The sequence below is a fragment of the Dromiciops gliroides genome, chromosome 1 (assembly GCF_019393635.1).
Source record: "Dromiciops gliroides isolate mDroGli1 chromosome 1, mDroGli1.pri, whole genome shotgun sequence".
Classification (NCBI taxonomy): Eukaryota; Metazoa; Chordata; class Mammalia; order Microbiotheria; family Microbiotheriidae; genus Dromiciops; species Dromiciops gliroides.
Window position 1 is genome coordinate 389,563,116 of NC_057861.1, and position 288,358 is coordinate 389,851,473.

General features: G+C 36.6%; 1 protein-coding gene across 3 annotated transcripts; it reads right to left on the reverse strand.

Moving 5' to 3' along the window:
- Window positions 1-14,882: 14,882 nt before the first annotated feature.
- On the reverse strand, window positions 14,883-234,689 carry RNF180 (ring finger protein 180). Of its 3 annotated transcripts, XM_043978732.1 has the most exons (7): window positions 234,431-234,689; window positions 185,169-185,300; window positions 169,812-169,913; window positions 156,880-157,845; window positions 76,610-76,835; window positions 64,544-64,669; window positions 14,883-17,467 (listed from the first exon to the last, which is right to left on the reverse strand). In XM_043978732.1, the coding sequence occupies exons 2-7, from the start codon at window positions 185,298-185,300 to the stop codon at window positions 17,268-17,270; spliced, it is 1,752 nt and encodes a 583-aa protein (XP_043834667.1). In that variant the 5' UTR covers window positions 234,431-234,689; the 3' UTR covers window positions 14,883-17,267. The 3 variants fall into 3 exon arrangements, with proteins under 3 accessions (XP_043834667.1, XP_043835865.1, XP_043835339.1); XM_043979930.1 differs by lacking the exons at window positions 185,169-185,300; window positions 234,431-234,689 and adding an exon at window positions 180,489-180,628 and having other exon boundaries at window positions 169,812-169,910; XM_043979404.1 differs by lacking the exons at window positions 185,169-185,300; window positions 234,431-234,689 and adding an exon at window positions 180,489-180,628.
- Between the last annotated feature and the right edge of the window lie 53,669 nt (window positions 234,690-288,358).

A 288,358-nucleotide genomic window follows, 5' to 3' on the forward strand; every position in this document is an offset into this window, starting at 1 on the left:
TGTAAGGTAAATGTGACCATACTAACACATATCAAATAAAGAAATACAAGAATGAACCGAACTAAATGATGTTTTCAAAGAAATATATGATCAACCTTTTCCTTGACATTAATGCAGACAGAATATTACATATATTTTCTGACAAGTTCTTTGCTTAATTCCTTATCTTTGTTATAAGAACAAATACAGTCTGGGTGGGAAATAATTGATACAAAGACATCAATAAAACTTAAAAAAAACAGAAATGGACTTATCAGATAGTAAGAATGAGGGATAACTGGTGGATAGCCAGTGTATCCTCACAATGTCGAGAGAAATCAAGAAAGCCCCCAGCACATGGGATGGTCCCCGTGTGGCTAATTTGTGGTAAGAAATGCATAAGAGTGACATAAGACAGTCACGAACATGTAATCTGCATTATTGGGAGGAACTTCTATATTGTCAAGATGGAAGGAAGCCTTTAAATACCTACCATATGTCAGGCACTGTGCTAAATAATTTACAAACACTATCTTATTTTATCTTCATAACAACCGGGGAGGTAGGTGCTATTATTATCCTCATTTTACAATTGAGTAAACTGAAGCAAACAGCGGTTTAAGTGACTTGCTTAGTGTCATATAGCTAGTAAGTATACTGGATTTGAACTCAGATCTTCCTAGAAATGGGGTAGTGGATATAATTCTGTACCTGGAATTAGGAAGACCTCAGTTCAAATTCAGCCTCAGACACTCTGAGTGTCCTCTTCTGGAGTAGGTGTCATGGTTTTTGTTGTCGTTTTTTTGTTGTTGTTGTTGATGTTAAAGGTTTAGCAACTTATAAAAATACCTTTCAATTCAGTGAACTTTTAAGTGGTTCTTATTTGGAAAGCTCGACTGTGTTAGCCACTAGGGACACAAAGATAAAAGCCTATATATATATATAATTTATTTATTTGTTTGTTTGTTTGTTTGTTGAGTACCAGTTTTGTGCAATGCATTGTGCTAAATGCCTGGGGAAAGGGGTATAAGAGAGCCAGCTCAAACCAGCTAAGGAGAGCAGGCTGTTCAAATTTCAGTGTAAGTATTTACATTGAATTCAGCAAACAATACAAAGGATTCAGCAAATAATACACATCAGGGTTAGATTTATTGTTTTGTTAAATTGTCTAGACTTAAGAAAGTACTGGAGAAAATATTAATAATAATGCAGTTTAAATTTAAAAGTGTGTCCTGCATACATTTCCCCCCAGAGTCAGTTGTTAAGCATGTACCAGTACAGCCTTCCCCTCACTTTTTCAACAATTATTTAAACTGAATTTTGTCTCCCAAATAATCTAGTGAGGTATGTAGATTGGGTGTTATTTTTCTTAGCTTATGGAAGCACAGATGAGTGAAACAATTTTTCAGAAATTTGTCTAAAAATATCTGGGTTGTTTAGTAGGCTGTAAGCTCAATATATGTTAGCAGTGTGATACGGCAGCCAAGAAAGCATTAAGGGGGACCTAGCTTCCAGGAAGAAAGATGTAATAGTTCTGTTGTATTCTTTTCTGGTCAGATAATTTTTTGGAGTAACATTGATAAGTCCCTCAAAGTCAAGGTCTATTTTTGCTGCTGAAAGACATAATAAATGCTGACGAGAAAAAGATTTTCTAATCCTTAATCACATAGTTGTCTGGAAAAAAGGATTGTTACTCAGTTAGATAGGAATAAAAAGAAAAGACTTAATTTTTACCCAAGAGGTACTTTTCCTGGCTTTTGTTAACTGGGTATGGTGGCTCATAGCTTATTATTATGAATAAGGAGATGTCAATTTATCTTTAACATGGAGAGACTCCCTAGCCATTGTCCCCTGACAGGAATTGAGATGGTTAAGAGGAGAAATTTTTGTTAGTCCCAAAAAAGGGATTCTGCCTATTTCCTTTTTTTCCAGGCAGTGAGGTTTAAGTGACTTGCCCAGGGTCACACAGTTAGTAACTGTCAAGTGTCTGAGGCTGGATTTGAACTCAGGTCCTCCTGAATCCAGGGCTGGTGCTTTATCCACTGTACCACCTAGCTGCCCCCATGCCTATTTCTAAAGACAGAAAAAACAACCCTGCAAATTATGGAACCTATAGTCTTTAAGCTAAAACCCCTCAGCAGTGCCTACTTGACTCTTGAGAAAGATCTAGTTAAGGATTTCAGGAAGGGAGACATTGAAAGCTCTACAATATCACAGATGTTAGTACCTCTTCCACAGGTATAATTATGGTTACACGTGCCTCCTATGTGTTAGCTCTCTCATATGGAAGACCTGTGCATATATGTTTTTTCCAGTTATGTGTGCATATTTGTGGGATAGTGTGTCCCAGGTTTATAGAGAGAATGTTTTGGTACTATATTTAGAGGCAGCTAGGTGGTGCAGTGGTTAGAGCACAAGGCCTGGAGCCATTAAGACCCAAATTGGAAACTTGCCTTAAACATGTATTTGCCATGTGACCCTGGGCAAGTCACTTTAACCTCTAATATCACTTTTCTCATATGTAAAAGAATGATAATAATAGCACCCACTTCCCAGACTTGAGAAAAACAAATGTGATAACTCTTTACAAAACCAAAGAGCTATGTAAATGGTAGTTATTATTTTTCTTAATGTAGGCAGCAGGTGGTGGTAAAGAGCAAGGCATATTGAGTTGCCAATACACAGCAGAGGTATACATAGCCATTTTCTTTGAGGGGGATGGCTACCTTAAAATCTAGCTCTCCAAGGACAATCATCTATCAGGCCTTACCTTCTCTCCCGACGTCCAGTCTTTCATCTCCAAATGCTTATTGGACATCTTGAATTCAGCGTTCCACAGACATCTTAAACTTAACATATCCAAAACTGAACTTTCCCCCAAACCTTCCCCTCTTGTTCACTTTTCTATTATTGTTGAGACCATCACCATCCTCCCAAGTCACTCAGACTCAAAACCTACACGTCATCTCCAACTCTTAGCTCTCACCCCACATATTCATGCCAAGTCTTGTCAATTCTACCTCTGTAACAATCTTGTGAATGCCTCTTTCACCCTTGTGACACTGTCATTTTGCTGGTGAAGGCCCTTATTATCACTTCATAGCTGGACTATTGCAATAGTATAATAATATTCAAGTCTCAGCCCACACCAGCCCTACCTCCACTTAGTTATCAAAGTGCAAGTCTGACCACATCATATACCACTACCCCTTCCTGCCTGCCTGCCTTCCTCCCTCCCTACACCACCCCCAGTTCAATATACTGCCGTTGCTCCTTATTATTATCTTGTATCAAACATAAAATCCTCGGGGGCAGCTAGATGGCACAATGGTTAAAGTGCTGGCCCTGGATTCAGGAGTACCTGAGTTCAAATCCAGCCTCAGACACTTGACACTTACTAGCTGTGTGACCCTGGGCAAGTCACTTAACCCCCATTGCCCTGCCAAAAAAACAAACAAACAAACATAAAATCCTCTCTTTGTTTTTCGAAGCCCTTCATAACCTGCCCCCTTTCCACCTTTCCAATCTTATACTTTTCTCCCCCTTCATATACTCTTTGATTCAGTGACATCGACCTTCTTGCTATTCCTCTCACAAGACACTCTATATCCTGACTGCATTTTTACTGATTGTTCCCCTGTACCTAGAATGCTTTTCCTCCTCATGTCAGCCTTCTGGATTCCCTGGCTTCCTTCAAGAACTAGCTAAAAGCCCATTTTATATGAGCAGCCTTTCCTAATCCCCCTTAATGCTAGTTCCTTTCCTCTGTTGATTCAATGTCTCTCTTCCCCTCCCCCCCTCAATCTCTTTCTCATTTGCATGCTCTCTCCTCTATGAAACTGTGGGTAACTTGAACAGAAGGACTGTATTTTGCCTTTCTTTGTGCCCTTGGTGATTCTACAGTGTTAGGTACACGCATTTAATGCTTGTTGACTTATGATTATGAAAATACCCTCTCTTATAGGCTAACAACTTGTTAGCAGGAGTAGTTGAATTCCGAATTCATATGCCAGGCTTATACAGTATAATATTACTATCTCACTTTGTCCTAACAGCTCCAGCCCCAAGAAACTAGCTCTCCTTGAAACAAATCTTTTTTCTCCACAGTATAAAGAATGTTCTCTCTCACATATCCTCTTGCAATTTGTAAGCTTTAAATAACAGATAAGCATAACTTAGCATTTATTGTCTAATATGGTATTAATGTAGGTAAATAAAATCTAAACTGAAATCAAATGATACAAATTTCAAGCTAGCACACCTGGCTAACTAGGGAGAGGGAAAGAGGCTTTGCTAGGAGGTAGAAGAGGTCCACAGAGTTGCAGATTCTGGGCTTCAACACTCACATGTGTTGTAGCATAAGAGCAATCCAAATCTTTTGAGAAGCTATTAAAGCATTTAGCTCAGTGATTGGTACATAGAAAGGACCTCTCTTCCCTCATTCCTTCATCTCTTGTCACATAGCTCACTTCCAAGCTCACCTTTCTAATCCCCTTTCTGCTTTCCTAGATTTCTCATGTGCATTCTTCCTGCAATATCTTTTTTTCCCCCAAAAGGATAGGTGGCATGAATCTTGAAGTAAAAAGTCAGTTTCTACACCCAAAAGAGATGCAGTATAGGTAGAATTGTTAATACTTGACCACTGCTTGGACTTTGGAGAGTGAGGAAATTGGAAGAATTGAGATGAGTCTGAGGTTGATGTATTTGGATGAATGGAAGAATGATGGTTTCCTTGACAGAAAATAGAGAAATTAGGAGAAGAGGTGTATTTAACGGAAAGGATAGTAAGTTCTCTTTTGGACAAGCTGGAATTGAGATTTTTATAGAACTCTGAACTGGAAATGTATAGCAGGTTGATGATGCTAGCTTGAAAAGTCACTTAATTTCTCTTTACTTCAGTTTTCCCATGTGAAAAATGAGGGGTTGGATTTGATGACCTCAGGGTCCCTTTCTGTTATAAATCTATGATTTTATGATTAGAGCTTAAGAGAGAGATGTGCCTGGATATGTGGCTTCAGTAATCATCTGTAGAGAGTTGATAGTTACACACAAAGAACTTGATACTATCACTGAGGGAGGGAGGGAGAGAGGGAGAAAGAGAGAGAAAGGAAAAGTAGACACAGGAAAGATGCCTGGAATATACTCACACATAATAGGATGAGACATCTGGAATTCAGGGGAGAGACAATATGGAAAAGAACTGAGTAGGAGTCAAGTTCATATTAACAGTTGCATCTATTTTTCCTCATAGGAATCAGAATTATATATATATATATATATTGCCCTGTTTCTTCAAAAGACTCTAGAAAAAAAGGTCAGATCTGAATTCCTTGGTATTGGAAGAAACTATTTGGGAGTTAACTTTTCTAGATCCTGTGACAATCAGATCCACAGGGAAGCTCAATAATTTCTACACAGGGGTATATGTATATCCATGTATGTGTGTGTTTGTTTGTTTTAATCAGTCAAAAATCATTTTTCAACCCTCCTGATCCAGTTGTTACATTACACACAGGAAAGAAGAAATACAATAGAGACAGGTGAAATGTGAAGTTCCATGCATTCACAGCAATTTATTTCTACATCAAGAGGTGGAGCCAAGATGGCAGAGTAGAGGCAGGAAATCACCAGTACTCTCCCAACATTCCCCTCTAAGCATCTTTAAAACAACATTTCAAATTGAATTCTGGAGTGTCAGAGACAACAAAAGGTCAGTCCAAGACAACCTAGGAGGTTGACAGGATAGATAATCAACTAAAAACTATTTGAAACATTTAACTTTAAAGCTGTAGGATATAAAACAAACCCATATAAACCATCTGAATTTCTATATATTGTCAACAAAGTCCAGCAGGAATATATAGAAATTCCATTTAAAATAATTGCAGACAATATAAAATACGTGGGAGCCTATCTGCCAAGACAAACCCCAGGAACTATATGATCACAATTACAGAATACTTTTTACACAAATAACATCAGATATAAACACTTGGGGAAATATTAATTGCTCATGGGTTGGCTGAACCAATATAATAGAAATTATACCTAAATTAATTTACTTATTCAGTGCCATTCAAGTCAAACCACCAAAAAATTATCTCATGGAGGTACCAAAAATAATAACAAAATTAATTTGGAACAAATGGTTAAGAATATGAAGACAATCAATGAAAAAAAATGTAAAGGAAGGTAACCCAACTATACCAGATGTCAAACTGTATTACAAATTGGTAATCAATAAAACAGTCTAGTACTGACTAAGAAACAGAATGGTGGACCAGTGGAATAGATTAGGTATACAATACATGGTAGAAAATGACCACAGTGATCTAGCATTTTATAAAGGCAAATATCTAAGCTTTTGGGACAAGAACTCATTATTTGACATAAATTGTTGGGAAAACTGGAAAGCAGTTTGGCAGAAGCTAGATATAAACCAACACCTGACATTTATGTTTACTTATGTTTACCAACATAGGATTAAAATGGGTACATGATTTAGACATAAAGGGTGATATAATAAGCAAATTAGGAGAGCATGGGAAATTTTAGCTGCCAGATCTATATGGATAAGGGAAGAATTTATGACCAAAAAAGATATAGAGAGCATTATGGGATGTAAAAAGGGTTTTAAACATACAAAACAAATGCAGCCATAATTTAAAGGAAAGCAAGAAACTGGGAAAATATTTTACAGCAAGTTTCTCTAATTAAGGCCTCACTTCTCAAATAAATAGAGTAATTAGTCAAATTTATAAGAGTACAGGTCATTCCCCTCTTCAGAAATGCTCACAGGATATACAGGCAGTTTTGATATGAAGAAATCAAATGAAATCCTATGAAAAAGGCTCTAAATCATGATTGATTAGATAAATGCACTTTTAAAACAACTCTGAGGTACCACCTCACACCTATCAAATTGGATAATGACAGAAAAGAAAAATAATAAATGTTGGAGGGGATGTAGGAAAATTGGGACATTATTGCACTGTTGGTAGAGTTATAAACTGATCCAAACCTTCCGGAGAACAATCTGAAATTATGCCCAAAAGGCTATAAAACTGTGCATAATACCGTTTAATCCAGCAATAGCACTAGTAGGTCTGTATCCCAAAGAAATTTTTTTTAAAAGGGAAAAGGATCTATCTGTACAAAAATATTTATAGCAGCTCCTTTTGTAGTAGCTAAGAATTGGACATTGAAGGGATGCTCATGAACTGGGGAATGGCCAAACAAGCCATGGTTTATGATTGTGATAGAATATTATTGTGCTATAAGATATGATGAGTGGGATGGTTTCAGAAATACCTGGGAAAACTTAATGAACCATTGCAAAATGAAGTGAGCTAAACTAGGAGAACATTGTACACTGTAACAGCAATATTATAAGATGATTAACTGTGAATGACTTTGCTATTCTCAGCAATATAATGATCCAAGACAATTCCAAAGGAGTAATGATGAAAAATACTATCTAGCTCCAGAGAAAGAACTGATGGATTCTGAATGCAGATCGAAGCATATTCTTTTTGCTTTATTTTTCTTGTTGTTTTTTATTTTTGGTATGTTTTCTTCTGCAACATGACTAATATGGAATTGTTTTGCATGACTTCACATGCATAATTTATATCAAATTGCTTGCCTTCTCAAAAGAGAAGGAAGAGAAGAGAGGGAGAGAATTTGGGACTCAAAGTGATTAAAAATGAATGTTCAATTTTTTTACATGTCATTGATAAATATTTAAGGAAATAAATATAAGGAAAAAACAACCAAAAATATTGAGGGTGATTTGGTTCACGTGCTTAGGCTTCTCCCTTGAACCTTATCTTTGTAACAAAGGCTGGAGGATCAAACACCCAGAGAGAAGACAGGCTTCATAAAGATTTAGTTCCATGGAGTACAAGCTTGTTTATTGGTGAGGAACCCCCAGAGACATAGCCCTGGAGATGGCAATGAATGTAGATAGTGGTGGATCAACAAAGGGATCCTAGGACGGAGCTTCTTAAAAGTGTTTTTAAACTGAAACAGTATTGTGACTGTAATGGCTCTAAGGGAGTGTATTTGATGCCCGGTTGTGATGTTTCTGAACCTGGGCCGAAGAACAGCGAAAGATAGAAACATGATATAGTAAGCTAGCCTGGACCTTGCCCTCTACTGCTATTGTGCTGTAGGTGGACTACAGAGAGACGGACTCTCTAGTGATCATGAATGCTTTTGGTTAGCCTTAGAGTAGTTACATGTCAAGAGAAACATATAAGGTTCCTGGAGGGATCAGGGTTCTTTGGAGAGTGAAGGGGGTACATTTAGACTTTTTATGGACTTGGAGGTGAGTCCTCTTTTTGTTTGGCTAAATAGAGCCTGTTGTACATTTGATGTTATATGGACCTGAATACTTTCATGTGAGCACCATACTTTTTTCATTTTGTTGTGGATATTTAGACATATTACCAGGGGGTAAACTCTGGTTTGGGACATGAGCCAAAGAGGATATGGTTAATCAATACCTTTCACTGGAGCATAGATCTGTAGTAGGAATAGAGATGGATAGAGCATTTATTACGTGTCAGGTACTAGAAGAGGCCATGTAGTTCTGCTTCTTTTCTTTAAACATGAGGAAATGAAAATTTAGAGATAGAAACTTTCCCAAGGTCCTAAAAGCTCTGACCTCTGGTTCCAAATCCAGCATTATTTCCATGGTACCATGAAGGAACATTGTGTAAATCTTGAACTTGGTTTCTGGGCCATAAGTTAAGCCTCCAAATAATCATCCAATATTTAAAAAAAACCCTACATGCAAACTTCACATAACTGTATATATACCATATGTTTGTAGGCATAACTGACACCAGCACACTCTTAGTCCTGGTTCAATTTTGGGATAAAATGAGGCACTTGCAAGTCATTGAACAAAGGAGGTTTACTTTCCCCAAAGATATACAGCAAGGATAAACTGGTATTTATCTTGCATTTTGGTAAATATGACTTCCTTTACTTTCTGATGAAAATATATCTGATCAGCAAGTTTATAGGATATCATGCCTCACTTACTCCTAGGTATTCACTAAGTCTGATGATTCCAGACTTCATGTGGCTGGGACTATTTATGTTCCTAGATCACCCAAAAACTGCATCAGGGAAGCCAGGACAATCGGGTGCCAGGGAAAGCTTTGTCCTGGACATACCCTCCATTGGGTGAGGGAGTGGGGATGGAATCTCCATCTTTTGGGAAGTGGATCAAATTAATTCAATTTAATAAACATTTATTAAACACCTATGTATTAGGCATTATGCTAAGTGCTGGGGATACAAAAAGAGGCAAGACAGTTCCTATCCTCAGGGAGCTTACAATCTAATGGGGGTTACAACATGCAAAAAAAAAAAACCAGATAAAACATGCTATATAGATGATAAGAAATAATTTATAGAGGGAAGATACTGAACTTAAGAGGGGTTGGGGAAGTCTTCCTATGTGATTTTAGTTGGGACTTGAAGGAAGCCATAGAGGCCAGTAGTCAGAGTGAAGGAGGGTGAGAATTGTAGGCATGGGGAACAAATAGAGAGAATGCTCAGAGATGAGAAATGGAGTGTCTTGTTAATGGAATGGCCAGGAGACCAGAGTCACTAGATGGAAGTGTATAAGTTGGGGAGTAAGGTATAAGACTGGAAAGGTAGGAGGGGGTCAGTTTATGAGGCGCTTTGAATGCCAGACAGAACATTTTTTATTTGAAACTGCAGGCATTAAGAAGCCACTAGGGTTTATTGAGTAGGGAGCAGAGGGTGACATGATCAGAATGACATTTTAGGAAAGTCACTTTGGTGATTGAATGGAGGTTGGATTGGAATGGGGAGTGACTTGGGACAGGCAGACCCACCAGCAGGTTATTGTAGTAATAGAGGTATGAGGTGATGAGGCCTACAGCAGAGTGTTGCCGGTGTCAAAGGAGAGAAGGGCACTTATTTGGGAGATGTTACAAAGATGAAATTGGTAGGCCTGGGTAACAGCTTGGATATGGGGGAGTAAGAGGCAGAGAAGAATCCAAGATATGATCTATATTGTGAGCCTGAGGGACTGGGAGGATGGTGTTGCTCTCTACACTAATAGGGAGTTCTGCTTTGGGCATAATGATTTTTAGATGTCTCCTGGACTTCTGGTTTGAGATGTCTGAGGGACAGTTGGAGATGGAATTTCTGAGTGTAGCTTTATCTTATTGTACTATATGATTGTGTGTGCATTTATACAATGTTGATTATTATGATATGACATATGGGGAGTGGAAACAAGGAGAAAATGAAGCTAAATCTCAACTGCAGATGGTGTAAGATCAATTCAAGATGATTAGAGGAGCTCACTAAGTTGACAAGGCAGGAAGGAAACTGCAACTGAAAAGTAAAATATTGTTTCGATGTAAAAATAAGAGAAAGAGCTGAGATATTTGACATAAAAATAGAAAGGACTCCCCCCTCCCAATGCTTTTAGTAGCCTAGGAATCTATTTATTTCCTCCCAAATTCCCAATTTTGAGGGCTGGAGGGCATTTTGCCCTTTGGATTCAACAGCTCATGAAATGTATACCTTGAAACCTAATTATGAATCCTTGGATCCTAATCATTTTACATTTCCTTTTAATTCTTATCCTCCCCCACCCCGTTCCCCTCATTTTGCTTTAACTTCCTTTTGGGTTTCTTGTTTATGAACAGTGAAAACTGAGAAAGAAGCTTTGATTCTTTCTGTAGGATCCTTTGTGATACAAATACCATATAGTACTTAAATTTGAAGGTGTTCTAAGCCAAAACAACCTAGAAATTCCATGGAATATGCTCTTTAGGAAGCAGTGTGACATAGGAGGAAAATCCTCACCTGAGAGTCAGGTGATCTGGATCGTAATCCTAGCTTTACCCTTCAAATGATGGATGACCCTGAGTAAATTCCTAAGCCTCTTTATCTGTAAAATGATGGGTGGTTTTGGATCATCTCTACAGTCTTTTAGCTCCATATTTCTAGGACTGGGATCCAGATAGTGAGGGAGATGGAAACCATGCCACAGGAAGATCATTAAAGAAACAGCGTTGTTTAGCCTTGCACAGAGAGACCTCAAAGGGCAGGAGATGTCTTCCTGTCCTTGGAGGACTATGCAGAGGAGAGGTTACACATATTTTTCCTGGCCCCAGAGAGAAGTAGGAGCAATGAATGGAGATTACAGAGAAATAGATTATGATTCATGTGGGAAAAATCCTAATAATTAGAACTTTCAAAGAGTAAAATAAGTTGCCTTAGGATATAGTGGGCTCCCCATCTCCAGCAGTTTTCAAGCCAAGGCTGGATGAACACTTTGGGAGTGTCTTGTAGAGGATACGAGGTCCTGTCTAACTCTAAGGTTGGAGGTATGTATGCATATCTGAAATGCAACCCAGTATCACTTCTTTCAGAAAAATCTAGGTCACTAGGAAAATAACCTAGTGAATAATAAGTAAATCCAGACTTCTTAAAGTACTCAAGTGAAAAATGGGATTATTTCTATTTCTAGATTGAGGGCTTCATTAAGGAATGAGATGCTTGGGTAGAAGTACTTCCATAGCCTGTTAAATACTGACAGTACAGTCAGTATTATTTGAAGAAAATGCAATAAATTTTAGTACCGCTGCTATGATGGATTAGAAGGCAACATTAAAAATAATCTCTATTTTTTTCACTTTACAGTTGAAAAGTAGTATTAGAAATATTTAAAGAATATTAAAGACATGTAATTTAAACCCTAAAAAGTTCACTAAAATCATATTCTGGTGCTTCTTTGTGGTGTAGAAGTGGCCCTGGGATATCAAAGGCTACTGGAATCTTGTGAGGATCTATCCATGTTTCAAGTAGTTATGGCAGTGGCCTGGGATGAGGACAAGCCTAGCTAGGTTTATTAAGTCTTCATGAGTTTGGGGACAGTGACAGCTAATGAAACCATCTACTGAGGTATGGAGGAGTTCCAACAGCTGTCAGTATAGGGAATAATCATACTGATGGAATGACAGCTCCTTCAAAGTAATTTGAAGCATTTCTGTAACTTACAGGGTGATTTTTAAAAGGTCTGTTTTTCTATTTAGTAGAAAAACATGAATAGTCAGCACTTGTGGTTTGATAATGATTTTAGTATCTGGGCCAAATCCCATCCTTAGTTATATGTGTGGCTCTCTCATTGATTCTTGGCCTGTTTAAATCAATATTTTAGGAGAAATTGTTCTATGATGTATAGTCTATTATTATTACAGAGATCATAAAAGCAGAGAAGAATTGTGTCAGGAATGCTAGTATCAGGAATGCTACTACTTAGTAGTTATCAATATCATAAAGACTATGTAATAGCAAAACAATTATATGCACAAAAAACAGGAAAGAGCGATTCATTGTTACTGATTATATCAATAATGGGTTTGAATAATTACATGTCTCTAGCCTTTTCGGGTAAAATAATCTTCAATTTGTCTAGTTGAAAATGTGATCAAATTCACTGACTATAAGAGGTAATTAGAACTGTTGACATGATTTTTTGAACACATTATAACTGTTCCTATGACTTTATTACATATTTTCTCTCAATCAGATTTGACTTAGAACGCTTCTTTGATCTGATATGAATACTAATCAATTAATTAATCAGATATTGATCAGCCCTTCATTTCTTTTGGTTTCTCCTTTGGATTGGATAGCACATAGACACATTTTAGACAAAAAAGATGTACAAGTTAACAAAGATGCTCTAATATTTCATAAGGGGGGGGCTTAGTCACTCTCATGACTTGGTTATATGGAGAGATAGCTTTTGGATAATTGTTTCAACTTTCCACTTCATATTCCTTGAATAGTTATAAGAGCTATCAGCTGAACAAGGGGCATTTTAATACTACTAGATCTTTTTGTTTGTTTGTTTTTTGTGAGGCAATTGGGGTTAAGTGACTTGCTCAGGGTCATACAGCTAGTAAGTGTTAAGTGTGTTAAGTGTCTGAAACTGAATTTGAACTCAGATCCTCCTGAATCCAGGCCCGGTGCTTTATCCACTGTGCCACCTAGCTGCCCCTTCTACTAGATCTCTTACAGTCACTATATTTCCCAATGTCACTGAATTTTTGTCCAGTTTCCATAATTTAGATATGTTTGTGGATTTTAAGTGGAATTAATTTGGTATTATGTCTTTCTAATCTGTATGTACCAATCTATAAATGTTACTGTCTTGTAGGGCATTCCTTAAATAGTATATTTTGTATATTTTATTAGTAATGCACCTACATTTTCCAGAGCACTAATAGGAAAATGACATATGATGTATAAAATTGCTCTCAATCATGGCTTAAGATTTCCCATCTACATAATATTTATTTTTATTTTAAATCATGGGCCTTGAAACCATTTGTATATATGCAGACTGGCTGCTGTGGCTCCATTCATTTCCTTTTGGTTTGTTGGGATTTCCAATAAGAATAGCATACTTTGATCTAGTCAGCCATCAGTTCCCTTCTTCACTCCTTCCTTATCCTCTCCCTATCACTCAATCTCCATTGCAATATCTTTTTTTTGTAGGTTTTATTTCTAGTTTTTACTGAAATTCTTAATTTGCTTATCTATGTTAATGCCTTTCAAGTATAAGCAAGGTCCCTCTCATTTGCAAAAATGGATTAAATAGTGGTTCCAAACTAACTTTTCTACAAATTGATATGATGTATATAACCTGAAAAGTGGGCAGGTATCCTTTTTCAGATGAGTTTTTATTTGTACATTCTGTGATACTGTAGAGAAATCCTAATACAAGTTGTTTTTCTGATATATCATTCAATGGACCCACAAACTGGTTTGTCATCACTTCTTAGAGTAAACAATTAGGAAAAAAACCAGATTCAAGTAAGTTACTCTATCCCTTTTCTTCTTTCATACTCTAAACCATCTTCTTCATGTTGTTGGAGGAGGAAGGCCCACAGGCCTGCAGTAGTGCCCAAGGTTAGGATAACTTTCAGCCAGTTGGATTTGTCATTTGGGTTGTCCTGAACGTAAAATGCTGAACGAACAAAAGTGTGGCACAGGAGCCGGGTTCTGGAGAGGAGCGGATGGCACCATCTTGGTCTGCTCATCGCCCTGGAGCCTCCTCCATTGCAATATCTTGAGGGAAATTAAAAGAAGATCCTGTTCCCCCCAAAAGTTTGGGACTCTAGTTTTAAGGACTAAAAAGTTGTTTTCATATATATGCAATATATATATACACATATATATGTATATGTGTGTATATATATATATACACACACACATTTTAGCTGATTTTCTGACTGTGGTTCACTTGATTAAATATGATGTCCATATTCAAATGTATGATGGGCTTCTAATGACAACCGGAATATTTGGAAGAAGGTTGACTGGCAGCACATTCACTCTTTCCTCACTTACCTTACTCCACATCTTGAATAAAACGATGACCCATTTCTCTTTCTTTCTCTCCTTCCTTCCTTTCTTTCACAGGGCAAGATGAGGGTTAAGTGACTTGCCCAGGGTCACACAGCTAGTGTCAAGTGCCTGAGGTGGAATTTGAATTCAGGTCCTTCTGAATCCAGGGCTAGTGCTTTATCCACTGCGCCACCTAGCTGCCTCAACCCATTTATTTCTATCACTGACACTACATGATTTTCCATTTCCCTTCTCCAACCATTTAAGATATATTTTTTTTTCAAACTCCTTTCCAAGACATTATATGGACTCTTCACCTGGATTCTTTTTTTTTGTCTGTGTCATAGCACTTGCAGACCTGCCATCTTTCTTCAGACCTTCTGTCCACTGGTGGAGGCTTAACTTTCACACTTTGTCCAAAATAGGGCTTAAGTGCCGAGGGACTTGTAATGTGGCAGTAATAAAATGATTTCAATAACATTACAAAATATGTTCTAATCATTTATTTACACAAATTGTTAGACTCAAAGTGCATTACAGAACAGACATTTTTGCAATTTGCCACTCTCATTTTATAGGCGAGGAAACCAAGACTGAAAGACATCTGCTGAACTGTCCAAGGTCCTATTAATGACTTGTAGTAAGAAGTCCATTCCTGAGGCAGTTTTGCTTTTTAATCAACCTCATTCTAAAACATGATTTATTCTTAATAAAACCATGCTGTTTAGTTCACTAAATGCCATTTATTTTTAAAAAATGTCTAATATTTTAAAGTATTTCCCAACACTCAGATAAGCACCAATAAAAGGCTTACCAAATGAATGCACTGTTCTTCAGGGGCCTTTCATAGGTATTATTTAGTATTTCTATGAATGAAAGAAAAAAAAATTCCACTTCATGGAAGACATTAAGATTAAGATTTATTTTTTGAAATATTTTCATTGAGTATGGTTTATTTGAAAGAGCATTGTGGTAAAAATCAGGTAGTGTGAACACTCAGCAGTTTTATCAGACCTGCTATTTGTGACTTTACACAAGTCATAAGAATTATCTTCATGCCTTGGTTTCCTTTTCCATTTCTGCATTATATACAGATGGTACAAGGGAAAAACGAACAGATGTAAAAATACATTGGGGGAAAAAGTGCCATGTAATATAATTATATAGCATACATTAATAATGCTTGTTCATATCTACAAAATTATATGATATATGAAGCATGTGTGATTTTTTTTCAGTGTAGAGAACATCCAATGTGGGAAATTCCTCTGCAGACTGAAGATCAAAATTTGTTTGTGACTTAGTGCTTAAGTCCCAGAAAGTTGCCTGAGGCACACAGAGGTTAAGTGCCTTGACCAGGGTCCACCAAACGTCTGTCAGAGGCAGAATTTGAACACAGGTTTTGCTTCCTATGTCCAGGACACTAATCACTATAACATGCTGCCTCATCTACATAATTAAAACATTAATTTCAAAACTAAATGCATGTTATGTTAAAAACATCAAATATTCATACAATCCATGTTGATGAGTAGGTAGTTGAGCTAAAATATGATTATCACAATATACTGAAGATAGTGGGCTTGGATAGAGTGATAGAGTAAAGGATATCTAGAGATGGGAGGTCTTCATTAAAAATGCCTTGTTAAGCTTTTGTTTTTTCATTTCTCTTGCTAAGGCAGATTGAAAATACATCTTCAATGTTTCTGTGCTGTCATTAAGTGACTATTTCTAGCTTATTAATGTGTCTACCTACCTAGAACAGAAATAGGCCTGGTGCGTTATTTCAGATACAAAACTTAGGAGGGGAAAAGCTCTTTAGACAGGTTGTGCTTACAGTGTGCAAGCTTTCTTTGTGCTTCAGGCTTTTTAGCTTTATCATGGGGACACCTGGTTTGAAGCTTTCAAACCTGCTAGAAATTACAGGTTATAGGAATGAATAGAGACAAATGTTACAATTTATAGAAGGAAAATCACTCTCTGCTGTTTGCTTCAAACAAGTCCTTGTCCTAGGAAGTCCATCAGTGAATAACAAGTGACTTTTTATTGCACATTCAAAGAATATTTTACTTAACTCATCTAAGAAAGCTAATCACTAAATTAAATGAATTAGGGTCATGTGTTCCTTCATCAGGAGACCGAAACTCACTTAGCACATTATTTCTTAAGGTCACAAAGTTGTAGGTAGAAGTTTTAAGAGTTATTTCCTAAAAAGAGACATTTACTTCCTTCTTATTGGCAGGTATTATTCTCAATGTACCCTGCTTTTTTTCCCTCCTGGTGCTTGAAATTATCATATAAAAAAGAGCCCAAAGGAAGTATAGCCAGCTTCCAGTTATCCATGTTAATGAGAGGGAATAACCTGAAGTTCAAAATAGTTCTTTTTTCCTGGGTTAGTTTCTGAGGAGTGTGGTTTCTCTTCAAGGCCTTTGCCTAAGAATAATCAGGAATTGACTGGGTGTATGTTCAAACAATAAAGAATATTCTCTATATAGATTAATGCTTCATTATTGTTACCAAACTTATTTTTTTTAAAGGAGAAAGCATCTTTTCAAATTAAAGACAAATGTAGAAAGGTGAGAATTGCAAAAACGCAAACAAAAACTATTTAAAACTATTATGGGATTAACAGTGCTGTGCGATATACTGGATAGATAGGCTTGATCTTGAGTTAAGTTCAGCTGTTGTCTACATGACAAACATCAATATGTAAGTTCATCAATCCCAGGCTTTGTATAGACCAAATTATTCAATATACTGTAACATATAAAAACTTCAGAAAACTTTAAAAAGACTTATTTTCTTTAAGTCACTGCTATTTACATAATCAAGGCTTTATATAATTGTTTAACTTTATTAAGATGTGAAAATTCCTAAAACGGAAAGAAAAAATAGCAAAGAAAGCAGAAAACAATGAATCCAATGACCCAGTTTACTGAATAGATATAGATGATAACCATGTCCATGTCAAACCACCATGCACGGCTGTCATCCTCAAAGTGCATATAATCCATTCTGTGAGCACCATGTGGAAACTGTCTCCTTGTAACTGGATCTGCACGTCTACGGAAACCTGAATAAAAATATATGAACAGAGTTTTGAAAAGTTGTTTAAAGTAAATTAAGGACTCAAGAGTGAGGCTCGCTTATGAACATTCACAATTCTAACATTTTGTGAACAGAAAAATCTCAGAATCTGACACTGGGTAGTATCTCAATGAGAAGGCCTTAATGAGAGATGACTAGTAAAAGTAGACTGATTTTCATAGCCATGAGATTATTAAAACTCTATTCAAACAAGTTTGTCAATGTCAGCGACAAAACAGTTATCTGTAATATTTATTTTTAAAGGGGAATAGAGATATGGTTTTATAATCATACTATATGAGCTGTCAATGTTGGGATAAAACTCTACCCACAATTAATTAAGGATTAAAAGAAGGGCAGAAACATTGGAGAAGGTCAGTTTTGACTTTATAGGGTAGGTGCTGACAGAATACACTTTATGGGAAATATTTCTCCACAGCATATCTTGATCCTAAGACTGACTTTTTTTTTTTTTTTTTGGTGAGGCAATTGGGGCTAAACGATTTGCCCAGGGTCACACAGCTAGTAAGTGCGTAAAGTGTCTGAGGTCAGATTTGAACTCAGGTCCTCCTGAATCCAGGGCTGGTGCTCTTTCCACTGTGCCACCTAGCTGCCCCTAAGACTGACTTTTAATGCTATTTTGTACAATGAGTTAACTTGCTAATGTGGACACAAAACAAAGTAAAGAGGCTGCAATATACCAAAACCAAGAGGCAAGAGAAAGGTAAGGGGACTTGTGATTGACAGAAAAATGTTTCCAAGGACAGGGGATGGGCAGGAAAAGAGAAGGAAGCACAATATTATTTATCTACATCTATGGGAAGGGTGTACCAATTTGTGATGTGACATATGCATCCATTAAAGTTATCAGTCACTCAAAACCTTTATTTTTGTCATCTGTTTACATGAATTAATAAGTGCAAGGAACTGCTGAATGAAGACTGCTGCATGCTTTCTTAAGGGTCAAATTTAGTACCACACCCACCTATATTTGAGGAAGTACCACATCAGATGAAGGTCATGTCAATATCCATTCAAGATGCCCAAACTTTGGGAGTTATGTTGATGACTTTAAAAAGGAGTAAGATGGAGGTGTTAAGGATGAAAAAGGATAGAATTCACATATCAACAGGGAAAAATAACCACTGCAACCAAGATTAAATCTTCCCAAAAGCCATATTCCCTAAAAAGTATATCTATGGACTACCAGATTATGACTTACCAATGGATCAAATTTATTTTCTGGTCGATGATTCTTGGAAGAGAGGAAGGAGGAGTTAACAACTACCTTAGCCATGCACAAAGAATCAACTTGCAGGCTTCTCCAGTTGGGAATGTGTGTAGGGGACCCTATCATGCAGCCATTCATCAATATGCCACTAAGCAAACAACTTAAACTGCATCTTGCTTAACTTTTCTGAAATAGATGGAGGCCATTCAATTCAATACATATTAAGTGCTGGCCAGGTGCAAGGCATTAGGCTAGAAGCCAAGAAGAAAAAGGAAAAACAAAACAAAACAAAAAACCACAAAACACAGAAGTCTGTATTCATGTCATTTTCATTATACTGGTGGATAAGGGCATGTATACTTTGAGTAATCCAAGGTAATTTGAAGAACAAAACTGAGCTGGATCAGGGAAAGCTTTAAAGAGGCAGGCAACCCCAAGCTGAGCCTTGGAAGAAGCTCTCTCTTGAAAGGCAGAATTAAGGAGGGTGTGCACTCCAGGCTCTGGGGACTTCTTAAGGGAGTGTACAGAGTGGGAGAGATGACACTGAATTTAGAGGCCGCTAGTACTATAGTTGGGTTGGAACAGAGAAATATGAATGAGATGAAAAGAAAGAGGATCTTATATACTAAGCTACAGAATTATTTTCTCCTAGAAGGAATAGGGAGCCATTGATCATTTCGAAGATCTCTACCCTATCATCCCAATTAAAGTTTTCCACCAAGTTCAAATAGTTGAGGGGAAAGATTATAAAAGCTGACTCATATTCTAGCACTGGTCAACCAGGTCAGATATAAAGGTGCTCTTTGAGGAGTTTCTACTTCTATTGCCACAGATAAAGAGTGATCTGGCTGAAAGGTAGAGAGAATTTCTAAGGCAGTAGAGCTATAACGTTATTGGATGGGAAATGGATATGTTTTAAAATTTTTAAAAACTTTTTTGGAGTTGGGGGCCATAACATTTTAGTGATACATTTTTGCATTACAAACATTTACAGATTACCCTTACTCTTGTAAAAAAATTAAACTGTTCTGTAAAACTAATAGTACAATAACCTAGTCTGAAGGTGCAAGCACTGGATTTTTAAAAGAATAAATGGGTACTTTGGAAAATAAAAATTTATTTGCCCACATCCTGGACAAGTTTGACTTGATGATGTGGTTTGACTAAGACATGTTGAAAATAAAATACTAAAACAATTCACAATTATTGAGTTGGGGGGAGGGTAGCTTAACTCTTGTTTCTCCTTACTCTTGTCATTTCCTTTGAACAGTAATTCATTGTTTATTAACACTTCTTTTTTAAAATAGTATTTTACTTTTTCCAATTACATGGAAAGATAGTTTTCAACATTCATTTTTATAAGACTATGAATTCCAAAGTTTCTCCTTACTCTTGCCATTTCCTTTGAACAGTAATTCAGTGTTTATTAGCACTTCTTTTTTAAAATAGTATTTTACTTTTTCCAATTACATGGAAAGATAGTTTTCAACATTCATTTTTATAAGACTATGAATTCCAAATTTTTTCTTTCTCCTTCCCTACTTCCCCTTTCCCCTCCCCAAGATGGCAGGGGCAGCTAGGTGGCACAGTGGAGAAAGAACTAGCCCTGAAGTTGGGAGGACCCGAGTTAAAATCTCACCTCAGACACTTACTAGCTGTGTGACCCTGGGCAAGTCCCTTAACCCCAATTGCCTTAAACATCTGGGGCCATCTCCAGTTGTCCTGATACATACACACACACACACACATATACACATATACATACATACATATATACGTATGTATGTATGTATCTTGACACTGGACCCAGATGGCTCTGGATGAGAGAGTGAGGTTGGTGATCTTGCACAGCCCTCCCTCACTTAAATCTAATTCACTGAATGCCATGACATCACCCTGATGTCATGGTCCTCTTTGAGACCGAAGGACAAACAACAACAAACCCCAAGATGGGAAGTGGTCTGATACAGGTTATATATGTGCAATCATATTTAAAACTTTTTATATCACAAAACTGAAAAAAGAAAAGTTGAACCTTTGTGCTTTTAGTACATGCTAATGACACATAACAATATTTGGTAGGAAATTAGTCTGAAGTTAAATCTGAACTCTAAGACATTCTAACACTTATCTAGACTAACTAGTGATAGGGAAGGGGCAGCCCACAGTGGCACAGTAGATAAGGGGCTGAATCTGGAGGAAGACCTGAACTCGGATCTGGTCTCTGAAACTGAATTATCTATATGACCCTGGGCAAGTCAGTTGTTCACCTCAGTTTCCTCAACTGTAAAATGGAGATAATAACACCTACTTCTCAGGGTTGCTGTGAGGATCAAATGATGTAATGTTTATGGAAAGCTCTTAGCACATAGTAGGTGCTATATACTTATTTCCTTCCTGTATAGCAATGCTAAATAGCAAATCCTGCATTTCCATTTGTTCTCAGGGGATTTAAACTAAGGTAAAAAGGTGAGATGAGGCTGAATGCTGTGACAGAAAAAGCTGTGTTCATCTTCCAGAGAAAGGAATTGGGTTAGGGTTAGTCTGAGGATTAGGTTTAGGGTTAGAGGTGGAGACAAAATTACGCTTAGAGTCAGAGTTGGAACACAGTTCTCTTGAATACCATATAATTCTATCTTGAAGCATTTACCTGCAATTCTCCTATGTTTGTTGAGCACTGCTCGTTTATCCTGTCTCTACCTTGTTCATACATAGTTGTTTTAATGGTGCTTCCCCTATGTGTCTGTAAGCTCTTTGAGAGCAGGGACAATCTTTTGCCTTTCTTTGCATGCCAAGTGTTGAGCACAGAGCCTGGCACATAGCAAGTGCTCAATAAATGCTGACTGACTGGCTGGTCTCCATTTCCACAGATGCAACATGCAAGTACAGTACAGGGAACCCTCTCACTTCATTCTTGCAAGAGAGGGTAGTGAAGGGACAATCCTATCTATTGACCTCTGTAGGGACCAATTTTTAATTGGGGAATGTTAGCTATGCAGCTCGCCACAATATTGGGGCAAGGAAGGAGACCAACAGCCTCCCTCAAAAACAGAACAGGATTTAATAACAAGAACAAACTTAAAAACACAAGCAAGATCAGTAGAATTAAGGGAAAGGAAATAAAATGGGGGAAGGGCAATGCTACAACCTGAATAACACCACCACCCAGGAATCTGCTGAGAACACACAGCAGTGTCCTGTCGCCTTCCAGCTTCAAGCTAGGATGGTGAAAAACCTCCCTTCTACCCAGCAGACCCCAGGCTGACCACACACAGCCCCCAGCCAATTGGCTGGCAGCTCTGACAGTCACATGACTGCCCTCACTGGGCTTCCAGTCATTATAATTTTGCCAGGCCCATGTAGGCGTTGGCGAGTGGTGATGAAGGGAGGTGCCAGCCATGGCAACGGTTACAACCAGTGGGTAGAGCACTGTGCTGTTTGTGGAGGCCCTGCGGCTGAGCCCCAGGCCAGTGCGCGCCTGGGTTTTTTAAATTCTAGCCAAAAGATGGGGTCATAGAAACCTCAAATAACAATTCTTTACACCTGCAAACAAAACCCCCCAAATTGCAGCATATGAGGATGCCCAAAGCAGCCCATCTTTATAGACAGAAAAAGCAGTCATATCACTTTTAGATGCATTTCCCTTTGAGGGGAAAATGAGGGGCAGGGATGGCACAGGAGGAGGAAGAAGAACTACAGCCTAGTCCTATTCTGCCCCCTCCCCCATTCTTCCACACAGATCTAGAAAACGTACCAGAATGAATTCTGATGGGAAATCCAAGAAAAAGTCACTATGAGTCACTTTTTCAGCTTGAAAAAGCACAGGCATCATGGATAAAGAGTGCTGTGGACTCTGAGGATGGCGTCTGGCCTGAAGTGCATTAGGCAGAGCACTCTAGCACAGGGAGAGCTTGTGTACAAGGCAAAAGGAGGTTCAAGACCCAAACCAGGCATCAGGACCTCTTCTAGGTTTTGGGAACTAGTGTCAACTGGTAAGCTGTCTCTCACTGCTCAGTTCCATGTACACAGTCAAAGAAAACTGATAAGTTAACCTGAGCTCAGAGTTGGTATTCCAGGATAAGGCCCAGCTGCAGGCTCTAGGTAGCATATCAAGAGAGGAGCGCATTCAGAAAAAAACAGGAACAAGTCCCTCCAGGAAGAGGGGGCAGTGGAAGCAGTCTCAGTTCTAACCTATTCTGTATTCTGCAGAGGAGTAACTGGAGCACAAATCCCAGACCAAAGGGAACCAGCAAATGTTACTCTGAATCAGGGGGCTGATGACTGCTGAGTTTAGAAACATCTGACTACTGCTCAAACCCTGGTCTGGAAGTAGCAGGGCTCAGATTCTGTCCTGAATCAGACCACTTGGAGAGCATTGAAATCTTTTAGGTCCCCAGTCTGAGATGAAACTTAATGTTATACAAATGTAAGGTATTACTTTCAGTCTGGAAAAATAGATCCTTTTAGTTTTTAAATTAAATTTTCTTTTTGTCAGTTAACACAAGGATTTCTTTTCTTTCTTTCTTACCTCCTCCCCCATCTACCACAGAGAAAGAAAAAAGAAAAACAAAATCTTTGAAACAAATAGGTATACATAAGCAAAACAATTTCCTCCACTGGCAGTGCTCAAGAATGTGAGTCATTCTATTCATCACCTTTCTTTTGGGAGATGGGTAGCATTCTTCATAACCGGTCCTCTGAAATTGTGGTTGATCTTTGTGTTGATCATTGTCTTTCACATATCAATATGAAAAGGCGCTGTGGTGTGGGAGATAGCTGTGGCCTTGGGAGAACTGGGACTCCTATCTCTCATAACATGAGTTATGTTACCATGGACTAGTTACTTCTCAGTGCCGCAGGCAACTCTCTAAGATGATCAGTTACAGATAAGTTGCTGCTTGGTGGAGGGAGATTCTAGACAAAAAATCTACAGTCTGAGATTTCCCACATAGAAAATCACCAGACAGCTAGGTGGTACAGCAGGTTCCAGTCCAGCCTCAGACATTTATTAGCTGTGTGACCCTGGGTAGGTCACTTAATCTCTCTTAGTCACAGTTTCTTCAGCTTTAAAATTTGCATGCTAATAGCACCTATCTTTTAGGGTTGTGAAGAGTATATGAAATAAAATTTGTAAAATGCTTAGCATAGTACTAGGGAAAGAGTAGGTACTAGATAAATACTAATTGTTGTTGTTATACTTTGGTTTTTTGTTGTTGTTGTTGTTTTTTTAGTGAGGCAGTTGGCGTTAAGTGACTTGCCCAGGGTCACACAGCTAGTGTTAAGTGTCTGAGGCTGCATTTTAACTCAGGTACTCCTGACTCCAGGGCCGGTGCTCTATTCCACTGCGCCACCCAGATGCCCCTGTTGTTGTTATTCTTTTTTTTTTTGTTTGTTTTACCTCTTTTATTTTTATTTTTTTTTTTTATGTTGTTGTTATTCTTAACAAATCTGAACCAAAAAATCTTTGAAGGTGTGTTAGAGCTTAATCAGAAGTCTACTTTTCTGGGATCTATAAAATCTGCTGATTTCACTAATATTTTGATTGTGTGTCCAGTTTTAAAATATAGTGTCAGAAATTGGTAGTATATTTTACTTAAACTTTTATTGTTGTTCAGTTTTTGTTTTTGTTTTTGTTTTTTGTTTTTGTTTTTTTGTGGGGCAATGAGGGTTAAGTGATTTTCCCAGGATCACACAGCTAGTAAGTATCAAGTGTATGAGGTCAGTGCTTTATCCACTGTGCCAACTAGCTGCCCCTGTTCAATTGTTTTTCAGTTCTGTTCAGTTCTTTGACTTCCTGACTTCATTTGGGGTTTTGGTAAAGATAATGGAGTGATTTGCCATTTCCTTCTCCACCAGTGAGCAAACAGGGCTCACAAAGCTAGTGTCTGAACACAAATTTGAACTGGAGTCTTGCTGACTCCAGGCCTGGTCCTCTATCCACTGTGCCACTTATGTGCCCAAACTTTTATAAATATCTGTTAAACTTAAGTGCCAAAAATAAAGATGGATTTTTTTGCTCCTGGATGATAATATAAGTTCTGGCATCAGGAGTATTTTTATTTACTTTTCATCTATAACTTTGAGTGTCCATTATCCTTTTTCTAAAGGGCTCTAATTAGGCCTGCTACATGTGATTTACTTTTATTTATTTTAACTTTCACAGCAAATACATGGCCAACTCCCCCCCCCAAAAAAAAAAAACCCTAAGGAGGCTATTTTTGCTTCAACACTTTAAAATCATCTTGTAATCAGCATACAATTATGCAAACATTTGGTGACATTAGTTATGATTGGATAGTTGCTGGAGTCTAGGAGATTTAGAAAAATAAATACAATCCCTGGTTTTTGTCTGTATGTAGGATTTACTTTAAGTAAACCAGTATTAAATTTATCCTAAATTAGACTTTATAATGTAATCATTCAACATTTAAGAATAGGATTTTTTATATTGCAAATTCTATTGTTATTGTTCCTGCTGAAAAAATACAAAGTATATAATGTTTTGTTATTCTAAATTCCTGAGATATATATATATATATATATATATATATATATATAATGTATGTATATGTGTGTATGTGTATATATGTGGAATAAGCTTTTCTTGTGAATTTATGAGTTTTATGTCACTCTTTATTGAATATGATATAGTAGCAGATAGAGAGCTAGTCTTGAAGTCAAGAAGACCTGAGTTCAAGTTCTGCTTCTGACACACATATATAGCTAGCTGTGTGACCCTGTACAAGTTATTTATCCTCTCAGTTCTCAAGGAAATTCTTTAGTACTATGAGTTGAAAAGCAGGTATCTATCTAAACTAGTGAGAAGGAGTTTCCTCACTAGGAAATTTCCTACTCCAATGAAATCACAGGATCAGAACCATCATTCCCACCTTTCTCCCAGCTCCCTAAATTAGGAAACAAAAGACATTTGGAAAGTAAGAGCTGAAAAGGTCATCTCAATTCTAATCTGTGAATTTAACCCAGTTTGAGGCATTCAAAAAAAGTAATTACCAGTCACAAAATACAAAGAGCCCATTCTGTTTATGTGTTTGTATGGACAAACACACAAATATGTGGAGTATTTCCAGGGTATATGGCAATTCAAAATGATCCTGATGTAGCCTTAGCCTAATGTCTTGAGTGGGTATGTGTGAATAAACACATATATACTTTAAAAAGGACCATATGCAAGAATTTTGTATTAACAAGACTTCAGATATTGTTATAGGATTTATCAGTCAATCAATATAGGATGTGTTAAAGGTTTACCACTGGTATAGAAAGACAAAAAAGGAAAGCTATTCTCTAGAAGCATACTTTCTATTAAGGGAAATAACACGTACACAGACAAGTACATATTAAATAATTTCAGGGGCACCTCTAGCAATGGGAGCCTAAAGAAAGACCTCAGGTAGGAAGCAACATTTGAGCTGAGCTTTGAAGACAGCAAGGGATTCTGAGAGGTAAAGGTGAGGAGGGAAAATATTTTGGGAACAGGGGTTGGTTGGTGGTTGTCCTTCATTCTTTTTTTTTTTTTTGGTGGGGCAATGAGGGTTAAGTGACTTGCCCAGGGTCACACAGCTAGTAAGTGTCAAGTGTCTGAGGCTGGATTTGAACTCAGGTCCTCCTGAATCCAGGGCCAGTACTTTATCCACTGTACCACCTAGCTGCCTCCGGTTGTCCTTCATTCTTTTTTTTTTTTTTTCTGTCCTTCATTCTTGAAGGCTGTTGTCCTTTACTCTTGAAGAGGACCAAAATGATGTCACTCTATTGGGGTCCCACTGGCTGACTTTACCAATATGAGCTCAGAAGGCTCTCAACGTCAGAGAACAATTGAGGTGAGAGGGTGAAGTGGTAGATCTTGGCTGATTAAAAGAAAATATTAAAAACCACAGCACCAGGATCTCAAAGCAATTGCAGTGTTCTCCAAATATATCTTGAGCTATTCTACCTTTGTTCACATTTGTCCTAGGTCTGGAGTGTCCTCCATTCCCTTCTTTGTTTGTTGAATTTCTCCTTCATCCTTAAAGCTCAAATCTAACTGCCATTTCATTCATGACATTTTCCTTATTGTTGCCTTTTTGGTAGTGACTTACACTTAATTGTTTGACATAACACTTTTTGTTTTACACCTCGCTGATATATTTTTCATATAATACCATACCAATACAGTTATCTGTGTTGGTGTTTTATCCTCTACTAGAATATAAGCATCATGTGAAGCTCTATCATAGCTAATCTATATAAGCAACCCCCTCCCTGACCTTCCCTACCTCTGCCAAGCACTTAGGGCAGTATTTTAAACATAGCAAGCAGTTACCAAATATTTATTGAATGCTTTTTTTTTTGCTGTGCAATTTACATATATGAACTGACATGTTTGCTTAGTTTTAAGTGATGCATGTAGCACAATTAATACTTGTCTATAATTCCATGGATTCCACACCATGGAAACAGTTTGTGTAAAACATTAAGGCAGTTCTCAAAGCATATCTAATTAAGACCATATCTCCATTGTACTCCATAATTAAAGGATTCTGGTATAATCTATGAATTCTTTAAAATCTCCATCTCTCTGAAAAACGAACACTCAATAAACTGCATACAATTAGCCCATCGTTATTTACCTCTGTCACCATTCTCATGCTTTAGAGGGAAGCTTTTCAAGTTACTTGTAGTGAAAGAGAAGAGTTATAATTTAAGGCATTAGTGAACTGATGGGCAATAATGATTGGAAGAAAGCTGGTATACAGGAGGGAGTACTATCAATCAGCCAACATTTACTAAGCATCTACAATTTGCTAGAACTGGGGACACAAGAAAATGCAAAACAGTTCTTTCCCTCAAGGGGTGTGTGTTTTATGGTTTTTTGTTTTTGTTTTTGTTTTTTGCAGGGCAATGAGAGTTAAGTGACTTGCCCAGGGTCACACAGCTAGTAAGTATCAAGTGTCTGAGGCCGGATTTGAACCCAGGTACTCCTGAATCCAGGGCCAGTGCTTTACCACTGCGCCATCAACGAGTGTGTATTTTAATGGGAGAGACCAGATGTACATATATAAATATATTCAAGACACAAATACGGCAGATACAAGGTAACCTTGGAGGTTACCTAACTACCAATTGAGAGGGCCAAGAAAACCTTTCTTCCACAGGAAGTGGTGCTTGAGATGAATCATAGAAGAAACCAGGGATTGCAGGAAGTAGAGGTGAGAATGGAATGTATTCTAGAATGTGGAACAGCCAGAGAAAATGCATGGACTTGGGAGCCAGGAGGTTTCAAACAGCCAAGAAGGCTGGAAGTTTGAGTATGTGGAGGGAAGTCAAGTGCAAGAAATCCAAAAAGGTAGGAAAGGGTCAGGTTAGAAAGAGCTTTAAATGCCAAAAAGGGTTTATATTTGATCCTTGAAGTAATAAAGGGCCCATGGAGTGTGTGTGTATGAGTGTGAGTGTGAGTGTGTGAGTGTGTGAGTGTGTGTGTGTGTGAGAGAGACAGAGACAGAGACAGACACTTATTTTAGGAAAAATCATTTCAATGATTATTAGAATAAGGAGAAAGTTAAGGCAGACAGACCTGTTGAGAGGTTACTATAATAGTCTAGGTATAAGATGATAACAGTCAAAAGCTGGTGGGAAGATGACTGGGGAGATGGCGGAAGTGAGGGATGTTGTGGAGACATGTGACAGAATCTGGCAAGTGACTGGATTTACAGGCTGAGTGAGAACCACAAGATCACAGATTTGGAAATGGAAGGGCTTTTGGTGGCTATCTAGCCTGACCCCTTCATAGTTGAGGGACTGTGATCCAGAGGTTTAAATGAGTTGTCTAAATTTACTCAGGGGTAGCCCAAGTATGATACTGAGGTTGTGAAGCTGGGTGAATAGAAATATGGTGGGTGGTTCCCTTAACAGGAACTGGGGAAGTTTGGAAGAGAGGTTGATTTGGGGGAAAGAGATGAGTTCTGTTTTGCACATCTTGATGCGATGTTTATAGAACCTCCAGTTTGAACTGTTCAATAGTGTATGATGTAGAGATACAGTTTAGGAGAGAAACAAATGTAAATATAGATCTGGCAGCTAGGTGGCACAGTGGATAGTGTGCTGGAGTCAGGAAGACATCTCTCTTCCTGAATTCAAATCTGGCCTCAGGCATACTAGTCATGTGACCCTGGGCAAGTCACTTAACCCTGCTTGCCTCAGTTTCCTCATCTGTTAAATGAACTGGAAAAGGAAATGGCAAACCATTCCAGGATCTTTGCCAAGAAAACCTCAAATGGGATCATGAAGAATCAAACATGATTGAAAAAGACTGAACAACAAAAACCAAATCTAAAACAAGAAAGCTGATGAGGTCACCATGGGAGGGAATATAGAGATAAAGGAACCCAGAACAGATACTAACCAGAGTTAGTGGTCATAATGTAGATGATGATAATTCAACAAAGGAGGCTGAGGAGTGGTCAGAGAGGTAGGAAAACCAAGAGAGAAAAATGCCATGAAAACCCAGAAAGGAGGGCATATATAGGAGAGAATAGTTAACAGTGCTAAATGCTATAGTAAGGTTAAGTGGATAAGGATGGAGAAAATGCTATTAGAATTGGCAGTTAAAAGATAATTGCTAACTTTGAAGAGAGTAGTTTCAGATGATTGAAGAGGTTGGAAGCCAGACTGTAGAGAGTTAAGATGGAATAAGCATTTATTAAGCACCTACTATGGGCCAGGCACAATGCTAAGAGCTTTACAAACATTATCTTATTTGATTTTTACAACAAGCCTGTAAAGTAGGTGTTATTATTATTCTCATTTTATAGATGAGGAAACTGAGGCAGACAGAGTTTAAGTGACTTACCCAGGGTCACAGAGCTATTAAGTATCTGAGACTGGATTTGAATTCAAGTCTTTTTGACTCTAGACCCTGTACTCTATCCACTATGCCTGCCAGCTGCTTTTTAAGATGAAAGTGAGAGGAGAGGAATTGGATGCACTAAATACTGCTGGCTTTCTCAAAGAGGCTGGGTGAGAAGGTGAGGAGGAATATAGGATGATAGAGTTTTTGAAAAATGAGCCTTGGAAATGTTTATAGAAAGCAGAGAAGGAAGTAGATAGGAAGAAGAAAAAGAATAAGGTCTGATTTCATTAGCATAAGGAACATCGGGGTAAAGAAACTCCCTCTACCGATGTTGTTGGTACTGTCTCTGCAACTTCTTGTCTTAGGGAGTTGTATAGAGCAACAAAAATGTAAGTATCTTGCCCAGTCATTTTGGTTTCAAAACTAGCTCTCTACCTAATATACCACTGTGCCTTGATTGAAGATCAAAAAGAGGTGACACTAGTGGAAGTAATATTGTGGCAAAGATAGGGGATGGGATTACGGAGATCCCATCCCTTATATCATATATGTGTATGTATATATAGGCAAGGAAATGGTCCTTTTTCCATCAGAAACTGGAATAAAGAGGGGGAAAGGAGAGAAAAGGAGGTAATGAGAAAAGGTGGTGAGAAGATGTCTTGGGTCTGGCCTCAATTTGTTTAGTGAGGTATGAGGAGAGACCTTCAGGAGAAAGGGCTGGGGGATGAAGTACCTCCACCTGAGAAGAAGTATGGAGATAGAGTAGTAGTGAGTGGGACAGGGATTCACTTAGAGAGTAATAAAATGATTACCTTGCTGCAGGTAAGACCGTATTGGGCCTAGTCATCTCCACTCTTGTGAATAGGGGAGAAGGAAGTGGATGATGATAGTACTTTATGGTTGTGGTTTGTGAGATGTGATAGCATAAGGGAGAAGAGGAGAGACTGGTATAGACTCGAACTGATTCATGAAGAGTTCAGTTACTAGCCACTGTGGTTCTCCCAGTCACAGCGGCCTGCTCTGCAAAATGGAAATTATAGTACCTACTTTGGAGAAGTGTTACAAGCATCAAATAAGGTACTGAATATAAAGCACTTTGTAGACCTAAATGCACTAAAGGCCACCTATTATTATTACAATTCTCTTCTTGTTGGTAGATTTTTAAAAATTAACACTACCTTAATTTCTATAGCATGTTAAATGAACACAGATTGTACAATGTAATTACCATGAAAACGATTTTTAAAAAATAATGCATGTTGATTCTAACCTCATATACGTTTGAAATGTGAGGAGTTAACATATTTTTCTTTTCAATAGTGTTCAATGGAACTAGTAGCATTTTTAAACAGTGGGTAAATTACAAGCACATACTATTTAAATGCTAACAGTATGCTCGATGCTGTGTAGCACACAAAGTTAGCAATGAGACATACCCTTCTGGCAAGCAGGCAGGCAAAGGGAAGGGGTGAGGAAAGACTTTTAACAAATGAAGGTATTAAATTACGAGGTCAGGAATATTTTATGTGGTTGTATTGCTTTTTACTCATTTTCACATGCCCTGATGTGATCAGAATAGCTCTCAGAAATGAAAAGCTTTTTAAAAAAATCTCCACTGTTAGGCCTGAAATCAGGCAAAGGCTCATTTGGCTGGTGTCACACAGAGTTTTAGAGCTCAGTGTCTTTCTGGAGAGTCTCTGATTCATTACCTTAGGCTGGCACAGCTTGGAGTGGATTGAGTAAAATAAAAATAAAAAAAAACCCCAATAATCAAACATATTAATGCTGTGCTTTTTCTTTGAGCCTAACAATGAACTAGTTGAGCACACTTTAATCTGAAGAACACAGGGTATGGTGATACTAGAGAGCATTTTGAACAATTTTCCCCAAGTGCTATGATCATGAATCTCTTTAATCTCAAGAATTTTTTTAACAAGGTTTCAGTCACCTCAATGAATTCACTATCTCCGGAAGGGGTTGGATATTTGGAGATCTCTGACTGAAAATGTGGCAAACATCTGACCTGAGAAATTAAATAATGAATTTGGCCCCACAATTGTTACTGAAGAAAAATGATTCCATCTACTTATGAACAACAGAAAGACATTTAGGAGGAAAAACACAAACCCTTAAACTAGAAGCTTCTTGTTTCTTCTATGTTTCTTTCTGCTAATATTTCACCTCTCCCTGTTTAAAAAATCCATTCATTTATTAATTCATTCATCAGGTACTTATTTACTGATGGCATTATCATTAGCATACAACTGTGGTTGGTGCTGACAACAGTTTCTTCAAGCTTAAAAATGGTCAGGGGACTGGATTAGATAATCTTTAAGGTCCTTTTCAGACCTAAGATTTTTTTTTTGGGGGGGCAATGAGGGTTAAGTGACTTGCCCAGGGTCACACAGCTAGTAAGTGTCAAGTGTCTGAGGCTGGATTTGAACTCAGGTCCTCCTGAATCCAGGGCTGGTGCTTTATCCACTGCGCCACCTGGCTGCCCCCAGACCTAAGATACTTAGTATAAATACAAGATGAAATGGCAAATCTCCAGGAGTTATAATCCAGTTGGGAAGATAAAACACATGAAAGAGTTAAGCAACAATACATATGTGACTGAGAACCAAAATGAATGATACAGAAGAACCAAAATGGATGATAAAGACAGTGAGTTCTATAGAAGTTTAGAGAAGGGGGAGATAAATGTGGGCTGGATGAAGTATAGGAATTAAAGCTGACTGTGAAATATGGGTCGGATTTGGATAGGTAGCGGTTTGGGTTGAGGGGAAGCAGGTCACAGAGTAAGATATAAGCAAGGGTATGTTCATAGACAGAAGGCAGAGAGACAGAGCTAGAGCAGTGAAGGTGTCCCATGGTGTGATGGTCATAGCATAGACCCCATCTCAACTTCAAGATAGTTGGTGTGACTGTGAGTGAGTGAGTGAGAGAGAGAGAGAGAGAGAGAGAGAGAGAGTGTGTGTGTGTGTGTGTGTGTGTGTCTGTTTGGGAAAGGTCATCAGCCCCTTAAAAGAGAATGGATATACCTGTCTAAGCACCAGCTATCTGCCAAACTGGAGAAATGCTCGTTTAAGGAAGAAAAGATGGAGTTCTTAGAGGACATAAAAAGTTGATGGGAAGTCTGTATAAATCCATACAAAGTGGAAAATGTACCATGAGGAGGACTCTTGCTTCCAAAAAATACCTGTAGCTGGTTCCTGGTTTCATGGAGGGAGAACTACTGCTTTAGCCTCAAGTTTTGGGCATTGACAGTGTATTTCACCTGCTAAAGCACCTCTGGGTTTTCCAGTATATGCCAGAGAAAGAAAGTACATTTGGTGACTTAGAGAACCAATTCACCTCACTATTTTTTACATACCTAGATATAGAGAAACAATTCACTGCGTAGACTGACTAATCGATGTGGATGGAGTCCATAATCTCACAGGCCCTTCTGCCTCTTCTATGAAGTGAACTAATCTCATATATGCATCTCCTGCTACTTGACTTCAGCTTCTAGTGCCAAAAAGGCCTCAGATATGCTAGAAGGTGATCCTCTTAGTCAAAGCTACATTTGTGGCATGGAGGTAACCCAGAATTACACATACTGACTCCAAGAATCTAAAATACTTTCACAATTCTCGACAGCTCAGTTAACCCAGATCTTTTGAGCATTATTTTTCAGGAGTTTCAACTTTGCTTATACATATTCCTGGATACTGAAACTGGATGAGCAGATGTACTTTCATGAAAATATAAATATAGACAATTAATAGATCAAGCACCTCAAGAGGACTTCCTGTGGACTACAAACTTTGGCAGCACTACATCTTGGCCAGAGGTATTAGCTCTTTCTAACCTGACCCTTTCCTACCTTTTTGGATTTCTTGCACTTGACTTCCCTCCACATACTCAAACTTCCAGCCTTCTTGGCTGTTTGAAACCTCCTGGCTCCCAAGTCCATGCATTTTCTCTGGCTGTTCCACATTCTAGAATACATTCCATTCTCACCTCTACTTCCTGCAATCCCTGGTTTCTTCTATGATTCATCTCAAGCACCACTTCCTGTGGAAGAAAGGTTTTCTTGGCCCTCTCAATTGGTAGTTAGGTAACCTCCAAGGTTACCTTGTATCTGCCATATTTGTGTCTTGAATATATTTATATATGTACATCTGGTCTCTCCCATTAAAATACACACTCGTTGATGGCGCAGTGGTAAAGCACTGGCCCTGGATTCAGGAGTACCTGGGTTCAAATCCGGCCTCAGACACTTGATACTTACTAGCTGTGTGACCCTGGGCAAGTCACTTAACTCTCATTGCCCTGCAAAAAACAAAAACAAAAACAAAAAACCATAAAACACACACCCCTTGAGGGAAAGAACTGTTTTGCATTTTCTTGTGTCCCTAGTTCTAGCAAATTGTAGATGCTTAGTAAATGTTGGCTGATTGATAGTACTCCCTCCTGTATACCAGCTTTCTTCCAATCATTATTGCCCATCAGTTCACTAATGCCTTAAATTATAACTCTTTCTCTTTTTTTGTTCAATATTAGCAGATGAGGAATGATTATACCCAGGCTCAATGGGCACAAAGCCCATGCCTGGAGGAAGGCTGGCCTCTGAATGGTTTTATCCCTCTGCTAGTATGAGTCTCTCTACATAAGGTAGGATGGACAATGCTTTGTCCTTGTCACAATATTCCAGCGATGGGTCATGGCGGCCTAATCAACTCCTATAACTTTTGCTGGCTACAACCGTGACACAACATCAACTAGTATATCGAATCATGTGAGATTTGTTCTTAAGAAGGTCAAGGAGCCTGTGAAAAAGCGAAGAGGTTGCTGCGACCCAGAAACATTTCCTTTTACCCCTGGATGGTGCTAATGTTAGATTTAATTGTGGAATTATCCCAATTCCAGGGATACTGGTTGTGGTGGAGACTCTGCCCAAGATGGTTCATTCCTTCCTGTGTGGGATCTCAACTGAAAGAATTTTTCTGGCTCCATAGCTTTTCCTGCCATATCACCTCTGATGGGAGGCTCTGGTTTAGGTCACACTCATTTGGCACTATTTGTGATTTACAAGCAAAGATTCACCTTTATATGGCATATCATGTGTACTCTTATAAGCAAAACAGAAAACCTGAAACCCAGAAGAGTACCTTTTTGTGATGTTATTTGATTGATGAAATATCACAAGATATGTTGGGGTTTGGAGGCTAGATTTTTTTCCCTCTTCCCTACTTATTTATGCTATCATTTTAAATAAATGGGACAATTTTGTCCAATGTAGTTTCACTTATGATTTCTTGAAATAGGGCTCTGGAAAACCTGGCTTTGATAAAGGCCATTGGGATTCAAATGGAGCTACTTGACCATGCCTTAAACCCAAATCACTATGGCTCTCACAGACTAGCCAATAATAGGTCCTAGGCCAAGCTTCACTTGGTCACTGTTTGGGTTTTGATGGTTCAGCGTGAGTATAAATAGCAATTTTTTCTGTTCTGCCCAGAAACCCTGAGGGTTTTCACCTCCCAGTTTAATTTTTTTTTTTCCCTGAGAAGGCAAACTAGGACACATTTTGCCTCATATCTTACTAGCCTTAAATCATTGAATGGGTGTTGCCTCAGGCAAACTGAGACCTGGGAAAGACCTTAGCTTAAAAAGGGCAAAGTCTCCCACTGCATCTGGGATCATCTCCAGTCATTCTGGCCTATGTCTTGCCACTGGACTCAGATGACCCTGAAGGAGAGAGTGAGGCTGGTGACTTTGCACACCCCTGCCTCACTTAAATTAATTTGCTTGCAAGTCAAGACATCACCCTCACTCTGTTGTCATCACTGAAGAAGTGGAAGAGGTTGCACAGGACTGAAAGCTAGTTTGTATTTTACTTTGCTTTGTAACAATTGAGTGACGCCACCTGCTGGAGAGTTACTATAGGAAAGCCCCGCCATGAGGAGAAGGCGTCTGAGGGCAAGCCATGTGGTTTGCAAGGTCAGTTCCTTAGCATCAGGAAGTGATGTTTGCTCGTGGGTACTGTCGATCAAAGCTACCAGCCAATTAGCTTGGAGCTGTGTGTGTGTGTGGATGGGATGCTCCTGGTTCCACAGAAGGCTTGTGGGATGAAGAAGGGGCGAGGCTCCCTCTCTAACTTTCTTTCACAAGGACCTCAGGGGGGAGCAGAGCAGGAGAAGTGGGCTCCCTGAGATAGATAGCTGAATCTAGGCCTCCTTCTCTCTTTTCACCAAATTCTTATTCTCCTTAATAAATGCTTAAAGGTCTAAACTCTTGTTAAAGCTTATAATTTATTGGCAACCACTCATTAGATATTTTAGACAGTATAGCTAGATAGCATCTTTACAACTTCATGGGTTTCCATGGCCATAACATTCTTCACCAACTAGCTAGCCTACTTACTGGTGATAAGCCTCTCTGTACATAGTGAAGCTGGACTTTGGAAATCAGATAACATCTGTTGCTGCACACATATTCTACAAGCACAGCAAAATTCGTCAGAGCTTGTCCTCTTCTGGAATAGTCTCAGAGAGCAAAGGCCATGAAAAGGCACTGGAGTAAGAGCCTGTGGACATTGCATAGTAACTAGGAAGACAGGGTAAATTCACATAAATGACCTAAAATGATTACTTTTACACTGTCAAATCAAGTTTTTACTCTATACACACACATACTACTGTGGTAAAATTATTTTTGGCATAGATTAATGTCACAAGTTTTTAGCTGAATCATGCGCATGCTACTGAGCAGCTTTTGAAGGACCTCCCCTTTTGGGGGAGGAAAAACTGAATGCCACTGGAAGGGAGGCAACTTCCGATAGGCTGGGTATGTTCAAAAGTTTTCACTATTTTGGCCTGGCAAGCAGTCTGGTGGCATCCTGGACCTGGAGGTGGCACATGTTTTGCTCTGTTTCGGGTGACTGCTGTTCTGATGTGTAACTGTAGACTGACTGGGGTTTGTGAGTTTTAATTATGGAAAACCCTAAATTCCTTTGAATTAGCTTAATTGGGAATGCTCTGGGATTGCATAGGCTAAGCTTAGAGTTAAGACTATTTATCTGTATTTCTACTTCCTTATTTCCTTAATTGGCTTCACCTTTGTGGTTTAATTAATTCCCAAGTAATAAAATCTGATCCCTTATGAACTAAAGCTCAAAGGCTCCTTTTCTTATTGGCCTGGGAGGAATATATAAAAAGGAAAGTTCAAAGGGGAGATTAAACCTAAAAGAGTTCCTCATATTTCCAGGACCCCAATATTAAGGCAAGTCACCCAAATAATGCTCCGTATATCAAATTTTGGCCCTCACACTACACTGTGTGTGTATATATGTATATGCGTATGTATATATTCATATATATATGTGTGTATGTGTATAGATATACATGTATGTGAGTATATCTATATCTATAAAGACATGGGAATAAAAGCACCTCTTAGACCACCAATCCTGCTTTCAGACCAGTCCTCACAGACATCATCTAGAGAAAAAACTCCAGTGTGATAACTGTACTACTCTCTCCAACTGCCAAAAAACTGCCATACACTGGTTAGACAAGTCAGCCAGGGCACCCTGAGGCATGTGCCAGTCAAGTCAAACCACCACCATCTTGACCACCATTTCCCCCAAAATTTTGGTGACACAGTCAAAGGCCCTGAATACAAGAGCCTTGGGAACCATAATAGTTCCATAACAGTGCCCTCAGCCGTCAACTTGGAAGTTTCCCCTGAGGTGCTGCCTGGCAATGGCTCCCATAGGTGCTACAGCCCCAGCTACCTCAAAAAGTTTCAATATCAGAAACTGATATCATTTTATGAGTAGAAATGACATTTGAGAAGAGGCATTAACATATGCTTTGACCTTGTATTCTAAGGATCATGGAACTTTTCTACCCAACTTGCAGCTATCAATATTCTATCATTCATAAATTTCTCTTCATCTTAAAACTATTGTCACAATCTTTTTTTTTTTTTTTTGGTGGGGCAATGAGGGTTAAGTGACTTGCCCAGGGTCACACAGCTAGTAAGTGTTAAGTGTCTGAGGCTGGATTTGAACTCAGGTCCTCCTGAATCCAGGGCCAGTGCTCTATCCACTGCACCACTTAGCTGCCCCCTATTGTCACAATCTTAATTTGCATCTACAGAAACATTGTTGGCAGCCATTCTCAGTACTGGATTTCCCTTTTTTCATGGCCTACCAACACACTGGGCCAGGAAGAGGAATTGCTATATATTCCTTACTTCCACTCTGCTACTCTCAGACCCTCCCTCTGAAATCTCACTCAGCAACTTCTCTTTTGTGGTTTACTCCACTTAGAGACATTAATCATAGACTCAACTTTAAGTCCATCAATTTAAAAGTGCACTTTCCTCTGTGAATCCTTTGCCCTCTGGTCTTATTGATGCTCAAACTGTCAAACCCCAGTCCTGGTATACTCCCACCACTACCTATTCTAGTCTTATGTGCAGGTGAACAACAATAAGGAAAATTACACAACTATGATAACTGGGTCCACTACAAATTTATGCTACCTAATCCCAACTGGAGCCTGACAGTGGCATGATTAGTCTTTTATTCATCTCTGGTTGATTTTATTGAACTTTTCTAAGTTGCTGTTCTAAAACCTTTCCTTTCCTTCTTAAACCTCCTACACATCATTCCTTCCCCTCTGTCTCCTAGAGTTCTCACCTACTTTACAGAGGAAATGGAGCTTTCAACATCATCCCTTCAAGCATTGCCAGTTGTATCTCTGTATCATCTCTTGCATTAATTTTCTTTTCTCCACCAACTGAGTTCATTCATTCATGACCTCTCATCTGAACTTATGCAACAACCTCCTAAGTGATCTTCTTGCTTCCAATCTCTCCTCTCTCCCATTCATTCTCCACTCAAAAACTCAAACGGATCTATATAGATTTCAATGTTCTCTCTAATGATGCATATGGCAACCCATATATGACTATCCTAAAAGGCTCTTGTACATGTCCTTATACAAGTTTGCCACAGTGGGTGCACCCAACATGCTGGGGACCTTTCTTCACTTTCTTATGACATCCTGAAGATAACAATAGAGCAGTGAGAAGTACATTAGTTGTCCCTCACTTTTACTATGTGACCAACAAATCTTCCTTCTTGGCCATATATTTCTTTGATGATATCCTTTGCTCTGGTTCTTCTTTACAGTTTTTTATTATATACCTCAACATGTTCATAGTTTCTTATACAGGGTGGGCGAAAAGTCATTTATATACATACATACATACATACATACATACATATATATATATATATATATATATATATATATATATATATATATATATATATATATATATTGCAGGCAATGGGGGTTAAGTGACTTGCCCAGGGTCACACAGCTAGTAAGTATCAAGTGTCTGAGGCTGGATTTGAACTCAGGTACTCCTGAATCCAGGGCCGGTGCTTTAACCACTGCGCCATCAAGCTGCCCCAGTCATTAATATTTAATATCATCTTTTTTGTTTTAAATTTACAATGCTATAGCCATATATATATATATGAATGAAATGAATTTACATTACCTGCAAAAAACCAAAACTTGTAAATGGTGAAAAGTAAAGAAAAAATACTTTTCAAAAAGATATTAAAACATTAGCCCCCTTTGTGACTTCTGGTCCAACCTGTACTTTTGGTCCACCCTGTTCACAAACATCTCTATTTTCTTCTGAAGTACAGTAATTTTTTTGAGGGGACAGGGCAATGAGGGTTAAATGACTTGCCCAAGGTCACACAGCTAGTTAGTGTCAAGTGTCTGAGGCCAGATTTGAACTCAGGTCCTCCTGAATCCAGGGCCAGTGCTTTATTCACCTGGCCTACAATAACTTTTAATTCTCTGGAGACTAGTGTTCTGTGACTTGAAGCCAGACACCACATATTCTCCACTGAACTGCCAAAAATCTTCCTAAAGCCAAGTTTTAACCATGTCACTTCTCTGTGCAAGAATCAATGACTCCCTATTCCCTCTTGAATAAAATATGAAATCCTGAGTTTGATATTTAGTGATTCAAAGCCATGATCCAGGCTATGTCTCCAAATTATTTCACATTTGTCTTCTTCACCCATTCTATGTTTCAACAAAGTGGCTACTTGTTTCTCCCTAAACTTAGTATTCTATCTCCTGCTTGACCACCTCTGCATAGACTGTCAACGATGCTTAGAATGCAGGTATTTCTCACCTCTGTCCCTTATAATGCTTAGTTTCCTTCAAGGTTCAGCTAACGTACAACCTACCATACAAAGCTTTGCTCGATCTATTTGTAAGTGTTCTCTCCCTTCCCCTATGGGGGGCATCTGGGTAACAAGGAATAGAGCACTGGGCCTGGAGTCAGGAGCCTTGAATTCAAATTTGCCTTCAGATACTTGCTAGCTGTCTGATTCTGGGCAAGTCACTTAACCTCTCTTTGTCTCAGTTTCCTCAACTGTAGAACTTGGATGATATAATCGTCCCTATCTCTAATTAAATGAGATGCAGAGTGCCTGCAACATAACGGGCACTTAGATTTCTTTCTGTGCCTCCATCCCTCCACTCCTTCTTCCCTTCTCAGAGTAGCTTTTATTTTCTCATCTGTTTACATATGGTACCCTTTTCCCTTCCCCAAAATAGAATATACTGTTTTGGTATTTTTGCCTTTGTAGTCCCAGGTAAGGAATCATACATGTTGAGCTAGAAAGGACCATAGAGAAGGCCATATACAAACTTCTCATTTTCCAGAGGAGGAAACTGTGGCTCAGCATGTACAGGTACTTTGCCTGCGGCTGCCCTCATGGTATGTATCAGAGCTGGAACTGAATCCAAGTTCTCTAAGCTTGATAAATGCCAGTTGAATCGAGAGTATTCAAGAAAGCTTTCCGACAATTCTATAAGAGCGTCCTACAATCCCCTTTTTCTAATGACGATGAATCTTCATAATTTTCCTTAGTGGTAGGTGGCATATTTATCTTGCAAAAAGAATGCACTGAAATGCATAAATGTGTCTTTTAGTTGTCTTTACTATGAGAGTTTTTAATATTCCACTAGTATAAACACGAGTAAGAAATATATTCCTATTTTATTTGGAAGTATTATTTCAAAAATCAATTTAAAAGGAAGGCACAGGCAATTCATTTCAATTCACCTTAAAATGCTATACTTCAAAGGTGCTACTAGGGCAGCTAGGTGGCACAGTGGATAGAGCACCGGCCCTGGAGTCATGAGGACATGAGTTCAAATCCGGCCTCAGACACTTGACAACTTACTAGCTGTATGACCCTGGGCAAGTCACTTAACCCCACTTGCCTCACACACAAAAAAGGTGCTACTGTAGTCTTTCTCTCTATGTTGAACAAGGCTTGGGAAACTCTTAATTTAACATTACATCCAAATGATGCATGTAAATAGGAACTTGAGAAAAAAGCTCCATAGATGTAATCATGACCCAAGTAAACAAAGATGGCTTGGGGGATTTGTTGTTGGACTGTTATAATGGGCTAGGTATAACTCAAGCCAGTCTAATGATTCAAGATTGGGATTATAATGCAATAAACTACTATAAAATGCAATAAACATTCCTTGATTAATGACAAAGGATAAAAAAATATACAATTCCTTAGTTTAGCAGAAAAGCTACTCCTCTAGAATTGTACATTCATTCCACTAAAACCCTTGGCCCCCAACTCCCTAAAGGCAAGGCCTTTTATAGCATAGGCATAAAGGAAGATAAACCAATGACAATTCCAAGAACTACCTCCCCACTCCTGTAAGGGGAAACCAGTCCAACTTATATATAACAGGATATGATCCTACCACAGTTGTAGATGAAAAGGTTGACCTATTTCCAACTCTATTATAAACTTGTGAAAAATCTAGACTCTAAACTAGAAAGATCACTCACATATTTTGCTTTTTGAGTTTTCTACCATCAAATAGAAATGTTTTCATTGGTGTTACTGAGATTGTGAATAAGATCTTCAGAGGTGAATATAAATTAGGCATCTTTGTCTGAATGTGTTTCCGTGTAGTCACCCTCCAATTATCTCTAGCTTACAGCTTGGAGACTGGGTTATCAAAAAATATGAGGATACCTTCTGTGTGTTTAACTGGCATTGGAGGTCCTGACAAATACAAAATCAGATTACATTAAGAGAAAAAGTGTCTGGAAAGAGGTAGATGGTAGTTGTACTATCTTTTGCCCAGACGATTTTTGGAATAGTATGTCCAGTCCCAAATGTTACTTCTCAGAAGAGACACTGAAAAGTTGAAGAGCATCTAGGTTGGTGACAGGATGCTGAGGGAGGTTCAAACTTGGTTTAAGTGCTGGGGATATCTAGCTTGTAGAAGAAATGCATTGGGCAGGATATAGAATCATAAGCTTGAGAGATGGAGAGGGATCTTAGAGAGTATCGAGTCCAATGACTTCATTTTATAGAGAAGAAACCGAAGTCCAGGGGCAGCCAGGTGGCGCAGTGGATAATGCACCGATCCTGAATTCAAGAGGACCTGAGTTCAAATATGACCTCGCACACTTGACACTTACTAGCTGTGTGACCCTGGGCAAGTCACTTAACCCTCATTGCCTACCCTTCAAAAAAAAAAAAAAAAGAAAGAAACTGAGGTCCAAAGAAGCTATGGTTAAATACAAGGTCACACAAGTATTGAAGAGGAGAGCTAGAATTACAACCCATTTCTTCCCACCCCAAATGCAAAGTATCTCTCACTGCTCCAGGCTGATAGTCTTAAAGAATATTTTTTTTGGTCTTTTTTATTTTTTAACAAATCAAAAATTTCCCTACTATACCTCCCCCTGTCAGTGATATAAATACAAACAAGCAAGACAGTCCTTGCTCTCAAGGAGCTTAACATCCAAATGGGGGAAGATAATATATAAAGGGATGCTGGGAAGGTAGGAAGGAGGGTATATGAGCAGAGGCATGGCATTGAGCTGGTAGGAAGTTGTGTGGAGGCCTGGGCTGTGCAAGCCCTTCAAACAGAGGATGCATGGTCACTTAGGCTCATATGATTTAGATTTGGAAGAGATCTCTGAGATGTGTTAGATCCTTTAATTTTATAGATAAAGAAACTGAGACTGAGAGAAATTAAATGCCTTATTAACTGTGACACAACAATGTAGAAAGAACATTAGATTCAGAATTAGTAGACCTGGGTTCAACACCGTTATGACTTTGGATGAGTTGCAACCTTTCGGAGCCTCAGTTTCTCCATCTGAAAAATGAAAATCTTGTACTAACTGACCTCTGAGGTTTCTCCCAATTCTCAATCAATGATCCTAGGAAAAAACAAAGCTGACATTCAAAGCCTGGTCCCTGACTGGGTTCTTTAGGACATGCTCATCAAGCATGGTGTAGATTTGCTTTGCATCATGATTTTGGTGGGATTTGAGCTAAATGACTACTCTTTCCATTTTTTACCCTTTAGTCTCAAAAGTGGTTGGAATTAAAAAAAATTAATGTAATTTTTTTTTGGTTATTGTAAGAGAGATCAACTTTAAAACATTAGCATTTACTTTTTTTTTTTAGTCTTTAGAATACATTTTCTTTATACTTCACTCAAGCTGGAAGTGCAGTGGCCATTCATGGACCTAATTCCATTTCTGATTGCACAGAAGCTTCTGATCTCAGCTGCTTCACTTCTCTCCACAGCAGTCTAGTGACCCACTGCTTCCAAGGACTCACCATATTGGTATGAACTTAGAGAAGCCTGGTTGGCTTTACTCTCATTGTAGCTCAGAATCCCATCAGCCTCCTGGGTAACAGGGGTTACAGACACATACCAGCACATCATAATGGTAAAGTTTTCCAGTATGCAATGTCAAGGAAATTTTACTTAAGTCCGGGTAGATGAAAAGTGAAGGTTTCATACCAAAACATTTATCTAATTACAACTTTAAGATGCTAAATATCCTTTTAATAGCTACTCTGTTCCCTGTGTAGACTTAGACAAAGCAAAAAAACGTTTGGAATTTTAAGCACTTGCAAATGAACGCATAAGACTTTTGAATTCCTACATTCTACAGACTTAACCTTCACTGTTTCATATAACTTTTGCCTCAAAATAGATAACTGAGAATGTGAGTTCTATCTGTGAAAAAGGGATTAGTATTAAATACCTACAGATACCTCCTGAGGTTCAGTTACTACTTCATCTCACAGAACAATGATACAGTTGTGAGGGATCCTGTGAGTTAACTCCTGTTTAGGATTCTTCACCTCAGAAGTATCTGCCCAGTGTTTCTGGGTGAATCTTGTAAAAGTAAGAGGAGGAAGGGCAGAGAAGTCTGTTATTTCTTGCTGTTGGTCATATTCTCTATCAGGAGATCTTCTAGATTAGCTTTAGGAAAACAATCTAGGGCACAGGGAGCAGCAAACTTGATACCAGCTATGGAGTTTTTTATGAAATTGGGGAAATCCTATTATTTGGGCCTCTAACACATTTGTTACTGTGCGCATAGTAATGTATGGCAACTGAGATGGTTTTTGTTGTTCCTTGACTTAGAGGATAATTTCTCATAAGACATAATTCCTCTAAGACAGATGTTATTAACCTTTTATGTGTCAAAGATCTCCTTTTCCCAGATGGGTAAAACCTGTGGATCTCTTCTCAGAATAATATTTTTAAAAATGCAAATACAAATTCATTGGATTATAAAGGAAACCAATTAAACTGAAATATAGTTATTAAAATATTAAAAGGTACAAGTTCATAGTCCTTGGAAATCATTTACCTTTGTGGGAGGAGGGCAGTCTGGGGACCCAAAGTTCAGAAACCCTTCTCAAAGATATCATTACTTGCAAAACCTGTATCAGTAAAGGTCTGTGACATGGCGAACACCTTTTGCAGCTGAGTAAGTCAGCTGTCTTTGCTCCTTTTGTTCTCATTTTGAGTAGAAACTGCATGATTTGAGGTAGATAAAAATGGGTTTACATTTATTCCAATTCCCATGGAGCTTCACTTCATGACAGAATTGTCATGAATTGATGACAACCACTGGAAATTTTTCCTGTTCATCTAGTCCAATTAATATGCAAACTGTCCAATTAGCATAATTGCTATAGGATAACACTTTTTCATCTACATTTAATGGCAAGTGTATTTTTGTTCTCTTATACCAAATTTATAGCTACATACATACAGTGAACATGGGAACACCATGTTTGCAGACCGACAGTTACTAATCTGATTTTTCTCTTCCACTACAAGATAAAATCTCAACTTTTTGTCTTTATTTCCTATCTTTGTAATGTATTAGATTTACCTGGTCAATAATTTTAGAGAATGGCAGAGAAGACATTTTAAAATATGGGAATATTACATGGAAAAAGCCAATCCTTGTTAATAACCAAAATAACACTTTGATTTAGCCATATTTAGTTTTAAAAAGTACCACATTTAGAACAAAGATTCACTTTTCATTTGGGTTTTGAAGAGGCTGCCACTCATAAGTGTGCGGTCACATTTGGACTTGCATTATCTCAAATTCTGCTCAAGCAAATTGTCTAGTGTGTATATATGTGAGAAGAGAGAAAAGATTTATGAAAAGAAACCCATCAATGGGTTAATGTAGCCTGGTGGATAGCACAAGGTGACAATTTCTGGAGAATGATATGCCTCTATAACCAGAACATGTATTTTGCCAATCTTAAACTTGATGTTCAGCAGTCCATCTCCATTGCTGTCCTTCTCTGTTTTTGGCTCCTGATCTTTTGAGTAAAAGTTGGGAGAGGGGGGACAAAAAGGATAGTTTGTCAATATTTTTGTTTGGGGGGGCGGAGAAATAGTTTCTGAATTTTGAACTTCCCTCAAAGCATAAATGAAACTAAGTGTATCATTACTTTAACTGAAGAGTGATGGAGAGTCCTGATTTTTTATTAAGGATACTAAATAATTCTTTAAGCCATATATTTATAGATATTGGTGCTTCTCTCAAAGCACCTTCTGCACAGCTTATTTCATCTAATGGTATAACAACCTTATTACTCCCTTTTTACAGATAAGTAATCTGATGCTGGGAGAGGTCAAGTAATGAGGATCACAGAGCTAGAAATCCTTGAGATAAGATTTGAATTCAGGTCTCCCTGCCTCCAAGTTCATCCACTATGCCAGCTCTATTTGACAGTGTTCACTATCTGTTGGCATGATTATGGATGAGAAGGCCAATGTGGAATCAGTAGTACTTTCTACAGGGACTACAAATGAAGTTTATTCATTGATAGTGACATGGGCCTAAAATCAATTAGAAGAGGTTTTTCCTAAGAGAAAAAAAATCAAAGATGCAGCAGGGCCTGGGAAGCTCCTTCTGTGAAAAATGAGTAATCTACCCAATAACAGGGTAGCAGGAAGCCGAATGTTAAACCACATGTGCTACTACCTGGTTAGAGCCAGGAAACAGAGATAATCCTAGAGGACAGGACTGTCCCCACCTCAAAGCCTCTAACCTTTGACCCCCAGAGCTCAGGACATATAATACCAGCTGTTTCAGTATCTGGTGTCAACCCCTCCCCCACCTCCCACTCCTCCCACTCCGCAGCATCCTCCATAAAGCCTTGCCTGTCTGCTGTCTTTTGAGGAAATGCTTTTGAACTCTTCTTCCTCCCAGATTGGCTAGGGTCACTTTCCTAGTGCCAAATAAAAGACTATTTTAATTCTAATTGGACTGTGTGGGAGAGTATAATTCTTTATTGAGTAATACCTAAAGACCACCACCTCTCAACCATGACAATAGATAAAGCATTTATTAATAATTTACTATGTGCAAAGGCTGTACCTGTAATGTCTGCTATCTAAAATAGCTATTACAATTTAGAATAATAGCATTTGATAGCTGGAAGAGACTTTAGATATTATTTGAAAAACTGCCTCATGAGACAGAACTAGCCCAAAACCTTTGTTAGAAAATAGGAATTCCATTCCTTACACATACACACTGGATTACTATTCTGGGACAGCTTTTTTCCTGTCATCTATAGTTAGCCTTCTTTATTTGAGGCCATATTTGAATGCATCTCTACACAGAGTTCAGTAACTTCAGAGGTGCCACGTCTATATATTTAATCCTTTATGAGATGGTGGCTTCCTTCATTCACTCATTCATTGTTTATCCTTTGTTCTTGAAGAAGACCATGGCAATCAGGAAGGCAATGTCATGACTTGCAAGTGAATTGGATTTAAGTGAGGCAGGGCTGTGCAAAGTCACAAGCCCCACTCTCTACTCCAGAGCCATGTAGGTAGGTCCAGTGGCAAGATATAGATCAGGATGAATGGAGATGGCCTTGGATAGAGTGGGAGAACTTGGCCTTTTTAAGCTAAGGTCTTTCCCAGGTCTCAGTTTGACTGAGGCAACACCCATTCAGTAGGGCTAGGTAAAAAATGAGGTAAAGAATGGCCTCTTTGACTTAGTCAAAAACGAACAAAAGAACAAATTTATTTGGTAGGGGAAGACCCTTAGGGTTTCTGGCCAAAACAGAAATAATTGCTATTTAGACTCACTCTGAGCCATCAGAGCCCAAACAATGACCAAGTGAGGCTTGGGCTTAGACCTACGGTTGGTCAATCAATGAGAGCTAGCATGATTTGGGTTTAAGGCATGGTCCTTAAAAAAGAAATCTAGCTTGTAAGCCCCGATATATCTGACTAAGGTTTGAGCTATCAAAGTTTATATTCCTTTGGGCAGAGCACCCATTGGGGAGGAAAGGGAGCGAGGGAGAGAGGGAAGGAGGGAAGAAGAGAGGAAGGGAGAGAGGGAAGGAGGGAGGGAGAAAGAAAGGAAGGAAGCAAGGAAGGAAGGAAGGGAGTTGCTTTGCCTAACTGGAACTGGTCAGTTGGGTCCCCAGTGGGACAACTGCTACTCCTCCTCCTCCTCCTTGTCCTCCTCCTCGTCCTCCTCCTCCCAGATTATTATTTATTTAATGCTTTATGAGAAGGTGGGGGTTTAGTAGCACACAATCACCCGACCATCTCCCTGAAGCAACTAGAAGCTTCCAGACAGTCTGCAGAATCACAGGACAGGATGCCCCAGCAAAAGAGACAGTGGATGATTGAAAGGAAGAATATGTAAATTGGAAGACTCTCTATTCCCCAAGCCCAGGTATAACCCTAGCTATTCTGCCCAGACCTAAACTTTAATTAGGAAGTTTAATCAATCCCAATTGCCTGTCTCCTACTGTATTAGCTCCATTTCTCTAGCTGTTCATTTTTTTTCCCCTTTAGCTTCCAAATTTCCTTGTGAAATTCAAATATCTCTTGGACAGGTCAAACATTAAGTGGTTTTCAGTTAATGAAGTAACTTGTCAAAAACCACCATACCAAGGACAAGTTAACAACCAGTTAAACAAACAAATTGAGAAAATGGGTAGTTGTCTCCTCTCAATGAGGATATAACAGTCAATCATACTCCTCCTGACCTGTTTGTAGGACAAAGGTCTCAGATCTCCTCCTCCCCCTCAGGCTAATAAAATCACATGGTTCAAGAAGCCCTGGTCTCTTTAAGGTCCACTCTAGAGTTGTATGCATATAAGGAAGTATAAGGTCCACTCCTGAGTTATGCCCACACAAGGAAGAAGGGTGGGAATACTGTGTTCAGATTAGCTAGTTTTTGCATGTAGATTGTAACCCTTGAGTAATCAGAACAATGATGAAAAAGGTGAGGGTCCATTTGCGTTATGGACTAGGGTATAAAACAGGGCCTGTGAGCCCCCTTTCTTGGCACCCACTAGCTGCACACTAGGGTGCCGCCTTCTCACAAGAAGGAAATAAATAAAAGAGCCTTTGTCACATTGCTGCTGAGTTCCTGAGAATTATTAAGAAGAAGATTGTTTTCCCTCACACAAACAAACAAACAAACAAAAGAATGGGACTCAAGTTTGGCACTTAAGAGTTAGAGAGGGCACAAAATAGAGGAAAAGGGATTTGTTGAAGGACTTGGAAAGGTTCTAAGGACAAACTTTGGCTACATCATAGCTTTAGCCAGTTGGTCTAAGTTGTGCCAAAAAAAAAAAATTTAACCCGGGCCATGTCTGGTATTTATGCCATAAACTGCTGCTTTTTACATCAATGAGTTTCTTCTGTCCTTGTTCAACAGACTAAGGCTATTTTGATATCTCACCATATTAAATGGCTTCCCAAAGTATTAAACTTACACCTTCATTTGGCTAAGGCACTGTTAGGCAAGGGGAATTCAAAGACAAAGTAAGATATAATGACTGCCCTCAAGGAATTTACAATCTAATAGAGTTTAAGACAGAGAGGTTACTAAGATACAAGGTAGAATGCTATAATTCAATTAAAATGTTTACTGTCTGCTATGTGAAAGTACTATGATGAATTTTTAGGAGGAAAAGATCACTGTTATTTGAAAGTTGAGGTGCAGCCAAGATGGTGGAGTGGCAGAAAGAAGTACAACCAAGCTCTATTCCCTGATTCCCACCTCTACAAAGAGAGATCTAAAAAAATGCCGGAAATGGAATCCTTATCAGGAAATTCAAGAGAAAAAAACAAACAAACATGGTCTTATTTTTTCCTGTCCATATCACCTTAAGGAGATAGACAACAAGGTTTACCAATATTAAGATGGTTTCTAGCTAGGAATGTCTTTGAGGAACATTTCAGTGCAAAGAAAGGTTGTGTGCTGGGTAGAAAGAGGGCCCAAGTCCAACAACAGGGTCTACTCGAGCAAAGATGAAGGAAAAGGTACCAAAGGGCAGCGTTATTGCTCACCATCTAGTTCCAAATCACAGATTCAGGGTGAACTGAGGAGGAGACCTAAGCCTAGGGGTGAGGAATGGTCATAGGCTTTAAGCTATAAACTGAGCAAGGAACAAGTTCAGAAGCAACAAATTAAAACAACTCATGCCTATCAGATTGGCAAAAATTACAAAAAAGGAAAATGATAAATGCTTGAGGGCTTGTGGGGAAAAAAAGGTAGATTAATGCACTACTTGTGGAACTGTGAACTAGTCTACCCAAGTAATTTGGAACTCTTCCACCAAATCTATTAAACTGTATACCCTTTAACTTCACCAATAGTGCTACTAAATGGTAGATATAGATTATGTGTTCCTAGAGGGCAGGGACTGCCTTTTTGTCTCTTTTTGAATTCCTAATGCTTAAAACAGTGCCTAGCACATAGTGAGAACTTAATAAATGTTTATGGATTGACTGATTGACTAAATCTATACCCTAAAGAGATCAAACACAGAGGTAAAGGACTTATATGAATGAAAGTATTTATAGCAGCTTTTTTCATGGTGGAAAAGAATTGGAAACTGAAGGGGTGCTCATCAATTGGGAAATGGCTGAGCAAGATATGGTATATGAGTCTGATGAAAGGGATGAAAAATCAGAGAAATATGGCAAGACATGTATGAACTGATACAAAGGAAGTGCACAAAACTACAATTTATACAGTAATAACAATATTGTAAAGACAACTTTAAAAGCTTAGCAATTCTGATCAACAGAATGAGCCACCACAATTCTAGAGGATTCATGATGAAGCATATTATTCATCTCCAGAGAAAAAGCATGATCTCAGAATAAAGAGTGAAGCTTTGATATGTTTTTTAATATGGCCAATGGGCTATAACTTGTTTTACTTGATTACATATGCAAAAGATGTTTTATTTCTGGGAAAAGAGGAGGAAGTGGAAAGGAGAGAGTTAGGGTCTAAAAACAACTGAAAAACAAAAAGAAAGAAATGGAAAGGAAATTAATATCTTGGCACAAGTAGTAAAAAACCTTTCCCAAGCAACAAATTCACTGAAAATCAGAATGGACCAAATAGAAAATAATGACTCCATGACATAAGAAATATTAAAACAAAGACAAAATATTGAAAAAATTATCAGAAAATATAAGGTATCTCATAGCAAAATTGACTGACTTAAAAACAGATTATAGAATTATGAATCACAAAAAGGCTTGAACATCACCTCTCAAGAAATCATAAAACTGCCCACATCTCTTAGGACAAGAGTACAAAGTAGAAATAGAAAGAATCCACCTATTACCTCCTAAAGGAAATCTCAAAATGAAAACTTCCAAGAACATTATAACCCCAATTCAGAGAATCTAATTTATGAAACACATACTGCAATCTTCTAGAAAGAGAGAATGAAAGAAAGAAACAAAGAGTTCAAGTACCAAAGTGTCAGAATCAAGATCACATAGGATTAGCAGCTGCCACTATAAAGGAATGGAGAACTTGGAAAATATTTGAGAAAATAATGGATATAGACTTAAAATCAAGAATAACTTACTTAGCAAAACTAAGTTTAATCCAACAAGAAAAAAAAGAACTTTGATGAAAAGACCAAAGTTGCATATTAATTCTGAATTATAAGCAGAGGAGTCAATAGTAACATAAAAAGATAAACATGAGTGAAAAATCACAAGGGACTAAAACAGGATAAAATATTTACATTATAACATGGGAAGATGAGACATATCCCTTCAGAACCATATCATAGTTTGGGATCATAGAAGGAGTTCAATTTAGACAGAGGGCCTGGTTTTGCTATGTTTTGGTGTTCTTAAAAAGAAGAATGGAAAGGAAGGGGAAAAGATTATTTTGGGGGCAGGGGAAGGAGAGGAAGGGTACAGAAAATTATCCCAAATAATCTGGGCACACAAGTAGTTTATACAAGAAATTTATATGAAATAAGGGAAACAGGAAAGAAAGAAGGATAATTAGAAGGCAAAATAAAATGTAGGGTAGATTAAGGAAAAAATTATTCCTAAGCAAAATAAACCCTAAGTAAGGATGCACACAAATATTTACAACTCTTTTTGCAGTGACAAAGAATTGGAAACTGGGTACTCACCACTTGGGGAATAGCTGAATATTTTGTGGCATATGAATGTTATGGAATACTATTATGATGTAAGAAATGATAAAGAGGATGATTTCAGAGAAAATCTAGGATGAAATGAACCGATTCAGAGGAAAGTGAGAATTAAAGAACAATTTATAGAGTGACAATAATAATGTAAAAATAAACAATTTTGTAAGACTTAGGAAATCTGATCAACAAACACAAAAACCAACTATATTCCAGAAGACTCATGAAGAAACATGAGCCCTAACTCTTTTTTTTCTTTCGGTGAGGCAATTGGGGTTAAGTGACTTGCCGAAGTTCACACAGCTAATGAGTGTCAAGTGTCTGAGGTCGGATTTGAACTCTGGTCCTCCTGAATCCAGGGCTGGTGCTTTATCCACTGCGCCACCTAGCTGCCCTGAGCCCTAACTCTTGACAAAAAGGTTATGGACTTAGAGTATAAATTGAAATACATATTTTTTGGATATGGTCAATTTGGAGAACTTGTTATGCTTGATTCTATATGTCTGTAATAGGGGTTTTGTTCTTTCTGGTGGGGGAAGGTGAACAGATGAAGTGACAGGGAGAGAATGCAAGTTTTTTGCTTTTTGTTTTTTTCTGGGCAATGAGGGTTAAGTGACTTTCCCAGGGTTGCACAGCTAGTAAGTGTCAAATGTGTGAGGCTGGCTTTGAACTCAGGTCTTCCTGAATCCAGGGCCAGTGCTTTATGCACTGAGCCACTTAGCTGCCCCACAGAATGCAAGTTTTTGTTGCTTGAAACAACAAAACAATAAAAATGAATTAAAGATTAAGGAAGGCTTTATGGTAGTAAAATCTTAAGTCTTCAATTCATTTCAATGAACCTTTATTAAACACCTACTGTTCATGTAGTACAGTATGCTAGACACTGGGGGAATAATAATTCAATTCAAACACAATATTTGGGGGAGCTAGGTGGCGCAGTGGATAGAGCACCGGCCCTGGATTCAGGAGGACCAGAGTTCAAATTCGGCCTCACACACTTAACAATTACTAGCTGTGTGCAAGTCACTTAACCCTAACTGCCTCACCAAAAAAACAAACAAAAAAACCACCACACAATATTTACCTCATGAAGCTTACATACTTGGCAGTAGAGCCTACTCCAGGCTTCGTGTATAGATTAAACAAAGGCTGGATATAGAAGATGCCAGGGCAAGAATAGGAGGCAGTGATTAATCTAGTTTGACTGAAATGTAAAGGATATAATGGGGAGTCATGTGAGAGAAAAGAATATATAATAGAAAGAGTCCTAATTTGAAGTCAGAGGACCAACGGTTAAATTTCAGCTGTTACTTCTGTCTAACTTTGGGCAAGTCACTCACAGTCCATGGTCTTAATTTCTTTATTGACAAAATGAGGGGACTGGATGAAATAATATCTAATAAAAGCCCTTCCAGCTCTAAATCGATGATCCTGTAAGAATGATAGAGGAAGGGGAAAGGGCCTAGGGTGGGGGTTTCTAGGGAAGACATATTGAATCTTTTTCTTATGCCTTTATGTTCCAGAAAAAGAAACTTGTTGGAAAAAAATTGTGAAAAATAAGTAACTTGAAATGCATGCCTATACACACAAATTTACATACAGAATTTTTTAAAAAAGTAATTAGAATTCAGCCTGAACTAGTCCAGGATTCATTCAACCATAAAAAAATTATGACTACTTCTTGTATCCAGTAGGGTTCTTATTGATATGCATAGGGAAGCAGGCAAACTAAAAAAAAATTCACTCATAGAAATATTTATTAAAGATACCATTTCAAGGGTCAAATGAATTTCAGTATGAATAGGTAAAAATAATCCTATACTAAAGTGAGTTTGTTTTAATATGATGCTAGAAATGTTTGTTTTGACTTTTTTTTTCTTCTGACTGCGGCAGAGGCAGAGAAGTGAGAAAAAGATTAGATTTTAAAAATTCACATCTTGGTTGTCCTGGCCATAATAACAAAAATGTTGCTGAAATGCAGGTGTCTGAGATATCTTAATGAAAGTGCCTTCTACTCCCTGTGAATGCCCAGGGAATAGTTTTCTGATCCTTTGTGTATTTGAAAGTGTTAGATTGGATGTGCAAGTTTAAACATGTTCTAAGGCAAGGGATATCAACATGGCACTGTGTGTTTGTGTACTGTGGATGACAAAATAGCACATTAAAGTAGCAGGCACAATGAACTTGAGCTAACTTAGAGAAGTCAGAGGATTTTCTTTTTCTTTTCTAACTATCATGGACTTGGTTCTAGTTCTGAGAATTCAAGGGCATTAAACTTTCCAGTTTGGCTTGCCTGTGACTTAGTAAGTGGATCCTGAGTGATCTTAAAGAAAGACTTTTTTTCTTTCTCAAGAAGTTGTACCTTTAACTGTTAAAATGTTAGGATATTTATGATATTTTGCTTTTGCTCTTGAGAACAGATTTTGTTCCAGAAGCACTATAGTGAGATTTTAAAAAGCTGCCTTGGGCCTTTAATACTTAGATATGATCGTATTAGGACACAATAGATTATAAAATGTTAAGAGGTTGTATAGTTCAATGTCCCATTTAATTTAGAAATGTGTTTTATAACATCCTGAACAAGTGGTTACTGAAACTCTTCTTGAACCTTTTCTAGCAATAGAGAGCTCACTATTTGCAATTTTTTTTTGCCCACAACAATTCTATAAGGTAGTACAAATATTCTTACTATTATTTTTATAAAATTGTTTCTTAATATTTAATAAGTTTAGCTGCCTTTAGCTATGTTTTTATTTATATTATTATAGTCATTGTGCATATTATTTTCCTGGTTCTTCTAGCAGTTTGTGTTCTTGGGATTCCCAAACACTGACTTACTCTGTTCATTTGCTTATCTAGTCTAGTTAGTGATTTATTACTTCTCTTTTCCCTCTTTTTAAACTAGTATCAAATTGTTTTCATGATTACTGGTTGTTGGGGTTTTTTGTTTGTTTGTTTTTTCGGGGCAATGAGGGTTAAATGAGTAGCTCAGGGTCACACAGCTAGTTAAATGTCAAGTGTCTGGGGCTGGCTTTGAACTCAGGTCTTCCTGAATCCAGGGCCAGTGCTTTATTCACTGCGCCACCTAGCTGCCCTTGATGATTACTGTTTTAGAATACAGAGTGAGACCTGATAAAGTTAGGCTCCCTTCATTCCTACTCTTTGCTCTCATTATTTCTCTTCTGATTCTAGACAAATTCCAAAGGAATTTGAGTCTTGTTCTGTGAAATATTATTGCTCCTTTGGAGTTTAATTTTATAGCACCAAATCTATATATTAACTTGGGCAGTATCATGGTTTTTTTTATATTGATATGGCCAACCCACTAACAATGAATGCCTGTCCACTTGTCTATATTTTTAAAGATTACATTTTATTTCTTCAGTTTATAAGCATTTATTATCTTTCCATCCCTCCCTTTCACCTCCCCAAAAGAGGCAAAACAGAAACTAGGTCAACAATCTCTCTGTGTGTCTCTCTCTTTCTCCCTTTCTCCATGCCTCCCTCTTTCTCTTTCTCTCAGTCAAACAGAACAAATTCCCACACTGGCCATGTCAAAAATGTATGTTTCATTCTGCCCATTGAGTTCTTCACTCTTTTGTCAAGTAAGGGGGTGGTTGCATTCTTCATAACTGGTTCTCTGGAATCATTGTTGGTTATTGTACTGATCAAAGATCTTGAGTCTTTCAAAGTTGCTCCTTTTTTCTTTTGTAGTTGCATTTACATAATCCCTGAATATGTCTTTGTAGGTTATTTCCTAGATACTTTATGCATTTCATAGTTATTTTGGAAGTAATTCATTTTTATTATTTCCTCCTGGATTTTATTAGTACTCTATGGAAAAGTTGATGATTTTTGTGGAATTATTTTGTATTTTTACTGACATTCTTAACAGGTTCAGTTAGAAGACACAAGAAACTCTGGGTAATGCCTTCTTTCTATCTCAGTAAATGATCTTATCATCTGCAAATAGGGATAATTTTGTCTCTTTATACTTTTATTTCTTCTAGTTCTATGTTGAATAATAGCTGTAGAAAGGATGTTTTCATTTATTGGGGAAATTTCAGTATGTCTCCCTTTGCAAAAATACTTGTTCTAAGCATATGTATATGTGTATGTTCATATACACATAAGGAAGAGTCTTTTTATGCTAAGTGTCATAGGGGGGTGGTTTGTGGTGGTCCTTAGGCATTCCTCAATAAAAAAATTATACTCTTACACACAGTCCAATTAGAATTAAAGTGGTCTTTTATTTGATGCTAGGGAAAGTGACCAAGTGGGAAGTCAAAGACTTCACCCCTTGGGGAGGAGGGCTTAGAAACATTCTTCTCTTAGAACAGAGGGAAGGCAAAAGCTTTTATAGAGGATAGATGAGGTGTCCACTTGAAAACTGGAAAGTTCCCTTTTGGGTGGCAAAAGCTCGGATGCTTGTCATACTCCTGAGAGTGGAAGGGGATTTTTTTTGAAATTATGGTCCTGACCTTTGGGGTTCTTTCTGTCTCCTAACTCCAGTCAAGTGGTAGCCATGCCTAATTGACTTTCCTGCTGTAGAATTTTATCTCCCCTTACTTCTTAGGCATGTCTGTCCTGATGTATAGTTGTTCAATCTAAACTTTAATAGTCCCTTGATTCTTCCATATGTCTGTCCTGTTATCTAGTCATCTTTGGTTTTGCTTCTCACAGGAGAAACTTCTTCTGAATTATTCCAAGCCCATGTCACTACATATACTGGGGTCTTAAAAATGTATGATATATGGGGCAGCTAGATGGTGCAGTGGATAGAGCACCGGCCCTGGAATCAGGAGTACCTGAGTTCAAATCCGGCCTCAGACACTTAACACTGACTAGCTATGTGACCCTGGGCAAGTCACTTAACCCCAATTGCCTCACTTAAAAAAAAAAAAAGTATGATATATTTTATAGGCTTTTTTGTGTGTCTCAATATAATAAATTTTGTTGTTATTTATAAATTTGTTGTTTTCCTAAAGAACTATCCATAAAAGCAACGCAGATTTTAAACTATCTATAAAACATTGATTTAGCCATTGGTCCTATAATGAAATCCTTGTCCAGTGATCTTCCAGACACTAATGGAAAAACTAAATTTAAAAATTTTAACATTCTTGGAATAACCATTAAAGCAGAAATCAGCAAGTTCTGTCCTTACTATGTGTCAGTCATTGTAGTGGGGGTGGAGCATAAAGAATTACAAGACTAGTCCTGATCTTCAGGGTTCTCATATATTAGGTGAAGAAATATGTAAATATTAACTAGGTACATACAAAACATACAGAGAACAGATGGAAGGTATTCTGAGAGGGGAAAGCACTAGCAGATGGGAGACTAGGAAAGGCCTCCTACAGAAGTTGGAAATTAAACTGAGTCTTGAAGGAAGGCAGTGAAACCAAGAGGTGGAGGTGAGAGAGTGAGTGTTCTACGCATAAGAATAGCCAGTGCAAAGACACATACTCAGGAGATGGTGTTTCCTGTTCAAGGAAGTAAGCCAATGTGGCTAAGTGATAGAGTGGAAGGAAAATACAAGAATACTAGAAAGGTAAAAAAGGGGTGCCAATCTGTGAAGAACGTTAAATACCAAACAAAAGATTTTATACTTTATCCATGAGGTAACAGGAAGCTGCTGTAGTTCACTGAGCACAGGGGGTGACATGGTCAGAACTCTGATCATAAAAAAAATATTTTGGCAGTTAAGCAGAGTGGGGAGAAACTTGAGTCAGAGAGCCTAAGACTACTGAAAGTTCAGGCAAGAGGCTGGGAGGCTGAACTAGGGTTGTGGCTATGTGAATGTAGAGAACATATGAGACCCATGAGTAATGTGAAAGCAGAAAACAAAGATTTGGCCACTGATTGGATACATGGAGTAAGACTGTCCAAGATGAAAGTTTGTGAGGCTGGGTAATTGATAGCATAGTCATGCCTTTGATAGTAAGATGGAAGCTCAGCCATGGGACATCCAACTTGTCATGTCCCAGAGTCAGTCAGTGAAGCCTGGCTGTAGCTCAGGAGAGAAAATAAGACTGCAGATTTAGATATGGGAATCATCTGCATATAGATAATAGTTGAAGAATATGGGAACTAATGAGATCATCAAGACAAGGAAGTTGCAGCTAAATAGAGACTATTCTCCTAAGTGAAATAAGAGAAGGAAGTTGGTTTTTATCTTCCATACAGAGGCAGTAAGAAACATCATTGATAAGGATATTTGGTCATATCCTCTTGGACTGTATATGATAAGCACATGAAAAATATCTCTATGGAAATGATTTCATTTTATATGCTGATATCTGTTATAAAGTATGATAAGGTAAGAGAAACTCTATGAAGAACCTCATAAGACCCTCCAAATTAAGCAACATATACTCTGATATTTAGTAAGTCCAATGCAAATGCTTGCAAAGAAGAGGAGAGTGAAAAACATATTGGAAAATATAGTTCAAGAGTAAGACATGAGAAAGAATGAATGCTTAGAGAATACACAGAAGTCCCACAACTACAGATTATGAATATTTCCTTTGAGAAAAGATTTGGGATATGCTAGACCTTGTGAAATCCAAATAATGTAACAAAAAATAATTGACCATATTAAAAAGAGGGGAAATGACTAATTACTGATAAGAGAATGATTGAGAAATTAGGAATCTGGATACAGATGACCAACTTTTCAGAATAAAGGTTAAAATTAATACAAAGCTAGAAAAATGAAGTAAAAAGAGAAAAGCTATAGAGGACAATTAAAACAATGTCAGCTTGACATAATAAGCTGCTGGTTCTGAAAAAAAGGAAATGTATGGAATAATGGGCATCGATACCAATTATAACAATTTGTACATAATATCAATGATAAAAATAAATTGCCACAATGAAGAGACTAAAATAAGCCTGGAAGAAATTTGACTTTTAAACACTTACTTGATTGCCTTGCCAACTGAAGAAATGTGGCAGCCAAGGGAAACGCTCATGGTAAACTTCTACAGAAAAGGATTGTGGAAAATTATGAGCAGTTTTCTTAGAGCATAAAGCAGTGAGAAGGATTGAAAGGAAAACATACATTTAAAAGAAGGCTGGTATGTGACCCAACCAAGCAATTATTTTAGAGACATTTAAAGAAAATCATGGAAGGATGGAAGCAGATGGAAAATGGAGATCTGACAGGGTTTCTGTTTTAAATGTCTTTTCACCAATGAGATCAGAATAATAGTACAATTTTGATGGCATAGTACAATGGAAAGAGCATTAGATTTGGAGTCAGAAGACTTGTATTTGAAGCCTGGATCTGATGCTCATTATCTGTGTAACCTTGGGAAATTACTTAACCTATCTTATTCTCAGTTTTCTCATCTATAACATGAAGAGGCTGCACTAGATAGCCTCCAAGGTACTTTTTAATTGTAAATCCATGATCCCATGATCTTTTTATTTTTTTGTTTTTTATTTTTTTGTTTGGTGAAGCAATTGGGGTTAAGTGACTTGCCTAGGGTCACACAGCTAGTGTTAAGTGTCTGAGTCTGGATTTGAACTCAGGTCCTCCTGACTCCAGGGCTGGTGCTCTATCTACTGCGCCACCTAGCTGCCCTTGATCCCATGATCTTTTTTTTAATTTTTTTTTTTAAGTGAGGCAATTGGGGTTAAGTGACTTGCCCAGGGTCACACAGCTAGTAAGTGTTAAGTGTCTGAGGCCGGATTTGAACCCAGGTACTCCTGACTCCAGGGCCGGTGCTCTATCCACTGTGCCACCTAGCTGCCCCCCCCACCATGATCTTTTGAGAGGGAGCTAACCTTCATTCTCCTCCTGGTTCTGCTTCTTAACTTTATGGATTTTGCTACCATGCCTCAGTTGCCGTCCCATTCTGTTATTTCCCTCAGTGACTGGGACCTCCTCACACTGGAACATCCATCTGTCCTAGCTCTGTTCACTCACTGATGAGTTCCTTCTGGGGCCTGCTCTTTGGGGAGGGGCCCAGGCTGGCCAACCTTCATTACCATGCCTCTGTTATGTCCTGCCCCACTTTTTCAGCTCTTTTAAGTGTGTTGTCTTCCTCCATTAGAATACAACAAGAAGCACCTTGAAGGTAGAGGCCATCTTTCTTTTTGTTTGTATTTATATTCTCAATGCTTAGCACAGGGCCTGGCACCTAGGAAGTATTAATAAGTGCTTTTTGTCTGATTGCCTGATGGTGGAGTCACCACATTTGGACTCATTTCTGAATATGCTCTAAGAACAACAGAATGCACTGAGGAATAGAAAGATGAAAGGAGGTCTGTGCTGAAAGCAACACAATTCTGAGGACATTAAGGAATTCACTCTCAAGGTAGAAGAAGCTTCTCAGGAAGTCTGACACCATTAGACTGATGGACCCATAAAAGCAATCAATATGGTAAAAAATTAAAGAGAATACTATCATTCTTTCCATAATACAATACCAATGCTCCTTTTCAAATGGTACAACATTTTGGCTTTTTTGATATATTAAGTCTATTCTTTGATAAAGTTTTAATAACTCAGACTAAACGTGAATATATGACAGCTTCAGCTTATCATCTAAGCTGAATGGTACTAGAATTGTAACCATATATTTTATTAAAATAATACCCAATAATAATTTTCAGCTATTAAAAAAAATTCTTTACTTGTGTCTTATTTACAAACAACTAACTCTACCAAGTCTGCCTCCTCCATTTAGCCATCAAATATAAGAAAAAAGGTGGCAAGAATTTTTGTCTGGCATGCATTATTTTAAATATAGAGCAGTTTAAAAACCTTAAACTGCATATACATGCTAGTTATTATTTTCATATATGACACTTGTAGATTAATTCAATATGATGTTAAGTGTCACCTTTAGACTAAACATGTCTTTTAAAGAAAATTAATTAAATGTACTAATTATATATCAAATAGACAAAACCAAATTTCCAAGTAATATTTTAGTTTTACTTCAAGTCAACAGTTCAAGTGTGGAGTTATTTGAACATTAGGAGTTCTCTTTAAAGTGTGGGTGGCCACAAAACAAGAACACTTAAACACCTGTCATGGCAGCTGCTAAAAAAGAAAAATAATAGATAATTTATTCTTCCTGCATATAATTAAGGAATATATTACTTAACATTAATTATTATATTACTGAAATAAAGCCTCTCATAGCACTTTGTGCCTCTTTGTGCTTCTTTTTCATTCTATATTATAGTTATTTGTAAGCGGTATCTCTGCTTCTTGGTAACACTGACTGTGGTGCAGCTAGGTGACATGGTGGATAGAGCCCTGGCCCTGAAGGTAGGAGGACCTGAGTTCAAATCTCACTTCAGACACTTGGTAGCCATGTGACCCTGGACAAAATCACTTAACTCCTATTGCCTTAAACATCCAGGGCCATCTCCAGTTGTGCTGATGTATATCTTGTCACTGGACCCAGATGGTTACTGAGGAGTGAGGTTGGTGACCTTGCACAGCCCTCCCTCACTTAAATCCAATTCAGTGAAAATCATGACATCCTCCCAATGTCATGGTCCTCTTTGAGAATGAAGGACAAAGAACAGTAGCACTGACTGTATGTCACTGATTTCCTTCAGTATTCTGCTCAGTTTTGTCTCAGTTCCATGTGGCACACTTGTTATAATACCTTTTTAAAAATTTCAGCTTCTGTCACTAGTCCATAATGTACTTCCCCTTTGGATCTACAAGCTATCATTTATATAGCACCTCCTATGAGCCAGGCACTGTACTGAGAGCTGTAAAACAATTCTCATTTGATCTCCTGGGACACTTTGCTATGCATCTCTTCAATGTACTTATTGTACATGATCTTGTATTATAATTATGTGTATAGGTCATATCTCCCTACTGGTTCATAAACTCTATGAGGGAAGATTTGGTTTTAAGTAAACCTTTGATCTCCTCTTGTCGTTCTACACAAAGAGTAGGAGTTTAATAAAGGTTTATTGAACTCAAATGAAGGCTGAATTTAGATAATACTTGTTCCCTGATTCTTCCAGGTAAAAGAGATCTTTCCCTTTTCAGTTTTTTAATAGTACTATGATTTGGCCATTTCTCCTTTGCATGGATTTACATTTAATAAATACTTTAATGGCCTATAATATTCTGTTTTACATTCTGATAATCTATGTTCATTGTATTTTCCTATTAGATCATAAATTCATTGAGGCCAGAGTTTTTATTATATCTTTCTATTCTCATACCTAACACATTGAGCCTTGGATAACCAAATTAGGGTGTGAACTTAATGTAGTTATTTATACAATTAAGTATAGACTAGAACTGATAGCAAATATGTGAAAAAGAAATGAATGCTTGAAGACTATGTGTTTTCTCTCTAGAAGAGAAATTCATAAGTAGATGAAATGTTTCTAAATTCAACTAAAAATACAGAGTGAGAATGCATAAGATGAGTAAGCATGGGTGGGTTGTAATCTGTATTGTAGATCTCATTACATGATCTTTCTACCCAGCCCCATCTCTCCTCCAAACTTTATTATTACCACCCAGAACACCAGCATCCTTCCTGTTATCCAAGTCACTTTTGCTCACACCAAAAAGCTGCCAGATTTTGTATTTCTTACATTTACAACATCTCATTTATCTGTTACCTTCTCTCTCCTTACACAAATACCACCTTAACTCAGGTTCTCATTACCTCTCATTTGGACTGCTACCATAAAGTATTTCTCAACTCCAAACCATCCTCCACTTAGTTCCATAGTGATTTTCCTAAAGTTCAAGTCTGACAATGTTATTACCTTATTAAGTAAAATGTAATGACTTTCTATTGACTCTAGGATCTAATATCTCATCCCTTTTAACTGTTTATTTTTATATAAGTTTTATAACGAACATATAAGTACATATGGTACATATAAAGAATTTCTAAATTATACATACATACATAGGTATATTGTTGTTCTATCATTTCAGTTGTGTCCAACATTTTGTGACTCCATCAGAGGTTTTCTTGGCATAGATTCTGAAGTGGTTTGCCTATCTCCTTCTCCAGCTGATTTTACAGGTGAAGAACTGAGGCAAACAGGGTTAAGTGACTTACCCAGGGTTAAACAGCTAGTAAGTGTCTGAGGCCATATTTGAGCTCAGGAAGATGTCTTCCTGACTTTAGGTGTGGTGTTCTATTGACTGTCACCAAGCTGCCTACATACACAAACACAGACCCACCCCACACCCACCTCTTATCTATAGTGTATGTGCTCGAAATATTTTGAACTTGTGGGATCAAAAAAGTTTGAAAATCATGGCTCTAAGACCATGGGAAGTCAGGAAGGCCAAATTACTGGAGCTGTCTTCTACCCTATAAACTATATGACTAAGAAGGGAAGAGAAAAGATGCTTAAAGGGGGGAATCAGGAAAGAGGCCTGAGAAAATTATGATGACTTTGCTTGAAAATTATGTTAACTGTTTCTATTCTAAAATAATCTGTTCTTGCTCTTTAAGACAGCAAGTTTTGAGGAGCTCTGTAATTGAAGTCAAGTTATAAAAAGAGAGGTTTTCTAGGGGGTTGCTAAGAACCAGTGGAATTTAAATAGTGGCATCACTCTTAGAAGTAACAACTCTCAAAATGCTGAAAGTTAAAGCAGGATAAGGAAGCCTGTATTTCTCTAAAGTTACAGGGAGTGAGGAAGTAGTTCCTATTTTAAAGTATTTATTAAAAACAAAAACCATTTGAAAATTATGATCACTTTACATTAAAATTCTTGTGTTCAGGCCAATGTCATATACTTCCACAAGTAAGAAGTTCCCTACATTTACTAACCAATGCACAAAATAAATAATACCTTTTTATTTTGTCCAAATAAAGGAAATATCCTTTTATTTATCCCCAAACAAGTTTTTTTTAAACTTCATTGTTGCTCTTTAGTCCCAGAATATAGAGATTGCCATTACACAGCTTTAAATCACATTCCTATTTCCATTCAAATTTTTTTTTAGAGACAGACAAGTCTCATTTTTTCTAGACCACATTCATCAGAAACCCCACTATTTCTCTAATTATGTTAGTTGCTCTGTACCTTTTCAAAATTTACTCTAGCTCCTTTATGGAGAGATGGCAAGAACTAACCACAGTATTCCCAGGTATAGACAAACTATGGTTTTGTACAAAATAATTTTACTAAAATACACCACAATCATGAAACTTTACTGCTATTATGATTTCTTTATACCTCCTGTTTGACCTAAATGTTTGGGAAAAAGGAAAAAATACATTGAATATTAACACATCAGTGAAGTAGGTGTATGAATGTGGGTAAGTGCCATAATTTTACCTGTAAAATAGGAATCATAATACTTTTAATGCCTACTTCTTACTGGGCTGTTGATAACAACTTGTAAATCTTTCATGTGCTTTTTTTACTATTAATGAATTTGAATCAGTAAACTAAGTTTTCAGAAATGGATTTTTGAAAGAACCTTATAAAGAATAACAGTGGTTTGTATATTTCTTCCTTGAAGATGGGAAAAACGATTGTTTTGTTTTTGTGTTTTTTTTTTGCAGGGCAATGAGAGTTAAGTGACTTGCCCAGAGTCACACAGCTGGGAAAGTATCAAGTATCTGAGGCTGGATTTGAATTCAGGTCCTCCTGAATCCAGAGCCAGTGCTTTATCCACTGCGACACCTAGCTACCCAGAAAATGATTTTTTTTTTGTTTTTTTTTTTTAGTGAGGCAATTGGGGTTAAGTGACTTGCCCAAGGTCACACAGCTAGTAAGTGTTAAGTGTCTGAGGCTGCATTTGAACTCAGGTACTCCTGACTCCAGGGCCAGCGCTCTATCCACTGCGCCACCTAGCTGCCCCGAAAATGATTGTTTTTTAAAAGAAATTTATAGTCAGGCAAGATAACTATGAGCTTTGTGAAGATTAATTCTTCTTTCAAATTAATCATGTACTGCTTATTTTATTTTAGTAAATGAATATGTGCATTTCTTTCAATCAAAAAGGCCTAATTCCTTGAATTACAAAAAAAAATGACTTTATACCATAATTTCTTAATAAGTTGGCAAATAATTCCAGGAAAAGTGATAAGAAAAATGACACTAAAATGTTACTAGGTTTTTATGCAATAATTTACTTACCTCCAAAGAGATGGAATGCTTTTCTGCAACTCGGTAGGGGCCATTTTGCTGAATTGGATTTCTGAAAGCTTTGCTTTATTTTCAAGTATTCCTTAGTAAAGAATGTTTTTGTAGCATTGTTCAGGTCTAAAATGGAAGCAAAAAGAAGGCTTCAAAGTACAAATTTAAGCAAAGTGCATTCCTTATATAAATACAAAGATGAAAGCATCAGTATCTTGGTCACGGTTTCAGATCTTTTTCAGAGCAGAGATCATATTAAAATCAATCTTTTCTACTTATGCAAAGATAATTTCCTACATTTCCTTTTTGCCCTGGCTTTAGCAAGCCTATTGAGCCCCAAATTCCACTACTGAAAGATGGAAAAACAACAACGCTTAGAATGACTTTCCCATAATTTATTCTGTTTCATTTCATTTACCAAGTATATGTTGAGAAGCCAGTGTATGTATAATACTACACTGATTCTTTGGGGAAGCTCAAAACCACAGAAAGTTCTTGGACTCCTATATAGGAGTTCATAGCCTAGTAGGGAAAGTTAAACACAAAAGCACCAATGAGTTGAGATCAATTACAAAAAAACATGGCAGAAACTTATACCTAAGGAGCTGAAGAGATATTAAATAAAACAGTAACTGGTTGGGAATAAGGTTACTGAGGGGTTTCTTGGAAGAGGTGAATTCAGATCTTGGTCTTGAGGAGGGTGATTGATGGAAGACTGAAAGAAATTCTCCTTCATCTTCCCCAGCTCACATTAGTGGCATTAACAAAGGCACAAAACTAGAAGTAAGACAAGTATTGTGGCCAGGATTCTGAAGAGGGAATCAGTTTACACTAATTAGCTTGAGTTCATTTTAGTGGCTGTGTTATATCAAAAAAAAAAAAAAAAAGAGAGAGGTGAGATTGAAAAGGTAGGAAGGTGGTCCTAATGGGCAGGTACTGTGCTAAGTGTTGGGAGTACAAAGAAAGTGGAGAAATCTCAGGGGCAAAGATGTGTAAGGGTAGGTAAAATGTCCAGTTTGGATAATTCATAGGATGATCATGATTACCTAATCCGATTTCTTCCCTACAGACAGAAACTAAGGCCTAGGGAAGTTAAATGACTTGCCCAAGGTAATAAGCACTTGACTATGATCTATTTTAAAGGGGTATTTAAATATAAAGTGTTGTTGTTCAGTCATTTCAGTAGTATCCAACTCTTTGTGACCCTATTTCTGTTTTGTTTTTTTTTCGGCAAAGATACTGAGAGTGGTTTGCCATTCCCTTCTCCAGATCACTGCACAGTTGAGGAACCGGGGCAAACAGGGCTAAGTGACTTGCCCAGGGTTGTATAGCTATTAAGTGCCTGAGGCCAGATTTGAACTCAGGGAAAGGAGTCTTCCTAATTCCAAGTCAAGTGCTCTATCCATTGTGCCACCTCGTTGCCCAAAGGTAAAACATTACCACGTTTAACATTACTAAGTCTCCTAGTACTTAGGAATAAAACATGATTTTCAACCATTTAGTGAATTCTTATTCTAACTCATAAGATAGGGGAGGGTTAGATTATAGGTATTACGAAGCTTAATTAAGACTATGGAGATAAAGGCAAAAACAGTAGTTGGCATGATTTTCCTCTGAGTCCTTGACTAATATTCACTATGGAATCCCCATATTATTTTAAGATCTGCTTGGTCCAAATCGCTCTAGCTTACATCTGAAAATTGGGGTCTTGCATGTGGCAGTAGAAAGCACTCTGAACTAAGGAGTTCTACCAGTAAATTAGTTTAGAAATACAGGTCTCACAACTTAATGAACCAACAAGTATTAGACCAATCACTTGCCTAGGAGGCCCTTGGCTCTAATCCCAGGTTTACTAAACCAGCCACGTGATCTGGAACAAGCCTCTTAAACTCACTATTCTTCAGTTTCTACAACTGTAAAAGGTTTGGTATAGGTAGCTTTTGTGGTCCCTTCCATGTCTATAATTCTATGGTTTTTATAATCTCTAAAATTATATATATATATGTATAAACCATCATTAGGTCAAGGACATAGTATGTGTACTTAAGCAATGTGTATGTGGGCTACCATCGACCAATGGCTCCGAGACTTCATTACAGTACAGGAGAGAGAACTGCAGGACAGCTCCTAGGCCATTTCCTAGGTTAGGGCTAGGAGTGAGAGCCCTAGTTCTGGCTCTGGTTATTATTATTCTGTGATTTTAAATCTTCATTCAAGTTTGATTCTTCTAGAGCTTTACAGACATTGTCCAAAGAAGATGCTCACAGAATGCTGCTTCTTTTATATGGCTACTTTTGAGCAAAAACAATCCCTCACAGACTACAGAGCACTCAAAAGTAGGTAGGTGGTACAGTGGATAAAGTGTAGGGCCTGGAGTCAGGAAGACCTGAGTTCTTAGACATTTACAAGCTATGTGACCGGATAAGTCACTTAACCCTGTTTTGCCTCAGTTTCCTTATCTGTAAAATTAGCTAGAAAAGGAAATGGCAAACCACTCCAGTATCTTTGCCAAGAAAACTCCAAATGGGGTCACGATGAGTTGTGCATGACTGAAATCACTGAACAACAACACAGGGCACTCAAAGGGTCTATGATATTCATTTCTCAAAATTAAAAATTTTAAGATGTCTTAAACAAAGTTCTTAAGGCAAACCTAAGAGGTACACATGGAATTTTAATGTGAACCTATTATATTACAATGTACCTGTGTTTATTTTTTTCCATGGGAGGGGAGGATTCTTAACCTCTTAAGTGTATTCTTGGAATCATCTAAGATAGCAGTTCTCTCTCTCTCAATTTCTCTCTCTCTCTCTCTCTCTTTTGATAATGCTGATCTAATTTTAAATGAGGAAACTGCAAACATTTAAGCATTAAACTAAAATCACTATGAAACTTAATTTATGTTACCAACATTGAAATGTTTCATATCCATATAGGAGAGATTATTAAATCTTTTTGTGTCATGGACCCCTTTGGCAGTTAAGTGAAGCCTATAGACCACTTCTAAGAATAATGTTTTTAAAATAACTAAAGGAAATGCTAACTTTCATTTAGAAATTTATAAAAATAAAGATTTGATTTTTTTTAACAGGGCTGGTGCTTTATCTACTGTGTCACCCAGCTGCCCCTGAAAGCCACTATATTTCTATTGTAACTACATGGCTGTAGTTTAACCTGAATAAACCTCTCTCAATAAATACTGAAGCTGGAGTCTAGGGGGATCTCTGAACTTTGATGGAGAAAAAACCAAATCTCACCATTTTCCAACTGAAAAAACCAATCCCACCACACAAAAAAGGTTAAGAATCCCTGATATATATCTATATCTATACATACATATATATGTATGTGTGTATATATCTATATCTATATCTATATATCTATAAAAAACTTCAGTTTTTGGACATATGAATTAAATTTCATAGTGATTTTAGTTCAATGCTTAAATATTGGAAGTCATGATTTAAAACTAGATTAACATTATTAAAAACATAGAGAACTGCTATCTTGTGTGATTATAATGATATGCTACTCTATTCTAAATATAGAAAATATCTTAGCACCTACCTCACAAGGTTTTTGCGAGGATTACATGAGATAATATTTGTAAAAAGCACTTAGGACAGTACACAACATATAGTAGGTGCTTATTCCCTTTATTCCCTTCCTCACCCCCCGTCTTTCACTTTTCCTTTTTTGATGGTATAGACCTTGTTTTCCCATTTTTAATATCTTATTTTTAATAGACTTTTTTGTCAACCTTCCCCTCCATGATATCAAGTAGCTATATTATTTCCTTACATTGCAACCTTTTAAAGTCATATATGCCAAAGAGGTTATATTTATAAAGTAAATTCATATATATATATAAGAAAAATAGGCCTGAAAAGACCATGATAACAAGGTGGGAACAAAGTAGCTGTTAACTAATACAGAACATGTCTTAGTTGGTGTAGTAATTCTGATGGAAGCTTTGAATCTATAATCTCTTACATATACCTTTTTCTTTTATAGTAAATTTCTTCATTAGGAATACCCCTGACACTTGGACAATAGGTCTTAGTTCACCAAAACCAAGTTCTATTGTACTTGGAAATTTTAATTAACATTTTTTTTCCGAGTTTACTCTGATACCTACGTCAATACTCTCCTTAGAGGTGAACTTTCCATGGTGACCAGAGCACTTCTGATCACAGTGAGAAAATTCTGATCAAAACAAGAGATAAGGTTTCTCCTGCTGTCAGCCTATTCCCACTGACATCAGCTGGTGTTTTTCAGGCAGTTAGAAGAGGAAGATAGAACTCCAAGTGATGTAACAAGATATATTCATTTTTTCCCTCTGACCTGCTGTCTTCTATGTTGTGTGATACATAATGTTTCATTTGCCAGAGATGGAATTTGTAAAACCCAATCAGGCCAAGCAAGAAACTTGTAATTTTTCCATAAACATCACAAACAGGTGATTTCCCTGGAGAGACTTTGATGATGTGCTTTAAAACATCTGCGGATCTGACCCTGAACATAGATATGCTTGTGCTCTTTTATAGGTAGTATCTGGTTCAAGGAGATTATAGTAGAATAAAGGGCATTTGCAGAAAGGATGCTACAGAATGCCTACTGTATAAACCTGGGAATCAGGGCCCTCATCAATCAGGATCAATAGTGTAAAATAAGAAAAACGGGCAAAAAATGGCCAACAAGCCTTTCACAGTTGATAATGAATCTGGTGGACATCATCTTTTTTTTTTTTAAAGATTGGCAAAGGCAAATTTTAATTTCAAGGCATATTTTTTTTTTTTGCGGGGCAATGGGGGTTAAGTGACTTGCCCAGGGTCACACAGCTAGTAATTGTCAAGTGTCTGAGGCCGGATTTGAACTCAGGTACTCCTGAATCCAGGGCCATTGCTTTATCCACTGCTCCACCTAGCTGCCCCCATATTTTTAAAATTAATAAAGTATTTTTTTTCCTATTACATGTAAAGATAGTTTTCAACTTTCGTTTATACAAGCTTTCCAATTTCAGATTTTTCTCCCTCTCTCCTCTCCCTCCCCCCTCCCTTAGACAGCAAGTAATCTGATATAGGTTATATGTATATATATACAAATAATAACATTAATCCTATTTCTGAATTAGTCATGTTATAAGAGAAAAATCAGAGCAATGATGAAAAACCTCAAAATAGAAAAAACAACAGCACCAAAAACAAAAGAAATAGTATGGTTCATTCAGCATCTATCCTCCACAGTTCTTTTTTTTTTTTCCTTGGATTTGGAGATCCTCTTCTATCATGAGTTCCCTGGAACTCTTCTGTACCATTGCATTGGTGAGAAGAATACAGTCCATCACAGTAGATCAACACTCAATGTTGATGATACTGTGTACAATGTTCTTCTGGTTCTGCTCATCTCACTCATCATCAGCCCACACAAGACCCTCCAGGTTTCTCTGAACTCCTCCTGCTCATCGTTTCTTACAGCACAATAGTATTTCATTGTATTCATATACCACAACTTGTCCAGCCATTCCCCAATTGATGGGCATCCCCATAACTTCCAATTCCTTGTGGACATCATCTTTTAATGCAGCTTTTAGCTTTACAAATGTCCTGGGAGGGGCAGCTAGATGGCGCAGTGGATAGAGCACGGGCCCTGGAGTCAGGAGGACCTGAGTTCAAATCCGGCCTCAGACACTTAACACTTACTAGCTGTGTGACCCTGGGCAAGTCACTTAACCCCAATTGCCTCACTAAAAAATAAAAAAAAAATAAAAAAAGAAATGTCCTCAGAAATAATCTTCATTTCTTTTAGATTATTCTGACCCCACTCATTTCCCTTAATGTATTGATTTTATTATATTCCCAAGGCTACTGTATCATCTAAAATGCTTCCCACTTCATTGTCTTGGCACTTGTTAAACACATAGAACCTTGGGAAGACCAGAAAATATTTTCATTCAGGGATTTAGAAAATAATGAGGCAAAACATGCAGGATTTGTTTTCTAATAAAATGTTATGTGATGATGTGGTTTGTGTTTTAATTACAAACAACTTCATCCACTAACCATTGATTAATAGCTATCATGTGCTAGGTACAGGGAAGATACTGCTTCCTGTATCTTTTATTTTTCTGTTTCATCAATTCCAAATAACAGTTGTAATATATGGTAAATTTTTTATGTTTACTCCTATAGGAACAACAACTCAGATTACAATTAGAAGTAAAACTAAAAAAAAGACAAATCTAATGGGATTAATTTTGTATTGTCAGCTTTTGTTGGAAAATTGTGTTGTATTGTCTTATTTCTGTGTACATAGTTAAGCAAAAAACAGAGAGAATGCTGTTTGGGCCTTCTTTGCATGGATTTGGAGAGGATTTACTAACAAATAGACACTACAGATGGCAATGATATTTTCTCAGGCATGACTATACTGGTTCTCTATAAATGGTTACTAATGTTGTATCTACTTTTACATAAAGTTTTTTTAAGTGAAAGGGTACCTGCTGCTTCTGGAATTTTTCTATTTATTTCACAGAAGAACTAGGAAAAGACTGATATTTTTCAAGCAATTTGATTTCCACAGAAATGGCACAAAAGAATTTGAATAAATATGCAAAACCCCTTCCACAACACATTCTTATATTTAGAAGATTATCTGTGATCCCAAGTACAACTGATTTTAAAGATCACTCAAAAATTGTCAATGACTACTTATCATTACAGTTAACTATTGGAAAAAGTACAAACTTTTTATTTGGCATTCAAGGTCCTCCACTTTGTTTCCAACCTACTTATTTAATCTTATCTCTCATTATTTTTCTTTCCATAGCTCATATTCCAGGCAAACTGGAATACACTCCAAGATTTCCATGTGTGCCTTTGCTTACACTTTTCTCTCTGCCTGAAACAATATTTCTTCACCTTAGAACAGCCCTAATTATCTTCATTTCTTCCTAGCCTTCAATCCCCAATCCCAATGCCACTTTCATCATGGTCTTCCTTAATTTCCCCCAGTTAGAAGTGATCTCTTTCTTCCTTTGAACTAATAGTAGGTTATACATTAAATGATACACTAATGATATCTGTGTACATTTATGTACATTTGTGTAGGTATGAGGCAGCGTGGAATAGTGAGTACAATGTTGGGTTAAGAATTAGGAAGACCTGGGTTCAAATCCCATCTCAGGCACTAGTTAGCCATGTGACCCTGGATAAGTCAGTTAGACAGTTTACTCATCTGTAAAGTAAAAGGACTGGATCTGATAGCTTCTAGGGTCTCTCAGCTCTAAATTTATGGTCCTATGATCATTTATGGTAGTGATGTCAAACTCAAATAGAAACCGATCCTTATGGGTCACATGTTAACGTGTGAAAGCCACAAATTATCTAAATTGTGTTTTTTTTTGTTGTTGTTAAATATTTCCCAATTACATTTTTTTTTAGTGAGGGAATTGGGTTTAAGTAACTTGCCCAGGGTCACACATCTAGTAAGTGTTAAGTGTCTGAGGCGGATTTGAACTCAGGTCCTCCTGAATCCAGGGCCAGTGCTTTATCCACTGCGCCACCTAACCACCCTCCCCCCCCCCCCCCACATTACATTTTAATCTGCTTCTGGCTGGGTCAGGAGTTTGATGCTTCTGCTCTACTAGACTGTAAAATCGTTGACAAAAAAGACTGGATCTTATTCCTTGTATTTACCACAGTACCTAGAACATGTTTGGTGCTCAAAACAATTTCTTAAATTGAATTTGTGTCTGTATTTATTTTTTCTTAGTGTAAAGTATATTCACTAAGTAGGACTTGAATTAGTGAAGATAAACAACAGGAAGTTAAGTAGACTGAACCTGACACTAAGTTCCTTGTTTCAAAAATCTGTAGTATTAGTTCAAACTGGTAAATGGAACTTTTGGAATTTAGAGATGTTTAGCTATTTCTAGATTATGATTTCTTTAATCTTTTTATAAAGATAATTATTTGGGGGGGTCTATATTTAAAATAAATATTCCCTTGTGGGGAATTCCCTTATGGTTTCTAATGATTTAAATTAAATAATTTAAATGCTTTAAATGAGTGAATTTATCCAGTCTAACTAATTTTAATATATAACCTGTACATGATAGAATTCAATGTTGCTCTTCTCTTGGGAATCCCTGGGTAGAGTGTTTGGAATTACTTTGGACTCTCAATAGACCAGAAGGAATCTGAATAGACTGTAGGACTGGAACACTCTCAGGTGGGAACATGCCTTCTTTGACTTTGGGCTTTTTCACACACTCATACATCTATTTTGTAAGAGTGGGCACTCTTGTTTACTTTCCAAGATCAATCAATCAACATCTATTAAGCATCTACAAAGTGTCAGGCACTGGGCCAGGTGCTACATATACAAGAATAAATAAGGAAACAATCCCTACTGACAAGCTGTTTAAATGTTTATGGGTGAAGATAATCATATATATGAGTATATACAGAATAAATGTAAATAGACAAACACAAATAAAACCCAAGTATTTAAATTCCCTCAAAGCAGTCTGGGAAGGAAGGGCACTAGTAGCTAGAGACGGGAATCAGGAAAGAGGCTTTAACTGCATCCTGAAGAGAATCCCAAGAAGTGGAAATGAGGACAGTGTGCATTTCAGTATGAGGGATGACCAGTACAAAGGCACGCAGGTGAGAGAAGAACTGTTATGTATGAAGAACAGTCTGAAGGCCAAAGTGTTTTCACAGAATCTCGGTGGGCGTAGTGTCTATTGTATGGGACTGGAAAGGAAAACTGGGGCTAGATGAAGGACTTTAAAAACTAAAAAGAAGAGTTTATCTTTTATTCTAGAGACAGAAGGAGTGACTGGAGTTTATCAAGTAGGGAAGTGATATGGATTGATATGTATTTAAGAAAAATCGCTTTGGTAGCCATATAGAGGATATATTGGAGTGGGGGTAGAGCTCAAGTGGGGGAGACCAATGGGGAAACTATTGAAATAATCTAGGCAAGAGAGAATGTAGGCAAGAACTAAGGTAAGGGATATGTGAGAAGAAAGGAGAGTTTGAATGAGAGAGATGTTGTTTAGGTAGAAATGTTAAGATATGGCAACTGACTGGATATGGGAGGTTAAGGAGAGTGAGGAATCAAAGATACTGCTGATGTTATGAACCTGGGAGAGTGTAATGATGGTGCCTGCAACATAAATAAGAAAATCTGGAAGAGGGGTGGTTTTGGAGGGAAAGAAAATGTGTTCTGTTTTGGACTTGCTGAGTATAAGGTGTCTGTGGATCACGCAATCTGAAATGCCCAACAGGCGACTGATGATGTGGGACTGATGCTCCGGGGAGAAACTAGTTCTGCATCTACAGATCTGAGTCATTTGCATAGAGATGATATGCTCAGGAGCTATCAGGGCAGAAAGTACAGACAGAAAAGAGAAGAAGGTTCAGAGGCAAACCTTGGGGAATTCCCACAGTTAGGGGGCATCATATAGATGAACAGCAAAGGAGATTGAGGTATGCTTAAATAGGTAGGAGAACAAGGAGAGAACATTTTCATCAAAATTCAGAGAGAAGAGAGTATTGGCAACAGTGTCAAATGCAGCAGAGTCGTCAAGAAGGATGAAATCTGAGAAAAGACTACCAAATCTGTCAATTAGGAGTTCTTTGGAAATGCCGGAAAGAACAATTTCAGTTGTATGATGAGGTCAGAGGCCATGTTGCGAAGGGCTGAGGAGAGCCTGGGAGGAAAGGAAATGGAGGCAGCAGGCAGCTTTTTCAAGACTGGCAGAGAAGTGGGAGGTAGGACAAGACATAAAACAAGAGCCTGAGGGAGTGGTAGGATCTAGTGAAGGGTTTTCATTTTCCAGGATGGAGGATGGCGATGGAGGCAAGTCTGAAGAGTGGGGAAAAAGGGGAGAGAGAAGTGAGAGAGGAAGAGACAGACATGACAAGACAGAGAAAGACACAGAGACACAGAGATGGAAGTAGAATTGAGAATTCAACTGGCTGGAGAATTTGGAAAGGCTTGTGATCAAGGACACATGCTGAGAGTAGAGTTGGGAGGGCCTTTCAAAATCATTGATTAGAAGCCCTTAAATAAACAGAAGAGAAAACAGAGGCCTAGAAAGGTTAAGTGGCTTCTACGAAGTCAAATAACTAGTAAGAGGTAGAGTTAGGGTTTATATTCCAGTCTTTTGACTCTAAATCTGGATCATCTCTTTTTATCTTGCTTAGGATTCTTTATATTATTCAGTATTTCATTGGATGAGAATGTCAGCCAAAATGATAAGAGTGAGACCCCTGTTAAATTAGAATTTATTTAATGTCCTGCTTACTTTTAATTGGCTTGTTCTGAGACTCATACAATCAACATTAAGTATGTATTTTGAATGGGAGGAAGGAAGGAAAGCATTTAAGTGTCTATTAGGTACCAGGCACTTATACGCCAAGCGTTTTACAAATATTATCTCATCTGATCCTCACAACCACCCTGGGAAGGAGGTGTTATTATTATCTCCATTTTACAGATGAGGAAACCAACAGCGACAGACCTTAAATAACTTGCTCCATGCCGTAAGAAATGATGAGCAGGCTGATTTTAGAAAAATATGCAAAGACTTTTATAAATAGTGAAGAGTGAAATGAGCAGAACCAAAAGAACATTTTATACAGCAAGAGCAATACTGTTTGAAGAATAACTGTGAATGACTAAGCTATTCTGAGTATTATAAATATTCAAATCAACTACAAAGTACCTATGAAGGAAGATGCTATCCACCTACAAAGAAAGCACTGATAAACAGAAGTATGTATAGCATGGTTTTAAATAAAGTGCAGGGTAGGGAGGGAAGGAGACAATTTAGAGCTTAAAATAGAACAAAAAATAAGTTAAATTCAAAAACAAAAACAAAAACAAAAAACAACCACCACAAACCTTGCCCAGGATCACACAGCTAGTGTCTGAGGCAGACTCCAGGCCCAGCTCTCTATCCAATGTGTCATACAGCTGTCTAGTATGATACAGTTCAAAGTGTTGTGGAATTGAAATCAGGAAGACCTGGGTGCAAATCCCACTTCTGGTAGCTGTGTAGCCTAAATCAAGTCACTTAGTCTCTACCTAGTCATAGATGATAAATGCCTTGAGTCCGACCTTGTTGGAGGGAGTTCTTAAACTGATAAAAACATAATCCTTTAATGTATTCATGACATTTTAAACCAGACAACTGATTCCTAAAATCCACTCATTTTGGTTGCCATGATTGATTAGAGTTGTTTGCTAGACATAGTTATATCACAGAGATGATAAAGTGGAATGAGAGTTCTACTCAGTTTTGGGACATGCCTGGTGAGAGCCTAGTACACCTAGTTGGTCCAGAGCCCTGGTTCTGCTTCCCCCACCATCTTCCTGCCACTGTTGCTGCAGCACCTTTTAAAGAGGATTACCCATGCCTGGGAATAGCTCTGATATTCCTGAAGTGGGGCTGTGTTGATCTTATTGATGAGAACTCATTATATATAGGTGAGCTCAAATTCCTAACCATGCCTCATTCCAGCCATCTTCTGTTTGCTATGCCTCTTTGCTATAGATTCATGCCTTCAGATACCATGTTCCTCTTCTCCATCTCACTCTGGGAAGAATAATCGAATCAACAGTTATCCTTGTTTCTAGAAAAGAAAGGGGCTCTATATGTGCCTGAATGTTTATTATTAAATTTAAGTAAAAGGAATTAAATTTTGGTTTTCAAAAAGAATCACATTCTCTAGAAAAATGAGCAAGTAGTAGCCTGCATAATAAACAAAGTAATGCATAATAATCTCTATCTTGGGATTAAGAAATAACTAAACACCTCTTTATAATAATGAGAGATTAGAAGCAAGCCTTTATGTAACATGTGGGTTTGAGTTTGTAAATAAGAAATGGATAGTTTAAAATTGCAGATGGTACTTATATAACTGTGTACTACTTTCAAACTTTTTTCTTCTTTTACAATTTACAAAATATTAAAAAAATGATGAGTGTGTGTATGTGTCCATGTATGCCAGAATACTTTTCTAAAGCAATTAAACAAAAGAGGAAAGTTACCTGTCTGGAAAAAGACTCTAGAAATGATTGTCCGACACAATGGACAGGGTGTGCTCGTCGGGTTGTCTTTGGCCAGGGTCCGGAGGCAAGGTTCACAGAAGATGTGGTGGCAAGGATAGCACATATATGGGTTGAAATAAACATCCAGACACACGGCACAGATGTAGCTTTCCTTTTCTTCTGTACATTCATTGTCATCATCTGTACTCATATCATTATTCAAAGTCTATGAAATAAAAACAGAGAGAGGCCAAGTTCTTCAGATCAGCATAAAAGAGGTTTAGAATCACTAGAGAAATTGGAAGTTTTCTAGATCAATGAAGATCCTTTAAGATTAATGTAGATCTGCAGCATTTCTAGAAAATATCCAGAATGATAGAAATATTTTCACAGAAAAGAGGGAAAAAATAAAATAGTGCATGGAACTCTGATACCTAAACAACAAGAAACACCTGGAAAGAAAGAAAATGTGCATGAACACAACTGGAGTTGAAAATACGCATGCTTGTATGAACTCATGTTTCTGTACAAACTACTGACAGTTTGTTCAACAAATCTTATAAATTAAGAGTATAACATTAAAATTTTCTCTTAAAATGGCTGAATTAACCCTATTCAGATTAGCTGACTGTCACAAGGGTATGCTGGCACAGTCCTTTGTTTTACATCTCTATGACACTTAAAATGTACTAGTGTGTGGAATAGTCATCTATCTGTGTTTGTCTCTTCCCCTTCTTCTAGACTCTAACCTCTAGGAGGGTTAGAATACTGTGCTTTATTTAAACTTTGTGTCTTTCTCATTGCCCATTGCTTAATACTTTTAAAATATGAATTAAATTAGAAGTTTGGCCACCCAAAAAAGATTGCACCTTCTATCCAGAAGGTGATTGAGAGAATATAAGATGTTGGCAGCAAAGAATGCATGGTTCTTTGATATGAAAGCTATGCTGCTGGTATCTCATTAGATGTGAGAAGCTATGATCTATTTGAGCCTTTTCCCCAGGCTCAGGGGCTTATCATGTTAAGAGTATTTCATCAACGGCAGGCATTTTTCCCTAGCCTGGTAAAGGACAAAATTCAGGACAGGCTACTAGAAGGCTGGTCTTTCTCTCTGGACCCCTATTTTGGAGACAAATGGAGATGAACAGAGAATAATCCAAAATTTTAGTATGTTTTGGTCATATAATTTTCTGTGTAGATATTTGAAATACAAGGAGGAAAAAGTTAACTATAAAAATGAGCTTCAGGACAGATAAAAAAATCGGTATGCTCTTACAGGTCTTAAGTCAAATTCTAAAATTTATTTAGTGGCTGATTATTCAGTTTGTAATTATCTAAGTGCCTTTTTTCCTTTCCTCTTTTTCTTTGGTTATCCATTTATTGCTTCTCCCCTCTGCCACACCATCAACAGAACTCTTTATCAGGGTTATCAATGTTAAGGAACAAAAAGAAAACCATAAATTGCACTGTTTATTAAATCATTGGCTGAGAAGTAGGATTTTTTTGTATATGCCCATTGTTACCCAGGATATCCAAATGGCCCATTAGCCCTGACAATCAATAATAGCTCAATTGTACTTTTCTGAGAACATTAATGGGTATTTTAGGCCCTTGGTGGAAGTTCATTTGTTGAAATCAGGGGTTTGGAAGGAGCTTCAAAAAGTCATTTTTCACATGCCTCTGTACCTAGCCAAAAATGCAATTTAAAAAATTCCCAAAGGACAACTCCCTATTAAAAACAAATCTGAAATATTTAGATCTCTGATATGTTCACATGGCATCAGGATCTATATAAGGCTAGTCAACATAAAGATGGAGTGAATGAGATCTCTCAAAATTTCTTGGCCATAAAAAGCCATTTTGGCAAAAAATTTATGAGTGTGGCAAAATGAAACTTACAGTCTAAGGCACAAACTATGCATAATATACATTGAAGACACACAGAAAGTTGGAAGTCTAAATCTTGCTCATCTAGGAAGATAAATGCCAGAAGAAAAAACAACTCTGTACAATCTGGTAACTTAGCTTGCCTAAAGTGGGAATATTTAATAAATATGATCATAATTAATAATTAAATTCAGATAATTTTGCTAGCCTAAACTATAAGTGCTTAATAAAAATAATTAATCACCAATAATGATAAAGATGATTGGAGAATATGTTGGGAGTTAAGATCTTTGGCTTTTTCCTTCACTTTCAGAATAAACAAATTTGCAAATCCAAGCAAGTCCTTTGATGGCAGCTCAGCTTCAATTATCCTTTTTAATTGTGTGTGTGTGTGTGTGTGTGTGCGCGTGTGTGTGCGTGTGTGTGTTTGTGCACATGGATGAACATGCTCAGCAGAAATCAATCAGAGGCCAGTTTCTACTTGTTTAACGACAGTTACATTAGTGGAAAATTCAAGTGCAGTACATGTATTTCTGCCTGTTTATTTCCTATTTGACACCATGACTAAGTGAACATTTTATATATATATAGATATATATATCTATATATCTATATATATATATATCTCCAGCAATACTTCCTTATTTCTTCAATAAGCATTTCCTAATCAACTACTCTTGGCCAGGCACTGTGAAAAGCACTAGAGATACAAAGACAAAAATTACAATCCCTACCTTCTAGGAGCTTATATTCTATTGGAGGGAAACATATGTACATTGATAGGTAAAAATAAAATCCAAATTATCAAGGACCGTGTGAAAAATAATCAAAGTCACCAATAAGAGAAATACAAAATAAAATAACTCTAAGGTCCCACACTTAATCAGATTGACCAAGATGATGAGAGGCCAGGCAGAGTGCTGAATATATTGTTGGTGAAGTTGTTAATTAATTTAGACATTCTAGAAAGCAGTTTGGAAATATATATATCCAAAGTCACTAACCTGTGTGTACTATTGGACCCAACAATACCATCTTCTCTGCAACTCAGACAGAGTCTTAAACAGCTGTCCAGACTACTGAGAGTAACTTGCCCAAGGTCACCCAGCCAGTAACCTAGTAATCTAGTCAGATGAAATGTACTTTAACAATCTCTTGTATGGAAACTACCTTCACTGGTAAAGATCATAAATCATCCATGGATCCTCATTTTGTATGATTCTTATATACTTCTTTCCATAAATACTCCCTTCAGAGTCCAAAGAGCTAAAGAACTGCTTCTGATTAAAAGACTCAATTTTCATGGAATCTATCCATTAGGTAGCTGCATAGACTTTGAGGAATTTAAAGAATAATTTAATGACTACAATAAATGACATGATCAATATTATTTGAAAAAATTCCAAATGACAAATGAGGATCAAATGGAATAAGAAAAGGGAGGCATCTAATTATTTCTAAGAGCTCATGACTTAAGTTTCATTATTAAGATTATTTAAAACTAATTTGACGTATTTTGTAGAGAATGCTAATATATTCTAGTCTCCATATCAATGTAAATAGATATGTAAATCATTCATCTTTTCATGTAGTTGTCAAACACACAGACTATTATGTATAGGTAAATTAATCTGTGGCTTTAGAAATGTAACCCAGGTATAATACTAACTGGACACAAAGTTGGATTCATGAAAGATTAGGATTGAGTATAGTATTTTTTTTTAATTTTTTTTTTTTTTAGTGAGGCAATTGGGGTTAAGTGACTTGCCGCGCAGGGTCACACAGCTAGTAAGTGTGTGTTAAGTGTATGAGGCCGGATTTGAACTCAGGTACTCCTGATTCCAGGGCCGGTGCTCTATCCACTGCGCCACCTAGCTGCCCCCGAGTATAGTATTCTAACTGCCTTACACCCAAGTGAATTGACAATGGCTTTTCAAACCATACAGCACTTTATTAATAGCAACTGTTTTTGCAAATACTTTTTTTTGCCATTACATAAACTCAGAAGAAGGATATTTTAACTAAATCCCCTCCTACTTTCCTATCGGGTAAGATCAATTTTTATTATCAATTAAGCATGTGTATGTACACACACAAATGTACACACACACACACACACACACACATATATATATATATCTATAACTATACATATATATACACACATGTATTTTCCCTCTTTGAACCAATTTAGATGTTTTAAGCATTACCTGCCAGCCCTACCGTTTTCTCCTAAAGTATAAGTGTTCTTCCTTTTGCTCCTGTTTTATGAGATAATTTCCCCCATCCTTCTTCTCTATTCCCCCTTTTCCCAGGGCATCTCTCTTCTTTGCCTATTCACTTTTCTTTTTTAACATCTTTTCAACACAATAGACTCACTCTCATACTCTCTTTCTTATATATAATCCTTTTAATTGTCCTAATAATGAGAAACTTCTTTGAATTTACATGTGTCACCTTCCCATACCGAAAGGTCAAAAGTTTAACATTTTTTTATCTCTAAGTCCCTTATGATTTCTTTTTCATGTCTATCTTTTCATGTTTCTTGAGTCTTGTATATGAAGTCCAATTTTTCATTCAGTTCTGGTCTTTTCATCAGAAATGCTTGAAAGTCCTTTATTTCATTAAATATCTGTTTTTTTTTTTTTGTCTTGAAGGGGTTTGTTCAGTTTTGCTGAGAGTTATTCCTGATAAAGTCTTGATAAAGGACTTTTTTTTTACCATCACAATTCAGAGTGTATGTCCTTTGAGCAGAATTTGATCTCTACATGATACTATGTATTTTTATATCTACCATAAAATATTGAGTTCTTGGCATATATTATAAGATTTCTTAAGGGGAGATGTCAGAATAAATTTTGGTTATTTTGTACTTATACGTGAAAATTTTAGTTCTTTTCTACTAGCATGCCAAAGCTGGTCAATATTTTTATTAATACTTTGATGGATTATAGAAGCCACATGATATGATAGCTATTTTCAGATATTGTACACACTCTTGTGTTGAATAGATATTTATACTGTATAGTTCCAAAAGACAGAACTAAGACCAATGAGCAGAAGTTAACAGGAAGACAGGTTTAGGCTCAATATGAAAAAAAACAACCATGTTCTAACTGATTTGTCAAATAATAGAAAAGACTTCTTTATAAAACATCAATTTCCCTAATGGTAGATTCACAGAATTTTAGTGCTGGATGGGATAAGAGAAGTCATCTACTCCAACCTCTTGTAATTGGTTTGAGGGACTAATTCTGAGCTGCTGGATGGGGGCGGTGATTAGTCTGTTCTATCCATTCCCCACCACCTAACAGAAGCTGCTCTTTAAACGGCTAGTTAGTTTGTCAGCATACCAGACAAATGAAAAGATGAACCACAAACACATTTGCATATCTAGCAAAAGTAACTGAATAATGTAGGAACAGTTAAACAAGTTTCAGGTGAAGAGAGGAAGCTGAAAACACAGCTTCTATGGTTCTCTCAGATGCTTCTATGTGAGAGATATGTTTTTGCTCAGGTTTGTAGGTTGAATACCATTGTTAACTTCTGGCAGCCATATAAGTATTAACTTTCACATATTTGCTTGTCAGATGGTACCAGGATGAAAGTAGCATTTGGCTTTCTGATTACATGGAGAAGAAAAACAACCTATCCCATCTTTGATGTATATTGGTGGTAGTTGCATCATCAATTTCTCTACTTCTCAAACTCTAGGATAGAATCTGTGAAGCTTTTAATCTTCAAGTTCTTAGAGATAAAACACCTCTCTTCCAGTCTAGATGACCATTACCTATAGGGTTATAACTCTATGGGAAGGGCCTTTTAAGTAGCTTAGGAATGCAAAGAAAAATAACATAAGAACTGTACTATTTAAGCATATACAAAGAGAGAGCAAAAACTAGTTCTAAATAATGCATGTGTACATCATTTTCTAAATCACTTCCACATCTTTGGAAAAATTATACTCATAAAATATTTAAAACACTTGAGGAAAATTATTTTTAAAATATCAATTTAAATTTCATCGAAGTGGCAGAAAATATAACTTTATTGCTCTGATATTGGTGAGTTTTATTTAAAGAAAAAATTTAAAGCAAAAATAATGTTAATATTATTATATATAAAACTGACAAGGAGAGGCAGCATGATGTAGTGGGAAGAAATCTGGATTTGGGGTCAGGAAAGACATTAATCTGAAACCCAGATTAGAAACTTAATATTACACTATATGACTATGGATAGGAAACAACTCCTCTGACTCTCAGCTTCCTCATTTGTAAGACCTGGATCATGAATGTTGCAGATCATAAGATCAAAATGTAAAGTTTGGGATGGCCTTTGGAAGAGATGGAGTCCAACGCCCTTATTTTATAGACAAGAAAACTGAAGCCCAGAGAAGTTAAGTGATTTGACCAAGGTTGTACAGGTAGCAAGGGGGGCAGAACTGGGATGTGTCCATCATTCAGTCCCCTGACTGCTGTGAATCTCTGCTGTGACACACCTCTGATATGTGGGTGACTCCAAGATCAGCTCTCTTTCCCCTAACCCATGTTGCCTCTCCCACATCAGGCTGTTGTGAGGAAGTGCTTTTTAAAACTTAAAGTGCTATATGTGTGTTACTTTTGTTATTATTATTATTATTTATTGTAAAAGGAATACAAGGTTATTTGTGGATTACATGAAGCAAGTTTAAACTCATTTAAACATTTAGTACATTTAAATTAATGTCACATTCTCCTTGAAGAAATTAATGAGATACACGAACAAATGAAAGATGAGTCAATCAATTCATTAGGATGAGCATTTAGATTGTGAGCTCCTCAAGGGCAGTGACTGTCTTTTGTCTATGTATCCCTAGTGATTATTAGCACACGCCTGGCACATAAGAGGCACTTAACAAATGTTGACTGACTGACATTTATCAAGTACCTATTAAGTGCCAGAAAACAAAATAAAATGTGCTTTAGCCCTGTTCAGTTTTCTATTGTTTCTACAATGGCAGTACTGGAGCAGTGGAAAAGAAGAGCAGAGAGTTAAAGAATCACAATATTTTTTAGACTCTCTAAATTTAACTTGGCAGTTGGAACTATAACTCTGACATCTTTATTCAATGAACAAGTGGACATACTACTAGATGAACTGAATCATAGAAATTGTTTTTGCAAAGACTTTTTGTTTCTCTTGCATAAACCTAGGAAAAGGAAATTTTAACTAAATCAAAGGATGGTTCACACATATTCTTTGAAGAAAGAAAGTAGATGGCAGAGTCAATTTTATCACAGACACAAAGACAACACAAAACATTTTTTTCATAAAACATTTGGTCATTTCACCTTATAGAACTTACAAGTATATGAAAAAAGAAAATAATTGCACCTTGTATACCAACATTGGTTGCAGAGAATGAGGATATAGAGAAATGGCATGAACGACTCAACAAGTCTCTCCAAATTAAATCAACACATACTTTGATACTTGAAAACTTCAATGCAAAAGAAGGAAAAAGGTAACATTGATTTATATGTGTGTGTGTGTGTGTGTGTGTGTGTGATATGTATATGTATATCTCAGAAGCCATGGGTTAAGAAGAAGGAATGAGAGATACCAAAGATTTATAGATTACACAGGTGACTTCATGTCATGAACAACCGTGATTTAGATTATAAATTTTTGTAAAATCTTACAAAGAATTATTATGGATGAATAGGGTTGGATTTAAGGCCTGAAAAGGAAGGAATATGACAAATAGAAGAAAAATGGAAATGATTTGCCTATATTTAAGGATAATAGAGCTACCACCCTTGGACTCTAACATCACAATCCCAGATGTTCCACTAACTATAACAGAAATGGGTAAACTGGGATGAAACCAAATTGTCTGTGCTGGAAGTGATGCAGCTGCAAAGGTGTTAGCAGAGATATTTACAGAGTACATGAGGGAAAAAAAAGAACACAGGAAAGGCACGAAAAAAATCTTGGACTTCAGTAATATCACATAAAGGTGAACAAGAAAACACCAACACTATCTACCTGTATATCTCCTTTTCCACGTATACAAAATTTTCATATATTTAAAGAAATATTTATTAAGTATCTATCATGTGCCAGGCATTGTGCTAAATGCAGGGGATACAAAGAAAGGCAAAAGAGCATCTCTGCTCTCAATATTCTCATAGACCAACATGCAAATAACTACATACAAATAAGGCATGTGCAGAATAAACTGGGAATAATCAAGGGTAAAGGCATTAGAAGGCTTCCTATACAAGGAAGTCAAGAAGCAGAGATGAGAAGGGAGAGCATTCCAGGTATGAGGGACAGCCAATGAGAATATCCAGAGTTGGGAGGAGGCGAGGGTCACTGGATCACAGAGGACGTGTGTTTTTGGTGCAGAGGGAGGTCTGAACACCAATCAGAGAATGTCCTATTTGATCTGGAGGTGATAAGGAGCCACTGGAGTTTACTGAGTGTGTGTGTGGGGGGGGGGTGGGGATTTGGGGATGGTGGGTGGAGTGGCGTGGCCAGGCCTATACCAGGTCACTTTGAAAGTTGAGTGGAGAATGGACCGGAGCGGGGAGAGACTTTTATAAGTAGATCTAATAGACTGTTGCAACAGTCAAAGAATGAAGTGGTAAGAGCTTGCACCAGGATGATGGCAGTGTCAGAGATAAGAAGGGGGTTTATCCACAAGCTTTGGCAACAGACTAGATGTAGGGAGTGAGAGTAAGAAGTTGTGGTTAACACATGAGTGTTCCTGGGTAAGTGGAAGGTTTGTGGCATCTTAAATAGTAATAGAGAAGTTAGGAAGAGGGGAAAACGAGAGGGAAATGAGTTCTATTTTGGACATGTGTTTAAGATGTGAGTGGAACATCTAGTTTGAGATGTCATAGAATGTGGAGATGTGAGAGGTCAGCAGAAAGATTAGGGCTGGATAAGTAGATTTGAGAATTTAATGCAGAGAAAAGAAAGTATCAAGGATAAAAGAGTGAAAACAGTGTTAAAAACTACAAGAGAAATTTTGAAGGATGAGGATTTAAAAAAGGATTGGTATTAGATTTGGAATGATCAGTTTTGGTTGAATAACAAAGGCAGAAGTCAGTCAGACGAGTTAAGAAGGGAGTGCGAGAAAATGAATGAAGAAATCTAAGAAGATTTCTTAAGGAATTTAGGTACAAAAGGAAGGACAGATATGGGACAATAGCTAGTGGGGATGGATGGATCAAGTAAGGGGTGTTTGAGGATAGAAGAGACACGGACACGCTTGTAGGCAGTAGGAAAGCAGCCAATAAGCTGGGAGAAGTTGAAGATAAATGGGGGAGGGGCGTGATGGGGGGAAAGAAGGGATGCAATGAAATCACTTGTAAATTTAGAGGGGGTTGCCTTTGCAAAGATAGGCTATCTCATGTGAGACAGGGATGAAGGATGAGATAGAGGTAAATGGTGACGTGATAAAGAGGTAGTGCTCAATGAAAGACTTCAATGTATTTGTTCTTTTGTTCATTCATTCATTCATTTGCAAAACATAGCTGAAAATGATCCAGGATTGCTTTTAAGAAATTTCAAAGCTCCTTTAGTAATTTCCAAGATTCTCCCAGAAACTAAGTTCCATCTTTTTTATATCATTTCTACTAGTATTGCTGTATAGCTGATAACATATATGGACCATGACAGACTCCAAAGAATTAAAGTTAGACATGGGGGCAACGGAAAGGCATGGGTATCATAAGATCATTTGTTTAGAGTTGAAAGAGACCTAGAAGGTCATGGTAGGTATGAGCAAACTGCAGCAGATAACCAGTGAAGAACTTCAAGGAAGAACAGAAGTAAGATATATAATCAGGAAAATGTGTGATAGGAAAAGAAGATGTGCTGGGCATGTAGTGAAAGAGAGGGATGGATAGTCTGAATACTCTACTAGTATCCTTGTAAGTTGGGAGAAAGTAAGGAAGGTCTCCAGTGCTTCTGGTATATTCTATGTAGTGAAGTTATGAAATGACATATGAATACAGATGTTGCAGAGAGTTGGAAAGCATAGATAGGTTACAATCTGCACCACTGAAGAACATATTCAAATCAGGGAGATCACAAATACATTTGGGTGGGTTCCAGACACTGGGTAGATGCCTGATAGATATTCTTTCTTTATTTCTCAATCTACTAAATTTATAAATTTCACATATTCAAAATGTCTTAAATATTGGGATTAAAATAAAGAGAGACAGAAGTATGGATTCACCTTTCTCATTTCCTGGTCACACATAGGGTTGCTCATAAGTACCAAAAGAGTAGCCAGAAAAGTCTCAATACTTAAAAATGTTATTCTACCAGCTGCCCAAACTTGACATTTTATCATCCCTTTGGGTTAAGCATAGCTCTTTTTATTCAGTTCTCTTTTAAACCGAAAATACTCCCAAGAGGGATAATATGTGACTACTAATATTTTAACATAAAAAGTTAGTTATCAAATTTCTTTCTTCTGGAGTAGAAGGAGAACACTAGGTGCCTTAGGGGAAAGAAGTGCTGAAAGGCAGGAAAAAGGATCAAGAAAGGGTAGGCAGAGTTTCACACTATAAACTTCACCCACTTTACAATTTTACCTAGGGCTGGCCCTGAATATGTATATTAGACATTTTGTTTCAATGGGACACAAAGTAAATTGAGCAACTGAACAATTTTTCCAATAATTAGATCAAAGATGACAGCCTATCCAAGGCTGTTTTAAAGGCTAAAAATCCACTGTGCCTCCTGAACGGCAATAACTCTCATTTATGGGGAATCCAAATAATCTTAAAACTCAAATGATTAGAGAAAGAAAATCACAAGTAAAAGAACTAACAGAAAGTTATTCATAAAAGCAATACTATCAATTTATATCACAGACAGGACAGAACCTATGATATAAATCTGCTACTATACCTACTATACTTATATAATGAAAATAGAGTTTAAATTGATAATCATGAGGTACTGCAAACTTCTAAAGTATTTTTTAGATTTTAAGAATGGTTGTGTACAGTTTTAAGTATTGTCTTATATTCTAATTCCTAATAACATAGTTCATTCATACACAGTGTATACACACATATTTGTGCACATAAAAAGTAATCAGTCTATTAATCAAAGCATCCCTAGAGTTAGAAGCTGCTATTGGTCAGATATAAGAGGAAGACAATCATGGAATTTCAGAGTCAGAAGAGTTGTCAGAAGACATCTAGTTCAATAGGGATTTTAGCAGTAATCTCCTCTATGATGAAATCACCATTTTACCTTGAAGAACTCAACATAACCTTGGTTAGGAATAGAAATAGTGTGAAAAGAGTGGTGACACATTAAATGATTTTGGGGCCCTGTAGCAATGCCAGCCTTAGGGCAAGTCCAAAACAGGCTGAGTCTTTTTGGCTCTTTCCAAAACCCCTTTCTATCACCTTCCTTTTTCTTGGCTTAGTGCTTCTCAGCCCCCCACAGCCTCCCTAGTACATTCTTTATTCTAAATCCTGTATCCCATTCTTAATTTAATGAACTGTTAATCTCTGCTGTAAACCCACCATTTGGCCATAGAAGCTACAGGGAGGGCAGAAGATTCTGCTTCTATCAAAGAGTAGAGTGGAATGAGTAGATTTGGAGTCAGAGGACCTGGGTTTGAATCCCAGATCTGCCACTACTTGTGTGACCTTGAATGAGTGACATAACCTTCTTGGGTCTCAGTTTCCTTATTTGTAAAATGAGTGTTGGTTTAAATTATATTTAAGGGTCCTTACAGCTCAATATCTATTATCCTAGTATCATAATATGGAAGGTATGGGAAACTGGGCAATAAGACCTGGGGAGAATAATTATGTTTGTGCTGTTAATACCAAGGAATTACTAAAGTGCGGGTTGATTTTTCTCATAAAGTAGTTGGCGAAAGTGTTAAGGCATAACCTCTCCATTCTCCAGGTTATCAGGGATAATAATAAAAATGATGATGATGAGGGGCAGCTAGATGGCGCAGTGGATAGAGCACCGGCCCTGGAGTCAGGAGGACCTGAGTTCAAATCCGGTCTCAGACACTTAACACTTACTAGCTATGTGACCCTGGGCAAGTCACTTAACCCCAACTGCCTCACTAAAAAAAAAGAAAAAAAAAAGAAAAGAAAAAGATGATGATGATGATGATAGTTCTAACATTTATATGGTGTTTCAAGGTTTGCAAAATGTTTTACATATATTATTTGATAACATCTATGGAATATATAGTACATGTATCATTGTCTTTATTTTACAGTTGAACAAACTAAGGTTTAATGAAATTTAAGCCTTGCCCATGGTCAGTTAATGAATGTTCAAGGGAGGATTTGAACTTAGGTCTCTACTCTCTCCAAGTGCTATAACCCTCTCCATTAAACCACTTTTCTTGGCAAAATATCTTTAAGGTAAAAAAAAAAAAAGAAGGGTGTTCCAAAGAGGAGTAGAATCTTGAGCTATGCCAGGAAAAATGTGACCAAAAAAGCAAAGAAAGAATGGTATTCTGAAGAAGAAATAGCTTCTTTCACACTAAGGAAAATTGATGTGGATCAAAAAATAGCATCCAAAGAGTGGTGATCGAGTGAGGGTCAGAGGAATAAGAGACAAGTGGTGGTGGTTGGTGACCCAGATAAGGGTTATTTATTTTAAAGCAGGTTATTTATCGACTTGTTATTAACAACAGAAAGCTTTCTTATCTTTTGGGGTATTCATACAAGATGTGATGGACAGTCCTCCAAGACCTGTCAAAAGTAAGACAAGTCCACTCCTAGTAATTCACTTGGAGACAAATGATACTCCCAGAAGAAACCTAGAAAGCATTACCATCAATTATGAAATCTATGGCAAAAAAAAAAGAATCTCTTAGGGTACAGGTAGTATCTTCATTATAGCTTCTGACTAAAGGAAGAGAGCTGAAAAGAGAAAGATATGGGAAGTAAAACGCTGTTTAAGAATATGATGTTGGAGTGCATGATTTGAATAATGTGCTCATGGTCACAATGAGAACTAATAAAAATATAATTCTCTAGAGTTTTACAAATCCAATCATGAAGAGAATTTTAAATGAAAGGAGAGGGGAAAAATAACTGCCTATAAAAATCTGACAAGTCAGATGATATATAGTGTAGGAGGTTATTCAATAAAGATAAAATGGTAGAAGTGACCAGTAATTCGCAAGGGACAAAATTAAAGAATGGATTCAGAAATAAACTTCTAGACCCTCGGATATCTATGTACAAATGCAAAAAATATAGGCTATAAAGAAGTGAAGAAAAGAATATAATTTAAGGATGCAAATTTGATATCTTAAGTCTCTGACTAACAATAGGATGGAACTTTGACCTAGAACAAAGCCCTGGTAGGTGTACCTCATATGATAACAATATAATAGCTTAAATGTAGGGGCTGAGGGCAAAGTGGCATCATATATAATGATCCATTAAAATTAAGCAATCTAAGAATAGGAGGTGAGGAAACATGGTTGAGAATATTTGAATGATTTTAGCATAGTCATATGAAATTAATTTGGGAAGAAATCCCTTTTTTGGCAAGAATCACTGGGAGAACAGGAAAACTTTGATAGAAATTAGATATAGACCAGTATATGATATCATGTACTACAATAAGTTTAAAATAGATATATGACCTGAATACAGAAATTCACAACACACACATAATATTTTAAAAAAATGAGATCAGGTACCTTTAACAACTATGAGTTGGGGGAATATTCTTTATTTTAAATTTGTATTGATATGAATGTGATATAAAAACAAAATGCAGCAATAAAATGTATGTGTGTGCGTCTTTCCCACTCTACCATATCTCATCTATCTTTGTCAAATGAATTAACATACAAAAAGTGCTTCATAAAATCTAGAGTGGTATAGAAATGCTAGCTATTCTTATTCATTGATTTTGTTCATGCTGAATGAGCTTTGAAAAATCACTGGGATATGAGGAGGTTGTTAGAGCACTTAAAATGCAAATCATGCCAGATATTTTTAAAAATTAGGAGTACAAGTAACAGGCTGGTCAGCATGACTTAGATTTCTAGAAACATACTATTAAAGGACTAATAATTAACCTTAGGTTGAGTTAAGAGCGTTCTAGTGTCTAGAATGTGGGTGGCGATAGTGCCATGGTCTTCTGACTCATTCAGACATCTGAAAATCTGTTCATTATCATATTTAAGAAAGACATGGACACAGAAAAGCTGGAGAATGCCCAGAGAAGGATCGACATGATGGAGCATCTTGAAGCCATGCCTCATAAGCTTTGGTTAAAAAAAACTGGAAGAGGGAAAGTACATTACAGTCATGTTGAGGTACTGAATGGCTGTCAAATAGAAGAGGACTAGGTTTGTTCTATCTGGATGTAAGAGTTTGTAGAAGGAGGAGGAATAGGTGGAATCTGCAAATAAGCATATTTGGGCTAGATATAAGGAAAACTTTCATAACAATAAGTGCCGTCAAAAAGTGGTGTTGATTGTGTAGAGGTCTAAACAGCTAATTGGTATTCCTGGACAATGATGGATTGAATTGAGCAAACTCTGAAGTCCCTTCTAAATCTGAGATTATATGATTCTGTTAGGAATATAATCTACCTATCAAAGACAATTAACAAATGGATTATTTTAAAAATTACAGACAGCATAAGGCTGGGAGGGATCAGACAACATGATTAGGATTCAGAAAGATTTTGACAGGCAAGAATAATGGGCTGATTCTAATAAGATGAAATTCAACAGAGATAAATTTAAAACCCTTCATCCAGATTTTCAAAAAATTCAACTAATTAGAAGATAGGGGAACATGGCTAAATTTAACCTACATAAAAAGACCTGGAAGGATTTTTAGTGGATGGCAATAGTATGAGCGGGAAGATGGGGCAGCCAAAAAACCTCACAAAGTCTTAGATTTTATAGAAATATTGTCCAGAAAAAGGAGGTGATGGTCTTAGTCTACTCTACAGTGGTCAAACCATGTCTAGAGCAATGTGTTTAGTTTGAGGTATGTTTTAAGAAGGACAGTTTCAAAATGCAGTCCAGAGAGGAATGATCTGTACTGAAGATGATGCCACATAAGGATCAAGTAATGGAACTGCTGAAGTATAGGCTAGAGAAGAGAAAACTATAATGGTTGTCTTCAAAAACTAGAAGGGCTCTTGTAGCAGCATGAGATGGCCACTGGGGTCCCTTCCAACATTTAAGATAACAGGTGATAGCTGGTTTTAGATATGACTTTTCCCTGGGGCATCTGTATTTTTTTTTTTTGGCGGGGCAATGGGGGTTAAGTGACTTGCCCAGGGTCACACAGCTAGTAAGTGTCAAGTGTCTGAGGCCGGATTTGAACTCAGGAACTCCTGAATTCAGGGCTGGTGCTTTATCCACTGTGCCACCTAGCTGCCCCGGTATCTGTATTTTTAAAAAGGGTCACTTGCTGGCAGAAAAAATCCAAAGTATTAAGATATAATTGTACATGGTGGGTATTTAGTTGCTGGGTTCCATTTATACGTAAGGCCAACCCTATTTTTAAGTGGCTGTGGTGGATGAGAGGAAGGTAAGTGCAATGGGTGAGTAGAGGAGAGCCTGCTTGTTGCTATTTGGTCATACGCATGCTTCCAGAAGTCTAAGGCTTTGGAGAATGTCTCAAACTATGGTGGCTTCTACAGATGACTTGTGGATTATGGCTTACACATCACTTCTTTGAGCACTATACTCATCAACATCCCCATCATTGAACTAGGTAGTATAATATATAGGCACTGGATTTGGAGTCAGGAAGAACTGAGTTCATATTCTGTCTTAGAACTCAATAGCCATAAGACATGGTCACTTAACCTCTCTGTCTCAGTTTCCTTATATATAAAATGGGGGTAATAATAACATCTACCATACAGAGTTGTTGTGAGAATTAAATGAGGTAATATCAAAAGTACTAAGCTTAAATAAATGCTTATTTCATAATTATTATTATGATGAATAAGCAAAAATTTGTCAACAAATCTTGGAAAGGTAGCTGATCTCTAGTTCCAAGCATTTTTTGCCAATCACAAGAATTCTGCTTGCTGGGTGTTTGCAGGTAACAATATTCACCCTTATCTGGGTCAGAAGACACAAAGTTATTTAAAGTGTCTTTATTTTTCTGGGTTGCTTGATTAATCCCTCTGAGCTTTTCTGTGTACTAATTAGCTGCCACCTGTTGAGATATACATAGGAAACTTAAAACTTCAAAGGAGATTATTATTATTTGAACCCTATTATTGCCATTAGAGGTATTATAGTTATCTCATTAAAAGCTTTTGGAAATTTAGCTCTTCGTGGCTCACTTGCTTTCTCAATACATATGCACAACAAATTATGAGAATTCTTTTACTTGAGGTATGAAATGTTGAGCTAAGTAAAGATTCTAGCTATGTAACTAGTCCTTCTCAAAAAAAAAATGGCAATGACCCATGATGGTTTCTGTTCAGTTAGGGCATTCCCACAAAAATGAAAGCAAAAATGAATACTTATTCTCTTTTTTAGTGATGTCATGTTTAGGGGGTTAAAAACATTTATTCTGAAAGGACAATACTTTCTGGAGAGTATCATCAAAAGAAATACTGCTATAATATTAGTTTCTCAAAATATTATGACACATATGAGACTTAAATACACTGTTCTGTTATGATAAAACTTACAATTTTTTATTTCATCATAAGCTATATCTGTCAACCCAATTTCTGACATTACAAAGATGCTTTTTGAGAACTTACCCATCATTGAATACTGGTTTACAAAAGATCTCTTTTCCTCTTGGAAACTAGTGATGTGCTAACTAGTAATAAATACCAAACATATTACAGAAAATAACATTTTTATCTGAAAGTGACTCACAATACAAAATGTGTGTTCACTTTGCAAAAATGCTTAAATTCAAACTCCTTAGCATGGTCCTCCCAAATTTGGAATCAATCTACCTTCCTTCCCTCTGTGAGAACCAGGGTGCTGCCCCCCTTTATGAGAAGCATGTCACTAGTCTCTCGGAAGTTGCCTGGCGTCTGGTAGTTGCCTCTATTCATAGAGCTGCCTGTAAGTCATGTCAATCAATGCTACCAGCCAATTAGCTTGGAGCTGTGTGTGGGGACTGCCCCTATTCTGGTCCTGCAGGAAGCTTCCACTCAAAGGAACTGGAAACTGTCTCTTTGGTTCGGAAAGGAGCTCGTGGTGGCAGAAGAAGGAGGAAGGTAGCCAGGTTTCCTAATTTTCATAAAATTCAATCTCTTGGATAGCTAGGTGGAGGCAGCTTTCTCTCTCTCTCTTTGCTAACCCCTAATATACTTTAATAAATGCTTAAAAGTCTAAACTGTTGCTGAATTTATAAGTAAACCATAGCTAATTCTCTTCCCACACTGGGGGGCAGGTAAAGACACAAATATTGGATTTTTTAAAAAAATTTTGTGGGGCAGTGAGAGTTAAGTGACTTGCCCAGGGTCATACAGCTAGTAAGTGTCAAGTGTCTGAGGCTGAATTTGAACTGAGGTTCTCCTGAATCCAGGGCTGGTGCTTTATCCACTGCACCATCTAGCTGCCCACACATTAGATTTTTAAACATCCCACCTCACACTACTATCCTCAATTTGCAATATGGTCTGGTCACACTGATTATCTGTGAAAGGTAGTTTTTGTCCCATGCTTTCTCATCTGTCACTGAGCCTTTACTTATGCTGATTCCCATGACTGAAATGTCCTCTTTCTTTCTTTTCTCCTTTTCTATACCCAGTGAAATTAGAGTGTTTTTTTCATCCATAATTTAAATGTCATCTCCTTCATGAAGACTTGTTTTCTCTCCAGAAGATGAAGAACCTTTCTTCTTGTACTTATAATTGCGCTTGTTTTGCAGTCTCTTCTGCACTTCTCACTATTTTTCCTTTCATCTTTGTATCCTTGGCACTAAGCCCAATGTCTTCCATGAGGCATGCATTTCATAAATATTTCCTGAATTAGACTGGATGCTATTTGTGTCGTTGTCAAACCACTCCTCCCCTCTCCACTAGATTGGGAACTACCTGAGGGGAAGAATGTCATATATAATCTTTGCAATTCCCCCAGCACATTATAAACTCTCACAATGAAAATCATGAACACTCTGTGAGTAAATACATTAATTACATAGAAAATAGAATGCTCTTTTCATTCCACTCTTCTGAAGTAACAAGCCTAGGGATTCAGTCTTACCCTTTTCTATTCTAGTAACTGCACACTGCTTAATGAGAATATTTTGAAACAGGATATGGCCATCTGCCCTGATTTCTGTAGATGGAGTGAGACTGAGGATGAAAAGTACATCCATTTTCAGCTCTTAACATGCCATTCAGTACAATGCAAGAAGCTGCTATTGCATGCAATTTCACTCTTTAAAACTTATAAGACCCCATGAAGAAAAAAGGTATACAGTATAAAGTACCTGCACTATGACCTCCATCTTACAGATGAATAAGATGGTGCAGTAAAATGACTTGCCTAAAGTCACTCAGGGTCAGGTTGTTTGACTTGACACTCAACACTCTTTCTACTCTGCTTCCTAAGAATGGTAGCTTATATCATGTAGCACTTCACTGTGCATGGAGGGTTTTACAGTATAGTGTAAGTACCCTGAGGACAGGGATTGTTTCTAACTCTATATTACTAGGGTCCTGATGTGCCCTCTCTTTGGGGTGGAATAAAGTTTTGAGATCCAATCATCCATATTCTCTGAGGAATTCCCTTTCCTTGGGCTAGATGAGGACCAGAACCTGGATTCTGAAAGTGGGGCTTTGCCAGTTAATGGTCATTGTAGAAGCCCTCAAAACCATTAGGTGTGGTGAAGCATTTCCCCTCCTGATAAGAGGCTTGGTCCCTCCTCTCCAGAAAGCCCTCTTTGAGGGGCCTGAAGAGTCCTGTTAGCCCAGCTCAAAGTGCTAAGCGATGCACAGAGCCTTGCTTAAAGTAAATGAACCAAATATACACATTAGTTCCTTTGAGAGATTGCTTTTACAATTCCTTATTGCAGTGACCTTAAATAGCTTCATGAAAAATCTGTTTGAGCAATGGATATAATTCATGTTACTCGATACTTCCATGGCACAGGACAGATATTTGACTAATTGAGACAAATGTAATTCAAATTTACAACTGACCTAGTTATAAAAATATCTATTATGATCACTGCTATCAGGCTATTCAGAATTACTGTTTTAGTTATTAAGCTGAAGGTGGAAATGTTTAAAAGTAACCTAAAACATTCTCAACTGTTCTTTTTTTTAGCAGTAACCCAGTGGGCCATTATTAACATATATGATGCAAAAATAGAACAAAGTTAAGCAGGAACAATCTGCAATTTCACAAAATAAAACTGTTGAATTATTAGTTATATTTTTGTTACTTGTAATTTTCAAGGCTAAATGGAAAATCATCTGTTTCCAGTCAGTCAAGTCTGATCTTGAAGTTAAATCCCTTGAAAGCAAGGCCAGTAATTAAAATCCAGATTCAACTTTAACTGCAGAACAGCACATTGAATGGTGTGTTACAATGGTACAATGGAAGCTGCTTCAACTTGTGCTCTTCTGGTTTGGTGTTTAGTTTGTTTGGTAGAACAGGCTCACAGAAATAATGACAGAGGAAGGGTGCTTTAGGAAAACAAGTGTACAATACAATTCAGTTCTGAAGATTCCAGTTCCCCACTAGCCTCAGTCTTTCAGAATGGAGCTGGAACTCAGAGTGCCCCAAAATGTTTTGGGCAATAAAGCAGTTTCTGAGCTCTCATTATAAAAATGAATTTAGGGAAAAGCCTTCCAAATTCCACAGGTTAACCTCTTAAAGGCCAAAGTGCTCACATGAGAGTAACAAATCGGTTAAGAAAGAGGAAAAAAGAAAAAGAAAAAGAAAGGGGTGAGAATGCGGTGGTGGCAAGAACCTGGGCTGAAAATCGGAGGTACTGACCTAGAAGCTCACCTTGGTTCCTCAACAGTAAAATGTATAATGGCACCTACTTGCCAGGGTGCTTGCAAAGATCAGATGACAATGTTTGTAAAGTGTTCAGCACAGTGTCTGGAACACAATCCTTCCTTCCTTCCTTCCCTCCCTTTTTTCCTTCCTTCCCCCCTTCCCCATCCTTTCCTCACTCCCTTCCTTCCTTCCTTCCTTCCTTCCTTCCTTCCTTCCTTCCTTCCTTCCTTCCTTCCTTCCTCTACTTAAGTACACTTTGAAGATATTAAGTTTCTGAAGGGATTCTTGTTTCTACTCCCTCCTTTAGAATGTTAACAACACATCATTATATAGCTCTTTCCAAGTGCTCAAATAAACTTACCTGCATAAGGTTTCTCTGGACTCTTGGGTTTATCTTTCAAAGTTATCACTATCAGTGAGAAATAAACACTGACAGGAAAAGAGGAAACAATTTTATATAACAGTGGTCTCTAGGGACATCATAACATCATAGCACTCTCTAATAACTGATGTTCATAATGACAACAATTTGCATTTATATAGTGTTTAAAGGTTCACAGAAGTCTTTCTTCATGACAGTCCTGTGAATGCAAATATTATTATACTGTGTGTGAAGGACAACAGTTCTATTATTGGACTGTAAATTGGCTCAAAAGGCCCAAATCTTATACTGACTTGTAATGATTGGAATGATGCCACCTGCTGGATACTTACTGTAGAAGAGTTCTGCCCATGAAGCGAAGGTCTTTGAGGGCAAGACCAGGAGCCTTTTCTTTGGCGGGAGGAAGTGACGCAGACTAGTGGGAGGAGGAAGGAAGAGACTGGCGCTGACTCTGGGGCTCTTTCCTGAGGACGCTGGCGGAGAAGGGAGCTAAAAATGTGCTCTCCCTTTAATAGATAGAAATCTAGGCCTTTCTCTCTCTCTTTACCAAATTCTTATTCTCCTTAATAAATGCTTAAAAGTCTAACTCTTGCTGAAGCTTATAATTTATTGGCGACCACTCATTAGATATTTTAGACAGACTTGCTAGAATTTTAACCTTTAACAGATGGCTGACCACGAAGAGGAAAGCTAAACCTCAGTCTTCTTCTGATCTTCTGGTTGGGTAAGAAATTTCCCCTCCCTCTCCCTTTAACTGCTAAGTACTGGTGTACTGGCTGTGTTTTCCTTTAAATTTTTTCGAATGGACCTTTTAAACTCCCTAATTATCCTATTTTTTATTTTAGTCTGTTTAACCAGACAAATGGGATATAAGATCATGTTAATGCTTTGTTTTTGTGGATTTTCTATTTTTCTTTTTATTTTTGTTAAAAGAGCCAGCAACTTACTCACACCAGGAAATATCTCTCCCTCTCCCAACCATGCTTTTTCAGAGAAACCTGAAGAGATTCCCGCAGCTTTTCCCAGTTCTAACACTAATTGTTGCTCTAATTTTGCATGCCTGGAGGCAATGACCCACCCTCTAGAAGCTTTTAATCCCCTAGCACCTGGAGGCAAAGTGGGGGAAGAGGAATCCAGGCCTGAGTTCAAAATCAAGTCTGATTCAAATTGCGCTGGTCCCTCCCCTCCTCTCCAGACCCCACCCTCTACTCCTCCCATGGCCAAGCCCATTGCTTCCCCTGCCTGGGAAGTCCAGAGATCTAATGCTCATGAGCAACTTTCTCTAACTACATTTGCAGCTTCAGGCTCAGCCCTTCCCCAGCCTGGCTGTGCTTCTGAGACAACCTTAGAAAACCCTTTAAATTCCAGATATTCTTGTTTTGTTCATAATTTTGCTAACCTGCTTTTGTCTTTAATTAGTAATCTTATAAAGCATTTGTATGGTGAAAAGACTGACAGACAATATAGAGGGGTTAAAGAAGAAAAACTTAAGCTGAATAAGAATGACAATCATCAACATAGTTCAAGACTCCGCTTCTTTTGCCATGAAAGGGTATATATTTTACAGAAATGTAGAAGTAAGCAGCAAGGTATTGATATGAGTATTGGGGATTTTAGATATCGGAATCAAGAGTGTTCTGAATTCACTCAGATTATTAATGTCAGTTCAGAGGTTACATAGGATTTCTATGCTATTACATATACATTTTGGAATTAATGGTATAGGTTTATTTTCATAGAGATTTTAATGCTTTTGAGATTGTGTCTTATACTTAGTTTCTAAAACAAGGAGAATATTTGTAAAAGCTTTTTATAGTCATGCGATCAAGTTTATATTTTGTAATACTCTTATTAATATTAAGTTCATATTCATTTATATTTCCCTAGTTTGAATTTCATTGTCTTTTATTATTCCACGTGTATTTTCTTCTATTCATTCATCTATCTAATTTTGAAACATGGTTTTGATTTCATAATACAATGTTAATTCTAGGAGTATTGTGCTCCCATATTCTGAGTTATTTGTTTTTGCTATTTTTTCTCAACTGATTATTTGATCAAACTCTTTAAAGCATTTCCCTGGCAAATTGTTTGCCATGGCAAGTATAAATTGATTCTAGAAGTATTATTTTTGATAAGCATATTCCAAAAAAAAAAAAAAAGAGGGGAACATTTGTAAAAGTTTTCTTTTTTCAAAAAAAAAGTTTTCTTTGAGATTCTGTTGTGCTTTAACTTATATTTAAATATGTTCTGATTTTTCACAAAAGTGATTGTATACTAAGTAAAAAAAAGGGGTATTATTTGAAATTGTTGCATAAATATATATTGTGTCAAGTCAAGATGTGTCAAGTCAAGATGTATTCACATTTTTTGCAATCATTTATTATCCTCAATTTTTAAATCCATATGAGACTTGGATTATGGGAACTTATCATTTAAGACACTAATTGCCTTTATTCTGAGTTATCAGATGCCAGTTGGCCAAGATGCCATCCAATCACAAGAGGAATACATGCAAGAGCAGACACTGAACTGTCACATGAGGGGAGACATGCATGAAGTCAAGGTATGGCCGAGGGAACGGCTTTTGACTAATGTTGAGGTTGGATTCTCTTGGTTTAATATTTTATTTTATTTTCCCCCACAATATTGTACAGATGGCTGGAAGTATTCATCCCACCCATCTCACTTCTACACCTGGCTTCTATGCTCCCTCCTATATGCCTGATGCCATGGACATCTCAATCCCATGCATCTGATTAGGTCTGACTCAGTTTCCTCCAATATGTTCGGTGGCATGGACATATATTCCATCCACCTATTTTAAGCCTGGCATACTGCATGGACAGTACATATTGCTCAAGTGTGGGAATGCTCATATCCCATCATTTCTCTGTTCTTTTATGGTAACCCCCATAATTATCTCAGGTGTCATGATAAATAACATTGTTGAATTTGGCCTTGACACCTGTTACCAATTATATTAGATTTTCTAATTTCTCATAATGGCATGAGGATAATTAGGCAGATGATGCAAAAAGTGATGAAACAAAGATAAAAATTATTTTTAAAAATTAATATCGCAGCAATTGTCTTCTCAATTACTCTCCATAAGGGGGGACTATAATAATAATATAATTTTAAAGAATCGTTCAATTTTTGTTTTATTGTATGTTTCACATGTTAACAACTAAGATTCTGTATTCCCTTAGACATGTTTTTGAGAACTTTCATTGTTTGATTTGATTATTGACAAAGCTATTTTAAAGTTGTGTTAAGCTCAATTTTGTAGGAAATTTCCTGGCTGATTACCAGTATCCACACATCAACCCCTGAAAAGACTTCCATTCCACGACTACACCTAGAGGACATCTGAGAAAAGACTTTCAGAGACTTTAAATGAACAGTTTTGTTTTGTTTTTTTTTTCTCTTTTCTTTTTCTGTTATAATATACACCATCTGTAATATGTATTTTCTGCAGAGGCCCTCCCTTTGCAAGACCAATGTCAAAGCGTCGGTTCATGAGGACAAAAAATCGCCCCTCTGGACAAAACTTTCCTCTCTTCCTTTTCTATATTGTTGTTCACATATTATTAGTTAGCAATAGTTATTATATTGTTTTTACTGTTCCGTCAAGGAAACATTTTGTTTCTTGAGGAACAACAGGGGGGACTGTAACGATTGGAATGATGCCACCTGCTGGATACTTACTGTAGAAGAGTTCTGCCCATGAAGCGAAGGTCTTTGAGGGCAAGACCAGGAGCCTTTTCTTTGGCGGGAGGAAGTGACGCGGACTAGTGGGAGGAGGAAGGAAGAGACTGGCGCTGACTCTGGGGCTCTTTCCTGAGGACGCTGGCGGAGAAGGGAGCTAAAAATGTGCTCTCCCTTTAATAGATAGAAATCTAGGCCTTTCTCTCTCTCTTTACCAAATTCTTATTCTCCTTAATAAATGCTTAAAAGTCTAACTCTTGCTGAAGCTTATAATTTATTGGCGACCACTCATTAGATATTTTAGACAGACTTGCTAGAATTTTAACCTTTAACAGACTCTATTTGCCTTCTATGCTGTACACATATTCTGTGTGTCTTAAGCTTTGCTTTTATGTTTAGATTTCTACTCTCCAAGAAGCAGACTTACCTAGCTCCTATTCCTCCCCATTTTTCTGAGACAAGGTATGCACAAGCCACCTCTATCCATCTCCTGCTCTATCATTTTCCCTTAGAGAAATCTCAAAAAAGATGAATATATACTCATGCTAGAGGTAGATTTACTGTCACCTTATATGTGGCCTTGCAATGGTAATTCCTGTGTGGTATGATGAATAGGATGCTATGTTATTTTTTTATCAAGCTTTACAGCTTTAAAAAATATGTTTGAGTTATTTGAAAAATATATTTATGTATGATCGCTCATTCTCTAATGTTATATAAAAAGGTGTTAGTTTAAAAATTAATATAAATTTAATTAAGTAGCTAAGTGGTACAGTGAATAGAGCACCAGACCTTGAATCAAGGAAGACCTGAATTCAAATCTAGCCTCAGACACTTACTAGTTGTGTGACCCTGGGCAAGTCACTTAATCCTATTTGCTTCAATTTCTCATCTGTAAAATGAACTGGAGAGGGAGTTGGTAAAGTCTACCAAGATAATCCCAAATAGCATCAAGAAGAATCATACATGATTAAAAAATGACTAAAAAACAACAAATATATTTAATGTCTCAGAATTGGTACTTATAGCTTTACAATTATCTTTTTTCTGAATTTCAGAAATTCCTTAGGAATTGGATGACTTCAACCATTATTTTTAGCTTCTTTTATTATGTCATGATTCAAACTAGTAAAGTTTTCCTTTCTTTTCTTTTTTGAAAATATCTAAGAAAAAAGTCTCAGGAAGAAACAGGAGACTGGCCAAATTTGGAGGAATATAGGGAATTTATTTTGAGTGACTGGGTAAGGAAATTGGAAATGAAATTGCACACAGCCAAATAGAAAATAATGGATCTGGAGAAAGGACAGACTGGGCACATTAACCTTGAAATTTTTTGCAGTGTGCTGTATAACTGAAGAACCTGAAGACTTTTATAAAAGATTGCCATTGTATATATACCTATAAAGTTTTTAAAAAAAACAGGAAAAAGAAATGCTAAAAAGAGAAAGCCAGAGTAATGTAGGAAATGACAAAAATAACACGTTATGGATCATTTGGTTTTATTTGAACTTACCTTATATATCAATCACAAGAATGAAAATTTTCCTTGAATCAAATGTCTTTTTAACAATTTGGGGTCTGATCTCTGCTAGTAGATAGTAGCTGCTAGTTTCTTCTACTATTTTATTTTAGATGTATCCAATGTCAATTTGCTATCAATTTCTTACTTGTGTATAAGGTTAAACAAATACTTATTTTACACCTATTATGTGCCAAGATCCATGACAGGTGCTGTGGGAGATACAAAGAAGAATAAGATACAGTTTCTAACCTCAAGAAGTTTACAATTTAGGAAAGGGCAGATGACATAGGAACTTTGTCCATTAAACAAAATCTAGTTTCATTTTGAGGTGTGAAAGATGGTGTTCTTTCTTTTAAGAAATAGAGGATATATATCTTTGCTGGAATTATAAACTACAACAATACCTTATTAAATCATGAGAAGTTTTCACAGTTCAATGTTATAACACTGTAACAAGGTGTTGTTAAGACAGAAAATCAGGAAAGGTTTCGTCAAAGAAGAGACATTAGAGGAGTAGAATTTTGATATTGGGAGTAGCATGTGGTGACCAGTTAGAAGAAACAGCAAGAGCAATATATATATATATGTGTGTGTGTGTGTATGTGTGTGTGTGTATGTATATATATGTATGTATATATACACACACACACATATATATACATATACATATATACATATATATATATATATATATTTTTTAAAGAAACAGACTAACATGATGAGGTCCTTAAGATTAACTTGGTAGTGGCATAAAATATGGATTAGGGGAGGGAGTAGTTGGTGTAGAAAGTAGAAAAGACATTTGTTTAGAGGTTATTACCACAGTACAAGTCAGAGGTAATGATAACGGACTACTAGAGCTATAAGAGAAAATATACACAGAGAGAGTTAATTTGACTTGCCAATTGACTGGATGTCAGAGGTGAGGAAAAGGGAGGAATCAAAGATAATATGTAGATTTAAAGCATGGAGATGAATGGGTGGTATGGTTAACAGAAATAGAAAAGTCAGGAAAAAGAGTAGATTTGGGGGTAAAATAATAAGTTCAGTTCTGCATATGTTGAATTCGAAGGTACCAGTGAGACATCTAGTGATGCTGTCCAATAATCAGTTAGAAATAAGGTATCAAAGTTCAGGGCTGGAGATATCCGTACAGATGTAAATTAAAGGCAAAGAAGTGTGCGAAATTATCCAGGGAAGAGAAATTTTGAATAAGCTTACTCAAGGAGGTAAGATGAAGAAATGAACAAGCCATGGAATGAATAATTAGGGAAAAAAGGAGAAGTTAAAGTTAATGCCACAAAAGCCAATAGAGAATATCAGGAGAGGTGAACAACAGTGTTAAATGAGCCAGAAAAGCAAAGGAATGTGTGAAATGAGAACAGGCCACTGGAATTGGTTATTATAAGACCTTTGAGCATACAGTTCCAGTAGAAAGCTAGGAAAAAGAAACCAGGTTATAAGGAGTCAAGTAGTAAGTCTGAGTCTTCCTTTTGGCAAACCACAAAGCTGCTTCTTTGAAATTGATATCTTCAAATGCAAATTAAAACAACTCTGAGTTACCACCTCATACCTATCAAAAACGCTAATATGACAAAAAAGGAAAATAATAAATGTTGGAGAAGCTGCGGAAAAAATGGATCACTAATGCATTGGTGGTGGAGTTGTGAACTGATCCAACCATTCTGGAGAGCAATTTGGAATTATGCCCAAAGAACTATAAAGCTATGCATACCTTTTGACCCAACAATACCATTACTAGGTTTCTATCCTAAAGAGATCATAAAAACGGGAAAAGGACCCACATATATAAAAATATTTATAGCAGTTTTATTTGTGGTGGCAAAGAATTGAAAATCGAGGGAATGCCCATCAATTGGGGAATGGCTGAACAAGTTGTGGTATATATGAATGTAATGGAATACTATTGTTCTATGAGAAATGATGAGCAGGCAGATTTCAGAAAAACCTGGAAAGACTTAAGTGGACTGATGTTGAGTAAAGTGAGCAGAACCAGGAGAATATTGTACACAGTAACAGTAACATTGTGATAGACTTAGTTCTTCTGTTCAGCAATACAATGATTGAATACAATTCCAAAGAACTCATGATGGAAAATGTTCTCTACATCCAGAAAAAAACTGTGGATTCTGAAAGCAGATTGAACCATACTATTTCTACTTTTGATTTTTGAGGTTTTTCTCTTTTGTTCTGATTCTTCTTTTATAACATGACTAATGTATAAATATGTTTAATGTTGATTGTACATATATAACCTATATCAGATTGCTTTCTGTCTTGGGGAGGGGGGGAGGAAAGGGAGGGAGGGAGAAAAATTTCAAACTACAAATCTTATGGAAACAAATGTTGAAAACTACCTTTACATGTAGCTGGAAAATAATAAAATACTTTTATGATTAAAAAAAAAGAAATTAATTTCTTCATATCTTCTGGGTAGCAACTCTACCCAATGTCTATTTAAGACTTTGTTACATTATGGTACCAAGTCACTGCCACATAGATAATGTTTTGCAAAGCCTTTACTTCTGAATTTTAGTTTGCTGTTTTTAAACGATATATTTGAATTAAGCCTACATGGAGCATGGATGTAATAAAAAGCCGTGTTTGGATAGCCAAGTGAACAATAAGTTAAAGATAAACTTAAAGGTTAAAGGTAACTATAAATATGACATTTTATTATATATGTTTTAAATAATGGAGCATGAGTTTAGGAGTTAATAAGTTAATACTGATTTTGAGTACTTTTCTCATAGCATTTACAATTAGGTTACATACTGACTTGCAATAGCTTTAACTTTCCATTTTTTATTTGAATGTGTAAAACTGAAACATTTCATTAATTAAAGAGCTGATACAGAAAGAGTGCTGTTCCTACTGTTCTCATTACTTCCATCTACAAATTGTCTAGATGAAAAGCCATCAAATCTTTTGCAGTAGAAAGCTACACTGAAAGATCGTGCACTAATCACAATTCTGTAATGGAAACTTTATTATAGTTTTAAGATTGGATTCTTCTTTCCTATAAGGAATAGAGGACATTTATCTTTGTTGGAATTATAAACTACAAGAACAAGTTATTAAATCATGAAAAGTTTCCACAGTCAATGTTATAAAAAGTGTCTCATAGCTAAACCTTTCAGGTGCCTTTAATTATTTCAGATACTTTCCTGAAATTCTCGAAGGGAAAATTTTGACATCTAATGTCAATTTAGATGAATAAATATTTGCTTCATTTAATCAGTCTTCCATTTGAAAATATGAACTTGTTTTATGAAATGTGTGTAAAATTGGGTTTCTACCTGTCTCTGTCTCCCTATCCTTCTGCCCCCAACTTACTACTTATCATACTAATAAATGTTAACAAAAGGTGCTGCTATTCATCTCATTAAAGAAACAGCCAAAGGCATATTTTATTTCTACAATGATTCCAAAGAACCTATACCTCAAAAACTTATTAAACTGTTCATCCCCTTTGATCTAGCAATAATACTAGTTGATATATAACCCAAAGAAATGAAAGAAAGGAGAAAAGGACCCTCTGCATAAAATGTACAAAAGCATATATAGCAGTTCTTTTTGTAGTAGAAAAAACTAGAAACCAAGGAATTGGAGAATGACTAAAACAAAATATGGTATAGAAATGTAATGTAGCATTATTTTGTGCTAAAATGACAAAATGAACAGTTTCTCACAAAGAAAAGCTCAGAAGATAGTGCATCCTGTGCATTCTAATAATAATATTACATTACATTTGCCTGTGCAAAGGCATAGCAATGGAATGCTGTGATTGGAAATAGTAAGCAGGCTAGTCTGGCTAGGCCTCAGAGCTGAGGATGAGCTGGGTAGGCCTGCAAATGGAGGCTATAGCCAGATAGGAAAGGGTTTTATAGGATACAGGATGAAATCTGTGTTTTATTCTAGAAATGAGAGGGTGTCACTGGATTTTCTTTAATAGTGGAGCGAAAGGGTTAGAGCTCTGCTTTAGAAATATCACTTTAGCAGCTGTGTGGAGAATTAAAGGAGAGGCATGAGATGGAGAGAGTGATTAGAAGCTCTTGCAATAGTCCATGGGAGAGGTGATGAGGGTTGTGTGAGTGGGAGAAGGGAATGGATAATGAATATATTTTTCCTTTTTTTTCCCCATGGTAGTATTTTATTTTATTTTTCCAATTACATGTGAAGATTGTTTTCAACATTCATTTTTGTAAGATTTTGAGTTCCAAGTTTTACTCTTTCCCTCCCCAAGATGGCAAGCAATCAGATATATATTTCATATATATACACATACACGCACATATATACATGTATATGTGTGTATATCACATATATAATCACATTATATATATTTTCATATTAGTCATGTTGTAAAAGAAGAAACAGAACAAAAGAGAAAAACCAAAAGAAAGAAAAATTAATAACAAATAAAGTGAAAATACTATACTTTGATCTGCATTCAGACTCCATAGTTCTTTTTCTGTATCTAGAAAGCATTTTCCATATAAGTCATTTGGAATTGTCTTGGATCATTATATTGCTGATAAGAGCTAAGTCTTTCACAGTTGATCATCATATAAAGTTGCTGTTACTGTGTACATTGTTCTCTTGGTTCTGCTCACTTCACTTACAATCAGTTCATGTAAGTCTTTTTGGGTTTTTCTGAAATCTGTCTGCTCATTTCTTATAGCACAATAGTATTCCATTATATTCATATAGCACAACTTGTTCAGTCATTCCCCAATTGATGAATATCCCCTTAATTTCTAATTCTTTGCCACCACAAAAAGAGTTGCTATAAATATTTTTGTACATGTGGGTCCTTTTCCTCTTTTTTATGATCTCTTGGATACAGACCTAGTAGTAGTATTGTTGGGTCAAAAGGTATGCACAGTTTTATAGCCCTTTGGGCTTAGTTCTAAATTGCTCTCTAGAATGGTTGGATCAGTTCACAACTCCACCAACAATGTATCAGTGTTCCAATTTTTCCACAGCTTCTCCAACATTTATCATTTTCCTTTCTTGTCATGGCAGCCAATTTGATAGATGTGAGGTGGTACCTCGGAGTTGCTTTAATTTGCAATTCTCTAATCGATAGTGATTTAGAGCATTTTTTTATATGACTATAGAAAGGATGCTAAATATATATTGGAAGTAGTATTATGATATATGTGGATGGACAGATAGATACATCGACCTAGGAGTCACCTTTATAGAAATTATATTTGGGATCTGATGCATACTCCAAAGAGAAAGATATAGAGAAAAGATGACCCAAGATAGAGACCTGGGGTATACCCATTCTTAGGGGATGGAACAAGTCTGAAGACCTTGCAAAGGAAATTGAGTTAAGACCACAAATAACTTCCCAAATTCAAGTAAGATGTGGGAAATAATCATTGAAAATGTTTGAGGCCTTAGAAAATAGCTCCTCCAATCCTATCATGACACGTCATATTTTAAGAGAAATGCCTGGAAGATAATTAGAGATGATTATTCTAAAAAAAGATAAACAGTTTTGACAAAATATGAACTACTCAAAACTCAGTCAAAAACACTGTGGTTCAATCACCTTGCTACTTAAGTCACCTTGTAGGGTGTATAAAGTGGTTGACAAATGGCCTGAAAGAGTACAGGCTCCTTCCAAAGCAGTTACATTATTAAGAGAGATTTAGACTCTGGACGGTACCTAATACAATCAATGAATTATAACCTTGGCTCTAACACTGTCCATGCGGTTTAGGAGAAGTCATATTTAATAAATATCAAGCTCACGAATGTACTATAAAAATTACACAGTTCACAGAGATGCCAAAATTCTAAAATGACTGTAATGCAGGTCACATTCAAAGGGAAAGTTCCGAAGATTCTACAGACAAATAGTCCTTCTATCTATGCTATAAAATGTCCTGAAAACTCCTCTTATAGTACAGGGAACATTCAAATGTGTTTTTATTCTGTTATTTTAGGAAGTACATATTCATTTAGGAAATACAAACAGAATCATCTATTTTAATGGAAACAATTTGGTGAAATTCTCTCTCTTAAATGTTAAGACACATTATTATACTTGTCCATAAACTGTGTGCTACTTGAAAAAAAAATAACATAGTTGGCATTTCAGGGAATAATCAGGAAAGATGAACAGAATGGTAACAGAATCTATATAAAGGAAGATGTCCTCATTATACTAAATTTGAGCTAAGAATTTTTTTTAACTTAAAATTTCATTATTTTCATATATCAAGATTTCGGGTTGAGATACACACTCATCTATGCTGGCTGGAAGCAATGAGAGTTAACAACTGTCTTTCCTACTAGCCTCTTACTTTTTATTGGTTAATTACAGATTGGCAGCAATAGGGCTAGTATGGGAAATATCCCCTACTTGTTTAGATGAATCATTTTAGAGAATGGAAAAGCAGAATTCTGATCTGCTGCTGCCTACATCTTGACACTCAGAGCAGTAGTTTAAGCCACTATAGAATTAATAGTAGTAGCTGTGTTGTTCACCCTGTTGAAAACCCAGAAAAATCAAGAAAAGGTGCATAGGTATTTATTAAGTGCCTACATATCTAGCACTGTGGGGGAGGGTAGAAATAATGAAAAATACTCTAATTTAAAGGACCTTAGAATCTAGTTGAAAAGACAAACCTAAGTTATGGAAGAGAAATATGGTATATAATCTAAGTACAATTTATGTGCTACACAGTATACATCATACTGGAGAAACTCAAAGAAAAGAAAGAACAGTGTGGGTTTTGACCCAGTACTTGTATCACGAAGGAGGTGTGGCTTAAGATGGGCCTCAAACAAAATGAACTGTTAGGAGAACAGGTGATGTTTCTATGAGTGTTTGGTATAATGCTGCACTTTCTAGATTATGACTTTTCAGATATGTGATACTGAAGGAAAAGAGTAATAGAATGATTTCACAGTTGCCAAACCCAGGATTAGGACCTTATCTAAAAGTTATCGGTGATATCTAAGACCTCAAAAATTATATATTTATCTATCTTAAACAATTTGGTTAAACCTTGGCCAAATAGTCCTTTAATATCCATGAAGTTATAGTTTTCCTTATTTTATAAGTAACAAAGGAAAGGAACATCATTTTCTACAATTTTTCTGAAACATCAGAGAGGACTCTGAAGATTCAGCACTCTGAGTCTCAATAATTCAGTGAGGCCTGGGAAATGAAAGGTCAGTGAAGGAACCCAGGTGACCCGGATAGAGAAAGGAAGCAGTGTTGACTAAAACTATATACATGTCCATTAACACAAATACACACACACAAACACACACATACACACACACACACAAACACAAAGGAAGAAAACAAAACAGTTTCCTTTGCTCAGAAGACCATCCATCACTACTGTTCTCTCTTCTTTTCTTCTCCTCCCTTTCCTTTTCTTCCTATCTCTTCCCCTTCCTCTATTTCTTGCCCTATACTTCTCTTTCTCTTAGATTTCCTCTTTATTCACATACCCTTTTAAATTTTTAAAGTAGGATTTCCACAGTTTCCTCTACCTCCATGGCTTACTGTGTGTGCCACGGAAATTTTTTGTATTTTATATCATGTATGAGAAAAAAATGGTTAAGAAACAAAGTACTCAACAATTAGTTTTTTTAAAACCACAGCGATGTGAAGTATAGCATTTGTTATGTTTAATTTTTAAAAAATGAAAATGTACTAATTTTTCTATTCTAAAATTTAAAATCACTTATAATTTGCAATGTGTTCTGAAAAAATTTAGATTTCTTGTCTCAGAATCTGATTTATGGTCTACATAAATGTAAATCATCAACTTACCAGTTTTTGCTTGTTTTGTATATTAATGTCATTCATAAACAATGTAGTTATTTTAAGGAGACAACAGAGAAGATTTTTATCCTTGGATGTTATCAAAGAAATAAATATCAAATTATTAACGTGTAAGATTCCCAATTGATCCTACAGAACCTGAGAAGAAGGCAGGACATTTATTTCTGTGTCTAATTCTTGTGGGTTTTTTTGCTTTTTGGGGGGCGGCAGGGCAATGAGGGTTAAGTGACTTGCCCAGGGTCACACAGCTAGTAAGTGCCAAGTGTTTGAGGTCACATTTGAACTCAGGTCCTCCTAAGTCCAGGGCCAGTGCCACCTAGCTGCCCCTTCTGTGTCTAATTCTTATAGGGCTAGAAGGAATCTATGATCCCACCTTTTAGCATGAAGAACTGTATCAAGTGAATCCCCAAAGATAACTAGGCTTCTCTTAAAACCTCTACCAAATGGAGCCCTCCTCTAGTAATTTGAAACCCCAAAGTCAGGTAGTTATCTGAAACCCTTTGCCATCTTCTCAATTACCAACTGACTGAGCTGAGTTTTAGAATGAATTAACAACCTAAGAAGAGTACATTAAACCTTTTAGACTGATCAGTCCATTTAACTGAAGGATACATTTTATACATTAGATTCAATCCACTGTTCAGTGTCTAGATTTGACCTTCCTTATGAGGGAAAACCAAAAAGCTTTTCTGATATATAAGAGAAAAAAAATAATCCAAGCCATTTCCTCTCAATAGTGCCTTGAGTTTTAGATATTGTGTTGCGTATGTTTTGTAGTCACAAATACAAGGACATGAGACACATGATTTATTATAGTTCTTTTAGGCTACAATAGAGAATGGTCAATGTTAATAAGAAATTCACTTGAAGCTATCAAGTACAAATTTGTGCAAAATAGAACCTGTAAAATGAATAAAACTGAAAGTAAACCCATTAACTATTCACATTACATTGTTTTATCAGGGAACCATTTAAATTATATAACTTCTATTCATATCCAAAACCCAGGAAAAGATTCAGTATTGGTAAGATTTTTTTTAGAAATCTTAAGCAACTAAGAAAAATTAATTTTTATATATTTCTTTTGAGAGACTAAGAAATCATTGGGTCTAACTGGATTTATTCTATTACTTTATAGAGCCCTTTAGTGTCACACAAACCTGGAAATTTTGTAGTTTAATTTGTTTGCATAAAAGAATGGGAAACTTTTATATACATGAAGCAACTAATTCTGAAAATGTACTGGATATAATGCTGAAAATGTGAAATTGATAAAAGAATAGGTATTGATACTGCCATTTTTCCTAAGGAAGTCGGGCCACCGTGAATTAATGGGGAGTGCGACAATGGGGAGTCCAAAAGAGCTTAGAGACCATCTCAGTTGGCAAATACTTTATTCCCTTGCCAAACAGGATATGGAAGCCATAGTTCACATCAGTACAGAATGTAAACTCATTTGCAAAATTTTAAAGAAAAGAATCGTGGAAGATTATGAATCATCCTATCTCATAAGAGTGGTGAGCAAGGGAAGAAAAAAAACAAGCTTGCAGAAAAGTTGGCAAGAGACTCAAATAAACCAAATGATCCTAAAATCAGTTAAGGATAAACCAATAAGAAAAAAACAGAAGAAAAATGGAAAAGAAATACCAAGATTACTGTCATAAAAATTCTTTCTATAAATAACAGTAGAGCCATTATATGTAGCCTCTAACATTACAGTCCCTGATATGCTTCACAAAGAGAAAAGGCATTAAAGAAAACATAAGGGAAGAGCAGTTGGCTAAATCAAGTTATATGAAGGAGATCTGTATACTTTCTGTTCCACCTGGTATTTGTAGCAAAGGAAGGTGGAGGTGACACAATTTTAAGGTCACTGAGAAAATGATTTTCATTATGTTTTTTTAAAAGAAAAGGTTACTATTACTGAAAGAATCAAATTGTTAATATCTAATAATCCATGTGCCTAATTTTCCATCTTTAGACAATTTTCATGGAAATAATCTACCTACAAGGCAAGTTATATTTCATAAAGGCAAGGGAAATGAATAGTCAGGATTTCACTAAGAATATTCTTTGGTATACTATATTGTAGAGATACACAACTGAGGGAAAAGTGCAGAGATAAGACTTCTCTGGGCTTACTGATTGCTGACTATAAAAAAGTACTTGGTTGAGTAGAACAAAATGTCACCTTAAAAGTTCTCCTCTAGCAAGGTATTTATACTGCATATATTAAAATCACAAGATACTGTGAAAGATTCAATAAAAAGTAAAATTTTTGATGTTTCCCTGACTATAAATATCAAGTGAGTCTAAAAAGAGGAGAAAATGTATGCTGGTCAAAGGTGCTTAGCACTGTTCAAAAGGATGTCTAGAGAAAATTCCAAATGGAATATGGATTCTTTATAGATGGAACTGTGTTGATGGTATTAAGCTCCAAACCATTGTGAAGCTCCTAAATTAGATAATCTAAATTGTTTCTGAAATAGAATCTCTGCTACAACACACTGGGCAAGTGGTTAGCTAGCTTTTGCTTGAAGATCTCTAGTGAGTAACAACCCATTACCTTCTATTCCTACCACTAAGGCAGCCCATTTCCCTTTTAGCAGCTATGGTTTATGTTTATCAAGCCTAACTTTGTCTCTTTGCAACTTACACATACTACTCCTACATCTGCACTGTGGAGCCAAGAAGATTAAGTCTAATATTTCCCAAGTAATAATCCTTCAAACTCAGAGACAGTTATCATGTTTCCCAACCCCCAAACCTTATCTTCAGCAGAGTAAATAATCCTATGCACTTCAATCAATCCTCATATACCATATCTTGAGTTACTTCAACACCTTGGTTTCCTTCATGTATGTTATCTTTTATGGTATACACTTAGACACTGAGACGTGATAGAGGCCTGAGACCATATGGCTTCTGACCTTATCATTTCACCAATACTGCCACCAGCCTGGTGCAGGCCTTATCACCATATTATTGGGATACAGCAATAGCCTGAGGTGGGTTTACCTGCCTCAAGTCTTTCTTCACTCCAATCCAGCCTCCATTCAGTCACCAAAATGAACTTCCTAAAGCACAGGTCTGATTGATCATGTCATCCTCCTACTCAATAAAATTCAGTGTCTTCTTATTGCCTCCAGGATCAAATATAAAATCATCTGTTTGGCTTTTAAATCCCATTCATAACTTTTTTAATCATAAAATTATTTTATTATTTTCTAGTTACATCTAGAGATAGTTTTCAGCATTTGTTTTTACAAGATTTCTAGTTTCAAATTTTTCTCCCTCCCTCGCCCCTCCCCAAGAGAGCAAGCAATCTCATATAGGTTATATATGTACAATCACATAAACATATTTCTGCATTAGTCATGCTGTGAAAGAAGAATCAGAGCAAAAAGGAAAAACCTCAAAAAAGAAAAACAAAAAAATAGAAATAGTATGGTTCAATCTGCATCTAGATGCCACAGTTCTTTTTTTCTGGATTTGGAGAGCATTTTCCATCATGAGTCCTTTAGAACTATCTTGGACCATTGTATTGCTGAAAAGAGTCAAATCTATCATAGTTGATGAACATGCAATGTTGTTGATACTGTGTACAATGTTCTGGTTCTGCTCATCTCACTCAGCATCAATTCATGTAAATCCTTCCAGGTTTCTCTGAAATCTGCTCATTGTTTCTTACAGCACAATAGTATTCCATTACATTCATAGACCACAATTTGTTTAGCCATTCCCCAATTGATGGGTATCCCCTCAATTTCCAATTCCTTGCCACCACAAAAAGAGAAGCTATAAATATTTTTGTACATGTGGGTCCTTTTCCCTTTTTTATGATGTCTTTTAAATCCCATTCATAACTAAGCCCCCATCTACTGTTCCAGTCTTCTACTTTATTCTCCAACACATACTCTTTGAACTCCTCTCCCTTTTAGCAACCTCTTTCCCTTTTTGCATTATTTCACTACTGTCATCGTGAGAGTGGAAGAGTTGCATGAGGTTACATGAGAGTGAAAATCATTTTATGAGTTCCTATGGCTCCCCTCCTTCCCCCACCCCTAATCCAACCAATCATCAGCATTCTGGTAAGGCTTTCCAGAGTTGGCTAGTAGAGTCCTAAGTCAGCAAATACAGTCTATTGCCAGGCCTATACTCAAAGCCCTCCCAGACCGACAGAACCTGCCAGAGCTTGCCCTACTCCACTGGAAGACATTTAAGATCACAGTGAATCACAATAGTGGTTCTTTGGAGAGGGCAGTATTCCCATGATTCACAACTACATAGCATCAATCAATAATACTAATTTAAAATGGATATGTTTTCATTTCAGCAGAAAGTTTGGGGGCCTTAGAAAGTGCTTTATTATTCCCAAATGCAATCAATTTGGGGTCCATTTTATAATGTGTCCAAAATATATGCGTGCACTGATGAGAAAACTCTATAAGCTGTTCATATATCTGTAGGTAAAATAGCTGCTTGTTGATTGATTTATTAGACACTGAACATTTTTCATTCACTTGTTTCTGTTAGGCTACTTTAAGTGACTATGGATTTCATTTAGGAAGCTCTGCGATATATTTTTTTTTTTTTGTATTTTGAGGCACTCAGTACCCTATAATCCACATAGTAGAACATCTGGAGAACCTTACTATCTATGGAGAATCCCTTTCTTCTTTGAACTCTCATCTGGATATCCTACAAAATAGCTGAAAACACCTTAGATATAATATACTGTTTCCATTATGTTCCCTTGATTTTAAAAAAGAAAAGAAATAAAAAAATACTGAATAATGACCTCATTAAATTTGGGATATAATTCAACTCTGGTTGTTGTGAAATGTAATGAAGATATGACTGAATTTACTTTGATTTTTTTTCCCATCTTTAAAATATCTGTCAAATTTTGTAATTCTAAACCTACTCAATTTTCTCCTATTCCCAGGTGTCATAATCCACTAAAAACAAGTATTTATTAAGCACATGGCACATACTATGGTACATGCCAGGGGATACAAAGATAAAAGTCATGCACCTACACCAGTAATAACAGGTAAGTCTGTGTCAGTGGGGTGGGGTGGCTGCACAGTTACGTAGTAGAAACATGGCAGGTGTTTTGAACTGCTCTGACTACTCAGATTCACCTTGAGAACTGTGGGGACAGAAAATCAAAAGTTCTACATTGCTAGTATGGCTTTTTAAAAAAAAAAGATTTTTAAAATGAATTTGACAGTCATAAAACGAATTAACCTCTACATGTACAAAGGATAGAAAAGTATTGCACACGAGGCCATGAAGCTACCACTTAGAGCTTTTATTTAGAAGTATAAATCACATTTTACATGGTATTACCAACTCTGTCCTTGTCTGTACCCCCTTCTGAACTTCCTTCTACTCTCCTCTATGTATTTCTATCTTTTGGTTTGCAGCATTACCACAATCCACACATTCCTTCCCACATTACTTTCCCCCTTCCCTAGAGAATAGCTCTCTCATGTAACATGTCAAGCAAAACAGGTTTTATTAGTCATGTCTGAAAATGTATGGATCATTCTGAACCTAGATATCATCACCTTTCTGCTAAGGGGTGGGTAGCATGCTTCATCATCAGCCTTCTGGAATTGTGAAGGGTCATGGCAGAATCAAAACAGGGGTTAGTTCAACATCTTCAAGAAGAAAACTACTCAATAAAACTACATCTCTAGTGAACTATAAAGTATATTGCACAATATAGAAGAATTATCAAGGTGATTTATATATTTCCTCTTTAAATGTAAAAGACAAGTCATTAGGGCTTTGGGGTAAAAAATAGCTTCTAGTTACTACCTATATTTTGGAGCATGTTGAAATCATATCTTTAGAATATAAGTTTCTGAGAGCAAGGGTTATGTTTTAGTGCACATTCTTTTTTGAGCATTTTGTAGACAACTAGTACATAATAAGCCGCAGTTATCTCAAGGGCCTAACTGGGAATAAACGTACACTTTCAGGTCAATAGCATGCTTATTATATAAGTCATTTATTCAGTTGTATAACTAGAAATTATCTTACCTGAAATAGTTAATGCAGTTTCTAAAGGGGCCTAACTTACTCTTAGGGAACAATCTGAGAAACAATCCTACTGGAAAAATATGACTCATTCAATTACACTGATGATAATGATTATGTCCATAAAGCATATTGAACTTTCTGGGAAAAAGCAATACTGTATAGCTTATATTTGTACAGTTTATAAAGGACTTCAGTATACTTATTTCAATTGTACCACAAATCAAATGAGTTAACATGCTCAGTGCTTTGTAAACCTGAAAACACTAAATAAATGCTGGCTATTATTATTATTGTTTAAAAAGGAATTATCTTTTAAATACATATGATAAGCAATGCACTGGAAAGTAACACTATCTGAAAAAGATGCAAAACTGATATAAGTAGATTTCTATTAGATTTCTTTTCAAAGGGAATTCAGGTAATTAAATGCCAAAAGTATCTCTTAACAAAAGGGCAGCTATATGGATAGAGCACTAGACCTGGAGTCAGGAAGACCCGAAATCAAATCCAAACTCAGACACTTACTATCTGTGTGATTCTGGGCAAGTCACTTAACCCTGTTGACCTTAGTTTCTGTATCTGTCAAATGAGTTAGAGAAAGAAATGGCAAACCACTCCAGTATCTTTGCCAAGAAAACCCCAAATTGGGTCATAAAGAGTCAGATGTTACTGAAATGACAATATTATCTTAACAAAAAACAGGTTCAGTAGGAAAGGAGAAAGCCTGAGAAGTATTTATAATAAGCAAGGTATAATTAATACATAATTGAAATAAAATTTATTTCAATTCATTAAACATGTAAAACTGGACTTAAGTCTCTTGGAAACATTCTGTTGAACCTTTATGTGGGGAATCTTGTTAAATTATATTAACAAGATATAAATGCAGGTCAATATTACAACTTCAGTTCAAAAATCATTATAGCATCTAAGAAAATGTATGTACAGTAAAGTTTCTTATTTATCTCACCAAAATATCTACCTTTCCCTAAATTCATTACATTTCCCACGTGGCTAATGCACTGAACACCTATAATTTGCACATTTCTCACATTCTATACTAATTTATTAGAAATTCTTGGCTTGATATATCCATTGTTTGTGTTGAAACTACCTGTCATGCAAAGAGCAATTCTAAAATGGTGTGGGGTACACAGCACCTGATAAAAACACAGCTTTCATAGGTATCCTTATTCAAAATCCTTCTACAAATACTTAACTCCTTTAGACACAACCTTGAACATGAGAGGAGCTAATCAATAGTTGTAAAATTTAATTGAATACCTCTTAGGTTGGACAAGCATTTTAAAAAGCACAGCAATAAAAAAACCTGGAGAGAGTCCTCTAAGTTGTCTATACAAAGAAAATCGCAACCAATTGTACTTCACCTGGTGCTGGCAATCTACTTTATTATTTGTGTTAACATTAAAGCATATCAAGCCTAATTAATTAATCCCTCTTAATTTTGACTTTCTACTTTGACTCTGGCCCCAAATAGTGATGAAAAATATTAAAATATGTTTAATTCATTGTTAATGAAGTATGTACTGATTCTGTTGTACATGTGCAAATATATTAGGCAATAAATCAATGAAATCATTTGGCAAATGAAGTATATAATCTCTATGGTAAGGGTTTATTAAAAGAATTATGTGGATTTGAAAAATGTATTTTTCTTAGGTTTGCGTCTATGGGATAGTTCTGCAATACTTTTATAACTGAAAGGCAAGCATGCTCTGCTCCACAACAGAAGAATTCTGACAAAAAAAACCAAATCATGTTTTTGATCAAATAATCATATCCTAAAAAAAGTAAAAGGATTCAGACAAGGATTGTTAGTTTAATATTATCATATCAGAAGATCTGAGAAGAGAAGAAAAATCCTAATAGTATATTTGGAGTGTAAAAATAAAATATTCTTATATTCCAGGGGATGGCCCCTGTCATAAAGGAGTTTAAGCAGAGTTGATTCTGGTAGATGTCATGGAAAGTTCTGGAGCCTGCTTCCAGTCAAATATGGCACAAAGAGCTTGCTAGAAAAGATGATATAGCAATCCTGTCATTTTCTGCTGAGCTGGAGAAGCCTTTGACTCAGTGTACCTTTTAAAAAGAACGACAGCTTCAGGTGTCATCTCTTTTGCTTCCACTTTCCTATAGAGCAAGTAGTACAGTCTACCTTTCGATTCCTAGTGAGGGGGTCATCCAGCTTTTGCTCAATATTTTTGGCTCTTGGTACCAGAATGGCCCACTTCTTTTGGTCGCACATTTTTTAAATGATATCCTTTATGCCACTTTTTGTCAGTGGGTCATTTCTGGTAACATGTTGCAACCCATTTTAGGTCAACAATTATTGCAACCCAAACCATAAAAAGAATAATTTTCATTTCTAAAATGCTTTAAGGTTCCAAAGTACTTTCCTCACAACAATCCTGTGAGGTAAGTAGTGTTTACTTAGATATTTCTATGGATCTATGATCTCATTGATATGGGTACTTCCTAGAATGGTACAGCATCTTCTCCTAAATTCACCTCAGATGTTTCCATTCAGTGCTGGGGGCTTTCTCCTGTTGTCCTTGTGTAGAAAGCAATGAAGTACACAGACTATTGATCAGTCAACTTTTCCTCTCTCAGCCTCATGAGTTCATCTTTTTTTTTTTTCTAGTCAGACATTTCAATAATGACATCTTTTACAAATCTTATTAGACACAATTCATTGTTTATAATAAGCTGCAGCTTACTCATTCCAACCATGTACCTCTACTGCCTTTTAGGCGATTCTCATCTTTTGAAAAGGTGATATTCTGTAACTCATAACACATAATATGGTGTTAAAAGATGGGAATTTGCTTTAGGGGGACAACAGGGGTCATCAAGAGAACTATAAAATTTCTCAAAGATAATTTGTTCTCTGCCTCTTGCTCAATTCTGAGTCTATTTAATTGGTCATCTACATTGCCTATCAAAGATGTAAGTGCTTGAAAGACAAGTCCTATGAAATGTCCCATCCGTACTCTGGACAAGAACGAATTTTCATTTATTCAGTTTTGTCCTGTATGGATAATCAGATCTAACTCAGTTGAGTGATTATGGATCTCATTCTGGGAAGCCCTGATATGTTATAGAGTTTTATGAGATCAGTTAAATGTAAGCTGCAAACAAGAACATATGGAGGACTCTGCCATCTATAGCGAATCCCTCTTCCATTTATCCCTCATATTGGATATATGGGTATGTATACACACATACATGCATAATACACACATGCATACATGTATACGTGTGTGTGTGTGAGTGAGAGATGATTATGGGACATCCAGGTGGAGAGGTGTGGCAATCAGGTACTAATAACAGATAAGAATTCAGGAAAGATAAAGGCTGAATATAGATTTAGAATAAAACAGAGACTCAATAATAGTAGATTTTCTTTAAAAGAGTGAAATAATTTTGAATGCAAAATTCAGAGGCAGAAGGTAAAATAACCTTTACTTCCAAACCCCACACTTAACCAAACTTCCTTATTTCTACAGAGGGGATGACCATTTTTCCAGTTACCTAACTGCACAACTTCAGCATTATCCTCCACTACTCACCCTTCCTCAACCCATATATACAATCTTTACAATATCTCTCAAATTCATCCTCATTTTTCTACTCATAAGTCATGTCTATAATTCAGGCCCTCACCATTTCTGGCCTGGATTATCTGCAAGGCTTCAAACTGGTCTACTTGCCTCAAGTCTTTCCCTTTAATCTATCAGCTGCTAAACCGATTTTTCAAATGATCAAAATCTGGCTCCAGTCTACCTTTCCATCCTTGTTACACATTACGCCCCTTTACTGATTTTTCCTTATAAAATGCCATAAGAACATTATGGTTTCATACCTGTGATACTCTATCTCATCTCAATGTCTTTGTGCTCTGTCCTTCAGGCTTGGAATTCACTCTCTCCTCACCTCTGCTACTTAGAATTGGTTGTTTCCATCAAGCCTCCTTCCTTCAGCTTCTACATGAAACTGTTCCTGGTCTCCCAAGCTGGTAGTTCCTTCCTCTCAAAAGTTATCTTGTATGTATTTTGCACATAATTGCATATGTACATATGCCTCCCCCTCATCCCCTAGATTACAAGCTTCTTGAGAGAAGAATGTTTCATTTCTGTCTTTGAATCCCCAGTGTCTATCATAAAGCCTGGCCTACAGCAGATATTTAATAATTGTTTACTGATTGAACAATTTAGCTATAGGTTTATCAATTTTGTCAGTATTTTCACTGAACCATCTCTTACTCTTATTAATAGTGTATTCTTTTTGTTTTTTACTTTATTTCTCATCTACTTTCCTGATTTTCTTCACTGGGGCTTATTTTTGTTTTACTTATTATTTGATTTTATAAGTTCTTAAATTGAAAACAGTAAATCAATTCATTCTTTATTTTCTATTCTATTAATGTAAGTTGTATAAGAATAATTTTTCCTTTGAGAACTGTTTTAGCTACATCCTAGAAGTTTTAGTATGTTGTCTTATCAATACCATTCACTATTAAAATTGTCATTTACTAAATCTCCTTTTATGGGTATATCTTTTGTTTGTTTTCTCTATACTTCTTGCCATTATAATTGATTAATAAGCTGTAAAACATCAGTCCATCAACAAACATATTAAATGCCTACTAATTATCATACTAAGCACTAGAGATACAAAAAAGCAAAAGGCAGCCCCTGCCCTCAAGTAGTTTACAATTGAATGGGGGAGACATTCAAACAAATATATACAAATTAAGTTATATACAGAATAAACAGGAAAAGAGTAACAGAAGAGAAGCACTAGAATGAAAAGGCTTCCAGGAAAAGATGGGATTTTAGTTGGGATGTAAAGGACAACAGGGAGCTCAGCAGGGAGAGTGGAGGAGAAAGAGCATTCTAGGCATGGAGGACCACCAGAGAAAATGCCTGGAGTCAAGAGAAGGAATATCTTATCTGTGTTACAGGCAGGAGCCACTGTCAGAAATGTTTGGTATTTTGGTGTTTTACATTCATTTGTAATTTCTCACTTCTATTTTTGTAATGGTACACCAAGGTTTTAGGAAACAGATACATTGTTTAATGTCTCCAATCAGTGATGGCATAAATCTTTCACTTCTAACTTCTCCAACAGTTTGTATAGTTCTAAATTTTCCTATAATTTTTATAAACCATTGATTAAATTTATGAATTTAGATGTAATACTATTTGGTGCATGTATGTGTGTGCGCGCGTGTGTGTGTGTTGTATTAAAACTGGTTCACTGTCTATAGTCCCTGTAAAAGAATATGCTTTCAGATAGAAGACTAAATAACCCAGTATTAAAGAACTTGTTTGTCTTCCTCATTATTTCCCTTTCCTTAGAGTAATATTATGAATTTTATTTTCTAAGATATGGATGATGACTCTTGGTTTTCCCTATTTAAATATTTACTTTGGTTTCTTTAATCTCTCTGAAGGTGAGCCTCATGAGTCCCTTATGGGAGTAAAGTTACTGGACTACCAGGCTAAAGTTTTCCCTTCTCTTCAATGTCTGTATTGTTGCCTTTGTACATTCACCTCTCTGCTCCCTTTTTTTCTGCTATGCCTCACTAAGAAATATCATTTCTTGAAAGAACCAAAACAGTATTGTGTGGTAGCCATCACTCTGTGTTTCGTGCCTTCACTGTGATCATACTTCAATCCCAAGATTATGTTTTGCTACCAGTGTGCAATAGTAGATAGGGTACTGGCCTTGTTGTCAGGAAGACTTAGGTGAAATCTTACTTCCTAGTCACTAGCTGTTGGAACCTGGCCTAGTCACTTAAGCACTCTGGAGCTCAGTTTTCTCATATATTTAATAAGGAGGTAGGATTCATTGACCTCTAAGGGCCCCCCCCCTTTTTTTTCTTAAAGTGAGGCAGTTGGGGTTAAGTGACTTGCCCAGGGTCACACAGCTAGTAAGTGTTAAGTGTCTGAGGCCGGATTTGAACTCAAGTACTCCTGACTCCAGGGCCGGTGCTCTATCCACTGCATCACTTAGCTGCCCAACCTCTAAGGCCTTTTTATAGCTCTAAATTTATGACCTTTTGCTATCTCATTCTATGTCTCTGCTAGCACTCTGAGCACTAAGTACTCTTGGGGTTTTATACATCTCCTGGCATAGGATATTATCCAGGAAAATACAACCTTTTCTCAGAGAAGACAGCTCCATCTTGTGCAAAGCTCCCCAGAGTGAAATCCATTATAAAATGGATTATAGAACGAAATCTGGTTTCAAACTGCAAACACACACCTCCCCCAGGTGTTGTCTTTGGTGACCCCTTTCCCTTCTGGGACAAGTTTTCCTTCTACTAGCACATGAGGTTTGGTTGAAGAAACTAGGACTGTTTAGTCTGGAAAATAGGAGACTCTGAAATAAAACTGTTTTCAAACATCTTAGAGGCTTTTACTTGGAAGCGGAATTAGACTTGGCCCCAGAGTAGAAATAGCAAAGAGGAAAATTTAGGTTTGATATAAGTAAGATCTTCAAAAAAATTAGAGTTAACCAAAGATGGGACAGACTACTTCAGGAGGTAGCAGGTTTTCTGTCAGTGGAGGTAATCAAATAAAGGCTGGATGACTACTTCATGTATGTCTAAGAGGTGATTCTTTTTCGGGTATGAATTGAACTAGATGGCTACTTAAGTCCGTTTTAATGGTGAAATTCTGTGATTCTGCTTTAAGGTTTGCAAACTACTTTACATATATTGTCTCATTTAAGACTTAACACAACCCGGTGAGCTAAGAACTATAGTTATTATGCTCCGTATTTTATAAATGAGGAAACAGATTCAGAAAGTTTAAGTGGCTTTTCCAGGGTTGTACAGTTTGTAAATGTTAAAGATGGGATGAAAACCAGGGTTTCCCCTCTTTATCAGGGAAGCTACCTTCCCATGCCCAATCTACTACTCCAAGCTGCCTCTCAACTATTTATTGGCAAAGTTATCTTCGACAAGAACATTCCATTTCAAAGGTTCATGGCAAACCTTTCTGTAAGTGAAGTAGGACACATAATAAGTATTGCCTTAATCAGATTTCGCTCATATAAAGTATGATATGAATAATTTATACATCATAAGTTGAAGGAAAAAAGGGGGAAAAATGTCCCACTGTATTAACTATGCCCCTGCCACAAGATCCCATAGACTTCTAGGTTTCACTGGTGTGTAGCATACCAATGGTCTTTCAGGTCACTAAGGCCAAGAAAACTGTAAGAACTACTGACTCAGTTCCTGTCACAAAAATCTCTGTGAAAACATGGACCTTTTCACGCGTAATTTTTGGTTGCAAGAGGTCTCCTAGGAAACCAAATATGAGTTCTCTTTTATTTTCCAGAATTAAAAGGCAGTAAATTTATTTAATATTCAATAAACATTTCTTAAACATCTATTACGAACAAGATAACATGATGAACACTAGGGAAGGCACAAAAATAATAAGACTACTAACCCTGTTCTCAAGGAACTTACAACTCAGTAAAAGAAATAAGACAAAATTATATAAACAGAAAATTTCAAGCTGTCTCCTAAGTTTTTTTACATTTTTTTTCACTCATTCAACAAACATTTATCTGGTATCTGCTGTGGGATTCACTGTGCTCAGTGCTGGGGGAGGGGAGGAGTTACACAGATAAATAAAACATAGTCCCTCCTGTCAAGAAGCTTATAATCTAGGGTGTGAGGGGAAAATGACAGGGGCAGGGGGAATGGTAGGGGGGAGATCAAGGAAGACTTTATGGGATAAATGTTATTTAACCTGGACCTAGAAGGATAGATAGCATATCAATAAGTGGAAATGAGAGCAGGTGAGAGGAAACTCAAGACAAAATAGAAACAAAAGCAAAGAAATAGAGAGGTGGGATGCTTTCAGAGGAGAGGAGTATGATAAATTGGCATTAGGTTTTCTAAGTGCTTTGAACACCACCAAGAGGCAGCATGTTGTGTTGGACTTAGAATCAAGATGACCCTAAGTTAGAATTCTGTCTCAGAGACTTACCAGCCTGTGACCCTGGGTAGGTCACTTAACTTTTCTGAACCTCAGCTTCCTTATTTGTAAAATAGGAGTTATAGAAAGAGTACCTGCATCACAGGGTTATTATGAGCACTTGAGCTAAACTATGGAGGAGGCTAAGGATTATGGGAAGGGGAGTCAAGTAGGGAAGTACATTCTAGGCATGGGAGAAAGCCTGTGCAAAGGCAAAGAGATGACCTTGTGTGGCAGGGGGATGGGCAAATATGCCACTGTGAATAGATTTTAGAGTTCAAGATGGGGAGCAATGTATAAAGAGCTGGGAAAGATAGTGTGAATACAGATGGTGAAGAAAATTAAATGCTCACCAGAGGAGTTTGTAGTTGATACTAGAGACATGATCTGTCCTACTCCCAAATATCACACCCTCTTCACCCTGAAATTAGTCTTTTCCAGTATAATTTTTTAATCTACTTTATCTTCTCTTTTATGTTTCCTCCCCAACATAATGTAAGTTTCTCGAAGACAAGAATTGTTGTTTTTGTACCCCAGAGCCTTACAGCTTTTAGACAACAGTAGTCACTTAATAAATGCCTATTGTTCATATCAAGTGATAAAGGTTTTGCAAACCTTAAAGCACTATCATAATTATGATCAATATTGTCATAATTATCAACCACATCACCATTATTATTACCACAGCAAGAAGTCTGATTTTTATTTGATGGGCAGTGGTTCGCCACTACCACTATATAGTAAAGAAAGGTAAGCAGACCTGTTCACCAGGAAGCCTAGTCTGGCATTGGTATGTAAATGAGATCAGTTGGGGAATGAATGCCAGTGGGAGGATCTATTAGGAAACTACTTCAATAGTTCAAGCCAGAGTTAATGATAGCCTAAATTAAGGTTGTGGAGGTAAGAATGGTAAGAAGAAATTAAATGTGAGAAACATTCTTTAGGTAGAATAATCAGTCCAAAGTTACTGACTATGGGTTGAAGGAAAGGGAGGAGAATCAAAGATGACATTGTTCAGAGCAAAAGAGACAGTTCCATTCACAGAGATTGTGAAATTGGGGAGAGGAACAAGATCCATTACAGTATTTTCAACTTGGTAGGACATCCCAGAGTTTGAATTTCCTAGGAACGCTAGGTCATCCTGATGCTATAATGAGCTATTAGAGTAAAAATTGGTGGAACTTGGTACCTAATAAACAAGAATAATCACTTTATTTCAGATGTACCATAAATAACATCATTATTTGATTGTTGGTTTGAAGAGAGGTCATCCGAAAGTATATTGAACCTGTACAACAATTATATAATCTCAAATAAGAACCCTTTCAGACTTTTCATTTAAATGCAAATTTATTTCCATAGAACAATTTATTTCTAAGTATTTTCAGATAAAAACTACTCTTGGTTTTCAGATGATAGTTACTTATTTATACCCAAGCAGACGCATCATAAAATATTCATTTTCACTATCATATTTTAAAAACAAAGATAACAGTCTATATAGTAGAGGGAATCATGTTTCATAAGATCATTGATTTTTTAAATGTTTTACCTGCCAAATGAAGCTAAATTAATAATTTAGTTTGCTCTAAAATGCCACAATCAATACAACAGCTTTTAACTCAACTTTAGAAAAATACTAGACATTAAGAAGACATCTCATAAAATAGACTGCATTCTTGTATTTCAGAGACATTAAACTAGCAAGTTTTAATACAGAAAAGGGAGTAGTTACAAGCATATAATAAACAAAAAATAATTGCAGTGATCACCTTTAGCAAACCCCCCTGGAGTAGCAAGTTATGGAATGAGAGACACACATAATAGCCACGGAGTATGTAATTTGTACCCATAGTGATGTGATAAACATTGAAATCCAATCCAATCCATCATTGGAATCTCGCTTAAAGTAAAACTAATGCTATCTAGAAGTAGAAACAACAGATATGTGGTCAAGAAGCAGAGAAGCAAAAGATGCTTTGGTTTACTTACTTTTGTGTGCCTCCAACTACATTTTCAACCTTCTGTCCTGACTGTAAATTTTGGATTGTGTTGTGGAGGTGTCATATTTGAAAACACATACACACAATAACAAAAAACAGACAAACAATGCAGAATGGTGAAGTCTTTTTTTTTTTTTCTGAAAACCTCTTAACCAACTCAGACATCTTAATCAATGTCTAAATTTATATCTCATGCATATTTATTGTTTTAGATTCTGTACAAGGACTTTCTCACATGGAATATGAATCACTAAGAACAACACAGAATTTCAAAGTTGGAAGGGATCTCAGAGACCATGAAGTCAAAACTGAACCTGAACAAGAATCCAGTCTCTAACAACTCCAGGGAACACTTCAATTGTGTGTGAAATCACAAGATACCAAGGCAGTCCATTCCACTATTTGTTGTTGTTTTGTCATTCAGTCCTGTCTGACTCTTCATGATCCCATGGACCATAGCACACCAAAGCTTTCTATCCTCCACTCGTCTATCCAAGTTCTTGTTCATGGTTTCCATGGCTAGCCATCTCATCCTCTGCCATCCCCTTTTCCTTTTGCCTTCAATCTTTCCTAACATCAGAGTCTTTTCTAATGACTCCCATCTTGTCATTATGTGGCCATGGTATTTAAGCTTCAGCTTTAGTATATGACCTTCCAGTGAATAGCCTGAATTAATTTAAGTATTGACTCATTTGATATCCTTGCTGTCCAAGGGACACTCAAAAGTCTTCTCCCATCACCACAATTCAAAAGTGCCAATTCTGTGGCACTCAGCTTTCCTTATAGTCCAACTCTAACAACCATATATAACTCTGGAAAAAAATATAGCTTAGACTACATGGACCTTTGTTGGCAAGGTGAAGCTCTACTTTTTAGTATGGCATCTAGATTTGCCATAGCTTTCCTTCCTAGGAGCAAGTATCTTTTAATTTCATGGCTGCAATTGCCCTTTGCAGTGATGTTTGAGCTCAAAAATATAATAGCTGACAATACTTCCATTTCTTCTCCACTTGCTAAGATCTTAGTTTTTTTGGTGTTGTGCTTTAAGTCAGCTTTTACACTCCCCTCTTTCAGCCTCATCAGGAGGCTTCTTAATTTTTCACTTTCTGTCATTAGAGTGGTATCATCTATATATCTGAGACTGTTGATATTTCTCCTGGCAACCTTAATTCCAGATTTTGATTCATTTAACTGGCATTTCTCTTGATGTACTCTGCATACAAGTTAAATAAATAATATGACAATACCCAGACTAGTTGTACTCCTTTTCCAATCTTAAGTCAATCTTTTGTTCCTTGTTCAGTTCTATTAGAGAGTTATAATTGTTAGGAAGGTTTTCTTTATATTGAGATGATATCTGGCTCTATGAAACTGACATGAATTGCTCCTCATTATGACTTCTGGACCAAAGAGATCCAATTCCTCTTCCAAGTGATGGCCCTTCAAGAGCTTAAAAAGGGTTATTATCCGCCTGAGTCTTTTCTTCAGACTAAACATCTCCAGTTCCTTCAAATCTCTAGGCCATTCATGATTCTAGTTGCCACATTCCAGGTATTCTCTAATTTATTGATACCTGTCCTAAAACATGGCAGCCAGACCTTAATACAGTACTCTATAGATAGTCTGATCAGCACAGATGATTAGCATCCTCTTAAATTCTAGATAGTGCTTTTCTCACTAAAGGCTAAGATTCTACAATTATTTGTAAATAAATGAACGTCAGATTATACCTGTTGTAGACAAAATGGAGTTTCCTGCTGAAAAAAGTCCCCAGGTAAACTTCTTTGTCTGAATTAGCCCATCTTTTATTTTTAAAGCCCAAGGGCAAAACTATATGTTCAATTCTGCAGGGATTCCTTTCCTCTCAGACTCACCGTGAAATGATTTTGTAATTTTCCCAGTGTCCTCTCATCTAAATGTAAGCAAAGAATCTGTCTTTAGGGTTTTTAAAGAGTTAATGCTTCTAGAAACTATAAGAAAACAGTGGATAAAAATAAAAAATCATAAAGGCACAAGAAAACTTGAAATTTGGTCATAACAGCCATCCCTGCTCGTCTTGAATGAAATGTAAATGAAGTTAGACCATTTTTTTTTTTAAAGCTGGTTTTAATCTTGATCAGCATTTACAAAAATACCACCATTAAGATAATTGCAGCTCACAAACCAATTTGTCTTGGCAGGGGAATTCTACAAATAATTCAAGGAGACAATCAAATTAAACACTTTATATTTGCTAACTTTGAAGCAAAAGTGGGCAAAGAAGAAGCTATGTAGCAAAAAAGAATATTGGAAAATATTCTGTAAAGGCTAAAGGCATATAGAGAACAAACATGTAGTTTCATAACTACAGATCATGAAAATTTTCTTTAGTTGTAGTTGGGAGACAGTAGGCAATAGGAAGAACCAAGAAAAGTACCAGAAAACCAAAACCTGATTTTTTTTTTTTAACATGCAGGAAATGACTGGTTACCCATATGGGCCTATTTGATTGCTCAAACCTCATAAGATTTCTTGGGGTTTTGGGCCTAGAGGTTTTTGTTTTTGTAGAGCAATGAGGGTTAAGTGACCTCCCCAGGGTCACACAGCGGTCTGAGGCAAAATTTGAACTCAGGTCCTCCTGAATCCAGAGCCTGAACTTTATCCACTGCACCACCTAGCTGCCCCCTAGGGCTTAGAGGTTTTTAACCTTAATCCCAAATCACACTGACTCTCCTAAGATTGGCCAACAACAGGTTCCAGCCCAAACCTCATTGGCTATTGTTTAGCTTCTTAATATAAACAGCATTTTTTTTTTGTTTTAGTAAGAAACCCTGAGGGTCTTCCCCTCCCAGCTTCTAAAATGCTATGATTTAAATCATGTGTTAAAGTTCACAATGGAAGAAAATATAAAGTGGTGAAAAGACAAGCCACTTCATTTCTCTGGGCCTCATATTTGTTATCTATAAAATGAAGAAGACAGACTTAGATGATCTCTGTGGAGATCTCTTCAAGCTCTGATCTCTCTTTGAGATCTAAGGCTACCATGCTGGAAAGCAGAAGACCTGAACTGAAGCCCCAGATCTGCAACTTACCAGTCTAAATGGGCTACTCATTTCGCCTCTTGTGGTCTTAGTTTCTTCATCTCTAAAAATAAAGGGGTTGAACCAGATGGGATTTCTAACATTTCTAAGATAATTATGAATATAACTACTTTTTTTTTTGCTATATACTTTATGCATCTGCAATATCATTCAAGAATGCAGCAGTAGATCATACCCCTCTAGAAACACATTTCTTGGAGACCTTAAAACCTTCAATGGGTACCAGTGTAGTACTCACACTAGCCATCTGTGTGATCCCTTGCTCTTGCTACATGATAGGCCCACTGCTTTTTCCTGATTATATTTTTTCTTGAATGATATTTTCCTTATGTCACTTCTTCCATACAGCCATTGGTTTTTTTTGTTTGTTTTTTTGTTTTTAGCAACAAACATTTATTTTATTTTTTTCCAGTTACATGTAAGGGTAGTTTTCAACATTCATTTTCATAAGATTTAGAGTTCCAAATTTTTCTCCCTCTCTCCCTCCCTTTCCTCCCCCCCCCACAAGATCACAACCAGGTTATATATGTATAATCCACAAGTGTTCTTTTTATCAGTTCTTTCTATGGGGGTGCATATTAAGCTTCCTCATTAGTTCCTTGGGGTTGTCTTGGATCATTGCATTGTGGAGAGTAGTTAAGTCATTCACAATCACTCACTGAACAATGCTGCTGTCACTATGCATAATGTCCTCCCAGCTCTGCTCACTTAACTATACATCAATGTTCATTTGTCTTTCCAGGTTTTTCAGGGATCATCCTGTTTGTCATTTCCTGTAGCACAAGACCATTCCACTACAATCATATAGCACAGCTTTTTCCATCATTCCTCAATTGATGGACAGTCCCTTGATTCTCAATTCTTAGCCTCCACCAAGAGTTGCTATAAATATTTTTTTGTACAATTTTCCCCCCTTTTCTCTTTTTCATGATTACTATTGTTAACTGTTTCCCTTGCATCCTATTCCCTTCCCCATGATATTTATTCTATTATCCATCTTCTTTCATCCTATCACTCTTCAAAAGGAATTTGCTTCTGTCTGTCCCCTCCCCCACTCTGCCCTTCCTTCTTTTGCCCCTCTCTCTTTATCCCCTTCCCCTCCTATTTTCCTGCAGGGTTATAGAGATTACTCCACCCAATTGAGTGTGTACATTATTTCCTCCTTGAGCCAATTCTAATGAGAGATTGAGGTCTTTGAGCCAATTCTGATGAGTGTCCTCCTTGAGGCAGCTCTGATGAGTTTAATGTCTTTGAGCCTTTTCTGATGAGTGTAAAATTCATTTGCTGCCCTACTCCTCTCCCATCTCTTCCCCCACTCCATAAGTCTTTTCCTGTTTCTTTCATGTAGGATTTCACCTCTGCCCTTCCCCCTTCCCCAGAGCATTCCCTTCACCCTTCAATTTAACCCTAAAGATGTCATTCTCCTAGCTAGGTAACACAGTGGACAAAGCATCACTCCTGGACCCAGGGGGATCCTAGCCAAAATCTGGCCTCAGACACAAGATAGTCACACACTGTATGACCCCAGCCATGTCCCCCAGCTCCAATTTTTTATGGTTCTCTAAGGTCTTGTATTTGAAAGTCAAATTTGCCATTCAGTTCAGGTCTTTTCATCACAAATATCTGAAAGTCTTCTTTTTCATTAAAGTCCTATTTTCTCCACTGAAAGATTATGCTGAGTTTTGCTGGGTAGGTGATTCTTGGTTGTAATCCCATTTCCTTTGCCCTCTGAAAAAACCATATTCCATGCCCTGTGGTCCTTTAATGTAGAAGCTGCTAGATCTTGTGCTATCCTGACTGGGGCTCCATAGTACTTGAATTCTTTCTTTTTGGCAGCTTGCAATATTTTCTCCTTGACCTGAGAGCTCTGGAATTTGGCTACAATATTCCTAGGAGTTTTCCTTTTGGGATCTCTTTCTGGAGGTGATCGGTGGATTCTTTCAATTTCGATTTTAGCTTCTTCTTCTTCTAGAATTTCAGGGCAATTTTCCCTGAAAATATCTTGGAAGATGATGTCTAAGCTCTTTCCTTGATCATGGTTTTCAGGTAGACAAATACTTTTCAAATTATCTCTCCTGGACCTATTTTCCAGGTCAGCAGTTTTTCCCAGAAGATATTTCACATTGCCCTCTATTTTTTTATTCATTTGGATTTGCTTTATTGTGTCTTGGTTTCTCATAAAGTCACTGGCTTCCATTTGTTCAATCCTCATTCTTAGGAAACTATTTTCATCAGACAGCTTTTGTACCTCCTTTTCCATTTGGCCAATTTGACTTTTCGAGCTGTTGACTATTTTCTCATGTCTTTCCTGCATCACCCTCATTTCTCTTTCCATTTTTTCCTCTACCTCTCTAACTTTATCTTCAAAGTCTTTTTTGAGCACGTCTATGGCCTGAGACCAATTAATATTTTTCTTGGGACCTTTAGATATGGGGGCTCTGACATTGACATCTTCCTCTGAGGGTACACCTCAGTCTTCCTTGTCATGGAAGAAACTTTCTATGGTCCTCACCTTTCTCTGTCTGCTCATCTTGCCTTTCTTTTACTTGACTTTTAGCTCCTTAAAGTGGGGCACTGTTTCCAGGCTGCAGTATCCCAAGCTTCAAAAGTCCCATTTGGTATGATTTAAGGAGGATCAGGTTCTTCATTCACCTGGCCTGTTCCCTGGTCTGTAGAAGACCCCAGGCTAACTTGCTAATCAACTAGGTTTGTGTGTTGTGGTTGTTAGCTCAGATGAGCCTGTGCCCCTCCCCCACCTGGGCCACTGCTACTCAAGCCTACTTTCTGGTTCTCAGCAAGGGTGAAAAATCCAAGTTCTGCCTCAGCACCAGCAGAGACCCCTGTAGTCTCCCCGCTGCCCAGGGCTCAGCCCTCTCACCAGACTGTGAGCTTAGTTCCAGACAACACTGGTGCTTCAGCTGATTCTGAGGCTCTGGGGGTCTCCTTCTCTGGTGAGGCCTTCCTGGGACTGGATGTGTGTCAGGGTGACTGTGGGGTTGGGCTCAACTCCTGTATCAGCACAGCAGCTCCCTCTTTCTGACCTTCCAAGCCGTTCTTGGTTAGAAGATGATTTCAGCACATTCTTCTGTGAGTTTTGCTGCTCCGGGCATTTTCCTATGGCGTTATTTGGATGTTTTTTGGAGCAAGCATGTCATGATTTCAAGAGCTCACTGCCTTTCTTCCGCCATCTTGGCTCCGCCCCGAAAGTTGTCACAGCCATTGTTAGTAACATGTTCTAGCCTACTTTATAGATGAGGGGGGGAAAATCCTGTTTGGTTTCAGTGTTAATAAAACTTTGTTCTCTCTTGCATATGTTTATTGATTAAAAAACAACTCTGAAATACTTCATTTTTTAATCTTTTCTCATAACTTTCTACTTATGAATATATTTTAATTTTCTGATTCACCATTTATAAAACTAATACTTTCTCAGAGATGCATAATTTAATTTTCTAAATCTTAATATTGGCTTTGGTTCTTATATTAATGATCTCAAATTATATGGCATTTTAAAAAATCATTGTTACTGAGTCTCTGAATCTAATTGCACATTTCCTTAAAAACAGAAGCTTTGCCTTTTTAAAAAATTTCATCAGCTTAATCACAGAATCATAAAACACAAAGCGGAGCTCTAAAAATTTTCCAGACCTTCAGAGGTATAGTTGCTACAACTAGCTAGATTCACAACTTAGAGAATTGTGGAATTTCATGTGACTTAGGAATACTGTCATGAAGGGGGTGCTTTTTTTGTAAAAAAGATATACTTAGTGTGATCAAAAGCAACAGTTTAAGTTAAATATTCATTTTAATAAAAGTCTTAGATAGTAAGAATGCCACATTTATAAAAAGTGGAAAGAACAAAGTATCACATCAAAGAATGCTCAAAGGACTGAGTTATGTGGTCTAAGGTTTCGATTTGCCATTGTTCACTAGTAAATTATAGACCTAACATATTCCTTTACCTCTATTCATAAAGTGAGAAAAATGTTCTTTTCCACCTTCATATCAGTTTAGAAATGAACTATTTTCTTCTTATAGTACCTTAAGTAGAAAGTATAACAGTAATCTAATATATGTTAGTCAGAAATAATAATAATGGACACGAAACTACTCAAAATCTAAGGGAAGTGCTAAAAATATTCTCTGGGACTATATTATTCATTCAACTGAATAAAATGAATTCAATTGGCCTGAGAAGCAAGATAACTTTTTAGGCTGTTAAAGCAATATTTTATTGAACTATTCCCCTACTTATCATTATAAAATTACTTATCAGGGTTGAGTATCTTAGCAGTGAGAAATTTAAGTTCACACACACACAGTCTTAGAATCCTTCTTATTTGTTTATAAAATTCTCCTTTTCTAATAAAAAATGTTCTAACTTTGAGAAAATGTAACATTTACTAGGATTGATATTTTTATTCTCCACATTACTATTTTTCAATACAATCTAAGTTTTTGCTTTACAGATTCCAGTATGGATTATTCATTGGGTCTGTCTTCAGATAATTTCCACTTCAATTAATGGAGACTACATTCAAGTGTCTATAAGTTGAACTTGGTGCACAGTTTCATGTATATTTATTCTACATCTCAAATGTAATCATTATTAATTTCTCATTACATTAATTAATGTTTTATTTCTTTCAGTACCGGCTAACTAAAGAAGTGCTCATAATGGTTGCTTATTTAATAGTATAACTCTAGACTATATATTAAAAGTATAATGGTTTTTTTAAAAAAATCAATGAAGAAAACAAAAATGTTCTTTAAAAATTATTTCATAAAATGCCTGACTTATTATCACAAATGTTGCCCCTCTGTTTTTTAAAGAAATCAGGAAATACACTAAATAATAGTTTTGATTACAGACCTTAAAGAGAAGAAGTCCTAATTTCAGTAGTTGGGGCCACCTAAACAAAAGCATCATATGCCAAAGACTTCAATAATAGAAAATACCACGAGCTCTTTTTCTTTTGGCAAGGCAGTGAGGATTAAGTGACTTGCCCAGGGTCACAAAGGTAGTGTCAAGTGTTTGAGGCCAGATTTAAACTCAGGTCCTCCTGAATCCAGGGCCAGTGCCCTATCTACCATGCCACCTAGTTGCCCCCCACAGAGCTTTTCAATGAGCCTATAGAGCAAAGGCAAGTTGATAGCTCTCTAACATATTCTGAAGTTTGAAGTAATCATTTGATGTGATAATAACAACTGATTCTACACATAATGTAAGTTTTAAATGATCTCAAATTATATGGCATTTTAAAAAATCATTGTAACTGAGTCTCTGAATCTAATTGCACATTTCCTTAAAAACAGAAGCTTTGCCTTTTTAAAAAATTTCATCAGCTTAATCACGGAATCATAATAAAACACCCCCACCCCCACGCCTTGAGTTAGAAAGACTCATCTTTCTGAGCTGAAATCCAGCCTCAGACACTCACAAGCTTTGTGACCCTGGGCAAAACATTTAACCCTTTTTACAAATGAGCTGGAGAAGGAAATGACAAACCATTCCAGAATCTTTGCCAAGTAAATATAAGGTAATTTCAGAAGCAGGGGAGCACTAGGAGCTGGGGGGAAGTACTTGAGCTGAGACCTGAAAGAAAGCATGATGGAAAGCCGGTGCTGTGCAAAGGCATGGAGATAGAAGGTGGAATGTCATGAATGAGAAATAACTAGGCAGCCTGGAAGTGTAGACTGAAAGGAGACTGTAAAGGGTTTTAAAATATCAAATAGAGAAGTTCGTATTTGAATCCAGAGGCAATAGGGACCAGTAGAGCTTTTTGAACAGGGGAATGACATGGTCAGACTTGTGCTTTAGTAATATCACCCTCCAACACCATGGAGGATAGCTGGGGAAGGTAGGTCAATCAGTAAGCTACTACAATCGTCCAATTGAGAAAAGTTAAGGGCCTAAAACAAGATTGAGGGCTATGACTAGAGAGAAAGAGAAAGATGTTAGAGGTGTTTAAATTATTTCATATTTATTTTCTATGTATTTTGTACTTATTTGTCTTTGCCATATTATTTATCCCAAAGAAAATACAAAGATTTTGTGAGCAGATATTTTAAAATTTTTAACTTTGTATGCCCAGTACCTAGTTTGGGAACTAGCACATAGCAAGTATTTAATAAATTCTTGATGAATGATCTGGTAGAATTCTATTTAAAGGGAACACTATATGTCTCTCTTCATTTCACAAAAATAATGTAGGGATGAGACATATGATAGAAAGAACATTCAGCCATTAAGTCAGGTAACCTGAATTTTAATTCTGGCACTGGCACTGGTTTATAATTAAGTCACTTTATCACTCTATGATTAAGTTTCCTCATTAACAAAATTAGGGGACTGAACTAGATGAGTGCTGAACTTCTTTCCAATTCTAACATCCTGAGCCTGTGAATCTTTTTTGTTTATAAAGGATAAATGTCCTATGACACAAATTGAAATAATATTTAAATTTCTACAAATATTCAGTGTATTTCTTGTGCATATGATCATTTAGTAGTAGATTTTCATACAAAAATATAAGTGAGTCTTTGAATGTATTTAATAATCTACAATTTAAATATTTTATGCTACCATTTTAACAAGTTCTTAATAAATCTGAAACAAATGTATCAAACCTACCTAGATTTATTAGATTTTTACAGTGTCCTGAAATTTTGTCTTCCCACTTGCCAGTGGAAAAGCTGGCATATTTAATAAACACTAATGATTACTCTAAAAATCCAGTGTTATTGGGATTGATCCAGAAAACTTAACAAAAAAGTCTGCATTATTTGCAATGGCATTTTGGGCCTATCTGTGATTTCCTTATATTCATTAATCTAATTCTTCCATTGAACAAGTATTTTCTGAACACATACAACATAAAAAGCCTTATGTTATATGCTATGGATGATAAAACATGAGTCCCTCCTATAATGGATTTTCCAATCTTGTAGACAAATATGATAGGAAGTAGGATGTGATAAATTCTATAATATGTGATTAAATAAAACACTATGGGGGGCAGCTAGGTGGCACAGTAGATAAAGCACCAGCCCTGGATTCAGGAGTACCTGAGTTCAAATCCGGCCTCAGCCACTTGACACTTACTAGCTGTGTGACCCTGGGCAAGTCAATTGACCCCCATTGCCCCGCAAAAAACCCAAAAAACCCAAAAAACCAAAGAAAAAAAAAACCACTATGGAAGTTTAGATACAAAAGAAAGTATTTTAATTGATGGAACTGGAGAAGGTGGTTTCATAAAAGATGTAACAATTGAACTGAGTCTTGAAAGAGAGGATTTTCAAAGACGGAAGTTGGGATACCATGACAGAAAATCATTTTTTTATGTTAATAACTGACTTTGACTGATTTTGAATAAAGCCTTTATGCCCTATATGCCCCCCTCTATCACTTCTAGGGTGAGCTAGAACAAAGGCAACTTGGAGTAATGGATAGAGGGCCATCCTAGAAATCAAGAGGACTTGGATTCAAGTCCTACTTTTCTCACATATGGCAGTGTGACCTTGGGCAAGTCACTTAACCATTCAGTGCACTGAGTAACCCTTGACTATATGTTGTGGAAAAGGTGCTGACCTGAATAGGTAAGGGAACCTTCCTCAATTGGGAGTTTTCTATACTAATGAAATCACAATACCTAATATAGAACTAAACCTTCCACTACTGCAATTCTGTTAAAATTTTAAGTCTTATTCTCATTTTCACCCAATGTTCTCAGAAGAACTCAGCTCAAGGTACAATGTTTCATTGTTCTAGGCTGCTTCCATATCAAGTAGAGAATAAGGAGGGAAGGAAGTATCTTGCATACCAAAACACCACCACTAATAGCTGCAGTTGGAACGATATAGGTGTAGTTAAAAGCTGGAAGACCTGTACACTGGGGTGGTTTCCCATTCCCAGTGGCGTGTCCTAATTTATTCATCCAAAACTAAAATAACAAAGATACCAATAGTCTTCTGTTTACTATGACATCTATACTATCTTGATATTTTATTTTTGGAACTGCAGGATCTGATTGCTCCTAAGGGCCTAAAAAAACTAATGGCATTCCAAGGCAGAGGAAGGGGCATGAGTAAAGCATGAAAAGTGAAAATCTTATAAACAGCATCTTAGTTGCCCATCTACTCAATTCATTCACTGTAATACTCAACATTTACTTTCTGAATCTCTACCTGTAGCTGGCCTATGTGCTGTGCCTATAAATTTTTAAATAGCCTGTCAGATATTATTTTAAAAGATTACTATCTTTTGTCTTAAATCTAATCCACTAAAGGAAGAAAGCATTAGAAATTTATATGCTAAGAGCAGAACTAAAATGGCAAAGTAAATGAAGGGCCTCATTTGAGCTCTACAAAATTCCTCTCTAAATAATGTTAAAATAATGCTTCAAAATGAATTCTGAATCTGCAGAACCAACAAAAGAATGGGGTAAAGAAATTTTCCAGCCCCAAAAATCTTAGAAGGTAGGCAGGAAAGGTCTGTATCACTGGGGTGAGAGTGTAGCAGGCAGGGCAAGCAAGTCAGTGGCAGGCCTTAAGGATATGTACATTAATTAGCTGTTTCCAGAGCTTTCAGCCCACAGATAGAAAGATGGTCAGACTAATCACAAGATCACAGGGGACTCTTTGTTGGTACTGAGAGCAAGACTCTGTTGTATTGCCCATATGCAGTTCTAGGGTGCAGTCCCAGGGCCAGGAGGAGCAGTAACAAAAACAGGGACCCTGGTCACCGTTCCAGAGTAAAAAGAGTACTTATGATTGTTCATAAGCCAGGCGAGCAGAGACCACACCTCTCCCTAGATCATACAACCTTGGAAGAACTGGAAACTTACAAACCCACAGAATTAGTTCTGAAAACAGCAGTATGAAAATCCCTAAAAGAGCTCAAAAGGGGTTCAAAAATCAAATGAGGTAGATGAAAAAATGCAAAATGAAATGAGTGATACAAGAAAACTGTGGGGAAAAAAAAGTCAACAGCTTGACAAGAGGCACAAAAGTATACCAGAAAATAACACCTTAAAAAACAGAATCAGCCAAATGGTAATAGAGGCAGAAAAATTCACTGAAGAAAAGGACTCCTAAAAAAGCAGAACTGGCCAAATGGGGGGGGGGGGGGGGAACAGGTACAAAAACTCACTGAAGAAAATAATTCCTTAAAAACTAAGATTGGGCAAGTGGAAGCTAATGACTTCATGAAAACAATAAGAAACAATAAAACAAAATCAAAAGAATGAAAAAACATAGAATAAGATGTGAAATATTTCACTGGAAAAACAACTGACCTGAAAAACAGATTGAGGAGAGATAATTTAAGAATTACTGGACTTTCTAAAAGTCATGATCAAAAATAGAGCCTAGAAAGGCAGCTAGGTGGTGCAGTGGATAAACACCAGCCCTGGATTCAGGAGGACCTGAGTTCAAATCCAGCCTCAGACACTCAACACTTATTAGCTGTGTGACCTTGGGCACGTCACTTAACCTTCACTGCCTTCCCCTCCGCCCCAAAAAAAGTTAGAACCTACATATATTTCAAGTAGGTACCAAGGAAAACTGCCCTGATGATATCCTAGAACCAGAGGGTAAAGTAGAAACTGAAAGAATCCAATGATAATCTCCTGAAAGAGATCCTGAAATGAAAATTCCAAGGAATACTACAACTAAATTCCAGAGTTCCCAGGTCCAGGAAAAAATAGTGCAAGCAGCTACAAAGAAACAATTCAAAAACAGCACCCATTCTTATTAAAAAACATGAGAGAGCACAGGAATAAATGGAGCTTACCTTAAAATGATAAGTACTATTTATCTAAAACTATCAGAAAACATTATCTGTAATGGAGATAAGCTAGAAGCCTTCCCAATACAATCAGGGGTGAAGCGAGGGTGCCCATTATCACTTCTACTATTTAAAATTGTACTAGAAATGTTAACTATAACAATAAGAGAAGAAAAAGAAATTAAAGGAATTAGAATAGACAATGAAGGAACAAAACTATTACTCTCTGCAGATGATATGTGAATGACTTATCTATTCTCAACAATACAATGATATAAGATAATTCTGAAGGACTCATGATGAAAAATGCTATCCACCTCCAGAGAAAAAACTGATGGAGTCTGAATGTAGATCAAACGATATTTTTTAAACTTTCTTTTTTTCTTGATCTTTTTCTTTCATATAATGAATATGAAAATATTTTCTATAACTGTACATGTATAACCTATATCAAACTGTTTGCCTTCTGAATGAGGGGGAGAGTAGAGAGAGGAAGGTTGAGAATTTGGAACTCAAAATTTCTTTTCTTTTTTTTTCCCCCAGGGAAATGGGGGTTTAATTGCCCAAGGTCACAGAGCTAGTAAGTGTCAAGTGTCTGAGGCCATATTTGAACTCAGGTCTTCCTGAATCCTGGGCCGGTGCTCTATCCACTGTGCCACCTAGCTGCCCTCTCAAAATTTCTTTAAAAAGAATGTTAAAAATTTTAATGTAAATGGAAAAAATAACATTTTCAAAAAATAAAAGAGAACGTTACATGCTTCACTCACTAAAGGCTGAAAATTTTATTCAATGATCCTCTATCATCTGAGGAATAAAACAATACAAAACATATTCACCAAAAGTGTTTGCCAGTGTCAAAAAGGGCATTACTGGCAAATTCTCGATAAAAGAGTAATTACTAAGAGATGATGAGGCTCTCCAAATATTCCTGTTTGTATATCATATAGCACAGATGTCAACAATGCCTAGAATATTCAAGGGTTTCTTCAATGAAACCAGTGGCTACTCTAAAAGATATAAACCTATGAATAAGTAATGAAAAATTCAATAGGAAAAAAATACATATCAGATTATGCTACTGACCAGTTGGCCCATCAAGAACCACATCTTAGGCACTACAAATGAACAACAGAATTAAATAGGGTCACAGATTTAGAGCTTGTCGTGAACTCAGATGTCCTATAATCTGACACCCTCTTTTTACAGATGAGGAAACTGAAGTTCAAAGAAATGAATTACCCAAGGTCACACAGGTAATAAGATCCTAAACCTGAATTTGAACACACATTGTATAACTCTAAATTTTGTACTCTTTCTCTTGAAAGTAAGCTGGATTGGGCAGCTAGGTGGCGCAGTGGATAGGGCACTGGCCCTGGATTCAGGAGGACCTGAGTTCAAATTCGACCTCAGACACTTGACACTTACTACTGTGTGACCCTGGGCAAGTCACTTAACCCTAACTGTCTCACAAAAAGAAAAAAAAATAAGCTGGATTACATTTGGGAAACAATAATCAAATACATATTTATTATGCTATACTAAGGCTGAAAATAAAAGATAAACAGTCCTTGCCTTCAAGGAGCTACCATTCTAACTACAGAGACAACATGAACATATGGGGTGTCATGAAAGTCACAGGAGAGTTTTAAGTTTTAATAGCTTAAATAGCTTTAATAACTTAAATCTTTACTAAGACTTTTGGGACACCCTGTTAAGACATATACCAATCATATATAAGCAACCTTTGTAGCGGAAGTACAACAATTTGGAGTATTGGAAATGGCCCACAGAGGATGGAATCGAGGAATTCCAGAAATGAATGAATGTATGAAAGAAAACATCAATTAAGAACTAAGTACAGAATACTATGCTAAGCACTGGGGACACAAATGGAAAGGTTGGAAAAACAAGACAGTTCCTGCTCTCAAAGGACTAAATCTTGAATAGAGACTAAACATAAAGAGATTTCAGGTGCAAATCAGATGGAAAGAGTCATTGGTCCTTAGTATGTAATAGCAAAATAGATGGTAATGCATCTCCTTTAATGCCATTTTCATCAAGAAAACCATGTCTCTGACGTTGAAACATTTGACTATACCAAAGACTTTGGTGGCAAGAATATCTTCCCCAGGATTCCAAGAGCTGTAATGACTGTGGAGGTGGGAGTCTGCAGCACGTGCATGGCAGATGCCAGTTCACATCTTCACAAAGATTACTTTCCTGGACTGTGGGTTTCAGGGACCAGGCTGGAAATAGGGCCATTGGTCCATAAAGGGCACTGCTCTTCCCAGGGCTCTTAGGCTTACTTCTTTATTCATGGCAGTTGGTTAGTGCTTTGTGCATTTAGGGATGGAAGTGGGCTCCTTTCTTATAAGGATTATACATACCCCTTTATAATGGCCACAAGGGCTAGGATATAAGCAAGGTCTGAAGGGTACTATAATCTCCAAGGTTCTTGGGCTTAGGGACCTGAGCTATATAAACCAAGGTGTGAGTAATTAAGGTGGTTTAACCTGCCTGGCACAGTCTGCCTCCCTCCAAAAGGGTTACTCCTTTGGATGATGGATCCTGAGGCTGGGCTTGACGAAGAGGTACTATGTCTTGGGAGCCACTGGGGCTCTACTCCTTTTTCACTCCTTCCATTTTCTAGCACTCATGGAGGCCTGGTTCTTTTCTGATGATACTGCTTTCTCAGCTACCTTTTTCAGCATTGGCTATATATACTTCTTCATACTTTGCCACGCAGGGGGCAGAGGGTTAGTGAGAAAGAATTCTAGACTCATGGGACACCCACAAAAAGAGGGCACAAAGACAGAAGCTTCCTCTACGTAGAGAAAGGATCTAGTATAACTGGATCACTGAAAGGGGTAGTGTGTAAGTAGTCTGGAAAGGTAGGAAGGGACCAGGGTGCAGTGCTTCAATGATTCAAAGCTGCTCCTTGCCACAATAGCTGATTTGGTTTTTAACACAAGTACTCTAAAAGTGATGCTAAAAGGTTGCAAATCACAGACCATAAAAACTTTGCTTCAGAATCAGAATTTAAGGTAACTGAAGAGCAATGGAATGATGTATGGTGGATGTGAGTAGGCAACAGCATATTACCAATGTAAGAAGTGATAAAAAATTTTTTTAAATCACCAAAGACAAATAGGAGCCAAAAAGCAGATGTATCAGTTACATGGCAAAAATGAGGAATGAAAGGCCTTTTTAAAACTGGTACACATAGGGGGGCAGCTAGGTGGTGTAGTAGATAAAGCACCGGCCCTGGATTCAGGAGGACCTCAATTCAAATCTGGCCTCAGACACTTGACACTTACTAGCTGTGTGACCCTAGGCAAGTCACTTAACCCTCATTGCCCCACACAAAACAAACAAAACAAAAAATAAAATAAAATAAAACTGGTAGACATAAAATGTGAAAAGAACAGAGGAAGGCCTCTAGTATATTGAGTAGATCTCCTGTGAAAGATTTATAGAAAGATATAAACAATCACAGGGAAGGAAAGGGTGTAGAGAGGCTATGATCCCTACTAATGGTACATCAATAAAGCCCACTTAAATATTGAAATATTAAATATCCCTTTTGCCTTATTCCAAATTCACTATTGAAAGAAAGATCTCAGAATATAAAAGTATCACTAAAGGCTGAAAGAAAACCATGACAAAGAGATAAATCTTACTTTCTTTTCCTTGAATATACTTCCTGTTATCACAATTCAATCAAAATGCTCAGAATCTAGAATGCCAGAGCCTAGTAAGCTTTAAATTGCTGAAAAATATTAAGTAATTAAATTCTTATTAACTGATTTATTAGCAATTTTAAATTGAAATATAAAGATAGTCATGAAAAGGATGTGTATTTAAATATTTTTTTTCATTCCTCAGAGTCCCAAAGTCCTGAACCCTGACACTGTTATCTTAATAAAAATAATAATAATAACAGAAAGGGACTAATATGCAGAGACTCCTCAAACTGAAGGAAAACCTTCCCGGAATATCAAAGGGACAGAGCCAGTGAGTTCTGTCTAATTAATTACTGCTCCTGGACTCCTAGATCACTTTGTTGGCCAAAAATGCTTTCTGCTATCAATGCCTTGGACATTGCCTTCTTTTCTTCCAGAGGCAGACTTAGTCATAGGAATATATGCATTTGTCACATCTAGGCTAGATCACTGCACTGCACTAAAATTAGGTATGGCACAGAAGGCCCCAGATGCTGCAGAAAGAACAGAAAGAAGTCAACTACTACTTAATAGGCAAGAATCAAGACACAATTTCCCATTCCATAAAATGGTTACCAACCTAGTTCAAAAGCTAATAATTCAAAGTTGTAACTTCTAGCAACAATGGATAGGAGAGATTTAAAAATAAACAACGAACAGAAGAAATCACAAAAGATAAATGGTTTCAACTACATGAGATAGAAAAGGTTTTGCATGAATAAAATCAATGAAGCTAGGAAAAGGGAAACTCTCCATAGTAACGAAAGGGGCTAAAAGGGGATCTTTGCGTTAAAAAACTTTGATAAAGGTTTGCTACTAAAAATAAACAGAAAATTGCAAATACATAAAAACCAAGAGCCATTTCCCCATGGATAAGTACTCAAAGGATATGAACAAACACTTTTAAACGAACTAAAAACCTAGTAACTATCGACTTAAAGAGTACTCCAAATCAGCAGTAATAAGAAAATACAAATTAAATCACTTTCAGAATTTGTCTCATGACTAGCACATTTGCAAAGATGAAAAAAATGGATATAGTCAATTTTGGAAGGGTAAAAGAAAGTCAGGCATACTAATAGCAATTCTGGTGGAGTTCTGAATTGGTCCAATTATTCTGGAGAGCAATATTTAGAATTCCACTTCAAATTCAATTCAAAAGTGACTAAATATCCATAGCTTTTAATTCAAAGATGCCAGTGACAGGCATATATGCTAAAAAGTTAAAAGACTGAAAGGTCCCATCTGTGAGAAAATATCCATCCCAGCATTTGTGTGTGTGTGTGGTAGCAAAACACTAGAAACAGATGACCCCTCAATGACTATAGAATAGCTAACTGTTCTGATTCTTTTCCAGAAAAAGTCTCAATTTTGAAGAGTAAATACTGATCAAGAAGTTCACTGAGGAACTAGTTACTCTTTCCATCCCAGAACCAAACAAAACTGTCAGACAGAGTACTGTAGATTCTAGGAAAAGGAGGTCACGCCTAAACCCACAGGGTAATACCTAGGAATGAAGGCTATGTGTAGCCTACAAAGCAGTCAGGGTACTAAGAGCTGAGGGCTCCCAGGGGAAAACTTAAAGGCTCATCAAAAAGCCCCAGGGTAATCAGAAAGTCCCAGGGTAAAGACTTTGGAAACCCCAGGGGTTTGCAGCAGGGAAGCAACCAGCACAGCAACACTTTCCTCAGACCCTGAGGCTCTGAGATTCCTAAAACTCTTCCCTGAGATTCTTGACTTTGCTCATGCTGCTAGGAAAAGAGTGAGGCTGCTGACTTCACACAACTCTACCTCACTTAAATCCAATTTATAGGCAAGTCAAGACATGATCCATGTAATGTCACTGGTCATTTTTGAAAACAAAAGCCCAGTAACAATAAGAGCAGCATCAGCAACAGCAACAAGGACAAGAGATGACAATGAAGATATGAAACTCTGAATTGCAAAAGTCCAAGAAGGTCTAACCCTAGGGCTGTGAGGTCAGCTTGAAAACCTCAGGGACCCAAGTGAGGTCTGGTTGAGCTGATCCCCCCCACCAAGTCCCACCCCCAATCCCAGCAAATGGCAGAATTTGGCTCTAGTACAAAGACCCTATTTTATAATTTAAGTTAGAGAGATGTATAAATCAAAGAAATCACCAATCACTAGTAAAAATTATTATAAAGGAGAAATTAGTCTCAGAGAATCATGTCTCTGAAGCATTTTCTCCCCTCGAAGGGAATCTTTGGCTTCTCTCTTGGTTTCTTTCTCTAGCACCCAAATAAAAGACTATTTTATTCTAATTAATTGAATTGTGTGTGAAAGGGTGTAATTCTTTAAGGAGGAATACCTAAGGACCCCCAACACCTATTTCTCCTGTGACATATTTCTAGCGCCCAACATGGGGACAGGAAGTTCCTCTTTCCTCTCGACACAAAAAACCCAGAGGTAAGAACCCCCTTTTCAGTTATTCTCTCTCCCGCCTAACCCTACCCCTTGCCTGCTTGTGGAAAGGTAGTGGAGGTCAGCTTTTCCACAGGATGGAGACGGGCAGCCCAGCGTCTCCCTTCCTCACGAAAAGCTCAGCCAGACATTTGAACCACACTCAGACCTTCAGAATCGATGACTCTGAGTAAAGGCTCACTTCTCAACACAGTACCAAGGTAAAAACTCTTTTTCATATATTCTCTTATGCCTGACTTTATCCCTCACCCAAATTCCAGAGGAAAGGGGGGGGGGATGTCAGCTTTTCCACAAGATGGTGATGGGTAGGTTGGTGACTCCTTCAGCCAGCCTTCCAAACCATGTTTGGACCCTCCTCTGGGGCAAAGAGAATATTCAGAGGGATTCCCCTTTGGCTGCACTAATTAGACTAATAGCCTTAGAGAGAGAATATTTTGAGGGATTTCCCTTTGGGTATGATCTGAACAATTGAGCTAAGTTTGACCTTGGAACATGGAAACTGGGGAGAAAAAAAAAAAGAAACAAACAAACCAATTGGACTCATTTCACTTTAGAGGAAGCCCTCATGGCCTTAAGTCAGATCAACCCCTACTACACTGGCAGTGGGCTTTATTTAGTTTGCTATCTTATCTTAGGTGCATTTGTGTGTCAATCAATCTCCAGGATTCTGTGTCTGGTTAATTGCTGCAAAACCACAAAAAGACTAAGTCTGATGGATTCTTTTAATTTCCAAAATGGTTACAGAGGGCTAAAATCACACCACACATATACATCTCCTCCCACCCTCCAGACCAGGTCCCTCCCCCCGTGATTTCTTTGACACCGTTCAGATTGAAGCAATTATGGAAGAAGAATCTTCGCTCCTTTTCCCCTTTCATATAGAGAGGTGGGAAATTATATGGGGTTGGGATGTATCAAGGAATTTGGGACTATTAAATTTTAAACTGGCCAGGGTCAGGGGTCTGGGGTAACTCTCCTTGAGAAGCTAAACTATCAGGACAGACACAACTAACAAGTAAGGGAGGGAAGTCCATTAGGCATGGCTGCTACCTGATCCCAGCCAGGGGACAGAGATAACTCCAGAAGTCAGGACCACCACCCTTCACTCAAGCTTTCTCCACCCCCAAAGGGAACTTTCCATTGTCAGGTGGTGGTCGTCACCCCATCTATGGGCTATAAAAGCTTTTGCCTTTCTTATGTTGAAGGAGAAATGAGTCTCAGTGAATCATGTCTTTGAATCATTTTCTCCCCTCAAGGGAAGTCTTTGACTTCCCTCTTAGTCTCTTTCTCTAGTGCCCAAATAAAAGACTATTTTATTCTTGAAAAAAAAATTATTATAAAACTAGAAAGCTCCCAAAAGAAAAAGCAAGTAAATGCTATAACAACTCCAAGTATAGACTTAGAGTGAAAGATGGATTTTCCAAAAGGATTACCAGATTATCTAAAAAGAAATGAAGAAATAAAAAAATGAAACAAAAGTTCTAGTGGAAAAAATGAAAGAAGAATATATAGCTTAGAAGAAAAAGTGGGAAATTTGATCTAAGACATGGACTCAGGGGGCAGCTAGGTGGCACAGTGGACAGAGCACTGACCTTGGAGTCAGGAGGACCTCAGTTCAAATCTAGCCTCAGACACTTGACACTTGCTAGCTATGTGACCCTGGGCAAGTCACTTAACCCCAATTGCCTCACCAAAAAAAAAAAAAAAAGACATGGACTCACTATTCTCTAATCCAATATACCAGAGGGGCAGCTAGGTAGAACACTGCATAGAGCACTGGCATTGAAGTGGGAGGACCTGAATTCAAATCTGGCTTCAGATATGTGGACCTTTACTACCTGTGTGAACTGAGCAAATCACTTAACCCCAGCTGCCTTATACATCCAGAACCATCTCCAGATATCCTGATATATATCTTGCCACCAGACTCAGATGGCTCTAGAGGAGGCTGGTGACTTTGCACAGCCCTCCCTCACTTAAATCCAATTAACAGCAAGCCATGACATCACCCCAATGTCATGATCCTCTTCAAGAACAAAGGACAAACAACAATAATTATATGAGAGGTGTCAAAATAGCAGCATATCTCCAGTGGAGCCTTAAAATGAACTGGAAAATGCTTTAAAAAATTAAAAATACAACACGAAATAGATAATGTTAATTTGTGGTTTTCTAAGACAATATGAGACCTCAGATCTTGCTTCTATTTGAGTTTAACACCACTGTACTATACCATGCTACATGCTTTCTCAAAATTTATCATGTAGGTAGAAAGAGAAAATCAGGGACACATGGTTGTCCTGATAAATAAAATAATGAAAAAATTCAAACTAGAAAACATTAAAGAGATAGGCAAGGGCATTACACAATAATGAAAGGAAATATGAATAATATATGTTTATTGTTAAATTATAAAAACAATTTTGAAATTAAATTAATAAGTTACTAACAATAATTCATGAAGAAATAGAAAAAACATAAAAACAGTATGAATTCAACATTCCATCATCAAAAAATTTTAAAAATAAAAATAATAACATCCATTTAATAAGTTGGGACTATTATATATGGAGAGATATATGGAAAAAATAAATGGGAAAAAAGAATACACATTTTTCAAGTACACATAGATCACAGAAAAGCATAACAAATTTTTTTAAGCTAAAATTGTACATACTGTATTTTCAGGCAATAACACAAAAAAAGAATTAAATCACGGTTAACATGAATGAAGTTATATGACAACAGGGAAAGTTGAAAACAATATGGAAAATTGAAAACAATAAATGAAACTATAATTGGTTAAAGAAGAAATAAGAAAACTAATATCAGAATATTCAGTGGTTGTTTCTTTCAATACATGGCTAGTCTCACTTCTTTATACTTTCAGATATTTCTTTTTAAATGTATTTTATGCTGCTTCTCCTGTGCAATTCTGTAATGGTAATATGTTGCAGCCCCTTTATGCCTATCATCCACCCTTCCACTACCATTTAATCTTTGTTTCTGTCTTTGTATGCCCCAGCACTCAGCACATTGCCTTGATCATAGTGAGCATTTAATAAATGTTTGTGGAATTCAATTGAATTGAATTTCGGTGGCATTTTAATTCTTCATGGTAGTTCATGACTTGCAGCATTATATTCTCGCTGAGAAAATGCTGTGAAGCATTTAAAGCTCTTTACAATATGGCTCAAATCTATCTTTCCACACTTCTCATTACCATCACAAACTGAATTCTAGCCAAACTTAGTTACTATAATATCCCCCTCCCCCCATAACTAACATCCTGACTCCTGTCCCCATGTTTTTATACCAATGAATGGAATGTTCTCCACTATTTCACCTCTGTCTCTTGGAGTGTCTAATTCCATTCAAGGCTCAACTCAAGTGCCAGTCACTCAGTCAACAAGTATTTATTAAGCAAATAATATGTTCCAGGCACTGTGCTAAGCACTGGAGATGCAAAGAAAAGCAAAAATCCGCAAACAAACAAAACAAAAAACCAGGCCCTGCACTTAAGGAATATACATTCTAATGGGGGAAATAAATATGCACACTCAATAGACAGATAGTTAGAACTATAGACAGTATATCTAAAAGGTTTCTCTTGATATACACACATATTATTTTTATGTTATACATAATTTGTATTTACTTATTTGTGTAAAAGTTGTTTCCTCAAATTATCTCCTTTTGGGCAAGGCTATTTCCATTTTCTTCTTTGTATCTTCTGCATATAACAGATGTTTAATAAATACACATTGGATGATTGTGTGACTATAAGTTAAGCCAAACTCTTCTGAGTAATTAAGGATCTTATTCAGTAGAGCAGAATGTCCACTAAACTAGGAGCATGCGAAGGACTTCATCAACTATAGGAAATCCATTTTCTATACTGAATATCTTCCATGACAATGCCAAATACTTTTGGAGTTCGTACGTTCCTCTTTTTTGTCTTACTTGATATTGGTATACTGAACAAATATATATGGAGAAAATGAATGGCAACTTGGCAGGAACTGGATTAGGACTCATTCTTCATACCATATACCTTAAAGAATTCCATTTGGAATGGATAATCCATTTATACATGAAAATAAGGACTATAAAAAGATGGAAGCAAGGAAATATTTTTATCTAAATTATGATGTCACTTTTTCCTATTAAACAAATGGAAGAACTTATTAAGGAAAGAACTATGTTCTTGGTAATATTAAAATAAAAATATAACAAAATATAAAAAGAAAATTAATAAGGTTGGGGAAACTTTACAGTAAACATGAGATAACTTGACTTCTATACTATATAAGAAAATGTTAAATTTACAAAAGTAACTCAGTGCCCCATGGATAAATGGCCAAAGGATACAAATATTTTTTGAAAGGGGAAAGCCAAATAGTTAATAAAGTCTTGAAAACATTTTCAAATTCACTAATGATCAGAGATGAAAACTAAAATAATTTCAGGACATGTCACAACTGTTATGCTGGCAAAAAACCATTAAAATAAACAAAACTCAATGCTGGCAAGATTATGAGGAATCAAATATATTAATTTATTGTTAATGTAATTGTCAACTAAGAGAAACTTTCTCAAAAGCAATCTATTAATACAGAGTGAAACTTACAAAAAAATCACCCCTTTCAGCCCAGAATTACATTTTTAGGTAGATATATAACTCAAATGTGTTATGAAAAGAGTTTATTTGTTTTGTTTTGTTAAGGGGAATTTCTTTTCAAAAATTTTACAGCACCAACAATTTTTATAAATGACAAAACCTGGAAAAAAACTTAATGTTTGATAACATAAAAATGGTAAAATAAATATTGGTCCTTTGATGTGACATAATACTACAATATAATTAGGATAGCCAAGTGTAAGCAATATTAAGAAATATCCAGGGGCAGCTAGGTGGCACAGTGGATAGAGCACCAGCCCTGGAGTCAGGAGGACCTGAGTTCAAATCCGGCCTCAGACACTTAACACTTACTAGCTGTGTGACCCTGGGCAAGTCACTTAACCTCAATTGTCTCATTAAAAAAGAAAAAAAAAAGAAATATCCAAAGATCTTGATGAAATAATGTCAAGTTAAAAAAAACAAAATAACTTTAATAGTATGAACTGGTGCAGATTGAAGTTAGTAAAATCAGAGAAAAAAAACACACAAACATGCTACCCATCTCCTTATAAGGAAGGAGGTGATAGAGTCAAGGGGTGTGTGTATCCTTGTACTCCTATACCCTCAAGCAAGCAATCTATTATATCTAAGTAACTATGTATAACTATATGTGTAACTATTAATTATATTACTATAAGTATATATGTAATTATAGATATAATTAACTATATATATATATATTTATACACACACATAACTGCACAAATATATAGATAAATACACACATACAGATATATACATGTATGAATAACATGGGTGTTTTGCTTAGGGTTGTTTTTCTTCCTAGTGGCTGGTAAGAGACAATATTTTTATTAATTGAAATTAATTTAAAATATTTTAAAAGAGGACACATAAGAAAAACAAAAGGGAACAGATGGGCAAAAAGTCTTGATGGAAATGTGTTTGAATGACATAATTATGACATTTTATTTGTTGAAAATAGTTTTTTAACGTAACTAAATATGGAGTGAGTTTAATTGGCTTATTGATGTTTCATATTAAGTTTACAATTATTAGATTAATGTCAAGTTTATAACAAATTTTTATAAAGGAAATATATATTATATATGTACACATACATGCATACACTTAAATATTTCTACAAGTGATAAAGAAATAATCTGTTTACATGGTGTGCAACACCCTTATAACTGACAATTGAGGAAGGTATGGTTCCTTAAGATTTGTTCTAATCTAGTTTCTACTAAAGGAATAAATGGGTATTATGACAATATCATTAGAAATGTCATACTGTATATAGAACATGAAAGCTCATCATTTCTTTTTTTCAGAATGTAGGGGCTATTTCTAGTCTCAAGAGAACCATACTTCTGATACAAAAATGTAAAACTGATAGCACCAAATAAAACATTCACTCAAAAATGATTTATCTGAACCATTAGCCCAAGGTAGTAGTCAAATATTTTCCCCCTTACAGCAAGTTTATAATAACTCTCCCTCCAAAATAGATAAGAAAAAAAAAAAAAACCCGCAACAAAACCCAAAAAAATGCTGATAGATTTTTGGCAAACACAGCATCAAATACCACTATCATTTAAAGCCCTTACTCATTAGACACAAATACTGTTACTATTTTGATCTATCAAGAGCCTAAAAATACATTGTCACACTTTTCCCGCTTGTCTTTTGCTCTTTGATGGAAATCAACATTTTTCATTATTTGGTGCCCCCTGGTGTTCAAAACAATATTTTTAAAAGTATAAATACATATTCCCAAAGTATAAGCATTGTAAAAGATTAGTAAAGAAAATCTTGTGCTACAGAAAGAATCATGGAATCAATGAATTTTACTTTATAAAAAGGATCATAAGATCATGAACTTAGAACCAGAAGAAACCCTAGAGGACATTTTTAAAATAACTTTTGCATTTTATACATTAAGAAATTGAGGTCCAGGGAGGTTAAAAAGATAAGATAGAGAGAAACAGATGAGAGACAGAGTGAGCATTTATGAAGCTCTATTCAACCTTATTTTTTAGCCTACAAAGTCTTCTCGGACCTTGCTTCTATAATCCAATGTCTTAGTTATCCTTCTTGCCCTTTGTATCTTATGCAAATTTGATGACTATGACATCTATATCTTTATCCAAGTCACTGATAAACATGTCAAACAGGATGTAACCAAGGAGACAGATACCAATGGGGTACTCTACTAGAGACTTTTCAAGTTGCCATTACCATTGATAAATGACTGCTTTTTGAGTCCAGTCAAACAAAACTAACATCTTTCCATGTTTTTCACAAGAAGGGTCATAGAGGGGCAGCTAGGTGGTGCAGTGGATAGAGCACCGGCCCTGGAGTCAGGAGGACCTGAGTACAATTCCGGTCTCAGACACTTGACACTTACAAGCTGTGTGACCCTGGGCAAGTCACTTAACCCCAATTGCCTCACCAAAAAAAAAGGGGGGGTAGCTAGGTGGCACAGTGGATAGAGCACTGGCCCTGGATTCAGGAGGACCTGAGTTCAAATCCAGCCTCAGAAACTTAACATGTACTAGCTGTGTGACCCTGGGCAAGTCACTTAACCCCAAGTGCCTCACAAAACAAACAAACAAAAAAAGAAGTGTAATAGATACTCTATGCTATGCTAAAATCTAGTTAAACTACACTCCACAGCATTTTCCTGATCTATCTACAATCTTAGTAATAACCCTATCAAAAAAAGGAAAGGTTAGTCAATCATGATCTCTTCTTGAATCCATTGTAGATATCTTTATAATAATGGCTTTCTTTACTAGATATTCACTAATCGTCTTTTAACTGAACTGTTCCATAATTTTCCCATAAATCCACATCAAATTCACTGGCATTTAGTTTAAAGATTGTGTTCTCTTTATTTTTCTTGGAAAAAAAGCATTTGTTACTTTCCACTCCTATATATTGCTTCTCTTATTTTCCATGATTTTAAAAATCCAATGTGTTTAACTGGTCTGTCAAAACTGACAATTCTTTAAGTAATCAGTGCCATTCATGGTAAGGGTGAGTACAGGGTAGAATGGTGAAAAATATGTTGGAATAACTGATTCAGAATTTAAAAAAAACAGACTGAAGTTCTTACAGATTATACAGAGTCTTTTTGTCTATATGCTATGAATAATTTTCTTTGAAAGATTAGTCAAGGGAGAAGGTTAGGGCAGGTACTAAGCATCTCACAAAAAAGAACTGTATTATATTTGAAAAGATTTGTTAAAGCATGGAAAACATTTTTGAATTAACTGTCTGCATAGGGTCAGACCATGGACTTGAGAGTGCCAAGTTCTAAAGCATTACCAAATTAAGAAAACAAAAAATTTTATTATATGGCGGAAACAAACTGTTGCTGCTGAAAAATGAATGAAAGAATGTACATTGAAACAGACTTTCACCAGATCCTAAGATAGTGTAACCAATAATGTAACCACATTGTGACCAACTGTAACCACAGTGAGGAGGCCAAAGGAACGTGGAAATCACCTTAGCCAGTAAACACTTGATTCTGACCAAGAGTAGTCAAGAGCAACATTGGTTTACAATATAAATTCACTGATAAAATATTTTGGTGGAAGATGGTTAAGTATAAACATTCATACATGAAAAGGACACTAAAAATTAGCTGTGGAGAAAAAGTCTACAGCAAGTTTGACAAGAGACTCAACTAAGCCAAATTACCCCAAGATTATTTAAAAATGAAACTGGAAAGATGAAAAATGAAATGACTTGTCAAGATGTCTATGACCAGTAACTCTATCTACATCAATAATAGTGGAATCATCACAATTGGATTATAACATTCCAGTCCCTTACGTACTGCATGAACAAATAGAAATGGCACTAAAAACAACAGAGATGACAACAGCTAAATTAGACAACGACTTTTATATAGAAAGGAAGCAACGCTATTTTGGAAATGTTGAGGGATAAGTTTCAAAATATTTGAAAGAAGGGATGATATTGTTGGAAGGAAATCTCTAACCTACTATTCCAGATGTATTTCCCCATTACTCGTGCCTTCTAAGTTCTATTAAAACTCTACTATTAGCTATTCCCTAAACTTGGCCTTTTAAGTTCTATCTCCACATCTGTATGTAAGACTGTTACCTATGCTGGCAAAAGACTTCTCACCTCATTCTCTTAAAGTCCCTGGCTTCCTTCAAAGTTCAAGTGATACCTCTTATAGGTATCCTTTCCTATTCCTTACACTTGTTAGTGTGTTTTTCCCCTCTGTTCTCAAATTGTTTTGTATTTATGTTCTTGTTTACCTGCTGTTTACAGAATGTAAGCTCCCTTACAGGATCATGGCTTTTGGTTTTTTTTCTTTTTACTTTTTGTCTTTATACCCATAGTGCTCAGTACAGTGACTTGTGTATAGTAGTTGATTAATACGTGCTCATTTTCATTACTGATTACCTCAACAAGACAATTAAGATAATATTAATAACTACTCACACATATACGTACTTTTTATCTCAAATTGCATAGATTATGCCATTAGACAATATGGACAGAAATCACAGGATAAAGAGCTGTAATCTGCACCACTGGAGAAATCATCCATATCAGTGAGATCCATCAAAGTAAAAAAAATTATTACTAATAATGTGCAAATATTAACAATCCTTATTAAGTATTCACAGCTTGAGGTAACTTCTTAAAATATCAGCTTTCTGAAGATATTTTACTTTTTTTCCAGCATTCCTTTCTCCATCTGGGTTAATAAGCTTTGAGATTCTTTTACTTTTCTTGGCTCCAAAGAAAGTATCGCCCATGTCTCAGACTTCTGAATGACATAATCTCTAACTTTTAAAATCTTTCACATTTCACATATCTCGATGTTGAAGATCTGTTTTATATTGCCTACGTAATCTTTCTGGGATTACATAGGCAATGTCTACACAGGATTACTGGTATGACCATTTTGACTGATCCATAAACAATCCATTAATTCAATAAACAAGAAAAAAAAAGCTTACCTAAATTAATTATTTTAAAAATAGAACTGACTCATGAACTAGCAGCTTTTTAAAATCAATTATAATTATTCAAATGTAAACCAATTTTTATTTTAAAATATCAAATTACTTTTTATTTATATCTAAATTAAATAGTAGATTCTGCCTCCTAGCCTGGAATGTTAAGAGTTGGAAAGGACTTTGGGATCATCTATTCCAAATCCCCAAAAGATAAGTACTTTAGAAGAACAATTCATTTCACCATCAATGAAGAGAAAATTAAGATATATGATCCTAACATGACTATTTCACTGAATCTATTTGTAGCATCCTGTAAATCAGAAACAATATAAAAAGTAAATTAGGTGGCACAGTGAATAGAGTGCCATGAATGGAGTCAGGAAGACCTGAGTTCAAATGCAGTCTCAGACACTTACTTACTAGCTATGTGACCTTGGGTAAGTTACTTAACCTTTATTAGCCTCAATTACTTCATCTGTAAAATGGGGATAGTAATAGCACCTACCTGAGAGGATCAAATGAAATAAAAATGTTAAAGTGCTTAGCACAATGACTGGCACTTGGTGAGCATTATATAAAATTAATTATTATTTAAATTGAGATCATTATCTCATAAATATGTTCTATAGAAATAAAACAAAAAAGCAATGTGGATCAGGAAGAACACCAGGCATAGAGTCAGAAGTCCCAGCTTATTAGCTATATAATGCTAGGTAAAGTATTTCATCTGTCTGGGGCTCAGGTTTAAATATGTATGAATTATCTTTAAAGTCCCTTCTGGTTAAATTTAATTTTAAGTTTAATATAATGTTTACCATTCTTCTGCATACACACAAATGTTACTAAGCACAAATGAAATAGTCTTGAATTTTTATGAAGCGATTACCAATGTCTTGGTTATAAACAATATATTCTCTGATATTACTGATATTCAATACAGGTTGATTAATAAGGATAATGATTCATTGCTACAGAAAAATAGTACATCAGACTGGGAAGAGACTTTGGGGACAGTCTAATTCAGGGGTTAGAAAACCACAACTTGAAGGTAAAACCCAGGCTGCTGCCTATTTTTTTTTTTTTACAACCAGGGGCCTAGGAATGGTTCTGGTTGGCCATCTCATTTGGTACAGCTCATGAGCTAAGAATGTTTTTACATTTTCAATACAATAAAACTGGTCTAGTACAAACACTACTCGAAATGTGAATCCCAGTATGACATCTGTGAAGGGTAGCCACCCCAGTCCCTGCTCACACTCAGCACTTCTAAAGGAAGCCTGATTTATTTGGGGGTAGTTCTAAATGATACGATTATAAAGAAAATTTGCAAAGAGTAGCCATATAAATTTATGAAATCAAAAATACTTTCATTGTCATCTCTTTTCACAGCAAACAATGTAGTGTTCATAAAAACCAATTTTTATTGTCGAATGTCCATAACCCCTCGCATATTTAAATCAAACTATCATCATTCTATTTTACATAAGTATTAGGAACAAGAATACAAATTTCTTTAAAAAAACAAAAGGAAGTCAGATTAATATACTTAACATGTTGTTTCTCATGCTACTGCATACATACAAGTGGCACTCAACACAAATAAAATAGTCTTAAATTTTTCACAAAGACATTACCAATGTCTTGGTCATAAGTAACATATCTTCCATTTTCAATTCAACCTCAATATTATGAAAAATATCACAAAATAACAGAAAGCAGAGTTTTTAACCTTTCTTATGTAATGGACCCTGCTAGAAGTCTTGTAAAGCCTACAGACTCCCTTCTTCGAATAATGTTTTAAATGCACATAATGAAATACATTCAGATTATGGGGAAAACCAATTATATCAAATTATTTTAAAAAATATTTTTAAGGTTCTTGGACCCAAAATTAAGAACTCCTTATAGTGGAGAAATTAGGGGGTTTTGAGAAAGAGTTTGTGAAACCTAACATTGCTACCTAAATATTACTAGTACTTTTTGGTAAAGTCATGAGTAATTTTTCAAAACACTTGTCTACAATACTTATGCCTGGAAATAAAGCTATAAATATCAGTTGTCCTAGTGCTTTATATTCATAAAGTATTACTTAAATAAAGCCTTTTGAAAATCCAAACATTTTAAGATGCTTCCCTCTACCCCAATAACAACCACCACCACCCTCAGTACAATGTAGTGTAAATTTTCCTACCTGTTTCTGGAGCCATCTTTGATGTCTTCGTTGCTTCCTTCTCAGATTCTTTAACTTGTTTCTCTCTCTTTTGCTTAGCCTTTGATTAATGGCACCCAAGGAGAAGCCAGCAGATTGTAAGAAGCCAATAGATGCAATGCCTTCCTCCTGGTCACCAGGCTCATCCACACCACTGACAGCTACAGGGAAGTCCATCCGGAAAGGCAGTTCATCTATAGTATTATGGTGAGCATGTCCAATGGAAGCTTCTAAACCACACTGAAACTCTTCTTCTCTTTGTCTTAGAGTATTACAGGAAGGCACTGAAAATCTTTGCAGTAGCCCATTACCATCAAAACTGGATGAATCCGGAGAGGAATGACTATTTTTACTAGAACCTACATACAAGCCATGAGGGTCAAAAGGCTGTGTTTCATTTAGCCTGTTACAGGCAGGAATCTTACCATGTGTTTCATATAAAGTAGGCAATAAGGCCAGTTTCTCTCTGATGTTCAGATCCAAACTATGTGATTTTCTATGAAAAGCTCTTATACTGCATCTGTCATTCACAGACTGGGGCACAAAAAGACAGTATTTTGGATTAGATGCTTTGAAGTGCAGTTTTTCACTCTTCCTCTCAAAATTGGTTGATCGCACCTCCAGGCAAAGAGCTTCAGTTAATCTTCCGGGAACATTATTATTTTGGGCCATGTTTAAAAGCCCTTGATTTCTGTTCTCCCAGGCAACACCTGTACTTTTGAGTGTATTCTCCTTGTCAAGGCCTGACTGAACTCTATAAAGTGACGAGTATTTTACTGATGGTCTCGTTAGTCTGATTACAGGAATAGGCTGGTAATCTGTCCTGCTCTTGCAAAGACGTACAGTTACAAATTGACCACAGGAACATTTTGGGCTGCTGATGAAGTTAAAGCCCCCCAAACGGGCCCCACAAAATGGGCAATTCAGTTTTCCAATTGTCCACTGGGCCTACAGGTACAGAAAACAAAAACAATGCATTAATTGTGTGTGTGAGAGAAAGATCAAATGAATGAATGAATGAAAGAGAGAAACAGCTATGTGAAACTTTTCTTTACTATGGTAAAAACAAGCTTTCTGTTTGTAAAAAGCAGCTTGAATGAAAAAGCAGCCAATGGAGCAGAACTTTCAATGAATTAAAAGCAACTCCAAAGTTCTAGAAAGAACTTTGCAAAAACTATTATCTGAATATTACTCTTAAGTAGTATAAAAGAGGATCCTTAAGTATCTACCCACAAGTTGAATATGGATTCAGTGTGTATCTATAACCTGGGAAATAAATTCATCTATAGAGATAAATTTGAAAGTAAAGTCTCAAAGATTCTAGTGTGGCAGATTTCTTTCATACTAAGCTTTATGGGGGGCAAATTCTTATGAGAAATAGAATAAAGCTTTACCCAGCTTTTTACATATAACTAAAATAAACTGACTGTATCCATTAGGTAAAACACAATTAAAATTAAAATTTAAAAACTAGCAGTAAAATGAATTGATTTAAATATTCATTGTTACTGTAGGAAGTAACAGAACCTTTGCAGTGTTATAACACATTATGTAAAGTGCAGAACATTTATAAATACTAAATTGTTTTGCTAAGAGATAAATACAATAAAAAATATATGTCCAAATTTAGTATAACACCAAATACTATACAACCAGAAACAAAATTTCAACAATCTGAATCTAAATGTTTTAAAGAAAAAAGATTAGGCCTCTCAGGTTTTAAGCTTTTAAAAAATATTCTATTCACTGGAAGCAAATGGTTAGAACCACTCCTCTCCCACCCTGATATTTCCAGTCCTAAGTATATTTTCCCAGGGATTCTTAATCTATAAAGAGAAAGTTTCTGTCCCTTTGCCATTTATAAGTTTTGGTACTTCATGTATCATAAAAAATCCTGAAAAGTTTATGAAGAGAAGGACAAGTAGGACCTTTCATGAACAAGTATTTCTGGACTTCTGAAGAAGGTGGAGGAATATTCATTTTTCAATCATGGTACCAATGGTACGAAGTTTTTTAGTAAAAATATCTTGTCCTTTTCCAAGTCTGCTTTTGAACAACCTAAAACAATATTTATTTAGGATTTGTTCCCAAATAGAATTAATGCAATTCATACCATGACAATCACTTCTGGACTTGAATCAACTAACTGTTGTTGTTGTTGTTGTTGGATAATAAACATGCTCTTCTTAAACTGTGGATCATGAATGTGGGGGATGTGAAAAGTTTGGCAACAATAAGTAGTTCTGTGTACCTATTTTATATATCTATATACCTGGGGTCACATAAAAATTTCTCAGGCAAAAAGGAGGAAGTGGGAAAAGTTTAAGAAACCCTGCTATAGAGGATGAAAGTGTTTTTCACTTTCACCAGAACTGGAGTTGAGCCAGGATTTGGGCAGCTAGGTGTCACAGAGTAATGGGCCTGAAGTCAGGAAAACTCATCTTCCTAAGTTCAAATCTAGCCTCAGACACTTACTAGTTGGGTGACTCTGGGCAAGTGATTTATCCCCATTTGTCTCAGTTCCTCATCTGTAAAATGAGCTGGAGAAGGAAATGGCAAGCAGAAAGAAACTGCTCCATCCCAAAGTGGAAAAGCCCTTTAATCACCTGGTTTAGAGGTATACTTTTGAGCAGGCTTAAAATGGCTGCTTTAGAATATTACTGAAGGGGCACAGAGAGGTTCTTTTATCATATGGTTTCCCAACAAAAAAACTCTTAGCCAAGAGCCAGGCATAGGCTGACTGCTGGGACAAGACAGATTTCAGGGAGCAGAGTAAAGGCTACTAGAGGAAAAGGTCTGAAGAGGAAATGTGGGTGGAGACCAAAATGAAACCACTGCTATTTCACAGTTTTGCTTAGTGCATGCCCCAAATCAAGAAGGACCTTACAGACTAAAATAACCATATAACCAGTCCCTCCTTTTTGTATCCTTTTTTTTTTTTGCCTTCTCCCCCAACAATGTCCTTCTGCTCTTTTCTCCCCCTTCCACTAATCAAAACTGTTTTTAAGAAATTATCTAAGTCAATTTTACCTGAGTGTGAACATAAGTCATTATGTCCCCTCTGGTGGATCAGGGGGTTATATTTGCAATTTATGCTAAACTTCTAAGTAGGATTTTAAGCTTATAGAGAACAATTTCATATCCAACATTATGGGATTTATATCACACCAATCATCAAGCATATACTTAATAATAAAATGAATGAAAGAATGAATGAGGTTTAATATCCCATTTCTAGAATTTCACACATCAGTGAATAGAGAACTGGGGAGAGGGAGAATATTTTCTTCGCATTCTAAAACCCCGTTATATAAACAACTTCCCAGGAATGAATGGGCATTTATTAAGTAGCCACCATGTGAAAGCACCTAACTGCTTTGGAAACAAATAGAAAAAGTGAACAATTCCCTGGCAAAAGGATCATAAAACGTCCCCTCTCCTCTAAGGGTGGGAGATGACATATGGACGACATATAATGGTTTAGCAACAAGGCACATGGAAAGGTGCAAAAGTCCTAAGGGACATCAGCTAAGTGGATGGCAAGGTCCAGGAATGCTTAAAAGGAGCACTATCTTTCAGGGGAAAAGATGGACATTCAATGAAATAGGGGACTTCCAAGGTCTCCTGAAGAAAAGACAAGAACTAGACAGAAAATATGATCTCCAAATACAAGAATCAAGAGAAGTATATAAAGGTAAATAGGGAGGGAAAAAAGGTTGTCCAATGAGGTTAAACTGTCTACATCCCTATGAGAGAGGATAATACTTTTAACTCTTGGGATCTGTATCTCAATTAAGGTATTATTATTAAATTGACTTTGATGTGATGATATAAAGAAACTTAAGCAGCAGAATAAAAGGAGACTACAGGGAGCAGAGGAAGGGGGAGGCGGAATGGAGTTAATTACATCATATAAAGAAGTATAAAAAGAACCTATTACAATAGAGGGAAAGAAGGGAGGGGTGAGCATAGTTTCAACCTTACTCTCATCAGATTTGGTTCAGGGAGGGAATAACATACACACCAATATCTATAAAGAAACTTAGCTTACTCTTTAAGGAACTAAAAGGGTAAGGGGAATAGAGTGGTACTGAAAGAAGGGGGGGCAGAAGCAGGGGAAAAAGGGGGGAAAGGAAGGGCAGTTGATAAAAGGGAGGGCTGATTGAGGGAGGCAGTTGTCAGAAGCAAAACATGGATGAGGAGGAATAGGGTGAAAGGAGGAAAAAAAGAGTACAAACAAAGAGGAAAAGAGGATAGAGGGAAATAAAGAATTAGTAATCTTAACTGGGAATGGGAACGGGATGAACTCTCCCATAAAACGGAATAGCAGAGTGGATTAAAAATCAGAATCCTACAATACTTTGTTGATAAGAAACACATTTGGTATAGATATACATTCAGTAAAGATGCTGAATGAACCATACTATTTCTTTTGTTTTTGGTGCTGTTGTTTTTCTATTTTGAGGTTTTTCGTCATTGCTCTGATTTTTCTCTTATAGCGTGACTAATGCAGAAATATGTTTAATGTTATTATATGTGTGTGTGTGTGTATATATATATATATATATATATATATATATATATATATATATATAACCTATATCAGATTACCTGCTGTCTAGGGGAGGGGAGAGGGAGGGAGGGAGGGAGAAAAATCTGAAATTGGAAAGCTTGTATAAACAAAAGTTGAGAACTATCTTTACATGTAACAGGAAAAAAAATACTTTATTTAAAAAAATTAAAGGGGTCAATTCACCACCAATAAAGTGGAAATTAATGCAATAATCAGGAGCTATTTTACTCAACTATATGCCAATAAATTTGACAATCTAAATGAAATGGATGAATATTTACAAAAATATAAACTTCCCAGATTAATAGAAGAGGAAATAAAACCCCTAAATAAGCCCATCTTAGAAAAAGAAATTGAAGAAGGTCTCATTTCTAAAATATATAGGGAACAAAATCAAATTTATAAGAATGCAAGTCATTCCCCAATTGAGAAATGGTCAAAGGACATCAATAGGCAATTTTCAGATGAAAAAATCAAAGCTATTTATTGCCATATGAAAAAATGCTCTAAATCACTACTGATTAGAGAAATACAAATTACAACAACTCTGAGGTACTACCTCACACCTATCAGATTGGAATATGACAAAAAAGGAAAATAATAAATGTTGGAGAAGCTGTGGAAAAATTGGAACACTAATGCATTATTGGTGGAGTTGTGAGCTGATCCAACCATTCTGGAGAGCAATTTGGAACTCTGCCCAAAGGGCTATGCGACTGTACATACCCTTTGACCCAGTGGTACCACTGCTAGGTCCGTATCCCAAAGAGATCACAGAAGAGGGAAAAGGACCCACATGTACAAAAATATTTATAGCAGCTCTCTTTGTGGTGGCAAAGAATTGGAAATTGAAAGGATGCCCATCAACTGGGGAAGGGCTGAACACGTTGTGGTATCTAAATGTAATGGAATACTATTATGCTGTAAGACATAATGAGCAGGCAGATTTCAGATAAAAAACCTGGAAAGACTTAAGTGGACTGATGCTGAGTGAAATGAGCAGAACCAGGAGAACACTGTACACAGTAACAACAACACTGTATGATGATAAACTGTGATAGACTTGGCTCTTCTCAGTGGGGCAATGATCCAAGACAATTCAAAAGAACTCATGATAGAAAATGTTCTCCACATCTAGAAAAAAAGAACTGTGGACTCTACATGTAGATTGAACCATACTGTTTCTACTTTTTTTTTGAGGTTTCCCCTTTTGTTTGGATTATTCTCTCACAATATGACTAATGCAGAAATATGTTTAATATGATTGTACATATATAACCTATATCAATTGTTTTCTGTCTTGGGGAGGGGGGAGGGAAGGGAGGAAGGAAGAAAAAAATTTGGAACTAAAAATCTTATGAAAACAAATGTTGAAAACTATCTTTACGTGTAACTGGAAAATAATAAAATACTTTTATGAGGAAAAAAGTTAAATAGATCAAATGACTGTGGTGGGGGACTGCAGGGCACAGGTAGAACAAATGGTAAAAAAATTTAATTAAAAAAAAATTTTTAAATAATAAAAACAAAAAACAAAAACAGAACAAATGGTAAAGGCTGGTTGTACTCTATCTAATCTAAGCCATGTAAGCACTCAAGAAGCCTAAGCATGAGACTGGTCCTGAATGCTGTCATTGTTCAGGTAATTGGAACAGCTATGTCCTGTTGTGCAAACCAGGTCTGTAGAATCTCTTGTTACTTGGCTGAATTTCAGCTGCCCAGTTTGATGATGCTGACTTATATCCTATCAATTCAAGTAATCAAATATTTATTAAGCAGTTTCTGTACAAAGAATGTATTAAATTCTGGATGACACATTTTAGGAAGGACATTGTTAGGCTGGGGAGCACCCTGAGGAGCATGACCAGCATCATGGTACCATGAACTGAAAACAATACTCTGGGTCCAGTATGACCAGGTCAGAATACAACAGTCGTGAATACAATGTTTCTCAATACAGCTTAGGAGAGAAGATAGCTCTATGAATGCTACACCACCATGATGACCAATACTGAGCTCATAGTATAGAATGACCAGACCTTTTCCAGTTAAACTGCTATCTAAGCACACCTCTTCTACCTTATACTTTTTCATTTTTTAAAGCCAAATGTAAGACTTTTTTACACATTCAATTCCATTTGCTGTTCATATGATATGATCCAAGGCTCTACACAATCTGGGTCATGCAACCCTAGAAAAGAGAAGACTTGGGTGTCAAGGGAAAGAGAATATCAGCCATCTTTGAGTACCTGATGGATTTATCATGTGAAAGAGAGATTAGATTTTTCCTTGTTAATCCCAGGGGGAAGAACTACAGTACGGGTGGAAGCTGAAGAGGGTCAGATTATGCTCTGTGAGGAAATCATCAAGAAGTTGGATATGTTGCTTTGGAAGGGAATTTTCCCTTACTGAAGGTCTTTTCAAGCAAAAGATGGATAACCATGTGTTGGATATGTTTTAAGAAGGGGTTCTGCAATGTATGAGTAGGATTAGATGGTCTCTGAGATCACTTCCAACTCTGAGATTCCTTGTGTGCCCCATCTCCCCACTGGCAGTGGAGCAGAGTACATAAACTTCATGAGGGCTGGAACCTGTGCTTTATCTAGCATCATCATCAATGACAACAAGTATTCGTTAAGTACTAACTATAAGCCAGGCACTGTGCTAAGTTCTGATGATATAATAAGACAAAAACATGGTCTCTGCTCTCTAGGAGCTCATATAATACGGGAGAAGACATGCAAATAAGTATGAACACATAAGATACAAATAGGTGGTAGCCTCAGTGAGAAGGTACTAGCAAGTGAGAGGTAGGGCAGAACTGGGGAAAGTCTCCTAGAGAATCTAGAATTGGAACTGTCCTGAAGGAAGCCAAGGAAAGCAGGAGGTGGAAGTGAGAGAGAGAATTACAAGCATAAGGGGCAGGCAATAAAAATGTTCAGCTGGGTGATGTAATATCATGTTAATGGAACAATAAGGAGTATTGCTGGATCATAGAGCATAAAGAAAGGACTAAGTGTAAGAAGACTGGAAAGGCAGGAAGAGTTCAAGTTAGAAAGGGCTTTAAAAGCCAAAGGACTTTGCACTTAATCCTAAAGAGAATAGCCACTGCAGTTTATTGAATTGGGGGCAGGGGATTTACACGGTCAGGCCTTTGGAAGACCATTTTGGCAGGTGAGTAGAGACTGGACTAGAATGAGGAGAGACCAGAGGCAGGGAGATGAAACAGAAGGCAACTGTAATAATCTAGGAATGAAGTAATGAAAACCTACACCATGGTACCAGCTATGTGAGCAGTAAGAAGGGATGTATTTGAGAGATGTTGTTGTGGTAGGAATGGCAAGATTTGGTGGCAAATTGAATATGTGGGGTAAGTGTGAGAGAGAAGTTGAAAATGACACCTAGGTTCACAACCTGGTGGTGATGTCCTTGAATGGAAGTTCAGAAGAAGGGGTTTGTTTTGGGGTTTTGGGAGGCTGGAAGGGAAGATAATGAATTAATTCTGTTTTGGACAGGTTGTATTTGAGACATACACTACAAGATGTCCACTAGGGAATGTAAGATAGGAGAAAGGTTAGTGCTGGATAAATAAATGTAAGAATGTCCACAAGGAGATGATAACTAAACCCAAGGAAGTTGATAAGATCAACAAGTAAAACAGCATAGAAGGAAAAGAGAAGAGGGCCAATGAGAGAACTTTGGAGGATATCCATCGTTAGTGGGCTCCCATCCTTGATGTAGATCCAGCAAAGGAAACTGCGAGTTTTCTGTGAAAAGAAGCTGTTTAATAAATATCTGTTGACTTGAAATCATAGGACATCAGTTAGTATTATCATAATGAGACTCAAGTTTGATGTTAGAAGGCAATCTCCTTTCAAGTCTTCCAGCTATCTGTTTTTTGTCATATGCTATTACATTTTTTCGGTGATTTGGATAAGAATAGATGGTGATGGCATTTTTGTCAAATTCCCAAGTATCACAAAACTAGGAGGCAGAGCCAAAATATGAGATGACATAGCGAAAATCTAAAACAGTACCAACAAACTATATAACATTTGGCATCAAACATCAGTCATTATATTATTCTTTTCCTGCCATCAAAATCCCACCAGTTTCAAATCTATTTCCACCTAGCTTGTATCTCTATGTCTTTTTAAAAAGAATAATAGCATGAGAAAGGTCAAATGTTTTGCTGAAATTTATAGCTATTGAAGTCCCTGAAAGTACTGTTCTAGTAAGCCTGCCAAAAATAAAATAAAATTAGTCAAATATAATCTGATTTTTCATGAAACCTTTCTGAATCTGCCTTTTTTAGATTTTCACAAATCTTCCCCTTAGTTGTACATTCTAGAATTTCATAAGGAATCTAAGTCAAGCTTACTAGTATATGGTCTATAGACTTAACTTTTCTCTTTTTGAAAATTGAAACATTCACCTTTCTCCAGTCCAGTGACACCTTTAGGATCTTTCATATATCACTGACAGTGGTTCAGCAATCATGGTTTCTAGAAAATTTATTACCCTGGCATGTAATTCATCTATGCTTACCTAAGGACAGGAATTCTTACTTTGGTATCCACCAATCCCTAAACATTTTGTGATAGATTTTAGGGAGTCTATGAACTTGGTTGAGAAAAAAAAATTACATCTTTATTTTCACTAACCTCTAACTGAAATCTGGCATTTCCTTCAAGTATGATTTAAAAAAACAACAACCACACATTATTCTGAGAAGTCCATGGGCTTCACCAAACTGTCAAAGGGATGCATGACACAAAAACAGCTGACCTAGAAACTTGTGCTCCCTTAGTAATGACCCTACTTATTTTGAGTTTCAATTACCTGTTACCCTCTCCAATCAAAAGGTCATTTTTCTTGGGAGAGAAAACAGTTAAGCACCTCTGCTTTTTTATTGTTATTTATTATTTTTACATCATCCACACTGACCCGTAAATATATTACTTCTTTGTTTTTCTTTATCCTAAAATAGCTCTGAAAACAAAACAAAAAACCTTTTGCTGCTGTTATCCTTAACACTGCTAGTCCTCACTAGCATTTTTCACTCAGAACTTTAAGTACTTTAAAAGTCTATACAACAATTTTGTTTTTATATTGCATTACCTGTCTTTGCTTCTACCTTCTATACATTTCCTTTTGAAATCCACAACTTTTTTTATCAGAATTATTCCTTGTCTTTAAAATGTCTTTTTTGGTGGGTTAAGTGACTTGCTCAGGGTCACATAGCTAGTAAGGGTCAAGTGCCTGAGCTCAGATTTGAACTCAGGTCCTCCTGAATCCAGGGCCAGTTCTTTATCCATTGTGCCACCTAGCTGCCACCAAAATGTCTTTTTTGAGAGTATCCATCCCCTCTTGTGCTAACTTTCATTGTAAAATTTTATCCATAGCACTCTACTCTTCCCTCTAAATGCTTTGAAATCTGCTTTCATAAAATCGAGGGTACGTGCCAAATTTCCTCTTTTCTTCAATTTCCTTTACAATATCCCCATCATTTCTTCCCCCTGCAACTAGTTTCTCCCTGTTAGTGAGAACTGATCTAGTAAAGAATGTCTCATTATTCTTTCCTCTTTTGAAGCTGAAACAAGATAGATCAAGAAAAAATTATTAGGTGCCTCTTTTTTGGCACATAGAGGTCTGCAGCAGACATGAGAATATTTCAATTCTCTCATTACTACTACAGTTTTCCTCTGTTCCAGGTTTGTGATATGGTCCCCAAACTCATCTATTTCCTCCTATCCAAGTGGTCTGTAATATACTACAATTACAACATTACGTCTATTTCTGTCTATCCTAGTCCTTACCAAATGTCTCACCACGTTTCCTGGGTTCCTTCATGCAGTTTCTTAGCCTAGTTTGCTACTGCCTTTAAAAAATCCTATTCTTTTTTGCATGTATGACAAAAATAATTACAAAAAAGAAGTGAGTAAAGTGCTAATACAGAATGTGAGGCAAGTCATTACTGATTTGGGGAAGGTTTTGTGGAAAAGGTGACTTTTGAGTTAGCTTTTAAAAGTAGGGGTTGAGGGGGCAGCTAGGTGGCACAGTGGATAGAGCACTGGCCTTGGAGTCAGGAGTACCCGAGTTCAAATCCGGCCTCAGACACTTAACACTTACTAGCTGTGTGACCCTGGGCAAGTCACCTAACCCCAATTGCCTCACTAAAAAAAAAAAAATAAATTAAAAAAAGTAGGGGTCGGAATTCAAAATGAAACAGCAGGATTTGGGGGAGGAGAGCATTTCTAGGCATAGGGAGGGAATAATATGAGCAAAGGCATAAAGGAAGTATAACACAGTGTGTATGAAAGTGAGTAGAATGAGACAAGGCTAGATAGGTAAGGTAGTACCAGATTGTGGGGGAGGGGGATCTTGAAAATCTAGCTATGGAATGTGACAAGGCTACCCAAATCTCTCAATTTTTTTTGTTCATACAAATTGGCTGAATCCAGATTGGACTTTTCCAACTAGTAATACCTCATTTTTGCATGCAACTTGCAAATATAATGAAATTAAAAGCATATATATCCTCGAGGATAACAGAACCTAAGTTCGACAGAGCACTCAGGGGCCATTCCATTGCATCACTTTATGGGTAAAACCACCATATAAAGTTCCTTTTGGTATTTCAGTAACATGCCTGAATTTGTTGTAGATGTTCTGACCATATTACTAATTCTACTCTATAACAAACAGTTTAACAATAAGATTCTAGCTTAATGAGAAACTCAGTATTTTTTCCTAAAACATTCATGTAGTGTTTGAGAATTTCAGAAATGAATTGAGCACAGAACTGTTACTCAAATAGAAGATGCTCCAGAAGAATTCTGGGAGATGTATTCAGGACAAAGTTCCTAGATATTGTCTTTGTATTCCTAGTGCCTTGCAAGTATGGGGTACTTAATAAACAATAGTAGAATCAATTAAATTATCTTAATTAAAAAAAGAGTATTTGCCCTGAAAGATATTCAGAGCAGGATGTCTAACTACTTAACACATTTTAATAGTTCCCTAACCAATACAGCACCTTATTTTTATATTATTAAAAACAAATTTAAAGGGACTGATCTGTTAACAAATTAGAATTACTGAAAGCTGGACAGACTGTAGGATCTTTAACACTTCATTGGCTTATCTGATGTTTAGGTCTCACAAAAAAACCAAGCTACTTCTGACACTTTTCTGCATTATTCTTGAGTAGTAAAAATCAGGAGCCAATCTTAAGTAAAGATTCATCAATAATGAAGATAAATTCAGGAGGAAAAGAATATAATCATCATCATTATCAGTTATTTGATCTAATATAAACAGATGTGATTATGAACCTCTGAATGTCTAACAGAATAACTTGCACACAACAGGTGTTCAATAAATGTTTGCTGAATGAAATAACAAATAAGCTCAAAAGAAAAATTTGTTTGTACTGTTATAGAGTGACATGACCCCTATTTTACCTAGTAAAGGGCTGAAAATACCTAGGCATTCCTCCAAAAATGCAAGGATCCCTTAAGTGGTTTAACTTAACTTCAATAAGATTAGAGTACTATTATTAGACCCGAAACTTAGAAATTTCCCTTTAAATTCTAAAAGTTTCCCAGTGTTTTTTTTAATACTGAGGACAATTTATTTTCCAACTGTGATAAAATATACATTCATGATACTATAATGCAAATCAGTGAAAATTATTTTCTTTTCAAAAGTTCAAACTCAAATACAACTTTTTTCAGGAACTTATTATTTTTATAATGCAAAACACATTCAGGACCTTATCCAAGAATTCTGTACTATTAGAAATAAAAATAGTTGGGGCAGCTAGATGGTGCAGTGGATAAAGCACCGGCCCTAGATTCAGGAGGACCTGAGTTCAAATCTGGTCTCAGACACTTAACACTTACTAGCTGTGTGACCCTGGGCAAGTCACTTAACCCCAATTGCCTCAAAAAAAAAAAAAAACAAAGAAAAGAAAAAAAGAAGAAATAAAAATAGTTATGGGGCATATATGGTGGAAGAGAGGAAAAGCATTCTGGCTAAAACTTAGACATTCTTAACTTTGATTGGTAAACCCTACAACACCTATGCTATCAAAGGGATTGCAACACTTCTACCATTGTTTTAAGGTCACCTGAATACTTTGGGCATTCTAACTTGGTATGATGACACACAAATGGCATACTACATGGAGCAAAGGGTGACATGTAGCTCTTTAAGTATCTAAACCAAATTCTTCCAAATAGAACAAATCCCCCATGTCAAAGAGCTTAAAGAGACAAAAATCTACTAAAAGTTGTGTTTTTTTATATGGTTTTTGGTCTAAAAAATAGACACCTACCTTTTCTAGCACACAATTCATCCATTCTGGAAGGACTTCTATATTCACGTGCCACACATTACAAGTATTTTGAGGTATAGCAGTTAAATCATGACCATTCTGCTAAATAGAGAAGCACAAGATTAGTGATTCCCAGTTTAATATTCATTTGGTTCAGAAGTTATATGTTCTAGTTAAGTATAAAGCATATCCAATTCAGCAGGGGAAGCAAACACTCCACTATCGGCTTGCTCTTCCTCCAACCAAAACCAAAACCAAACCAAACAAAAAGAAAACTCAGCAAACAAAAAGCATTTCAGGAAGCATCTATTTGCTTGAAGTGGGGACCTAGCTCTCAGTTACCATGGGCTCGTGAATCAGAAATTCATGGTTTAGCAATAAGTTACCTAGGATTGTCTGTTTTTATTAAGTACTTCACAAGATTCTCCTGATATCCTGCTTTTGACCAGTCTCCAAAGTGATTGAGCTTGTAAATTTATTCTTTTATTATCTCTTTGGCATGTTTTAGTAGGAAAAAAACTTCTGACCACAGTCACTGAGATTTTGTGAAAATTTCTGATTTGGGGACAAGTTGGTTATTGTTTTAGTAATTTATCTGAAATATTGGCAAGATACTGTGGACCACCTAACATACCTATTGTGAAAAATACAGCGTCATCTAGTATGAAGGCAAAGAACTCTTGGTATAATATACTTAGAGGGAAAAATGATTTTTGAACCTGTAGCCAGTTAATACTCAGAACTAGACATACTGTTTTGAGAAGAATTCTCTGCATTGTTGAACATCAGTCCCACTGGAAGGTAACACAACACAATATCTTAAATAAACACTTTTCGTAAAACACTACTAAGCCCTAAGACACTAAAACAAGAAATGTGTCCTGACATCCAGGAGCTTACAGTTCTGAAGGAATGGCATAAAATTCCTTATTTGAAAGCCCTATTACTTCATAGGATTGTCAAATGTTGGAGGCAGAAGAATTCTCAGAGTTCATCTAAACTTGACATTTTCTAAGTGAAGAAAACATATCAAAGGAAGTAAAGAGACCTTCCCAAAGTCACACAGAGGGTAGCAAAGCTACACAGATAATAGCAAAACTGAGATCACAATTACTAAACTAACTGGTTGAACAATTAGTAAACTAATTAGATGAAAGGAGATTAAATATGAGTTCTACTTAGGCATGACTGGCCCTGGTAAAGTTTAACAACTAAAAAAAGTAGGCACTGTGCTAGGCATAGGCATAAAGAGACAAAAATGAAGTTGCTAACATTCCATGGTGGAGGGTGGGGTGGAGCAACAATATCTACACATATAGGCATATACAAATAGAGACAAAGCAATTCTGGCAGAGGGAATACTAGCAGCTGGTAGATCAGGAAATGCTTCATGTAGAAGGAGGTGCTTAAACTTTTAAAGGAAACTTGAAATTAAAATATGCCTCCATATTTTATACCTCATGTTTTACAAAGAAATGGAGTTTTATTACTACCTTAACTGGAATTATGATTAGTTCTTCCTTTTTAAAAATCATCTGAACCAAGTCAGATTTTCATTCTGTTGGTGTTTATGACTTTAAGTATTCTTTCTTTCTTTCTTTTTTTGTTTTGTTTTTTTTGGTATGTAGCAAAGTCTAGGAAGCCCAATCCTATTCTTGGCTTTTTCTCTAATTGTTTGGCTCTGTTGATGACATAATGCCTTCCCTTTGAACGTATGTTTCCCTGTTCCATTATCTTTGGGGTGTTAAGCAATCTTCTCTCCCCAAAATATCATATTGAAAGTTTTTCTTTTATTTCTTATAAAACAGAAGTAATCCTGTTACTGTGATTGATTCCACCTGGAGTGTTAAAGATTTCTTTTCCTTTGTGATCTGTAAAATGTTTTTTATATAATAATTCTCAAGTTTTAATTATTATATTTCTTTACTAAACATAGGTTTTTATTCTCTTGGTATCCTCTAGGTTCCCTTGCTTCTAATAATTCTCTACATAGTTTTTCTTAATTTTCTAAAGCTTGTTATCTGATAAGTCTCATAGTTAGAGGCAATGGGAAACAAATTTATACATAGCTGGAAAGTTGTCACCACATCTCTTTAACAAAGGTATTATATGAATTTATGGATAATTTTTTTTCCTTTTAAAGTACTGAGTATTGGGCCTTAGAAATTAAAATGATACCATTAGTGATTTTAAATCCAGATTTGATTTAAGCCAAAATCTGCTCCAAAGGAAATAACCTGCTATGAGTGTGTTCTTGTATCAGTATTATTGTGGTAAATTAGGACTCCCCCGCCCCCCCCCAAAAAAAAAGATATTGGTTGTTTGGAATTAAGAAATTTACTAGTTTAAACCCCAAGAGAGTTCTATATAATGATAGAACCTACCTCCCACAGTTGTTTTGGGGACCACGTGATTGTAAATATTTAACTGCAGTACCTGGTACAGAGCAGGAGCACATTCAACTAAATTAGGGTCACCTGACTAATTGGTTTTATTTCAAATTTTAAAAATTCCTAATATTATTTGAAGGTACTATGTTTCTCAATTTTCTTATAGTGTATAATTTGGTAAACAATTGCATCAGCTATGGTAGGAAAGCAATTTCTCTTATAATCTAAAGGTTGTTAGATTAAGAACTCTACTGTTAAAATGGGAAAGAATGAGTTAGGAAGCAATGTGTTGTGAAGTTGGTAGTTTTGCCTATATTTAAGAGGAAGTTCGCCTAAAACTATTTGGTTATGAAAATTATGAGGTTGTAAACTAAGGTACTCGGAGTTATTGTTTTATTCGAGTATTTACATGGATATTTTTAAAAGGGAAAATTGGTAATTATAGAAAAATACCTGTAAAATCTCCTTTGTAAAGCCACAAGTATTTTTAGACCCATCTAGTTATAAATTCTTAGAGCCACCTACAAGAGTTTTTCTATGTGGTGAAATGGGAGTGAAAATTTCAAGGCTACTTATAAGCTACAGTAAATTTCACCTAAAGTTATTGTCTATCATTTGTGAAGGTTATATACATCTTGAAGCAATTTAGTCTTAAACTCCTCCACTCTTAAAAGATTAATTTTGCTTTAAGAAGTGAATGTGAAATTCTTTTAGAGAGGGATATATCTTAATCATTTACTAGGGATTTAAATAAATTGCCACATATTTACTATGTAAGATTCCAGAATATAATGTTTTCTTGATTTGTAGTGATATAATTAAAGACAAAGGAAAGAAAATGAGATTGAGCAAAATTTTTAAAGGACTGGTAAACTCTGTTATGTTGATAAGTATAGTTTAATTCGGTATTTTCTTTTTTGCATTAGACAAAACTGAATTCTTCCCCATTGCAAATACCTTTTAACTAAAGGGCGATGATAACTAGGAACCTATTTTGTTATAATGCTTTTAGGATTTATTTATGTTAAAGATAATTTTCATCAACTTAATATTAACAAATTACCATTTTACAGATTTATTTTTACTTTAAGGTAGAATAAGAGATATCTATCATTTTAGAAATTTACTTCATGAAAGTTTACTGGCTATTCCTTTTAATATGATAGATTTTAAGCTGTGGGGTTTTTTTTGTTGTTGTTGTTTTTTGGGTTTTTTTTTGGTAAGAGTTAAGTGACTTGTCCAGGGTCACACAGCTAGCAAGTGTTATGTGTCTGAGGCTGGATCTGAACTCAGGTCCTCCTGACTCCAGGGCCAGTGCTCTATCCACTGCACCACCTAGCTGCCCCAATTTTAAGCTGTTTTTAAGAGAAAATGTTTCTAGAAAGATTTATGTCGAAAAATATTTTATAAAAATTTGTGTGATTTTGGAATGCATAGTAAATTTTATTTGTAAGCTAATGTATTACAATATTTTTATGCTGATAATACTTACGTCCAAACCTACTAGGATTAGACTTTATTGTTAGAGGGGAAAGCTTTTATGGGACCCTGAATTTTTTTTTTTTTGGCAGGGCAATGAGGGTTAAGTGACTTGCCCAGGGTCACACAGCCAGTTAAGTGTCAAGTGTCTGAGGCTGGATTTGAACTCAGGTCCTCCTGAATCCAAGGTCAGTGTTTTATTCACTGTGCCACCTAGCTGCCCCGAAAAATTTTTTGAGCTTTATTTTTAAGTTTGTGGTATCCTCGGACCATCCTTATATGGGTGATTTAAGAGAACCATCAACAGACAACAGTCAATGGAAGCAATATCTGAGATCTAAGACTAGTAAATATCTGACATACCTGTCTCTTGGAATAAGGCAGACAGGTTGGACATTCCCATGCCAAAAGATCTGTCCATCTATTATTAGGATAAACAAAGCGAAAGCTTGCCATTGTAATCCTGAATCTATTACTTATTGAAGTAATATCAAAGCATCTGAACTAGTGCAATAAGCTGCAATATAGGAAAAATCGTGCTGTTTTGATTTGAATTTGTTGGCCTAAGCCATAGTTAAATTGGTGCTTTAATCTGTCAAATGTATAAAATACAAATCCTGAATTATATCATTCTTTCAAAATAAGTATAATTAGACAAAAGTAAACAAACTTGTGAAGCAAAGATGTGAATCTGTTATGAGGTTAAATTCAGAAACTTCTTTTGCTTTTGTTTTAAGGAATAGGACTTGAGTACAGTCAGTTATGTTAATAAACAATATAATTTATGAACTTTCTTATGTCACTCTAATAGGAAATCTGATTTTATTTCATCTGGAATTAGAACATGTATAGAAATATATGCAAACTAAGTAAGAGTCACCTTAAAGTTGTTTCCATTGTTTAAAGGGATTTTGAGCGCAGTAGCATGTATTTATGTCCATTTGAATGTGGTTAATAATTGAACTGTTATACTGTTTTACTATCATATGAAACATTGTCTAATCTCTTCTCTGTATACAATTTGAGATTATTAGATTAATATATTCAATTCTAAGTCTTTTTGTTTGTTATTAAGTATTTTAAAGCAAAATCATTTGTGTAATAGCAAAATGCGGGGTGAAAAGGCATTTACTTAGCATAAGTACTAGTTATATCAAGATGTGATTTTTTCTGTAATGAATTTCTTACTATTACCCATGTGAGATTATAGTGAATACTTATCTAGCATATGTGATCCTTGAGAGGTGAATTCACCAAAAACACTGATTATTGGAACTTACTATTTAAGACATGATGGGACTGTTAAATAATATTATTCTAAGTTGGACTCCAGGTACGATCATGAAGGAATGCTATTGAGCCAATGAGCCCTGATGCCAGCAACCCTATGGGGTTTTATGTACATAAACTGCAATTGGAGTTGTCTTGGGAAAGACTGGGCAAACAACTTTTGGTAAGGGGTAAGGTAGGAGTCTCCTGACTTAATTTCACCAGTCTGATACCTGGAGTAGAAACATAGCCCACCTGGCTGACTTTGGGCCTGGCTCAAAGCAACTGGCTGTCTGTACAACTTTTATCTGGAACTGTCATGGAATTAGGGAAAAATTTATTCCCTTGCTGTATGGTTATATCCTTATTTTTTTATGGTAACTTCCTATAATCATGTCAGCTGTTATGTGATGAACACAATATTGGGTCCTTATCTCAGGTAAATATTGGAATACATCTGTGTTAATACAGTAAGATGCAGGTGTTAAGATTTGAGCTATTTAGCCTGGAATTTTTATCCTTTCTATATTCCAAATAACTAACAATTAAGTATTTAGCCATGACATCTGTCACTAACTATATATTTCAGTGTAAGGTAAAGTCCTTTAATTTCTCATATCCCCATTGGGATAATTAGGCAATTGATGCAAAGAATTTTGAAACCAGGATATGATTTTAATATTTTGTTAATATCACAATTGTCTTTGTTATTTGTTAAGGAAAGGAAAATCAGCATAGTTTTGTGGTCTATTTTACAAATGCCTTAAAGAGACAGCCACATTTATAAGGGATTATTCATTTGAACATGGCTAGAAGCTGAAAATGTTACTTGATATGAACTGTCTTAAAACTATATTTTTGCATATCATCCCTGAGTATTTTGTTACAATTGAAGTTAATCTGGGAACTTTTATATGAACTCATTTTTGTACTGGAGTCCATCTTATAAAAAGAATTCTGAGATAGCTTAAGGGCATCTCATCCTCCTAATTGGGGACTGAATAATGCAAAGAAAAAAAATTGGGTTCTAATTTTCTCTTTTTATCTGAGTTTTCTATATATATCAACATAACAACTGGATAAAAATTGTAAAAGCCTGTAGTCTAAAAGATTCCAAATTTCATTTTCTAATAATAGAGACATAAGATTTGAGTTAACTTTCATTATCTGATCTGCTTATTGGCAAAGCAATTTAAAGTCATGTTAGGATCAATTTTGTAGAAGATTTTTAACTGAGGAAGAGGATCTAAAGAGGAGAATCAGCTGAGAAGAATTGCTCAGAGATCATACCTGTAATAGAGGCATCAGATGGTGTCCCAAGAATCAGAAAGCTGCATGAGATGGGACTTGTGAGATTTATATGGACATTTTTTCATGGTTCACTTTTCCCCTTTCTGTACATTATCTGTATGCTCTGCTGACTAAAGGGGACTGCCTCCTTTGGTTTTGTCAATGCATCACTCAAATTTTCCCTTTCCCACTTCACACTGTTACCCATTATAAGCTCCATAGTTAAGAACCCTTGGTAAAGTATTTGTAATATCAGTTAGTGATTCTCACTTAGAATCAAATGGGGGACTGTGAGAAATAATTACTAATAATAAATACCTTGGAGGATGAAGTGATCTCTCCTTCTTTCCTAGTCTTTTCTCCTGCCCTCCCCAACTCAAAGGCAAGTTCTCCTTCAGAGATTCCATCAAATCTCTTCATCTGGGCCAAGCCCAAACCAAGCTTACAAAGAGGAGACAGATCCTTTTGTCTAGATAGTTGAAGGACTTTGGCCTATACAACCATACCAGATGGAACTAGATGGAAACTATTTTGGGTGAGGGGTCGAATTTTTTTTTTCTGATGTCATTGTACCTAGAGTTGAATGACCTGAGTCACATATGACAGGACTTCATTTTGATATAACCCACCACTAATCATGTCAACCAATTTACATTTGATTGCTATGTGATGGGCCTCCTACAGTTGGAAGGGTATATAAACTGTGATCCCATGGCCATTGCGGGGGGGGGGGGTTGGTCTGAGAGAGATGGCCACTAGATCTCCTTTTATTAATAACCTGGCCTATTAATAACATGATTAAATTACCCAGAAACTATATCTCTCATATTTTTAATCGTCATACCATCTTATATTTGCAAAGTTGATTTTTTTTGTGCTGAAGTGAAAGACTACATTTATCCCTACTGAATATCATCTTATTCTATTAAGCCCCAAATTCTAACGTGTCAAGATCTTTTTGGATCCCAAATCTGTTATTCAGTATGTTAGCTATCCCTCTCAGATTTCTGTCACTTGAAAATTTTATTAGCATGCCATTTGCCTTTATCCAAGTCATTGATAAAAATGTTAAGTAGCACACTGCCAAACACAGATTCCTGTGGCACTAAACAGGAGATATACAACCATTAACAACAACTCCCCGAGTATGGCCATCCAACCAGCTTTGCATTCATCTGATTGTATTATCATGAAATAAAAATTTCTCCACTTCACAAGAAATGTTTGAGATACTTGAACAAAAGCTTTGCTAAAATCTAGGTAAACATATATATATATATATATATATATATATATATATATATATATATATATAACAGAGAGAGAGCGAGCACATTCCTCTCATCTACTAGTTTAGTAATACTGTGAAAGAAGTTAGTTTGATAGGACCAGTTATTGATGAAGCAATGATAATCCTTTGTGAACACTGCTTCCTTTTCAAGATATTCAACAATCACCTCTTTGATAAGCTTTTGAAATTTTCCCAGGAATAGAAATCAAACTCACTGACCTATAGTTTACAGACTACGTTCTCTTCACTTTTTTCAAAATTGGGATTTGTTTGCCCTCCTCAAATTTTGTAGTACTGCTCCTGTTTTCCATTATCATTCAAACATCACTGATAGCAACTCAGCAAGTATATGTCAGTTCTTTTAGAACTAAGTTGATCTGGACTAGGAGACCTGAATTCATCAAGAGCAGCTAGATGTTCTCTTACTATTGTCTTATCTTGGATAGGAAACTCCTGGTTAGTTGTTTTTGTTGTCATTCTAGTGTAAAATTTGTTCTTCTTTGCAGTGAAAAATAGAAACAAAATACAGAGTTGAACATCTGCCATCTGTCTTTTGTCAGGTATTACCATCTCATCCATCTAAAGAAAGGTTTGAGCCTCCCTTTTCTCTCTGCATTGCTTTAAAAGCATCCTTTTTTATTATTCTTAGCTCCCCTTGCCACCCTCATCTCATTCTGAGCTTTGGCGTTCCTGACACTATTTTTAAAGGACTGTGCCATGTTCTTTATATTCATCATTTGTGACCTGGACTTGCATTCATTTTCTGTACAGTTCTTTTAAAAATAATGTGTTTTTTGACATAGTCAATATGGGAATCTGTTTTGCATGATTATGCATATTTGTTTCAAGGGTTTTGTTTTTCTTTTTCCAATGGTTGGGGAAAAGGAAGGAGAGAAAAATTATTTTTGCTCATTTAATTTCAAAAGTTAATTTTAAAAATGAAATACAATTTAAGTTGGTTGGTAAGTTCCCTATGAATCCATACTGGTCTTTTCAGACAAATCCCATTTTTCCTCCTCACTGGAATTATTTTCCTTTGTATTTTCTGAATTTTGTTTCTGAGCATCATCTATTCCTCTTTCTCACCTCCATCCCCCTTGCCCTGGGCTGACTTCTCCTTAAGTATTTTAATCTAAGGTAATCTATATCAGACTATGCCCAAATCTCAAGCCCTTCTCTATTATAAACTCTAAGATGGAGTGGTCATTTCTTTCCCCAAGTTTCTAATCATTTCTACCTCAACAGCTCTTTGAAAATTAGATACAGAATAGAATTTCTACCTATTGGTTGTTCCATCTTTTGAAGGATAAAACTATCACTATGCCATACAAAGCTCCAGAAGATGTCTAGATAATGGAAGAAATCCATCAATATTATATCATGTCTCTTCCAGGCTTATGATGTTTCTAAAACTTTTCATCTATATCCTCTATCCAAGTGGTCTATAGTACATTCAAATGACAAAATAACTTCTTTTCTTTCTTCTTTTGCATTCACACAAATATTATCCATTATACTTCCCTTATCTGGATCCTAGATTTTCTCACATGACTGTACCTTAAACATATACCCCTTTTACCTTTTAAAAAGTATATCCATCCAGAGTCATAGTCCAGTCAAGGGTTTCATCTTACCTAGTCTTAGTGAGATCAGATATGCCCTCTTGCATAAGGATCTTTAGATCCTACTGTGTGCCCCATCAACTTTTTGAGCTTTTTATAAGCATTTGAGGCCACAGGTTTTACTACTGGCTCCTTTTCTGGATCTTCCCTTTTTCATTTCTAGTATTAAAAATTATGGAATTATAATTAAAGGTATTAGAATATGATGGCTACTCACTAGAGTACTCTGTACTCAATTTCTTGGCATCTAAATCAAGAAGAGAATATGCTAGGCAGGGGTATGCTGGTAAATATTTAACAATTAGTTCTCTGAAAAAATGTCGGTAGGAAATATGTTAAAGTTAAGTCTGCATTATTTATATTTTATCCATCACTTTCTTAAATCTAAACAATCAGTGGAACAAAAAAAATCAAGCCCCAATCTGTAGTTTTCTTAACTTCTGCGATGCTAATACTAATGATGAAAACTTAACAATCGGCTCTCACAAGTAGGTATTAGCTGGCTCCAACACACCACTTGTCAGGTTACATTTTTATACAAATGAAAGAATAACAAGAGGAATGATTTCTCCCCCTTCCCTAACAAATTTAAGAGGACTTCCTGTTCTGAGTTCTTGTATAAGAAAAAGATGTGTTATATAGCAGGCACTGTTTTCAACTAACATTTTTTTAAAGGAGGAAAAGAGATGTTCAAATAGATGATCCCTGAATTGACCTTTTGTAAGTTTTAGAACATAATATTAAACCAAAACTCAGTGAAAGCATATATTCAAGATCTTGAAATAATAGGGCTAGGTAGTTTAATTTCTGAAGATCTAAAACTTCAAAGCAGAAGTGGTAAAATTATGAAAAAAATAGCTAAAGTGCCTAACAGGATATATTTCTCAAATATGTGATATTTGAGGAAGCTTTTGACAGATATTGAATCATAGTTTATGATTGACATGCCTAAAAATGTACGGTGTTATGCTATTGGTAAATGAGAGGATAACATTTTGGGAGTGGGCTTCTTGTCCTCCTATTGGTAACATTAACCATAAACTTTCCAAGAACCATTTGTCTAAATGTATAGCTGTTAACTTTTCCCAAAAGATAGTCCTCTTTAGATCAAAAGAACCAGATGGTACTACCTGTTCTACATATAGTAAAAATGAAGTAAAAGGTAAAAATATATAGCATTAAAATTTTCATGAAGTAAAATGTTTTACTGAAGACTAAGCAAGGCTTACATCTATTTTTAAAACTTTGAAGCATATAGCCTCTACACTCAACTGACTTGGTGTTCAGATACAATTCGTGTAGCTGATACCAGATGTTTTTGAAGGACATTTTATACCTGAGAAGGGAGAGGAGACAAGCCAGTCAGTCAGTCATAGCAGAATTCCAGTTGCAAACTGGCAGCAAGCAATTAGCAAGCAAAGAGCCTCGGACTCTCTTTTTCCAACTCTTTCCTCAGGTCAAAGGGATCTGAATTTTATACCTGGGAATTGGGATGAGACAAGCCATAATCAGTCATGACACAAATCCAGTTGCAATCTGGCTTTTAGGAAACCAACATGCACATGGCAGATAGCTCAGGACCCTTTCTCTCAGGCTCATGCACTTTATTTACACATTACATTTGATAATACATAGGGCAATAGTTAACTGAAAACTAAAATAAATAGCCATGGTTGACATTATTCATCGTGAATATCATATTCCGTACCCCTGCTAGCTTGCTGGCTCCAAGAGGGCAGAGATCACTTATTAAAATTTTTAGGCTTTTCTAGCACAGTGGCCTATATTTACTGGGCATTCAATAAATGATGATGAATTGAGATAAAATATTGATTTCTGTATTTTATCAGTTTTTCCAAAAATTCTGGATACTCTAATCTATACAGTTTGATATAATGGCTACATTACTTAGGTAAAAGAAAAGGGCTGCCACACAGTTAGAAATGGCATGGACGGTCTAGATACAATTTCTGTTCAGTGTCCAGGAGTACATTTACAAATGTAGTTTCTATTTTTATCACCTTGGGTAAATAGGTAGCAGTGGCTGTTTGGTAAGTCACACCTGTTACTCCCCATCCAACTTCATGCTTTATTTTAAATCAGCTACTTGAACTAGAAAGAAAGACTAGAGAACCCTCTCCCATTTGTACCTATGTATCACACTCTAGACAATGGGTTCACAAGATTCCACCTTCAAATGGTAGAAAAGAATTCTATGTAATTTAATTCAGAATAAATGCATTTTATATGTTCTTTGTTACTTTGAGTTTTTTTAAACTTCAATTGTGCCTTGAATACTATTACAATTTTAAATCAATTACGATGTAAAACATTCCCATTTTCATAATTTTCAACACATCCCAATAAACTAATTTAAAACGGAGTCCTTTAATTTCATATCTTTACATCCTCTTTACTTCTTTATTAGCTACTCCTATCATCAATTTTCTAGGTTAAGAAATTTGCTAACTGCATTTTAGAGAAAATTACAGATAGACATTCACAGTTTAGCTTTTTACTCATTGCTTAACAGGCAAATGTTAATAAATCACAAATTAGATAATGTGAAATAATAAATGACTTCTGCGATTACTTGTACTGAAGAACTGGTGAAATGTGTATGTTGATAGCAGAAAATGGAAAAGAATATCCCAGACACCAACCAAGCAGGTAGTATCTGATATTTATACACTATTTCAGTCATAGGCCTTGGTATAACTTTTCCTTTTCCCAACAACAGTAAAGGTAGTTTAGGTTCACAGATGAGGAAGCTAAGACTCACTCAAGTGTAAGTGCATTACCCAAGGGTCACAAAGCTCTTACATGTCAGAAGCACACTTGAAATCAGGACTTCTACTCTTTCCACTATGCCGGGTGGCTTCTCTGCTTAGATTGAGATCTCTGACACCATTTTATTTTTCTCTAAAAGCCAGTATTCTTAGTAACTTTACCCTATGCAAACCTAATTCCATTATAATAAAGTTCATTAATGTACTATTAATCTATTTCGAATTTGAGGAATATTGTATAGATTTAGTCTAACTTTAAAAAATTTCTTAGCGGGGGCAGCTAGGTGGCACAGTGGATAGAGTACTGGCCCTGGATTCAGGAGGACCTGAGTTCAAATCCAGCCTCACACACTTAACACTTACTAGCTATATGACCCTGGGCAAGTCACTTAACCCCAATTGCCTCAACAAAAAAAAAAAAAAAAGAAAAAATTCTTAGCAACAGTACTTTAAGGAACTAAAGTTGTACACTAATAAAAAGACATATTTTATTATTAAATTCAAAATTCTTTCTTGTTATATTTACAAGATGTATACATAGGAACACATAAATAAAGTATAACATAAAAATAAAGTTTTATGTTTCCTTTCCAAAGAATTAATGTAGGGCCCCACATTAATAGATGAAACAATAATTATGCATTAGAACCAAAATAAGTTACAATCAATAAAATTAACCAGCAAATATTTGTTGAATATCCATTATAGAGAAGACCCTGTGGGGGTTATAAATTAGCAAAAGACATAGTCCTTATGTAGATCTGTGAACAACTCCACATTCAGGAGGATTTTTGCCAAAGTTTTTCTCTATGAGGCTTTACACATTTGAATCACATTTTCTCTATGAGGCTTTACACATTTGAATTTTCCCTGGAAGAATATTTTAATACTTTTTTTTTTTGCAGTTCTGCTCTATCTCCCTTTACCAATGAAGAAACATTATTACTTCAGAGTAATTTAACTTCCTTGGCCTTTTAGAAATGGTAAACTTTAAAGGATGAACTAATAATAAAGGATTATTAGTCTGCTGTGCTTTAAGAGATTATAATGAAACCACAAAAGCATAATAGAAAACTGGCATAATCTTCTTTTTAAATTAAAACAGTAGGCTAATATACCTATAAGTAATGACTATTTTATCTGCACATTGAAAGTATAAATATAGATTTTACTCTAAATAGTAAAAATACAAATTCTACTTCCATTGCAATGAAAAAGAAGATTACTTATAGCAACTGACATACACTGGAAGACAGGGGAAAGAAAAAGAGTTGGTTTGTGTAGGACTTTGTTTCTTTTTTCCTGGAAACTGAGGTAAGGAAAACCGGTAAAGACAGTAAGAAGCCTTAATTAATGGGACACTGTCGACTACTTTCATGCATGTTTTCACAGAAAAATATGTCTTGCACAAAGTAAACGTGGAAACTAGTTTTATTTTTAGGAATAGGTACTATAACTATGCTTTCATTAGTATAAGGAATTACTAGATGAAAAATTACTACTACCAATTCAAGTCAGTACTTTTTCTACAGCTTCAAGATTTAGAGCAGGAGTACTTGAACTTTTTAGTCTTGTGGACCCTCTTAGTAGTCTGATGAAATCTGAAGACCTCTTCTCAAAATGTTTGCTGCCATTCACAATTGAATTAAATGCTAAATTCTTTAGATATTAGTGAAACCAGACATGTAAAATTATTCTCATCCAAGTTCACAGATGTCTTAAAATCTCTCCATGGTCCCCTTTCTAAGGGACCCTAAATCAAGAATCCTTATTTTGGATAGTTCCTTGGAGAATTGAGAGTTTAACAACTTACCCAGGGTCACAAAGTCAGTATGGTTTTGGAGGTAGAACTCAAGCCTGGGTCTTACTGATACCCAAGTAAAGTATTCTTTTACTTCAGAAAATATTACTATTATGGAAGGGTTCTAGGTGCTACAAAGGCATGTCATGCTTATATATAGTTATGAAATTTACATAAAAATAAAATATAGAAGAAATATGGTACAATGCATAGATATAAAATCAGGAATGACAAAATTAACAGGAATCAGATTTCAGAGTCCTAGCTCCACACCAAAATATCTCAAATACTACATTTACTTTCAAAAATTAAAATTAAAACTTCCCCTACAAACTAAATTCCTATTTTTTTAAAAGCAAAACATATCATTTTTAATATTTATGCAGCTTTTTGGTTTATGGCTAATTGTGAAACAGCATCATTGATGATGTCAGGAGGATTGTGACAAGAAGAGAGAAGTAAACTATATTGATCAGGCAGCAGAGGGAGCTAATGCATTACCTTTTAGTTTGCTATTATTCCTCTTCTCTGGCTCTTTCCTTTAAGAGTCCAAGGGATTTTAAGTTGATTTACATGAAGACATTTAATTTTAAAATAAATTTTATGAATTTTGAAGTTTTCTCATAAAATTATTCTTCCCAAGATATTTATAACGTGTTCCAATTTGAAGCATAAAAAGTTGAAAAAAATGCTTAACATTTTCAATTACATGATTAGAAAACATGTTCAACATCATTTGATTTTCCCAGTGCTCCCAACAATGATCCCTGGACTAGTTTCTTATAAAACTAATTAAACTTTTTTCATATTATAGTTATTCTTCATATTCATAATATTGCAGAATGTTACAGCTTTCAAAAGGAGCCTAGAGATGCCGCAGCTTCATTTTATACATTTGGGAAAACTGAAGAAGCCCAGAGTAGAGATGACTTGTTCAAGGTCACATAGCAAGTTAATAGAGCTAAAGCTGGAATCCAGGTCAGGAGACCTGACTCCATATTTAATACTTTTCCCATTATATCAGGCTAAAATATAAAGAATTTTGGGGAGATAATGCTATTATCTAAAACTGAATAACTGTGTAACAAATTTGATTTTGTCCTTTCACAAAAGGATACAAAGCTTTACAATGCTGTAATCATTCGTTCATGGTGGCTTATCCACAATTGAAAGAGCAATTTGTTCATGAAGCAAAATCCCTACTTTTTGAACCTTTAGAATACTACACACACAAAATTTGTAAAGGCACATCACATTTTCACAACTATAGGTATTAATGAATATAATCACTGGAAAAAAGGAGTACCCTCAGAAACTTTCAATGGTCAAGATAAAAACCTGCTTAGTCCTTACCTGCTCTGAAAGCCAAAATTCTCTAAAGAAGTTCTTAGTGAATACTTTGAAAAGTAGAATAGGTCACACTTACCTCTGACAACTGATTTCCAACACAGTTTGTGAAACAATCGGAATTTGCTATACATTTTCTACACTTCCAACAACGAAGAATAGCTACTTCTTCTTGGCTATACATTTTAATTCCCATTTCAAGTCTTTCCATCTGTAGGAAACATTAATGTATTTTTTATTAGGAAGGTATCAGGATGACTAAACTTGTTTTGTTAAGTTCTAAATACTGTGCCAGTTATATTTAAGGACTAACCATTCTATATGACAATGGTGGTAATGCACGTCATTTTTTTCCTGTCAACTAATTTTCGTTTTGTAGAATGCTGTAATGTTAGCAATAATTACCTGTTAATTTTGTTCCATACCACCTCCCCTGCTAATGGCTGCAAAAAGCAATTACTGAGAGGTCATTAAAAATTATTGTAGTGGTTTAAAAATAACTATTATAAAAGGCTATCAGTGTCCTTCATTAAGTTGGGGTGTTGTATAAGCTGTGCAGCAATTTAAGATTATGATTTAACAGCTTATCTTTTGTTTTTATCATGTATTCGTAATTGCTGTAAGAATCAGAAAAGCTTACTTTATGACCATATGCAATAATTTTCATCTTATAAATTGTTCTCATGAGAATACCATAGCATGTGTAGTAAAAATTAGAAGACTCAGGAAATATTTTCACAATATTCATTAGCCTATAACTCAGATAAGCTAATAATTCTAAAGTACTTAGCACAGTGCCTAGCATATGGCAAGAGCTATATAAATGTAGCTATTATTATTATTGTAACATTCAAATGTAGGCTTTCATATCAAAATTTTACTTTAAGCTAACTTAGAACATTATTTTATAGAAATACAAGGAATTTACTTTTTTAAAAGTCTTACTGTACTTAGTAATCTACCTGAGCACTATTTTTCTTTAAGAAAAGCATTTTTAATCTTCACTTAAATCTCACCTATTAAACAGTTAAAGTGCTTTCTCAGCTAAAAAATTTATCTCAAATTATAAGTTTAAAAAAACCACCTATATACCATTTAATGGAATCTAAGTATCCTTGAAAAGACAGCAGAAAAGTTAAATCTGGAAGAGCAATCTTATTTTCCAATTCACATCTTAGGAAAAAACAAAACAAAACAACACCTGACAGCTTTCATACCAGAATGAGGGCAAAATGAGGCTGGAGGGTGGGGAAGGAAGAGCCTAAGTAGAAAACTTTTGGTAAATAAAGCATATGCTAATGTACACAAGAAGTGTTTCTGGCTAGGTGGTGTTAAAATCTTCACCTAATCCTTAATTTCCCTCCTCCCCCCATTTACAAAAAAACAAAACACAATTTCTTGGGCTGTTAACCCCCTTCTTCATGTTATCAATCTCATTAGAAATCCTCAAAAAAAACAAAAAAAACCTTCCCAACACCTGATGTTCTCTATTTTCCCTCACAATTTCTTTAGCTCAATTTTTTTTTCTTCTTTGAAGGAGCCATCAAGTTACCAGAAGTTTCTCTCAATAGAAAGTGCCTGGTTATAACAAAGGGTTAAAATGAAGATCAACCACCTACTCACCACTAGGGTGAGAAAAGATCATTTTGTTAGACTCCTGATTCTAACTCATCTCTATCTTGGGAAAGAGTTGCAGAAATATTAGGTATCCAAATGTATTTCCAAATCTCTGCAGAGATTCTAATAGTGAACTGGAGCTCCAAGAGTTGCCTATTCCTAATCCTTTACTAAAGATGCTTTATTTCTTTTTTCTTTCTTTTTTTTTAGGGATCGGTGGAGTGGGACAATGAGGGTTAAGTGACTTGCCCAGGGTCACACAGCTAGTAAGTGTCAAGTGTCTGAGCCCAGGTTTGAACTCAGGTCCTCCTGAATCCAGGGCTGGTGCGCTGTCCACTGTGCCACCTAGCTGCCCCAATGCTTTATTTATAAACCTAAACTTGAGAACAGAAGATAAAAGTAGGGACATCAGGATGAGGAATGGAATAAGCATGTTTCAAGCATCTACAAGCCACTAATGTGTTAAGTACTTCTAAATATTAAACCCTCACTTGATCCTTCTATTCTTGCTAACTATGGTAATGTATCTCTCCTGTGTTTTATGGCTAAACTTCTTGAAAAAGCTGTCTACCATGGTGGCTGCTACTTTCCTCACTTTCTTTTTAACCTCTTATGGTCTGGGTTCTGACCTTTTCATTCCACCAAAACTGCTTACTAACGACCTCTCAGTTGTCAAATCCAATGGTCTTTTCTCAATCTTCATTCTCTTTGACCACTCTGCAGCCTTTGATACTGTGGATCAGTCTCTCCTCCTTGATACTCTCCTCTCTCTCGGGTTCAGGGCATGACTCTACTGGTTTTCCTCCTACATATCTGACCACTCCTTTTCTGTCTCCTTTGCTGAATCTTCTTCTAGATTACAACCTCCAGCAATAGGTGTCCCTCAAGATTCTGTCCTCCTCTTATCCCACTATACCACTTGGTGCTTTCATCAGCTCCCATGTATTTAATTACAATTTCTATGCTGATGATTCTCATCAAATCTACTTGACCTGTCACAATCTCTCTGCTGACCTCCAATTTCATATCTCCAACTGACTTTTAAACATCTCTAACTGGATGTTCAGTAGTAGTTCATTTTAAACTCACTATGTCCAAAATGTAACTCACTTTCTTTCTCCCTAAGTTTTACCCCACTCTTACCATCGTTCTCAGGCTTGAAATCTGTGGATTCTTCACTTGCTCTCACTCCCTATATCCAAGTTGTTGCCAAGGCCTGTTGATTTCACCTTGGCAACATGCCTTCTTCTCTCCTCTGATAACCTAGTACAGGCCCTCATCACCCTAACTGCATTCCTGCAATAGCCTGCTGGTGAGTCTGCCTGCCTTAAGTTTCTCTCCACTCAACCTATTCTCCACTCGGCCCATAAAGTGATTTCCTAAAGTAGGGGCCTAATCATGTCATTCACACAGCCCCCCCCCCCACTGCCAACTCAATAAATTCCAGTGGCTTTCTATTTCTTCTAGCATCAAACGTAAAATTTCCTTTTTGGCATCCAAAGCCCTTCATAACCTGGCTCCATCCAACCTTTCCAGACTTTTTACTTCACTCCCTAACACATATTTTTCATTATAGTAACACTGGCTTCCTGGCTGTTGAATGAACAAGACACTTCATCTCTTGGCTTCAGGCATTCTCTCTCACTGTCCCCCATGTCTAGAACACTTCTTTTCTGTTCTGACTATTGACCTCCCTGGCTTCCTTTAAGTTCCAACTAAAATCTCATCTTTTCCTGTAAGCCTTTTCTAATCCCTTTTAATTCTAGTGCCTTCACTGTGCCAATTATTTTCTATTTATCATATATAATATATATATTATTTATATATTTATCATATTTGTACATATATCGCCTTGTAAATATTTATTTGCATCTTGTATCCTCCATTAGATTGTAAGCTCTCTGAGAGGAGGGGCTTTTTGCCTCTTTGTATATCACCAATGTTTGGCATGGTATCTGGCACATAGTAGGTGCTTAATAAACATTACTTGATTATCTCATTTGAACCTCACAAACTTTATTGTCCCTATTTCACAGTTCAAGAAACTTAGGGAAACAGAGGTTTAGTGACTTGCCCAGGTTCACACAGCTAGTAAGTATCTGGGGCTGGATTTAAACTCAGCCCTTCCTAATTCTGGGTCTAGCCCTCTATTCAATGGGCCACCTAGCCACATCTACACAAAAAAGTATGTACTACTTTTCAATCCCTTTCTTGATGTTGTTTCTTTTCTCCAGAAATATATCCTGGTCATAAAGTTCTTAAACCTCAATGTAGCATTTCAATCTTAAAAATCATTTTGAGATTATAAAAATTGGATTGGGAGAATATTTTCTTCATGCCAATAAGGTTCTGTCACTATTTATTAGTGATAATTCTAAAGAATAATTGGGCAGCTAGGTGGCACAGTGGACAGAGCACTGGCCCTGAAGTTGGAAGGACGTGAGTTCAAATCTCACCTCAGACACTGCTAGCTGTGTGGCCCTCGGCAAGTCACTTAACCCCAACTGCCTTAAACATCCACAGGGCCATCTATATATGTATATCTTGCTACTGAACCCAGATGGCTCTAGAAGAGAGAATTAGGTTGGTGACCTTGCACAGCTCTCCCTCACTTAATAATCCAATTCACTGCAAGTTATGACATTACCCCAATATAATGGTCCTCTTCAAGAATGAAGGGCAAACAAAGGGCTATAAAGCTGTGCATGCCCTGTGACCCAGTGGTACCACTGCTAGGTCTATATCCCAAAGAGACCACAGAACAGGGAAAAGGACCCACATGTACAAAAATATTTATAGCTGCTCTTTTTGTGGTGTCAAGGAATTGGAAATTGAGGGGCTGCCCATCAACTGGAGAATGGCTGAATAAGTTGTGGTATATTAATGTAATGGAATTCTATTGTGCTATAAGAAATGATGAGCAGATGGATTTCAGAGAAACCTGGAAGGATTTGCATGAACTGATGATGAGTGAGATGAGCAGAATCAGAACATTGTACACAGTATCATCAACATTATGTGTTGATCAACTGTGATAGACTAGATTCTTCTCAGCAATCCAATGGTACAAGAAAGTTCCAAAGGACTCATGATGGAAAAGGCTCTCCAAATCCAGAAAATAAAAGAACTGTGGAATATGGATGCTGATTGAACCATACTATTTCTTTTGTTTTGGGTGCTGTTGTTTTTCTTTTTTGAGGTTTTTCCTTTTTGCTCTGATTCTTCTCTTATGACTAATGCAGAAATATGTTTAATGTTATTGTACATATATTACCTATATCAGATTACCTGTTGTCTTGGGGAGGGTGGGGAGGGAGAGGAGTGACGGAGAAAACTTTGAAATTGGAAACTATCTCTACATGTTACTGGAAAATAATAAAATACTTTTATTTTAAAAAAAAATGAAGGGCAAAACCAACCAAACAAACAAACAAAAAATCTCATTTAGGGCAACTGGGTAGTGCAGTGGATAAAGCACTGGCCCTGGATTCAGGAGGACTTGAGTTCAAATCTGACCTCAGACACTTGATACTTACTAGCTGTGTGACCCTGGGCAAGTCACTTAACCCTCATTGCCCCTCAAAAAAAAAGAATGAGGGACAAAAAATAAAGACTAATGAGGATGACTTGGCAATTGTGACTATGGCCCAACTTCTAATTTATTTCTCCTCATCCATATTTCATAAAATATTATCATAAAAAGAAAAATGAATCTATACTACTTCTATATATTACTGACCTACTTGTGAGGAAAACTTTACAAATATTATCCAAAATGTATTTGCCAGTACTCAAGTTAAAGCATTCAGGTGCTGTCTGTGGTCCTGAATCCAGGCAATAGAACCAGTGTCCAAGATCTAAAAATCCCACATAAGTGATTGTCTTCTCAGGTAAATTTTGGAAGATCTACAGCTCTTATGAAGCTGAAAATAATTGCACATATCTATGAAGGGAATTAAAAATGTGCTGGTCATATCAGCATTGTTGGTAAAGTTTTCTCAGAATTGTCATCTGGACAATAATACTAAACAAACTTTATAAAATTACATTTTCAGAAAATTCTAGACCTCTCCATAAAGTGATGAATCCCCCTCTTCCTTGAAATGTGAGGGTACATGTTCTCTTTTGTAGGGCTCTGAGAATTTTGTATGTTCATGAGGAATGAATTTTTCTTTTGTGGCCCCACTTTTCTATATTTGAGCCAGGTCAAGGGAATCCAGAAATGCCAGCTCATGAATAATAGTATAGAATTAAGTATAGTACAAAAACAAAAATAAGGACAGTTGCTCTAGATAGTATCATAGGATCCAGGTTCACATCCTGCCTCTAATGTTTATATCTGTGTGATCTCTGTAAAATGACAATTTTCCTGGACCTTGGCTTCTTCATGTAAAATAAGGGGGTTGGAACAGTCAGCCTCTGAGGTCCCTTCCAGCTGTAGATTTAATACTCTATGATCTGTATACCCTGTGACCTTCATGCTTCTGAAGATTCTCTTCCATTTTCACAAGAAGAGGGTGGCATTTGAAAATGTTGCAAAACATGTCTTTTTTTTTTCTTTTTTAAGTGAGGCAATTGGGGTTAAGTGACTTGCCCAGGGTCACACAGCTAGTAAGTGTTAAGTGTCTAAGGCCAGATTTGAACTCAGGTACTCCTGACTTCAAGGCCGGTGCTCTATCCACTGAGCCACCTAGCTGCCCCCCGCAAAACATGTCTTAATCAACTCTGATTAATTCAATGACCAAATGACAGGCTCAAGATGCTGAAGGAGACATATACTTTTGGACATGGCTAGACAAGGAATTTGTTTGCCTGAGTATACTTATTTGCTACAAGGGTTTTTGTTTTCTTTTTCTTTTTCCAATAGGAGAAGGGAGAGGGACAAAAAAGTAAATGCAAAAAAAAACGGCAAATTGAAAAATAAGATAAATGTAAAAAATATTAATTCAGATCTTTACATAAACAAGGACACTGCATGAAAGGGAAGAACATAAAAAAATTAAATGAGAAACTCCAGTAAGAACCCTCCCTGAGATGAGCTTTAAAACAAGCTTTACTGCTTGGCAAAGTAAAACTTTAGGGAAATGGGTAGGAAAAGTTATTATCAACTGATCTGATAAGGAAAATCTTAGACTGTGAATGAATTTCAATTCTATTTTGAAGGAATGTAAAGGAAAATATAGAATATATGCAACCAAGTTAATAATTGAAGAGAGATTTCATAATTTTATGTATTTCTCTGAAAAGTATAAATATTGATGTGATATAACATATTATGATACAATAATACAACAAGAATAAATTATATTTTAGAGGTAAATTGACTAAGAGGTCTTATATTTTTCTTCTTTTAAATTTATCTCAGGAAGAGCTCTCTAAAGGTATCTTAGTCATTATTTATAACTTAAATAACTATCAGGTTTAAAAACACACAGCCCACTCAGAGAAAACAGGACATATGAGCGTGCCATTTAGGTGTTAAACAGAATAAACACTTGAACCAAGAGAAGAGCAAAAATGCCATCTAGTGGTAAAACAATAATAAGAAAGACATGATTTTATGGTATAACTTGTCCTTGGACCTTGGTCAAATGTATGAAAATGTGATTGATATGACAACAAATTTCAGAAAAATATATTGCATATGTTTAGAATGAGTTCCCAAACTTGGTATCATCCTCACTTCCTCACTCACAGCTCTACCTGTCTCTGTACTCTCACAGCCACCTCTGTTCTCTACTCACAAATCTACCATCCTGGTTCAGGCTCCCTCTGAGACCACTGCAATAGCCTCCTATTTGATCTCTCTACTGTTCTCCACTCCAATTCCTCTTCCACACTGATACCAAAGTGATTTCCCTAACATACAGGTATGATGATGCAATCCCTGTCCTCAATAAATTCCAGTGGATCCCTACTATCTCTAGGACCAAGTATTACATGCTGTTTTTCATATTTAAAACACTTTACAATTTGGCCCCTTCCTACATTTTGACAAATCACTTTAACACAGTTACTGATTATGGCACAGCTATATAAGACCACATACTGTTTCTCATACATAATACTCCATCTCCTATTGCCATGCCTCAGTATTATCTCATGCCTGGGCAGCTAGATGGCACAGTGGATAAAGTGCCATGCCTGAAGTCAGGAAGATAGATCTTCCTGAGTTCAAATCTGGCCTCAGACACTTTCTAGCTGTGTGACCCTGGGCAAGTCACTTAGCCCTGTTTGTTTCAGTTCCTCAACTGTAAAATGAGCTGAAGAAGGAAATAGCACAGCACTCTAGTATCTGCCAAGAAAACTCCAAATGGGGTCATGTAGAGTTGGACATGACTAAGATGTCTTAACAGCAACAACAAAACTGTTATACTCTTTTTTTTCCTCACCTTGACCTTTAAGAATCCCTGATTTTCCTTCAAACTCAGCTCAAGTGCCACCTTTTACAGGTGGCAATTCCTGGCCTTCCTAATGCTTTGTCATCCAAAGTTACCTAATGTCTGCTTTGGATGTATCTTTCCCTATATATGTACATTACAATATAAGAACTTTGAAGGCAGGAACTTTTCATCCTTTATTTTTTTGCATTCCCAGAATCTGGCAGATTATTTTCCTTGTTAGTTAATTGATTGGCGAACTTACTAAATGTTTATTGACTGATGGATTGATTAAATAAATGATACATGTACTCCTAGGCAAAAGAGGGAAAAATCTATACTCAGACATTCAACTTCTTGGATAAATGGTCTTTAAATAAAGGTCTCTCAAGGAGTCTGAACTACATTTGAAAAATAAGAAAGAGCTGTCCCTATATATACATCAAAAAAAGCCAAGACAATTGACCTATCATATCTGCCCTGGGGCTTGAACAATAGATAACAACAAAGACTATGTTTGCACATTAAATTTAGTTCCACAAAAGTCTGACTCTGGGATCTCATCTTGGAGCCTGAAGTGACAATTGGTTCTTGAAGGCTATACCAGTGAATCCTGAGGTTTTGAAGGTTTTTCAAATGAGGTACTGACAGACAATAGGTTGCTGAGAAGTAGCTTAAGGAAGTATGGAATAGCTAATCACTAACAGGTAAGGGGGTGAAATGATGAATTCTTTGGCTAGGGGGATACATAGTAGAAAGAAAAGTACAAAATGGTCTCCATTCCTATGTGGTCCTCTTCTGTTTCCACAAAGTTGATGGCATTTCTGCCCAAAATGAAAACATGGTTAAGAATCAGTTTTCAGATCATCTGCAAACATTAAATGTTGGTATTCTAAATGTGAGGGCTTTTTTCCCAGTGAAAAAATATCAACTTCTAGAAGTCTATAACATTCATATTTATATTCTTTCTATAAATGAAACTAAAGCTGTTAGATAAGGAGAACCTCTAAGTCTTCCTTACACAAAAGGAAATCAAATGAATGGCAACCAAAGACAGCAAGAAGCATTTCTGGTGGGGTACTTAGTCCCACTTCTTGTCTTGCAGTCTATATGATGAGCACAGATAAGGAGACTGCCATAAAAATAATTAGAGCTTATATATCAATGTCTGTAGAAGAGAATGAAGAAGTAGACACAGCTATCAGTGAAACTGTAAATGATGAAAACTGTGTGATACCTATTTGCTATGAGTATTTACAATGTACTAAATGGCTGTGGGGAAAAAAACTGGTTCTTAAAACTAATAATTATATACCATAGAAACTAGATGGTGCACCTGAAATGTTTCATTTGATTGAGGGTACTTATATTGCCAATTGCATCGCAACAATTCAAAAATGGTTTTATTAGCATTTCCTTTTTGCTAAATGAGACTCAATTTTTATATGCAACTACCCTTTTATTCCTGGGTTATCTGAATAATTTGACACTGTGATGGAACCCCCTACACACACACACACACACACACACACACACACACACACACACACAGAGTTTAGCTCCAATCTATCATTCTAGCCTTGTTTTCACAATGCTTATACTCACAGGGCTATTATAGGGACATTTATTTTGTAACCTGCAAAATATTTTATTAATAATAAAGCACTTGGGAGCAGCTAGGTGGTGCAGTGGATAAAGCACTGGCCTTGGATTTAGGAGGACCTGAGTTCAAATCCAGCTTTAGACACTTGACACTTACTAGCTGTATGACCCTGGACAAGTCACTTAACCCCAATTGCCCCCCCCAAAAAAGGCAAAAAAGCACTATATAAATTTGAGGTAATAAAATAGGAAAAACAAGTATATATTTAGATAAGCAATAACATCAAAGTATGAAATATAGTGTCCCATTACTTCAGAAGTATAAATGTGGCAATCCTACCAAAAAAAACATTTGAAAGGTTATTTAAATTTTAAAATATTGATGCTTATTATTAAAATTCAATATAATCACTGTCTTATTATATGCATTATTCTAGTTAATTTTCAGACTCTGCTAAATAAACTTTCAGCAGCTTCTGCTCAGTGACTGAAAAGATTCTATTTGTAATCCATACTTTAACATCATCCAAAGAACCAAGTTTTGATGCATAATCAACAGTTTCAACTTGACCTCACAAGGAACAGTCTAACAGCAATGATCAGGCTACCAAGTTAAGTAGTTCTTCCAATCCTCAATCTCAGACAGCCTCAGCCAGAAACTGTCACACATAATGTATTATAATGACAGGGTGCCCAATGTTGTTAAAATTTAAGTTAAAATGTATTATTCATGGAAATCAAAGGGATGCCTATCAATTTGGGGCATGACTAAACAAGCTGCAGTATATGGTTATAATGGCCTATTATTGTGCTATAAGAAATGACAAGAAATGATTTCAGGAAAACCTGGAAAGACTTACATGAACTGGTGTATACAGTGAAGTGAACAGAACAAGAGAATGTTGTAACAGCAATATTACTGTTCAATGAAGAACTATAAATGACTTGGATCTTCTCAGCAATATAATGATTCAAGACAATCCTAAAGGACTAATGATGAAGCCTACTATCCACCTCCGGATAAAGAACTGATACTGATTGAATACAGACTGAAGCATGCTATTTTTCACTTTCTTTAATTTTTTTTTTCTCTTATTTGAGTCTTATACAAAATGACTAATATGAAAATGTTTTAAATAATTGCACATATATAACCTATATATGATTACTTTCTGCCTGGGAGGAGGGATAGAATTTGGAATTCAAAACTTTAATTAAAAATGCTTAAATTTAAAAAAAAATGTATTATTCAAAATTCATAGACATATGTAAGTGTAAAACAAACTTAAATAACTGGGGCAGCTAGGTGGCGCAGTGGATAGAGCACCGGCCCTGGAGTCAGGAGGACCCGAGTTCAAATCCGGCCTCAGACACTTAACACTTACTAGCTGTGTGACCCTGGGCAAGTCACTTAACCCCAGTTGCCTCACTAAAAAAAAAAAAAATTAAAAAAAAAACTTAAATAACTAAACTTTCAAGGGATTTCTTTGTAAATTTGTAACATTTATATTTCTGAGATTGTTAAAGCTTAAAACTTCACTAAATCTTTTGGGATGCCCTTTACACCTTGCTATAAATTCTTGATCAATAAGATTTCAACCCAACTTTTTATAAATACAACATAATACCTATCAGATCATCCCAATGTTCCATACACATTAGTGCCGCAATAGCACTTTAAGATATATAACTAAAATGAAAGTTTTCAATGCTTCAAAGTTGATTATTTCAGCAGTTTATGTGTCCTTAAAGTTCTGTAACTGAAAATTGTATTACTTTGTGACAAACCTGATAATAAGAATCTCTGAACTTAATTATGTTGTTCTTTGAAAAACAGACATATACTACATCATTTGGGTTGAAATGGATACTCAAAACCTTTCCATCTTGAAGGCTCTTCCAGATCCTGCATGCTGTTGGCATAAATTTTGTGAACCATACATCGCTTCCATGCCATTAATGAGGCAAAAGAGGACTTCAATGGAAGTTAATGAAATAAACTTATAAAAATAACTTCCATTTAGGTGTAAAAAATAGAAAGTAATGGTCCAACAAAGAGCAAAACCATAGTAATGACCTACAATATAATTTAAGCTTCCAAAGAGATTAAGATACTATATTTAAGCAAGTATGGTATACAGTAACATAAATGCTATATCACTGTTTTAAAGTTTACAGTAAAAAAGGCAATATGGGATGATAGAATGTGCATTTGTTTTGGAATCAGAAGATCTTAGCTAAAATCTTAATTCTACTACTTAACATATTTGGGCATCAGTTTCCTCATTTGTAAAGGGGGTCATACTAGCTGATGTCTAACTAAGGATTCTTAAAATTCTATATGTTATGAAGCTACTATGGTATGATTACTATTATTACTCCTCAATAATTTCAAAATCATATACAATTAAGTATGTGGCATAATTAATGACTGTATAGAGTCCCCAGAAACATTCACACTGAATAAAGCTCTCAGCTTGTAAAATGGAGATACAGAGTTCAAAAAGACCACATGCTATGTGAGAAACCTGTACTCAGAGTGAAAAATATAGCAGGTCAAGCGCTGGTCTATTTAGGTAGGTCTACTCTAATGCCTTTTAGAAATGTGGATGACATTGACAATACAGTGCAACTTAAGCAATTAAAATAGAGGGTCCTTGCAACTTTCAATAAAATGTGGAAGGCATTTGCTATAAGGGTTCACTGGGGCCCAATGCTTTTATTTTTATCAAAGTCTCCTTGATGCTACAAAGTAACCACTAGTCAAAAGATTTGGACCTAAGAATCGAGCTTGGTTGCCTCACTTCAGAACTCATATTTCTATTGCGCTAAAGGAGTGGCTAAAAAAAACAAAAACAAAAAGCTTTGTGTATTGTTAGGCACCAAAGTACCTTAATCTGTTCTTTGGTTTCCACAGAAACTCCCTAGTAATGGGTATAACAAAGTAGCTGTGCTCTAATTTATAACACACTGAATTAGGAGTCAGGAGATTTTATACCAATTCTTTTATGCACTGCTTCTCTCTGCCTCACTGTGGGGCCTTAAATTTTCTGTGCATTATCTTTTTATGTTTACTTGTACCTGTGATCTAATCAATGTGGATTCTCTTTCCAAAGGTAGACAAGTATAGAATTTAAGAGTTGGGACTTCCATGGCCATCTAATCCAATCCATCACCAAAATGAATCCCCACTCTAAAGTATCCCCAAAAATGGTTATCCAGGCTCAGTAAGAAGACCTCCAAAGAGAGTAAACACATCACTTCACAAAGCAGCCCACTCCACTTTTATACAACTCTATTAGGAAGATTTCCTGATGTTAAGTCTAAATCTGTCTCCTTGAAGCTTGTACACTTTGCTCATGATTCTGATCTCTGAGGCCAAAGAGAACCAATCTAATCCTTATTACATATGACAGATTTTAAAATACTTTGAAGATGACTATCATGTCCCTTTTTTATTCAGTCTAAAAATGCCCAGTTCCTTCAACCAAGCTTCATATAACTTGGACTCATAGCCATTTACCATATTGGTTGCATTTCTCTGGACATACACCATCTTATCAATTCTGTCTTAAACTTCAGCATCAAGAACTGAACACAATACTGTAGATGAAGTCCAAAGAGAACAAAATACAGCTGGACTATCACTTTATTACTATAGATCTCAATCCATTCACCCCTCTTCCTCCTTTGTGACTCTTGTCCATGACCCCCCATGATTTTCTGGAGGTAGTTCATTTAACATACTAGAGGGTCTTCCTCTAACTCTTGATAATCCAAGGATACAAGTGCTGTAGGCTATCCTCCAAATTCCTCAATGATATCTTTTTCATCAGCTCTCCCACATAAATTCTTCATTGTTAATATATCACAGTCGGCTCATAGCCCAATATGCAAGTTGCCATTTGGGTAATCTGTAATTTTATTTCTTTGGAGACAATGGTATTTATTGACTTGTAACCTATATAGTATCCATGGAAGAATGAAGATATTTATAAGATTGTCCAGTGTTTTGGGAGAAGAATGACATCATTAATATAGTTATTATATTGGTTGTCTTATATTATTTCTTTTTTTGTAATAAACATTCTTATTTAAAGTTTTGAGCTTAAAACTCCACCCCTTCCCCTCCCTGAGGCAGCAAGGAACCAGATACAGGCTATACATAAGCAATTATGCAAAAGATTACCATATTAGTCATTTTTTTTACAAGAAAACTCAAAGAAAAAAACTAATGAAATAAAGTGAAAAATAGCATGCTTCAATCTGTGTTTAATCAATATCAGTCCTTTCTTTGGAGGTGGAGTATGCTTCATCATTAGTCCTTTGGAATTGTCTTGTATCATTGTATTGCTGAGAATAGCCAAATCATTCACAGTTCTTCAATGAATAATATTCTTGCACTATTTCTTAAGGAAGTTAATTGTAATCAAATCTCACTTTACAATAAATATATCCCTGAAAAGTTGTATATGAGACAAATATAAACACTAGATCTCACAGTTTTAAGGAATACTTTTGCAAAATAATTATTCTCCACTGCTCACAATTTATTTTTATATTTTTTAAACTTGACTTCCTATGTCAGGTTTACTTAAAGCAAGATGTAGTACCTGCTATGTTTTCATGAGGAGCCTTCAACTTCTCAGGAAAAAAATGTTAACGCAAATTAATACTTTCTCATTACTGAATATTATTATTACTGAATTTAAAAGAAATTAAAGTATCAGCAGATGAATAAAATTTACCGAGGGTATTTATCAAATTAATGACCTAAGTTCAGCAAATATGCAACACAAGTTAAAAAATAAAAAGAACTACAACTAGAAGTATGTAAAGTCTTTCAATCTGAGCAATGGAAAGTACTTCTGATACCTAAACTCACAATATTGTAGTTCCCTAATTTTCTTCTTTTTATTTCATTTCACTTTGTATTATCCAAATGTGAGATACAAATCTATACTGAAACATCTCATAATGAATAATACAGGAGGCAGCAAGAGAACTCAAACTGATCACATTACAGTTCACATTCTCTTCTGTTCCTGTAGGACTTTTGATATAGGTCGGAACATATATTTACTTTTTCTGTTTTGTTCTCCTCTCTAGCAAACAATTTTCCCTCAAGATCTGGACACAGTTACTAAAAATGTAGTAGTTTCTGAGAATTCTGGAGAAGGTAGTAAAACATCCTGCTTTGATATTTTATTTCCTGATCCAAATGGATACATGAAAGTAAAATTAGTACACTAAGTAATTAGCAATTTGAGTGACTACTTTAAGTGAATCATTAACCTGTTTTAAAATGAACTCAATCCCATAATGTATTAACTAGCCCAGATATGGTCATTTGAAAGGAAAAAGATGAATTTTGGCTACTTTCTGCAGTAAAGTAGTGGATTACTGAACTTGGGAGCCAAGACGACCAGTCTGAATCCTGCTTCAGATATTTAAAAGCTATGTAAACTGGGCAAGTTACATAACCATTTTGAGCCTTAGTTGCCTCATCTGTAAAATGAAAGAGTTGGATCCGATGGCCTCTAAGGTCCCTTCTAGTTCAAGTTTATTCTCCTATAATTTCCTAATTTGAGAGATGACTTCTTGTTTTGTTTTGTTTTGCAGGGCAATGAGGGTTAAGTGACTTGCCCAGGGTCACACAGATAGTAAGTGTCAAGTGTCTGAAACCAGATTTGAACTCAGGTCCTCCTGAATCCAGGGCTGGTGCTTTATCCACTGTGCCACCTAGCCGCCCCCAGATGACTTCTTAATTGTAAAGTGGGCTATTAGCTCTCAAAATAAAGTTAGTTTAGACACCTTTTAAGGTGTCATAGACCTCCTCCTCTCTCCACCCACCTTGACAGTTTGGTGAGGGTCACTTCTCAGACTAATGTTTTGTTTTGCTTTTTCAATTCACAATTGAAGGAAATACTAACCTTCTTATGCAGGGGAAAATAGAATCATCAAACTGAATGGGGCTTTAGGGGTCATCTAGTCTAATCCACTCATATTTTAAGTAAGAAAAAATGAGCTCCAGGGAATTAAAGCCATTTATCCAAGGTCACACAGTAGCATGTGGCAGACATGAGATCATAATGAACATCTTCTGATTATACACTCATGCCTCTCTCAGTGTACTGCAGACTACTTGCACCTATTATGAATTGGTACATTACCCCATGGATCACCTATAACAAATTTTTTGAAGACCATTGCATTCTGAGTCACAACCATACAACAATCATCCAGAGAACATCTGTGTTGCAAGTATTTAAACAAAGGCACAGCTTGAAATTGTTGGAAGCACTGGGCAATTTCCCAATGTAGCTTGTTCTTTTCCTTCTTTCAATTCTGAAACTAACTCACTGTCCATGAGCAATGCCCATCGCAGATATACATACGTATGTACTAACTCAAGAGATTGGTCTTTCAATTGTATATTATGGACTGAAAAAAACAGGCATCTTTCATCCACTTAATTTTTTTGTAGAGATGATTAGGCGAATCTCTGAGTATACATGTAGATCACTGTGCTTATCCTACAACGTTGTGGAATTGATGAAATCATCCGCAAAGCATCTAGAGGACCTCACCATCCACAGAAAATCTGTCTTCAATTTGGACCTTCTTCAGGACATCTTCCTTTAGGATGGTCCATACTTTTGGTGACCTACATATTCCTATATTTTTTTTTCTTCTTTTTTGTTTTTTTTAGTGAGGCAATTGGGGTCAAGTGACTTGCCCAGGGTCACACAGTCAGCAAGTGCTAAGTGTCTGAGGCCGGATCCAAACCCAGGTACTCCTGACTCCAGGGCCGGCGCTCCATCCACTGCGCCACCTAGCTGCCCCAAACAATCCCTCTACTTTATTTTTTATTTTTATTTTTGCAGGGCATTGAGGTTTAAGTGGCTTGCCTGGGGTCACACAGCTAGTAAGTGTCAAGCGCCTGAGGCTGGGTTTGAACTCAGGTCCTCCTGAATCCAGGGCCAGCGCTTTATCCACTGCGCTACCTAGCTTTCCCCTACATATTCCTATATTAGGCCTCATTTGACAACCATCTCACTTGAACACATTCATCTGTGACTTTATTTATCGGGGAATCGCATCTATCTCAATGAATGTATGAGAGATTCCTTTTTGGAAAATATGAGTTCTGGTCAGTTAAGAAAATGCTTTTAAAAAAATTGACAATCAAAACAGGATCTTATATTTTCTGTACCTGTCTGTTACTTGTGTGATAAACAAAGATCATGTGTGTGTATAAAGTATTAAAATTCAAAAAACGGTTACGCATATTTTATATAAATATACCTGATTTCCATAGATATATCTACCTGCTCATCTCTGGTTTCTCTCCTGAACTCCAGTGCTCCATTATAAACTGCCTAATGGATATTTCAAACTGGATGTCCACCTAGGATGTCCACCTAAACCTACTTTTCTTCCAAATGTTCCTTTCTGTCAAAGGCACTACTGTCCTTTTAATCACTCAGGTTCATACTCAGTGTCACCCTCAATTCTTCACTCTCTCTCACCCCACATTTCTAAGTCTTATCAATTCTACCTCCATAACATCTATCCTTTCTGTCTATTCTTCTCAACTAACACTACAACCAATCTCTCCTGGTTTCCTAATTGGTGGCCCTGTCTCCAGTCTCTCCCCTTCAATCTATCCAGCATACAGTTACCAAATGGGTATTTCTTTTTTTTTTTTTTTTTGGCGGGCAATAGCGGTTAAGTGACTTGCCCAGGGTCACACAGCTAGTAAGTGTCAAGTGTCTGAGGCCAGATTTGAACTCAGGTACGCCTGAATCCAGGGCCAGTGCTCTATCCACTGCACCACCTAGCTGCCCCCCCCCAAATGGATATTTCTAAACCATAGGTTTGACCACATTCTCCTGTTCAAAAAGATATGGTGGCTCCCTCTTGCCTCTGTGATCAAATGCACAAATGCCACTCCTCTGGCATAAAGACCTTATTTGTTTTCAGCCTGTTTTTCTTAGACCCATTACACATATGTCCCATCAGATACTGTGTTCCAACCAAGCTGGATGACTTCCTGTCCCTCGTACAAAACATTCCACCTAATATGTCTGTGCTTGTGTACAGTTTATTCCACATGTATACAATACAAGCCATCTTCACCTCTGCTTCTTAGAATCTCTTGCTTTCTTCAAGGTGCAGCTCAAATGACATCTCCTATGTGAAGCCTTTCCCAAGTCCTCCAGTTGTTGGTGATTCCTCCCATTTCCACACTGAAATTACTTTGCATTTATTTTTATTTTACTCATCTATGCACACATCCTTTCTCCTTGAGAAAAGCTATCATCCTTCCTCTTCTCTCTTCCTTTTCACAAGCAAACTCCTTTAGAAAAAGTTGTTGGATGTTTTTTCCTCTTTCTCACTCATTTCTCATCACTTTGCAATCTTGATTTTGGTCAGAAAACTCAAATGAAACTTCTCTTTGGAAAGTCACTGATAATCTCTTAAATGACAACTCTGACGGCATTTTCTCATTTTTTGTCCCTTTACATATCTTTTACATATCTGATGATGATGTACATTTTCTCCCGGAAACTCCTTTCTCTGGGCTTTCATGACATTGTTCTGTGTGGGTTCTCCTCTTATTTGTCTTACTGCACCTTTTGGCTCTTTCATCTAAGCACCAAACATTCTTCTAGTCACCCAGGTTCATAAATTCAATGTTATCCTTTACTCCTCTTTACCCTCACTCTATGTATCTAATCAGTTGCCAACAACTCTTATCAATTCTACCTCCCTAGTACCTCTATCATCCATCCTCTTTTTTCTACTCACAAAGCTACAATTCTAAATCAAGTTCTCATCACCTCTTGCCTGTACAATAACTATAGGCCACTAATTGTTTTCCTCGTCTCCAATCTCTCCCTCTCTTCAGTTCATTTTCTTCGTAGCTCCCTAAAAGATTTTCCCAAAACACAGCTCAATGCCAATTCCTCTAATGTGGCATTTAAAGTGTCTCATAAGCTCATTACGATCTAAACTTTACTCCCCTTTGCATACTCTATGGTCTGGTCAAACTGGACTTCTTTTTATTCCTCACACAATGCTCCATTTCCCAATTCTATGACTAAATAGGCTGTTCCCCACAAATGGAATGCACTACTCCCCACTCATCTCTGCCTTATAAAATCCCTTACTACTCTCAAAGCTCAGCTTCAAACCCACCTTCCACATAAGGCATTTCCTAATCTCTCCGGGTTCCTAATGTCTCTCCTACCCAAATTACCTTGTATTTACTTTCTATTTTTTTTTTTATGTATACATAGTCTCTCCTAGTAGAATTTATGCTTCTTAAAGGCAAATGTTTTATTTACTGTAACATCCACTCCTGACACAGAGTAGGAGCTTAATAAATGTTTATTAAATTAATAATGCACTGATGACAAATTTTTCTCACACATGGAAAACTCTGGTTAAACCAATGTGAATTCCAATCTATCCAGTCCAATAAACATTTATTAAGTAGCTATTATGTGCCAGACACTGTGCTAAATTCTGGGGATACAATTAACAAAAAGAAAGGCAGTCCCTCAAGGAGTTTACAATCTAATGGGGGAGGGGATTAGCATAAAGGGAAGCAGTTCAGAAGAAAGCAGGACAAGGGGGTAAAAAATGCACCTGGGGCATCTTATTCCATACAGTTGAAACCAACTAGAAGCATAGTGAAATGAGCCAAAAACTTCAGCCTCTGCCCTCTATAAAGGCATTGGGAGGAGTTTGGTACCCCACCCTCTAATCAGAGGTGAGAGGAGCCTGAGAGAGGTGGCATCAAGATGTAACAGGAACTTTTGAAGGAATGTGATGTAAACATTTTGCCATGTCAAAGAAATCATAACCTAGTGGTTAAACTAACAGTGTTAAGACTTGCCATACTTAGCCAAGCTGGTTCTCAGAAAACAGGCCTTGTCACTGGACACATACTTGAAACCTTTCCAATTTGGTAGAACCTCCTAGAGTTTCTGCTCTTCTGACCCACACAATGACAAGATGTCTGAAAATTATTTTGGGAAAGAGGAATGTGGCATGTGTGATAAAATAATGGGATTTGGAAACCGCCTAGGGCCCCACCTGAAGATTGATTTGGAATTGATTGAATTGGGTAAGACTGAGAAACTGAGAACCTACTTAAGAATGATTAAATGGAGACCACACGTGGCCGACCCTGAGTAGGGTGTTGTTCTCAGAGGCTGTGGACTACACCATCAACAGGAGACCACTCTCAACCAATCAGCTTGAAGGACCTCCCCTTTTGGGGAGGGAGACAGGAAGTAGGAAGTTGAGGCTTTCCCAATGGGTCTCTTTTTTTCCCAGAACTGGCTTGGTGGCAGCATGGTGGGGGACTTCACATGGACTGCTAGGAAAAGCAAGGGTTTCTCTCTGGCTATACCAAATAGATCTACACTAGGGTTTTCCATTCTCTCTCTTCACTAACTTCTAATACACTTTAATAAATCCTTAAAAGCCTAAACTCTTGCTGAATTTATCAGTAAATCTTAGCCAGTTTTCCCCAGAAAACTTTCGGGGGGGCAGATTAGGACCCACATTAGATTTTAGATCTCACACATGGAAACTGCTAATTTATCAACAGTCAGTCATAGCTAAAGGACAGTGTTATATAATCGTGGCATTGTTATATCACTGCTATTTTATAAAGTTCTAAGGTATATAAATATATTTATAGCGTAAACATTCAACTAAAGATCTTGTGTGTCCATGCTCCTACAAAATACAACAGCACATTATAATGTCAAGGAAGCACACATCAGACAGATCAAGTAAAAATTTAATTGTTTTTGGACAATAGCCACCAAAAGTTTTCCAGAAGAATGAATAGGTACACTGTTATCTTCAGAATATGTAATAAAACTTGAAACAGAATAGAGTTAGACAATATTTCTAAGCAAGAAAGCATTTCAGAGTTTAATCTCGATATCATGTCATTTGTATATGATGAACTTTCATTCTGATTTTGAAATAGGAATGGAAAGACTCTACAAGTTACACAAATCTGCGTTAGATGACATCTAACATTCTTTTTTTCTGGAACTGTTCTTGAATGAATGTTGATTTGTATCACCCCTAAGAAACATCTGAAATAATAGCAAATTGCTTGCCTTCTGGGGAGGAGGGAAGGAGCAAGGAAGGGAGAGACCTGGGAACTCAAAGTTTTTAAAATGAATGTTAAAAACTGTTTTTACATGTGATTGGGGAAAGCAAGAAAATACTAAACAAAAAACTTCTGAAACAATTCCAAATATATACAGCAAAATAAAAGGTAATGTGAAACTATAGTTGAGAGACTCCATAGGCTCCTTGAATTAAGACTACTGTTAAGTGCATTTGACCATAGAATTGGTGATAGACTACAAAGAGACTGCCATAAAGTCTTATCTAACCTTAGGAAAAGTAATACTGACAAAGCAGAGACAATTTAGGGTAATTATTTTTTTTTATCATCTTATATCACTTCATGAAATGTTATCTAATGTATCCAATGTTGATATGCAATCTTTAGAGCTGGAAGCGACTTATGAAGCCATTTCCTCCAACTATCTCATTTTACAGATGAGGAAACTGAGGCCCAGAAAGAACTTGCCTAAAATATCTATAAATTTATTTCTTATAATTCTATAGTTTGACATGGAATAATTTTGACAAATGTTCTCAGGAGATTCTAGGTTATTTTTGGCATGTAAGCATAGTTACATGAGCAAAGACTAAATAAGGGGAAACAGACAACTAACTGAAACAATTTGCAGGTGTACTTGGGGATAAAAATAAATCTTTCTGAACACCTGTAAAGAAATCTTACAAAATGGTTTTCAATATATAAACTATATCTCAGATCCACAGTAAAAATGGGCCACTGCTTTGCGGTTTTAATGAAACAAATGTTTATTGATAACAATAATAATTTTTTATTATTATTATAGTTGGCATTGCCAACTAGAGGTCTTTAAGGGCAGCAAAGTACTTTACATGTATTATCTCATTTAAGCCTCTCAGTAATCCTGAGGTGAATACTACTGGTATTATGATGTCTACCTCAAAGGTGATGAAAACTGAGTCTTTAGAGAGATTAATAGGCTTGACCATGGTCACATAACTAGTAAAGGTCAGAGGCAATGAACTCAGGTCCTCCTGAGGCCAAGTCCAGCCCTGTCTCCTGTGGTAAAAAAATAAAAGTTTTTAACAGTTGGTTAGCAATGATGGAAAGACACCAGTTTTTGAAGGACCACCCTTTGAGGAGGAGACCATGAGGAATGGCCATGCATGGGCTACGCACGCCAGTCCGGCTGCTAAGCACTCCACTTCTGGAGTGTGAGCTTAAAAGGCAAGGAGAGAACGGAAGTGGGGTCTTTGATCCGCTCTCCTCATCCGATGGTTGCACTGCACACACAGATGCTGACTAGAGTTCTACTCGGCCTGGCTCGCCATAGCAGCACGTGCTTGATGCGGCTCTCCCCCTCAGAGGTGGTCTTGGGTTTTTGGTGAGTCCTATATGGGTTTTGGTGAGTTTTATACGGAATATAGACTAAGCTTAGACCTAAGACTATTTGTTTTGTATTTCTACTTTCCTATCCCTCTAATCAACATCACCTTGTAATTTCCAAACAATAAAGCTCTAACTAGAGATCAGAAGCTTCTTCCATTTACTAGTCTGGGAGATAAATAAGGAAAAGGTTAAAAGGGGAGGTTAATGCTCTAGTATCCAATTTTAAATCTCACACTCCATTATACCTCAATGAACCTGCTCTATGTAAAACAGTGTACTAAGTAGAACAAATTTGGAGATGAATTATTATTATTATTATCAATAACTATTATTATTATCAATAAACATCTGTTTCATTAAAACCGCAAAGCAGTGGCCCATTTTTACTGTGGATCTGATAGTCTCTTGTGTCAAGAAACTTGTATTTTAATAGGAAGGAACATTCCATATGCAAAAATAGGTTTGGCACATGACAGACAAAGTCCAACTAGAAATCTAGATAAAGTACAAATTTTAAGAAAGAGATCCAATTGAATTTAACAAATATACAATGTTTAAAACTCCATGCTTGGGAGTTGGGATACAAAGACAAAATTAAACAAGGAGATTTCATTCTAATAGTAGAATACGAAATGTACATAGATCTAAGTAAAATTAAAGGAATCTGAAGAGGGACAGAGTACTAGTATTCATCAGAAGACATATCAGAAAAGCCTTCATGGAGAAGGTGGCACCTGAGCTGAGCTATAAAATAAGAAAATGTTTCCAAAAGGTGGAGATGAGATGTTACTGAATTCTATGATTTGTGATGTAAGGAAAGAATTAATAATATTAATATTTATAATCATAGCAGGGGAGATTGCAAAATATTATTTCTAAATGGGAAGAGAATGTAAGGAAGGCTAGAAGGAACCAGAGTAGAAGAGAGTTACACAGTGAATTTATTTTATACTTGTTTAATCTACCTCCCCCCCAAGCAGGGTTAGGGAGGGACAGTCCGTGCTTCATATATCCAGGCAGATATGACTCTCATTTGGCTGATATAATACTGTGTGACACTGTGTATCCGCTATACAGCACTTATGTGAGTAAGTTCCAGATAATCTTAGGAGAAACACATAGAGAAAAGAGCTCTAGGGAGGCAGTCAGAAAAGACTTTAAAAGGTACATTATAGCCCTCTGGGCCACAGAGAAGTGGGGAACTGGCTGGATCATGTTTCTGATCTCTAGGGACTGCTGAGAGAGGCCCTACCATTTTTTATTGTTTTCTCTCTTGATTTGAGCTGAGATCTCATTTTACTCCTAGATGAAGAGCTCATTTATACTTCTATCTTATATTATATACTTGTATAGTCTAATCACTGTAGAACTTCTTCAATTTCTGCTTGTTGTCTTGCTTGGAAAAACAGGTTTATTTACTAATCCCTATGTGTAAGGATCTTTTGTTTAACTAGCATTTGGTGGGAATGAATTGAACTGTCAGCATAAGCTAAGAGTTAACCTCTTCCTTAGGAACAATCGGTAAAGCAGTGTCCCTTCTGAATCCAGACTCAAATCCCAGGCCTAGAGATAGTTGAAAGATGGTAGTCATAATTCCAGCCCCATACCCCACTGCCTACTAGAAGAGAGCTTACATAGCCTCAGTAGTCCCAGACCTTGTCTGCCTAGTCCTCCAGCTAGCATGCTGTTGGTATAGGCAAAATCCAACTCAGAGGAAAGGATCATACCTCAGCTCATACCTACCTTTGAGCACTGTAAGCTGAGTCCATGTATTTAGACACAAAGATAAATCTTATGTGCAGATACACTTTTTCTTTTCTTTTTTTTTTTTTTTTCTGCGGGGCAATGGGGGTTAAGTGACTTGCCCAGGGTTACACAGCTAGTAAGTGTCAAGTGTCTGAGGCCGGATTTGAACTCAGGTACTCACTCCTGAATCCAGGGCTGGTACTTTATCCACTGCGCCACCTAGCTGCCCCCGCAAACACACATCTTACACTAAAAAAAGAAAAGCAAGTTCTACATAATATTTACAATTTCATGTACAATCTGTCTCTCTGCTCCATAATGTGTATAAAATGTTCATTTTATTTGGTGTGTTAAGTTCAGAATTTTTTAAAAGTCAAGTTCACTATTCAATAATTTGAAAAATGTATCTTCTTACCCTTTTTAAAACATCGGAACATTTTCTTCCCATCTGGAGTCTAGTAGTCCTTATTTGCTCGGCATGATTTTCCAAAAAACATTGACTAATAATTATATTATTAGCAATCACAAGGCAAGCTCTTTTCAATGGCCTGGGATGTAGTTTATCTGGGTCCTAAGATCTGAATACACTATGGTAAGGGTGACTACATGAATGCAAATGCAAAGATATCATTTATTTTGGATATCAATTCCCTGTTCTTCTATTTGTTCTCTATTTACCAGTGTGAACATTTTCCTTAGCAGAGAAAACAGAAGCCAAGGGAGAAAAAAAAAAGAGTTCCCTAGTTCTGCATTCTTTCTAGCATCCATTAATATTATCTCATTAAATCTAAGCAGGTGTCTTATCTCTTCTTTGATTTTCCCCTTGCTTGTTTCTTCACTATTGTTAAAATGGCACCTGCGTTCTAGTTTGGGGGTATTCCTAATGTTATTCTTACAGACCTGTGCCACTCTTGTATTACCTGTAGTTGTTTTCATACTTACTTCAAAAAATTAGTTCTCTATCGTCCATATCATTTTCTTTAGACATTTTCCCCTTTTCTCCATCATAATCATTACAGTAGTGAGAATGTCTTCTTGAAAGCATTCTATCTCTCCTTAGCCAACTTCTGTAGAATTTTAAGTCAGCAGATTATACTTACCTTTTTCTGAACTCTAAATCTTCCCTCTCAATTTTTTTTTTGTTATAGGCTATAACTGACTTTCCCATTATTACCTATATGAACTCTAAGTTGGTATGGGCACTTCCTTCCATCCTTGTCATTTCAACTTGAGCAACCAGCTCTACATTGGCAGGATCAGGTCCAAAATAGTAGCTGCTCTTATTGCTTCCTCCATCTTTCAATGAATGAAATAATCACTCAAGGGCTTCCCTCCCAAGTTACTTTTTTAGGATAGAATAAAATATTTTAAAGTGATTTGCAAATTTTAATGCACTATAGAAATGCAAGCTATGCTAGCTATACCCATCTTATTTCTTTACTTCCAGATGGAAACAATGAAATTAGATTTAGCAGAAAGTAGTGCAGTAGATAGAGTGCCAGGCCTGGAATCAGGGAGACTCCATCTTCCTGAGTTCAAATCTATTCTCAGACACTGTATGAACCTGGACAAGTCACTTAATCCTGTTTACCTCAGTTCCTTATCTGTGTTTGTTGTCCTGCCTTCATTCTGGAAGAGGACCAATGACATCAGAAGGGTGATGTCTTGACTTGCAAATGAATTGAATTTAAGTGAGGCAGAGCTGCACAAAGAGTCTCACTCTCTCCTCCAGAGTCAGCAAAATGCAGGTGCAAGACATAGGTCAAAATGATTGGTTATAGTGCTGTATGCAGTGGGAAACCATGGCCTTTTTAAGCTAAGGTTTTGCCCATTCAGAAATTAAAGGCTAGATAAGAACTGAGGCAAAATATGGTTTAGTTTGCCTTCACAAAAGAATCAGTCTGGGAGCAATGAGCAAGTGAGGCTTGGGCTGGGGCTTATTACTGGCCAATCAGTGAAAGTCAGAGTCATTTCCTTTAAAGGCTTAGTCAAGTAACTCTTATTTGAATCACAATGGACTTTAACAAAGCCTGTTTTTTCAGAGTTTTATTTCAAGAAACCACAAAAGAAAACTACATGAGACAAAAGAGTTAACTGTCCTGGTTCATGAGGGAGTGGGGGGAGGGGGGTGGAGAGATATGACAGAATAAATAAATAGGGAAGAAAAAAAAAAGCCCCCAAACCCAAAGAAACTTTGTGAAGTATAGGCGATCAAAATGTATATTCCTTTGGACAAAGCACTTACAAGTAGGGGTATGACGCCCCATGTGAACTGAGGGAGAAGAGAAGGAGAGATGGAGAGGAGGGAGAAGGAGGAGGAGAGAAGGGGAGGAGGAATAAGTTGGAGAAAGATATGGCAAATCACTCTAGTATCTTTGCCAAGAAAACCCCAAAAGGGGTCACAAAGAGTTGGGCATGACTGAAAATAACTGAACAACACCAACTAAAGTTTCCCCCCCCTTCTAACAGTGATTCAAAAAATGATGTATTGAACTGAAAGAGCAATGGGCCATTTTTCTTATTTTCACAAGACAAAGAATTTGTACTTGAACTAACAGTTCAAAGTCATTAATTGAATCACAAGTGAATCCAATAATTCACTCAAGTTAAACTGGCCTACTTGTTCTGTGAAGGTAGGGACTGCTTTATTCTTTGTACCTATCTGTCACATAGTGTGCACTTCATAAATGCTTGCTGACTAATTGAGTAGATAGATGTGATAGGTCAATACAATTTATCCGTGTTCAGGTAACAGTTGAGAGCTCTTTCTCAAGGGCCAAAAGTTGTCCAAGTATGACTTTAGAGCAGTACCTCAGTTATCCAGCATACAAGGGGATTAATTAAGATTTCATAAGTACATAATGCATTTGAGAAATATTTTCATCAAAAAACTGAAAACAAAATCATTTCAGTGCTTAAAATAATAAGCCCTCAGTCAGAATCATAGAACTTTAGAACTAGAAAAAAATAAGAAAACATCTAGTCCACCTCCTTCATTTTACAGATGAGGAATGAGACAGAATAGGCTGAAGTTGAAAAAGAAGATGATATGCTATACTGTGTTAGTAAGTTATAAATTATATATAAATGTTGAATGGCACTAATAAGTCAATGGACATTGATAACGCAGATTTTCTGGAGGTCAAGAAAAATTTTTAGGGGAAAAAAAGCTGTGCCTCATCTCTGACCTAATAATTTGGTAAAAAAAGACAGGGGTTTTTTGTGTTCTTAATTTTTTTTTTTTTTTTTGCGGGGGCATTGAGGGTTAAATGACTTGCCCAGGGTCACACAGCTAGTAAGTGTCAAGTGTCTGAGGCCAGATTTGAACTCAGGTCCTCCTGAATCCAGGGCTGGTGCTTTAACCACTGTACTACCTAGCTGCCCCCTTAGGGTCAAATAACCACTCCCCTCACTCCACCTTTATGAGAAAATAGCAAATTACCAAAAAGCAAGGTTAAAGTATAAATTTCTTCAAGGAAATAAGTTCCAGAGTACCTTTATTTCTATTTCACCAGCCCTCATTCCCCTCCCAACTGTTTGGACTCTCAAAACTTCACTAAGACTCAACTGTTTTTCACCCTGGAAATTTCCTCACTGCCTAAGACTTTCTTATCCTGGAACATCCCTCCACTATGTTGGTTCCCTCCCTCTTGGGCCTCCATTCTGGGGTCATAACCACATCAATCACACTTCTGATTCTCTAGATTTCACCACCATGCTTCAACAGGTAACTTCTACCCCTTTCATTATCTCCTCTCTCCTCATTTGTGTACCGTCTTCCTCCTCAAAGGTAGGGACTATATTTTTGCTTGTACTTGTATCACTAATGCTTAGCACATGGTTGGCAAACTGTAGGCACTTAATAATGCTTAGAGCCAATCAAAAGAAAATGTCTTTAACTTATATTCTTAAGAAATAGGTAAAATCTGAGACAGCTTTGAAAAACTCTATGACAATTACAATTTTTTTTTTTTTTTAGTGAGGCAATTGGGGTTAAGTGACTTGCCCAGGGTCACATAGCTAGTAAGTGTTAAGTGTCTGAGGCCAGATTTGAACTCAGGTACTCCTGACTCCAGGGCCAGTGCACTGCGCCACCTACCTGCCCCAACAATTACAATTTTGAATCACCACAAATTTTAAAGTATAAAAATTTATACTATTACCATATGCTGATAGAGTCAATCTGTCTTTAGGATATCTGATTCATTTACTAGCACAGAATCACCCAGCTCAGTTATCTACATTTGTTCATAAAACATTATGCTTCTTAAATTAGTACTGGACCAGAAAAAAGAACACCTTCTGATCTTTTTACTGAAACCATCCATATGTTTTACAAGTTCATTCCATTTCCCTGAAGCCAAGAGATCACTCAGATGGTGCTGAGGAAGAGTAGGAAAGATTTAATTGTTAAACGGTGAGGGAGTTGGGGGGGGAGGGGAAAAGGAAGATGTCAAGAGGCTGCTCATGGTCAAGTTTCTGATCTGAATAAAGGAAGGAGCTTAACTGGCAGAGCCACTTGCCTCCTTCCTGAGGACCTGAGCTTGCTGCAAAGAAGGGAAAAAAGTGGAAGTATCTAACCTGAAGATCTAATAATTATGGGTGCGGTTCCCTAGGATGCTTTAATTTATCTTCATGTAGTGAAAACATCACAGTTCTAAACATTTGTATTTGAATTTGAACAATTCTTTCAGAACAACTAAACTAAAACCTAGTATTGTTTGAAACCTCAATATTTTCATATTCTGGCCCTTTTCAAGTTATGTAAAGATCTCCATTTCTTCTAAAGGTTATATGACATTTTTGCATTTATTTCCTGTCTTTTACTAGAATTATGTTATCCATCAACATTTATTCTGTTTGTTACGGAGTAACAGAATTCAAGAGTTGGGAGAAACCTAGCCATGTCATTCCCTTATTCAGAAAGTTCCATGGGGTTTTCTATTCATCGAGATCAAATATATGATTTGTTGTTCTCTGTATCCACAGTGCCTGGCATATAGTAGGCCCTTAGTGGATTCTTGTTGAGTGGTGATGAGTTTCCTGAATTTAGCTAGTCAAACTCTCAAATTAAATCTTTTCAGTTTAGAAGGCCTATCAAAGAGAGAGCAAAGTTGGATTTTCACAGTTATAGTATGAGCCTCCAAAAGGGTTTTTTGCTTTATAAAAGGTTTCTCAATGTTATTCTATTTTAAAATAATATCCTCTAGAAAATATAAGGCATGATTTACAAATCAATGTATGTTCACATCTTGAGAATTAAGTTTATCATGTAAAATACAATATGCTTATGCCAATTACCCCACCAAATAATTCAATTTAATCTCCTTTAATTACAATTATTTTTATTTTACCTAAGAAAAGCTTAGCTGTATGATGATTGAAAGTTCAAACAAATATTTGGGATGAATTCAGTATATTTAGATTAATATCACAAATTAATTAGAAAAGACTGACAAACATTTAAAAAGGCAAAATCAATGAATGATCAAATGTAATTAATCATGTTACTGCATTACTGATGTCAAGATTTAAGTCTGAATGAAATTGTTTCTATATTTCTAAGTACCTGTCTTTCCCACCTCCTAAAAACATAGAATAAATGGAGAGTACGATTTTTATGATGAATAAAATCTTCAAAATAAGGTGCTCATGTAGTCAACCCCATCTGTATTTATTTTCCCAAAATTTGTAAATCTACTAAGATTTAAAAATTTTTTTATAGGGGCAGCTAGATGGCGCAGTGGATAAAGCACCAGCCCTGGATTCGGGAGTTCCTGAGTTCAAACCTGGCCTCAGACACTTGACACTTACTAGCTGTGTGACCCTGGGCAAGTCATTTAACCCCATTGCCCCGTAAACAAACAAACAAAAAATTTTTACAGCAATCGATCTACAGAAATAAAACGGTACAAGACTATCTTCACCAAATGGCCCAAATAAAAATAAACTATTATTTATAATTTAATTATATTTCTAAAAGTAAAGTGAAATACTTTAATGTGAAATGGAAAAAATTCTGCTGTCCAACCATTCACATTGCTTCAATATATAAATTCCCTTGAATCTAAGATTCAACTGCAGGAGTCTAAGCGATTGTTAGATAGCAATCTTGGTTTTTCTTGTATTTTCATTTTTAAGTGGCACACTTAGGAGTTAATGTCAGAAAGGTTCTTTCAAATGTTGCATAGTACAGGAAATCTTCAATGTTTGGCCCAAGAATATAGGGTGGGCTTCTGCTAAGCATATATTTTTTATAACATGGCAGGGATTTTTGTACCACAGCCTCCTCTTTCTTCTTGCCTGGTTTAGATTCCTCCATTTCTATAGCAAGTTAAAGAAAGTGGTCTGATTGGAAATAATACTAAGAAATAAATGAACATGTGGAGAAGCTCCTGTCAATGTGAGAAAAATATTCAGTCTGTCAGAAGTCTATGATGAAGCAGCAGACATTGTGGATGGTAAAAAATAAGAAAATGAGACCAATGACAAAGTTTCATAGTATGAAAAGTTATCTTAAATAAAATTTCTTTTTTTTAAATCTCTGCCATCTTTCCTTTCCGGAAAGTTAGTACTTTTTGTACCTGCTTAATATTGTACAGGACATGAAGTTTGGGAAAACATAATAATTTCTTTTGTATTTCAATAAAGTTCAGGTTTTTCACTGCTTCTCATACACTAGCAGAAACCTAGAGATGCTAATTCAGTAGCTTGTATTTGCATAAGGAACAAAAATTAAGAACCTTTTAAAAAAAAGTTAAATCATTAAATTTGTCATTTTTAATCAACTATACTTTGAAAGTAAATGAAATGGGGGCAGCTAGGTGGCGCAGTGGATAAAGCACCAGGCCTGGATTCAGGAGGATCAGAGTTCCAATCCAGCCTCAGACACTTGACACTAGCTGTGTGACCCTGGGCAAGTCACTTAACCCCCACTGCCCTGAAGAGAGAAAAAAAAAAAGTAAATGAAGTTTGGTTCAAATACATTTGTTTATGCTCAACTAGTACCAAATTAAGAGCTATTAAGTGTTACATATTAGTATTTAATATATTTTAATACACATTAGTATTTAATATATTTCAATTTTAGCCCAAATTTCAATTCCTCCTATTTTCCCATGTCATCAAAATTTCCAAAAGATTATACACCTCTAATTATCAGCTAGGTGACTCAATGTATAGAGTTCTGGACCTGAAGTCAAGAAAATCTGAGTTCAAATCCAGCTTCAGATACTTACTAGCTGTGTGACCCTGGGCAAGTCAGTTAACCTCTGCTTGTCTCAATCCACTGGAAAAGGAAATAGCAAACCACTCCAGTATTTTTGCCAAGAAAACCTCAGGGACAGTATTGGCATGATATGGTCCACATGATCACAAAGAGTTGGACCTAACTGAATGACTGAACAACAACAATTTTTATGTTACATTTTCCCAGCAGTTTAGTTTGTAAAATAAATACCCAAGGTTGATTTTTTTATGTGTATGTATTGAGACACACAAATTTTGGTCATTTCTGTATAACGCAGTGTCAGACATCAGTCATTTAAATATCTAAAGTGAGGAATCATGGCATAGTGGAGAGAGTGCTGGGTTTGGAGTCAGGAAAGATCATCAAGAACAAATGACTTTAATTCCTTTGAGTTAGCTTTTTTTTTTGGTGGGGCAATGAGGGTTAAGTGACTTGCACAGGGTAATACAGCTAAGTGTCAAGTGTCTGAGTCCAAATTTGAATTCAGATCCTCCTGAATCCAGGGCCGGTACTTTATCTACTGCGCCACCTCGCTGCCCCTCAATTGTCAGCTTTCTTATGTGTAAAACGAATATTAAAATATCCATAGCTCCTACCTCACAGAATTATTTTTATTCTCAACATAAGATGATAAAGTACTTTGTAAACCTTAATGTGTTAATATAAATATCAGTTATTACATCATACCTGCATACACAATTTAAAAAAAATTCTGTCTTTATTTATTTGCAAAAATAAATAGACAAAAACTCAGGCAAGTTGTAAATGTATCCACTTACTAGGAAGAAGGGTTGTTACAAAATGGTTACAACACTAATCATTGTTCATAATTATCAACCAGAATCCATCTGCAGCGACTCACAAGTATCACTTGCTCTGATCATACCTCCATATAGATTAACTTACCAACTGATGCAGCCAAAAGTTATGCTTGAAATGGCTTGGGAACATTTAGTTCTGCCACACATTGTGCAGATAAAACCTCTGTAACAACAAGGAAGAGCTGGCATTTTGTATTGTGCAATCAAGTAAAAAACTGTAACAAAGTTTTATGAAAATAAAAACCATACCTATACTGTATGTCCTTGTTTGTTTTAAAACAATTATAAACAACAACAACCAGAATTCCCATTTTAAAGCACTGTAAGTTTCACAAAGCTCTTTCCTCACAACTATCTTGTGAGCTAGATATTATAATCCTCATTTTACACATGAGGCTAACTGTAGTGTAGGGAAGTAAAGGGACTGAATTATACAGGATCACAAAGCTAGTTAAGTGTCAAAGCTAAAGCCATTTGCAGCTTCAACAATAACTGCTCTTGAACCCAATTTCAATGTTCTTTCCATTACACCATGATAGAGTAAAATGCTCAGAAGCATGGTATTATGCTAGCAACAGGACAAACAGTGGTCCTTTTTATAAAAAAGATGACCCTATATAACAAGACTTTGGTAATTACCTACACCAGATCTTTACAAAAGCACTCTAAAACTCTATGAAGAGCCAAAAGATACTTTTGGTTATCTGAGTCATAATACAAGTCTCACCCACATACCTAACTTTAATCTATCAATCAATGTTTATTGTGCTCTCCATACTATATTACATATTATGAGGAAATAAGAAACAAAATCTGGAATTAGATTAGATGTGGCTTACAATCAAGTTGAGGAGGTAAGTCTAAAATGTAAGAAACAAGAGTGAATAATATAAAAGAGCATATAATTAAACACTAAGTTATTTGCTAAAATCTGAGATACAATATCATACAAGTTGTGGAAAGAGGAAGATCAGTGAAATATAGAATAGTCTGCAAAGGCTCAATAGAAAACAGGAGACTTAAGCTGGGCTTTAAAGAATAGGCAGGAGTTAGGAGGCTCCTAAACAAAGGGAAATAGGGAAAGTTACTCAGTGGAGCAACTTAGATTTTTTAAAAGTAATATATAGAAGATTGAAGCAAGATCAGATAATAGACAATGAATATAATAGCATGAATATAACTACTGTAAAAACATGTCAAAGAGGCAGAGCCAAGATGACAGTATAGCAGGAAGAGTATAGTGAACTCTTGACTCCCACTTCCAAAAGTCCCAGAAACAGCGGGGAAAGGGGGAGATGTCATACTGAGTCCTGATGAAGAAATCTAAGGGGAAAAAAAACGGTCAATCACTTTCCAGGCCAAGTGGGCACAAAGAAGTCTGCAGATACTGGAGATGGGGTCAGGCAAGGGAGTGCACTAGCACAAAAGGAGGTCCCAGATCTGTAATAGGGTACCAGGGGGAACAGGAGCCAACTGGAAGCTGTCACACACTATCCAGGTTTCAGGTCACAAATCAGCACACCTTACACTAAGAAGCATACTGCATCCAGGGCACACAGGCCATCATATCCTGTGCACTGAGTAAGAAGTAAGGTCAGAAGCAAGCAGTAACTATGTGATATGGACCCCAGGAGCAGAATAAGTTATCTGTTGCAGCTTCTAGCCAAATCTGAAGCTTGAAGAGAAATAACCAGAGCAGGCTAATATTGGCCAAGTCTAGTAGCAGTCTACTGTTGCTCAAACCCAAACCCAGGTCAAGAACTTGAAGATCTCAGGTCCGAAATGCAGCAATCAGATTTTGCTCTGGATCAGACCACTCTGAAAGCACTGAAAGCTTACTATCCCTAGTCTGAGATGTCCCTGAGATACTGGAATAACACAACAGTAAATATCCCAAGAAAGCATCAGCAGGACTAGCCCAAACTTTTCCTCTAGAAATGCACAGAGCCTGGTCCTAACAAAAAGTCCAAAGTAAGAAATTAGTTGAAAGAATGAGCAAATAAAAAAAGAATCCCACCATAAAAATGCTACTATGGTGACAGAGATGACTCCAAAACAGCTACAAGCAAAGCCTCAAAGAAAAACATCATTAGGGACAAGTTCAACCAGAATTTATGGAAAAGATGAAGCAAGAGTTTAAAAAAACCCACCTTTTTATTATAAATTAAATGTGAGTATCTGAGGGAAAATTTTTCTTTAAATGAGAGCTATGGAAGAAAGAACTGTAAAAATAATTTGCAGCTTGGTATAAGAGGTATAAAACCTTGTCTAAACAACAAACATCTTGAAAATAGGAAGCCACTGACTCCATGAGACAACAAGAAATATTAAAACAACATCAAAAATTGAAAAAGTAAAAGAAAATGTAAGGCACCATAGCAAAGACAACTAACCTGAGAAACAGATTAAGGAGGGGAAAAAATAAGAATCATTATACTATCTAAATGCTACAAGCATAAAAAGAGCTTAGATATTCTATTTCAAGAACTCATAAAAGAAAATTGCATAGGTCTCTTAGAAACAGAGGACAAAGTAGAAATGGAAAGAATCTACCAGTTATCAACTGAAAGTAACCCAAAATGAAAATTATAAAAACAATAAAAAATGATAAAACATTATAGCCAAAATCTAAAGATTCCAGGTCAAAGAAAAAATACTTAAAGCAATCAGAAAGAATTCAAGTACCAAAGAACCACCGTCAGAATCACAAATGACTTAGCAACAGCAACTATGAAGAAGTAGAATATGATATTACAGAAGGCAATGAATATAGACTTACAGCCAAGAATAACATACCCCCAAAAAACTGAGTATAATCATACAGGGGGAAATGGATTTTTTCCATATAAATTTTTAAATATTTTCCAGTTACATTTAGAGACAGTTGTCAACATTTGTTTTTATAAGATTTCCAATTTCAAATTTTTTCACTCCCTCCCCTCCCTCCCCCCTCCCCAAGACAGCAAATAATCTGATATAGGTTATATATGTGCAATCACATTAAATATATTTCTGCATTAGTCATGTTATGAGAGAAGAATCAGAGCAAAAAGGAAAAACCTCAAAAAAAGAAAAACAAAAATGACAAAAACCAACAGAAATAGTATGGTTCAATCTACATCTAGATTCCACAGTTCTTTTTTTTCTGGATTTGGAGAGCATTTTCCATCATGAGTCCTTTGAAACTATCTGGGACCATTGTATTGTGGAGAAGAATCAAGTCTATCACAGTTGATCAACACATAATGTTGTTGATACTGTGTACAATGTTCTCCTGGTTCTGCTTATCTCACTCATCATCAGTTCATGCAAGTCCTTCCAGGTTTCTCTGAAATCTGCCTGCTCATCATTTCTTATAGCACAATATAATTCCATTACATTCATTTAACACAACTTGTTTAGCCATTCCCCAATTGATGGGCAACCCCTAAATTTCCAATTCCTTGCCACCACAAAAAGAGCAGCTATAAATATTTTTGTACATGTGGGTCCTTTTCCCTTTTTTATGATCTCTGTGACCTAAGAGTACCATTGCTGGGTCAAAGGGTATGCACAGCTTTATAGCCCTTTGGGCAATTCCAAACTGCTCTCCAGAATGGTTCGATCAGTTCATAGCTCCACCAACAATGCATTAGTGTTCCAATGTGGGAAATGGATTTTTAATGAAATAGTAAACATCTAAGAATTCTGGATGAAAAAACCTAATCTGCATAGAAAGTCTGAAGTTCAAACAGGAGTTAAGAGAAACATAAAAAGGTAAACATGAATAATCATCATAAACTAAACAAGGTTAAAATGTTTACATTCTTAAATGAGGAGATGCCCTATCACTGGAGGTTTTAAAGTGAGTCTATAATTAAAGGAAAGGCCAGACAATGGTTGCATTATGTTTTGATGATCTTAAAAGAAAAATGGAAAGAGAAGAGAAAATACACTGGGAGGAGGAAAGGGATGTTGTGGAAAGATATTTCACATAATTGGCATGCACAAGTAGAAGTCTATACAAACAAGGAAGAAGATGTATGGGGGTAAGGGAGTGGGGGAGGGGGAAAACACTTAAACCTCACTCTCATCCAAACTGATCAAAGGAGGGAAGAAAACACACACACACACACACACACACACACAGAAAATTTATTCCATTCAAGGAAATAGGAACTTACAAAAGGAAGATATTTGAATTAGAGAGGGGGTATATTAATGGAGGGATTTAGTCCTCAGCAAAACATAATCTACCTAAAGATATACAAATATTCTTACCTCTTTTTTGAGGTGACAAAGAATGGTAATATGAGAGTGAGTGTCTATCAATTGGGGAATGGCTAAAAAAGTCATGGTATATAAATGTGACAACACTATTGTGCTATAAGAAATGATGGAGATGGTTTCAAAGAAACCTGGGAAGATTTATAAGAAATGAAAAAAAGTGGAGTGAAAAGAACAGTTTATACAATGATAACAATATTATAAGGACAAAAAACTTTGAATGACTAAAATTTTGATCATTATGATTACCAACCAATTTCTGAGAACTAAAGATGAAACATTCCATCCACTTCATGGCTGAAAGTTGACTTAAGAGTATAGAATGATGTCAGTGCTTGTGTGTGTGTGTGTGTGTGTGTGTGTGTGTTTTCCACTTGGTCATGGCCAATGCAAAAATTTGTTTTGCTTGACTATACATGTTTATAAGAGGGAATAGATAGATGGACAAACAAGTGAATAAAAGTGTTAGGAATTGTAAAGCTCAGAATGAGTTCAGGCTGACAAAGGGATTTAAGGACAACAAAAAGGGATTTTTTGTTACACTGAGAAAAAAGGAGGTGCAATAAGATTAGGGACTTTTGCCTGGGGGGAATGGGGGTGGGTAATGATAACTGACACCAGAGAAAATACAAAGGTACTTAAATCTTATATTGGTACACTGTTAATGAGCAGGAAAAAAAAAATGACAAGCAGGGAGTTCATCCGCAAAAATTTGTAAGGAGAGAACAATAGAGAACCTAGCTGCCCTTGATGAATTCAAGTCACTTCACCCAAAAGGACTGGCAGATGTTACTACAAAGTTACTGTCACTGATATTTGAGAGATCAAGGACAATGAGAGAGGGATCACAAGATTGGAGAAGGGCAAATGTCTTGATTTTCAAGCTATAGGCCTGTGAGTTTGACTTTGATGCTTGAGAAAATTCTTGAAAGGACCACTGAAAAGGTTATGTGGTGAATGTCTAGGAAAAGAATCAGTGACTACGAAGAGCCAGCATGGCTTAATCAAGAACACTGCATGCCAGAGTAACTTCATTTTCCTTTTGGAATGCTTTATACATAGTTTACCTAGATTTTAGCAAGGGTTTTAATAAAATATCTCATAATATTCTTATGGAAAAGATAGATATGGGTTAAAGAATAATATAATCAGATGGATTCAGATCTGGTTGGATTGCTAGACTCAGAGTAGTTGTTAAAGCTTCGGTGTCAAAATGGCAACCTTTAGGGGGGTATACCAGGATCTGTACTTAGACCTGTACTTTCATATTTTTATCAGTGACTAGGATAAAGGCATGGATGGCATGCACATAAGATTTGCAGATGACACAAAGCTTGGGAGAATGGTTAATAGTCTGGATGCCAAAGTTAGCATCAAAAAACTTCTTGCCAATGCAGAGTTAGTTCAATACAGGAAAACTATGAACATAATTGAACATATCAATAACAAAACTAACAAATCATATGATTATCTCAACAAATTCTGAAAAAGCTTTTGACAAAGTATGGCACCCATTTCTATTGAAGACAATGGAGAACCTGGGAATGAAGGGAGCATTCCTTGGAATGATGGATGGTATCTATCCAGCAAGCATTTTCTGTGATGGGGCTGAGCTGAAGGTCTTCCTTGTGGGATCAGGGATGAGGTGGGGATGCCCACTTTCACCACTGTTGTTCAGTATAGTACTGGAGATGACTGTGGCAGTCAGAGAAGTGAGAAAAATCAAGGGAATTGGAGTGGTCAGTGTTGGGGCAGGACTGTCACTCTGTGGATGATGTGTTAGTGTGCTTGGAGAACCCTAAAGAATCAACTAGAAAACTACTTGAAATGGTTGGCAACTTTGCCAGGGTTGCAGGATGTAGGATGGACCCATGAAGATCGTCAGTATTTCTTTGTATGGACAGTGGAGCCTGGTGGCAGGGGATGGAAGGATTGTCAAGGGTACCTGGTGCTGGCTAGGAGAAAGAGTGGTGGATCAGTGGAATAGACTGGGTGCACAGGGAATAGCAGTCAATGATCATAGCAACCTGGTGTTTAATAAACCCAGGGACCCCAGCCTTTGGGATGGAAACTTACTGTTTAATAGGGAATACTTGGAGGACTAACTAGTATTAGGGCACATTCTGGGTGTGGCCCAAGATCTCACACGATGTACCAGGATGGAGTCAAAATGAGTGAATGGTTTAGACATGGTATTACCATGGGCAAACTGGAAGAGTGAAGAGTGGTCTGCCTGACTGTCAAATCTACGGGAAGGGGAGAACTCATGACCAAAAGTGAGAGAGAGAGAGAGAGAGAGAGAGAGAGAATGAGAATTAAGGTAAAATAGATAACTTTGATAATATTAAAATTAAAAGCTTTTGTACAAACAAAACCAATACAACCATGATTAGAAGGAAAATCAAAAGCTGGTAAACAATCTTCATAGCAAGTGTCTCTGATAAAGGTCTCATTTCTCAAATATATAGAGAAATAAGTCAAATTTTCAGGAATAAAATCCATTCCCCAACTGATAAATGGTCAAAAGATATGAACAGGCAGTTTTCAGATGAAGAAATCAAACCTATCTATAGGCATATGAAGAAATGCTCTAAACAGGGTTTCTTAAACTTTTTCCACTCATGACCCCTTTTTACCCAAGAAATTTTTATGTGATCCTTAGCATATAAGTATACAAATCAAATATCTACTGCCAAATTTTTCATGATCCCCATGTTCAGTTGTGTGACCCACAGTTTAAGAAGCTTTGCTCTAAATCACCTTTGATTAAAGAAATGCAAATTAAAATACCTATGAGGTATCACTTCACACCTATCAGATTGGCTAAAATGACAAAAAAAGAAAAATTATAAATGTTGGAGAGGATGTGGAGAAAAAGTTGGAGTTATGAACTGATCCAACCATTCTGCAGAGCAACTTGAAACTATGTCCAAAGGGCAACCAAACTGTAGGTCTGTATCCCAAAGACAAGATAAAAAGGGAAAAGGATCTACCTGTGCTAAAATATTCATAGTAGCCCTTTTCATGGTGGCAAACTATTGGAAATTGAGGGGATGTCCATCAATTGGGGAATGTTCAAATAAGCTGTGATATGTGAGTGTGGTGGAATACTGTTTTGCAATGAGAAATGAATAGGCAGATTTCAGAAGAACATGGAAAGACTTGTACAGACTGGTGCAGGGTGAGGTGAGTGGAGCCATAAGATTATACATAGTATCAGCAACATTGTGTGGTGATCAACTGTGAACAGTTCAGCTCTTCTTGGTGGCACAATGATCCAATAAAGTATGGGGGACTCATGAGTGAAAGTGCTGTCCATGTCCAGACAAGGAACTGATGGATTCTGAATGCAAATCAAAGCATTTTTTTCAATTACTTTATTCTTTTTCATGGTCTTTTTCCTTTCGATCTATTTCTTCTTTTACAACTCTGACTAATATAGAAATGTTCTGCATGATGGCACATGTATAGCCTATATCAGACTGTCTGCCATTTTTGGAGGAGGGGAGGGGACAGAGGGAGAAAAATGTGGAACTCAAAATCTTGTAAAAATGAATGCTAAGGGGCAGCTAGGTGGCGCAGTGGATAAAGCACCGGCCCTGGATTCAGGAGTACCTGAGTTCAAATCCAGCCTTGGACACTTGACACTTACTAGCTGTGTGACCCTGGGCAAGTCACTTAACCCCCATTGCCCTGCAAAAAAAAAAAAAAAAAGAATGCTAAGAATTGTCTTGACATGGGAAAAAATAAAATACTATTTTAAAAGATAAGAAAAACAACAATTTTACCAAGCTATAGAGCACGGAATTGAATCTAAAAGGATGAAATTTAATAGGAATAAAGGTGTCTTACACTTGAATAAAAAAAAGAATCACTCTGCACAGTAAGATGGGATAGGTATAAATAGATAGCAGCTGTTCTGAAAAGGATCTAGGGACTTTAGGGAACTACAAACCTAGCATGAGTGAGCAGTGATGTGGTAGCCAAAAAAGCTAATTCCATCTTGGTCTGAATTAGAAGAAATCGGGGCAGCTAGGTGGCGCAGCTGAGAATACATAGCAGAGCTCCCGTCGCCTTCCAGCTTCCAACCAGAATATGGGGGGAAAAAAAAAAAAACTCCCTTCTCCCAGCACCCCCACACAGTCCCCAGCCAATTAGCTAGCCACTCTGACAGTCACATGACTGCCCTCACTAGGCTTCCAATCATTATAATTTTGCCAGGCCCATGTAGGCGTCGACGAGTGGTGATGACGTGAAGTGCCAGTGCCATGGCAATGGCTACAACCAGTGGGCAGAGCACTGTACAGTTTGCAGAGCCCCAGGCCAGTGAACACCGAGGAATTCTAGCCAAAAGATGGGGTCATAAAAACCTCAAATAACAATTCTTTACAACACAATGATATCAATATTTTTCAATGAACACTTGTAAATGAATTTAACTATTGTCAGCAATGCAATGATCCAAGACAATCCTAAACAGCTAATGATGTAGCATTCTATCCACCTGCAAAGAACTGATATTGATTGAACACAGACTGAAGCATGCTATTTTTCACTTTTTCATTTTTTTCTTTTACTCAAGTTTTCTTGAACAAAATGACTAGTATAGTAATGACTGACATAATTGCACATGTATAACCTATATCTGATTGCTTACTGCCTCACAGAGGGGGGGAGGGAAGGAAAGGAAGATGGGACAGAATTTGGAACTCAAAACTTTATTTTATAAAACTTATATGGCCATAATTTTAATTTTTTATACATAAACTACTGTTTTTCCCACTTTTCTCCATTTTCTTTAATTTAATTTTGTTAAGATTCAGCAGTAGAACTGCTAGTTCCTCATTCTCAGCCAGCTAGCCACCCAACTCATTAAAAAACTTCCTGTTGGCAGAGTTAAAATAGATTTTTTATGTCTTTAAATTATTTTATCAAGGAGTGATTAAATCATTTTTGTTATCAGTAGAGAAATCTCTCGGATTGGCTGGGGGGAAGCTTAAACTTTTGGTGGCTCACACACAGTGCGGTGAGGAACCTATCTAGAACCTAGCTTCTCAAACTGTGGGTTGTGACCCCATATGGGGTTGCATAACTGAACATGGGGGTCGTGAAAATATTGGCAATAGTAAAAGGTTATGTATACCTATTTTATATAGCTATATACCTGGGGTTATGTAAAAATTTCTCAGGCAAAAAGGGGTCATGAGTGGAAAAAGTTTAAGAAGCCCCAATCTAGGGGACCCTATGACAAGTCCCTGGATCAACAGGATTTGGGGGAGTGATTCCCCACTCAAGTGTTCTGACTACTTTGAGGGAGCAATAATTCAGGCCAGACCTGGTGGTCTTAGAGGAGAGATTCCCCACCTCAATGGTAAGATGGACACAACCCCAGTCTCTTCTGATCTGAGAAGAAGGCTCATGTTAGTTTTACAAAGATGAGGAAAGGAGAAGGCTCCCTTTCATTTAGTGAATAAGGTTATTATCGCTTATATTCTTAGGATTATCAGTCACTGACAATCAGAACTAAATTCTTAGGAAGTTTTAAAGGAAAGTTGATATAAATTTTGCTGAATATTCACTTATAAAGCCTCTTTAGGGCCTCGTTGAACAATCTTAGGGCTTTAGAGGTTAAGCCCAGAAATTAAGAATTCGAGGTACTAGAGAATTTGCCAAAACAAATTTCTGAATATTATAATGTTAACTGCAGGAAACACTGCCCTAAGGACGGAACTTAGATGGTCAGGGGGATCATCTCCAAGCGTCTTCAATGGGGAACTCAGATAGAAGAAGCCAAAAGGCTGGTACCTCAGAAATCTAGTCCAGTTCTTTCAGAAGTTCTTCTTAGGAGTTCCACTCCTGGTTGGGGATGTGCCCAGGAGAGATGAGGTCAGACATAAGAAGATACATACATACTACAAGATCCCCATGGAGACAAGGGTGGACACCCTGTTGGGGAATGACTAAAAAAAAGTTATTAAAGTTTGGTCTGAGAAAATAAGACATTTAGGGGATTGTTTTGGACAAAGCATGGTACTTTTGATTACTTAGAAAGTTATAGAATTTTATTGAACAATCTCTCAAATCAGTTTAAAACAAATAAACTACTGATATTGCTAAATTCTTTGTAATTCTCAGTTTTTCTTCCTGTGATTATACTTTGGCAGAAAGTCTAGAAGAATAGAACTTTAACTAACTCTTCTATCTATTAGGGACTTGTTCTAAATACAAAGTGCACTTTAAATAAGTAAACCCAATTGGCAAATTAGAGTAAAGCAGTTTTGTACTGTTACTAAATTACATTTTTTTGATGATATTCTAAAGTATTAACATAAGAAACTGAAAAACTATCTGAGGCTGACAGCAGGACCCCAGCCACAAGATAAGTTCTATACTTATTAGTAGAGGAGAAAGGTAAAATCCTAACTTCAAAATTTCCCAGGGAAAAGCTTTGGAGAAGTTCAGGCCTAATTAATGTTGTGTCTTGTTGTATTTTCTGTGTGTGTGTATGTTTTGTAAATGATGAAACTAAGTTTAGGAAAGTAGGTTTCTTACTTCAAATAAAAAGGGACCTTATATAATTAGGAAAGATCACAAAAGAATGGGAAATGTCTCTTTTGGTCTGTGCTATGCTATTTGTGCCTTGTCTTAACCCATAGCTAACAGGTGTTTTGGCATGATCAACCAAAAGAAATAGGCTAGAATAAAAAAGCAAACTCCCCAAAAAAGCCTTAAAAGAGGACAAATCTCTCTTTTTTCCTTTTTCCAACACTGGCCATTTTGGAGATTGCTGAGATGAAAGATACACACAGAAATTAAATGAAAATTAACATACAAAAACTGGAAGCCAAATTTGTGGGAAAAAAAGAATAAAGTTTCTTTCATTTCTAAATTATAGTCTGGATGTCTTCATAAAGTATTTTGATGAGATTATGGGATACTAGCAAACTCTGTAGAGTTTAATGAAAAGAACAACCAAAAAAATTCACAGATATATTGTTCTTAAAAGGGACCTTTAAATGACTAGAGTTTGACTTAAAACTGTGGTTTGAATTTTAAGAAATGTTTGATTAACTATAAGATAGGTTCAGGAAAGATTAAGTGAAAATTCGGGGGAAGTGTTATAAAAAAGAAAAACTTGGGAAATAGTATGGGAGAAATTATATTAAAACTCCTGTGAGCTTAAATAATTCCACAACTCAAAATTTTAAAAGAAACACCATTTGCTAAGCCTAAAGAATTTTCAGTTAGTTAATCTCTAAATCTGAAGTTTTGAGGTATCAATTTATGAAATTTGTTTTAATTTTAGTGTAGAATTAAAGGTATACTTAAAATTATACTTAAAGTTGGGATAAGTTTATTGCAGGAGAGAATTTTTATTATTAGAAGGCAGAATAAGGACATTTTAGACCATCTTCATAAAAGAATAAAAGTAAACAGAATTGGAGATCATTTACCCTTCTGTTGTTGACTGCTTTTAAACAATCAACCTAAGGGCACCAAACAAGTCCTGATTAGTGATCCCGGATTGAAGGTGATTCCCAAGGTGCTCCCAGGAAAAAAGAAATTATTTTGAAATCAGAAAGCAAATAAAGGTAAGTGAGTTTGAAGCAGTGTAAATCAATTGTTTAGGTAAACTAAACCCAGTAAAAGTTGTGTTGAAATCAACTGTTTAATGAAAATAAGTTCAAATTGTATAAATAAGGCTACAGTAAATTAGGCAAAATTACTGAAGATAGAATTAAACAAAAATATAAAAAAGACAGGAATAAATTAAGTGCATGCACACCTAATGGAGGGTGTTCAAATGATAAGAAATCAAAATAAAGTGAGCATATGGCTTGTAAAAGTATAAAATACTAAAATTTTGAGAAGGAAATGCAGAACTTACAAATTATTTACCAATATCTGTGACATTCCTGTGCCATACTTAGGCTTTGGCTGATCCCCTCTGGTACTGTAAAAATAGCTGGATTGAATGCTTTTCCAGTATAAAAAGAGGTTACTTTGGGGAGATAGATGATTGATTTCTTCTCTAAAGTCATCCTGCTTACTGAAATCTGAGGCATCCTACAATAAGGAATTTGTTGTGCTGAGTGAGTTGGTTTTGAGTCTTATTTGCCTATCACTCACAAAAACTATGTAATATTTTTTTTTTGCTCAAAAGCCCTTAAAGAAACTGGTTGAATTGTGCATTGTTTGAAACATCTATCTACTAATATTAAGGAAGACAAAGACTCATTTTCCAATCCAGGGCCTCATGATCCAACAACTGAAATTCTCTGAAGTTTCAGGTGAATTGTGTATTCTCAATATAATGATTCTCATAGGCCTATTTTATATTGAATTTTGTGTTGTCTTGGCACCTGAGACACAGATCTAGAAGGAAGAAGCCCCTTCAGAGCTAACCTAAGAACATGACTTGTTTTAGAAATATAAAATTATAGACTTCGAACTTTTTTTCATTGACAACAAAGATGTGATCCTTAATAACTGAATCCACCTAAAGCTACGATTATTGGAACTTGCTGTTAGACGTCATGAGACTATAATTGATATTATTCTGAGTCTGATTCCAGGTATGATCATTAAGGAATCCTCTTGGGCTAATAATCCATGATGCCAGTAACCATGACATCCATGAATTACAAGTGGAGTTCTCCTGGGGAAGGCTGGGAGAACAACTCTTAGCATGGGCTGAGGTATGATTCTCCTGACTCCATTTCTTCAGTATGACATTTCCTCTTGAATGGAAAATATCCCACCTTTTAAGCCTGGCTCAATACAATTGGCTATCTGTGTGACTCTAGCCTGGAACTGTCATGAAGTTAGGGAAGCATTTTCCCCTTCCTGCATAATGTCCCTATTTTCTTTCTATAGCAAATTTCTATAATCATTACAGGTTATTGGTATAAATACAATATTAAATCCTTAATTCATAAGTTAGTACTGGAGCACATCTGAGCTTTTATTATAAGATACAGATTTGAGCTATTTTGCCTAAAATTTTAGTCCTTCCTAAAATTAATATTAGAATAGAACTGTTTATGGAAGTTTATGGGACCAAACTGTTGTTCTATCAATTATTAAACCTAAAACATAAATATCTTCAGTTTTGGTTTGAAGAAATGGATTTAAAATATCTTGTGTTACCTAAATGGAAAAAGCCAATTTTATTAGGGTTTATTATTACCACCTGGATGTTGAGCATGTCTGGAAAGGCAAACATGTTTTTATTACAAATACCTTATTCAATCTGCACTATCTTGAAGTTGACTACTCAATGTATTTATACATCCCATCCCCAGAACTTTTTCTGACAACTGAAATTATTTTGGCAAATTTAAATGAATCCAGTTGAGTATCAGGGGTCATCACTATATATAAAAAAAGGTGTTCTGTCAAAAGTTCCCTAGCAGAACTTCATCTTCCTAAGGGAGGTAATAACAACTCGAAAAAAAAAAGTCAGAAAAGAAAATAGAATGAACATTTTTCAGTTAGTTTTAATTAATAAGATTAGGTAATTACATACACCAAATAGAAAATTTGGGTTCAGAATTGTTTAATTTTTCAGTTGTTATTTGAATTTGCCAACCTTATATAAATTCTCTGTTCTAGTGATGTTCATATTAGTGCTATTAAGGTTTGAGCTAGCTCTCACTACCTGACCTGGTTATTCTCATAGCAAACTACAATTGTATTAAGATCTATTGTCAGAAATTTTTAACAGAGAAGAGGATCTCTAAAGTTAGCTGAACTAGAGAAGCAAATCCACTAGAAACTGCTCTGAAACCCTACTCATTCCAATATTCCTAAGAGGAGAGATCTTCAGAGCACCACAGGACTGCATCAGAAGATGTTTTAGAGATTGGAGAGTTGTATGAGATGGGACAAGGCAAGTTGTTCCACAACAGTTGAATTTTTCTTTGTGTAATTTGTGGTGGGTTTGCTACAGGCTATTGTTTTTTGGCTATGAGTTTTGTGTTGTGATAGTTGTGGAAACTTTTTAAAAATTTCTTTAAGGAATCCATATAGCCCCATATGCAGCTTCAACAATAATTGTCCTTTAACTCTTGCTACCTGGCTCAGTTGTGCATCATGTCTCTCAAAAAAGTGTTACCTTAAAGGCATGCACTTCAGAGCCCAAAAAGTTGTAACTTTTGCAGAGCATTGTGAAATCTTTATGAGAGGTACTGAATCTAGTCTTCCACCATCAACACCCTCTCACTCAGTCTTCTGTTATGAGAAGAACAACACCTTCATCATCATCACCCCCTCCATAAGTGGTTCCTAATCTACCTGTTCTAAAGCCTGCAGTGACTGGAACCTAGAATACTCCTTTTCAGTCTCCTACTTTTGCAGTCACTGTTAATTCCTTTGTTCATGGAACTCAACCTATTCCTTATTTTCATCCACTCTCTATGCTACCGCCATCTAGATCTGTTTATGTTGTCTGCAGGGATACTGCCTCTCATCACCATCATGGGGTGGCTGTTTGTCAAAATTCCTTAAATCATTTTTATAAATTCAAAAGATTGGGGGCAGCTAGGTGATGCAGTGGATAAAGCAGTGGCCCTGGAGTCAGGAGGACCTGAATTCAAATCCGGTCTCAGACACTTGACACTTACTAGCTGTGTGACCCTTGGCAAGTCACTTAATCCTCAATGCCCCGCAAAAACAAAAAACAAACAAATAAATTAAAAAGATTTCTAGAACCTGTGTATAGGACAAACAATACTTCCCTCATGGTCAGTGATAGTCACCTCAGATATTTATTGTATAATTAGTATATTATGAGTTAATGTTTAATTAAATGGAATATATAATCAGTATGCTATAAGTTGTATCCACTTCCCTCCTCTCTAATGTCACTATTACACCTCAGTAAGAGGACTGCCCCCTTCTGGTTATACATTGCTCATGGAAGACTGCCCTCCAGGCATTTAGACTGTAATGATCCAAAGAAAAAATGGAATCTTTCTATGGATTGAAGGGAGGAATGTGAGAAAAAATTCATTTGGACACCTACTCTATTCTAATTAGTATTCATCAATTTGATATGCTTCCATAGGGGTAGTGATTATAAGTTCTGTATATTAGGCCCCAGAGCTGTCAACTGCAGATTCTAAGTTCACAGGCTTAATTATATGAAGCTAACCAGAGGCCCTCCACCCTTGTTTTTCTTTACCTTGGTGATCAAGCCCAGTGTGGCACAGGTCATTCAATTACATGGGAAGTCCTGCAACTTATTTTTTAATATCTCTGGATCCCTCTCCCTTGTCCAATATGAACAAGTGATCACCTTATGCCTACTTAGTCAGTGGAGATAACCCATGCTTCACTCAACCTGTGACCCCCCTACTGCTGATATGTCATTTTTGGACCTCAAGAGCAGGGCCCATCAACCATGAAATTCTGTATGTCACCAAGCCTCTTTTCCTCTTTTACATATTTGGGTATCAAACTCTATTAAAAAAAAAAAAAGTCCTGGAAGAAGGGGGCATCTCAGATCATGAGGAAGATTTGAGGTCCACTTCATTAGAGGGCACCTTGACCCCTTTAATAAAGTGCCACTGGCTTCAGAGCTCTGCCTCAATCTCTTTTATTGTAGGTTGGACAATTTTAATGCTCACATTATTAAAGATAATTTAATATTATATATTTTTAAGCCAGAAATGTCAATCAGTGTGACACAATGATTTCCTTTTATTGTTTAAAATCAAATGAAAGTCTCTAGAGGACAGTACCACCAAGATGGGAGTCAATTTTTAAATATTGTCTTGGACATGTTAATGCCTTATCCTAGTTATACTGTGCAGTGTTTTTATTCACTTAGTAAAAGGAAGATCTTGTTGAAAGATAAAAGGGTGAAATGTATCCTTTGTCTGGATAGTTTTCACTGAGAAAGCAATCATCTATAACGGGGAACAAACATTCAGAAGATTAACCAAGAACACATAGCTCTTCTGTCTGGTAAAAGTACAACTAAGGTGACTTCAACTTCATAAAGCACTGTGCCATCTCAGATTGCTTGTCCCTTTCAGAGACAAAATCCTGAGGCCCCTTCATTCTCTCCATTAAGCACATGGATAACTTGAACTGAGCTCAAAAAAAGATGAAATACATAGACAATGTAAAAGAAATAGATAATAAAGACAGTAGAAATGACAGAAGTTAATCCGAATTTGAATATTGGAGGCATTAAGACCTAACTAGATTGAACATAGGCCTGGGAGTCAGACAAGTTCTAATCACAGCTTCCAGAATGACTGGCGGCATAGCTTTGGTGCCTACACTCCCTGGTCTATAAAATGGGGTAATTTAATAGCAACCTGCCTACACAATGCTCCTTTGATGTGAACTAATTAATGATTTCACAGGGCAATACTTTTAAAAGGCTAATGTTCTAGAAATATTAAATATGACCCTTCAATTAAAAACAAAAAACAAGAAACAAACAAAAAAACCCAACCTCCAAACCCACACTTTGTAGCCTAACCCGTACCTAAAAAAATTGGGGGGGGGTCTTTTCCCCTAATTCCCGATCCTCCCCTCCAATTAATTTCAGGCTCTTATCACCTCCTTCTAGTTGACAATTTGTTTTGATGCCAAAATCGCCAACAAAAGCCCACCGAAAAAGAGATGGTGAAACTGCCCAGACAAGAGAAAGTGGATACGTCTGTGCCCTGCTGGGGCAAGTACTGGGAATCCGAGGGAAGAGAAACGTGGCACTGATGCTTGTGACCCGCCTGTAGATTAAACTGGATCAAATCTTCCAACCTCCCCCGGGGGAGGGAGTAAGAGGGAGCAGATACTGTGTTCGGTTTCTGCCGAGCCGCCAGCTCTGCTAGCCCTCTGGGTGCCCGGTGCCCGGGCTTCGCCTCCCGCGGGGGCTCCCTCCCCAGAAGCCCCAGCTCGGGAAGCCGAGGCCCCACGTGCAAAAGTTGTTCGCGGCGTCGGGGTCCCCAGCCCAGAGGCGCGGCCCGTCCCCGGGCCCCGCGGCTCCCGCACTGCCCCCTCCTCTCGCAGCCCCGGGCCTGGACTCTGGTGGCCACCGTCTGTTAGGAGCCGTGGCCCGAGGCTGTCCGGCCCAAGCCTGTCACCCATCGCTCTGTAGCCCGCCCTTACCTGACCCTTCGGGCCCCAAGGATGCTTGGGCGCTCTCGTGGACGCCCCCAGCCCCCGACTCGCCGGTGACTGGGCCGGGGGCCGAGGAGCCAGGGAGCGGGGAACGGCGACGGCTAGGGTCCAACAGCGTCTCCGACAGTGGCGGTGGCGGTGCCGGTTCGGGGAGACGGGAAGCGACAGGAGTCAAACCCAGCTGAAAGCGCTCGGGCTGAGTCTCAGCAGCCTCGGATCCAGAGCGAGCGAAAGAGCGAGCGCAGCAGGCGTGCAGCCCCTCGCTGCTAAGGCGCTGCCGGAGGCCGCCGCCGCCACGCCCACTCCACCTCACCCGCCCCGCACAAACAGCCCTGCACCCTGCGGGGGCGGCGCTGCCGGAGCTCGGCCAGAGAACCGGGCGAGGGGCACGTCCCAGGCAAACCCTGGGAAACTGGGGATTTTGTTTACAGTTGTTGTGGTCGATGTGTTAGAGCTTATCCGGCCCTGTTACCAAATGAAGCTTCTCCGCCAAGGCAGAGTGTTCGAACCAGCCCTCGCGTCAGACCAGAACTAACTTGCTGGGTTTCTTAGTTTCTAAAAGATCGAGGGGGACAAACTGCGCGCAGAACAAATACCTAATGCTTTGTGTACTAGCATGCATTTAGTCCTGTGCTTCCCACTTTCTCTCTTGCTCAATGTCCTATTTATAACTAGTATTCCTATCACTCACCCCCTGCAGCAGAGTATCAGGACTATTCCTTTGTGCAGTTGTCAAATCTTTCTACGACCACATCTCTCCACACCGAGGAGGACCAAAGACCTAGTTCATCACCTCTGCCCTTGCCTAAGTAATAACCTCCTAGCTGGTCTTCTTGTTTCTCACTCTATTCCAATTCTCCACATCGCTCATAAAGTAATATTCTTAAAGTACAGGCATAATATATCATATCCCTATTCAGGAAACTCCATTGACTTCCTTATACTTTTAGGAACAAATAAAAACTTCTAGCTGTCTTTTCACAGAAACAAACAGGAAAAAGCAGCACCCCGACGCCATTTACCCTGGTTCTGGCCAGCTCCACAGTCATTTTCGAGGTAAGCAACTCAGATGAGATATAACCTGGCAACTACCTCTTCAGGTGCTGGAGACCTGGCTCCTCAGCTGATGCAGCTACACATACTGAAGGCACGGAAAAGGAAGAAATGCTAAAATCCTTGGCGTCATCAAACTGTTCACCATAAGAAATGAATATAGTTTTCTTTATTTCACTAAAGAAACTGTATTGAAATCTGTTTTGCTGCTGCATCCTAACAACTGAGCTTCTTCATTGGATTTGCACTTGAAAACTTTCATATGTTTTGTGTTCCCCCTTTTACAATATAATCTCCTTGAGAGCAAGAACTATCTTGTTTTTCTATTTGTATCCTGAACCTTTACCACAGAGTTTTACATGTTAAGTGCCTTGCCTTGTATAATAAATACATTTTCATTAATTTATGTATAAAATACTTATTGTTCAGCATTGATTTAGAGCTGGAAGGAATTTTAGGGATCATCTATCCCAATTAAGTGACTTTGACCAAGGTCACCCAGATAATAAGTGACAAAGTCAGCTTTGGAACCCAGGTCCTCTGATTACAAATTCAGTGCTCTCTCCATCCTAGAATAGTGCCACCACATCCTAATGGGCACTGTCTTGTCTTTTGGTTTTGTAGATTCTCTCTGGCCCATTCATTCTTCAACCTTTATGATTGCTCTTTTTTTTCTTCTTCCTCACTAGTTCCACAATGTCTTTCTAGTTTCTCAATGCAGTGGTTAGAAAGGGTGTGGTAAAGGAAGGCCTGGACTGAGGTCCTGGTTTCCCTGTGCATAGGATAGATAGGGGAGAGAGAGAGAGAGAGAGAGAGAGAGAGAGAGAGAGAGAGAGAGAGAGAGAGAGAGAGAGAGAGAGAGAGATGATAGATAGATCAATGATAGATACATAGGTGGGTAGGTGGGTAGATAGATGGATGATAGATCTAGATAGATATATCTATATATAACATACATGTGTTATGTATGTGTATATATGTGTGTATACACATACACATACATACACACACACATACATACACATACACACTAACGGATTGGCAGCTATTTTAGGCTATTAATCAGATGTGGTCTCATACCTCTTACCTGGATTGGACATTTTTGGACTTATTTCAAGTCTATTTTGCTAAGTTGCTACTAACTCAGTCTTAAATATGTTACCTTCTTCAGCATCTCCCCTCTGGAGTGTGAAGCACTTTACTCTCCTGAAAGCTTTCCTTTATAGAGGGCAGGGATTGGACTTCCAGCTCACTCCACTTTCCATCTGCTCCTCTACTTGGTTTCAATTACTCCCTAGTGTCCTCCTTCCCTCTCATCCAGCCCCACCCTTTCCAGATTCCTTTTGTGTGTTGTCTTCCCCCATTATAATTTTAAGTTCATTGAGGGCAGAGGCTTTCTTTTTCTTATGTGTCAATAGCAGTGTAAGTGGACCCCACAAGTGCAGAGAGGTTCCTCCTGTAGTGGGGAGACCTGCCCTGGTATGACTCTAAGAGAGGCAGAATACACATCTCTAGTGTCTTTTCTCCCTACCCTTTTTCTTTTTTTTTTTCTCATAAAAGTATTTTATTGTTTTTTCCAGTTACATGTAAAGATAGTTCTCAGCGTTTGTTTATACAAACTTTCCAATTTCAGATTTTTTCCCCTCTCTCCCTCCCCTCCCTCCCTCCTCCCCAAGACAGCAGGTAATCTGAAATAGCATATATATATATATATATATAATAACATTAAACATATTTCTGCATTAGTCATGTTATAGAAGAAGAATCAGAGCAATGAGGAAAAAAAACTCAAAACAGAAAAACAACAGCACCAAAAACAAAAGAAATAGTATGGTTCAATCAGCATCTATACTCCACAGTTCGTTTTTTTTTTTTTTTTTCCTGGATTTGGAGATCCCCTTCCATCATGAGTCCCCTGGAACTCTTCTGCACCATTGCATTGGTGAGAAGAATCTAGTCCATCACAGTTGATCAACACACAATTTTGATGATACTGTATACAATGTTCTTCTGGTTCTGCTCATCTCACTCATCATCAGTTCATGTAAGTCCTTCCAGGTTTCTCTGAACTCCTCCTGATCATCGTTTCTTATAGCACAATAGAATTCCATTACATTCATATAACACAATTTATTTAGCCATTCCCCGATTGATGGGCAACCCCTCAATTTCCAATTCCTTGCCACCACAAAGAGAGCAGCTATAAATATTTTTGTACATGTGGGTCCTTTTCCCTTTTTTATGATCTCCTTGGGAAAAAGACCCAAAAGTGGTATTGCTGGGTCAAAGGGTATGCACAGCTTTATAGCCCTTTGGGCATAATTCCAGATTGCTCTCCAGAATGGTTGGATCAGTTCACAGCTCCACCAACAATGCATTAGTGTTCCAATTTTCCCACAACTTCTCCAACATTTATTATTTCCCTTTTTTGTCATATTAGCCAGTCTGATAGGTGTCAGGTGGTACCTCAGAGTTGTTTTAATTTGCATCTCTCTAATCAATAGTGATTTAGAGCATTTTTTCATATGGGAATAGATAGCTTTGATTTCTTCATCAGAAAACTGCCTGTTCATATCCTTTGACCATTTCTCAATTGGGGAATGACTTGGATTCATATAAATTTGATTTAGTTCCCTATACATTTTAAAAATGAGACCTTTATCAGAAGTACTGGCCATAAAAATTGTTTCCCAGATTTCTGCATCCCTTCTAATTTTGGATACATTGTTTCTGTTTGTACAAAAACTTTTTAATTTAATGTAATCAAAATCATCCATTTTGCATTTCATAATATTCTCCATCTCTTGTTTGGTCATAAACTATTCTCCTTTCTCTCCCCACCCTTTTTCAAGAGAGACTTTAAATCCTTCCAGGAGGAGAAGCAGGAAGTGGGGGCCTGAGGCTACTCTGCTCTCCTCAGAAAGAGTTTACTGGCCAGAAGTATAGCTATCTGCTCCCTTAAATATTGTTCATCTAGAGGATATGATCAAATTCCATCTAACTTCTGATCACTTTGCTATTTAGTGGTAAAGGGTGACTCCAAGATCTATATCCAAAGCTTGACCCCTCTACCATCTAATACCAGTTCCACTTGAACACACAGAGTAAATAGCAAAGAATCCCTTTTATCTGGATCATAGCAAAAGAGAAATCAGAGAAGTAGCCATAGGAGAACATGTACCAAACAATACATAGTGAAGGAACTCTCCCATTGGGGTCAAGATAACAAGATAACAGATAGTCCTGAATCTCACCCAAGGGGAAATTCCCCAAAATGTATTTTTTCCCCATCCAATTTCAGAGATATCCTGAAATCTATCCATTGGCCCCTTTAGGATCTATGGCCCCCTGGTTAAAATCTTCTCTCAGCTCTAAAAAAAAATCCCAGTGAAAGCCATCAGTAAGACCCAGAGCCTCAGTAAAAACCTTGGGACAATGAAGAAATACAGCCCAACTCTTTCATAAAAACACCAAATCACAGAAAAAAAAAGGCATAAAAATGAGCAAAAACCAAAAAAAGCTTGACTATTGAAAGTTACTAAGGTGATAGGGAAGATTAAGGCATAAAATTAGAGGACAATAATAACAAAATGGCTAAAGGTAAAGCATAAAAAAGTGTAAATTGGTCTCAGGCCCCAAAAGAATTCCTGGAAGAGCTTAAAAAGAACTTTAAAAAGCAAATTAGAGAAGTAGAAGAAAAATTGAAGAAAGAAATAAGGGTAATACAAGAGAACCATGAAAAAGACATACAAAAATTTACTAGGCAAACTAACTCCCTAAAAAACAGAATTAACCAAATGGAAAAGGAAATACAAAGGGTCGCTGAAGAACAAAATTCTTTAAAAATTAGAATTGAACTGATGGAAACTAACTCTATGAGACATCAACATACAATAAAACAAGAACAAAAAAGTTAAAGAAATAGAGCAAGATGTGAAATTTCTCACTGGAAAAACAACTGACCTAGAAAATAGATGCAGGAGAGATAATATAAGTATTATTGGACTACCTGAAAGCCATGATTTTTTTAAAAAGCCTGAACAATATCTTTCAAGAAAATATTAAAGAAAACTGCCTTGATAATATTAGAACCAGAGAGCAAAATCAATATTGAACAAATCTACTGATCACTGCCTGAAAGAGATCCATATAAGGAAAACTCTCCGGAACATCATAGCAAAATTTCAAAGCTCACAGATCAAGGAGAAAGTATTGCAAGCAGCCAAAAATAAACAATTCAAAAATCGTGGAGCTACAATCAGGATTTGGCAGCTTCCACATTAAAGAAGTGCATAGCTTCAAATATGATGTACCAGAAGGCAACAGAGTTAGGTTTACAACCAAGAATCACCTACCCAGCAAAACTGAATATGATCTTTCACAGAGGGAAATGAATATTTAATGAAATAGAGGATTTTCAAGTATTTCTGATTAAAAGGTCAGAGTTGAATAAAAATCATTTGGCTTCGAAATACAAGACTCAATGGAAACTTAAAAAAGAAACAAGAAAGAAGAAAAATTTAAGAAATTCAATAAGTTAAACTGTTTCTATTTCTGTATGACAATACAATATTTTAAATCTTAGCAACTGTATTATAAGAGTAATTAAAAGGAATATATGTAGATAGACAATGTGGTTATAAAGTGACATTGATGAAACAACACCCAAAAACACAAAATAAAGGGGTAAGAATGAAATCGAATGGAAAAGGGGGGGGGATTGAAAAGAGTAAATTGTCCCACAAAAAAGAGACATGAAAGAACTAATATAATAGAGGGGAAGAGAGGGGTGGTTGGCAAAGATTCAACCTTACTCTAATCAAAGTGTGCAATAATATAAACACTTATTTGGATATAGAAATCTATCTTAACCTATACGGAAGTGAAAATGGGATGGGAATAATAGAAGGGGGAGGAGGGACTTATACAAGGGAGGGGATATAGAGGAAGGTAATGATCAGAAGTAAAACACTTGTGAGGAGGGAAAAGGTAGGGAGTAAGAGTTGGGGGAGGGATAAACAGGCAAAAATAGCATAGAGGGAAATAAACAATAAGTTATCATAACTATAATTGTAAATGGGATTAATTTACCCATTAAACAGAAGCAGATAGCAGATTGGATTAAAAACTAAATCCTACAATATGTTGTTTACAAGAGTCACAATTGAAGCTGAGAGATACACACAGGCTAAACATAATGGGCTGGAACAGAATCTATTATGCTTCAGCTGAAGCAAAGAAAGTAGGGGTAGCAATCATGATTTCAGACAAAGCAAAAACAAAAATAGATCTAGTTAAAAGAGATAAAGAAGGAAACTATATCTTGCTGAAAGGTACCATAGACAATGAATTCATATCAGTACTTAACATAGATGCACCAAATGGTATAGCATCTAAATTTTTGAAGAAGTTGAATGAGTTACAGGAGGAAATAGATAATAAAACTATCCTAGTAGGGGACCTTAACCTTCCCCTCTCAAAAGTGGATAAATCTAACAAAAAAATAAACAAGACAGAAGTTAAGGAAATGAATAAAATTCTTGAAAAGTTAGATGTGATAGATTTCTGGGGAAAATTGAATGGGGATAGGAAAGAATATACATTCTTTTCAGCAGTACCTAATACCTACACAAAAATTGACCATGTATTAGGGCATAAAAACCTCACAACCAGATGTAGAAAAGCAGAAATAGTAAACACATCCTTTTCAGATCATAATGCAATAAAAATTACATTAAATAATGAACAATTGAAAGAGAGATTAAAAATCAATTGGAAGGGGCAGCTAGATGGCGCAGTGGATAAAGCACCAGCCCGGGATTCAGGAGTACCTGAGTTCAAATCCGGCCTTAGACACTTAACACTTACTAGCTGTGTGACCTTGGGCAAGTCACTTAACCCCAATTGCCTCACCAAAAAAAAAAAAAAAAAAATCAATTGGAAATTAAATAATCTGATCCTATAAAACAAGTGGGTCAACGAACAAATCATAGAAACAATCAATGATTTCATTAAAGAAAATGACAATGATGAGACAACATATTTATGGGATGCAGCCAAAGTGGTACTTAGGGGAAAATTTATATCCCTAAATGCTTACATCAATTAAATAGAGAAAAAACAGATCAATAAATTGGACATGAAACTAAAAGAAACTAGAAAATTAAGAAATTAAAAATCCCCAACTAAATACCGTATTGGAAATCTTGAAAATCAAAGGAGAAATAAATAAAATTGAAAGTAATAAAACCATTGAATTAATAAATAAAACTAGAAGTTGGTTTTATTTTTTAAAACACAATAAAATAGATGAACAATTGCTTAATTTGATCAAAAAAAAGGAAAGCAGAAAACCAAATTATTGGTGTCAAAAATGAAAGGAGTGAACTCACGACCAATGAAGAGGAAATTAAGACAATATGAACTATTTTGCCCAATTATATGCCAATAAATTTGACAATCTAAATGAAATTAATTAATATCTACATAAATATAAATTACTCATATTAACAGAAAAAATAATATATTTAAATAATCTAATTTTAGAAAAAGAAATTAAACAAGCCATTAATAAAATTCCTAAGAAAAAATCCCCAGGACCAGATGGATTCACAAGTGAGTTCTAAATAACAAACATTTAAAGAACAATAAATTCATCTGGAAGAAGAAAAGCAGAATACAAAATAAATCCACATAAATCATGAGCATTTCTGTATTTTACCAACAAAGTCCAGCAACATCAGATAGAGAAATTCCATTTAAAACAACTGTGGACAATATCAAATACTTGGGCATCTACCTGCCAAGACAAACACAGGAACTATATGAACAGAACTCTAAAATACTTTTCGCACAAATAAAACCAGATTAAACAATTGGAAAAATATTTATTGCTTATGAGTAGACTGAGTCAATGTAATAAAAATGAAAATCTCACCTAAATTAACTTATTTATTTAGTGCTATAGCAATCAAAATATCAAAAAGTATTTTATAGATCTAGGGAAAAAAATTACAAAATTCACCTGGAAGAAGAAAAGCTCAAGGATATCAAAGGAATCAATAAAAAAATATGAAAGAAGGTGTCTAGAAGTACCAGATCTCAAACTGTATTTTAAATCAGTCATAAACCAATCTGGTACTAAGAAATAGAGAAGTAGATCAGCGGAACAGGATAGGTACAAATTATAGTATAGTAAATGACTATAGTAATCTAATATATGATAAATCCAAAGACCCAACCTTTTGGAACAAGAACTCATAATTAGACAAAAACTGCTGAGATAACTGGAAAACAGTTTGGCAGAAACTAGGTATAGACCAATATCTTACACTGTATACTAAAATACGATCAAAATGGGTACATAATTTACACATAAAGGGCAAAACTCTAAGCAAATCAACAGAGCATGTGGGGGCAGCTAGGTGGCGCAGTGGATAAAGCACCAGCCCTGGATTCAGGAGTACCTGAGTTCAAATCTGGCCTCAGACACTTGACACTTACTAGCTGTGTGACCCTGGGCAAGTCACTTAACTCCCATTGCCCTGCCTAAATAAATGAATGAATGAATGAATGAATGAATGAACAAATAAATAAACAAACAAATAAATAAATAAATGTTTAAAAAAAAAGAGCATGGAATAGTTTATCTTTCAGATTTATGGAAAGAGGAAGACTTTAGGACCAAAGAAGATATAGAGAGCATTCCAAATGTAAAATAGATAATTTAGATCATATAAGATTAAAAAAGATTTTACACAAATAAAACTAATATAACCCAGATTATAAGGGAAGCAGAAAACTGGGAAAGAATTTTTGAAACAAGTATCTCTGATAAAGGCCTCATTTCTCAAATATTTAGAGAACTGAGTCAAATTTATAAAAATACAAATTCCCCAATTGTTGGATTGGAAACCCAAAGGTCATTATTGAAACTCTCTTTATTCCTTGGTACTGGCTGTAAAACCCTGCCTGGGTCTAATTCCCAGATTCCTATAGTTTACTCTCCCAAGTTTAGAGACTCTAATCTCTTGCCATGAGTTAAGGAGTCACCAAAAACCACAAAACTCAATGAGGACAAAAAACTGACAAGGCTTTTTGAATGTCTTTAGAGTCAATAAAATGCCAAGTCTTCAATATATCGTTTGCCAGCTGGAACCAGTTGTGGAGAATACACACCTGCTTAAGCCTTTTTAAGGCCCTTTCCTTTTATATCATCATAAAACTAGCAACTTCCCTGGGGAGACAACATCTTATCAAGCTGTTGGCATCTATCTACACATGTGCCATACCCCCATCCATTTCAAAAAATGAAACTGAAGTAGTATTATGTTCTATTTCTGAACTCCCACCCTTGATGCTTATTACCTACTTGACCATGGGCAAGTCAATTAGGCTCCCTGGCTTTAGTATTGTAATGATTGGAATGACGCCACCTGCTGGAGACTTACTGTAGGAAAGCTCCGCCATGAGGAGAAGGCCATGCCGCTTTTCTTTGGTGTCAGGAAGTGATGTTTGCTTGTGGGAGGAAGAGGGGGCAAGGCTGGCTCTCTTGCTCCCTTCCATCAGGACTCTGGTGGAGAGTGGAGCTAAAAACGCGCTCTCCCTTTGATAGACAGATGAATCTAGGCTTTTCTCTCTCTCTTCACCAAATTCTTATTCTCCTTAATAAATGCTTAAAAGTCTAAACTCTTGATATTTTAGACAGACTAGCTAGAATTTTAGCCCCTTACGGTATCTTCATCTAGAAAATAAAGTGGTTGGATTAGATGGCCTCTGGGGTCCCTTCCAGCTATAGATCTGTGATTTTTCACACCTACCAGGTTGTCCTACTAAGCTGCAAATTCTGTGAGGACAGTAAGTTCTATCTAATTTATCTTTGTACATGCCCCAGAACCTAGGACAGTGCTCAGTATATAACAGGTTCTCAATAACTGAATTAAATAGCAACTAATTTAAGTCACTAAATCAATTTGAACCTTTGTTATGCAGGTCATAATGCTCCATGCTTCTAGTTTTTGTTTTTGTTTTTTTTTAAGCAAATACTTCAGAAGTCTTGAATAACTAGATCAATGGTCTGTCACTGTGAATGTTCCTAGTTTGAAAAGGATTATATTTCCTTTCTTTTCCCCCACACCGTTATCACTATCTTTCAACTAGACTTCTGCCCTATTTTCAGAATTAATTGCAATCAGTTTATAGTGGGAAAAGTTATTTAGTGGAAATTAAGGAAAAGAGGGTGGAGTGGGGAATCTCATGATTAATATACTGTCTTTCCAAAACAATCCAGACAAAGAAACATTGAAGTTAATTTGAGGATAACATTTCTCACTTAGGCCCTACCATGGTTTCTAGGAACAGAATAATTTTAAGCAGTTAGCCCCTTACTCTCTCCTCTCCTCTCCTCTCCTGTCCTCTCCCTCTGTCACACACACACACACACACACACACACACACACACAAAATGATATATGCATGTATATGTACATTTACATACACATATGTATATGTTTGTAAGTAGCTAAAAAGACATTTCTCTAATATTTTCAAGTCTGCTGCCTAAGCTGTCTTAGAAACTGAGTATGATTGGGAAATCTACCAAAACAGCAGTTTTCACCTTAATGCATATCATTTCATACATCTCTGTGTCCCAGTCTCCTTTTTGTCATTTCTGTTACCGAAAGCAAGTATCACTAGGATCCAGTCTGACATTCAAATAATGTCATTTTTAAATGAACAGTTTTGTTTGTTATTCTGGCACTTAGAGAAGTTCAATTTTGGTTATTCTGAAGAAAAAAAATCTAGTTCAAAGCTAACTTTACATAATATGCTATGGGTAACAAATTTAAAGATTTTTTTATTGAGAAAAGTTTCAAATGGTAAACTAAAACATATTTTGCTCTTCAATGGCAGTTTGTTGTTGTCATTGTTGCTGTCGTTGTCGTCAACAACAGTTCAGAGTAGCAATAAAAGAAATGAATTGGAAGCGAGGAGATTAGGCTTTTAGTATCAGTTGTGCCACTAGCTAGCTGGGTTGTCTCAAGTAAAGCATTTAATTTCTCTGGGCTTTAACCTTTTCATATATAAAATGTTTTGTGAAATTTGAGTACCAGAAAGGACTTTGAAAAGTATTTTGTCCCAGCCTCCTTCCCTGTTCTGTTCTATTAACATTCCTGACAAATAGTCATCTTTGCTCTATGTCAGCACTTCCAATGACAGGGAGCTCACTGTTCATCAAGGCTGCCAGTTCCATTCTTGGACAGAGCTAATTATTAAAATGTTTCCTTATCTTGGGTCTAAGTTTCTTTTACTCTAACTTCCACCCATTTTAGTTTTGCCCTATGGAATAATACAGAACAAGCTTAATCAGTCTCCTACATGTTAGTCTTCCAAACAAGCAGCTTTCATGGCCTTTGTAGTTTTCTCTTTCTTTTTTATTAGGTAGCATTTATATATCACTTTAAACATTTTTAGCATTTAGTATCACATCTGATCTTGACATTAACCTTATGAGATAGGGGCTCCCCATTTTTGGAAAGCAAAGCAAAGAAAGTAACCAATTTGCCCACTGTGTGCCCAGCTAGTAACTAAGACAGGATTTGAATGTAAATTCTCTTGACTATAAGTCCAGCACCTTTTCCATTATGCTATCTAAATCCTCCATGTTCTTTCCACTATTTCAGTCCATCATTTTAAGATTTTCACAAAGTCTGCCCCCTCCCCCAGTTTACTGTTCTAATCTCTCCTGTCTGCATTTGATCTCTAGTCTCTCTTAAATATCATACAAAGACTGAATACAATCCACATGGTATTGACTGATCAATGGCTAGCACTGGTGGATTATTAATGTCTCCAGCCATGGATATTATTCTATTTAATACAGTTTTTAGCAGTTGAGCTTGAGTTAAAAGTAAAATCTTAGGTTTTTCTTTTTTTTCTGTGGATTACTGTCATGCCATATCTCCTTGATCTTATAATTGTACAACAGATACTTTTTGTGAACAAATCTGGGCTTTACATTTATTCCTATTAAATCGTACTTTACTGGTCATGTATTCTAGGCATGTAACTTCCCCATTTTGGGTCTTGATTTCCCTCATCTGTATAATGAGAAAGGTGATTGGAATGGATGACCTGTAAGGTCTACTCTTGCTAATGTTCTGTGATTTTAACATCAAATGTATTAATTGCTCTCTTCACCATGTCTGTGTGATCTTCAAATTTGATAAACATGCCTTCTGTGTTTCCAGAACAGTCACTAATGTTAAAGAGGATAATGAAAAATCCTAAATTATCAATCAGTTGCCATCAGAGATTAGGAAGTGTTCTGACCAAAGGAATTATATTTGACAAATTGTGACCTTTAACCAATCTATTAGCATTCCATTAAAGTTTTTTTTTTTGAGAACCTTGCCATCTTTTCCTATATTTTTTCTGACAATATTTCTCTTCATATTTCTGCTTTATGCTTCTGATTTTGAGCATCTAGAACAATGAAACTGGGGAAATAAATGATAGCAGATGAGAGAAAATGGAAGGAATTACTGTTTTTAGGTTATCAGTACTAAAATCTAGGGAAGCCATGTGATATAGAAGACTCCTTTGGAGTCTAACTCCTTTGGAGTTAGAGAGGCCTAGGTTCAAGTCCTGACTCTGACATACATGCATGATAACCCAAATAGTCCCCTGACCCTTAAGCCAACCTAATGTAGTCCAAGTTCTTAAAAGGTACTATAGCCCTATAAAACCTTTTAAACAATAACTGTGATGATTCATGATTTGTGGGTTCTATGGCCTTTCTTATGCTGTGCATAAGTGTAACAGTATCTGGAGTTGGAGTTGTTTAGGGTAGCAGAAAATTAGCTTCTCCCTCCTAATTGGTCCCTATCTTCATGAGGGTGGAGTCACTTTTCCCAGACTACTCCCTTTACCTACCCCATGGGCTTGAATGTCCCATAGTCATAGCCTCTGCTGTGTGCTCCAAAGAAAAACAACCTTTCAAATGAAAAGAACAATGAAAATTGTTCAAGTAAAATTATTCAGCCTGGCTGCCTTTGAGGAAACTTGTCCTTCTCTTTACCAAGTCTCTATTCCCCTAGCTATTGTTTTAATTCAATTTGGGGGTAAGGAGGGAGGAATCAAGAAGTTGGAATTCAGCTTGATCTCTAATATTCTTCTTGGGAAGTTTATTATAACCTTAAAGTATCAAAATAGCTCCTGAACTCTCAACCAAAACACTAAGGTAAAATGGAATTTCTTGTTCCCTGCTTGTTCCTCTCTCTTTGGCAATTCCTCATTCATAATAAAGCATTCAAACCACAGTAGTTATGATTCATAAAAGCCAAGTCAGGAGGCAGCTAGGTGGTGCAGTGGATAAAGCACTGGCCCTGTATTCAGGAGTACCTGAGTTCAAATCTGGCCTCAGACACTTGACACTTACTAGCTGTGTGACCCTGGGCAAGTCACTTAACCCCCATTGCCCCACAAAAAAAAAATCCAAGTTAATTCAACAAGCATTCATGAAGTTCTTATTATATGATCTCTCTACAGTATTTGACACTGTTAATCATCTTCTCCTTGATACCCTCTTCTCTATAGATTTCCAAGACACTGCTCTCTCTTGTTTCCATTCCAGGTCTCTGACTGGTGAATCAGCTATAGCATACCTGCTAGCAGTGGTAGTCTCCCTAAGGCCCTGTTTTTGGCCTTCTTCTCTACTCTCTCTGTACTATTTCACCTGGTGATCTTGTCATCACCCATGGTTTCAATGATCATCTCTATGCAAGTTACTCTCAGATCTGTTTATCTAACCCTAACCTCTCAAAGTCCAGTTATGTATCTACAAGTACTTTTCTTATATCTTTAGCTAGATGTCCCATAGACATTTTAAATTCAATGTGTCCAAAACTGAACATATTATCTCTTCACCTACCCCACCCCTACCAAGCCTCCTACCGTCTTAATTTCCCTTCTACTCTTAAGGCTATCCCCATCCTTCCAGTTCCTCATGCTTGCAACTTAGGTGTCATAATTGACTCCTCATTTTCTCTCACTTCCCTCTCAATCCAATCAGTGTTCAAATCCTGTCTTTTCCACCCTTATAATATCTCTTGAACATGCCCCTCTCCTCTTATTTTACCACCACAATGTTGGTATTGCTTCATGATTTGACCATTGCAACAGCCTTCTGGTTGGTCTCCTTGCACCCAACCTCTCCCTACTCTATCCATAATTCATTCAACTATCAGACTGATTTTTCTAAAATTCTAGTCTGACCATATTACTCTCCTCCCCTATTCAATAATTTCCAGTGGCTCTCTCTTACCTCCAGAATCAATTGTAAAATCTTCTGTTTGGCTTACAAAGTCCTTCATAACATGGCCCCTTCTTATCTCTTTGAGAACAGATGATAGATAGATAGATAGATAGATAGATAGATAGATAGATAGATAGATAGATAGATTTTTTTTGCCTTTCTTTGTATCCCTAGCAGTTAGCACAGTGCCTGACAAATAGGAGGCTCTTAATCAATGCTAGGTCACGAACTACCTGCTAGGTACCATGCTAAGGCTAGAAATACAAATAAGAAGCAAATAAGATAGACATTGCCCTAAAAGAGCTTACATTCAAATGGGGAAATGACAACACATAAAAGGAAACTGAAAGGGGGAGGGAGTGAAGGTACTTGAGCTAGGGCAGAATGGAGAAAGAAGTCTGAGATTGATAAGTTGGATTTCAGAAAGGAATGAAGTAGCTAGATGGTTGACCTGGACCTTTCCTTAAAATGGAGATTCTTTGAAGAAATGACCAATTAGATAAAAGGATCCATAAGGGCAGAAGGATTTTTCCCATGTGAGAAGGCTATAAGGATAGAGGGACCTTTTAGGGTGAGAAGACTATTGGGGAAATGGGGAGAAAGAAGTCTGGAAAGTCTGGAGAGGAATTTAGAAATAAAGGAGAGAGAAGTAATGAAGGATTGATATGAAGAATGAAATATTCTATCTAAGCCAGCAACGGTATTAATTAAACTAGAAAGTGTAAACAGCCTGTAAACAACAGGAACACTTCAGCATTAACATTATCTCCCCGTAGATAGGGAGGCAAAGAAAAAGTTGACAGGTACTCTATCATCTTTATGACTTACTTTGAAAGGGAAAGTTCAGCACAATCAGAGCTGTCTCTTGATCCAGCCCTAGGAATTCCCATCTGATGAGATTTGGTCACATCATTCAAATTGTCCAGCATCTTTCTTATTCACTCAATTCACTAAAGAAAGCAAAATTGACTGCCTGATCTGCCACAGTAGCATTTGGTTCAAACCTATGTACAGTTGTTCCTTCCTAAAATGTTGTCCTCTCATTCCTTTCAGATGATTGAAGAGCACATTATCTTTGCCATAGGGGCAATTTTACTGTTTCCAAAGGTTCATGAAGACCTTACTTCTGTCCACAGAGATTGATCTCTAAATGCCCCTTTATATTCAGATGTGTTTGCTTCTTAGAATTTTGTAACTGCAAATGCCACCCTCACTCTAGGGAATGCAAAGGGACTGATATTGGTTGATAGAAAATATACACATGCACTTACACATTTATAAACAACTCTATTAATAATGAAAGACCTTTTTTTTTCCATGTTAGGATTTTTGTGTAATAGATATGTCAACTCCCCTTCCTAAAAGAAATCAGAGTTTAGCATTCTTATGTAAATCCTAGGAGGGAAAGTGACAATCACATCCAAAAGAGGGCCTTTGACCCTAATTTTAAAAAATGGCCCAAGGCCATCATTGTAGCAATTGCTAGCCAACTTAGAGGTAGGACTCCCTGTGAAGATTTATACTTTTATTAATTAAAAATCCTATATAGTTTTCCCCCACTAGAGTAGGACTGTGGTTCCATTATATTATGTAGCTTTAATTTATTTAGATACTTGTTAAGGACCCAATGGAGTTCTTTCTAGGAGAGTGTTTTTTTGTTTGTTTATGAAGAAAGGAATTCTTGTGCTATTTATTTGTCTTTCTCAACAGAACAACGGGTAAAATTCAGAAGCAAAAAACAAACAAAACAAATAAAACCCAACAAACCTGTGCTCATTCAAAGTCCTCTATGCTCCCTGTAGTATCCTAAACAACTTGTTCCATCTTTGGGGTCAGAAAATGGCAAAAATAGCTTTGCTGCATCCCTAGGGTGCTCCATCTTTAAAAGTCACATTATTTATACCCATCTCCAATCCCTATTTAACAGTGGTACTTAGCATGAATACTGTACACCATCAATATTCCCCTTCTTTTCCTCTTGGTCTCCAATTTCACATAATGGAGCGGACATGACAATGTTTAGGAAACATCCTATTGCTCCTCTTGCAATAGCTCCTCTTGGATAGCTGGGATCCTTTTCCTTTTAACATAGTAAGCTCTAGGTCTTCTTACATTGTTACATTGACTACTACCTCTTCTCCCTCCAGAGGTTTATCTTGCAATTCTTTCTTTGGTTCTTGCTCCATGACTTTTTTTTTTGTTTGTTCATTTCTGTTTCCTCCTTCAACCGCATGGCCTTCATTGGTTTAGACTCTGTGTTCTGTCCTTTCCTGTGTCTTTGTCCTTTTCTTGCAGAATGAACTTTGCTTTTGATTCTTCTGCAGCTGATGAGCTTCTTCCTCTTCTTTCATTTTGATCATTCTTTTTACTTCCTGTAGCACTTTACTCTCTGTTTCTAACTCTACTTTAAACTTTGCCACTCTTGAGTTTACATCTTCCAATATCCCAGACCCAATCTTCTCCATTTCTTCTAGCTTTAATTCATATTTTCTGTTTTCTTCTTTTACTGCTTACTTATTACTTATTCCTCTGTGTGTGTATGTACGTGTGTGTGTGTGTTTTGTCTTCCATCTTGTTCTTATTCATGCCATCTATTTTTCTGCTTGACATCTTAAGGCATTATTTCATCTTCTATGTCACTGTCCCCATCTTCCAACCTTCTTTGCCTGAGCTTTAGTAGTCTTTTTCTTGGTCCCATCCTCTTTGATCTTACTTCATGCATTAAATGAAAGCAATATCATGTTTGTGGAATTTCAGTTATAATATCACTGAAGTTTTCTTCCATTTCCAAGTCTTCACACCATCTTTGAAGTTGATACCAAGGTAGACAGCTTGCAAGTCTTTCTGGAAAGTATCTATTTCTTCTGTCTATTCTCTGAAATTCTCTTTCTCTCCTATCCCATCTTTGTCTTTAGTCATTTAAGATGTCACATGCATCCTGGGTTCTCATCTTGAAAGCTATCCTTTTCATCAACCAGTTATTTTCTCTCAGTGCATCAAAGTCTTTCTATTTCCTTGAATTTCTTTAGATTGAATTGAATATGATTGTAGTTCAAAGGAGGACCACAATCCACTACTGCCTTGGCAGACTCAACCTTTCTCCTGTCATCTCTGTAGGCTCTCCCATGATTTCTGCTTGAATATATTTTCAATGTAACTAAACATAGGGTGGCAGGATTGATGCATTTCAAACTGTTTGATGAATCTCTGCGCCTCTTCAGAGAAAGGTGTCACTTTAACATTCAAAGTCCTGCAGACTGCACTTGTGTTTGCAGGAGATGCCATGCCATCCAAGCTGGGCTCTGTCTTTCTACCTCTTCATTCTGTGAAGACCACACTTATCAAAATCTCAGAAGGCTTGTTTGCTGCCATAGAATGATGATGATTTATTCTAATATTGGCTAAATATCTTCCCATTCCCCAGCCCCTTCCCTTAACTTCAACTTCCTTTATCCTCCCCACCCAGTTCAACTATAAAACACCCCCACTATATAGTTTTAATTGCTTCTTGCCTTCTTCCCTTTTATCCTCTAAGTCATGCTTACCCTCTAAGACCTGCTATTACCCCAACTATAATTTCATAGATAAGTGCCCACTTAAATCCAAATGGTATGAGACCTTGGATATCCCCTTATTCACCAACCTCAAATAGATAAGAAAACATCCCAATCCTTTGATTCACTTCCTCCTCAACCAATTACAATGCTCAAAGATCCCTAAGCATGTTATTATATAAATTGGGAAGTGGAGGTAATCTTGTTCCCTACTAATAATAATCTTGCTATATCACCACCCCAATGTGGATGCAAAGTCTGAAAACCATAAGGCCACTTTCCATCTCTGGCCCTCCTTAGCATTTGAACAGTTATGCATAATATTCTTTAATAAATGTCATTTGGATACATGAGGTCTTTGTATGATTCTGTGATTGTGTGGTCAGTTAATAAACACTTATTAAGTGCTTATTATGTGGCAGGCACTGTGCTAATCCCTAGGGATACAAAGAAAGGCAAAAGATAGATATAGGATAAGTAGGAAATAATCAACAGAGGAAAGACAGTAGAATTAAGAGGGATTGGGAAAAGTTAAGATGGTAGGTTTTTATCTCATAGAAGCTGAGACAGAGATGAGGAGGGAGAGAATTCCATGCATGGTAGGCAGCTAGTGAAAATACTGGAGTTGGGAGATGAAATGTCTTGTTTGAGGAGTAGCCAGGAGGCCAGCATCACCAAATCAAAGAGTATTTGTATGGGTAGGAGTAGGTGGGGGGGTGGCGGGTGGGATGTAAAGTTTAAGAAGTCTGCAGAATTGGGAGAGGAGGCAGGTTATGAAGTGCTTTGAACACTAAATAAGAATTCATGTTTCTTCTTTAGTGAAGATACTGCGTTACCACTCAACCATTTGGAGAGGTCTTTGTTATCAAATGTAGATATTGAAATGGGTAAGAAAAACTGATCAGACCTTCTTCCCATTTGAAAACATCAAGTACTCACACAGAGAGTCCTCATTTGAAATGCTACAATGACTAACTTGAATTAAAATTCAACTTCTGATCATGGCCTTCCATTGTAGCCTAACCATCCTTAGCTCAAAGTCAGAGGCCTTCTCTGCCTTAGGAAATTTCCACAGGCCATTGACTCTCACAGTTACTAAACTGTTTGCAGACACTGGAAAACTGTGATCTCAGAGAAACTGTGATGCTTCTTCAGTATGTATAAACTGTCAATAACAACTCCTCTGAGACTATTAATAGTCCATATTTTTCTGCATCAGCCCCGTTCTACCTCTATATCACATATGCAATATGTTCGAGCTAAAAAGTCAAAATAGGCTTCTTTATTTGATAAAAGATAATGCCCCTCTTCTAGCATGAAAAGGATCCACCTTTTCATACTGAGTTCAATCTATAAGTAACAACTGTTGAAAAATCGCTGCTTGTTGAGGAAGGTGCAAATGTCTGGCCACTGACTCTTGAGATACTATAACTCCTGCATCAAGCACTACTAATGTTAGCTACTTACTTTATTGGGTTATTACCTCCTTCCTATTCACTACTGAGCTCCAACTGCCATCTAATAGTTTTTATCTTTATACTTCTCCAGGATGCACTGCTGAGTCATCTCCACAGGACTCTATCTTGCTATAGAAAACTTTTCACACTGGAAGCTTACTCTACTACCCCTGCACTATTTCTCCCATTCAATGTATTCTCTACCCTTGAGGCCTCATCTTCTGGGTGCCTGGTTCTTCCCTGAACAGCCAATAAAGACGATGACCAGGCCAAAGATGTCTTCATCCTTCTTTAGGCTGTATGGCTAACTCATCTCTATGGCACTTTTTATAACATGCCCTGCAGGAACCTTCTACCCCACTATCTTCCTTTTCAACTCCCCTTTATATGTTATCTTTTTTCAGAAGAATATAAACTCCTTGAAGGTAGGGATTCTTTTTTTTTCTTCTATTTTTATTCCTGGTGCTTAGCACAGTGTTAGTTACATAGTAATTGTTTATAAATGCTTATAATGTCTGAGGTTTTTGAACTGTTATTGTCTTCTTCTAGTTCTTTGCTGACTTGTCATTGCTGATGGGGGTGGTCACTGCTCATTAGTGATATAGCCCATAGTTTAAAGATCTGTTTTGGGTCTTTTGTGAATTAGATCCATACTTTGCTTTCAGGCACAGCAAAGCCCTTAACTCAAATGCCTTTTTGATCACCTTTACTCTTCAGAGAGGAAACTTTCTTTTAGCATCCAGGTATTTGGGTTTGAGGAAATCAGTTCCTTTCAACTCCAGTTGTGATGTGTGCCCACCACTTATGAAGAGCCATAAACATTACCCCAGTGCTATACTTAATAAGATTGGAGGGGAGCAGCTAGATGGTGCAGTGGATAGAGCACCGGTCCTGGAGTCAGGAGTACCTGAGTTCAAATCTGGCCTCAGACACAATACTTACTAGCTGTGTGACCCTGGGCAAGTCACTTAATCCCAATTGCCTCACTAAAAAAAAAAAAAAAAGATTGGAGGGAACAGGCTAATACTAGTGACCTTTGACTTGATTTCTTCTAACTGTTCCCTAATTGTTCATCTTACATGTTATGACATGCATTTTACACATATCTTACATATGTTATGATATATGTGACATATAGTGGATAGATAGTATATTGAATTAATCCATCAGTACATGTATATGTATGTATATATGTATGTATATGTATATATATATGTACATACATATATCAATATCAGATTGAATACAGACAATGAACTAGCTGTAAAACTGAAAAGGGAGAAGAGAGTGGGCTAGATTTCATTTAGTAAGTTGTGTACTACTTTCAAAGACCACAAGCTGCTCTCTGATGCAAAGACCTATATTTTTAATCCTAACATCATTCTACTATAGATACTAGATACATATACATAGATATAAATGACTGTGAACAATGATATGGATGCCACAATATTTATAGAGTCAGATTAGCAGGACATTTCAGAGAGATGTGCATGGTATGGAAGAAGGTTGCAGCATCTCCCTAATAATGACTTACAAATGAGAAATTGCCTAAAGATTTCACCAAAGAAATATATGATCAGAAAATTAGATGAGTGATAATGCAGCGACAAAAAGGGATATTTGACCACTCCCTGAGGTATTTATGGGTAGCCATAGAATGTTTAAAAAAAAAAAAAAGGAAGACCTAAAGGAAGGTCTCCAAAAGTGAGTGCTTTGCATAGGGTGAGAAGGCTTGAATGAGTTTTTATTTGCACTGCTGCTTATATTATTGAGATTACAGAAACACTGAAGTGTATTTCTCCCTCATGCCTCATTCATTCTATCCACACAAGCATGGCCTTGATTCAGGCCGTTACTCCATCTCACCTGTACTATTGAAATAGTTTTTAAAATGGTCTCCTTGATTCTCCAAGCCATCCTCAACACAACAGCAAAAAAGGACTTCCCTAAAGTACAGATCCTGTTGTGTCACTCTACTACTCAGGAAATTGCAGTGGTTCCCTATTTACTCTAGTATCAAATATAATGCACTCTCTTTGGAATTTAAAATCCTTCACAATGTGGCTTTAACTTACTTTTTTTTTTCATTGAAAAAGTTTTACTTATACCTTCTTTTTTTTTTTTCATACCATGGTCATTTCCCAGTATGCCCTCCTAATGAACCTGAAAAAAAAGAAAAACAGCTAAGAAAACCCATTGACAAAACAATTGTGTCTGAGAGCATTTGCAACATTCTCTACCACAGGCAGTTTCCCACCTCTCTATGGAGAGGAGGAAATTATTATTTCATCATCTCTTCTTCAGGACTAAAATTAGTCCACTTGGCTGATTTTAGTGTTATTTTCATTCACATGTAATTTTATATATTAATCTTCTGGTTCTGTTTAGTTCATTCTATATTAGTTCATACAAGTTTCCCAATGTTTCTTTGAATTCATTATAGTACAAAAATATTCCATTATATCCATATACCACTATTTGTTTAGCCATTCTTCAATTAGTGAGTGTTTCATTTGTTTTTAGTGTTTTTTCTATCGAGAAAAGTGTTGCTCTGACTATTTTAGCAAATATAAGAGACTTTTCTTTCTGTCTTTAACTTTCTTGGGATATATGTCTAGTATTAGGATAGCTGGCTCAAAAGATTGAGCAGTTTAAACACTTTTCTTGCATAATTAAGAATTTTCCCCCAGAATTCACAGCCCTGCCAATGGCATATTTGTGTGTCTATCTTCCAAATAGCTGTCCAACATTGGGTAGTCCTACATTTTATCATCTTGGACAATTTGCAGAGTATGAGATGAAATCTTGCAGTTGTTTTAATTTGCATTTCTCTTACTATATTTGATATGATTGCTAATAATTTTCCATCAATAAATTTTGTCTTGATAGTTACTGGAGAATGGCTCTTGCTTTCATACACATATATGTATAAAATATACTTATAATATATTTTATACCCCTAGGTTTGCTATTTTTGAATGTTAAAAAACATTCTGAACTTAAACACCAAAAAAAGAACACATCTACAGAGAAGAACACAAAAAGAGGATTCTATATGAACAATAAATCTCCTTTTCATAGGTCATGCTTTAAATATGTTTATGTGCATGTATGTATATATATACATATATATATATACACACACCTATTCTGTCACTTTGAAAATTTCTCTGTTTGTATGTGTTTCCTTCTGAACTTCCTCCTGTTCTCTTCTATGCATTTTTAAAAAATGTTAAAATGCACTCCCCCCTTTTTGTATCACTACTGCTAATCTCCCTATCCCTAGATTCTCCCACTTCCAATTAAGAATTGACAGAAAGAAATAAAAAAAGTCAGTTGAACAAATCAATCAGTCAATGAACTTTTATTAATGTGATAAAATAATGGGATTTGGTAGACGCCCAGGGGCCCCACCTGAAGACTGATTTTGAATAGTTTGATTTGGTGAGACTGAGAAACTGACTGAGTATCTACTTAAGAGTGATTAAATCGAGCTCATGCCTGGCTGGCCCTGAGTGGGGTGTTGCTCTCAGAGGCTGTGGACTACTGACATCGGTAGGAGACCACTCTCAATCAATCAGTTTGAAGGACCTCCCCTTTTGGGGAGGGAGATAGGAAGTAGGAAGTTGAGGCTGGCTTGCTGGATTTTGCTCTTTTTGTCAGGAATTGGCTTGGTGGTGGCAGACGGAGAAAAAGGAGGGTCCTCCTTTTCATCCAGGATTTTGGCATAGTGGGGGACTTCCTGTGAACTGCTAGGAAAAGCAAGGGTTTCTCTCTGGCTATACTGAATAGATCTAAACTAGGGTTTTCCATTCTCTCTCTTCACTAACTTCTAATACACTTTAATAAATCCTCAAAAGCCTAAACTCTTGCTGAATTTATCAGTAAATCTTAGCCAGTCCCCCCCCGTCCTAAAAAAAAAAAAAACTGGCGGGCAGATTAGGACCCTCATTAAATTTTAAACATCACATTAAGTACCTACTATGTGCTAGGCACTGTGTTAAATCCTGGGGATTCAAATAAGAAAAAAAAAAAGACAATCCGTGCCCCAGAGAATATTACAATCTAATGGGAGAAGACAACACACAAAAGAAATCTGGTAAAAAGGGAAGGAGAGGAAAGAATGTACAATGACCCCTGCTCAATAATTCTCTGAAACTCAGCAGCAATGTGTCAAAGGTTTGTTTATTTTCATTCTTAAGAATGGGCACTGAGATCAGTGTACATCAGGCAGGTGCAAAGGATAGGGGCTAACAGGCCCCGTTTTAATCCCTAATCCCTAAGTCAGAATGGACCCTCCCCTTGTTCATCATTGGCTGATTACTTAAAGGTTACAATCTACAGGAGAAAGCTAGCTAACTGGAATGCAGTATTCTTAACCCTAATTTTCATAATTATTCTATGAGTTCTTAGGTAATGGGAAGGGGACACAGGGATTTTCCTTCAGTCCTCCCAGGAGAGGACCTGATTGAGAGCAGCTCAGGGCTACTTGAGACATGTGATCTGTCTGCCAGAGGGAAGGGGAATTGAGACCTGAATCCTCAAAACACGGAGTGTAATTTGAATGGTGCTGGCTATGTCCTACTGAGAGGAGACCATTGCTCCTTTTCTCACTTGGGGCATGGTGGAATTCAGTCCAAGGAGTGCTCCTGGTGGGAAATGAGGACCAGACTGGTCTGTGAGCCCTTTTTAAATTGGAGGCTATGCAAGTAATTCCTTACTCTGCACTTCAGACTTCCAATGAGAGAGGCATATAAGAGGGGCATTTACTCCCTCAATTAAAAAAAAAACCTCTTTTATAAATGGTGGATGGGATGGAAATATAAATCTGGTGATTTAGTAAGCATGGCCAATGACGCATTTCTTCTCTTTGTATTTATATATTTTTGTGAGGTGTTGTTTTCAAAGATGGTAGCCATTAAAACATAAGATTTGAAGAAATTTAGACCTATAAACATGTAGAAAATTTGTAAATAAATATTCATATACTGGGAATGTGTACTACTGATATTTTTACTGATAGAGTTGTATGATTGAACCAAATCACTGTTGGTGTCAAACTCAAATACAAATGGGGAAAACAAAACCATATATAAAGATCCCTCTAAGCAGCATATTTATTGAATTAGAAAATAATGTTAACATTATATGTTCTGTTATGTTTTTATTAAATATTTTCCAATTACATTTTTTTGGTGAGGCAATTGGGGTTAAGTGACTTGCCTAGGGTCCCACGACTAGTAAGTGTCAAGTGTCTGAGTCCGGATTTGAATTCAGGTCCTTCCGAATCCAGGGCCGGTACTTTATCCACTCTGCCACCTAGCTGCCCCATCCAATTACATTTTAATTTGATTCTTGCCACACAGAGTCTTGTGGGCTGCAGACAGCTCAGGAGCATATAATTTGACACCTCTACTCTAGAGCAAAGCTTCTTAAAGTATGGGTTGTAACCCCATATGGGGTCATGTAACTGAATGTGGGGGTTCTGAAAAATTTGGCAACAGCAAAATGTTATGTATGCCTATTTTATATACCTATATACCCACATCCACATAAAAATTTCTTGGGTGCAAAGGGGTCATGAGTGGAAAGAGTTTAAGAAGCCCTGTTCTAGAACATGGTAGTAAACTTAGCCTGTGTTTGTTTACTTTGTATGGGCCATATACTATATGTCAAAAATAATATCTTCATGGGGCAGCTAGGTGGCGCAGTGGATAAAGCACTGGCCCTGGATTCAGGGGTATCTGAGTTCAAAACCAGCCTCAGACACTTTACACTTACTAGCTGTGTGACCCTGGGCAAGTCACTTAACCCCCATGGCCCCGCCAAAAAAAAAAAATAATATCTTCCTTGGTTTCTCTCTCTCTGTGTGATTGAATGTGTGTCCTTGTGATATGTTTAAATGTTTAATATGTTAAAGCTGATGACCAGTCACTCTCTTGAGGCAAATATCTTTATCTAAAAAAATGATGGCATTGAATTGATCATCTTAAAGCTCTTTTCCACTTCTAAAATTCTGATTGTGTGAAATTCCTCCCTCCCTCCCTCCCTCCCTTCTTCCCCTCTTGTCCTTTATTTTTTGTGAGGTTAAGCCAGGGAATATAATATAGCCAAAAACAGAAGCTAATACCAAAAATGTCTAATATAACCCTTTATTTTCACCAGGACCACTTTAACCTTTTCTTAGTTTACTCTTTGCTAACAGTATCTAAATTCCATCCTGTAAGTGCTACCACTTATGTTAATGATGCCTGCAGGCTTTAGAATTTTATTACCTCCTTATTTGTTTTAAGTCTTTTAAAATGTAGATCTCAGTACTTTGTTTTTCTGAAGTTCTTAATTTAATTTAGATCTCCAGAGAAGCATTTTAACAAACCTTTTAAATTCTGCTCTTTATTTCTCTTTATATCTTCTTAGTCACCATGGACAAAGAGAGGCTAATAATGAAATGTGTAACACTATTAGTAGATCATTGCCTTATAAACTGTTTCCAAATTTGTCTTTCCAGATGGAAATATGAACCAATATTTGTCTTTATGTAAGAGCTGAAACATGAAAAAAACCAAGGTCCATTAATCAATCAATATATACTTATCAGTTAAGGCAAAGATAAAATAATCCTAGATAACCCATAAGTGTGGAAATGAGAGAACAGGATATGTCAGGCTAGGCCAGGCCAACACAGTGAATTTTGACAGATATCGAAGAGTTAAAATAAGGGATTACATCTGGGGCCTGGGAAAGGTGTAAGAATACTATGCAAACAAAGGACAAAGACAAAGTCACAATCTAGGGAGTTAAGCCTATTTTGAGGTTATAAGCAAGATATAAAATCCAGGTAGGTAGGTGGGAGTTCAGAGTTCCACATCAGGGAAGAGGGCATAGGCAGAAACATGATCAGCCTCTACAGTCAGGGTGCAGCTTCTGAGGAGGGCCCAAGCTACCCTGAAAGTGATGTGGGATGGAATTAGGGTCAAATTGATCATGAGTTGTCCCAAAAGAATTACAAGACTCAGTGACTCAGTTTCCCAAGTTTTATTGCAATTCTGTGAGTAAACACAGTAAACCAGAAAAGTGGGAAGGTATCTCTCGAATAGGGAAAGAAAAGATAGTTATATTTATAGTATGGATAAACTGATTATCAGTCTCATAATAATCTTCACTGTAGGGAGGTACAGGGGAGGGCTTAACTTAATTTGGAGTTCCTGGGGTCCTAAACCAACCCCTGAGGCTAGTACCTTTTTCTATGGAGGTGTGTTTTTGGGGTTTACAAGTCATAAGGTGAATCTGGGTACAAATTTGGCCTTTTCTGTACATGTCACTTTCTGATTCTCATGGCTAGTTTCAAAATATCTTCATTTTTCATTTATTTCGAGTTTGATTTTCTATAGCCTGTCAGTATATCATTGTTATTGTTATGGTCTCTCTGACCCCCCTCGTTATGTTCTTGTTATGGTCACTGATTAATGTGAGTATTTGAGAAGCTAGGCCCTGACTTATATTAATGAAGAAGTTATCCATTAACCAGGGTCCGAATCCCTCTTTGATCTCATATCTAAATTAGAGCTTGGGTCTTGGGTTTTTTTCTGTTAACCCCTTTTTTGCCTCCTATATCAAAAGGAGCAGATGTAGAAACAAGTTTGAACTAGTAGAATGAAGGTAGCAACTTAGAAAGTTGAGCAGGTAGGTCAAACTATCTAGGCAGATAGTAACAGTATGCCTAGTGTCTAGATCAAATAGCAGAGACCAAGAGAAAGAACCAATAAGAGAGGTGGAGACCCAAGCAAAGATGATTTGGCAAGTGAGGTAAGAATTTTGTTAGAGTGCCTAGGCATTGTCAAAAGACAACAATAAGCACAGTAGAAACTATCTTGGTTTTATGTGGATTCTGAGTTGGATACTAGGGACTGAGGTTGACAGTGATGCAAGACTGCTTTTTCTACTTGAAGTAAAAGCCCAGCCTAGCGTCAAATTCACCTCCTTCATGAAATTCCAGACCAAATGACTGAAGAGAGGAGGGGAGTAGTATTTTATGTCCTTTTGGCTTTGAAGTTATATCCTTTTAATCCTTTGTTAGTAAATTTGGCTTGACTATATTTTAATTCTTAAACCTGAATCACTGGTTAGGCCTGGTGGAGAATAACAAGCATAGAGACCTAGTGAATGAAAGATCTCGATACTGAGCCAACCTCCTCTAAAGTAGGGATTCTTCTATGCTCTCACACTAGTACGAGAAGTAACATTAGTCTATGTAAATGACGTAGCTCACAGAGGGGGAGTAAAAAATCTGTTTGACTAGTGGAGAGTGGTACAGAGCAGGAGGGGAGCAAGGTTGCTGACAGAAAAAAACAAAAACAAAAGTAATAGAGTAAAGAGAAAATGTCTGTAGAAATAAATACCTTAGAGAGTTTGGCTATTTTTATCTTCTCAGGGGGAATGATGATTCTTTAATGAGTAACCAATGAAAGCACTAAGAGTTTCTGAGTTTATATAGTTTATATGTTTGTCACTCTGAGCTATTATTATATAATTAATACTTGGGTGATGGGAACCTTTAGAAATCCCTGAATCTCTTCTCACTCACTTTAGATGTACCCACAGAATTGCTTTAGGGGATTGTAGGGAGATAGCATCTTCTGTGAACCTCACTTCTATCTCATTTGGCTAAAAGAAGATCAAACACAATTATAGCTCCCCTTCCCCTATCCCCAATGTCGATCTGAGTCCTTTGTTTTTCAGAAGTTCTTAACTTACATAATTTAGATCTCCTGAGAAGCATTTTAACAATAGGTTTCTATACTTGAAATTTCTATGCTAGAAATATAATAAACTCAAAATGCAAACAGGAGAAGACAGAGTCAAAGGTGGGGTAAATAGGGACCTAAAAGGGAGGGCAAGATAGGAAAGAGAATAGTCATAAGCAAAGCAAACTAGACTGTTGTGGGGAAGAACAAGAAAGGAAGATGAGAAAGAAAGAAGAAAGAGTAAAATTAGAGGATTGAGGTGAGGTAAGTAGGAGGGAAAGAAGTAACAGAGAGAAAAAAAAATGTAGACCAATGCATCTAATGAACATCGATGCAAACATGTTAAGTAAAATATTAGCAAACAGGCTACAGCAACATAATAGAAATATTATACGGTATGACAAGAATGGATTTATCTGAGGAATGCTGGGTTCGTTCAACATAAAGAAAGCTAGGAATAGATAAACATTAATAATAATATAAACAATAGAAACTATATGAATAAATACTGAAAAGACTTTTCACAAACACTTCTAGCAAAACTCTAGAAATCAGGAATAAATGGACCTTTTCTTAATATATTAAAATCTTTATCTAAATCCAAGAGGAAACACTACTAACACTGCCATTTAACATTCTGCTAGAAATGCCCAATATAGCAATGATATAAGAAAAAGAAATTGAGAGATAAGCATGGGCAAAGAGGAAACAAAGTGATATTATGGTGTTCTTAGGGATCTTTAGAAAATCAATTAAAATTAATTGAAACTATAATGTTAGCAAAGTTGCCTGTTATGACAAATTTTATATAAATTATTAGTACTCCTTAATGTCTTTAAAAAAGCAGAAAGCAGGAACATCTTTCCATTCAAAATCACTACAGACTGTATCTGGACGTGGATTTGACAAGATTCAGTCAGGGACTGTATGTATACTTATGACACTCTTAAGATAAATAAAGACAGATCTAAATGACTGGAGAATCATTAATTACTAATGGGTATGTCAAACCAACATAATAAAAGTGACAATATTACCTAAATCAATATACTGATCCAGTACCAGACTAATTAAACTCCTCAAACAATATTTTATTGAGCTAGAAAAAATAATAACAAAATCAATTTCAAGGAACAAAAAGTTAAGGATAAATATGCATATTGACATATTTTCCTCTACTGGCATATTAACTACCAATGGGGAAATATGGCACATTTGAAATAATAATAGTAAAATTAATTTCTATATATGATATAAACACTATGATTCTTAGTGTCTCTTGTGATCTTGTCTGTTATTTTGTTACAGGAAATGTGGAAGCACACTGAAGTTGCCAGGTCTGCGGACAATTTTATGTTTATGTTATTCTGTGTTCTTTTTCAATGGTCATAGAACTCATCATTTGGTAGTCTGGTCAGGAGCTTCTTCATATTTAGCTAAGCTGGTACTTGGGTCATAGATGATAGACTTTCACTGGACCTCTGCTCAAGTTTTTTTTTCAACTTGATGCAATAAGGCAGAATTCAGACTCTGTTTGAAGCACAGGCTTCTAGAACCCAGGGTCTCCATGTCATGCTAAGGCATTTTAATAAATCCAGAAGACATAAAAAAACCTGCAGTTAAATATAATGGTAGCTTAGAGGTTCTTTTTGGAAAGACAAATAAATTGGTGGAATTGTTTTCATTAAGTACCCAAAGGCAAGAAAAAGATGCCATTTCATACATAGATATGGTTTAAATGATGGATATCTTGAGTCCTGCACTGCTATCCCTGAGGTATTAAAAAGGCCCAGAAGAAGGTCTCTTGTGCATTGACTAGTTCTTCTATTGAGAATATGTGGAAGAATGTGGACAAGAATTGCACAGAATGAGAAGGCATTCATGAGCTGCAATAGAAAGAGCTGTAAGAGAATACCCATGTTGATGAAGTCCATCAAAGTATTGAAGGAATTAGCTTGGTGATTCAAAGGTACTCATCTCTTGCCTTTTTAATTTTTGTCATGCATAGGACTGCATTATTATCATTAATGCTTTTATTCTTTGACCCAAGAAAGAATGAAAAACAGAGTTTCCCAGTGATTCCAAGAAATATATCCATTATGGGAGAAGGATGTCAAAGTTGATCACTGCTTGATAGTTTTCTTTTTAAACCTAGCTTGTTGCTATGTGTACTTGAAAATGAGCAAGGAAGATAATGTAACGTAAAGTACTTTGTAAACCACCAAATGTATAAAAATGGACTATTATTATGATGAAAAGTTATACAACTCTAATTATTTGATAATACCTGTTAGTTCACATTTCCCTAAATTCAGACTGGCTTGCTGAGTCATGTTCAGTTAGGCAGAACTGGCCAGGCAAGGAGGGATGTAGAGGAAGTTTGCATCTGAAAATTGCATGGGGGAAAAAGGAGGGTACAGGTGGAAGGCAATGTTGCCCGGCGACAGGATGAGACTGGAAAGAATCCAAGTGGTGGGAGGATTTCAGAGCCAAGGTTCAAAACTGGAGGTTTGAGGAGTAGCATCAACACAACAATAGAAACAACAGCAACAAAAATGAGTTCTTGAATACATAAGAATTGAAGACAGAAGTAGGGTCTGAAACAAAAGTGGAAGTATGAAACAACAAGGTCAAGAAAGCTAGTAAAAAACTGAAATAATCCAGGAACGATACTGTACTCTAGTGTGAACTCCAAGGAAGAAGTCCAGGCTCTTTTGCAACAGATTTATGCAAGACACGCTTCCTTCTTTTGCTTAGAGGTAACACTACCAGATGCCAGAATCTGTATACAGATACTTTGTCCAAGTGAAAAAAGTTTTAGTACTCTAATAAGAAACTTTTTTCAATGAAAAAGGAGGAGCTCACTTTTATGTCAGGACCTACACATTCAATTGACTAAAACAAAAGCTCAGAAGTGTATTTCTGAAAAAAAAAACATCCTATCATTTTTCTCCCACAAAAACAAACACAACAGAAAACAAACCACAGACTGACTTGGCTGAAATTGCATTTCAGCTACTTGGAATTTGGATAGGTTCAACATACTGTCAGGTTCACACGGTTCATTGTTCTGTTGGTGGTGCCTTCTGCTTTTCTAGAAGAAAAAAATGGGCCCTCTGTCTCCCTTTGGTGGAGACTCCAGGCTTCAAAACGTCAGCCCAGCTTTTTGTTTTATTTGAAATTAACTCAACTGTCCAAGCTAATTCCAAAAGGGACATGTTTGAATGACTGTCTAGCTTCAATACTCACCACTGCTCTTTGGCAGATCTCAAATTAGAGGGCCATGTCAAGGCTAATTCAGACTGAAGAATTCTGGCTCCTGATACTAGTTTTAAATCAGTTTCTATTCAGGTTTACAGAATGGTCCCCTGGAGTTCGCTGAATCCTTTGACAAAGCCCAGTCTCAATGGGCTCCATTTTGTAGCATAGACAACCTATTGGATTAGGCCCAGAACTGTTTCTAGGCAAAGATTAGTCCATGAACCCTAGATTTCTTCTGCATTTCTTTCCTAATCTAGTCAGTCAGGGTATGCATTCCATTTGTCTGGCTGACCTATTTATTTCTGAGGTCTTATATTTAACTCTTAAAAAGCTCTTTATTTGAAAGAGATCTTTGCCTTCTCACTCAGTGTTCTGGGGAGGCCAGCTTCACTCTATACACTCTACCCTATAATTAAATATTGAATACCTATACTCATTCATGTTTGGCTTTAGAGGCAAGTGAACAAGATGTAACTTTCTCAGGTCATATGCTTTGAATCCCCCTTTCTGTCTCCATTCTGCTCCTAGTCCAGAAACCTAGAAAGTGTTGATAGGGATGATAATGTTCTGGAAGGAAATTGAGGACCATGGGGAATTTTTCTTGATTTTTTTTTTTTGTGGGGCAATGGGGGTTAAGTAACTTGCCCAGGGTCACACAGCTAGTAAGTGTCAAGCATCTGAGGCCGGATTTGAACTCAGGAACTCCTGAATCCAGGGTTGGTGCTTTATCCACTGCGCCATCTAGCTGCCCCTTGTTCTTGATTTTAACAGTGCTGTTGATTAAAGGTAGGAAGTTCAGAAAATGACAGATTTGGGAGGCAAATTAAAAAAAATTTATCTGAGAACAGAATTTAGATTCCTGGGCCATGAATGAAGATGTATGAATAATGATCTCTTAAATAGAACATGAACTTCTAATTAAGGTTAGCAAAGAATATACTTGCAAATTGGATCAAAAGGGTTTTAAACTCAACATGGAGAGGGAGGGAGAAAACTGACTAGATATATTCATTAAACCAGATACACGTCTGTGGATGTCATAGCCAGGAGAAAATTAGTAGGGAGGATCATTAACGTACAGGAGAAGAGGACAGCAATAAAATTTATGGCCTCAGATGTCTATATAGAAATATACAATGTATAGGTGATAAACAAAAGAGAATTGGAATCTCAATGAGAGAAGATAAATTCAACCTTGAGACTTGAAGGGATATATCTCATAACTGGAAAAGAACTATGTGAAGGGATATTTAAAGGAAAACACTAAAAGAAGTGACTGAGTAGCATTGTATATTAAGATATATAGGGGCAGGTAGGTGGCACAATGGATAAAGCACTGGCCCTGGATTCAGGAGGACCTGAGTTCAAATCCAGACTCAAACACTTGATACTTACTAGTTGTGTGACCCTGGGCAAGTCACTTAACCGTTATTGCCCCACCCCCCCAAATAAACAACAAAAAAAATAGATATGTATATATATATATATATATATACACACACATACATACACACACATATATATATATATATACATACATACATACACACACATACATACACAAACACATACTTAGGCAAAGAAATTCATGAGCGAGAATGGAGAACCATGTTTTGAGAGCCTTGGCTGATGTTCAAGAAGTGATATTTTGGTGGGCTTTTACTACAAAATGTTGGATAGGAGCATATGGGTGATGAATTTGGGAAACATATCACAAGCCTTATACAGAAGCAAAATATATTAACGATATTAGAAATTAGCTAGCCGGGTAGCTGCTAGCTCATTGCCCTGCCAAAAAAAAAAAAAAAAAAAAGAAAGGAGACCAACTGAAAAAAATTCCTGAGCTTTCTTAATGATTATTTTATTATTAAAAAACTGGAGGAAGTGACAAAGGAAACCACAAGCCTTTATTTAATTTTGAGGAATAGGGTGTTGCTGTGGGCAAAAGTCAGCACTTCATCTTAAAGTGTGTGATAAAGGATAGAAAGTTGAGCAGAGGTTTTATGAGAAAAGATTTTAAAAAATTCAGACAAAGGATAGGTATCACAAAATTTTAGAGCATCTCCTCTACAAAGCCTTTGATTGAGGGGAACTGAGCCTTTCCTTGAAGACCTTCATTAAGAGGATAGCCACTAACTCTAGAGGCAGACCATTTTGTGTTTACAGCCCTCTACTTGTTAAGAAATAGTTCCTTGTGTAGCATATAGATTCAGGCACACCCCAGGAGAAATCAAGCAACAAAGTATGAGGTCCCCTGATCCTGCCACTCTGATAAGACCTTTTCTCTGTCTCTAACTCTCTTCACAGCTACTTCACAAGCTTAAGCTAAGCCTGGGCAGAGGGGGGGAGGTTCATACCCATTTCAGAATTGCCTCTAGAGAATTACAATGCTTCTTTATTAAACAAACAAACAACCCCCCCACCCCCAAACAAAAACAAAGCTTCTTTATTGAACCTACAACTTATCATGGAAAAGAGGTCCAACTTTTTATTTATTTTATTTTTTAAAAATATTTTTATATACTTTTTATAACATTGACATTTCCCAATGTATCTGTTCCTCTTTCTCTCCCAGAGAACCATCCCTTATAATGAATAAAAAAAGAAAAAGGAGACAAAATTAGCAAAACTAAATATTAAAAAAAAATCTAATGTTCATCTACCACTCTGTATCATAAGCCTCTGCAAAGAAGTGAGGGGAAGTACCTTCTCATATTTCATTTTGGGGGCTAAGGGTGGTTATGGTCATTTCAACGCACTCAGTTTCAATTGCTTTGTTGCGGTCGTTGTATAATATACATAATTTTCCATTCTGGCATACTTCATCTTGCATTAGTTCATGTAAATCTTTTCATCCTTCTCTGTACTAGTCAGCCAACAAGGATTTAAGTCATGGCTTACCATATGTGTGGGAAGGGTAAACATTTTATTAAGCACCTCTACATGTGAAGTATAGTGGTAAACACTTTACAAATATGATCTCATTTGATACTGGTGAAATGTTGGAGAATATGGGGATGACAATACCCAGCAGGATAGAATCCAGATTAAAGGATTGTAGCCTGGTTAAAAAAAAAGGCCTTGGAACCTACTTTATTTTATTTATTTATATTTTTTTTGGTGAGGCAATTGGGGTTAAGTGACTTGCCCAGGGTCACACAGCTAGTAAGTGTCAAGTGTCTGGGGCTAGATTTGAACTCAGGTCCTCCTGAATCCAGGGCCAGTGCTCTATCCACTGTGCCACCTAGCTGCCCCAGAACCCACTTTAAATGGAGATTCTAGAAGGAGCTGTCTGATCAGAGGGAGGGGATGCAGGGGCAGAGATTACTTCTGAGGAATGGAGATTTATGGGGGCATGATGGAAAAATCTGAATTGTGGTCTGATTCTTAGAGGTCTAGCCACAGGCCATGTGTCTCCCTCCAAAATGGTATTGTGATGAATTCCTGTCCATCATCACTGCTCTCAAGCAATATTCATCATATTTATAATTTTTTACAGCAGTGGTATGAAACTCAAAAAGAAATAGGGTCACTAAACTTTACATGAGGATATTTGTTGATTACAAATAGCAAAGCATATATTAACATTATCAATGTTCTACTGTATCTATTTATTTTGTTAAATATTTTCAAATGACATTTGTGTAGTCATGCAAAACATTTCCATATTAGCCATATTACAAAGGAAAACACAGACCAAAAATAACCCAACAATAACAAAAACAGTAAAAAATAAGTATGTTTCAATATGCATTCTTATGCCATCAGTTGTTTCTCTGGAGGTGGATAATATTTTTCATTATAAGTCCTTCAGAATTGTTTTGCATCATTGTATTGCTGGGAATAGCTAAGCCATTCATTCACATTTGATCATTGTACAATATTCCTGTTACTGTGTACAACATTCTCCTGGCTCTTTTAATTTTACTTTTCATCAGTTCATATAAGTCTTCCCAGATTTTTCTGAAACTATCCTGCTCATTCATTTCTTATAGCACAATAGTATTCCATCATAATCATATCCAACAACTTGTTCAATAACATAATCAATAAGAAATTTCAGAGAATCTCAGGAGTAAAAGATGTCAACAAGGCATTGTGAGATAAGAAGAAAAGATGGATGGATAATGTGGTGATGCTGAGGGGCAACATTTGGACAGTCAGAATGCTCAATTGATACCCTTTTGTTGTCAGGAGAAAGGGATGAAGGCTTGTATCACAGATCCCTAATGGGAAATTTATGGGAAGATATGTCTAAGACTTACTAAGAGTGGGAAAGCATGAATGGATTACAGTTTGTATCATTGGGAGAAGTCTCAAATCATCAAGATTATAGGTCAATTACAATATTTGAACATGGTCATTAGTTTTTGTCATCCTCATCCATAGTATATTATATATAAAAAACATCCCCTCGAGGAGGGAGGTGTATGTGATCATTTTGCCATGAAGAGTCCCCAGTAGTAGGCTTATGTTTAAATTGAGGGAAATGGGCTCTTCTCACATTCTTTGTCTCATTTTATCTCACTCTAGAGCTCTGGAGAAAATCTGTCAAAGCAGAGGTTTGCCTAATGTCTAGTATCTCCCCAAAAGGATTCCTTCTAGAAATGTCCTCAATGCATAAAGTACACCATATATAAGAAAGCTATTGATTTCTTCCACCACAAGAGAAATCCTTAAAATACAAAAGACTCATAAATATGCAACTACAAGTATCTAAAGCATGATATAATAACCCATCATTGCCATTACACTCTCCTTGGAGACTGCTATTTACATCAAAACATGAAATAGTAAGACTGTTGAAAAGTTATTTCACTCTCACCTCAGACCTATATTGTATAAGCTACTCACTCAAAATCCATATCTTCTGTCAATTCAAATGGGCTCATTTTTCCTGGCAGCAGGGATCTTTCCTGAGGAGTTGTTTTAGGGATCATTTCCTAATAGACAATTAATACCTGGACCTAGTTTTTTGTGATCTTTTGAACTCACAAAATTGTTGCAAAGGATAAAAATGTGTTTTATTTCATAAATATGTATTACTGTAATAAAAAGTGAAAAATAAAGAAATAAAAATTATATATATATATATTTATATATATATACACACATATATTAGGATTACTTTTTAGTCACCTATTTTCAAAAAAGAAACTCAAAGAAGGAGACAGCCAGTCTCAAACTCATGTAGGAATATTGCAGGTCCTTGTTGCTATGTGTATGAGCTGCTGACATTGCTGCAGGCTTTATATCTTTTTCTTCCCATCATGGGGAGTAAGGGACCAATCTCAATGGAAGGTGTCTCAGTCAAGGCAGATCAAAGGGTAGGGGGCCCATCTGATTAGCCCCTTTACATACAAACAAATTTGAAGTCTGTTTTTTTCCCCCTGGACTTTTTTAGCCCCTTTATTGTAATAATTGTTATACATCATTTAAAATGTTTCAGGCATCATTGATAAACAAGGTCAATGTGTTTGCCTTTTTCTATTTGCCATTTTTAATCACTGACAGCTCATTTGCATAGGAGATGTGGAAATTGTTGCAACAGATCTATTTGTTATGTGAAATTGATTATAGTAGATACTTAATAAGTATTTGTTGAATTGAATATAATGGCCAAGTTATTGGAAATGACCTTTGAAAAATGAAGTAGTGCCACAGGAATGAAAAAGAACAGATGTTGTTCTGATTTTTAAAAAATAGCTAAAATAGAGTTTACAGAATTTATACTGGAGAGCTTAACTTTTATTCCTGGCTGAATTCGAGAACACACTTAAAACACATATACATTTATAAAGAAAACCATTGACTTCTAAGGATAAACTTGAATTATCTGGAATAGGTCATGTCAGAAAGGTCTCATTACCTTTTTTTGACAGGGTTACTGGATTAGTGGATCAAAGGAATGATAGACATTGAATGACATATTTGGATTTAGTATGGCATTTGACCAACTTTCTCATGTTATCCTTACAGTGGGTTATATGGAAGTAATGTACTGGTAAATGTTTAACAACCAGATCTGAAAGTGCATGACACATTTTTATGTTTAATCAACTTTATTAACATTTTCTTTCATAAGTATAATCAGCAAAACATTGAATTGAGCCCTAATTTATTGTATTTGCCAATTTCTGAGGTATAAATGTTCTTACTGAAAATTTAACAATTAGCATATCTCTCAAGCTTGTATGAGTTGGTTCCAGTAAATCCCTAGATAGGATGATACAATTAGATTAATTTAAAACTGGTTGAATGATGGGGCCTAAATAGAAGTGCCTTTTGTTATAATGTCAACCTGGAGGGTAGTCTCTATTTGAGAATTCTCTAGGTTGTTCAACAATTTTATCAATGACTTGGGGATACAAATAAAATACTTGAAAAATTTGTGGATTATATGAGAGGGATGACTAGCACATTGAGTTTATCAGGTATATGATGCACAAATGGATAGGATTAATAAATTCCATATTTGAAAACATGATCTGTGGTGAGCTGTTGCATACAGGTACGGGCACCTGTATATATATATTTCAGCAAAGAAATATATAAAGCAGAATAAGTTTTAAACAAATCCAATATTCACCACATAGTTGGACCACCATGGCTTTTGGCATTTAAAAGAGGATATAAGACCAAGTTAAGATGAGGTAAAGATTGTAGAGACGTAACCTACTAACAATGGAGTATGAACGAGAAGTCACAATTGGTTAATGTGACATACTCCTGTTACTTCAAATACTGTATTTTTAGCACATGGGATTCTAGAGTAAGTATAACATTGTGTCCTTATAAAGAAAGTATAACTCATTCTATATCTCAAAGAGATCAGAGAAAGAGTAGAAGGATCTATGAGTACAAAAATATTTATTGCTACTCTTTCCATACCTCCAAACTGGAAACTTTACAGGTACTCATCTAATGGGAAATACTATGTTTTCAAATTTATGGCATATGAATGTGTAATGTAATGTTATGGGGTTGTAAGAAATGATAAAAAGGATAGCTTCAGAAGAAATTTGGTAGACCTTTATGATTTCTATGCTGCAGAATGCAGCAAGCAGAAAACTAGGAGAACAATTTTTAAAAAATGACAACAATGTCATAAAGAAAAACAGCTTAGAAAAATTTAGTAACTTTGATCAATACAATGACAAACTATGAGTCCAGAGGACTAAAGATGAAACACATTGTCTACCTTTTGCCAAAGAGATAAGGGATTTAAAGTGAAAAAATGAGACCTACATTGTTAGATATGGCCAATGTGGGGATTTGTTTTGCTGGACTATGTGTATTAGTTATAAATTTAAAAAAAAAATGTTCAATGGTGACAGAGAAAGGGAGAGACAATAAATTGTTGAAAATAAATACATAATTAAATAAACACAAGGGTGTGTATGTGTGCATGTGTATATTTGAGTTTGTGTGTGTGTGTGTGTGTGTGTGTGTGTGTTAACCAAAAGGGCCTCTGGAATCATAGGGAGTAATGGATTCTCTTTATCTAAATCTTGCCAGCCACACCATTAGGATACTGCAATCTTAATCAGAAAACAATAGACAGGTAGATAGGCACTCAGTGGTATATTTGTCATCTTTGTCATCTCTAGCATGCAAAATGTAATATATCCATAATGTAGAAAGTAATGAGTTTAGTTCTTAATGAACTATCCAGAAATATATCTAAATAAGAGTCATTTCTTTCAAAACAATCATTTGAAGAGGCTGTTATCATGATTCAGTGATGTTGCCATCGATCCGAATGGGAATTGAACTTCAGAATCTGAGCCTGATACATCCTTTTACACATTCTCAGGAGCAAGACATATGCATCTTTTGAGAGTGGATTTGATTTTAAAAACACCCCAGAGAGAAAAACACCCCAGAGAGAATTAGAATTAGGGCTGGTGAATAAGGTAAGTGAACAAGCTAGATAGTTACTTAAAGTCTAAAATGAAATGTGACTACTGAGTGATGAAAAGAACTTTCTTGTGTTGATCATAAACTGACTCCAAAGGGCCTTCAACAAGAGGAGTCCCCAAAGTGTTTTGAGACATCATAACATTGCTCCCATAACCGGTCATGGGGACTGTTTTAAAGGAGATATATTGATTTGTGTCCTAACTTCTGCTTTCTTTCACTGGTGAGTTGCAACCTCCCTTCATAGAGGAAGTACTTACATTGATTAGATCATAAATCCACAGAGATATTGAAACTTTTGTTCCATTATAACTTGATAGCTAAAGAGCTAGGCCCGGAGTCAGCTAATTAGCTGAGTGCAAATCTGACCTCAGACACACACCAGCTGAGTAGCTCTGGGCAAATCACTTAATCTTGGTTTGCCTCAGTTTCTGCAACTGTAAAATGGGGATAATAAGAACACCTGCCTCACAGGGTTATGGTGAGGATCAAATGAGATAATATTTGTAAAGAATTTAGCTCAGTGTCTAGTACATAGTAGGTGCTATTGAAATGCTAATTATTGTTGCTGTCATTGTTATGACTACTTTGTAGTCACATACCATGTAGCAACAATGTTATCATGGTTAACTTGAATTTAAAAATGAAAGGCTGGCTGGATGAGCATTTAAAAATTATATGAGCAAATGCATTCTGCTTGTACTCAGCCTCAAGCTAGGATGGGCTATGGAACACACAGCTTTGAGGAGCTGATTGCTCTTTCCAAGAGCTTAATAAAGTGTATAATGAAAGATGTTCAAGAGATATAGGCAAAAGAGTTTTCCTTTGAAAAAGTTCCATCTTCCCAATGCTCTTACCATGAAAATTTGAGGATGGATGGTCAGAAGCCTGGAAGCAAAGGGTGTTAAATTTTGATTATCTTAAATTTCATATTATTTTTGTGTGAACTTTTCATTTAATATCTGCTATCTCTTTTGGACCTTTAAAACCCTGTGAAATAGATGTTTCAGGTATTATTATTTTCATTTTACAGAAGAGGCAACTGAGAGAAATTAAATGACTTGTCCAAGGTCACTCAACTGGGGAGTGTCAGAGGCAGAATCTGAACCGGGGTCTTCTGTGTTCCAAGTCCATACTCATAGTATAATAGTATTATTAAATATGGTATTAGTGCTGGAAGGGACTTTAGGAAGCATCAAGTCAACCCCCTTCATTATACATACATATGAGGAAATTGAGAGACAATGAGATTAAGGGACTTGTTCAGGGTCACATAGCTAGCAATTATCTGCAGGCAATATTCAAATTTAGGTCCTCAGCAGAAACTTCAGCAAATCTTACAGGATTTGCTAGGGAAGAAGTGCCTCCTAATCTCTCTGACATGCAACACCAGAACTATAGGAGAAGAAATCAGGGAATTCACTTGCCAAATGTCAACATCCTACAGTTTAGCAGGAGTGGGAGATCATCTCTGTTACTCATAGCATGGAGGTGACTGCAGAAGTTTCAGTGGTCTTCTTTTTGGTAGATATGGGGCAAACATGACATCAGGGTTGACCTTTCCACATCTAACAACTCCACTTTTCTTAGTTGTGCCATAGCTAAAGCTTTTCTGGTTAAGAAGGTCAAAGCTTCATGCTTGGAACCTTTACACAAAGGACGAATAATGTCTGAGATGATTGCTGGAGTGAAAAAGAGAGTGAAAACAAAATTGGACCTTAATGCCTGTAAACTTCTGCCTAGAAATGGTGGCCACTGGGAGTCTTTTACCACCATGGGGCCATTAAAAATTGATTGGTTGGTTGGTTGTTGTCCTTAATTTTTGAAGAGGACCAAAATGACATCATTATGTTGGAGTCAAGGTACAGTGTGTCTGACTGTGGCTGATCAAACCAATATGAGCTCAGAAAACTCCAGTACAAGTTGGGCACAAATAGTTCACATGAATAGGTATATCACACATTTCTCTTGAGCTACTGCAATTCTGCTTAGCTCATAGAGCATAGTGCCTTCTTTGATGTGGGCATGTCATGTTGGGTGGTCCTTTGCCACTGTCTCCCATGTCATTCAATTAATTCCAAAGTTCTTCAGAGAGACCTTGACGGTGTCCTTAATAATAACAAAAACTAGCATTTACACAATGCTAGCTAGGTTTGCAAAGAATTATACATATGATATCTTGTTTGATCTTCACAACCCTTTGAGGTAGGTGATTATCTCCATTTTGCTCATGAGGAAACTGAAGTGGAAAGGAGTTACATAACTTTCCCAGGGACAGATAGCTTGCTGGTAAAGGGTCGAGGCATGATTTGAACTCAAGCTTTCCTGACTCAAGTATACTCCTCCTTCCACTCTTCCACCAAACTGACATTAATTTATTTTTAACTTTATTCTTCCTTCTCCTCCAACTTAACTATATCATCACATATGTCTGCCATTTCTGTCTCTCATACCTGGGCAACAACTAGGACCATGGAAGTATCCTACTAAGTCACAGTCATTCAGAAATATCATGCTAGAACTTCAGGGCTACTTCCATTCTGACTCTTCTTATACAAATAATACGAATTGGTGAAGGATTAGATTTGTGAGGGAGACATCTGTAAGGAACGGGTCATAATGTGAGGAACAGTGGGGTCAGAAAAAACTCTGTTAACGAAATTGGATTTTATAATACTATACTGGCTACTTTTCCTCATTTTTTTTCAGGCTGATATGGAAAATAAAACTTCTTGAGATGCAAAGATCAATGACTCACTTTCTCTGTTGCCTTGAGACCCTACCCTATAGAATGTGGTAGAGGACAATTATAACCAGAATGTTGGTTTGAATAAACGAATGAATGCTGCATTTATTAAACACTTATTATGTACTTAGGGCAGCTCAGTAACTCAGTAGATAAAGTGCCAGATCTGGAGTCAGGAAGACTCCTCTTCCTGTGTTCAAATCTGGATACTTACTAGCTATGTGACCCTGGGCAACAACCACAACCAGTATCTTTCCCAAGAAAACTTCAAATGGGGTCATAAAGAGTTGGATACAAGTGAAAAATGACTGACCAACAACAACAAAGAGTCTCTTTCTCAAGATGGCTCCCTGTCATCTTCTATTTTTTCTTTGGCATGGGGAATGGGGGGAGCCAGCTAAGTGGTGCAGTGAATAGAGTGCTGGCTCTGGAGTCGGGGAGACCTGAGTTTTAATCCAGCCTCAGACACTTATTTACTAGCTGTGGGATCCTGGGAAATTCCTTTAACCCTGTTTGCCTTAGTTCCTCATCTGTAAAATAAACTAGAAAAAGAAATGGCAAGCCACTCCAGCATCTTTACCAAAAAACAAAACAAAACCCAAATGCGGTCACTGGAAATTCAAGACTCAACCACCACCACCACCATGTATTTACTAAGCATTTATAAAGCACTGAGCTAAACACTGGAGGATATAAATAGCAAAAATAAGACAGTCCCTGCACTCAAGGTGCTCACATTCTAATGAGATGGGAAGGTCTCATGGTCCTGAGGATTGAGTAGTAACGTAGATTTTAGTGCCTCTTTAACACATTTCCACTGCTAAAATCATATTGGTTTCTTATGTTGAACCATTTGATAATGCCAAGAAATTTGTTGGTGAGCACTTTTTTCCCCCTGGGTCTTCACCAGCTGTGGTTATAGCCCCTGCAGTTACAGTTGCTAGGCTGCATCTCCATAAGGATTGCTTCATGTGATAATGACTGAGGGTACTCAGCTAGAAGCAATGCTATTAATGCTCTTAAATTCAAGATCTTGGGCTATCTCCATCAAGGTCTAAGGGAAGATGGTTGTCAAGGTGGTGGTGATAGCCGTTTTACTTGTCTGTTTCTACTTCAAGGTATCTTGCTGCTTCATATAAGTTGGCTTGTCTACCCTGTGGCTGGCAGTAGGTTGGAATTTGGTGGGGATTATTGGCACCTTTTCCACAGTAATTGTTTCCTTAGATCATGATTGTGAGGGATGGGCTGGAAGCAGGCATGGTGATTTGGATTGGGGTGCTACTACTCCTAGGGATCTTTGCCCAGTCTGCCTGTTGGTGGTAGTTGATCTGCAATTGTTGATGGTGGTGATGAGGAAGGTGGGACCATTCAACAGAAAGAATTCTCCCCTCATTGATTTCAGTGGGGCTAGGCTTGAAATATGTCTAGTAGTTGCTGAGTGGAGGGGTAGGCACACTGCTTATTCCAAGAAGCTTGGTTTCAGGATTCTTGACTGTCTCCTTCAGAGTCTGAGGAGAAATGGTGGTCAAGATGGTGGTGTTAGTTTGACTTGCCTGGCACATGAGTCTTCTTGAAGTCCAACAAGGGCCAGTAGAATCATAGTACAATGTATAAAACACTGGTTATGAGATGTCTCTTAGAAAACTTATGGGGACAGCTAGGTGGCACAGTGAATAAAGCACTGACCTTGGATTCAGGAGGACCTGAGTTCAAATCCAGCCTCAGACACTTGACACTTACTAGCTGTGTGACTCTGGGCAAGTCACTTAACCCTCACTGCCCTGCCAAAAAAAAAAAAAACTTATGGGGAACATCCACAGGCACACCTTCTTTTATTGCACTTTGCTTTATTGTATTTCACGGATATTGCATTTTTTAAAATAAATCGAAGGCTTGTGGCAATGCAGCATTGAGTAAGTCTATCAGCACCATTTCCCCAACAGTATGCGCTCTGTCACATTTTGACAATTCTTGCAATATCTCAACCTTTTCCATTATTATTATATGTTATGGTTATCTGTGAGCAGTTATCTGTGATGTTACTATTATAATTTTGGGGAGCACCACTGAGCCCATGTAAGAAGGTGAACAATAAATGTTGTATGCTGACTGCTCCACTGTTCTTCATTTCTTTCCCTCTCCTTGGGCCTCTTAATTCCTAGAGACACAGAAATATTGAAATTAGGCTAATTAATAACCCTACCGTGCCCTCTAAGTGTTTAAGTGAGAGGAAGAGTTAATTGCTGTGGCAAACTTCATTATTGTTTTATTTTAAGAAATTGCCATAGGATAAAGCACCAGCCAGAGATTCAGGTGGACCTGAGTTCAAATCTGGCTTTAGACACTTGACACTTACTAGCTGGGCAAATCACTTAACCCTCATTGCCCTGAAGAAAAAAAAAGAAGAAGAAAAGAAGAAAAAGAAAAAAAAATTGCCATAAACCACCCCAATCTTCAGCAATCACCACCCTGATCAGTCATCAGCCAACAACATTGAGGCAAGTTCCTCCACCAGCAAAAATATGATTCACTGAAGACTCAGATGTTAGTATTTTAAGCAATATAATTTTTAAAAATTAAAGTATGTGCATTTTTAGACAATATGATTTCACACTACATATTCTACAGCATAGTATAAACATAACTTTTATAACTTTGGGGAAACCGAAAAATTATTGTGACTCACTTTATTGCAATATTTGCTTTTTTGTGGTGGTCTGGAACTGAAGCTGCAATATCTCAATCATGCCTGTACTTGGAGTGTAACATCTGTATGAGCCACCAGATGGTGCTCCAAGCACAAGCTGATCCAGTTTACTTTCACTGAGCATGTGTGAGCAGCATCTAATTTGGTTACTACCAACTGAGCATGATCAAGCCTTAGCCTTCAGTTGCCTTTCTCAGGTCATCATATAGGCATATGAGTAAATATTAAAAAAAATTCTAAAGCTCTCAAATGGATCTACTACCCATTCCTACTTCCTCTAATCTCTTTCCTGATTTGGGTGACCCAAAAGGATTACTCATTAACATCAAATTAAATGGACCTTTTACTATAGTAAAAACAAAATGATCAATATTGACTTTAAAACTCCCAAATGGGATTTCACCAAACTCCTCAAATTTCCTACTTCATTAAACCTCATTGCTCTCATAGGAAGGAAAGAATGATACCCTCGACTAACCTTATGACAAGGGTTCTTCGCCTTGTCTCACCGTGTAGCTAGTGATGATTGTCCATCTCAAACCATGTAAAGCTGGCATTGACACCTGTAGTCTAGTGATTCACATTGCTGCTCACTAGGGATTCTGAGGCCAGATGCCATTTCATTAGTTTATCCCAGGGTCTGCTACCCTGCTGCCCATTTGGAGTACTTGTACCCAGCTTTGCACATGGCCACATGCCATCTACAGCATCTCTGAATCCCTCTTGTACAACATGATGACTCTTTTAAATTTCTCCCCCATCGTGAACTTTTATATACAATTTAGGTACTCCTTTTGTGATAATCTCCTGAGGCTACCTAGCCAACCCCACACTTTCTCATTGTCTTCAATACGAAGATGATGCAGAACTGTACCATCTGTTTAGCAAGAAGCTATTGTAGGAATTGCTACATTTGGTCACAGAACAAACTAGTATATGTGGTACAGAGAGTGGTGAATTTATCCCAGAGGTTCCTAAATGAAGGCTGGCATCCCCAGGGCACTTAAATTCTCTACTCCATTAGAACATCTCATGATAGCAAATCACTGAACTGTTATGAAAATGTCCACCAGTGACTGGTACATAAGTTTGTAAGAAATATTTTTATGAAATGTTTCCATAGAGGGAATCTAATCTTGTCACTAAAAATACAGCCAAGAGGACTGATTTATTATGAAGATATGTGGTCAGCCATAGGCAATACTGGACAGATGGGAGGTAATACTAATCATTCCCTTTAAATAATGGAGAAAGCCATGCAAAACAACTAGATATAAGAATATATATGTGTGTGTGTGTGTGTGTGTGTGTGTGTGTGCATTTGCCTGCATGATATGGTGGAAAGCACATAGATGGTGGATCAGAAGACATGAGTCCTAGTTTGAGCTTCACTAATTACTTGCTGTGTGACCCTCAATAAAGTATTTAACTTCTCTGGATATTTATGATAGCTCTAAAATGAGGGAGTTTGATTAGGTGATACCTAAGGTCCTTTCTAGTTTCAACATTCCCTGATTGCATAATTGTATTTTCTCTTTGAAATATATTGAAAGAATACAGAAGAAGCAACAACAAAAGCTGTTTAGATCAGATGAGGCCATTTGACCAAAAAAATTCAATAATGCTTAGTGAGTAATTTTAGCATTACTGTACTTTAGTGACATTTATTATCTAACTACTATAAATCAAATATTGATTAAATGAGACAAAATCTTTAGCAAGGTAATATATTTTTGTTCCAGGAATTGATACTTCATATTGGTTCATTACAGTGTGAATTGGAATGATCTATCTTCTTGTAAGAAGATTTATATGTTAGCATTAATTTTAAAAGTTAGGAAGAAAATTATGTTTTACATGGCAACTAAATAAATAGTTCCCACCATCCCATTGATTAGGAATTAATTGTTTAGAAATGCTTAGCCAATTAGCATACTATATAGAATGTTTCAAGGCTTGATGTATTCAGCACAAAGAGGTTATCTGTATCCATGAACAGTGAGGTTTGTGACAGATGAAATGCATCATAAAGAACACAGAGGGATCAATGTGCAAGTACATTAACCACTTCCTCTGTCTAGGCTCGGGGGACACAAATACAAATATGTTATAGTGATAGTAACTGACCTCAGGTAATATACAATCTACTTGAGGAATACAATATTTATAGAATAATACTTGATCTATGAAAAATAGATACAATATAATATGAAGGGCACTAACAATTGGGGCAATTAGAAAAGGCCTTTTAAAAGAGGTGGCATAAATTGTACCTTGAAAGGAACTATGGATTCCAAAAGGCAGAGGTAAGGAGCAAGATAATTCTAGGTATGAGGGACAACCTTTGCAAAGGCTTGGGGATAGGAGATTACTGTTATGTACAGGGAAGTCAAATAGGCCAGTTTGACTATGATGTAGATTGTGTGAAAAGAAAGACTAAGTTGGACTGGAAAAATAGACCAGCGTCAGTCTTTGAAGGGTTTTACATGTTAAATAGATAACTTATTAAGAATAGCTAGCAATGGGGGGCAGTTAGGTGGCACAGTAGATAAAGCACTGACCCTGGATTCAGGAGGACCTGAGTTCAAATCTGACCTCAGTCACTTAACACTTACTAGCTGTGTGACCCTGGGCAAGTCACTTAACCCTCATTGCCCTCCCTCCTCCCCCCCCCAAAAGTATAGCTAGCACTTAAGCAGTACTTTAAGATTTACAAAGCCCTTTACAAATATCATCTAATTTGATACAACAACCCTGGGAACTAGCTGCTATTATTGTTGGCCCCATTTCACAGACAAGGAAACCTGAAGCTAAGTGAGATTAAGACACTTGCTCGGGGTCACAAAAGTAGTAAGGGTTCAAGGGTGGATTTGAATTTAGGTCTTTCTGATCCCAAATTTAGTGCTCTATCCATTCTACTACCTAGCTCTTACCTTATTATATGCTAAACACTATGCTAAGTACTAGGGATACAAAAAATGAAAAAAGAAAACAAGAAAATGAGTTTGTCCTTATTACTGAGGAACTTACATTCTAATGGGAGGCAACAAAAGATAAAAAAAAGATGCTAGAAAGGAAGGGAAATAGGGAAAAGTGTACTGGGATAGGGGTGTGTTGAGGACACTCTAGGAGGTAACAGTAACCATGTAGACCTGATGGTAGGAAAAGGATGAAGGCCTTTTTGTGCAAAAATATTTATAGTGCCTCTTTTTGTGGTAGCTAAGAATTGGAGATCGGAGAGATGCCCATCAACTGGGGAAAGGCTTAACAAGATGTGGTACATTATTTTGTTGGAATATTATTGTGCTATAATAAATGACAAGCAGGATAATTTCATAAAAACCTGGAAAGACTGACATAATAGCAAGACTGTATAATGAAGAACTGGGAATGACTTGGCTATTTTCAGCAATGCAATGATCCAAGATAACTCCACCAACAGTGCATCAGTTTCCCAGTTTTCTAACATTTATCATTTTCCTTTTTGTCATATTAGCCAATCTGATGGATGAAGCACACTATTTTCACTTTCTTTTGTTCTTTTATTCTTTCTCTCCTTTTTTTTTTTTGTTTGAATCTTGTACAAAATGACTGAAATGGAAATGTTTTACATGATTGCACATGTACTATATCAGATTGCTTACCATCTCAGGGAGAAGGGGGGGGGAGCTATAGAATTTGGAACTCAAAACTTTTTTTTAAAAAACCCTGAATGTTAAAAATTGTTTTAACATGTAATTGGGGAAAATATTATTTTTTAAAAAACCCTGTGAAGTAGGCATAAGTATTATGGTTCCAATATTACAGATGGGGAGACTAAATTCCAGGAAGACTAAATGATTTGATCATAAAAAATAGAAAGGGTCCAAAGAAAAGAATTCTGGGAAGAAGATATCGATTAGTATATTAAATACATATTAAACATAGGGAGCACTGGTCCTTCTCAAAGTTATGAAGTTATTAGATCAATTCTGTTATGGCCCTCTCCCCTACTACTTACCAGCTCACTCTGATTCGAGGGCAAACATTGGTAAAGTTAAAATAATTTATCAAGATTGGTCATCCAGTTTTTCACCTCCATTAGTGAATTACATACGATATTTGGAGAGGGAGAAAGCTGCTCGCAGAACTGGTGGGTACATAGGCAGCCCTGTTGTTCAGTCATGTCAGACTGTGACTGCATTTGGGGTTTTTTGGGCAAAGATACTATAGTGGTTTGCCAGTTCTTTCTCCAGCTCATTTTACAAATGAGAAAACTGAAACAAACAGGGTAAACTAACTTGCCCAGGGTCACACAGATAAAAAGTGTCTGTGTCCAGATTTGAACTGATTTGAAGATGAATCTTTGTGACTTCAGGACTGGCCCTCTACCTACTGTGCCACCTAAAGCCCACATAGGCATCCCTGGATACTATTTTTTTTTTTTTTTGCAAGACAGTGGGGGTTAAGCTAGTAAGTGTCAAGTGTCCGAGGCTGGATTTGAACTCAGGTACTCCTGAATCCAGGGCTGGTGCTTTATCCACTACGCCACCTAGCTGCCCCCTCCTGGATGCTATTAATGTTTTAGATGATTGCAAAGTAAAAATGCATCAAGGGCGTAGTATGAAAGTATTAGGAAATAAATAGAAAACATTCAAATGGTCAGATTTGGCCTAGGTATGTAATAATTAAGAGCTGAAATAGCAAGAAAGTTCTGTTAATATATACCACATGAAAAAGACTTTGATACTCTGCTCCTGAAAAGAAAATGATCCACTCATGAATATTACATATGCTCTGGAAACTGTATATTGTTGGTTGAGTATTTGTATAATTCTTCTCACATTGCAATTCTCTGTAAATAAGATGGGACTTGCAATATAGAAAAACAATTTAAAATCTTCAATAAAGAGAAGGTAAAGTTTAGACAGCATTTTGGATTAAAGCATTTAGTTAGAAGAGATCCAAGCCAAACTGCTTCATCTAATAGTCTACCTTGAAAACGAGTGGCATAATTAAATGTTTTTAAAAGTAAAAAAAAAAGCAAAATGAAAACTTAGTGGCATGTTGGTGTAACACTATTTTTTCTATTATGCCTGCATTAGTGTGATTCATTAATCCTCTGAAGTGGTCACATTATTTGAATTTGCACTACATATTTTTGTTGGGATCAAAATCCCATCAGAATGATTAAGGAATCATCCAGGAGGGCCACCATAGAACCATCCTTGGTATATATTCATGCTATGGGATTACCTTACTTTATATATGAGGTTAATTGTAACAAGATCATTTGGAGAGGCAGCATGTTATAACAGGAAGAATACCAGGTCTGGAAGAAAATTGGGTTCTAGTACCTGGCACTTACTCTCTATGTAATCTTGGGCAAATCCTTTACATTTTCTGACTCAGTTTTCTGTTATGAAAACTGTGGCTAGTAATATTTAAGTATCTCATAGTTACTCTTGAGGAAAGGACTTTGTGGATCATAATGTGCTTTATCAATTTGAGTTACCATCATCATCATTTCAAGAAAGCTTCGTATAGTAAATTGCCTATGTATGTGGAATTAGGAAGACTTAGATTCAAGTCCTTTAGTATTTGATCTCTGTGTGATCCTTTTCCAATCATTTATATTTTATGAGTCTCAGGGAATTTTCTAAGACTTTTCTACTAAGTTATATATCAATTGTTACCTTTATTCACAGACTTCCCATTGAAGTCATAGGTGTTTGATATTGTGAAATATTGTTAGTATATATTCATACTATTGTAACGATTGGAATGACGCCACCTGCTGGATACTTACTGTAGAGGAGTTCTGCCCATGAAGGGAAGGTCTTTGAGGGCAAGACCAGGAGTCAGGAAGTGACGTGGGCTAGTGGGAGGAGGAAGGAAGAGACTGGCGCTCAGTCTCCCGCTCTCTTTCCTCTGGACTCTGGCGGAGAAGGGAGCTAAAAATGTGCTCTCCCTTTAATAGATAGGAATCTAGGCCTTTTTCTCTCTCTTTACCAAATTCTTATTCTCCTTAATAAATGCTTAAAAGTCTAACTCTTGCTAAAGCTTATAATTTATTGGCGACCACTCATTAGATATTTTAGACAGACTAGCTAGAATTTTAGCCCTTAACAGATGACTGACCACGAAGAGGAAAGCTAACCCTCAGTCTTCTTCTGATCTTCTGGTTGGGTAAGAAATTTCCCCTCCCTCTCCCTTTAACTGCTAAGTACTGGCGTACTGGCTGTGTTTTCCTTTAAATTTTTTCAAATGGACCTTTTAGACTCCCTAATTATCCTATTTTTGATTTTAGTCTGTTTAACCAGACAAATGGGAGATAAGATCATGTTAATGCTTTGTTTTTGTGGATTTTCTATTTTTCTTTTTATTTTTGTTAGAAGAGCCAGCAATGTACTCCCACAAAGAAATATCTCCCCCTCTCCCAACCATGCTTTTTCAGAGAAACCTGAAGAGATTCCCGCAGCTTTTCCCAGTTCTAACACTAATTATTGCTCTAATTTTGCATGCCTGGAGGCAATGACCCACCCTCTAGAAGCTTTTAATCCCCTAGCACCTGGAGGCAAAGTGGGGGAAGAGGAATCCAGGCCTGAGTTCAAAATCAAGTCTGATTCAAATTGCTCTGGTCCCTCCCCTCCTCCCCAGACCCCACCCTCTACTCCTCCCATGGCCAAGCCCATTGCTTCCCCTGCCTGGGAAGTCCAGAGATCTGATGCGCATGCTCAACTTTCTCTAACTACATTTGCAGCTTCAGGCTCAGCTCTTCCCCAGCCTGGCTGTGCTTCTGAGACAACCTTAGAAAACCCTTTAAATTTCAGATATGCTCATTTTGTTCATAATTTTGCTAACCTGCTTTTGTCTTTAATTAGTAATCTTATAAAGCATTTGTATGGTGAAAAGACTGACAGACAATATAGAGGGGTTAAAGAAGAAAAACTTAAGCTGAATAAGAATGACAATCATCACCATAGTCCTAGACTCCGCTTCTTTTGCCATGGAAGGGTATATATTTTACAGAAATGTAGAAGTAAGCAGCAAGGTATTGATATGAGTATTGGGGATTTTAGATATCGGAATCAAAAGTGTTCTGAATTCACTCAGAGTAATAGTATCAGTTCAGAGGTTACATAGGATTTCTATGCTATCACATATCCATTTTGAAATTAATGGTATGGGTTTATTTTCTTAGAGATTTTCATGATTTTGAGATTGTGTTTTATACTTAGTTTTTAAAACAAGGAGAATATTTGTAAAAGCTTTTTATAGTCATGTGATCAAGTTTATATTTTATAATACTCTTATTAATATTAAGTTCATATTCATTTAGATTTCCCTAGTTTGAATTTCATTGTCTTTTATTATTCCACGTGTATTTTCTTCTATTCATTCATCTATCTAATTTTGAAACATGGTTTTGATTTCATAATACAATGTTAATTCTAGGAGTATTGTGTTCCCATATTCTGAGTTGTTTGTTTTTGTTATTTTTTCTCAACTGATTATTTGATCAAACTCTTTAAAGCATTTCCTTGGCAAATTGGTTGCCATGGCAAGTGTAAATTGATTCTAGAAGTATTATTTTTGATAAGCATATTCAAAAAAAAAAAAAGAGGGGAACATTTGTAAAAGTTTTTTTTTTCAAAAAAAAAGTTTTCTTTGAGATTCTGTTGTGCTTTAACTTGTATTTAAATATGTTCTGATTTTTCACAAAAGTGATTGTATACTAAGTAAAAAAAAAGGGGGTATTATTTGAAATTGTTGCATAATTATATATTGTGTTCCGAGTCAAGATGTATTCACATTTTTTGCAATCATTTATTATCCTCAATTTTAAAATCCATATGAGACTTGGATTATGGGAATTTATCATTTAAGACACTAATTGCCTTTATTCTGAGTTATCAGGTGCCAGTTGGCCAAGATGCCATCCAATCACAAGAGGAATACATGCAAGAGCAAACACTAAACTGTCACATGAGGGGAGACATGCATGAAGTCAAGGTATGGCCGAGAGAACGGCTTTTGACAAATGTTGAGGTTGGATTCTCTTGGTTTAATATTTTATTCTCTTTTTCCCCACAATATTATACAGATGGCTGGAAGTATTCATCCCACCCATCTCATTCTACACCTGACTTCTATGCTCCCTCCTATATGCTTGATGCCATGGACATCTCAATCCCATGCATCTGATTAAGTCTGACTCAGTTTCCTCCAATATGTTCGGTGGCATGGACATATATTCCATCCACCTATTTTAAGCCTGGCATACTGCATGGGCAGTACATATTGCTCAAGTGTGGAAATGCTCATATCCCATCATTTCTCTGTTCTTTTATGGAAACCCCCATAATTATCTCAAGTGTCATGATAAATATAGTGTTGAATTTGGCCTTGACACCTGTTACCAATTATATTAGATTTTTTAAAATTTCTCATAATGGCATGAGGATAATTAGGCAGATGATGCAAAAAGTGATGAAACAAAGATAAAAATTATTTTTAATAATTTATATCACAGCAATTGTCTTCTCAATTACCCTCCATGAGGGGGGACTATAGTAAGATTATAATTTTAAAGAATGTTTCAATTTTTGTTTTATTGTATGTTTCACGTGTTAACAACTAAGATTCTGTATTCCCTTAGACATGTTTTTGAGAACTTTCATTGTTTGATTTGATTATTGACAAAGCTATTTTAAAGTTGTGTTAAGCTCAATTTTGTAGGAAGTTTTCCTGGCTGATTACCAGTATCCACACCTCAACCCCTGAAAAGACTTCCATTCCACGACTACACCTAGAGGACATCTGAGAAAAGACTTTCAGAGACTTTAAATGAACAGTTTTGATTTGTTGTTTTTGTTGTGTTTTTTCTCTTTCTGTTATAATATACACCATCTGTAACATGTATTCTCTGCAGAGGCCCTCCCTTTGCAAGACCAATGTCAAAGCATCGGTTCATGAGGACAAAAAAAAAATCGCCCCTCTGGACAAAACTTTCCTCTCTTCCTTTTCTATATTGTTGTTCACATATTATTAGTTAGCAATAGTTATCATATTGTTTTTACTGTTCCGTCAAGGAAACATTTTGTTTCTTGAGGAACAACAGGGGGGACTGTAACGATTGGAATGACGCCACCTGCTGGATACTTACTGTAGAGG

What these genes read in the sequence shown, in the direction of transcription:
- RNF180 (XM_043978732.1), bottom strand. Translation starts at nt 185,300, where the DNA reads ATGGAAAGACTTGAAATGGGAATTAAAATGTATAGCCAAGAAGAAGTA. An exon ending in TTGGAAATCAGTTGTCAGAG is followed by an intron (nt 169,914 to 185,168) that starts GTAAGTGTGACC and finishes TTCTCTATTTAG; the next exon opens with CAGAATGGTCATGATTTAAC. An exon ending in AGCATTCCATCTCTTTGGAG is followed by an intron (nt 17,468 to 64,543) that starts GTAAGTAAATTA and finishes ATTTTTATTCAG; the next exon opens with GTTTCCGTAGACGTGCAGAT.